Below are 232116 nucleotides of genomic sequence, written 5' to 3' on the forward strand. Positions count from 1 at the left end.
ACGTTTTTACCAGCAATGTCTGAGAGTTCTAGTTTCTCCACATCCTCACCAACAATTGTTATTGCTTTTTTTTTCCCCGCCATCCTAGTAAATGTGCAGTGGTATTTCATGGAAGTTTTTACTTGCATTTCCCTAATGACTAATAATATTGAGCATCTTTTTCACGAGCTTCTTATCCATTTGAATATCTTTTTTTGAGAAACGCCTATTCAAATCTTTTGCCCATTTTTAAATTGGGCCATTTATCTTTTTATTGTTGAGTTGTAATCATTCTTTATATATTCTGGGTATTAAATTTTCATTTGATATATGATTTGCAAATATTTTTTCCCATTCTGTGTGTTGTCTCTTCACTTTCTTTGTTGTGTCTTTTGAAGTACAAAAGTTTCTAATTTTGATGAAGGCCAATCTATCTATTTTGTTGTTGTTGTTGTTGTTACTCGTGTATCTTAGAGTCATATCTAAGAAACCATTGCCTAATCCAAAATTACAAAATTTACTCCTAGGTTTTTTTCTAAGACTTTTTTATGTTTTAGGTGTTATAGTTAGGTCTTTGATTAATTTTCAGGTAATTTTGCCAAATGTTATGAGGTAAGGGTGCAGTTCTATTCTTTAGCATATGAATGTATAGTTGTCCCAGCACCATTCATTGAAAAGACTATTCTTTCTCCATTGAATTGTCTCAGCACCTTTGTCAAAAATCAATGGACCATAAAGGTGAGAATATAAGGGCTTATTCCTGGACTCTCAATTCTATTCTGTTGATGTATGCATCAGTCAGGGAAATAGAACAAGTAGGAGATATATAGAAATAGAGATATATAGGGGCGCCTGGGTGGCTCAGTCGGTTAAGCGTCCGACTTCAGCTCAGGTCACGATCTCGCGGTCCGTGAGTTCGAGCCCCGCGTCGGGCTCTGGGCTGATGGCTCGGAGCTTGGAGCCTGCTTCCGATTCTGTGTCTCCTTCTCTCTCTGCCCCTCCCCCATTCATGATCTGTCTCTCTGTCTCAAAAATAAATAAATAAAGGTTAAAAAAAATTTTTTTAAAGAAATAGAGATATATATAGATATAGATAGAAATACAGATATAGATTTGTATATCTATATATGTATGTACATGTATATACACACACATACATACAGATATATATATATGTGTGTATATATATATATATACCCACATACATACACCCAAAAAGAGATAGAGATCGATCTATTGCAATAAATTGGCCTATGTGATTGTGGCAACTCTGAAATTCACAGGGCGGGCTGTCAGAAAGGGCAGGCACAAGCTGAAGCAGTTGTCCACAGGCAGAATCTCTTCTTCAGGGAAGCCTCAGTTCTGCTCTTACAGCCTGTCAACTGATTGAATAAGTCCTATCCAGATTGTCTAGGATAATCTTCCTTTCCTAAAAGTAAACTGATTATAGACTTTAGTCACATTTACAAAATACCTTCACAGCAACACCTAGGTTAGAGTTTGACTAAATAACGGGGACTAGGGCCGAGCCAAACAGACACACAAAACTGACCATCGCAATCTATGTCTCTCTTTATACCAGCACCGCCACACTTGATTATTGTAGCTTTGTGATATGTTTTGAAATAGGGAGGTTTGAGTCTTTAAACTTTGTTCTTTTTTTGCAAGATTGTATTGACTGTTCCAGGTCTTTGCATTTTTACATGAATTTTAGGTTCAACTTACCAATTTCTGTCTGAACTGACAGCTCGGAGCCTGCTTAGGATTCTCTTTCTCCCTCTCTCTCTTTGCTGTGCTCCCTCTCTCTCTCTCAAAAATAAATAAACCTTAAAAGATAAATTGGTAAGTCGGTAACTTTGAAATCTAATCCTTGCTACTCAAGACGCTCTGCTTTGTCTCTCAGGATCATTGCTATCTTCTGTAAGCAACAGTACATTCTCCCTGCCAGTGAGAGAGACTGAGATGGAAAGGCATCATGGGATAGATGAATAAATAGGACACACAACGAGCCATTTCAGTTCTCAAATACCATAATTTATTTTTTTAAATTTTTTTTTCAACGTTTATTTATTTTTTCTGGGACAGAGAGAGACAGAGCATGAACGGGGGAGGGGCAGAGAGAGAGGGAGACACAGAATGGGAAACAGGCTCCAGGCTCCGAGCCATCAGCCCACAGCCCGACGCGGGGCTCGAACTCCCAGACCGCGAGATCGTGACCTGGCTGAAGTCGGACGCTTAACCGACTGCGCCACCCAGGCGCCCCTCAAATACCATAATTTAAATAGTACTTCCCTCTCCTGACTGCAACAGAAAAAAAGTAGCATGTACCACATTCGTTACTTGATGGGGTTATTGGTGACAAAACAAATGTTTTCACCTTCTTCTGGAGGGGCACGCTCCATGCACTTTCAAAATCAATTTCTTCAGTTGCCCATGAACCTCTTTTTTTTTTTTTTTTAATTTTTTTCAACGTTTTTATTTATTTTTGGGACAGAGAGAGAGCATGAACGGGGGAGGGGCAGAGAGAGAGGGAGACACTGAATCGGAAACAGGCTCCAGGCTCTGAGCCATCAGCCCAGATCCCGACGCGGGGCTCGAACTCACGGACCGCGAGATCGTGACCTGGCTGAAGCCGGACGCTTAACCGACTGCGCCACCCAGGCGCCCCATCTCTTTTGAGACTTTACAAAGCCCCAAGTCCAGTGATGTGACTTGTAGCTGGAGAGAGGGATATGCACAGTTTCTGCCCCTGGGAAGTTTGGGTGATTATTACAGCAAACTAACTAGCCAAAATGAAGAAACAAGGAGTCAACCCGTCTTTTTTTTTTTTTTTTTTTTTTTTTTTTTTTTTTTTACCAGTGGCACCCAAATATCAAATGTGCATTCCTGCTCCCACTCACGGGGCCATTTTCTGGTCATTCCTACATGGTTGACTTCTTCCAAAACCCACCAGGTTGGGGAGCAGTGGTTGTGAGTCTCATGCTCCTTCAAGACACTGAAAGTTCCAGGGGTCATTGCAACCTGCCCCATCCCCCCTCCTCTGAACTGAGCCTTTTGGCTTTCTAGGAAGATTCCTCTGCACTCAGCCAACCTGAAGTGATTTGAGTGACAATGTGTATTGTTAAGAACCAGTTAATGGCCACAAGCCTAGAAAAATACCTAATTAGCAATTCGCCCTTTTGAGCCTTCCTCTGGGGACTCCTCACCTTTGCTTGTCACTGGCTTTGAAAAATTCTTAAGGGATGGAGCTAAAGGCTCTTTAGAAATTGAGGAAATAGGACTGCATTTTATAAAGAGGCTTTCTCTCTTTCTTATTCAATAATCAGAAAGAGAGAGGACACCGAGGTTAGGATTAAGAAGCTAAGTGTCCCCTACTGCTCAAAAGTGCACCCACAGTTTTTTTTAAGTTTGCTTGTTTGTTTGTTTATTTATTTATTTATTTATTTATTTTGAGAGAGTGAGAGAGAAAGAGTGAGAGCAAGGAAGGCACAGAGAGAGAGAGGGAGAGAGAACCTCAAGCAGGCTCCACACTGTTGGTGCAAAGTCCAATGCAAGACTGGAACTCACCAACCGAGAGATCATGACCTGAGCCTGAGTCAGACACTTAACCAACAGAGCCATCCAGGTGCCCCTGAACCCACGGTTGATGTGGGGCCTGGGAGAGAAGACGGTTCTTGAATCGTAATTGAAGGCATTATGTACTATGTGGTGAACATCACAGTCTTTCACGCCACTCTGAATGAGTAGAGTTAAGTTTCTAAAGGCCCATTGAAAACACACCATTTATAGAACACATCAAAATCTGTTTAACAATAGTCATTATGATTATGCATTTAAGTGTAAAAGGACAGTTTGTTTTCCAAAATAAAAGTGGTCTGCGTATACATGTTGATTTTTCTTGAGATTCTCACACCAGTGAGGCAGAACCTGGTGCCCCCGACCACCCCACCCCAGGCCAGTTTAAAATCAGCATGAATGCTGTGTAATCTAACCAACAGGATTGATCCAGGTCAGGCATTAAGGGCTAAAATGGATTAAACAAAAGACATTCCCCTTGTAACAAGAAGGAAAAACTTCAAAGGTGGGATTTGTTCTTGTTATGACAAAGGAAGTGGATTTACAAACTGCCTTGAGGCACACCCCTCTGTGACTTTCAATTTGCTCTCCATGGTGGGGGGAGGCTTTTTCCCCTTCTTCTCCTTTTTCCCCCCAGCTCCTGGAGTCCTCCCCAGGGTAAGAACTTCTGGTTAAAAGGATCAGATTGAGAAGGCTTTTTCCTGTTTGTTTTTAAAGACCAGTCACTGGGCATCTCCCTGATCAAATGACACTCGTGTTCGGGCACCTCCCGGGTCCCCATCACTCAAACACGTAATAGTGACAATGAGCAGGTGAAATAGGGAGTTCTGTTTAGATCCCTTCAACAGAGCAGACAGACTGAACTCTCCAGTTGTGGTGCTTTCATTTGGTGTGAAAATCCCAAAGAGAGAAATGCAAACAAAAAGTAGAGTATCCTAATGGGTTAAAGATAACTCTACTCCATGAGAGGAATTAACATACCTCACGGAATAGACTTACAATCCAGGATCAGGATTAGCCACATCGGGTTTTATTTTCAACACCCTGATGCAATGTTACAGTAACTTTTATTATAATAATACATATGTAAACATAATTTATCTTCTAGGAGTTCAAAGCATTTTGTAGTTTATGGTAAGATATATCCATATATACACTCACATACATATGTATATAAAATCTATGTATTTATCAATTATTGTACTTAAATAACCTTAAGTTGTCTGGGATGAAAGTGGAAAATGGAAATAATTTGCAAATGTTGCATCAAAGTTTCTCAACTTAAGTTCTGCACAGATTTTTTTAAAAGGAAAAAAGAAACTCTCACTGATGCCCAGATGCTGATTTCAATTATGTCTATAATAATATTACTTAAACATGTATGAACATAAAACTAGTTATGAGCTCCTTCTGTTGCAGTTCTTATTCAATTATAAAACTAAAGTATGTGCACTAATTACAAATTGCAAAAACAGTAAAATTCAATTTAACAACACTAAATTAATGTGACATATAATGTCTTCTTGAAATTGAAATACTATTTTTTTTACTTAAAAATTTTTTAGTGTTTATTTATTTTTGAGAGAGAGAGAGACAAAGCACAAATGGGTGAGGGGCAGAGAGAGGGGGAGACACAGAATGTGAAGCATGCTTCAGGCTCTGAGTTGTCAGCACAGAGCCCAACTCGGGGCTCGAACTCACAAACTGCGAGATCATGACCTGAGCTGAAGTCCAACGTTCAACCAACTGAGCCACCCAGGCGCCCCTAAATTACCATTTATAACATGATTTTGGTGCTGCCCATCCCTCCCATGTTCTTTGGAGTTTGGCATGCCAATATGATTATTGGAACTCCTGGAAAGCATTTTTCAAACCAAACACCATGATGCCATTTAATCCTGATTTTTGTATTACTTCTTTGAATACTTGTTAGCATAATAATTTTTTCAAGTGTAATAAATATTCTGTTTCATTTTTCTGATGCAACTATAAAAACCTAATATGTGATTTATGTACTGAATTTGCCCGTATTCATTACTCATTAGCCTGAAACAGGGAAAGTACTCCTGAGCTCAAATGATGCTATGATCACAGACTTTGGTGCTGAAATTCCATGGCAGGATTCTATTAACTGTTATTCAGATGATTCAGAATATTGATTATGTGACATTTTTCAAAGATAGTTTTCTACATAAAGTCAACAACTTTCTATAGAGAATGCAACATCCTCTAAGAATATGTCCTTGGTCCTCGACTTAAGGATTCTAAATAAATTTCATAGGCTAAACAGTGTCTTTGTCCCCAGAATTTATTGTCTTGCTACCAGACTGAGCATCTGATTTATTCCTCATTTGTTATGAAGCAAGAGTGCAGGTCTCAATTAAATAATTAGTCTTCATTATCTAGTGAACAAGTATTTCCCAGCTAATAAATATAAAACCAGGTGCTTCTCCTGAAGGACCTTACAATCTATTTGAGACAAGACACAAATGTAAGAAAACTTTAACATCTGAACGTATTCAAAATTTGCTTATGAAGCACTGACATTTCTCGGTCAATACACAGAGTCCAAATTAGGCATTGAAAACATTATTTGTCATTTACATTTGAATACCTCATAAAACTTCAAATCATATTGTGATCTTCTGTGCAGTGAAAAATGCAGCATCTGGAAGATGCCATCAGCAGTTTGAAATGAAGAAACCTGAAAGCATTTGGGTCTTGATTTTCTGAAAAACACCTGTGTCATTAGAATGACCTTGAGGGGCATCTGGGTGGCTCAGTCAGTTAAGCAGCTGACTTCGGCTCAGGTCGCGATCTCACAGTCTGTGAGTTTGAGCCCCCATCAGGCTCTGTGCTGACAGCTTGGAGCCTGGAGCCTGGAGCCTGGTTCAGATTCTGTGTCTCCCTCTCTCTGCCCCTCCCCCGTTCGTACTCTGTCTCTCTCTCTCTCTCTCTCTCTCTCTCTCTCTCTCAAAAATAAATAAACATAAAAAATTTTTTTTTAAAGAATGAGTTTGAAAGCTGTGACAAACAAAGCCATAAGATAACTCCACAATTGAACTGGGTATTATTTTATATCTGAAAAAGTTGCATGGTCATAAGAGATAAAATGTATATAGAAAGAATGCACACTTCTGGTAAGTTTAAAGATCTTTAGAATTAGGGAGAAAGTAAATTTACATACAATTAAGAGCCCAAAAACATACCAAACATAATCTAGTGATTTTCCCACGGTGAGGGTTCAGCGTTTAGACTCTGCGATTACAGAAGAATTAGGTAATACATAATTCGAACCCAGAGCAATGGCCTATCTGGGATCACCCATTTGGAGTTTAAATGTAGTGACTATAAAGCAGAAGCAGTACATTCGATCAGGACTGTTGATAAGACTCCAATCTTAGTCCTCCCTGGAACCCCTGGTCATTGGCCAATCTCAGTTCTTAACATGGCTTGAGCTAATTCAGTCTTTCAATTCTGAGAAGACAGAATGAAATGTAGAAGTGTTAAGAGGCTCAAACTTGTAGTTTCAATATATTTGAGTGGAAGGGAACCTTCATATTTGGTATCTATTACTACTCGTAATACTTAAGAGATCTATCCTACTAGAGTAACTGATGAGCCTTGTAATTTCAGTATTAAAATGTGTGAGTCGGTAATTGATTTTAAGTTTTTGTGATTTTTAAGTTGAAATCTAACTAAGTTTATCAATAGCATTGGATTAAGAGAGTTGAAGAATCACCATATATGATTGGGGCTCTACTGGTTGAGCATCTGACTCTTAATTTCAGCTCAGGTCATGATCCCCGGGTCATGGGATCAAGCCCTGAGTTGGGCTCTGCACTGAGTGTGGAGCCTGCTTAAGATTCTCATTCTCTCTCTCTCTCTCTCTCTCTCTCTCTCTCTCTCTCTCTCTCTCCCCCTCTTTCTCTGTCTGCCTCTCCCTCATTTGCATGCACACATGCTCACAATCTCTCTCAAGAAAAAAATCACCACATGTTAGTTTCACTTGTTGGGTTTATAAGAATAATTTGAGTATGGGAAGTTTGCTTATCAAACAATTAAAGGACTTTTACAGGAAATCAAGTACATAAATTAACAAATATAATTGAAAGTATTTTAAGATATTTAATTAAATGTATTAATTAAACAAGTTTATTCAAAAGGCCAACTTAAAATGTGATTGTTCAAATTTGCTAGGCTAATGAATAGAATAATAAAATTTGTAAGCCAAACCTAAAAGCTTATGGCAGAGCTGGGTTTTTGAATTGGTCATTTTAGCATATCAAATTTTATTGTTTTAAAACCAAAGTTGTCTTCTGAAGAGTATCTTCTGCACTTAGAAAAAGAAATTCACATTTAATTTGTAAAATCAAAATATATGAACAATTGTTGTCTTAATCATCTCTGTAATTACAGTATTGACCGTATGATGTTTCATTTTTCCGACGCAATTATAAAATAATGATGTGTGGGGTCTTTTTGGAAATGTGAAGACATTTTCTGTTACCTTCCCTACCATCACCACTACCACCACTAGTGTGATCTCCCTGGGATCACAGGGAAAGGCAGCGTTTGTCTTGCCAAATCTTAGATGATGTAACTCACCTCTGGATGGGTGCTAATCATGGAGTGAACAATGTGAAGTCTGCTCCTTCCTACATACTTCAGTATCCTGTCCCAACTCAGCCCTCCCCCTGTTTCCATTACAATCCACATCTCACTGTAAACAGTAGAGACAATGCTTTCACGGAGCTCCCTCACGAAGGATCGATTTGGGTGATAACTATTGCTGTGGAGTGAATTATGCCCCACCCCAATTTCTTATTTGGAAGCCCAGTGTGAGGGTATGGGAACTGGAGCCTCTGGAGAGTGATTAGGATTAGATGAGGTCATGAGGGTGGGGCTCTCATGTTGGGATTTGTGTCCTTATGAGAAAGAGACACTAGAAAGACACTTTCTCTCTCTCCTCTCCCTCTCTCTCCCATTTGAAAGTAGGCAGAGTACAGTGAGTAGGCAGCTATCTATGAGCCAGGAAGAGCCCTCACTGGGATACTCCACCACCTGGCACCAGGTGACTTGGACTTCCCAGCCTCCAGAACTGTGAGAGGTAAATTCCTGTTGTTCAAGCCGCTCAATACATGGCATTTTGCTATCGGAGCCTGAAAAGACCAAGACAGTCAAACCTAGGGAATAATCCTTCTGATTAATAAAGATAGAGAAGATATCAATTGTATCCAAGATTGGTCTTTCTAATTAGCAATTTCAATAACGACTGAAGGACTCGGAGATAATGAAGACACTGCATACTTTTCTCTACAATGTCCTACGCAATGGCGCATTTCTAAGCCTACTCCAGGATTAAAGATCATCTAACAGACAGTTTAGTAATAAAGAGGGAATCTTTTCCAGATTAAACCAAAGAGAAATCTCACAGCTGCTGACGGAACTTTGTGGTAAGTAGCAATGATGGCCCCAATTTATTTGTTCCTATCTGTATCCATGCCCTTTGTCATGTGTCTTAGCCCTCCATCATGAGCATTATGGTAATATCCTATACTGTGACACTGGGCTTAACCATGTGGCTTGCTTTGGTGAATGCAACGTTAGAAGACAGGATGCAAGCAGAGGCTTGATACGGGCTTGAATATCCGGTTGGCTTTCCTTTGCATTTCTGCCAACACCGTGGGGATGTGCCAAGGCTAGCCTGCTGCAGGAAAGAGCTGAGTCAACCCCAGTCACACCAGCTTAAGTTAACCTACAGCCAGGCTAGCTCCAGACATGGGACCAAGCCCAACTAAGATCAGCAGAGCTACCTAACTGACTTCCAGATGGCCACAGATGCATGACCTAGAAACACAAACTAACACAGACTGTAAACATGGAAAACATGCTCTACCCGGTCATTCCCACTAGTAAGAGCCATGGATGGTATTTCTTTGCACACCCTGATTTAAACACTTTCAGAAAGTTGAAGATGGTGTTAAGTGTAAACACCTATGAAAATATTTGGGCTCTGACTTGCAGAAGTGGCTTCAAGGGGTGTTTATCAAGCCAAACAATGATGGCCTTCACATTTTACAGTTTCCTGAGTTATTGAAGGTACCCCTCACAAAAGAATATTTCTGGGTTAGCTCTGCCTAAAATCATTTCGCCATGAGGTAATTATCATTCTGTCAGCAACACAGCCATGTTATCACCTCGTACCTTGGCAAACAAGTCTGTCCTCAGATCATCATTACAGGATCTGCGAGGTAACAGTAATGATGTGTCTTTCGGAGGCTGGCAGAGAGACTCATCCCAACAATGTGTTACATCCAGAGGTGGTTCTTTGCTATCTAAATTGGACCTAACCGAACCCAGAAGCACAATGTCTGATGAACATTCTTCTCCTGCCCCCTGGATAAGACAGAAGAAAGCTTAATAGATCTCTCACATACCTAATTCCTGTGATTTGGATCCCAGTAATGAAATGAGAAAGTTCCCTGAATCATTTTTAATCTGAGCCTTTTCTCCAAGGAAAGGTCCCTGAGGAGTTAATGTCATGTCACTAACTAATTAGATCTCCATTGCTTAGCAAGAATTCTACACCAAAGACAGGGTAATTCTATTAGAAAATGAAACCACAATATTGTACAGTTCTAAGGCTACTAAATTTGTATTTAATTATCCAGGTAATATAATTATGCAATCAGTTCTAATCTGAGATCAAGAGGAAAAGTTCTTGGTGGTTTTTTTTTTTTTTTTTTGCAAGGTTTTGTGAAAGGGCCATGCAATTAATATGACACACTTAATTACTAAAATGTAAAGACATCTTTGCAAGAGTATATTCCCATCCAAGCATGTGCGCTATATTAGCTGCTTAGATCTTTGCCATTACTAAAGTATTTGTGGCTTCTTATCTTATAATGACCTATGGTAATAATTAGCCCCATGAGAGAACAAAGACCTTAGCACTGTATTGCAAAGCTCAGTCCTGCACATTATTCCATAGAACAACAGAGAAACAATAAAGATTCAGAAAATAATTTACATTTCCTGAAATGTTCAATGGAATGTTTAAAACATCGATCCAAATCATGAAAATCTACCCGAAGCATACATTTTCAAATATGTGCCTTACTACAAGGAGAAAAGAAAAAAAAATACATGATGGATTAATTAAATGGATTTATACGTGTCACCAAAGTAAGATTCTTCCCTTAGAGTTTATAATCCCTTATAAGTACAGACTTCAAAAAGTTTCTTAAACAGTAGACTTGATTCTTATGGCTAATATCTGCTCTGCTTTACCAAGATAGTCGTTTAAATTTCAATTTTTTTCAGGCATACCTCTATTACATAAATAAGGTTCTCTATGTGCTATATTTCACTTGGTTGTTTCTTGACTATTTTTGGCGTTTGCTCTCTGGCCCCCTGAGAAAGAGAGCACATAGTAGCTTAAAGAAACAGGTAGCACAGACAAGAACCTATGTAGCAGTATGTTCACCTTTTGGTAAGCCTTCCTTTTCCGGTTTTGAACCGTAAAACTTTCTAAAATCCTCCATCATCACGTTTAAAATGAAGTGAGCCTACTAAAAATTTCTCTTGAAGTCAGAAAAAACTCCTCTTCTGTGCTGCTTCTCCTTACTTGTTTATCCCTTTGGCCAATAGCTGTGCAGATGATTTTGTTTCCCAGCATGGGTAGAAGCTTGATGTGGGGTTGTTATTATTTAACGTTGTTTGAAATCTTGCTCCTGGAGGGTGAACATTCAAGATAAGTGAGCTGGAAATATAGGGGGAGCATGTGTCATTTGCTGATGGGAAAGCCAAGGAATTCAGGGACTGAGCTGGGACCAGAATGCATTTTCTTTATAGTTAGGAGAGGGATATGCTGGCATAGTGATTAGGAATGAATTAGTTTTCCATTGCCATGAAACAATTTACCACAGACTCAGTGGTTTAAAACAACACACATTTATGATCTCATAATTTCTATACGTTGGGGCCCACTGGGCTGAAATCAGCGTCAGCTGAAGCTGTTATTTCTCATCCAGGGCCCGAGGTCCTCTTGTTGACAGAATCCATTTCCTTGTGGTTGTAGGACTGAGGTCCCCATTTTCCTGCTAGCTGTGGGCGAGGGACCACTCTCAGCTCCTAATGGTTGCCTGCAATTCTGTGCCCATAGCTGTTTCCAGTGGGGATGGTTTTCTTGTCTCCCAGTGAGAGCACAACTCTCTGCTTTCCCCTTCTGTGACCAGCCCCAGAAAACTCTCTGACTTTAAAGTACTCCTATGACTGGGGAAGACCCATCTGGATTATTTCCCTATCGTAGGGTTAATTGGTGTGGAACCTTAATTACAACTGTGAAATCCCTTCAGAATAATACCGATGTTCGTGTTAGATTGAATAACTGGGAGAAAGGGCGTACACACCAATGGCTGAAACTTGTATACCGCTTTAGAAGTCTGTCTACTGCAGGGGACCTGTCAGGACCTCAATCTAGTCTTTGAAATTGCTGTGGCATATAAAACTTCCTCATGACAGAGTCATTTCTTTGGGCTTAAGCTTTGTATCTCTAAGAGTGTCTTGTACAATAAACCCAAAGACTACATCTACTTCTCTAATACCACTGTTGAGCGCTTGCCACGGGACAGGCACTACATATTATCTCAACAACCCTATTTAATCTCAACAACCTTATTTAATCTCAACAACCCTATGAGACAAGTGTCATTGTTCCCACGTTAAAAATGGGGAAACGGAGGATCAGTGAGGTAAAGAAACTTTCAGAGTCATACAACTATTTATGAATGGGATTGGCATACAAAGTCAGGGCTGTCTGACACCAAGTGATGGTTTTTCTCACCTACTACTCTGCCTCTCTGTATCAGTCAGAGTTCTGACAGATGGCAAACAGCATACTCCAGGAGGTAACATTGATAAGGGCTTCAGTAAAGAATTCTTTGTAGAGGTGTGGGTAAGGTTAAGGAAATTGACAAGAGGAGGAAGCCCCGGGGGGGGGGACTAGACAAAGCAGGAAGCCATGACCACCTGTAGGCCTAAAGGCACAAAGAGAAGGAACAGAGATAACAGAACCTAGAGAAAGCTCTAGCCCAGGAGGAACTCAGACATTGGCAAAACCTGGCCCTCAATAGATAACTTACCTTTCTTGTCTACCTCCAATCTACTGCTATTAATTTCCATTGGACAAACCCAACTGGAAGCCAGAGGGCAAGGGAGCCCAGGTAATGTAATCCACTGGATGGGCATCCCAGGGGATTGAACAGGGCAATGTGGGATGGAACTAGAGAGGGAAATGGAAAATAACCGGAATAATCCCGAAAAATGTAAATACTCCTACCTGGGCAACACATGGCAAACTTCTTGAGGCTGACGTTTCTGTCTTTTACTTTTTACCTTAATATAATTTACAGGGACAAATACTTGATTAGGACCTAATTTATTGGTAGTTAGCATCTTGACAAGTATATCGGTTTGCTAGGGCTGTCATAACAAAACACCACAGACTGGATGGCCTAAATAGCAGAAATTAATTTTCTCACAGTTCTGGGGGGTCAGAAGTCCAAGACCAAGGTTTGGTCAGCTATGGTTTCCTCTGAGGCCCCTCTCCTTGGCTTGCAGACGGCCACTGTCTCACGGTAGCCTCACAAGTCTTTTTTGGTGTGTGCACCCCTGACCTCGTTTCTGTTTGTGTGCCCTCTTCTCATAAGGACACCAGTCAGATTGGAATAGGGCTCACCATAAGGACTTCCATTTAACTGAATCATCTCTTTAAGGGCTCTATCCCCAAATCTAACTGCATGCTGAATTACAAAGGATTAGGGGCTTCAGCATATGAATTTCTGAGGAAGACAATTCGGCCCATAATGATGTTGATTTATAGGAATAATTTCCAACTAGCTAGAAGGAAATGTTAAAGCAAGTAGGAATTGGAGGGAAGGAAGGGGAAAGAAATGTTCAGGTTTTCACCCAACAGCATACTTCTGGAATATATATTGTTCTGGTAGACTCTCTCTGTCTATAAGCAATCTTCAGGTAATGGGGGGATAGAGAGGAGAGAGATCTCATGGAGAAGGACCCCAATAGGGAAGGGATGCTTATTGTATAATTTTTGCCTGGTGGTGCACTACCTGGATCCCACAGTAATGCACGGCAAGAATTTAAACTAGGTTTCCTAAAACAAGAATGCCTTCAGATATAAGTGAGCTCAGAAATCATTACATTTAAAAGGTTTCAGGGGGACCTGGGTGTCTCAGTTGGTTAAGCATCTGACTTCGGCTCAGATGATGATCTCACAGTTCATAGGATGGAGCCCCGCATCAGGCTCAGCACTGATAGCGCTGAGCCTGCCTGGGATTCTCTCTCTCTGCCTCTCTTTCTACTTCTTTCTCCCTCAAAATAAATACGCATTAAAAAAAATTTTTTTAATGGTTTCAAACCCACTTGTGATAATGCAAAATAGAATCAAGTATCCTAGCAGTGGCTCTCCACCCTGGCTATGCGTCGGACTCTACTAGGGAACTTCAAAAACAAACACAGTGGGGCGCCTGGCTGGCGCAGTCGGTTAAGCGTCCGACTTCAGCTCAGGTCACGATCTCGCGGTCCGGTCCGTGAGTTCGAGCCCCGCGTCGGGCTCTGTGCTGACGGCTCGGAGCCTGGAGCCTGTTTCCGATTCTGTGTCTCCCTCTCTCTCTGCCCCTCCCCCGTTCATGCTCTGTCTCTCTCTGTCTCAAAAATAATTAAACGTTAAAAAAAAAAAAAAACAAAAAACACAAACACAGAGACTTGGGCTCTATCTCTGGAGAGTCTGCAAGAGTAAGTCCAGAGTGGGATCTTGAATAGTTTGAAAGTTCCAGAGATGATTCCAGCGTCTATCCAGAGTCAAGAAACACTGCCAAGTCTTTACACAGTGGACTTGTCTGTATGTGCAACTTAACACAGGTGAATGCAACTCTAAGAACTCAGAGAGAAACAACAATTTTAAGAGTTTTGGTAGGTTCTTTCATTATGCTTCTGAATGTGCATAAGCCCTGGAGCATGTGTGGCTAGGAGACTGAAGCCAGGAATCCACTCACCTACGATTGCCGTCTGCCTCTCAGCGTGGGCACACATTGCCACTCTGAGTGTGAGAAGCAAGTGTTTAAAATATGTACATTTTTGTACTCCAAAGCTCTGAAATCAAACCAACAACTTCATCTGGTGCCCAACTAAGGAAGTTGTAATTCCTTTTCCACTTCCAGGGGAGAGACGGGCTGGGTTGAGCTTATTCAGATATTAGTGTGTGAGAAACCAACACGGCCCTTCTCAAGAGATTTTTTTTAGGATAGGTTTTTGATTGTATGAGATTTTCTCCTTAGATGCTGAGTTTAGTGCCTAATCCCTATGTCAGATATGATTCCACTGTATTAATTTCACATGCCCTGCAAAAAAAGGACATCACTACACTGATTTAAATGGAGTATTCTAAACCATTTTATTGCTTCGACATTATGTTAGTATTTAGTAAGTGCCTACCACATTGAGGGGTTACATGAACAAAACACAAAGTCCCTGCCCCAAGAGAGGTTACAGTCTAGTTGTGGAGAAAGAGATGATAAGCAAATAATGAGTAGAATATGTTATATATGAGGTGGTGATAAGTGCCATGGTTTAGGAAGGGAAACAGACCAAGAAAAGCAGACTGAAGAGTGCTCAAGCAGGTATAAGGAAAATGAGAAGACTGTAACCTTCTGGTAGCCAAGTATAAAAATATTTTAAGGAGGAAAGGAAGACCAACGGTATCGGGTGATCCTGCCACCCAGATAACAGGAGGGCCAGGAATTGCCACTGGATTTGACAATGTGAAGGTCATGATGACCTTGACGAAGGCAGTTCTGAAGGGGCAGCAAAGGATGACTTAAGTGGGTTCGAGGAAAATGAGGGTTGTTGGGGACACTGAGTATAGACAACTCTGTAGGGGAAATTTGTTTTTAAAATATTCTGTTTAAATTCAAAGCTGGAGCCAACACCATTCATGAAATGATATGTGAGGCGAGAGGGTAGGTCATCCCCTCCCCTTCTCAAGGGATTGGCTAATTCAGACCCGGGCAGTCTGACTCTGTGTCCTTACTTTCTTTCTGGTGCCTTCCCTGCTAATACTTTGCCCTTCAGGATCTAGTGGTCTGCACCTTCAAACCCTGCTGGATAGCTATCACTGGCAGAAGTACAAATCAATTCATTGCCTCATATGTGCCCGCAGGGAGGGCAGGCTTCCCCAGGTTAAGGAACCTTCCCCACGACACCTCAACTCCAGTGCTATCCGCAGCTGCCTGCCGGGCCTGTAGATAAATCTTGGCCTGCTAAAGCAAGTTTTAAGTGTTTCTAAAAAAAAAAAAAAAAAAGGAAAACCAAAATGAACTCAAATACGAGGAGAGGAACAACCTCCAAAGTGTCTTGCCTGAGCGGCCAGGAGGAGGACGCAGGCCTCATCTCTCCTCCTCCAAGGGGCCATAATGCTTTCAGGCCTCAAAGAATGCCCCAATTTATACAATTCGCTGCTACAGCATTAAGCCTGAATGGCATTTTGTGGTAGATAAAGTCTCTCTCTGTCACACAGCAGAGAGCTGTGTGGCCAGATCTTGTTTAGAATTACATTTAAAACCTGGAAATCAAATGATATGTCCAGATAACTTCTGTGGTAAACCCCAAACCAGTTATGCTTCAGGTTAAGCCTCTGCATTTCTAAACAACATGCGTTTATTCTCTCCAGGCCAATACTCGGACCTTCCTGCCAGCAATATCAAATGGCAAGAGGCTGAATGTACCCTCTGTGTGAGCTTAAAGGATAAAGAGCCCAAGGAGGCAATGCCTCTCTGCGGAGAAAAATCTCCACCTTTGATACGTCTTCTCAACACACATATCAAATTGGCTCATTCCCCTCTTGGCTTCTTATTTTCTAATGTCTAAAATTTTAAAAACAAACTAACTAAACAAAACCTAAAAACATCCCATCACTCCCTAAAAATAGAATTCTTCACTTTCTAAACATCTTTTCTTTATCCTTCTCATCGGAACAGATCTCTCCTGGTTACTGAATGGTGTCCTCTCACACCATCTTATTTCTCAAGATCTCAGAGTTCGAGCGCCCGAGGAAAATTGACAGACCTTACCGGTGGCTCTTTGAGGCAAGCAAATAATCCAATCCTGCAACAAAAGATAGCAAAAGGGACAAATTTTGTTTATATTATTTAATCTTCATTCTATTACCAAGGCCTACAAAGAATGCACCATTTTAAGCAAGCTGGGAGGATATGCCCAAGGTGTTGGTGGGGGCGGGGGGGGGGGGTCCGTGGTGTGTACACCCCTTATGAATGAACCCCATTATCTCAGGAAATAGTTCTGGCCTTCCCTTCCACCTCCAATAAAGAAATCTATTCTGCTGGGCACATGTGCACATGGTCACATCAGGCATGAGAAGAAGCCTTGAAGCATCTACGTTGGTTTCCTCTGGGATGTGGGGCCAGCTTCTATTTAAGCTCAGAGCTTATAAATGAGCTGCTAAGATTTTCTGCTCCACATGCTCCCCCAAAGCCATATCTGATGCAGAAAGGGAAGCATATAGGTTCGGACACTGGGCACATTTCAGTTTATTGGGGCAGGAACATACCATCGGTAGAAGCCATTAGTCATCATTTTATGACTTTAGAAGAGCAGGATTTTTTTTTTTTCCTTTGGTTAAAAAATGTTGCAGGAGATTCTCTTGCTAAAAGAGTCATTTAAATATTACTGGTCACGTCACATTGTAGTTGTTTGGAAATAATTATATCCATATCACAGACAGTAAATAATAGATGTGCGTTCACTAACGTTTTATTCATGTTCTGTTTTAATATGGCAAACTTAGAAGTAATTTAATCTCCCAGTAAATTGAAGTGGTGGGGGGTTCTTCACACAGAAGACTGCAAGTTATTAATTCCGGGCAGTCTTCATCTTGTACAATTAGTCACTGTTTGCAGCTGGAAATGTTTTATTAATTTTCCATAGCAGTTGATTTTCCACAGTTTTCTCAGTTTAAATTAAGCAGTAAGAGCTGCTGTTTCTTCTTAAATAAATTTTCTTTCTGCAAAAATACATGCCTCTGGCTATGTCAATTTTCCCATTTGATTAAAGTGCCAGCAGGCAATTAATAACTTAATGCATTTTAAAGTACTTTTGGAAAAAGTAATTTGAATAGCCAAACTTGTGTATTTGAATTGATTGTTGCAGAAGATTTAATAGGCATTTGAAAATCCTAGAACCTTGGAAAGGACAAATGTGGCCCAGCCACCATGTCCGGAGGACTGTCTTCATAAAAAGCCCACAGCTGGCACTCACGGGGTGGGGGAGGGTGGTGCAGGTGACTACCACTTTCCAGGAGGCAGATGAAAGAAAGGCAACCTCAAAATGTTCTTCATGGGAACGTACAGAAGACTCCAGACTATGATGGGTGGTCTATGTGGAAAGCAATGAAACAACTTTGGATGGACATGGAGGACACGAGGCTAAGTGAAAGAAGCCAGGCCCCAAAGGACAAACATTGTGTGATTCCGCTTATATGAGGTAAGTTTAATCAAATGGGTAGAGACAGAAAGTAGACTAGTGGTTTCCAGGGGCTGGAGGAGGAGGGCATGGGTGTTTAACGGGTACAAGGGTTTCTGTTAAGGGGCGATGAAAAAGTTCTGAAGATAGATAGTGGTGATGGTTGCACAACACGAAAGTATACTTAAAACCACCGGATTATACACCCAGAAAGGGTTAGAAGGGTCAATTTTATGTTACATATGGTTTACTACAATTAAAAAAAAAAGTAATGTGGCCTTTTCTGTGTTCAAGATGTAGAAGCCATCTACCACTGGAGGATGTGGTAGGTCCTCCAGTGCAAAACTCCCCATTTCTTTCCCATTTTCTGGTAGGAGCCAGACTGTTCTGGCAACACAGGAGCCAAAATTCTGGGAAACGGGGTCAAGGGATGGCCAAACAGACTTCCTGCTGCTGGTGCGGGTGACGTGGGGATGGTCACAGTCAAGAAAGGCAAACCAGAGCTCAGAAGGAAGGTTCAGCCAAGAGTGGTAATTCAACAACAAAAGTCATCCTGGAGAAAGATGGTGTGTTCCTTTGTTATGACTACCACTCAGGGACCCCAGTAAACAATAGCGAACCATAAAGGTAGATGAAAGTTTCTGCCATCAGAGGGCCGGTTACAAAGGTGTGTACAGACTTATGGCCCAGGACTGTGTCCAAGGCTGGCTATACTGCATGATCCTCCAGTGTATGTGTTAAAGAACAAAACAAACTCACCCCATTAAAAATTATTTGCTCCCCCGCTCCATGCCTCCCAAAAAGTGATGAGGACATTCAGAGCGAGTTGGTTGCTCTTTTTATTTTTTTTATTTATTTATTTTTTTATTTTTTTTTCAACGTTTATTTATTTTTGGGACAGAGAGAGACAGAGCATGAACGGGGGAGGGGCAGAGAGAGAGGGAGACACAGAATCAGAAACAGGCTCCAGGCTCTGAGCCATCAGCCCAGAGCCTGACGCGGGGCTCGAACTCATGGACCGCGAGATCGTGACCTGGCTGAAGTCGGACGCTTAACCGACTGCGCCACCCAGGCGCCCCATCTTTTTAAAGAAAATATGCATAAAAAAAGGAAAACATGCCATAGTTATCTATAGTTAGAGTTAGGGGCATCTGTGTGACAGTGAAATCTCTAACTGACCTCTGTGTAACTGACTGAGGGTCAGCAGATACTTCGCTGCTACAGCTGTAGAATATATTTTTTTAATTTTTTTTTAAACGTTTATTTATTTTTGAGACAGAGAGAGACAGAGCATGAATGGGGGAGGGGCAGAGAGAGAGGGAGACACAGAATCTGAAACAGGCTCCAGGCTCTGAGCTGTCAGCACAGAGCCCGACGCGGGGCTCGAACCCACGGACCGTGAGATCATGACCTGAGCCGAAGTCGGACGCTTAACCAACTGAGCCACCCAGGCGCCCTACAGCTGTAGAATATATTGACCATGGCTCTGGAAAAGCCGTGAGCTGAAAGCTCAGGTCCTAAAGCTATACTTGTGCATTCCGCTCCCACTGGCTTGTCGTCTGCCTCCTGAGAATCAGTTAGAATTGTTCCCAAGCCTGTTTACACCAGGCGATTTTAATTATGTGACTTAATTAAACATTATGTAAGCTGATGAAATGTGAGCTCACAAAGAAGGAACGGTTGTTTCTATGAAAACCAAGTGGAACACCTTAGCAAAATTCGATGAAGGTGAGCCCTAAAAAAAATACAGCAGACGTACTAGGTGAGAACAAAGTCAAGTTTATCGAAATGAAAAAGGGTTGTGAACACAGGTTGCTACACAGGTGTCTTTATGTTTCCACTGCACTTGAAAGAAAGTGAAACTGGAAACCACGGATGAGGCACTCGGGGTGTGTTCCGGGTCTACATCCCTAGAAATGAAACCAGCAGACGCAGATGCAAACATAAGGCCTCGACTCCCATCCAACTGCGTCAGATAAAGTAACATTCACTGCTTGCAAGCATCCAGAGCAGGAGCTAACGGCTTGGTAGGAGCTGCTTAGCCGCTGTGTTGACAAGTATTCTGAAATTACCTCTGGACTCAGGAAGCAGGAGTATAAAGAATCAACAATGTTTTCCAAGGGCATGAAAGGGAAACAGAAAGAAAAAGGTGCCACATGTTCACCATGACTGATCTAGAGAAAGATAGATAAACGTAAATTAAAAACCAAACGTTCTAACTGCTAGTTATTTTTTTTTAACTCTTTGTCAGAATCAAGCCCAAGTATACTTTTTTCCTTATAAAATTCGTCCTCCAAAGAACCCTTCTTCTAGCCCTAGAACCACCAACTCATGATCCAGATGAGATACCTTTGCCTTCTAGAGGAGTAAACTGGGTCCCACCCATCCTGCTGACCTGTCCCAGGACTCTCCGCTGGAGAATAATACCCTATTCACTAATCTTCTTTCTAAAGAAATATCAACGACATTGACAATTGTGTTGGATTTCTTTTGAAAAGCCCATTCTTAGGGGCTAGCCAACTTACTACTTTAACATTTATTTATTTTTGAGACAGAGAGAGACAGAGCATGAATGGGGGGAGGGTCAGAGAGAGGGAGACACAGAATCTGAAACAGGCTCCAGGCTCTGAGCTGTCAGCACAGAGCCCGACGCGGGGCTCGAACTCACAGACCGCGAGATCATGACCTGAGCCGAAGTCGGCCGCTTAACCGATTGAGCCACCCAGGCACCCCTCAACTTACTACTTTAATCATCCATCTGCTTGAAGAAAATGTAACCTTCTTTTAAGGAATGTTCTGAAGAATGGCACCTGGTGTCTGGGAGACGGTGTTGGATTGTTTTCCTAACACGAGCTGGCATGTTCCTGACAGACATTGAGTCACCTGCCTGGTCTCAAAAGAGAAAGGAATGGTGGTTCATGTTGTGCATATCAGTTTTTCACACATCTGAAAGTGTGATATGTGCCAGCTGAGGGCTTTGGTTCACTTAGTGCAAGAAGAAATGGCACCTGAGTTGCATTGATTTAAAGAAAAAAAAAAGAATCAAAGTACTAGGATTAATGCCAGCACCTTCTGTTGCTAAGCATCAGAAGATATTAGAATGGGCTCCTCTTTTGGAGAACTGATGATAGGGAGAAGGAGAATTTAAAACTGGCAAATCATTTGCCCCTTCAGAAAAAAAATCTATATTTAGGTGGTCTCTTTTCATTTTTAAATTTCTTCAGCTGTCAAATTCAATTGTATTTGTTGTTGTTGTTTCACAGGTTTTTGTGCAAAGGAGGGCTATTAGATATATGTCAGTGTACCAACAAGTTTCTAAGTTCTAGGCCTCTGAGAAAATCTGTCCTAGCTTTCCCCACCTAAAAAAAGAAAAAGGAAAAGAAAACTTGTATAACTCGATAATGGAAATCTAATGAGCTATTAAAAGCAGATGTATCTCTCAAGAGTAGTTTGTGGCTGCTAAGCACTCTCTAACTTGATGCTCTACTGTCATTTATATGCCATCTCATGTTTCAACATGGCTGCTCATGTTCCAGCCATCATGCCCACCTTCCAAGCAGAAAGAAGAATCAAAGAAGAGTATACCCCCTCCCTCTGAGGCCACTTCCCCCTAATTACACATAACATTTCTTTCTATATGTCATTGGCTATATTTCAATCACTGGCCACATCCAGCTGCAAGGAAATTGAGGAGCATATTCTTTTGACTAGATGGCAATGTGTGTAACTAAAAATGAGAGTTTTCTATTACTAACGAAAAGGATAGAACAACCACTAAAAAAAAAAAAAGAAAAAAGAAGTATAACTGATATTTTAAGAAAGGAGAAAAATGGAATTATATAAAATACTCAAGTAAAACAAGAAAAGGAAAAAGAGTGAAACAAAAATAGTAACAACAAATAAAAACAAAGGAGATAGAAAACAGTAATGACTATAACAGACATTAATCCAACTATATCAATAACAACTTTGAATGTCAAAGTTCTAAATATACCAATTAGGGGTGCCTAGGTGGCTCAGTCGGTTAAGCCTCTGACTCTTGGTTTTAGCTCAAGTCATTATCTCACGGCTCGTGAGTTTGAGCCCCATGTTGGGCTCTGGGCTGACAATGCGGAGCTTGCTTGGGATTCCCTCTCCCTCTCTCTGCCCCTCCCCTGCTCACTCTGTCTCTGTCTCTCTCAAAATAAATAAAGAAACTTTAAAAATAAATAAATAAACAAACAAACCAATTAAAAGACAGAGATTATCAGAGTGGATCAAAAAACATGATCCAACTATATGTCATCTACAAGAAACACACTTTAAATATAAAGATGCATATAGATTAAAAACAATATCATTCACATTAGCATCCCTCAAAATGAAATACTTAGGTGGAAATTGAACAAAATATGTAGAAAGTTTATAGGAAGAAAACTACAAAACTTTGATGAGCAAAATCAAAGAACTAAATAAATGGAGAGCTATTCCATATTCAAATAAGACTCAATATTGTTAAAATATTAGTTATTACCCAACTTGATTTATAGATTCAATGAGATCCCAATCAAAATCCCAGCAAGTTATTTTATGGGTATTGACAAACTAATGCTAAAGTTTATACAAAGAGGTAAAAGACCCAGAATAGTCAACATAATATTGAGAGAAGAACAAAGTTGGAGGACTAATGTTACCTAACTTGAAGATTTCCCATAAAGCTACTGTATGCCTTCTTCTTACGCTGTAATAAAGACAATGAAACAGATCAAGGAAACAAGATACAGTCTAGAAAGAGACCCACATAAATGCAGTCAACAGGTCTTTGACAAAGTAGCAAAAGCAATACAATGGAGCAAGGACAGTCTCTTCAATAAATGGTGCTGGGACAAATGGACATCCACATGTAAAAAAATGAATCTAGACACAGAACTTCTACCCTTCAAAAACTTAACTAAAAATGGATCACTAACCTAAATGTAAAATATAAAACTATAAAACGTCTAGAAGATAATATAGGAGAAAACACGGATGACCTTGGGTATGATCATGCTTTTTTAGCTATAGTGGTAAAGTCACAGTCCGTGAAAGAAATAATTAAAAAGCTGGACACTTCTTGAAGGTAAAACTCTTGCTTTTTGACAGACAGTATCAAGAAGGTGAGAAGACAAACCTCAGACAGAGACAATGTTTGCAAAAGACTCATCTGATGAAAGGACCATTATTCAAAATATACAAAGAGCTTTTAAAACTCAACAATAAGAAAATAAAACCACCCAATTTAAAAACGGACCACAGATCTTAACAGATACCTCACCAAAGAAGATATGTGATGGTAAATAAGCATATAAAAAATGCTCCACATCCTATATCATGAGGGAAATGCAAATTAAAACAATAATAACATACCTCTACGCATGTATTAGAATGGCGAAAATCGAGAACAAGATACCCAATGCTGGCGAGGATGTGGATGAACAGAAACGTGCAGATACTGTTAGTGGGAATGCAAAATGGCACAGCCACTTTGGAAGATTTTGATGTTTTCTTACAAAACTAAACATACCCTTACCACACAGTCCAGCAGCCATGTTCCTTGGTATTTACCTGAAGGAGCTGAAAACTTAGGTCCACACAAAAACTGCACACAGATGTTTATAGCAGCTTTACTCATAATTGCTAGAACTTGGAAGCAACCAAGATGTCTTTTAGTAAGCCCGTGGATAAATAAACCATGGTCCACCCAGACAATGGAATATTACTTAGCATGAAAAAAAATGAGCTCTCAAGCCATGAAAAAGACATGTAGGAACCTTAAGTGCAGGAACCTTAATCTTAGTGTAAGAAGCCAATCTGAAAAGGCTATGTACTGTATAATTCCAACTAGGTAACATCCTGGAAGAGGCAAAACTATGAAGACAATGAAAAGATCAGTGGTTGCCAGGGGTGGACAGAGATGATGGGCAGAGCACAGAGGATGTTTAGGACAGTGAAAATACTCAGTATGATATTATATTATACTTCTCCAAACTCATAGAAGGTACGATACCCACACTAAACCCAAAAGGCAATCTATGGACTTTGGGTGATTATGGTGTGCCAATGTGGGTTCATCCTTGGTTAAAAACATCCTATTCTGGTCAGCGATGTTGGGGGAGATGATGCACGTGTGGGGGCAGGAATGACAAGGATAATGTCTGTACCTTCCTCTCCATTTTGTGGTAAACTTAAAACTTCTCTAAACAAATTGTTTTAAAACCTTTTTAAAAAAACAAGAAGAGGGAGGAAGAGAAAACAAATGTTGGAATTAAATAGCATTCTTGCCCTCAAGGAGCATCATAACCTGTGAAGACAATTTTAGGGAAAGCAACTTTTTTACTTCAAAATTTCCTTGTTGATACTACGAGAATACATATAAAGGGTGGATGGACTCCTGGAGGGATGTAGTCTGAGTTTCTTTGCCAGAATTTTGTTCATAGAGTACTAAATGCTGCCCTCGCCACTATCACATCTCCACCAGATGTGAAACGTTTTGTCTATTTCAAGGAGGTGAGTTTAGAACACTTGGGCAAGTTTTATCTCACGGTGATCCAAACTTCCCCTTCTCCTCCCACCCTATCCCCAGAAAATTTCTAGACCAAGAATCAGTCATCTCTTACCTTTCAAAACTAAAAAAAGAAAAGAAAAGAAGGTAAGACAAATTCTATCTATTTGTTGAAAAGTTTAGAAATAGAGTCATTATAGATAATACGTAGACTTTGGGGGGGTGCCATTTCGTTTTGCCATCTTTGAGGTTTGTATTTGTTTCTTTCTTTTTTGGGTATTCTCCTCACCTTCATTTCTTCCTTCCCCTTCATTTTTTTTTCTTCCTTAAATCCTCACAAAATAGATTCAGCAGAGTTGGTGAACAATTCCCAAGAAATCCAAAATCTAGATCTCTAAATATCTGGGGTTTTTGGTTGCTGATACAGCAGAAAGGCCTGTGCTTTGGGCAGCAAGAGTTATCTGTCTGCTGCAGGTTCTGCCACAGACTTCCCGTCCTGGCCTCTTCCAATGCCTCTGTCCCCATCCCACTGTCAGCCAAGAGTACTTGGAGGAGAGCCTCCTTTCTGCCTTTCCTAAGAATTTTTTCCTGCTGCTTTGTGCCCCTGCCACATTCCCCGGAGCTCACTTGCATTGATTCATGAAAATCACCAACATCTAAGTTTGTTGTTCTTTATTCCACTGCTTGCAAATATTAAGCATGGGGTAACTTCTCCAAAAAGTTAAATGGAAGAGGTGAGTTAACAGGTTATTGGATGTATAGTGCCCTTTACTTTGGGTTGAGGGAAAGAGCATTCTAAGCAATAATTTTAAATCCTTTTCAATGAGTGCCTCGAAGCAATAAAAGGAGTGAAAAAAAGCAAGCTCGGTGGAGAGCATTAGGCAATTATTGAAAATTATTTAAGCTTAAATAACTAAACTAATTTATTCTAGAAAATCTATGAAGCACTGGAAAGGATTCTGCATGGTCAGTTTGCTTTCTCATGTAGCAGCTGAAGAGGTAAGCGAAAATGTTGAATTCTCAAAGTCTCAACTCAGTGAATTAATATAGAGTTGCGGGTGGCATTAAATACCTGAAATGATGATGAGTCATTGCTGCAAACGGACTGGCAAATGGGATTTACGTGATTTTCAGTGACACGAAAACTCAACAAAATGAAAACATTGAGTCCCACACCAGCGATGACCTTCTCCACCACTTCTACCATAAAATGAACACTTTTCTAGTATTTATAGAGAATTACTAGAGCACCGTGGCTAAGAACATGGAATTAGGAGACAGACCACCTGAGTGTGAACTGTAGTTCTGCCACCACAAGCTATATGCCCTTGGGTATGTTCACAAAGCACTGTGTGCCTCGTTTTCCTCATCTGTAAAATAGGGCAACGTGTGAGTTACTAACGTAGGTGCTTGGAGTAGGGCCTGGCACACAGGAAGTACTATGTGTTAGCTATTTCTATCTGTTACACATGCATTCTTCGGTTGTTGGGTAGCTCTGTCTGTGTCCAAGCTATCTTTGGGGCTGTGAGCTGTGGAGGAACTACATCCCTCAGCTTGCACATTGTGGTGGTCCTCACGGGCCACAGTGCTCATATTCCATTGTTCCTCACCATTCTTGGGATGTGGGGGAAATCATGCGTGTCTGTGCTGAGGGAGGAGGAGCATCTTCTCATCTCACTCCTGCTGCTCAGGATGCTCCTAACTGTGTGAAGGGGGCCAGTGGTCCCCTGTTCCTGCCCTCAAGACTCTACCGACAAAGATGTATTGAGTACCTTCCATGTGCCAGCCCCTGGTGAGATGCCGGTGATACTAAGATTGACAGGCACCGTCTATTCTGGAGGCACAGGAAAAGATACTCAACATCACTCATCATTGGGTAAAGACAAATAAATCAAAACCACAATGAGATATCATCTCTCACCTGTCAGAATGGCTATTGTCAAAAAGACCAAAAATAAATAAATAAATAACAAGTGTTGATGAGGATATGGAGAAAAGAGGGAACCCTTATGCACAGTTGGTGAGAATGTAAATTGGTGCAGCCACTATGGGAAACAGTATGGAGTTCTCTCAAAAAATTAAAAATAGAGCTACTAAATGATCTAACAATTCCACTCCTAGGCATTTATCTGAAGAAAACGGAAACACTAATTCAAAAAGATATATGTGGGGTGCCTGGGTGGCTCAGTTGGTTGAGCACCCTTCCAACTCTAGATTTCAGCTCAGGTCATGATCCCAGGGTCGTGGGACTGAGCCCCGTGTCAGGCTTCATGCTGAGTGTGGAGCCTGATTAAGATTTTCTCTCTCCCCATATGCCCCTCTCCTCTGCTCAGACCCTCTCTATAAACACACACACACACACACACACACACACACACACACACACACACACTGGAATACTACTCAGCCCTAAAAAAGAATGAAACTTATTTGTGACCACATAGATGGATCTTGAGGACATTATGCCAAGCGAAATACATCAAAGACAAATGCCATATGATTTCACCTATATATGGAATCTAAAAAACAAAACAAATGAACAAACAAAACTAAATTAAATTCACTGATACAGAGAACAGATTGGTAGTTATCAGATGGAAGGGAGGTTGGGAGATGGGTGACATAGGAGAAGGGAGCTATAAGTACAAAGTTCCAGTTATAAAGTAAGTGATTCTCAGGGATGTAATTAATGTACAGTACGGAGACTACAGTTAATAATATCATATTTCATATTTAAAAGTTGTTAAGAGATTAAATCATAAAAATTCTTACCACAAGAAAAAAATGTGGCTTCGGCTTACGTCATGATCTCACAGATCGTGGGTTCGAGCCCCACATCGGGTTCTGCACTGACAGCTCAGAGCTGGGGGCCTGTTTTGGATTCTGTGTCTCCCTCTCCGCCCCTCCCCTGCTTGTGATCTCTGTCTCAAAACTAAATAAATAAATTTATAAATTTATAAATAAATAAATAAATGAAGTTTCCACCCCCCCCCCTCACACACATACACACAGTTCTACTGAATCAAATGCACAGGGATGAGTGCTGAAAAATCTTCATTTGTAATGAGCAAAAGGGCTGAGGTAGAAATATATTTTTAAAAACATATTCCCAGGGTCCCTGTGTGGTTCAGTCGGTTAAGTGTCCAACTTTGGCTCAGGTCATGATCTTGCAGTTTGTGAGTTTGAGCCTCGCGTCAGGCTCTGTGCTGATGGCTCGGGGCCTGGAACCTGTTTCAGATTCTATGACTCCCTCTCTCTCTGCCCCTCCCCCACTCACAGTCTGTCTCTCAAAAAATAAACATTTAAAAAAATAAAATAAAATAAAAACATATTCCCCAGTTAATTCTGATGCCCATTATAGTAGGGGAACCACTGCTGAAAGGGCCTAGGAGAGAGCCTAGCGTATTGTATATAAGCAATAAAAGTTCTGTAAATAAACACTAAGTGGATATCTAGGAGAGGAACATGGTGCAGACAGGGCAGGGGAGAGGACTAGAAAGGCCCTCAGTAGGACAATGGGCAGCTACTTCCATTAAAAAGAGGGTTGAGGTCATGCAGTGGGGGCAGGGGGACAGGGGTGACCTGGCCATTGTAAGTCTCTCCAGTGAAGACTAAGTGGAATCATTGACTGAGAGACCTCTTCTGTGGCTTGTCTCCATCTCCTTTCCCTGCGCTTGTTCTCCACAACATAGCTTTTTCTTAATTGCTTCTCCCGGGCAGGGTTAGCCAGCTTTCACCTTTGTAGCCGAGGGGAACCACAGAGCCCATTTGGCCAAGGGCCCAAGGTTTATTGTGGTTGGCTACACCCTGCTTCCTCATGCTCCTCCCTGCTCCTCTTTTTTTTTTCTAAATTTTTTTTTTCAACGTTTTTTTATTTTATTTTTGGGACAGAGAGAGACAGAGCATGAACGGGGGAGGGGCGGAGAGAGAGGGAGACACAGAATCGGAAACAGGCTCCAGGCTCTGAGCCATCAGCCCAGAGCCTGACGTGGGGCTCGAACTCCCGGACCGTGAGATCGTGACCTGGCTGAAGTCGGACGCTTAACCGACTGCGCCACCCAGGCGCCCCCCTGCTCCTCTTTTTAAAAAGGGAAAAATTGGGGCACCTCAGTGGCTCAGTCAGTTAAGCATCCGGCTTCAGCTCAGGTCATGATCTCACAGTTTATGAGTCCAAGCCCCACATCAGGCTGTCTGCTGTCAGCACAGAGCCCACTTCAGATCCCCTGTCCCACCTCCACCCCCCACCATCTCTCTCTCTCTGCCCCTCCCCTGCTGGTCCTCTTTCTCTCTCTCTCTCCCCCTCACCTCTCAAAATAAATGAATAAACTTTAAAAGGGGCGAGGGGGGTTTATTTCTTCCGTCCTCTGCAGACCAGCAGATGAATCAGCCAAAATTTTTAACTGGTGACACATGAATATATCACAAATTCCAGGTGAATGTATCCAAATGAATATATTCCAAATTGTAGGTAACAGACCAGTAAACACAGTCCTTCCAAAGCCATGGTTTTCTACCTTGGATGCATATTGGAATCATCTGGGGAGCTTTTAAAAGAAATGGCTGAACCACACATGGCTCTTAAATGCAGAGAACGAACTGAGGGCGGATGGGGGGTGGGGGAGGGGGGAAAATGGGTGATGGGCATTGGGGAGGATGAGCTTGTTGGGATCCCACTTGTTGGGATGAGCACCGGGTATTGTATGTAAGCCAATCTGACAATAAATTATAGTAAGTAGGTAAATACATACATACATACATACATACATACATACATACATACATACATAAAAGAACTGCCTGGTGTCAAACCCAGAGATTCTGAGATATTGGTTTCAGGTACATCCTGGGCTTTGGGGATTTCTAGAAGCTCCTCAAGGGATTCTGATGTGCACCAGAGTTGAGAATGACAGCTCCAGCAACATCATCATCTGAGAAGTTCTAATGGTAGAGTCTTCAAGCATCCTGACAAGTCAGTCTGTGGAAGGGTAGTTGGGGGCAGGAGGGCATCAAACCACACCACCCTGACCTTGAGCTGAATTGAAGGGTGGCTCACCAAAACACGTGCTCAAGTCCCTGCTAAATTGTCTCTAGAAATGGAAGGAGATGGAGAAAACTATACTAGGACACGTTTCAGGGACAGAATTGCAACACGTTGGAAGGAATTCTCCGATAAATAGCTTGAAGTATAACATGATTAAAACCCCAAAAGGCATGCTCTGAGGGGCAATGCATGGTTGCCAAATTGTCTTCTATGAAGAAGGAGTTCAGTTAACCACAGGAGTTTTGTTTTGTTCATTGGGAATTAGAAATTTGGGGCCAGAAAGAAAAAAAAAAAAGAAATTTGGGGCCAGGGCACCTGGGTGGCTCAGTTGGTTAAGTGTCTGATTCTCGATTTCAGCTCAGGTCATGATCTCACTGTTTGTGAGTTCGAGCCCCACTTCGGGCTCTGTGCTGGCAGTGTGGAGCCTGCTTGGGATTCTCTCTCTTGCCCTCTCTTTATCCCTCTCCCCCCAGCCTCAAAATAAATAAATAAACTCTAAAAAAAAGAAATTTGTGGCCAGACCTGCAGTGTTGACACTAGTAGCTGCTGTTCCCCAACCTTCCCACCTTAAGGCTTAAGGCTTTTCTACATATTGAACAAAATTGTAGAGAATATCAGTTTGAATAGGATCCAAGTTAAGCAGTTCTCTTGTCTCAGTCTTGTACCTGCCCATCAGTTCCTCTGCCTCCCTGTAAAAAACCTCTCGTCTAGGTCCTGCCTCTGCAAAGACAGGGACATCCAGCCCAGATTGCCATTTGGTAATGAAGGGGGAAACTCAAAAGCAGTGCTTTCTTCTGAGACAGCATTTTTATTGCTTCTATTGTAAAACCTCTAGCCAATTTAGATTAGATTTTTTTTTTAAATTTTTTTTTCCACATTTTTATTTATTTTTGGGACAGAGAGAGACAGAGCATGAATGGGGGAGGGGCAGAGAGAGAGGGAGACACAGAATCAGAAACAGGCTCCAGGCTCTGAGCCATCAGCCCAGAGCCTGACGCGGGGCTCGAACTCACGGACCGCGAGATCGTGACCTGGCTGAAGTCGGACGCTTAACCGACTGCGCCACCCAGGCGCCCCTAGATTAGATTTTTTAAATTGCGCAGTTATAAAATATTTTTGCCAAGATATGTCAGTGTTTTTTTAAATCCATACTGATGGCTGATATTTAAGCGTTTTAAAAAATTTACTTCTTTTTTAATTCCTAGACTTTCTTAACAGATACATAAATGAAGGCATAGTTTACCTAAAAAGGGATCTTGAGTGGAAAGAAACATCTTTCTGGCAATAAATAGCTACATTCCCCAGTAGAGGGGCGTTGAAGGTCTTGTAACCACCATCGGAACTCGGCCTGGGATCTGTATGCAACCACACAGCTAGCTCATTTTCAAAGTCATGACCCATTTGCTTGGGCCGCTGCCAAAGGGGTGTCTTATACGTTATAGTTATAAGACAGCTACCTTATAACTATAATACCTTATACCTATAATACCTTATAAGGTAATTCAGTTACCTTATAGTTAACTGAATTTAACAATCACCTTAAAACCAAGCCCTGGAATAGGCGTTTGGTAGTTGTGGTCTCTCCCCTCCAAGAATTTATAATCCTAATGGGGAGAGAAGGTACATACTCCCGTACTAAGCAGTTATATAGCAAACTACGTCTCAGCATAGATAGATGACAGAACACGTACCCATATTTTAACTCAGTTATTTCGCCCACAAAATGGAATAATAATGCTTAACCACAAGATGGTTGCTAAGTGAAATAACTATGTCATTTGAATACAATATATATTTTTTTTATGTTCAGGGAACTTTTTAAAAAATGTTTATTTATTTATTTTTGGGAAAGAGAGAGAGAAGACAAGCAGGGGAGGGGCAGGGAGAGAGGGAGACAGAATCCGAAGCAGGCTCCAGGCTCTGAGCTGTAGCACACAGATCCTGACGTGGGGCCAGAACCCACGAACTGTGAGATCATGACCTGAGCCGAAGTCAGACGCTTAGGCGACTGAGCCACCCAGGTGCCCCTGAATAAAATATTTAAACCCCAAGCATACAGTAATAGCTCAAGAAATGTTATTTCTTTTCCATCTAATAATCAAGGGGAGAACTTGAAGATCACCAGGGCTAGTATCTTCATTTTCAAGGTAAAACTCAGAAAGGTGAAATGAATAGCCCAAAGTCACACAGCTAGATAGAGGCAGAGCTAATAACCAAAGAAAGAAACTGTATTTTTCTTTGGATTTCTCAGAAAGTGATTGCCAGGGTTCTTCAAAATTCCATATTGCCCCCTAAAAGGAGAGCCCCAGAGCAATAACCTGAGGTCGTTTAAACGACAAAATAGAAGCCCCCCCACCTAGGTTTAAAGCCAGAGTCATCTGTTTTCAGTTGAGAAAGCTGCTAATGGCTCTTACCAGGCCTTTCCCAGTTGAAGCACAGAACCAAAACATTTGCAGCCTGAGGATTCCCTCCCACTGCTTGTAGATCAAACACAAACAGAAGCAGTGGGAGGCCGGGCCATCTCTAACTGAGAGAATCAATATCAATGAAACAGACAAAATCCCAAAATCTCAAAATAATGAAAACAAAGATATCCAAGTAATAAAATCTGCTAGAATCACAAAGACAACACAACTCCGATCTCAGCTGGCTAAAAGAAAGTGTCCATTAACAAGGGATTAACACAAGGGAAGTACACAACCAGTCAATAGGAAATGAAAACATTTCACACAGCCTAGTCGCATTTGAGCCCACCCTAGGATTATGGATGAGGGTGTGTTGAGATGGTGTGGTTCTGACTACAGAAAGACTGTTTCCGGAAAGCATCAGCCAGATGCCAACGTAAAGAAACACCCCAAACTGCTATTTGTTGCACTGAAAATTTGGAACTGATAAGCCAGAAGATAAGGCAGAACTCTGATTAACAGCCCTTTAGTAGTCTTGTGCATTGCCATTTTCAAATTAAAATTTGAAGGAAAGCCTCGATCAAAAGAAAGGGGGAAGGGAAAACAAACAAAAATAAAAACCTATGGAATAAAATTGTATTAGCTTATTATAAAATAAGTAAAATGGCATCCCCATGCCCAATATGAAGATAATGTGGGCACTTTTCAGTATAAAATATTACAGTTTGGGTGAAATCAAAAGCAAATATCAAAAGTGAATGTAGTTGAGCAGCACGCATAAATTAGTACAATAATTATATTCTTCTAATGGCTGTGATATTCCCAGTTAACAACCAAGCAGCCCATAGAGTTGAATCAAAAGTATGCTATTTATATGATAAAATTCAAACATTTCTGCAAGGGTTAACATCTAAAGTAAAACAATTTTTTTTTCCTGCTCATTTTATTTGAGGAAAAAGCTATAACCTACCTCCATTTGATTACTATATTTGTAACCAAGTGCCCTGATTTCAGATAAAATGGATCTCGTGGGTTTGTTTGTTAATCCTTAGCAACTCTGAGAAGATTGCCAATTTAAAAACCTGCCCGGCCCCATGAGCACATGAAGCTCTGTACTCTGAACTGTGCCTTGGCCTGAAAATGTGAGTTGGGCCCCTGGAAACTTACCACAAAGAAAAGCAACAGAAAGGGACAGAGAAGAAGGAATGGCCAAAGTTTGAATCCCTCATAGATGCTGAACAGACAGCAGTTCAGACCACCAAGTAGGAAATGAGCCCAATAATCACTGTAGCTCACAGCTAAGGGGCCATGGTTCACAATGTCGAATCAGGGCAAACCATCACACATTTGATCTGCAGTGGGATAGATTATTTGTAAGTGAGACTGCCTCCAAGTCTGACTAATCCAGAAGGGTTTCCCTATGATGGATGCGTCACCATTCCAGAAGAAATTCATAATCGCGATGGCTTCTTCCGTTCCTTCTGGAGTTCTGTAGTCCAGGGTCCTATCTCATCAACTGCTGTCTCTGAAAACCCTCTCTTCCACAGGTTTTATGTCTACACGTGTGTGTATATACAAGCTCAGGTAAATCACTCATGTGTTTTCCAATTACTAATTTCCAATTCCTCATTTCATATACTTAGCAACCCATGTCTCCTAAGGAGAAAACATTCTAGCAAAAATATGAAGCTTAGTCCCAAAAGCTTATTACTTAAATGCAATGGAGTTGAGGCAGGTCTTTGGGGCTATTAGTAAAGGCTTAGATAGAAGAGATAAGAGTAGTTTTGGAATTGTTTTCTAAATCTAGCTGTTGGGAACATCTTTTCATGTAGATGCTCTCCCAACCTTTAAAAGAAAAAACATTCCTTAGCAAAAGTGGCAAGTCTTAGTGTACCTCACTGTTCTTTTTTTTTTTTTTTTTAATTTCCCTAAGCAGAGACTATGTTAATATTGTTCACTTGAACTACAGTGAATTGTGTGCATTCACAACCATCCATGGGGAATTTTGAGGGATACCCAAACTTCTCTCCTTGCTGGGATTTCAACAGGGTGCCTTACATCAACAAACCTCGGATGCCTGCTATGTGCCAGTCACAGGGAATATGAAAAATAAGAGGTTCCTCAGGAGGATGCGAAGTATTTAAGACACATGCATGGGTTTTGAAATCGGGTCACCCTATGATCCAATCTCAAAGTGACAGACAATATAGTTACTTGCCTAATTGTTCTCCCCTTATCCTTGCTAAAAGAATCCCACTTTGGGAACTTTGTTCAGATAAAAGTGCTGTTTCTTGGACATTCATGCAGATAGAGGTGGCCATGAGACATGAGATGGTTGGATATGGATGTGAATTCTGGCAAAACTTATTAGGAAAGGCAGCCTCAGCTGGCAGCGTCCTTCGCCTCTCTGCCCTCCTTGTCCCTTCTTCCTGCCAGAGTTCTAGCAGCCATGTGGCAATGATGAATCCGAGGACACAAGCCAACACACTGTGAATGGCAGAGTGGAAAGACAAAGAGCCTGGGTCCCTGGGAATTTTGAGACAGTACAGGGACCCTAGACTGCCTCCCCATGACGTCTTGTTGCGTGAACCCAGTGAACTCCAACTTGCTTAAACCACCAGTTGTCAGATATTCTACTATTTGTAGCCAAGGTACCTCTGACTGATAAACTAATGTCTCTGAGCTTCATTTCCTTATCTGCAAAATAGGCATGGGAAACACCAACTGTGACGATTTGCTGTAAAGCCTAGTTAGTATATGTATAATTCCTATCACAACGCCTGACTCACAGTAAAGCTATATTATTATTATTATTATTATTATTATTATTATTTATTAGTAAGATTGAAGTATTGCTTTTTCTGTGGCAAAACTTTGGCAAAGCAGAGCCAAGCTTTCCCTGAGATGAGGACTGTCTTCTGGGCAAGGTGCTGAGGTCATATTGGGGTAGAACCGGCTGATTGAACTCAGCTTTATGAGGACGCTTACCTTAGCAGGAGGGTTTATAAATAGTCAATATCCAAAAACTGTGTCCCTTTGGCCTTAGTTTAGGAGATTTTTCTGGCTTGTTGCTAATGCATACTAGCTATTTTTAACACTTGGAGAGCAAACTGTTGCTTTCTTTATAGTGAAACCAAATCCCTTGGCTGCATTTTATTCCTGACCAGCAAACTGCAAAATTAGCATCTAATAGCTTGTTTCAATTAAAAACCAGAAAAACATTCTTTGGCGACCACAGGCTTTTTGCCTCCAAAGTTAGCACTTCTTTTTTATTTCCTGAATATGTGAAATCACCCTAATTCTGATTTATGTAGCGTGATATGCGTTGGCTTCCTGGTTTCGATTTTGTGGCCAAAATGATCAGTTGTTGCTCATGTTTTTAAGCCTGTATAAATTAGTTTTCCTTGAAGCCTGTTGATATATTGGTCCAGCACAACCAATATGAGGGGCTTAAAAATAAATCCTGTGTGACGGTTTAGAGCATCCTCTGTGATGTACATCCCAGTATCAAGACACTGGCCTTCTTACCCTCTCCCAGACCCTTCCATTGCTTTGCTACAGTTTGGCTCAGCAACTTCAGATAAGCCCATTTAGAATGCTAGTCAATGATGGTTGAAATTTTATCACGGCTACACCAAACCAAATCAACCCAAACCAAACCAAAAACACCTGCTTGTTAGGGGACCCGTTTGAGGAGTGATAACCAGAATAAATGGCCAAAATAAATCTTACGGTCAGTTAAGTAGGAGTTTTCCATACCACAGAGATTTCAGTCAACTATTCCTAGATATTTCAAGTTTCTCAGTTGTCTACAGGAAGCGCGAGGCTGGTGTTCTTCCACAGGAGCATAATCTGAACCACTAACGGGAAACATACATGTAATTTTAAGCTTTGTAGTAGTCCCATTGAAATGAAAGTCAAAAGACCCAGGTAAAATGAATTTCAGTAATATATTTTACTTAACCCTAAAATACACCCACATTACTGTCATTCCAACATACAATCAATAACACAAAATGAGATAGTTTTACATTCTTTTTTTTTGTATTCAGTCCTTAACATCTGGTGTGTATTTTACACATACAACACATCTCAGCTCAGATTAGTCACATTTCAGATGTTCAATAGCTACATGTGGCCAGTGGCTAGTGTACTAGATAGCTATGTTCTAAGTCCTAACGTTTCATGTGCTGCCTTGACGTCTTTGAGCCTCACGGGGGCCCCCAAGTCCTGAGTAGGAGTTCCCCTGCTCTTGCCACCCAGTGGGAAAGGCTCCCAAAGCTAGTTGCCCCGGCAGCCAGACCAGCTGCGCTCCACCTGGTCCTCAACAAGCCAATCACATCCTCCTCTGGGAACCGGAAGTCACCTCACTTTCTTGCTACTATGAAGCTCCTCCCACAGCCCCTGCGGCTTCCCTTTGCTCCCCGGTGCAATCCCTATGTGGCTCCGTGTGGCATGTGGTATCCCCCTCCCCCAAGCTGTATGTATGTGGGTCTAATAAACTGCTGTCAATATCCTCTGTTCTGTCCAGTGTCACGTATTCCGCTCTCTCCAGAACCCTAGGGCAAGGTTCTCTCTCCCCCCGCAATGAGGTGAAGAGGAGGTGAGCAAAACAATAGCATGGGTCTATACTTTTAAAGAGAGTTTTCGAGTCAATTTTTCAAAAACATCTGGAGGAATTTGGACTCCTCTATTAGCTTTCTCACATTTACATTACCTGAAAAAGTTTACTTGTACCCTTGTCTGTAAATGCATTTTCTTATTCTGTTAATGTTTTTGGTATTCCACGATGCTAATCTTTTAGCTCAGCCTCGCAGCTGATTACGTGTGGGTTCTGTATTATTTTGTTGCATGTTCTGATCTTTAGTGCTCATGCTGAAGGTGACCGACAAAATCATCATTATTGGACAATAAGATGACTTCACTTCAAAGATAAAGGGCTACTCCATGGCAAACCACTCATTTAGTCTGAAAAGGATGATAAATACCCAGCTGCCCTGGCTTTTCCTGCGCCTGTGGCAAGATCACTGAGCCAGCTCTCCACCTCTGAATCCTCTGGACATTGGAGATGAAATCTTATTGTCATCTCCGGTCTAGAGACCCTGAGCTATCCTTGAACCTTCTTCCTGATCTGCCACCTGTATACAGCAACCAGTGGGCTGCTGTCCCCTCCCCCAACATACTACTTGCAAAGCATCTTTTGAACATATACATATATATCCCTTCTCCATGCCCTTTGCCCAAGCTTTCATCCAGGTCTTCAGAGTGCCTAAGGTGAGCCATCAGACTCCTGTTTCAATGGGTCTCCCTGTCTCCAGGCCATCTACCTTCCCTCCGTCCTCTGCTCTGCGACCCAGGTGGTCCAAATCTCAGAGTTCATTAATGACTTTTTCGTCTTAAACATCTCCAACTGCTCTTCACTGCTACCAGGCAACCCCCAAATCCCTGAACCTGACAATCAAGACTGTTAACAATCAGGCCCAATAGACCTTTTCATTTTAATCTTCGGCCTCCTTGTCTCATTAATCCCCATTCCAAATTATTTCCAGACAAATCCAGCACCTTCATTCTATGGTATCTTTATGGAAGCTGGCTCTCCGCTTGCCTTGACTTGTCCCTAATTCCTACCTCAAAAAAAGAAAAAAAAGAAAAGAAAAAGAAATAGAGACTGGATTGAACCTATGAAAGGAAAACCACACGTTGCAATGTCGGACACTGCCTTGTGGCACACAATGAAGCCCCAAGTCCTCCCTCATGGGCCAAGCACAGCTTATTGTCAGCCACGCTAGACACGAAAGATAGCCGTGAGTCACCAGCTGCTCCCAACAGATTTATTTGTGTGATTTGCGTTATCGGTAAAAGTGGCTGTAAAGAAAAAGCGTATCTGTAAACGCATAATAAAATGAAAATTGCATTTCACTTCATTATAGTTTATGGAGGCTCACTTGGCAAAGATGGCTCCTAGAGAAGAGGGTAAGGAACAGTCATTGCTGCGTTCAGTCAGAAGGAGCAGTAAATCCTGGCTCTATCAATTAGTTCAGGTGCGTAGCCTCTCTGGCCTCAGCGTTCTCATCTGTAAAATGCAGATAATAAGTTACCTACCTCCTGGAATTTTAGAAGGATGAAGCGAGAAAATCGATATTATGTACTTACCCAGGACATACAAATAGTGCTACTGGTCTATCACATGTTTATTTTTAACTCTTACATTTATCACAGTAATTAATCCTAGCGAGAAAATTGTCTCTGATTGGAAAAACACGTTAGTAAATGCCTGCTATGGAGTATGGAACCCCAAGGTTTTTTTTGTTTATTTGTTGGGGGGCATTTTTTTTTTTTTTACCGTAAGAGTATGCTATTTCTACTAACCCTAGTGGTGATGAGAACCAGAGGGAAGAGATATCTTGGTGTCTCCCATACCTGGCACTGAATAAAAGCAGCAGGCTCCCCTATCCACAGGCTGGCGACTAAACTTTTGTTAGAGTTCCATCATCCTTATCAGTTATTTACCCACATTTTTCAGCCTGGAGAAATTTCAGGGTTTTTTTCCCAAAACACTGGTGCCTTAAACAAAAGGTGCAAGAGTGTAGGAAGAGGAATCTTGCCAGGGAGGCAGGGAGGCACAGAAGAGAGAATGTGCCAGTGCTGAGAAATTAGCATCTTAAATGAAGAAGGAAGGGACTAAATATTTATTGAATATCTACCTCACACAGGTCCTTTGCTGGGTAAGTTATACAATAATAAAAACAACATTAGCTATCTTTTTTTTTTTTTAATTTTTTTTTTCAACGTTTATTTATTTTTGGGACAGAGAGAGACAGAGCATGAACGGGGGAGGGGCAGAGAGAGAGGGAGACACAGAATCAGAAACAGGCTCCAGGCTCTGAGCCATCAGCCCAGAGCCCGACGCGGGGCTCGAACTCATGGACTGCGAGATCGTGACCTGGCTGAAGTCGGACACTTAACTGACTGCGCCACCCAGGCGCCCCAGCTATCTTTTTAAAATAATAACCATTTGCCATCCATTGTACTAATTGTCTTACATACCTTTTCTTTTCTTTTTTTTTTTCAGTTTATTCTCATGACAATGTTGTAAGCATTTAGGTAGTTATCTCCATTTTATGGAGGAGGAACTGAAGCTCAGAGAGGCTAAGTAATTTGTCCAAGATCACACAGCTAGTTTTTTTTTCTTAATTTTTTTTTAATGTTTATTTACTTTGGAGAGACAGAGAGAGACAAAGTGTGAGCGGGAAGGGGCAGAGAGAGAGAGAGAGAGAAAGACAAAGAATCTGCAGAGGTCCCAGGCTCTGAGCTGTCAGCACAGAGCCCGACGCAGGGCTCGAACTCACAAGGCGTGAGATCATGACCAGAGCCGAAGTCGGACGCTTAACCGACTGGGCCACCCAGGCACCCCCACACAGCTAGTTATTTTAATTCCAGCCAGAACTAGATGCTGGATCTGCCTGACTCCAACATGTCTGTATGCTCTTTTCCATGGACCACAGTAGCTCTCAATAGGCAAAGACCTCCAGGGGAAAGACTACCATTTCCTATGAATGAATGCCTGGCTCTTGTAGAGCTGCTCATTCATAGTAGGTGTGCAGGAAATGTTTACAGAATAAATAAAAGTAGGGAAAAGACCGGAGACAAGTAAGTATGGAGTGTTACATATATTGCAAAGGAGCAAGAGAGGGAACTAAGAGAAGGGACAAATAGGTGTCCTTCATAATTTAGAGTGACACCCTGTAGCATGGTTGCACTATTCTTGGTCAGCTACACTTAGTGATGCCCATAGTCAGGAAGAAAGTCAACTGCAGCGACCATCATTTTGAGAGCCTGGTTGGACTCTTCATACCTGCTGATTTCCATTAAATGCTGTTTAGAAAAATAATTGTGTGACCCTGCCCTGTTGTCATTAAATATAAATCGTTGGTTTGGCTGCTAAAATATAACACTCAAGGAGTGCGGAGAGACAAGCAATTGTTTTTTAAGATGCTTCCAACGGAAGGCAGGAGACACTAGATGGCTTCCCATTGGCTTCTGCCACACGTGCGCTGCTCACTCTGCTGGAGGCGCTGTGCTGTCCGTGTCACAGGGCCATCAGTCACGGATTATGGCTGCAAGGGGTGCCTGTGCTTAATCTCATTTTTGAATGAATTAATATTATTAGTTTTGACAAATTAATGGTATTAAATGTGCAAGGTTAGTATGAATTATGTCCACATCCACCTATTACTAAATGTGCTTCGTTCTTGTGCAAGAAAGTTTATTGAATCGATTCAGTGGAATCCTCTCTCTTTTCTGTATTTGAAAATGCCTTCTTAGAAGCCTTAAAAAGATGGGCTTGTGAACGTATGGACACGTGTTTAATGATATCAATCTGTACTATAGTCCAGGCTGAAAGGAGCTACATAATTGAGTCAGTCAACACAGGAAGATGAGACTTTGTGATGACTTATTATACATCCTTACCAATATAATTTTAAGTATACTCCATCCAAGAAAATCCTATATTTTAGAAAAGCTTTGAGCTTCCCTATCTTCCCTTCCCCCTTCCAATTAAAAAAAAAAAAAAAATCTGTGCTAAGGTATACCCATTTCCTTGGTATTAAAAAATAATAAAAAGAAAAAACAGCCATAGGTTTCTAGGTATCTTTTCCAATTTGAAACCATTTTTCCCTCTAACTTAACTCTAAATGAAATGCATGTTGTTAGAATCCCATGTCAGCAGAATGATGTCTGTGGTTGAAGATTTGGGGAAGATGATGAACAAGTGTGAATGAGCCTGAATGATTTTTCTAGTTGGTATTTTTAATTATTAATTTAAGGAGTACCTAATGTCCAATGCTGTGAATCTGCTCTTTTTTTAACCTGGACATCGTGGCACACAGCAATTGTCACATTTAGTCCCTGCTTTAAGAACCCAGATTCTGTTCAGGTAACAGGCACAGATTCTTTGATTTCAAGAAAGGTAGACTCTTCGCCCCAGATCTCTGGTAATCCCATTATCCTTTGTGGTGATTAGTGATCCAGTTCTGGATGATAAGATATAAGCAGAAGAGTAAAGCTTTTGAACCCCAGTGTCAAACACAGTAGGTGGCACTCAATAACTACTTGTTGCACTAGTGAGGTATATTCCATCTGTAAGATCTTAATGGGCATTTAACAAAAATATTCTGTATACTTATACTTCATTTTTTTAATAGTTGGGTTTTTTTTTAAGTTTATTTATTTTTGAGAGAGAGAGAAAGTGCAAGCAAGGGAGCGTGCGTGAGAGAGAGAGAGAGAGACAGAGACAGAGAATCCAAAGTGGGCTCATGCTATCAGTGCAGAGATCATGACCCAAGTGGAAGCCGGACACTTAACCACCTGAGCCCCCCATGCACCCCTATATACTCATACCTTTAATCAGTTTTACAGACTTTTTCCTAAAATATACATATATGTACTCAGGTGGCCATATCATTCCCTTCCTGGATTCCTTTATCTTCTCATTTAAAATTTCCACCATTTTCCACTTTATTAAAGTCTTTTGCCAACATTCGAGAGAGGTGCTGTCCCATAGAAATATGATGCAAACCACATACATAGTTTTAAATTCACTGGTAGCCACATTTAAAAAGTAAAAAGAGGGGTGCCTGGGTGGCTCAATTGGTTAAGCATCCGACTTCTGCTCGGATCATCATCTTGAGGTTCCTGGGTTCAAGCCCGCATCAGGCTCTATGCTGACAGCTCAGAGCCTGGAGCCTGCTTCGGATTCTGTGTCTCCCTCTCTCTGTTCCTCTGCCACTCACACTCTGTCTCTGTCTCTCTCTCAAAAATAAATAAAGATTAAAAAAAATTTTTTAATAAAAAAATATATAGATGACTTACTAATTTGTGAGTAAAAATCTTCAGAGGGTATATGTCTTATCCTTTGAAGGATATTTTAACACCACACACCTAATATTTTAGATATCAAGACAGATATCAGGACATAATATCAGGACAGAAAAGGACTTCTGAAGGAATTTTTTTAGGAGGCAAGGCTCTCAGGGTAAATTTTCTAAATATACACGGACCTGTTGTGAATGGAGAAATACACAAGGGTTTCATTAATAGGCAGTCCCTTATGTACAGTTTGCATTAGTCATTGTCCAGTGACAGAGCGTAGTCTAGGCGGACTTGAGATAAGAATTCCAGCTCCAGGTCTGGCCACCACCTAGATCTGTGATCTTGGTTGTCTCCTTGCTTCCTAGTTTTCAGTATTTGAAGGGAGCTGTTTAGTTCAACTCATTTCCGTGTGGGTATAATGGCAAAGACATGGGCGGGGCCTCCCTAGAGGGCTCAGTTCCGGGGCCACACCCCCCAGTGCGGACAACCCAAGGCGACTGCACCTGAAAGGACGCCTCACTCTTGGCACCTTTCACAAGCTCCGTGGGATGTATTGTTCAAGGTGGAAATTTCAAAGTTGTATCAACATAATGTTGAGAAAAGGACAGAAGGATGAGTGTCCCTTTCCCTCTCCCCAGCTCTGAGCACAAGATCCAGGAGAAGCTGCCCCCTACCCAGTAGAGTCTAAAGGACCACCCTCCAAAGCTCATGTTTTCCTCAGAGTGTAATGGAAAGGCTACTAAAGTCTCTGTGACTATTTGCCTCAGAAGCAGGGCTTTCAGAAATGATTCTCAAATGTTGCTAGATCCTAGCAGAGCTGCCATTACACATGTATTTTGATTCACGTGGCCCTTGAGGAGGCTACTTTAGATTCCATCTGGTCCTTTCCCCGAAATTCAATTTAATTCAGATCTGTCCAGTTCAATATAATCTGTCTCTGGGTGTGCCTTAATTCAGGTCTGGTCCCAACTCTCCCACTCAGCTCTAGACCTGTGATCTTGGACAAACCCCATTCCCTGTACTCCATCCTAGCACTTCCCAGTAATGCTCCAGCCCAATTCTTAAGCTACTCTTCCCATGTTTTTATAGTTGGAGAAGTGTGTTAACTCCTCTATTAAAAAAAAAAAAAAAAAAAAGATTCCACAGATAAATAGAGAATACTCTTCCTGTCCATGGCCTGTGTGTGTGTGTGTGTTTCCCAAAACTTCTTTCAAACTTGAGGTTTGTAATCCTGAAACACCTTTTTGGTTCTTCTCTGGAGACTCCTGAGTGTTCTTTTTTTTAACCAGTATATTTTGTACCACACCTACCAGCCCCCAAGCAGGCACTAATCCCCCACAGTGATTAGCCCTAACCAATATTTAAGCGCTTAATTTTTTTCTAGTTCTGTTTGTTTTTCCCATGACACTAATTCATGGGTAGGTTATAACAATAGCCACAACAAATATTTAAATTGCTAGAAACCTTATTTGGGGAAGAAAAAAACCCTCTAGAGTGTCATTTGTTTGTATCATTACTTTTGTTTTAAAATTCTGCCAGGATTTTCACCCCACACCTTACTTCATTCTAAGTATTTTAGGAATAACTAACAGTGAACTTGTCTGTGTAAAACTGCCCTGAGCTATTCTTTAAGTTAATTATCACTTCTTTTGGTTCTGTGAATGGCTGTTCAATGACACTGTCAGCAAGTGGAATGAACCAAATTACTTTAATTATGGAGTAATTGCACAGAGTGATGGTAATTAAATCTTGATCAGTTTAAGTGAGTGAATTAATTGCTTTAACTTGGAATGCACACCACAGCAAGAGGAGTTGTTTTGTAGTTTAATTAACACCATCCACTAAAGTCTTATCATATCTAAAATGTAGACAATTAATGAGTTTGATATTATTCTCACCTTCACAAGAACTAGGACAGAATACACACTGAGAAAGGTAGTATACTATGGGAATGAAAGAAAACTTAATATTCTTGTCACTTGTATAGATATATTGGTTGCAATCTCTGCTTTGCCTTCTGGAGAAATGTGCTAATAGAAATATTTCCATATAATTAGCTTCTGGCCCCATTTCATTTCAATATTCCCTGATCTGTGCAATAGTATACATTTCCAAATTTGTTAATGTTTTAGATTTCTGCAGCCTGAATTTCATTGTGAATCTAGCCATCATTTACTTCCTTTTAGTTTGTTTGGAGGAGTCTTGGCCTCGTGAAGGTGTGCTTGGGGTCTTCATACAATTTGATCATTGATCAAGCATCACTTAGCAGTTTTGCATTTCCATGCTTGTTCTATTATCCATCCCCCAGTGCTGGGAGATGTTTTCTGTTTTTAGAGGAACTTTTCTGCCAAGATCTAAATCAGCGATGCTCAGCCTGGACTGTGAGTTAGACCTACAGAACTTTAAAAAATTACCAATGCCCAGGACCCCTCCAGAATCTAGAGGAGGTGGGACCTCAGCACATATATGTTTGAAAAGCTCTTCAGGTGATACTAAAGTGCATCACAGGTTGAGAGCTGCTTCAGAAAGTCTATGCATACCATCCCATTAACCCTGAGAGAAAGATGGTATTATCATAAATTTCCATATAGAGACCCCCTGGCTTGTTCAAGTGGTCCAGGATTGACACGTGGATCCAATCCTCAGACCCTCTGCTGCCATGTCTTAAGAGACCATTCTTCATAAATCTTTTACAACCATACTCTAGAATAAATCAAATTGAGAAGTCCTAGTTTGCAAACTACAGAAGCAAAGAAGGAAAGGAAATGAACATGATTTATTTAGCAGTCTTGGACATTGTCTTATTAAGCTCCATATAAGGAAAAGAGATATTGTTCTATGCCTCAGGACTGTTAATTTGTGCACAGTTGGCTTCAGAGTCATTTCTTAAGTGTCAATGGGTAGTAATGATTAAATAGAGTTTGTCAAGGGAATGACATCTGCCTGTTAGGCCCTGACTCGAGTCATAAGTAAACTTCTCAAGGTTATCCATTGCCAAAACCAGAACTTGAATCTGGTCTTCTCTCGGAGTCCACAAACATGGACATAGGATCTGGCTCAGAGTTAACACAACACAATGGGAACTTGGCCCAGGAAAATGTGTGGGTTTTTGGAAGTGTTCACACATGAGTTGACATGTGATTTGGATTCTAAAAGTAAGGTAGTTCTCTATGTGGCGAAAGAGAAAAGGTCCCAAAAGCCAAAGGAACAGCATGTGCTAAAGGACAGGTGTTGGAAACTACATGTGGTCTTGCTGTGACTACACGACATACCGTGGAGGAGAGCAATATGTTAAAGCCAATGGCCCCAAGCCATCAATAACCTCTCCCAGGCCTAAAAGGTGAATTCATTTAGCTTGTGGTAGCAAGAAAGAATCATCAGCAGGAGGTCTGAGGGGCAACCTGGTAATAGAGAGTCAGGAGGGGCTCATTACAGGATTCAGGCTCTTTCTGGGTGGTTCCAAGGAGGGTATGAGAAAGTGGGGGCCTGTTCTGTATTGAGAGCTATATGAAGAGCAGGGGTGATTCCATAATTGGGTGTTTAATCATTATATCCAGGAGATGGAAGGATCGAAGTGGGGCTAGCATCAACTTTCATGTCAGCTGGGAAAGGGTGATAGTTAATTATTGTGTGGAGAGTCTCCTTGTCTCCATTTGTCTCAGACACGGTCGCGGAGCAAAGCTGTCTCATCATTGTTCTGTGAGCGCAGGTTGTGTTCAGTTGGGAACATCACAGGCTAGTTGCCAGGGATGCTTTCTACTTTCCATTGTAGAATGGATTGCCATTTAAGGAGCTAGGACTTAAATGTTGAAGAGTTTTACAAAGTGGAATGATATAGCACAATTTCTGTATGAGGGAGACCCCTCAGGTAGCTACGTGGAAGATGGCTTTGAACGTGGCAAGACTGGAAACAGATGGCCCAATAACAGCAGAGGCAAGAAAATGCCCCAGAAATGGGAATAGAGACGAAGGAATAGCTAAGAGACGCCACAGGGGCAGAACAGGAAAACTTGTTCTAAATAACAACTCAGTGACAGTGACGATCCCAAGCTACTTGGATAAATCAAGCATATCTCATTGTTTCATTGGGGAAAGCTCCTTTGAAATTTTAAAGGGATTCCTTTTCTTTGAAAACTAAAACCCACTGGTTACTACTTCCTGCTGGGCAAATATAATTTCCTAGGCACCTGAAACTTGTCACAGCTCTGGTAATGTTTCCACAGTAGCCTTTTCTTACTCGGGATGCTAAGTTTGCAATATAGTCATCCTGGTACAAGTCAGAGCAAATATACCAAACAAAGAGACTGCTGGTCCCAGGGTTTCTTGGGAGATGGACTCTGTCTGTGGTCTAAGGCTGTGAGTCCTGAATCAGCAGCCAGGAGCCTGAGCAGCAAATAGGAAGGACAGGTGGTGAAACAGGGTCAGGTCACCTGGCTCAGACAGTCTCCCCATGTCTTCATCCCATTCTACCCCGATGGGCAAAAAAGAGTAAAGGGGCTTTCTGGAAAAGCACAAAATCAGTAGAATGCAGTAGAACCCTGGAAACTAGGACAAAAAGAAAAAAAAAGAGAAAACTCTCTTTGGCATGAGGCAGAAGGTTGTCAATAACTGAACATAAAGGAGAGGAGACCATCTTATTTTTTAGAAACCAAGTGCTAATTATATTGTTGTCCCGCTTTTTTTTTTAATCCATAAAATTGTCATTTACTGATGCAAAAATAGATGCCTAAAGAAGACTCACATGATAGAGGGAAAAATGAACCAAACAACGAAACCCTGTCACAATAAATCATAGAGCATTACAACTATTAATGACCATGAGGAAAGAGGGAGAGAGGATATGGAGAGACCCAAAAGTGTTCCCTTTTAGTCTTTTTCTTTGTTTTTTTGGGGGGAGATTGCCACAAATCACTTAATTTTCATCTTTGAGAGCACATTTATATGAATAGCTTTTAGCAGAGTGCTTCTTAACATTTACTTCTACGCCATTTAACATAAACGTTTTCAAGAGCAGACTTGGTCTGAGAGCAACATTTCACAAAACTCAAATGTCTTATTTACCCAGTACTTGTAGAAGCCTATTCTGTGGATTAATCTTTTCTAAAACCATTTTTTTAAGCCACATGAAACCCTCAGAAAGTGAGGATTCTATTAGTTCATGACCTTATGTTTTATGGAGAAAAAATGGCTTTGCAACACATAAAATGTATTAATGTAGGGATAGAAATCTTTATCCTTCCACTTATATCAGGTCCAGTCAACAGGATGGATTAGGCCCTAAATAATCTGACATTAGTATTAAAACAAACATTTAAAAACATATGTATCCATTACCAGAACATTAGGTATGGGGCTTTATTTCTTGGTATTAAGATATATCTTGACCCCAAAAATATTTGGTAGAAATCATGACTACATGTGATGTTGGGTAGGGAAGGCAGATTATAACTTACATCACTTCTTCGATTAGTAACAGAGGAAAGATTGATGGCCATTTAAGAACTGATTAGTGAGACAGCAGATTAAAAAGAAGGTAACTTGTGACATATTTTGCTTCTCTGCCTTTGGCTGTGTCCAACTGCAGTACTGAAGGACATGTCCGCCACGTGCAAACAGCGCATCAGTGTTCAGATCCCACAACTGAACTGTGCTGTAATTAGCACAAAAAGCATGTCGACGTCTCCAAAAACCATAAGCAGTTCAATTATCAACAAATTGGAAGTGGCATTACATACAGCTACATACATGGTTAATTTAAATTATTTTCTGAAGATATAATTTTACATATTTCAAAATGTTATGTCATTCCTATCCAATTGCCTAGCATTTTCCGACACCCAGTTATCACTCATGTCTTCAACCCATTTCATTTTGAGCTCCCGCCATTGGTTTCCATTCTGACAAAACCCATGGCATACCTACTATGCATGCATAGTACTTCGTTCCTGCTCTCATGGAACTTACAACCTACATGAAGAATATTAAAGGGTAAATGGTGGCATCTTAAAATAACACAAAATCGACAATCTAAGCCACAACATATTGCTTAAAGTGTCAAATAAGTAGAACAGGTCATATAAATGCTCTCTGCTTGTGGCAAGCAGGAAATCATTGTTAGGTTGGAGTAGTCATTTGAAGCTTTATGAAGAAATGGGCATTAAGCTGGCTCGTGAAAGATGGATAGGGGCCATGGTGTGCTGGTAAAACAAAACAAAAACAGAAAACAAAAAAAAACAAACAGTTCTTGGACTGGGAGAGCTTGATCTGTAGTTTTTGCAATTTCCAAAAATATCCCCACTGTGGCTAATTTAAAGCTACCAACCTAACATCATGGATTATGAAATGGGAGAGAGATGCTCACAATTGGCTCTTGTGAGCCAGTACGCGCTGACTCCAACACCACTGAATGGAAGATTTACAAGTGGTAAAGATTCATTCAGTTCAACAAGCGCTTTGAAAAAAAGAAAGGATGGTGTGGTTTTAGTATTTTGCCTGATCTCTCCCCACCTCCCATTCCAAATTCAAGCTCAGCCCTAATTATAAGTCAATTAGCTTTGGAAACTACATTAAGAACGTTTCCTGGGACGCCTGAGTGGCTCAGTCAATTAAGCCTCTGACTCTTGACTTTGGCTCAGGTCAGGATCTCACGGTTGGTGGGATCAAGCTCCCCCATCAGACTCTGCCCTGATAGTGCAGAGCCTGCTTGGGATTCTCTATCTCCCTCTCTCTCTGCCCCTCCCACTCTCTGTCTCTCTCTCTCTCCCTTTCAAAATAAATAAATAAACTTAGAAAGAAAGAAAGAAAGAAAGAAAGAAAGAAAGAAAGAAAGAAAGAAAGAAAGAAAGAAAGAAAGAAAGAAAGAAAAAAAGAAAGAAAGAAAGAAAGAAAGAAAGAAAGAAAGAAAGAAAGAAAGAAAGAAAGAAAGAAAGAAACTTTCCTATTAAAGGTGACAATAGCGATCTAACATCAGCAGTGCCTTTGAGGTACTGTCCCCAGGGGCAATGATAGTCTCCCCCCTGACCTACTTACAACACCTTCTTTCTCAGCGTCTCTTAAGAACAGGACACACATTTCCAAGATGATGCGCTCAGATTAGAAGCGCAGGCTGCGTCCCAGGACAGATCAAAGTTACATACAAGCACAGGATGACTGGATTTAAAACTTGGTAGAACTTGGCTGATTTGCTCTCGCTCAGCTATACGTTTGAAGTGTTCAGTGGGGATCCCAAGTCCTGATCTCATCGCTCAAGAAATGTTAAAATGCCTCTGGTGAATCTGACTTTAATTCACCATGACTGCTAAAACAGAAGCTTTGGAAACTAACGCAGTAAGCACATCTCCTGTGTGAGATCAGAGCTCGTAGGGGGATGTTCTGCAGCAACTTCTTTGGATATGTGTGTGTATCCAAAAAAATTAACATGACTTAAGTATTTCTAGCAATTTTCCAAGGGCAGATGTAAGACTGAGTGGGGAGAAAAGGTAATTTGCCCACTCATTCATTCAACTATAAAAAGATGAAAATAGACCTCACTCTCTTTGCTTCAATCCTTGCCTCCTTTCTCTTTCTTTTTCCCTTTTATTTTCTCTCCCCAATCCCGCCCCCCCCCCCACATTTTTTTTTTTTTTACCTCACCTCCCATGAACCTTGATTAACAGACAACCTCAAAGCTTACAAATATGGTGTTTGGAAGAACTGTTCTGACATTTCCTGGGATGAGATTGATCCAGTGATCTCTAGCAAGAGTCACGAAAACCCAGAGCAACCCCCAACTGTTTGCTGCAAGGCAAATATTGCAGCAGTTAGAGACAAAGAAAATTGCAACCTGGGTCAGACCAGAAGGTTGTGTACCCCTCCCTTCCCAAACTGCATCATCTTCGAGAGTTAATGTGTCTTCAGATCCAGATTTGCATCAGCTGAATAAAGCCTTTAACCTCTATTAGAAATACTTGAACTATTTCTTTTTCTCTGACACAACAAATATTTATTGAGCATTTCCTCTGGCTCAGCACTAATCCTGTTGCTTTGGGAGTGTGAGTGAACAGTACAAAGAAAAGATCCCTGCCTTCATGGGGTCAACATTCCAACTCTCCACCAAACCATGAGCTGACTGATTGTGGATATGGAACAACAGGTTTACATAGGGAAGTTATAAACATAAAGGCTGAAGGCAGAAGTCTAGGACTTTAGACCCACTGCCCATTCCCCAAATAATATTTATGTCCATAATCTCCTCTCTCATGTTCCATTTTCATTCTAAATTGGATAATGAGGGGCTCCTGCGTGGCTCACTCGGTGAAGCATCCAACTCTTGGTTTCAGCTCAGGTCATGATCTCACAGTTGTGAGATTGAGCCCCACATTGGGATCCGCACTGAGCATGGAGCCTGTCTGAGATTCTCTCTCTCTCTCTCTCTCTCTCTCTCTCTCTCTCTCTTTCTTTCTCTTTCTCTCTCCCCCTCCCCGTCCTCTGCCACTCATGTGTGTGCACACACTCTCTCTCTCAAAAATAAATTAGTAAATTTTTTTTTTATTTTGAAAAATAAATTGGATAATGAAACAACTTTTATTAAAACACTGCACTTTCCAGAAAGGACCCCCAAAGTACCAGACTCGTAGGGATGATATGAAGTGGAAGATTTAAAATACAAGTCTTAATTTATTTGACAGAAGAAATGGAAGGTCAAATGCTTAAGACAAAAGACTACTGATTTCTCTGAGAAACATACAGCACCTGGCTCAATGTTGTGCAAGAATTTCTAAGGCAATAAAGGACTACTACCAGAATAGTCGTTTAGTGTCTAGAACTCCTCATGCACCATGATAATAAAAAGCGGAGTCACTTGTAGATTTTATTGTTTTTAGACTCTCTGCAGACAATGCACCTTCATTTTGCCTGTACCATGGGCCGACCATCCTGATCAGCCCCCTCTTGGTACACCACTGTTCTTTCTTCAAACATTTTCTTAGATTCATCTCATCTATAGAGTCATTTTGACTAGCCTATGTCAAGCTGACTCCTAGTATCTGTTTCCTCTATGATCTTCTATAGCCATTATAATCTGTTTCTCTTAATTAGCCCTTATTTAAATGCAACCAGGAGTGTGTGAATTACTCCTTCCTGCAGATCCTGTATCTTCTCAAACTTAATATCATGAGAGCAGGACTGGGTCTGGTGTCCACCACCCACCGAGTGATAGGTGCACAGCAACTGTTCATCATTTAGGAGCCAACAGGATGTGGATGGCTCTGTGCAAACAAGTATCCCCTGAAAGGCCTGCTTCCTCTCATGGTAGGTAAGCACATCAGTGTCCCATCTTGGGCCCAAACTGGATTTCCTGCAGAAACTCAGCTATGTCTAATGACCCAGTGCAGCTGGCCCACTGTGGAAAGAGATACGAAGCCAGAGAGCTGACCTAGGAGCAACATTCCAGGAACAAAGGCCAGAACGCTGCTGAGTACAAGGTAAGAACTTATGTCTGAAGTCAGGAAAAGAAAAGGAGGAACGGCAAATCTTAGTGAGACCTCGAGGCCCAAGCAATACAGCCTGGAACCTGGGGAACAGAATGTGTCTCCCATAAGGGTAGGACTCTGCCCAACTTTGCCGCAAATCCCCGTGCCGTCTCAGACAATGGCAGGACCACCGTGAGGGAGCAATACGATGGGGAAAAAATTGTAGCATCAGAAAAAACCAGTGGTGCCTAGGAAAGGCGACAGTACCTGACAAGGGCCCACCTACTAATTACAAAAATCCTAACATTTATTGAAAACACACCTTGCTCCAAACAGTAGGCTAAGGTAACTTATGCATATTGTTTATTTACTATTCACTATCCTTTGAGGTAGTTGATTTCATGGCTATGATGTGACAGAACCAGGATGGTAGTTGACTGGTTTTGTTCAAGAACAAACATGGGAGGCACCCCCCCCTCCCAGGACCCATAAGACATGCTTGTGGGTGAGGTCTCCAGGGGCTGAATATTGGGGTGAGTTTTTCTGGTGGCTATTTTATTCATGTGACCCCATTTGATGTCACTGTCGGTGAAACCCCAGAGAATGTGAGTGACAATAATAAAATAATCATACTGGCTTAAGGAGAAGGTAGATAACCACAAATTACAAATAAACAAAGTAGTCCAGGCTCAAATGTCCAGAGGGGTGGGATGGGATAGAGGGAGGGCACCGTGCTGCGATACTGTCCCCAGGGCAGATCACTAACTAGGAAGAAACTGATTAGCACAGAGGGCTGGCAGATTGTTGTCCTGGGAGGAGCCTGAAGGGTGTGCACAGGAGAGAGGTGGGAAGTCTGTTTCCCTCCCCCTTCCTTCCCCACCACCCCTGGAGGAGGCTAATTAGCTGGTGCCAGTTACTAGGCCAAAAGAAGTGACCGCTCCTTTCGCTTAGACCAGTGGTTCCCAACCCATGCTGAATGCCGGACCCACCTGGGGGCTTTAGAAATAGCCCCACTCACTGGCTCAGAGATTATCATTCACTGGGTTGGGCTGTGGCCTGGAGGGGCAGATCAGGATTTTTTTTTTTTTTTAACTTCCCCCAGATGATTTTAATGTGCAGCTGTCTTGGTTGAAAATCCCTGGGTTAGGCCAAGCCCAGATGAAGGAGAGTTGATTGCACCCAATATTTATTGAGCAACTACTATTCTCAGGCACTGTGCTGGGTGTTTTATGTGGATCCTTTCTAATCCTTAAAATTAACTTGCAGGTAGACATGCTCCTCTCTTTTTGAGGAGTAAACTAAGCCTCATGGCTAAATCAAGGTCACAGAGGATCCATCCCATCTGCCGGCCCCCAAACCCAATCCTTTCCTGTTATATGTTCTGGAAGGACAGTACCATCATTTCAACCTCTGAAAAGAGAGGTGGAAAGAGACCAGAGATTATCTTCTCAAACAGTCTTCATGAGAGATTATAAAGACATGAAGGGAGACCCCGCCAATGTCACGTAATTGCCTTGGAACCTGCAGTTACCTCTGAAAAATGTTTGCCTCTCTTACTGTTTGTTAGTAGTTTGTGTCTCTTATTCTGATAATGGTGCCATGCTAGGTTCTAAGGGATATACCAGGGAGAGAGAGAACACAATGCCGGTCTTTAGGAAATCTTTTGTTGAGTTGAGTAGTAAATATTAAATGAAACCGCTTTGGGATCGTAGTATGAGGTTGGGGGAGGTTATTTGAAAGGCAGAGAATTGCTCTAACCCCTTTTTATTTAAAAGGTGGTCCTCTGGGAGCCTGGGTGGCTCAGTGGATTAAGCGTCCGACTTCGATTCAGGTCATGATCGGACGGTCATGGGTTGGAGCCCTGCATTAGGCCCTGTGCTGACAACTCAGAACCTGGAACCTGCTTTGGATTAAGGTGTTACTCAGTATAAGGGCTTGTGAGTCAAATGTTAGAACCTGCTGTCTCCCTCTCTCTCTGCCCCTCCCTCGCTCACGCTCTGCCTCTCTCTCTCAAAAATAAACATTAAAAAATATATAAAAAAATAAATAAGTAAATAAAAGGTGGTTCTTGGGGTACCTGGGTGGCTTAGTTGGTTAAGCATCCAACTCTTGATTTTGGCTCAGGGCATGTTCCAGCAGTTTGTAAGTTCGAGCCCTGCATCAGGCTCTGCACTGACAGCACAGAGCCTGCTTGGGATTCTCTCTGCCCTTCCAGAGTGCGCATGCACATGAGCGTGTCCTCACCCTCTCTCAAAATAAATAAACAAACATGAAAAAAATAATTCTTAAGGTGATCCTGAGACCATCTGCACCAACATCCTGTGGGAGCATTCCAGAAATGCAGAATCTCAGTCCCGCCTCCCCCGGACTTAGTGGTTCAGAATCTGGGAAGTGATATATTGATATATTAAAGTTCGGAGGCAGTGGTCATGAGCAATCTTGGCTACTTATGCCCCATAAGTTGTTGCTTTAGGAACATCTGTTTTATTCTCTTTTTCCTCAGAATTTCCCCCATCGGCACACACTTTTTTTTTTTTAAGAGCATAGTTGCAATTCTCCCTGCCCTTCTTAAAGGCCATGAAACCAGGACGAAAAGAGAACCAGGATCTCGTTCACAACTAAGTCTTTTGTCAGGTTTCCCGCCAGGTGCCCTGGCACAGCTGTTGATATTTAGTTACGTTCTGCACCAGCAATTCTAGCATTTGGGAAGTGAAATTCATTTTTCTCTCTCTGGCTTATGAAAGCCTGGGGCAAAGGAGGTGAAGAAAGGGGGAACTCGGAGGAAATCAGTATTGGAAGTATCAGGTGTGGCAGCGAGGTCAGACCGTTTCGGTTTAGGTCCCGGCGTTTTATTTAGGCCTTGGCAATCTATCCCTTTAAACGGAGAAGAGAGAATTTCTTTAATAAGGCCACAGACAAAGGTTTGTAGTTCGAAGGGGCTCAACATTTGACTCACAAGCCCTTATATTGAGTTACACCTTAAACGGGGGTTGTATTATGCCCTATGTTTGGAATAATTACTCTCAGAAATGTTCAGGGGAGTCCTCTCAAGCATGATCTTCAGACACTTGTAATATTATTTGTCCCATTTAATAAGAAAACCATAGCCCCATGTAACCTTACATGAATGTATGATTTTCATTCAAGTGAGTCGCTTTAAGTCCTAGATCTCCTCTTTTACAAACCTGTTCTGCTTTTTGTTTTAGGCATGAAGAATAAAGACCTGCCTTTACTCCTGAACAGATTCAAAAACAAAATCCACTGAAGGAGAGGAATGAATTTGCAGATATTGGGAAACTCTGGAGTTTAAGGATTGTGGGTGACTTTGAAACAAATTGTATCATTCCTGAAAAGTTGCAGATTTACGCTACATAATGTTTGCATTTGGGAAAATTAATTATGATCCTAAGTCATGGGTCAGAAATATAATTAAAATGATTAGTGTCATAGGATAAAAATAAAAAGCAAGGCCTGTGACAGCTTCCCACATCCCCCCCCCCCCCAGCTCCCCAGAAAGGCTCTTAAAGGAACATTTAAAACACAAGTCTTTGTTCCCTCAATCTATGGTGCTCAGGTCAGGTGGACCCTGCGGCGTGGCTGAAATATTTCAAACAGTCACTCACAAATGTGTCATTTGACCTGCTGTTCTTCCAAAGAGGTATGAAAAATGTGTTTCTTGCTGAGATAACTTGAAATCAAATAAACATAATCTCTTTAATTCTTTCTAAATAGTTCCATATTTTAAGTCTAAACACAATAGAACACAAAGCTTCTAGCTTTAAAAAAAAAAAGTTTTTTTATTTTTTTACGTGTGTGTTGTTGGATGTTTTTTTTTCTTCCAGTTTGTGTTAGTTAGATTTTAAGAGTATAATTTACATTTCAAACCAAGTGGATATATTCCCTTCAGTTTGGAGACACATACACAAAAGATAGTAACATTTTTACTTGGTTAAATGTGTACGTGTGCTTTCATAGGAGTGCCATCTTTAAGCAAAGACAAGCATTCTTATTTATGTTAACCATCACTTGATAAACCAGAGGGACGTCTAAACCAAGGCTTGCAAAAAATGGAATGATGTTTCCCTATGTAAAATTGGTTCTGGTCCATTGTTTTTATTTAGATGCAATAATGGCACTCACTCAAGTTTGTAATAACACTGTCATGGCTGAAGGGAGTTTGTTTTAGGTATTATATCTATTATCTGCTTCCTCTCCCTTCTTTAAACAGAATCTCCAAGGAGAAAGTCTGGATGTGGCGTGGGTTTAAGAAGAAATGAAAAATCAAAAGCTTTCCTAAAACCTTATCGGCCGGGTAGGATGTTATTTTAGATTGTTTGAAGATTTTTAATGATTCTTGTTTGTTTGCCCTTGACATTGAACATCGAGTAAAACAGAACTTGACTTATTCTTAGTGGAGAATTATAAGGCTCAGAGTCCTTGTATGATGTTATATTAATTTCCTTTGCTATTTTGAGGCAAGGCTAGCTAACCTTTTGCCCAGACAAGGAATATTTATTTATCTGGTGCTCCCTGGCCACGGAGAAATTGAGCCATTCGGAAGCATCCACTTTCCTTCACCACCACTAGAGTGTGCTCTACTGCTATAAGATTCAGAATGTTTTCTTCAGAAGGTTGGCAAGGTAAATGGATGAAATGCCTAGAAAAATTCTTTCCATCTAAATTGCGTAAGTGTCCCTTTAAGTGTCTTGGTAAGACTGGATTATGTTCATGGATTTGATTAAGGTGGAACTGAAGAATTTACCTTCAACATTAACACATGCCAGTATTTGGCAAGAGTTCTTTTGTTTGTTTGTTTGTACTTCAATTAGCTCTAAGCACTGAGTTCCAGTGGGGTGGTAAGAAATATTATTTCCTCCTCCATCCACAAACTATATTTTCAGGCAATAACTCTTTCACCTTATTTATAAAATAGTGTGGCTGTGGCCCCAGTGCCTGGAGGCACAGTGGGGTGACCTGGGCTGAATGAACTCCTGGGTGTCAAATGCCCTTGGTCTCAAGTCCCTGGCAGAAGCCTCTGGCCTCAGGGCCGGCTCAGTGAGGGTCTGCATTGGAGGCTGCTCGTGCTGGAGGACAGCACGTGCTTCTTGTGCTTCTCAGTGTGGATCTAGCACCTTCTAGCAGCATCTCCTCATCCTTCAGCTCTCTGCTGGAACAGAGCTCTGTCTTTTGCTTTACTTCTCCCTGGGAAAGAGCAGATCATGGAGACTCTCTCTAGACGCTGTGGTCCCACAGTCCCCTTGTGCTTCCAGTGACGCACAGTCCTTTTGCCCTTGGCATCTAAATAACTGCCGACCCGATGTAATTTCCTTCTCCAAGCACCTGTCACTGTTGCTCCAGATAAGTCTGACAGGTTTTTGTCACTGGGACCACTTGTCTCCCTGAGATGTCTGAGACTCTCTGCTCAGGGTTCAGTGACCACAGTCTCTGCGGCTCACATTTTCCTTCTGACCAGAAGGCAGCCCAAGACCACTTTCACAGAAGTATGCCACTGGGTCTGCCTGGACACATGGAGGTTCAGCTCAGGTCCAGCTCTGGGGGCCACTCTGAAGCAGATTGGCCTGAGACGGACCAATCTGAGGTGGCCCAGTGTGCCAGGCTTCCTTTGCCCCGGTTGGGCCCGGAGGGCCCCCCGCCCCGGCACCTGTGTGGGACTCCGTGCTGCCCTCTCCACATGAACCTTAGTTAGCTATGGAATAGAGAGCATCCCAACCCCCTTTTCAACTTGGCAGTGATGGTGAATCTCTTCAGTTGATGGTTTCTCTGGTACAATAGGGACACAAGCAGGTAGTTTGGGAGATTTCAGGGATACCTCCCATCCCTGTGCATAATAATCCCCACCTAGCCCCTTTCAAAGCCACTCCAAATAAAAGCAGAATCTAAATAAAAGTAGTGTTGTGGGCGCTGGGGTGGAGTTGGTTAAGCGTCCACTTCTTGATCTCAACTAAGGTCTTGATCTTATGGTCTGAGTTCAAGCCCTGCGTTGGGCTTCATGCTGGGTGTGGAGCTAAATAAACAAACAAATAAATAAATAAAGTGCACTTGCTATGTGAGCACAACTTTAAGCCTAGTCATATCATGAGAGGCCTCTCCAGCTTCCAACAGAGTCCCATCCACATGGACATCCATAAGCCATCTTTCCTCTGATGTGGGTCTGGGCAATCAGTCCTAGAGACTCCCCTCCCACAAACCCGGGCAGCCAGCCCCTACTGGATCTAGGCCTCCTGGGGGAACTGAGCACCATCCGTCTTGTTGCTGATCCCAAGATTCTACCAGGACCAGGACCGCCCCCCCCCCAAATGCCACTTTTGGACACCCCACAGGCTCCTAAGAACATTCATGGAGATAGTTTGTGTGATAACAAAGCCTCCAAGCTGATCCTGACTCTTCTCTTGAATTTCCTTCAGCCTCTGTGCTTGGCTGACTTACAGACAGTCTTTGGTCAGAAAAAAACGACAGAAACCCAGGAATCTACTTCTCCCTTGAGCAGCAGCATGATCCTGTGTATGGAAATAACACAGGCCCCCAATTCTTCATCTTGTCAGTTGTAATTGTGTGATCAAGGGAGTTTCCCCAACTTTCTAGGTCTCAGTCTCCGTCTTGTTTGTTTGTTTGTTTGTTTGTTTAAATAAAGGAGAGGTGCTATGGGGAGCAGGCTCAGCATGGTATACCACTACTCCAAAAGTGACAACCAGTGTTACTAACTCAGGCAGAGATGTGGGCAAGCTGGATGCCTAACTGATCTGCTCATGGTTTACTCAATCACATTTGTCAAAACTACCTTTAAAAAGGAAGTCGTGGGCACGTGGGTGGCTCCATCAATTAAGCACCCAACTTCGGTTCAGGTCACAATCTCACAGTTTGTGAGTTCAAGTCCTGTATCAGGACTTGCTGATACAGCTCTGCAGACAGCTCAGAGCCTGGAGCCTGCTTCAGATTCTGTGTCTCCCTCTCCCTCTGCCCCTCCCCTGCTTGTGCTCTGTCTCTGTCTCTCAAAAATAAATAAATGTTAAAAAAAAAAAAAAAGGAAGTCGTTGTGTTATTCCTTCTTGGGTTTCTCTTACTTGCTGACCAAGCTGTAATTTCAAAGCAACAGAGGTCTGACAGACTTGAAAAGAGAAAGAGAATATTGAGAGTTGCACAAAAATAAGTATTTTCCTACCACAATATTGACTTGCACCACTGAACATGCCATAATATGTCGGCTTTTAAAAATCATTGCAATTCTTTGACTGACATTTATTAAACATATGACGGGAGAAGTTGGAGATATAAAAATGAAAAACAAAACAGTGGTTCCAATTTCTGAGCCTCTCCCATTCCACCTGGGCATAGAACCACACACCCAGGAATTGTAAAGAGAGATTGTTAAATAGAATTTATTTTGCATAACTATAGTTACAGCTTATGATGACAAAAACTATTTGACAATCTCATGCCAAAACAAATGCACTTATGTTTGGGAGTATTTCCCCTGAAAGCATTTTACTCTTTAAGCATAGTGGCAGGAATGTGAAATGTAGTGGGAGAACACTGGACTAGAGGGCCAGGTTCCAGCTCTGCCATCAGCCAGCTGTGTGGCTCAGGTGAGACACTTAACCTTCCTGGTGTCTGCCTCTCTATCAGTAAACGGAAGAGTTATGACTTTGTAACTTTAGAGCTGTGAGCCCCAGATCACGCTAATCAACAGCATCATCTGCGAAGCTTTGAAAACGTGCAGATATCCAGACTCTACCTAGAACGGCTAACTAGAATCTCCAGGGGTGGGCCCAGGAATCCACAGTTTTTAAAAGTTCTGCCACATGTTGCTGATGATCAACTGGTTTAAGGAATGCCTGGTAGAAAACTGGCCACATCTGGTCTTTCTTTAACCCGCCTCTTTTCTCACCCTACGTAAAAAGATGTCTCTCAAATTTATTCCATTGCCTTCCCACTCCCTGTTCAGGGATTTCATGACCCCACTCCTTTGCATCCGTGGCCTTAAACATACACCCCTGCTCCTCCTGTTTGCTCGGGTTCCTCCTCCACTGGGAACCCACGCCGTTCTTACTGTTTGGGTTCCTGTCCCTGCAGCTTCCCCATGGGTGGAGTCTCCTCTCAGGATGAGCCCGGCCCCTCTCACCCCACCGCCACCCCTCACACATCCACACACCCGAGCTCTGGGGCCAACCCTAGCACAGGACCAAGGCATTTCAAAAACTAACTCAAGGATTCAGTGTCAAATCAAGGAGTCCAAACAAGATAGTTGTCCATCATGGGGGGCCTTGGGATGAAATGTGGGGATATGAACTCTTGGTCTACCATTTGCTGGTTGTGTGGCTTGGGCAAGGTACCTAACCTCTCCATAACTCCTTAAATTCATCTGTAAAATAGGAATAAAAATGGTTTCTAGCTCACAAGTTGCTGGGAGTGTAAAATGAGATCATGTGTTAACAGCTGACATTTTTGAGTGCTTATTATGCCGCAGGCAGAGTTTTTATTCATTCATTTATTTTTTAATTTAAATCCAAGTTACTTAACATATAGTGTACTGATGATTTCAGGAATAGAATTTAGTGATGCATCACTTACATATGACACCCAGTGCTCATCCCAATAAGTGTCCTCCTTAATGCCCATCCCCCATTTAGCCCATCCCCCCCCAACACCCCACCCGCACCCTCAGTTTGTTCTCTGTATTTAAGAGTCTCTTATGGTTTGTCTCCCTCTCTGTTTTTATCTTATGTTTGCTTCCTTTCCCATATGTTCATCTGTTTTGTTTCTTAAAGCCACAATGAGATATCGCTTCACACCTGTCAGAATGGCTAAAATTAAAGCCACAGCTGAGTGAAATCACGTGATATTTGTCTTTCTCTGAGTGATTTTTTTAATGTAGCATCATGCACTCTAGTTCCATCCACGTTGTTGCAAATGGGAAGATTTCATTCTTTTTGATCACTAAGTAATATTCCACTGTATATATATGACACATCTTCCTCATCCATTCATTTGTGGATGGACATTTGGACTCTTCCTGTAATTTGGCTATTGTTGATAGTGCTGCTGTAAACATTGGGGTGCATGGGCCCCTTCGAATCAGCATTTTTGTATCCTTTGGATAAATACCTATTAGTGCAGTTGCTGGGTCGTAGGGTAGTTCTATTTTTAATTTTTTGAGGAAGCTCCATACTGTTTTCCAGAGCGGCTACATCAGTTTGCGTTCCCACCAGCAGTGCAAAAGAGATCCTCTCTCTCCCCGCATCCTCGCCAACATCTGTTGCTGCCTGAGTTGTTAATTTTAGCCATTCTTACAGGTGTGAGATGATATCTCATTGTGGTTTTGATTTGTATTTCCCCGCAACAGGCAGTGTTCTAAGAATTGTACATACATTAATACATTTCTCTGGTGGAGGACAGTCTCAACCCAGGCAGTTAAGCTCAAAATCCACAGTTTCAGCGACTACTCTATAATTTGCCTAACGTACTTGCTGAAGCATCCAGCATACGCTAAGAATTGAATACATATTTCAAGAAAATCCAGAATCTGGGCCCTTGCTTTGTAGGTGGTGACTATTCCTTTATCTTGTGGTCCAATTTCCGCCAACTTCTGCATTATTCTCTATCCGAGACTCCATCTTACTGCCTTGTCTACTTACCCAGTTCCCCTAGAACTCAGCCACCTCCTAAGAGCTTCCTCTTATTAGGCCTTCCTTCCTGACCCCTTTGTCTTTAACCCCACATGATCTCTCTGCTCTTCTGCTGTTACCATGAGAAGGACAAGACTGTGCTAGCCTGATGGAAGATGGGAGACACGAAGAAGAGACATGTCAGACTAGTCCTCCCAGCCGAGGCCATCCTAGACCAGCTAACATCCAATGGATCCTCAGACCTGTGAGGAAACTCAGCCAAGATCAGCAGTTACCACACTGACTTCCCCATGGACAAACATAAACCCTTTTTGTTGTCTATTGCTGAGGTTTTATAGTGTTTTCTTACATAGCACTATTTATTGAAGCAATAGATGACTGCTATATAAAATTTTTTTAACGTTTATATATTTTTAAGAGACAGAGCATGAGTGGGGGAGGAGCAGAGAGAGAGAGGGAGACCCAGAATCTGAAGCAGGCTCCGAGCTGTCAGCACAGAGCCCGATGCGGGGCTTGAACTCATGAACCGTAAGATCATGACCTGAGCCGAAGTCGGACACTTAACCAACTGAGCCACCCAGGAGCCCCTAGATGACTGGCACATAATGTGAAGTGATATCACATGGATGCAATAAGATAAGCCAGAATGTGGGGAATTGTACAAGATACATAATCCAGTTTCTTCTCTTGTCCTGTAGAATTCCCCACATTCCAAAGGGAGAGATGTTACAGATTAAAGGAGACTTAAGAAACGTATGAGCCAAAGGCAATATCTGGATCTTCTATGAACCTCATTCAAACAAAGCCAGTATTAAAACAAAAACAAACAAACAAACAAAAACACATTTATGAGACAACCAGGGAAATTTAACACTAATAGGACAGTTGATATTAAGAAATCATTGTTAAACTTTAGGTTTTACCACGGTAATATAGTTACGCTTAAAAAAAAAAAGAAAGAAACCATATCTCTGAGAAACACATACTGAAACATTTATGGATGACATGATATAATGTCTGGAATTTTCTTTAAAATAACCCAGTGAGGCAAAAAGTAAGGGAGGGTTATTGATGAAACAAGATTAGCCACGTATTGGTACGTGTTGAAGCTGGGTGACGGGTACTAGAGATTCAGTATACTATTCTCCATAGTTCTGTGTATGTTTGAAATTTTCCATAATAAAAAGTAAGAAGAAAAGGAGGAGCCAAGATGGCGGAACAGCATGGAAATTTTTTGTGTGTCTCGTGTCCACGAAATACAGCCAGACCCACACTAAACCATCCTGCACACCTAGAAAACTGATCTGAGGATTAACGCAACAACCTACACAACCTGAACCACAGAACTCAGCAGGTACACGGCAGGGAGAAGTGAACTGGGGGAGAGAGAAGCCACGGAGGGCAGGAAACCGCTTTTGCATGGGGAGAGAGGACAGAGACAGGGGGAGAATACGGGAAAAGCACCCCCCCCCCTTTTGGGTGCTTTGCAGCTGGAGAGAAAATGGAAAAGTGGAAACAGCCGCAGGGACTGAACTAAAAAGGGAGAAAGGAGAGAGTTTAAATTCCATTAACATTATAAACAAGGGGAGCGCAGAGTCTGAAACTCTGCAGCTCAATACCTGGCGGTGCTCTGGTGAGAAAGGTGAATCCCCAGGAGCAGAGTGGGGTCCGGGGTTCTTCAGGCCACACGGGGAGAGGCGGTTTCCCTGCTTCCCAGCAGGGGACACCTGGTGGAGGCTGTGTGGGTGCCCCAAAGGCAAGGCCCCAGTGGACTCTGGAGAACAACCACATTCGCTGGCGCTGGAACAAGGTCGTTGGGGTTGAAGCCTGATGCCAGATGTGTTGTGATTTTCCATAATCCCTGAAACGCTGCTGCTACACTATCTCGTGAACTTTTTCTGGGGCGGGATGGCACCTGGTGTCAAGTCTCTGGTCTTCGGCAGCAGCATGGTCCCGCAAACGTTCCTGGGTGCGGCAGGCACCCGTCCATTGCTCGGTGAGACCCTCATGCAGAGGGGTGGAACGGGTCAAAGCCGCAGTCCCTCAGAAGTAAGGGGTCAGGAAAAACAGCCGCCTCTGAGACAAAACTCTGGAGGGAGGTGCTGCCTGGGGCTTGGTTACGGACTTTGTAAAAGCGGGGAGTGGACGAAAGCCGAAAACAAAAGACAGGTGCGCAACTGCTGATCAAGGTTCAGGACAGAGTTCAATACTAGAGGCTGGGTAACTGGTTGACGCCGTTTCCACCGCTCCCGCGCATGCGCATACGCACCTACAAGCGCCACAAACCCCCCCCCCAATAAGCTAAGTAGCGCCATCTCGTGGAGAACAGAGCCGTTACACTAAACCCTGCCCAACTGCACCAACCTCACTCTTCAGAATGCAAGTCTCTCCACGTGCTTAGTTTATGGACTATAAACTGCTTCATAGGTTGACTTCTAAGAGAAAACGAAGTAATTTCGGTCATACTTCAGTCTGTTCGTGGGTCCATCTATCCAATTTTCTTTTTTTTATTTTTTCTCTTTTTCGTTTCTTTTCCTTGAATACGGAAAGAGAAAAAATTCATTTTTATTTTTAATTTTTATTCAAAATATTTTTCTTTAATTTTTTCTGCTATATTTTTTACTTTTGTGTAAATTTTTTTCAAATTCTATTTACTTCCATCATTTCATTTTAGTCTACTCCAGTGTATTCATTTTTTCAAATTTTTAAACAATTTCCTTTTTATTTCCTTTCCCCTTGTTTTCTCTAATCTATCAAGCCCCTTTCAACACCCAGACCAAAACCCACCTAGGATCTAGCATCATTTATTCGATTTGTGTGTGTGTGTGTGTGTGTGTGTGTGTGTGTGTTTAATTTTTTAATTTTAGTTTTTTAATTTTAATTTTTTTACCTCATTAATTCCTTTTTTCCCTTCAAAATGATGAAACAAAGGAATTCACCCCAAAAGAAAGAGCAGGAAGAAATGGAAGCCAGGGACTTAACCAATACAGATAGAAGCAAGATGTCTGAACCAGAATTTAGAATCACAATAAGGAGAATACTAGCTGGAGTAAAAAATAGATTAGAATCCCTTTCTGCGGAGATAAGAGAACTAAAAGCTAGTCAGGATAAAATAAAAAATGCTATAACTGAGTTGAAATCTTGAATAAATGCCACGGCAGCAAGGATGGATGAGGCAGAACAGAGAAGCAGCGATATAGAGGACAAACTTATGGAGAATAATGAAGCAGAAAAAAAGAGGGAGATTAAGGCAAAAGAGCACGATTTAAGAATTAGAGAAATCAGTGACTCATTAAAAAGCAACAACATCGAAATCATAGGGGTCCCAGAAGAGGAAGAGAGAGAAATACAAGGGTTATGTGAGCAAATCACAGCGGAAAACTTTCCTAACCTGGGGAAAGATACAGATATCAAAATCCAGGAAGCACAGAGGACTCCCATTAGATTCAACAAAAACCAACCATCAACAAGGCATATCATAGTCAAATTCACAAAATACTCAGGCAAGGAGAGAATCATGAAAGCAGCAAGGGAAAAAAAAATCCTTACCCTACAAGGGAAGACAGATCAGGTTTGCAGCCGACCCATCCACAGAAACTTGGCAGGCCAGAAAGGAGTGGCAGGATATATTCAACGCGATGAACCAGAAAAATATGCAGCCAAGAATTCTTTATCCAGCAAGGCTGTCATTCAAAGTAGAAGGAGAGATAAAAAGTTTCCCAGATAAACAAAAATTAAAGGAGTTTGTGACCACTAAACCAGCCCTGCAAGAAATTTTAAGGGGGACTCTCTGAGGGGAGAAAAGATGAAAAAATAAATATATAAAGACCAAAAGCAATAAAGATTAGAAAGGACCAGAGGACACCACCAGAAACTCCAACTCTGCAAGTATCATAATGGCAATAAATTCATATCTTTCAGTACTCACTCTAAATGTCAATGGACTCAATGCTCCAGTCAAAAGACATAGGGTAACAGAATGGATAAGAAAACAAGATCCATCTATGTGCTTTTTACAAGAGACTCAGTTTAGACCTAAAGACACCACCAGGTTGAAAATAAGGGGATGCAGAACCATCTATCATGCTAACGGTCAACAAAAGAAAGCCAGAATAGCCATACTTGTATCAGACAATCTAGAGTTTAAAATAAAGACTGTATCAAGAGATGCAGAAGGGCATTATATCACACTTAAGGGGTCTATCCACCAAGAAGACCTAACAATTGTAAACATTTATGTGCCAAATGTGGTAGCACCCAAATATATAAATCAATTCATCACAAACACAAAGAAACTCATTGATATTAATACCATAATAGTAGGGGACTTAAACACCCCACTCACAGCAATGGACAGATCATATAATCAAAAAATCAACAAGGAAAAAATGGGTTTGAATAACACACTGAACCAGATGGACTTAACAGATATATTCAGAACATTTCATCCTAAAGCAGCAGAATATACATTCTTCAGTGTACATGGAACGTTCTCCAGAATAGGCCACTGGGACACAAATCAGCCCTCAGCAAGTACTAAAAGATCGAGATCACACCGTGCATATTTTCAGACCACAACGCTATGAAACTTGAAATCAACCACAAGAAAAAATTTGGAAAGGTAACAAATACTTGGAGACTAAAGAACATCCTACTAATGAATGAATAGGCCAACCAAGAAGTTAAAGGGGAAATTAAAAAGCTCATGGAAGCCAATGAAAATGATAACACCACAACCCAAAACCGTAGCAAAAGTGGTCATAAGAGGAAAGTATATAGCAATCCAGGCCTTCCTGAAGAAGGAAGAAAGATCTCAGATACACAACCTAACCTTATGCCTTAAAGAGCTGAAAAAAGACAAGCAAATAAAACCCAAAACCAGCAGAAGAGAGGAAATAAAAAAGATTAGAGCAGAAATTAATGCTATCAAAACCAAAAAAAAAAAAAAAAACAGTAGAACAGATCAATGAAACCAGAAGCTCGTTCTTTGAAAGAATTAACAAAATTGATAAATCACTAGCCAGTTTGATCAAAAAGAAAAAGGAAAAGACCCAAATAAATAAAATCAAGAATGAAAGAGGAGAGATCACAACCAACACAGTAGAAATAAAAACAATAATAAGAGAATATTATGAGCAATTATATGCCACTAAAATGGGCAATCTGGAATAAATGGACAAATTCCTAGAAACATATACACTACCAAAACTGAAACAAAAAGAAAAAGAAAATTTGAACAGACCCATAACCAGTAAAGAAATCAAACTAGTAATCAAAAATCTCCCAAAAAACAAGAGTCCAGGGCCAGATGGCTTTCCAAGGGAATTCTACCAATCATTTAAGGAAGAGTTAACACCTATTCTCTTGAAGCTGTTCCAAAAAATAGAAATGCAAAGAAAACTTCCAAACTCTTTCCAGGAAGCCAGCATTACTTTGATTCCAAAACCAGACAGAGACCCCACTAAAAAGGAGAACTATTGACCAATTTCCCTGATGAACATGGATGCAAAAATCCTCAACAAGATATTAGCCAACCGGATCCAACAATACATTAAAAAAATTATTAACCACGACCAAGTGGGATTTATACCTGGGATGCAGGGCTGGTTCAATATCCACAAAACAATCAATGTGATTCATCACATCAATAAAAGAAAAGACAAGAACCATATGATCCTCTCAATAGATGCAGAGAACCCATTTGACAAAATACAGCATCCTTTCTTGATAAAAATCCTCAAGAAAGTAGGGATAGAAGGATCATGCCTCAAGATCCTAAAAGCCATATATGAAAGACCCAACGCTAATATCATCCTCAATGGGGAAAACTGAGAGCTTTCCCCCTAAGGTCAGGACAAGACAGGGATGTCCACTCTCACCACTCTTATTCAACATAGTATTGGAAGTCTTAGCCTCTGCAATCACAACACAAAGAAATAAAAAGCATCCAAACTGGCCAGGAGGAGGTGAAACGTACACTCTTAGCAGATGACATGATACTCTGTATGGAAAATCCAAAAGATTCCACCAAAAAACTGGTAGAATTGATTCATGAATTCAGCAAAGTTGCATGATATAAAATCAATGCACAGAAATCGGTTGCATTCCTATACACCAACAATGAAGCAACGGAAAGAGAAATCAAGGAATCGATCCCATATACAATTGCACCAAAAACCATAAAAGACGTAGGAATAAATCTAACCAAAGAGGTGAAAAATCTATACACTGAAAACTATAGAAAGCTTATGAAAGAAATTGAAGAAGACACACAAAAAATGGAAAAACATTCCATGCTCCTGGATAGGAAGAACAAATATTGCTAAAATGTTGATACCAACCCAAAGCAATCTACATATTCAATGAAATCCCTATCAAAATAACACCAGCATTCTTCACAGAGCTAGAACAATCCTAAAATTTGTATGGAACCAGAAAAGACCCCGAATAGCCAAAGAAATCTTGAAAAAGAAAACCAAAGCAGGAGGTATCACAATCCTGGACTTCAAGCTATGCTACAAAGCTGTAATCCTCAAGACAGTATGATACTGGCAAAAAAACAGACACTCAGATCAATGGAAAAGAATAGAGAACCCAGAAATGGACCCACAAATGTATGGCCAACTAATCTTTGACAAAACAGGAAAGAATGGAATAAAGACAGTCTCTTCAGCAAGTGGTGCTGGGAAAACTGGACAGCAACATGCAGAAGAATGAACCTGGACCACTTTCTTACACCATACACAAAAATAAACTCAAAATGGATGAAAGACCTCAATATAAGACAGGAAGCCATCAAAATCCTCGAGGAGAGGGGCGCCTGGGTGGCTCAGTCGGTTAAGCGTCCGACTTCGGCTCAGGTCACGATCTTGCAGTCCATGAGTTCGAGCCCCGCGTCGGGCTCTGTGCTGACTGCTCAGAGCGTGGAACCTATTTCAGATTCTGTGTCTCCCTCTCTCTCTGACCCTCCCCCGTTCATGCTCTGTCTCTCTCTGTCTCAAAAATAAATAAACGTTAAAAAAAATTCTTTAAAAAAAAATTCCTCAAGGAGAAAGCAGGCAAAAACCTCTTTGATTTTGGCCGCAGCAACTTCTTACTCAACACATCTCCAGAGGCAAGGGAAACAAAAGCAAAAATGAACTATTGGGACCTCATCAAAATAAAAAGCTTCTGCACAGCGAAGGAAACAATCAGCAAAACTAAAAGGCAAACCGACAGAATGGGAGAAGATATTTGCAAATGATGTATCAGATACAGGGTTAGTATCCAAAATCTACAAAGAACTTATCAAACTCAACACCCAAAAAACAAATAATCCAGTGAAGAAATGGGCAGAAGACATGAATAGACACTTCTCCAAAGAAGGCATCCAGATGGCCAACCGACACATGAAAAAATGCTCCACATTACTCCTCATCAGAGAAATACAAATCAAAACCACAATGAGATGCCACCTTACACCTGTCAGAATGGCTAACATTGACAACTCAGGCAACAACAGATGTTGGCGAGGATGTGGAGAAAGAGGATTTCTTTTGCATTGTTGATGGGAATGCAAGCTGGTGCAGCCACTCTGGAAAACAGTATGGAGGTTCCTCAAAAAATTAAAAATAGAACTACCCTACTACCCAGCAATTACACTACTAGGTATTTATCCAAGGGATACAGGTGTGCTATTTTGAAGGGACATATGTACCCCAATGTTTATAGCAGCACTATCAATAATAGCCAAAGTATGGAAAGAGCCCAAATGTCCATAGGTGGATGAATGGATAAAGAAGATGTGGTATATATATACAATGGAGTATTACTCGGCAATCAAAAAGAATGAAATCTTGCCATTTGTAACTACGTGGATGGAACTAGAGGGTATTATGCTAAGTGAAATTAGTCAGAGAAAGACAAATATCATATGACTTCACTCATATGAGTACTTTAAGACACAGAACAGATGAACGTAAGGGGAGGGAAGCAAAAATAATATAAAAACAAGGAGAGGGACAAAACATAAGAGAACAAACAGAGGGTTACTGGAGGGGTTGTGGGAGGGGAGATGGGCTAAACGGGTAAGGGGCATTAAGGAATCTACTCCTGAAATCATTGTTGCACTATATGCTAATAATTTGGATGTAAATTAGAAAAATAAAATAAAAATAAAAACTAAAAAAAATAATAAGAAAAGGAAAGGAGGAAGGGAGAGAGAAAGGAAGAGAATAGAATGAACAAACTGGTATAGACAAATGATGAGTCACAAAATAAGATCAGAACCGAATACTTGACATCAGTGCCACTTATGGTAGAACTCCAAGCTAAGCTATTAAGATAAGACCTAATTTGAAGCTGTGGAGCTTTCCATGTTAAAGGGGAAGTAACTATAAGACAGTCTTAGAATATACATGAGGAAAAACTCACAATAGAAAATATGCATGCAAACTATAATCTTAAGACCAACGAGGGTCTAACTGGCATGAAATAAAGTCAACAAATTGACGAAATGGGAAAATGCACACCTGAGGAAATAAATACAATAGAGCAAGTCTCAGGGCAGTAAGAAAAAACTAGCAAGCATAAAACAAAAACTGGAAATTATGAGAAAAACTTATAATTATGAAAAACATATAGGGGTGCCTGGGTGGCTCAGGAGGTTGAGCGCCTGACTTGGGCTCAGGTCATGATCTCGCAGTTCATGAGTTCGAGCTCCATGTTGGGCTCAGTGCTGACAGCTCAGAACTGGAGACTGCTTTGGATTCTGCATCTTCCTCTCTCACTGCTCCTCCCCCACTCACATTCTGTCTCTGTCTCTCTCTCAAAAATAAATAAAACGTTAAAAAAAGAAAAATTTATAATTATGAAAACTTGTAATTATGAAATTATGAATAGGACAATAAAGGATAAGAATTAATTAGAAATCATGAAGTGAAAAATACAGTTGATTATATATACTGTTAAAAAATTCATTAGATGAGCTTGCTTGTAGCCTATTTATGACTGAAAAGATATTTAGTAAATTGGAAGAAAGAATTAAGTAAATCTCTCAAAATGTATCTCAGAGAGATTAGAAATGGAAAATGTGAAAGAGATGTAGAAACAAAGGGAAATTCAACTGGCATTCCAGGAGGAAAGATAACATGATAAAGAAACAATCTTTGAAAATATAATAGCTAATAATTTTCCAAACCAAAAGCACAAATGAGTACCAAGCAGAATAAAAAAGTTCTGTGTAGAAAGTTCTATGCCCAGATACATCACAGAAAATGCAAAAATAATGAAGGTGAGGGAAAAAAAAATCCCAAGGCAAAGTAGGTAAAAGAATGACAGATTGGTAGTGGATTTCTTAGCAGTAGATGGCAGAGGGGGAAAAATACAGTAATGAAAGAACTGAGGGGAAAATGATGAATCTAAAATTCTATACCCAGCTAAATCATGATTCAGAATCATGGTGAAACAAGTGACAAATATAAATACACAGAGATTCAGAAGCTACTCAAAGATTACATTAAAAAAAAAAAAAAAGAAAAGATGAACCCAAAAGGAAATGGCATGATGAAAGAAGAAATAATGGGGAAAAAAATGAAAAACATGTTGGCAAATCTATTTATTTATTTATTTATTTATTTATTATTTTTTATTTTTAAAAAAAATTTTTTTTAACGTTTATTTATTTTTGAGACAGAGACAGAGCATGAACGGGGGAGGGGCAGAGAGAGAGAGGGAGACACAGAATCGGAAGCAGGCTCCAGGCTCTGAGCCATCAGCCCAGAGCCCGACGCAGGGCTCGAACTCACGGACCGTGAGATCGTGACCTGAGCCGAAGTCGGACGCTCAACCGACTGAGCCACCCAGGTGCCCCATATGTTGGCAAATCTAAATATTGCCTGAGAAAGCACTTTATTTAAATATAAATACTATCACGTATTTACATTTTTCTCATGTCCACTATCGTTACTCCATAGGACTGATGTCGGCTCTCACCTAGATTACCAGTTTGGTTACTGCTAACCAATTTCCCTGCCTCTACTCTTACTTATCTTTCTTCTCCACTACACAACCAGAGTGAAATCCCTACAACATAAATCATACAACCCTTTGACAATTTCCGAATATTTTTTTAGGAAAGAGGTGTTAGAATTACATGTATGAGCAGATAAAATACGACACTAGCTTGAGTTTTGTTTTTGCTGCTCTAGATACTTTTTCTTTCTCCGTTCCAAAAAGGAAGTCAGATCTTTGAGCTCATGTGGCTCTGCATTGGGGAACTAAAAGGAAAGGTTACCAGGAAGAAGACAACTCCAGACCCAGGTTTATCTGTGACAGTTGGGCTCATGGATCTTATCCTATCCCAAAGAGAGAGAGGAAAGGCAGGAAATCTGAGGATTTAAGACACAGAAGTAACCAAACTAGAGAGGTGAGACAGATTTCCAGAGATAAGAGATCAGATTCTCAAAGGTTTTCAAGCAGGTAGAGACCAAGGTTCATTTGCTAGCAACACTTGAGACTAAGCAATGATGGAGAATGCTGGAGTGGGGTAAAGGGAACAAGGATGGGGCTGTATAGACACAGAAATATCTCTTTCATATCTGGGGGGATATTTCTGCAGGCCCAAACCTGGCATTGGCATTGATGACATCTGCCTTCAAGGGAGATTGTGGATTTGGACAATGGGCACATCAGTAGAGGCCAACATACAGATTAAGCCCAGAATGTTGTGGCCATGTAAGCCCCAAGATTCTCATAAGACCGGGAGAGAGAGGAAAGAAGCCCCACTAATGACTTGGGTAAATTTCCTAACAACCAAATGGGATAGAGACTCAAAACAGATTAAGTTTGAACTACTGAAATAAAATCAATGTACACTGATGGTGTGAATTAAAATTCCTCTCTGCTCCACTCTCCATGATGTAGCCTCCCTGGACCTACCTTAGCCTCATCCTTTACAGCCTACCCTGTGCTCTGCATTCTAGGCCCACAGATCTGTTTGCTTGAGTACACCATGACTTCCTCAACTCCAGGTGTTCACACACAAACCCCAACCCACCCACCCACCCAGGCAGCCCTTTTCCAGCAAACTCCAAACTCTTTCTCCACGTCAGGCCTCAGCGTCTTTAAAGCCACCTGTGTGATCCCATAACACCCTGCACGTCCCCATCATAGCCCTCATCACACGGTATTTTGATTGCCAGATTATTTATTGTCCTTCATAATAAGGTCTGTAAACTCTGGGAGGACAGAAATAATGCCTGCCATACTTTTAATTGCTTACCAGTGCACAAGGCTTGGCACACAATAGATAGATACCCAATTGATGTTTCTGAGGTGAATAATAATAAGAACAAACATTTGTTGGAGGCTTTACTTTGTTCCAGGCTGGCTGCTAAGGACTTAACCTAGATTGTTTCATTAAATTCTCATCATATCCCCATTTTATAAATGGGAAAAATAAGGTAAGATAAATTAAGCAACTTGCCCAGTTCATAGGTGATTGTGGTGGGATTGAACTCAGGCAGTCTAACACCAAAGCCCATGGAGTTAACCATTGCCCTCTAGTCCTGAGAGGAGCATACATCCTGGTAGGCCAGGTACCACATATTCCTGGACTCCAGCAAGGCTACCATTCTGCTGAGAGGCCCATCTCATCATTCATGACCACTTCCTACAGTCCAAACATACTGTCTACTCACTCCATGCCCCAACCCCTACTGCTTTTGCTACCTTCCTTCATTTCTACAAACCTGTATGCTTATGTACTACCCTCATATCTAGGATGTTGCCTTCTAAGGTGAAAGCCTACTAAACCCATCTTCTTTCATATACATGGGGAGGAAATCCTCATTTGTCCCTCAGATATGATATTTTAATCTAAATAACACTTGATGGGTGGCACCTCATCTAATGCCACTCATTTACAGTCAGCTTATTGCCAACGTCCTGAACCCAACTCTCATGATTCAACCAAATGATGCACTCAACATGGTGTATTCCCACAAGAAAACAAAGCCCTTTTTTGCGTTTGTGGAAAAATGAAACACTAGGAATGGCATTAACTGCCTTGTCGGCCATATTCCTTCTCTTGATGCCTGAAAGGAAGTCTCATGTGTTCAGCTATTCTTCATCATGGCTTATGTTTGACTTCACTTGGACTTGCTGTTACTATCCTTCCGAGGTGAGGATTCAACTCTCAGCATCCTCACTTTTCCCATCTCAGAGAGACAAGCGGGAGGGATAGATCTAGGGCATCGTCTAACAGGATGCAAAGCCAGGCCCAGAATCTGTGTGGGGCTCAGATTCCAGAAGTGCCCCCTCTTCCTACTCTATGCAAGCTCCCATCCTTATTGGAGCTCCCATCCTTCAAAGAGCCAGTTTCCCACTGGGCTCTACTCACCAAGAGGTAAGGGGCTTCTCCCTCCCTCATTCTATTTTCTCCCTAAGGTCCAAACAGACGAAAGATGATCCATCTTGTCTCACTTAAGTAGAGAAATTTAACGAGACACTCTTCTGATGGGTCATGAACCACTACCCTGTCACTGACTCTCAGAACATTTTGAGCCAAGGTTTGCCTTCTCCTAAACCCCAACTATTCTAAACACCCTATTTTCTAACAAGAAAGAAAAGTATCAGTCTCAGAAAATCATTAAGATACAGTCTGACACTTATTTGACATTTTTTCTCCCTAACTTCCAATATCAGATCACCACAAGCAAACTGACACTTTTAGAGGCAAAAACCCCTGAGTTGTGTGTTTAGTGTGGCTAATGGCTCATCATAGAATTTCAGGTCAGGGAGAAGTAAAGAGTTGGGTCATGGCCTGAGTGGCCTATAGGGTACAGGTTATTGATCCTCAACGAAGAGCACCATCCAGGGACTCTATTAACTACAGTCAGAGAGACCACTGCATAGTTCCTGGTAGGTAGACTTTCCGTATTCATTTTTTTAATTTTTAAAGTTTTTGTTCAAATTCCAGTTAGTTAACATAGAGTGTAATATTAGTTTCGGGTGTACAATTTAGTGATTCAACACTTACATACGATGCCCGGTGCTCATCACAAGTGCACCACCTGCCAATACCCATCACCTATTTAATCCATCCCCCTACCCACCTCCCCTCTGGTAACCCTCTGTTCTCTACAGTTAAGAGTTTGGTTTTTTTTATTTGTCTCCACCCCGCCCTCTTTGTTTATTTGTTGTGGTTCTTAAATCCCACGTATGAGTGAAATCATATGGTATTTGTCTTTCTCAGACTGACTTATTTTGCTTCACATAATACTCTCTAGCTCCATCCCCATCATTGCAAGTTGCAAGATTTCATTCTTTTTGATGGCTGAATAAATACCATTGTATATATGTAGCAGGATTCTAGCACAGAGAGACGTGACACTGAGGCTTTTCTTTCCAGGAAGCAACTTTATTCCTGCTGCCACCGCTCAGTTGGTTTCGTACCCAAAGACCTGAGCCCCGAACTCCACAAAGCGTAGTTTTTTAAAATATATTTTGTACTTCTTTGTCTCCCAGATATGGTAACACACAACCATGTAGTCTGATTAAGTAGTCTCATGTTACAAGGTCGTGAGGGATGTTGCCAAGCACGCCAATAGCCAAGTTGCCTTGGGGTTTTGTTTTGGTTTTTCTTTCCTTAAGGAGGGGACCCTACCACATATATACCACATCTTCTTTATCCATTCATTAGTCAACGGACGTTTGGGCTCTTTTCATGATTTGACTATCGTAGACAATGCTGCTATAAATATTGAGATGCATGTATATTTTGGTAAATACCTTGTGGTGCTATTGCTGGATTGTAGGGTTCTATTTTGAAATTTTTGAGGAACCTCCATACCGTTTCCCAGAGTGGCTGCACCAGTTTGCATTCCCACCAGCAGTGCAAGAGAGTTCTCCTTTCTCTACGCCCTCACCAGCACCTGCTGTTTCTCCTGCTGTTAATTTTAGCCATTCTGACAGGTGTGAGGTGATATGTCATTACAGTTTTAACTGTATGTGGGATCACTACTCATATGCATATATATGAAAATATTTAATTCAATTTATCAACTGTTATAAACTCATCAAGATGTTGCATATCTATACTTCAGTAATTTTTCTATAGATGTTGGAAGCCTCAATGCAGAAAACCTGAGAGAAAAGAAAAGGAACTAGACTGAGAGTCAGGTACTAGATCATTATTCCTGTGATTTGGAGCTTATAAACCCCGTCATAAGGAAGGTCCTTTCTTCTACTAACCAAATGCCTTTGATGACTTTGGGCACCCTGGTTTGGGCAACCTAATATGCTGTACGTAAAAAGGGGGAAGAACTTGAGTTTGCACAGGCACCTTTGGGAGAGAGGAGGAGGAGGAGGAGAGCGCGAGTAGGAAGCTGAGGTGATGGTTGTTGGTGGAACACTTCTTTCCATTCTACTAGAACTCAGCTCATTTGGCACAAGTGGATTTCCATGAAAACTGTAAAAAGGGCTGCGTTTGGGCTGATGCAGCATGACCAAAGAGCTAGAGGCAGAGGGAACATGGCGGCAAGGTTTCCCACCCCCAAATATTGGGAAGGGATTTAGAGTTCCACAGACCATGGAATTAGGTGTTTATCCAAGTTAGACTACGTCTCCAGGGAGGAAGGAGCTTCCCAGATCCCAGCTAGGCTGCAAATGGATGCTTTGTTTCTTTCATACATTCTCCTTTCTAACAAATTAACTTTGAAATGGAAGTAGAAAAGTATGACTTTTATTTACCCTATTTTAAAATCGTATCCTCGGCTCTTTCTTCTAAATGTTAGATAATGGTAATGAAAGCCAATATTTATTGTAACTCACAATGAGCCAGTCTTTGTTCTTTTCATTATTTTACTTACTGTTCAGACCAAACTTACAAAGATTGTGCTATTGTCCTTCTCATTTTTTAAATGAGCAATCTGAGGGCCAGAGAAGCTAAGAAGCTTGTTCAAGATCACAAGGAAAATTAGTAGGGCCAGGAGTTAACACAAGCTGCTCCCTGAACTACTATGAAAATATTTAATGTCACGTATATGCTATAATTACTTTTAAAATTACTGTATAGTTCCATGTCTCTTAAATTTCTTTTGTCATTTGATTTATATCTTAAGTCTGCTTTAGGAAAGATCTTCCTTAGAGTGGGTGGTTTAGATATAATCTCTTTTGAAAATAATTGGTAAAGTTACATATCCCCTCTACAACCTTTCTACTGCCAATCACCAAATATGTTATGAGTGCTTATCTAGGTACTATGATAGGCACTAAGATAAATCCACCGCTATAGTATTCAATATCCATATTCAATCTAATAGGAACATTTTATTTATTTATTTATTTATTTATTTATTTATTTATTTATGGTTTATTTATTTTCTTTATTTTTAAATTTTTTAAAATATTTATTTATTTTTGAGAGAGAGAGAGAGAGAGAGAGAGAGAGACAGAGTGTGAGTGAGCAGGGGGCGGAGGGAGACACAGAATCTGAGGCAGGCTCCAGGCTCTGAGCTGTCACCACAAAGCCCAAAGTGGGGCTTGAACTCACGAACTGTGAGATCATGACCTGAGCCGAAGTTGAACACAGCCAACTGAGCCACCCAGGTGCCCCTAAAATTTATTTATTTATTTTGAGAGAGAGAGAGAGAGAGAGAGAGAGAGAGAGAGAGAGCATGTGTGTGAGCAGGGAAGGGGCAGTGAGTGAGAAAGAGAGAATCCCAAGCATCTCTTAAACTCAAGAATGTGTGATCATGACCTGAGCCGAAAGCAAGTCAGACCCTTAATAGACTGAGCCACCCAGGCACCCCAATAGGTACATTTTAATATCATCTTTACATTTTTTACATCTGAGTGTAAAAAAACTTCATTATTTGACCCTGAATTAGAACAAAAACATTTTGAAAATGGCACAAACCATTAAAAACTCTAGTTGAATTATTCAGGTGTAAACTCACCAGATTTTGAAACAGAAATACATGTTATAAGACTTTTCTGTGTTGGGACGAGACATTTCCTTTCTTAAATGCATATTGTGTTAATGGTTTGAATTTTCCAGCTATATTATTTCAAATGTGTTTTCTTTCCTAGGCAGAAAAAATATGTAACATTTGGCCCACACATTTTCTTTATTGTTGTATCAAGGGCCTTATTGGAGGGAATATGAAAGATGGCTGTAATTCCTTTCCTATTCCCTTTGCTATGTGGAGTGTAACTCCACTTCCCCTGAATCTGGGCTGGCCTTCGTAATTTGTCTGACCCATGGAATACAGCAAAAGTGACATTCTGGCCTTCTAAGGGCACAATATTAAACAAAACAGAACAAAATAAAAACTCTTGCAGCTTCCATCCTGGCCTCTCTTAATTCTTTAGGAAACTTGAGCAGGTAATAAGGTCAACTGCCCTGAGACTGCAGGGCTGGAGAAGCTACATGTGACCCCTTAGATCAAAAGTTTCAGCTGAGCTCAGCATTCCGGCCATCCCCACCCAGGCATCAGACACGTAAGGAAGGTGTCTTGGGCCTTGCAGACCATCTATCGGCTGAACACCCCCAAGCGACCTGACTCCGTGCCACACAAAACAGGAGAAACTTACAGCTGAGCCCTATCCACATTTCTGACTTACAAAACTGATTTATAATAAATGGTTGCTGTGATATGCCACTAAGTTTTAGGGTAGTTTTTAAACACAAAAGCAGGTAACTGGAACACAGATTTTCAAAACACTTTATGAACAATTAATTTCTCGAATCTGGATGAAATTATATTTACAAATCAAAGTAGAATGGCTAAATGCGAGACTTGTAAAAATGTAACTAAAACAGGAAACAACCGATTTAGGGCAAACATTTATATGGCTCCTATGTTTCAGGTTCCTCATATGCATATAATCTGCAATTCCGAACGGCTGTGGTTTCGGCTTTTTTATCATTCTCATTTTTACAAATACTTTCTTTTTCTTTATCAAAGTAATACAATGTACATGGCAAAATGTATAATAGAACAGTGCAACGTATGGGGCGCCTGGGTGGCTCAGTGGGTTAAGCCCCGACTTCAGCTGAGGTTATGATCGCGTGATTCATGAGTTCAAGCCCCACATCAGGCTCTGACAGCTCAGAGCTTGGAGCCTGCTTTAGATTCTGTGTCTCCCTCTCTCTGCCCCTGCCCAGCTTGTGCTCTGTCTTTCTCTCTCTCAAAAATAAACATTAGAAAAAGAAAAGAAAAGAAAAAGAACAGTGCAACTTGTAACGAAAGCAAAATATATAATACACAGGACAACTTCTAATGAAAGAAATATCTCACATCCTACTTCTTCCCCTCCCACAAGACTCTGTTTTCAGAGGCAATCACTTTTAACCTTTTCTGGTTTTGGTCCTTCTCATGACTACTTCCCTAAATAATAGGCCTGAAAAGCTACCTGTTGATTTATCAATTTAAGACATTGTCTCTTGATGAATGAGCATAGACAGACAGAATGAGGGTTTGGTTCATTGCTACAATCCTCGCCTCCTTATCTAACTGCTGCCTTTTTTCCTTTAAATAACATTCTTTTTTTAGTGACATTCTTAGAGTTTTGTTTAAAGAAGTTGGTTCATTGGAAGTTTGAAGAACACTGATAGACATCACGCTATAAAACCAAGTATTTATTTTTGCCCAAGGTCTGGAGCATAATTCACAAAATTTATGTTCAAAAGTAAATTGGTTTCAAGAGAGAGTTTACTATGCCATTACATTAGACTACCAGAAGGGATTTTGAAAGAAAATTTACTTTCATGCTGAAATCTATTTTTCTTGAGTATAAAACACCTCCGTGGAATCCCTTATATTACACACAACTAAAAAGATGCAGGAAAAGTCACAAGTTACCACATGCTGACTCAGAGTAATATTCTGGTTAGCATTCATTACAAAACTGTCTGCTAGGTAACTGCTCCACAATCTCCCTTCCTTCCTGTTTTTTCATTGTGAGATGTATTACCTATCGGAGAGTGTGTAAAACATTTGTAAACAATTTAAAGAATAATTAAAAAGAAGATGCCTAGGGTGCCTGGGTGACTCAGTCATTTAAGCGTTTGACTCTTGATCTCAGCTCAGGTCACCATCTGACAGTTCATGAGTTCGAGCCCTCCATTGGGCTTCCTGCTCACAGCACAGATGCTGCTTGGGACTCTCTTTTTCCCTCTCTCTGCCCCTCCCCTGCTCGTGCTCCCTCTCTCTCAAAATAAATAAATAAACTTTAAAAAAATTAAGTAAAGAAAATACCCAGGAAGCCACTACTCAAGCCTAGAACAGAAGCACTGACAGACAGTAAAGCCCATATGTACCCCCCAGTCACGGCCCCCACCAACCCCCCAGAGGTAACTACCATTATCCCAACATTGGTGACAATGATTTTTTATTTCCTTTATGGTTGAAAGCTTTACAGGTAGATCGCCAAACAATATTGCTTAGTTTCACTATCTTTCAACTTTAAATAGCTAGAAACATTGTATCTGTACCATTTTATAACTGTCTCTTTTGGTACTTTTTTTTTTTAATTTTTTTTCAACTTTTTTTTATTTATTTTTGGGACAGAGAGAGACAGAGCATGAACGGGGGAGGGGCAGAGAGAGAGGGAGACACAGAATCGGAAACAGGCTCCAGGCTCTGAGCCATCAGCCCAGAGCCTGACGCGGGGCTCGAACTCTTGGACCGTGAGATCGTGACCTGGCTGGAGTCGGACGCTTAACCGACTGCGCCACCCAGGCGCCCCTCTTTCAGTACTTTTTATGAGAGGCACCCACACTTTTCATGGTGGTTAACTGTAGTTTGTTCATTCTCTTTAATGTATAGCATCTTATGGTATAAATATACCAGGATTTATTTCTCTATGCCATTGTTGAGGGGTGTTTGGGATTGTTCCTATTTGGGGGCTTTTATGAACAATAACGCTAAGAACGTTTTTCGTATCTGTCTCTGGCTTCTCTAGGTACAAGTGTGGCATGGGATTGCTAGGATACAAGCTCTGCATATCTTTGTCTTCACTAGAAAAACATGTGTTCTCCAAGGTGGTTGTACCAATTCACATTCCTGTTAGCATGTCCATTGTTCTACACAGTTGCTGGCATTAGATGCAGTCAGATTTTTGTTTTTGCTACCCTGGTAGGAGTGTAGTATCCCACTGTGGTTTTATTTTGCATTTCTCTGTTTACTAATGAAGTTGAACACATTTTGGGACATTCACTGGCAATTCTAGGTCAAATTATATGAATTTTGTATAGATTTTTGACACATGTAGCTCAGTTGCCCTCTAAAATGTTGTACCAAATTACTTTATCACTAATGCTCTATAGATACTAAATATCTTCAACAATTGGAAAGATTGAAAATGGCTTTTTTGTTTTTATTTCAAATATGTGTGGCTACTAGTACATTTCAGTGTTTAAAATTATTTTTCTAAGGCCCTTTACAGAGACATTTGTGCCTTCCTATACTGTCCTATTGTATATGATGTATTGGGTGGTTTTCCAGGTACCTAATTTCTAATCTAAGGTTCTGAATCTAAAATTTCATGGGTCTTAAAAGAGTAAGACACATTTGACTTTATTTTAAGTGGGGCTTATTTGGGATAATGACTTTTTTTTTTTTAAGATTTTATTTTTGGGACGCCTGGGTGGCGCAGTCGGTTAAGCGTCCGACTTCAGCCAGGTCACGATCTCGCGGTCCGTGAGTTCGAGCCCTGCGTTGGGCTCTGGGCTGACGGCTCGGAGCCTGGAGCCTGTTTCCGATTCTGTGTCTCCCTCTCTCTCTGCCCCTCCCCCGTTCATGCTCTGTCTCTCTCTGTCCCAAAAATAAATAAACGTTGAAAAAAAAAAAGATTTTATTTTTAAGTAATCTCTACAGCCAACATGGGGCTTGAACTCACAACCCTGACTGAGTTCAAGAGTCACATATTCCACTGACTGAGCCAGCCAGGTGCCCCAGAGATTATGACTTCTAAATGACAATTTTTGAAGGAGGATTTCAGTGCATTAATGTCTATGAGGCTGCTATAAATATTCAGAAAGAATACAACAAAGGGGAGTGACTCCTCCTTCCAGCGAGATGGGAGTAGACACGCTTTTCCCTATTTCTCCTGCTAAGTACAACTAAACATTGTGTGTAAGACAAAGATAAGAAGACTGAAATGGCACACCCGCGTGGCTCAGCCGGTTAGGCGTTCGACTCGATTTGGGTTCAGGTCATGATCCCACAGTTCCTGAGATGGAACCCCATATCAGGCTGTGCACTGACAGCATGGAGCCTACTTGGGATTCTCTCTCTCCCTCTCTCTGCCCCTCCCCTGCTCATGCTCGCTCGCTCTCTCAAAATAAATAAACTTAAAACAAAAAAAAAAAAAGACTGAAAGGTAGAAAGAAGAAGGCAGACCAGATAGGAGCCTCAAAAGTTGAATCCACGGTAGCGGATTCCCTGGGTTTTCTTTTTGCCTTGTGGACCCTGATTGGATGCTAGAAAAGTAGGCAACCAGAGACAGCAATGGACACAGAACAAAAAAGTCCCCCCAGCAAAATCCTGCTCTCTCTGGTCCAAAGACAGGGAAGGGGTCAGGACAGATACATTTAGAAAGTGACATCTCTGCTGTAGCCAAAAGCCAAAGAAAAATCTGTGGCCCCGGCCCCTGACCATTCTAGCGAAGGCTGAGTGGGGACCTAAACTTCTACCCTCTCCAGGTGCCCCAAAACACCCACCAGGGTGATGATGTTGGAGAAGGTCGAGGAAGGAGCCAGAGCCTTCATCCTGGTATCAATATAGATGTTCCTACTCCCCATCCAGCTAGGGAAGTTTTCAATGGAGACATAATGGGGAGCTGGAAAGCCCACGTCTGCTCAACTGTATGGACGAGCCACTCTCTTAGGTGTCAATAGAGGCTAGATGCTGGCCCTAAGTGCCAGGGAGACTTTGCTTTCCCCGGGGACACGAATGATCTTATTTCCCTTTTGTTTTGCTTTCAAGACTCCCAGAGGCAAATGTGGTATACCATAGGCCCACACATCCACGCATTTACTTTCCTTCAGTCTGATGTTCTAACTCACATGTTCCCTGTCCTTGAATTTGCATTACGCATGCTGTGATGTTCTTTGGATGAGTCAGTTTGGCCTGGCTGCATTCTTCAGTGTTTCAATCAAACACTAATCTAGGTGCTCTTGTGAAAATATTTTGTGGCTATGATTAAAGTCTGTGATCAGTTGACTTTAAGACAGGGAGATTATCCTAAATAATCTGGGTAGACACGATTCAATCAGTTGAAAGTCCTTAAGAGCGGAGCTGAGGATTCCCTGATGAAGAAATTCCACCTGTGGACAGCAGCACCCACCACCTCCCTCCCCCCTCAACTCTCATCCCCATGCCCAAGGCTTCCAGCCTGCCCTTTCTGGGAAAGGGATTTCCTTTCCAGCCTGCCCTTTCTGCTCTGGGGATTTCATACTTGCCTAGCCAGCCTCCATAATCATGAGCGATCATTTCTTGCAATATATCTCTAACACTCATATATCGCCTACTACTTTTGTTTCTCTCGCCGAGTCTTAAGTGGTACACATGTGTTTTTCATTTACACTATTTATTACAGTAGCTGTCTCTAACTGTTTGTGGAGTGAACCAGAGCATACATCATAGGTATGGGTTCCTTATATATTTTACTAGTCTCCCCCAAGGATCAAGCTCAATTGTCATGTGTTCTCTTAACTTCCCTCCTAACTCTAATATTTTCTGTCTTCATCCCTTCTCTTCTTTCGTCCTTGGTTCCATCTCCTTCTGCCTCCTGTACATCTTTTCTTCATCACTATCTCTCTCCAAATACTCCCTTGGATTACACAAAACTCATTTGACATTTCAATCCCTATGAATTCGGATATTACTTCTCTCTTTCCCTTCACTGTCAAACTTCTTACAAATGGATTCTATTTTCTCTTCTTCCATTTCCTCATTTCTTACCCCCTACGGCCTGATTTTCATACCTACTACTCTACGGAAACTGACCCCTTGAACTTTCAAAGTTCAAATACTTCCAATTCACCAAATCCAACTATAGCAGGACCTGCTAGTTGCTTTCCAATATCCATTCTCCCTTTTCTTCCTTGGCAGTAGAATCCTGAAAAGCCATCTAGGCGAAAAGGTACATTACTCAACTGCCTTTGGCCCTAGGAGTGGCCTGTTACTCAGCTGTGGCCAATGAGATGTAGGATAATTGTGGAATGGCATTTCCATAACATTCTTTAAAAGGATGGGGTATTGCCATCTCTTGCCATGTTTTCTCTTTCTTCCTGAAATACAGATGAAATGTCTGGAGCATTAGCATCCATCATGGGTCAAGAGATGACTTTGAGGACATATGTTGAGTAGGATGTGGCAAAGAGATATAAGGACCTCAATTTTTCCCTTAATGACCCGAGAGAGTTGCCAAATGAATGCTGGACTGACTTCCTTCAGACCTCTATATAAGAAAATAGATGTTTGCATGTTTAAGACACTGTATCAGAGTCTCTGTTATCAGCAGCTAAATGCAATCCCTAATGGATACACCAGTGGCCCATCATCGTTCATTTCTCCATCCATTACACAAATATTTGTTAAGTACTATTTTGTGCCAGGCACCATTTAAGGCAAATAAGAAAAGCAAAGTCTGCCAGGTTTGAAGTGTTTAGATATATAGAGAAACCACAGTGCAGCTTTTTTTTTTTTTTTTTTTTTTTTTTAGTAAGCAGTAGATTAAAGGAAAGGAGGGTGGTATGTAGTTTTGGGATTTATTAGCCTATAGTTTAGGCTAATAATTTGAAGTCACTACTTAACATTTCAATATAATTATTTTGGGAAAGAAGGCAGAAAGAGAGAAAAGAAGTCTACAGCTAAGCCCTGGCACACTCTAGTATTTGGAGGTCTGACAGCAGCCGAGCCGGGGTGGGGGCGGGGGGTGGGAGGCCAGTGGTAAAAGGAGAGCCAAAGCAGTGTGCTATCAGGGAAGCCTAGAGGAGAAAGTGCCGGAGGGGGCGGGGGAGGCAAGAGTCAGCAGCACTCTTCCTGAAAGCAGGGTCAGGTACAGACAGAGAACTAGCTGTACCTCATCCTCATAAGAGATTAACTGTGAAGCTAACGAAACTTAAGTTTCACGGCGTGTCACTAGCACAGGCTCCTTCCGATGCCTGTACCTAACTTTGTATCTGCAGTTTTGTATTCCTTTGCTTAGACGATTCTCCAAATTGTATGTCCTCAAGCCCCATAAAACCTAGATGTGGTCCTCTTCAGCATCCTTCACCTCTCTGTGATTACCTGACCACATATCCTTCACGGACATCATTTCTTCCTTAGCTTCTCGGGACAGGTTACCCTCTGCCACTGTTCTCTCCTCCTCTCCTGCTAATTATTAGGCTAAATAATTGAAGACGTGGGCTAATGCTTGACCTTAACCTTGTCCTCACTACACTGTGCCTCTGTGAACTGATTCATCCTTCTCATCCCTGCTTGAGAACTCCTTCCAGCACGGATCTTTCCTTCCCAAGCATGGGCAAAGAATTAGGCCCTTTTGCAAGTAATGTGCCGTGATAAAAATGTATCTCTTTATAAAGCTCACGAGCAAAAGATGAAATGGACATGCTGAGTTCGGTCAGTATTAATCGTTGGCATGCTCTTTCAGAAAAGAAGCAGAAAGCAACCTGTGTCAGATAGACGGAGGTCAGACTTTTGTAACCAAACCTGCAAAGGCTCATCCATCACTTCTTGCCTTTTTCTGCTGATAGATCTGGCCCCCACACAAGGGACAGGGTTGCACGAGGGAGTGAATACCAGCAGCCGGGGATCCCTGGGAGCTATTTTAGGAGCTGCCTACCACAGGGCCCCTGCCCCCCAGCAACCCCCAACATGGCTGAGAAAGCATTATGTAAGTACGTGAGAAAGACTAAGGTATTGCTGGTACAATTGCCAATTCATGTAGGTGTATGTTACTCTACAGTCCAGACGCTGTGTTCCTGGCAGGTTACCCGTGACACGTTTTAGATCGTCGCTAATCTTTGGCGTACTTTGAGATGCATTCCACAGAGGATGCCCTCCCCTCCTCCCACTCCAGAATAATTGCTATAATAATGTAAAATGTAAGCTTAAAAATCTCACTAAGAGCCGTGCTATGTGGGTTGTTCAATAGCCCCGTTCTTTTTTTTTTTTTTTTTTTTTTTTTGCAGTGCAGCTAATCGTGAAGCACCGTGTCTCCATTTCATTTGCCATGCTGTGGTCAAACTCCACCAAAATACCCCTCTTCGTTAAAGAAGGAGGCAACTTTAGCAGGACAGGAGTTCTTGGGATTAACGCAGAAACTCAAGTTTCTCAACTCATCGTTGAGTTTTCCTCATGCTGTATAAGAAAAAAAAAAAAAGACCAACTAGCTTATTTTAATCTCTCTGAAACTAACTCAGCGATTCAACAATTCGCACACGGGCTGGGAACTAATCGCCGCCAACACGCGACCGACGTCCGTATTGGCCCGCGTGGCGCCCACCGTACGCACCCCTCCCCTGGTTCCCGCCCAGTTGAAGGCTGAGGCTGGCGATCACGGCCCCGGCGTGTAGTTCCACCGCCACACCAGCGGGGGCAGAGGCGGTCCCGGCGCCGCCCGGTTTGCGACCCTGCTCCGTCTCCGTCAGACCCGACCAAGTCAGCGTCAGCGGGGGGAGGCCGTGGACACGGCAGCCCCACGCCCGGGCTTGCTTTCTCGAGAGGAGGCTCGTGCTTGTGGTGGGCGTCGGTAAAGCACCAGATAACCCCGCGGATTCCCACCGCCTGGCGCGCTACCGCAAAACCCCCGAGCCGCTCGCGCCAGGCCGGCCGCGTTCTCTTCCCCCCCCCCCCCCCCCCCCCGCTGCCGGGCCGAGGAAGGTGCGCTCCGGTCGGTCCGGGGCCCGACCCGGAAGCCGCCGCGCGGGCTGCGCTCGCCTCTCGCCGGGGAAACTCCGGGCCACCCGAGTCCTTGGGCCCGCCGCGGCCTCCTTCCCCGGGCCCCACGGGCCCATGGGTCTCCATGACGACGGCAGGGGCCCGGCCGGGGGGCGGGCAGCCCGGGTGGGGCCGCGGCGCTCCGGGGGCCTCCGCGGCGGCCTGGCCGTGTTCGCCGCCGTGGCCGCCGTGTTCACCCTCACGCTGCCCCCCTCGGTGCCGGGGGGAGACTCGGGTAAAGTATCTCAGGGCCGCCCTCCTGCCCCTCTCCCTCGTCGGTCGGCTCGCGCCCTCCATCGCCACCCTCCCCGTCCCCCCCTGGCCCAGTGCAGCGTTTTGCGTCCCTGAACCGGCTTGTGATTCCATTCCTGTAACCGGGTTCTGTAGTTCTCAGGCTTTGGAGAAGGGGCTTGTTGGTTTCGCCCGGTGGGACTTAGCGACTTCTCCGCTTGCCCGGGGTCCATTTTTCGGGACCCGAGTTTTCGTTGTCCACTCCTTTTCAGCCCCCCCAAATACTACTTACTGAGTCCTTACCGTGTTCCAGACAAAAGGAATAACAGTGGTGGGAACCAAGTATCGTGGAGAATATTCCAGTGCGGGTCGAGACCGTACACCAACTACTACATAAACAGTGATAAGTTGAGTAGTGATGAGTGGAGGGAGTCGGAGGGAGACGGGATGGAGAGTGGGGCTCCACCAGAAAGGCTAGCCAGGAAAGGCCTCTGAGCAGCATATTGTAGTTGAAACCTGGGTGTTTTAAAGGAACCGGCCATGCAGGAAATTTGAGGGCGAACACTTGAAAAAGTGGAAGCTAGGTGTGGCTTAAACCAAGCTGATTTATTAAAAAGAAAAGCAGGGACCATTTAAATGACACGAGCAATTGTTGTGTTTGTTATAGGATTGTCCTATATTTGGGATGAGGAACAAGACCCAGGTTCCGTTTTTGATTTTGTCTTGTTGCCAAATTAAATGACCATCCAGTAATGCCTAATTTTGTCAGAATGGTGTTGTAACTTCAGGTAGTGAATCTATAGGTCGAAAACATGGAGTGTACTACTTATCTTTTGCTGCCTGACAAGATAGCCCCAAATTTAGTGGCTTAAAACAAATGTTTATGATCTCACTTTTTCTGTGGATCAGGAAACCGGGGGCAGTTTAGTTGGGTGCTCTTACTCAGGACGGGGTTGTTGTCATGGTGTGGACGAGAGCTGTCGTCTTCTCGAGGGTCATCTTGGGGAGAGGAACCGCTTGTAACCTCAATCTAGTTCTTTGCCAAGTGGGTCTCTCGGGAAGCCGACCCTTGTGACCAGAGAGATGGCACCTTCGTCGGACACGTCGGTCATTTTGTAAACCTAGTCTTGGAAGTGATTGATGCAGGACTGCCCTATTTTATTCCTGGAAGTTAGTCGATAAATCCAACCCACACTCAAGGGGGAGAGGATTATATAGTGAGAACCCCAGGAGTTGGGGATCACTGGGGGCCGTCTTCAGGGCTGTCTGCCACATTGAAGATTTTTTTTTTTTTTTTTTTTTTTTTACAAATCATTACCTTTAATCTTTCTTTCAAGTCCTGTTGAACAAATAGGAGCAGTATCCAAGGTTTACATTAAATAATAGAAATAACTATAGTTGTGAGAGGTGGTTTTTTTTTAAGGTGTGAGGGTTTTTTTTATTTTTAAAATTTAAATCCCAGTTAATTAACATAATGATGGCAGGAATAGAATTTAGTGATTCATCACTTACATATGACACCCAGTGCTCATCCCAACAAGTGCCCTCCTTAATGCCCATCAGCCATTTAGTCAAACCCCCCACCAGCAACCCTCAGTTTGTTCTCTGTATTTGTCTCCTATGGTTTGTATCCCTCTCTCTCTTTTTTTTTTTTTATCTTATTTTTGCTTCCCTTCCCCTTTGTTCACATATTTTGTTTCTTAAATTCCACATATGAGTGAAATCATATGGCATTTGTCTTTCTCTGACTTATTTCACTTAGCATAATACACTCTAGTTCCATCCACGTTGTTGCAAAGGGCAAGGTTTCATTCTTTTTCATCGCTGAGTAGTATTCCATTGTGTGTGCGCGTGTGTGTATCACATCTTCCTTATCCATTCATCAGTAGATGGACATTGGGCCCTTTCCATGATTTGGCTAGTGTCGATAATGCCGCTATAAACTTTGGGGTGCCTGTGCCCCTTTGAATTAGCATTTTTGTATCCTTTGGATAAATACCTGGTAGTGCCATTGCTGGGTTGTAGGGTAGTTCTATTTGTAGTTTTTTGAGGAACCTCCATACTGTTTTCCTGAGTGGCTCTACCAGTTTGCATTCCCACCAGCAGTGCAAGTGAGGGTTTTGACAATGGAGAGCATTACTCAAAGATTGAGTAGTTCTGTACCTTAAAAAAAAAGAAAAAAACATTGCAGGTTACCACGGTTCTTTGAGCCTGCAGTATTGGGGGGATGAATAAAAACAACTCACACTTACTGAGATCTTACTGTATGCCAGGCACTGTTCCAAGTGCTTTACATGGATTGTCATTTTAATTCAGTTACTATCCCTATGAGGTAGGCACTACCAATATCTTTCTTTGATAGCTGACAAAACTGAGGCCAACCTGTGTCCAGAGTCACACAGCTAGAAAGTAGGGGCAGTCGAGGAAGGAACTCCAGTAGATTGTCTTAGAACATGCTCTCTTAACTTCTGCTCTAAGTTCGTAGTTAAACCCGTCATTACGTATATACTGATATTTAAAATCTGTGATTGGTATCTTTATTCATATTGTCTTTTACTTTTTCCCCAGTAGAATAAAGTTATTTATTCAGATTGAGTTACCAGACTTTTTAGGTGTTCTGATTTAATTTGATGCTAAATAGTGGTTGCTTCTAATATTTTGGGGTTCATTGTTGGAAATGATAAATAAACTTTTCCAGGTATTGCCAGTGAATTTGTATAATCATGTCTTTGACAATTTTGTTTATATGATGGAAGTACTGTCCTCCTTGAATGTTTCTGTTTATGAAATATATTTTTTATCAATAAATGGAACACATCTCAAAACCAATATAAAGTATGTATTTTTCTTCCTGATAAGTCTTAAATTATACTCCATAAATCTATCACATTGTGTGGCCTTGCCAAAATTATTTTTTTGCACTACTTGATACACGTAGTTGATTTATGGGCAGGAAATACTCATCCTTTGGAGGAGAGTGTGGGAATCTAGCCTTCACTTCTCTTGTTATTCTTGGGAAAAATAAATCAGCTTATTTATGTGTTTATATATTTTAAGGATGCTGTCTTTAATAGACGTGATAGATGAAAATATAACTGTAATTAATACAAAAAGTATAATACAGAGGGAGCTAGTTTTTGTAAAGGTTATGCATCTGCTAACAGTTCTGAGCTTGCCACCCATTTGTGTCTCAGACAGAAAAGCTGTAATTCTCAAACTTGAATGCACCTCAGCATTGCCTGGGAAACCTGGGCCCCAATGCCAGAGGGTCTTAATGTAGGTAGGTTTGGTCAAGGAATCTTCATTTTAAAAAAGCATTCTGGTGCAGGTTGTAGTAGGACTTAAATTTGAGGAAGCCCTAGGGTAAAGGTTTGGGAGAAAGCAAGTATTCAGGAGGTTCTTCCTTCACCCGCCCCCTCCCCCCAAGTCACATTCTCTTTTCTCTTAATCATAACTGTAAGAGTAACGTTTCCCTTTAGCTTTTTCCAAGGATACATTTATAGGCTTTAATAATTTAATAATAGCTATGGTTTCTATTTAGATACTAGTTTAACATTTGATAAGAGTTGGTGATGGAAGTTTGTCACATTCCTGATTTTTATACCAAAGAGCTCCAGCAAAGAATAACAGCATTATAGGACTCCTGGGTGATGCAGTTGGTTAAGAGTCCAACTCTTGACTTTGGCTTGGGTCATGATCTCCCAGTTCATGAATTGAAGCTCCACATCTGACTCTGTGCTATCCGTGCAGAACCTGCTTGGGATTCTCTCTCCCTCTCTCTCTCTGCCCCTCCCTCACGTGCATGGGCTCTCAAAATAAATGAACTTCAAGAAAAAAATAACAGCATTATGACTTTTTAATGGTAAAAAGAAGTTAGAGAAAGTAGGCTATTTTTCTTCATGTTAAATGCAATTCTAAAGGTATTTTTCATGGAGAATAGTGACTTTGAAAATTTGAGTGTAACTGTGTTTCATCATAACTATAGAAATATCAAAAGCTGATGAAAACAGTTTGGGACTGAAGACATGCTAATCCATTCTGGAGTAAAATTATCCAACATTCTTGATGGTGGTTATAAAGGGAATGGTTTCTTTAAATTTTTTTAGGCCGTAAACAATTTCTTTAAAAAGTCTTTAAGATACAAAAAATGCCTTTGTTTCCAAGGTGCTCTTAAATATCTCCAGAATTAAAAGATGTCCCTACGTCATTGACTTAGGTGAGCAGTGTCTAGTATCTCTTTGGGTGCCCTTGTGGGGCTTCCATGATGCAACCATTCACTGGCCCTTGGATGCTACTAAGGGCATCTTAGTAGCAAGGATGACAATATGATTCGTCTTATTGTCAACCTCTGTGTGCAGGGCTTGAATTCGTTTCTTTGTGTGACCAGAGGAGGGAGAGGTGATGGTGTCTTGACAGACTCCTGAAGTGGCTAGGATAATATTTTCAACTTCATAGGAACGACAGAAATGAAAACAACTAACCGGAGTATCAGGCAATCTTAAGTGCTGCGTAGAGAGGTTAGAACAGGTTCTATGGAGGAGGAAGAGGTGATTAATCTTGATGGGGGAGGCTGGGGAAGGATATGTATAAAGAAAGGTGTCACCGAGAAGGTGGCAATTGAATTAGGCCTTGAAGGATTTAGGAGAGAATACTGGGTGAGGAAATGAGTGATAAGAGGTGCAAAAGAGAACCATTCCAGAGGAACGGTGAGTAGTAAGATTTGACCGAGGTGAGCATAGGTTTCGTAGGATGTAAGCCTTGTAAAGGGCCCTCGAAGCCAGAGAGGGCTAGCCTGTTGTGCTGAGGAATCTGAACTTCATTTAGTAAACTGAGAGCAGCAACTGAGAAATTTTGGATTAGGGATATAGTCCAACATTTTTTGGAGGGTGGTATGGTGATAAGTGATTTCAGTATGAAGATGAATTGAAGTAGAAAACTGGTCAAAGCTTTTGCTGTAGTCCAGGCCAGAGGGTGAAGATCTACATCGTAGCTGGGACAGTAGAAATTAAGAGTATTCAAATTAACATCCATCGAAGGGTAGAAAATGGCCATTAATAGATTTCTTAATAGATAATAGTAACTCATAAATCATCAACATTGATTTCTTACATTGTACTGTATGTGTTACAATCCCTGTGCTCTGGATACTTAAAATATTAACAAATAGGCATTGAATTACTGCATCGTAATTTTAGAAATAATCACTGATGGCAAAGAATCAAAGGGCTATGTAAGTAATATAATAATTTAGTGGTTTGAAGAAATGTATTATGGTAGTCGGAACTTCCCAAAATAACCTGGAGCAAGAAGTATTTAGCAGTCATTTAAAGATCTCCAACATAATTAATGTAGAGAAGGTATTCAAACGCCAGTTTAGGGCAGAATGGTACATGTAATGGAGTGTCCAAGCCTCAGATGTCTGCACATGTTATGTATCATAAAGTTGCATCTTTGTAGACATTTTAATACTAAAATCTTGAGGGACAATACAGCATATTACACTATCATTTCACAAGAGTTTTTATATATTTGTAAGTGTGTACAACTTTTAGGAAGGACAATAGGCACTTTTTAGAAACGAGAATTCACCTATATTTCCACTGACCAGTTATTAAAAGCTATCAAAGATCATTTGTTCAGTAAGACCTAAGGGAGAAAATATCCTTAGACTATTTCATGCTGTTAAATCTCTACAGATTTACAGTTTTATCCAGTCAAATTAATGCAAAACCCCAGTGCAAGCATTTGGATTTTGAAAACTTTGGAGGAGTGTCATTTTCTAATAGTAATTATTGGTTTTACATTATTTTTTCACAGGGGAACTGATCACAGCCGCACATGAGCTTGGAGTAAGTATTAGTTTTATTGTTTAATCAATGCTCTCATTAACAGTTTTAGGAATTAAGAAAGTTTAATTAAGCATGGAGTAAAGTAGATTAATTTATTTTCAAACCCCAGTTTTTAGTAACTTATAAGTACAGTACGTGACAATTTACTTTAAGTTTTAAATCCAATTAAACTAAATTATAAAGCAAAGCCTTTACTATATATACAGTAGCTGGCTTATTATCACCCCAAATTTTGTATAAGCTATGGAGAATAAAATAAATCGGGTTAACAGTTTTAATAAGTTTATTATTTAATAAACTTTATTATGGTGCATGATCCCTTTAGGCAAGACCTTAGGACTGTCAGCGTGGTGGTAATCCGATAGCAGTGTGGTCTTTCAACTTTCTAACCAATACGGTATTTCAGAACCTGCTTTTTTCTCAATAGCCTTTTAAATGACCCTAATGCACTGTGAACCCGGAGAACAGGCTGCTTAAGAACTGACAATGAAATATGTCACCCTTTCTGTAGGTGACACACCATGTGGTAGACACTGCCAAATCCACGAAAGAAAATATTTATTTGTATTGGCACAAAAGGATTACAATAGAAAACCACCATTCAAACATTGAGTCATTGCCTCTTAATCTCGCTACTTGCCCGAGAAAAAGGCTCCTGTCCAATTAAAGCCAGTGTGACTCTTCAGTGGGTGAAAACCTCCTAACCTGCTGATTTTTCCATAGGTTGCCCATCCTCCTGGCTATCCTTTGTTCACTCTGGTGGCTAAACTGGCAATTATACTATTTCCTTTCGGTTCAGTTGCCTACCGAGTCAATCTTCTGTGTGGCTTATTTGGAGCAGTAGCTGCAGCATTACTTTTTTTCACCGTTTTCAGGTAAAGTAGTTGATCAGTTAAAGTTAATCTTGGCTAATTGGAGATGTAGCTGTCTTATGGTCTAAGTGCTTACGTTAAAAAAAAAAAAAAGCTTTTGTTGCTTGAATGGTTTTCCTAATCACTCATGTGATTTCACTTTCTTAATTTCCGGTAATTTCATATGCATTTGACCCCTCAGATGATTACACAGTTGGTCGTGCTTCGTACAATGGAGTAAAGGTGTCACTAGTTCATTATCGCAGTTCTCTGGTTAGGCAGAACTAATAAGGTTTGTCATTTTATGAAGATGCAGATGGGCCAGTTTAATTCAACAATATGAAGTTCATCTTTTGGTAAATGGTAAATATCATTTAATTACTCACAGTGTTGCTGATGGGCAGCTGCCTGTCAGGGCCCGAGCTAGTACCTAATTATGTTGTATTCTGAATACGCACATGTTGTCTACGTTTTGAAATGAGGCTGTTAACTAAGGAAATAAATTTGGGATAAGGATTTAGTAAGGTTTCACTTTGTTCCATTATAGCGGTAGGGAAGGGAGGCAAATTAGACCCCACTTACTTCATGGATAGGCTTTCTTAGTTTGGAAGGCTACCTTGCTTTTAAAAAATGGGTCATTAATTTAGGGTGTTGGTAAACTTATTTGTCTTTGCTGTTCCTGTCTCCTTCATTCTTAACTCAGTCTAACCTATGCCTAAGGAGATTATAGTAAAAAATACAATGATACTTCCTGCAAAGGGAGAGCCAAATTAAAACACTTCTTTCAAAAACTACTGTAGTTTTTAGTATAACAATAAATTTTTGTCTGTAAATATAGTGTAATTTGAATAGACAGTTTCAAATGCCATTTTTGGAGACTAATGTTTTTATTTGCATTAGTCGTAATATTGCCCTTTGGCTAAATTCTTCCTAAGTTTCCTTTTTCATTATTTACAGAAAGGTAAAAGTTAACATAATTATGACTCTAAAGCTTACTTTTAAATTTATTTGTGGAAAGATTTCAGATTCAAATGTTGTGACTATTGATCATTTACTAAATTTTTATCTATATTATTTAATTCATTTTTATTTCAGTCTTACAGGTTTTCGGTGATAGCCAAATCTTTAAGTATGAAATGTTGAAAGTAACATCTCTGCTTGAATTGATTAGTATTACGAATACTTTCTTTTTCTAAATGATTAGAATAATCTTCTTTAGAATTCTTTCTCCTGAGTCTTTTATAATTAAGAATCTGTCATTATATCTATTCAGACAAAAAAACTGATCTTTTTAATTTTTAAATATCTAGGTTGAAATACAGAACTTACTTGTACTGTAGTGAGTGTACAAATTAATAATTTTCATAAGACATTTAAGACAAAAGCACATAAAGAAAATTAATAGTTGTATTTATTTTGTTAGTTCATCTGTATTTTATTTATTTTATTTTATTTTTCATTCTTTACCTGTATTTTAGAAGGTATTTCTATAACATGTGTATTTAAATGCTATAAATGTGGCTATAAAAAACTCTTATGCAAATAAAGTGATCTGGTTTCTAAAACTTTTTCATGCTGTTCACTATATTAATTGGTGATACCATTCCCCATGAAAACCACTGTAAAAATCGTACATAGAAGTCTTTATCTTTACTGAATCCAAATAGCTTTGGACGATAATTTTCCTTTGAGTTGTCCACATTTTAAAATACCTTTTATTATTATGCTTGATTATAATGGGTTTTAGATTAGCACACTTAACCTGTGACCCTTTTCTTTTAATACAGTCTTAATGATAAATTTGTATATTTGCTGACAGATACTTTAAATCAAAAACTCTTAATATGACTAAACTGGATATTTGAGTGGTTTTAGTAATGTTTTAGTAATACTGTACTTGGGAAAGTTGCTTTCTTTCAGAAAAGGGATCTAACGATATTATCTCTTACATACATTTTAATATGAAAATACTTCATTATTTTGAGTACAAATAATTGACAAGGTACACGTCCTTTGGGAACAACCTAGTTCAAGTGGCAAATCTGTTTTGTCAAACAATAGACACCCTTCAGGAAAGAGCAAGCCATCTCTATGGTAATAGGACTAACAGTAGCCTATTGATTGAGTGGAAGAAGACATTATACAATGTCAGCTGGCTTGTTACAATTTCATTTGTTGTATGACCTGAACTTAACCTTTAAAACCTTTCTTCTGTGAATATAAACCCAACAGCAGGACACAGTTTTTGTACAGCCATTACAGTGACAGCTTTTTTCCCAGTATCAGCGTATAGTAAATGTATTCCTTTACAGGTTGACTCCTTTTATCAGAATTTGTTGAGGGGACATTTTACTACTTTATTCATTTACAGGCCAAATCATCATTCCGTTTCGTTGTTGAATATTGAAGGGTTTTGATCTAGGAAACAGTTTTATTCTTTCTTTCCCCCATCGCTTAAGAGAACATTACTGTACATGTAGGATTAGTGCTGACTGGTGTGCAGTAAATTAATTCTTTTAACAGGTTTAGATTTTTTTCAGGTAATTGTTCACATAGCATTCACTATATTTAGCTCTTGGGGTGGACATAAAGACCTTCTGTACCTTTTAAACAAAGATTGCATTTTAAAAGCAAATTTCTGTTTAAATGTGTTGATGTAAAAAGCTGCGCTTTTTTCCGTAAACATGACTTAGGTTGAAAGAACAATTTATTCGTTGTTTCCAATTACGATGTAATTTTTGCTTTCCTTGTGTCTTTCTCTTGCTTTTAAAAGCCATAAGATGTCATTAACACTGCATTTTTTGTCAATCTTTCCTAATGGTTGACAAGAACTCATGTCTGTGTGCTTTGCCTTAATGTAGAAAGCATATGAGGAAAACAGCACGTGGAAAGCTGTATGTGTCATTGTAGTTTATTGAATTAAAAATAGTAAGATTGTGGCAGTTGTTTCTGTATGTATTTATTTATGTATTGTCCCCTTCAGGGGTATTTTTAAGCATTCATTATGTTAAGAGAGTTTAATGCATTTCATTTATATGAAGTAGTATTCATTTTATTAATATGTACATCTGTGTTTTTAAGACTACGGCACGCAGTCAGTGATTCGTAGAAACTGGGATTTTCTCTTTTAAGGCCATTAAAGCAAATGATTTTTAAGTTTAATGGCACAATATTTAAAGTGTCATATTCGAAATTCACAAATCCTATTAATACAAAATTTAAGAAGTTATAGGTCTTGTAAATCATGAATATGAACATGCCTTAGCATTGCTTACTACTTGAATTCCAAACTTATTTCCTAATAAGTGTCACACTCGGTCCTGTGTACTTAATAAGGAAGGAGCGCTGAAATCACGGTCACTAAACGTCAACATGCTTACGTCTCATATGTTCTGGTATCCCTAAAAGAAGATGGAGTATGTTGATAGCATTGTTAAAAATTCTTTACCTCAGGGAAGATTTAAATTGCCTATGATCTCAGATGAGGGTGGATCTTGTATCGTTTATTTTGGGAGTTACAGGGCAGGAAATATATTCTCAATAGGTTTGAGAGTCAGCATATCCTTCCCAAACTATTATGGACCAAGTGGAACTCTAGAAGAATTCATTCAACAGTGTTTGTTGAGGACGAATGTGGCTCGAAAGTAAAACTATTTTAGTTTTTATAATCAAAATTCAGTGCTTATCTTAAAGGAATTAAGACAAAGTCGCTAACCATTAAACAGGTTTTCAATTTTTTTTTCTAGGAACTACTGTTTTAGGACACTTGCATAAAAAAAACTTTCTAACACTGTTAACACTGTACAGGAAGAAATCAGATCTCTTGATGTCAACCACGTTAGCTAGAATATATGAGTACAAATAATAATTAAAGGTGTATTGAAACTCTGCCTACTTGCTGCAAAGAACTTAACCAGTTTCAGTGATATTTAAATATCTTCCGGCAGGTTGTTTTGTGCCAGTATTTTATTTGTGGGGTATCTTGTTTTGTATAAGCAATATAATTCTAAACATTATGCTGCTGCTAAAAATTAATTTGCTTAAACTTTTAGAAGAGGAATACTTGATTCTGAGCCCTGTGTCTGCGACTCTTGCAGCTTCAGCTAAGACTCCATTCAATAAAGAATAGAAAATTAAAATGCCATACCTTAGAGAATGTAGAATCTCCTGCTTAAGGGACATTTGGATTTTCCAGCTCAGAGAGTATTTTAGATTATTGCCATAGAGAATAATGTGAAGCTCTTCCTAATTTCAGAGGTAACTATGCATAAGTAACAAATAGGCCCCAAGTTTTTGTAGTTGAAGAAGAATGGAAAGTACTGGAGCATTAATTTCCATTCAGGAGAATATCTGTCTTGATCCCTGGTTAATTGATCATATATTTCTCTCATACTTGCATTAAAATTGCATTGACTCAGACTGGTTAAGCATATTAAGAGCTTGGTTCATTTGCATTTTCTTATAAGTAGAGGGACATATTAGGCTCAAATAGCAGCACTTCATTTTGAAGGGGAAAAAAGCAGGGCAAAAACTCTTTTTTAAGACTGTAGAGTCTTTTCTGACAGCTAGTCAGAGTTAGAATTAGTTCAAGGAAATGTTAATAATGCACTGGCTGGCCTAATCCCTTTGATATCACCAGGTATCCTCCTGTTCATGGGTTAATTGCTTTAAAAGCGAAGGCAATATTCTGAGCGGTGGGCCGCTTCACCTTTTCACAGCTGTTACCATTGAGTGACAACTAAATCCCATGTGTAAGATGAGGAAGAGCTCAATCTCCAATTGGGAGAAAATTTATGTAAACCACAATCCCTTCAGAATGTGCGGAAGTCATAGACTTTCTTGATTTACTCTGCTTTTCCCAGAAAGCTCTATTGTTCACTTTCCTAAGTCCCATCAACCCTTTGTAGCAGAATATCACAGCGGCAGCAGATAGCTTGAAATATATAAATGCTATCATAGCTCTGATTAATAGCAGTGCTTATGAGTCAAGTCTGATAACAGTGCAGCTCTCCACTCAATTTCAGATACTGCTAATGGAATCTGTCTTCTCCAATTGTAATATGAGAAGGCCTAATTTGCCATGGAGCTTGGAGCTGTCACCAGTAGGGGATTGTGGGGTCAGATGGGAGCTGCCAGGTTTTTGCCCTGCAGCTTGTATCTCTCACTTTGAATAGAGCAGCCCCCTGCCTGCCAGTTAGCTGATAGGCCGCTGTGGGGTTTATGCCACTATATACAATAGGAAAGGGCTACATAGGCTGACTTTATAATTGTGAAGCTAGCTCATATTTCCACAGCTACTGTGCTGCATAATTTCTAATAAGTGGTTTTAACAAATGTCAGATTATGAAAAGTTTCCTCAATTACAAAAACTTATAAAACATTCAAATTGCTAAATCTGTTTCCTGCCGAGATTTTGCCACTGGAACTAGTCATCAGTCATTAGGGCTGTAATCATAAATGCATATATTTCTTAAAATTACAAATGAAATTATAGATCATAACTCGTATAGATTTGCTACTTCTCAAAGCCATAAAAACAAAGCAGTCTGAAGGAATGGAAGTATTAAGAGATGCTTCATAACTTTGCATAATGAAACTACTTAACATTAAATCTCTATTGTTTATTGAGTTGGTTAGTGTTGCTGGTGAAAACAGTTTAATACGCTCATTCTGCTGAGTTGAGTTATTTGGATCTTTCAAGTTTCCTTCGTACACGTTTCGTATCTTAATTGTTGAAAAAAGAATGCAGCATGTTCTAAGTTTTGGGTTTAAAGGCACTTAGCGTGATGCCGTGTCATGGCCAAGGCCTCTGAGAACAGTTGGCTGGAGTACACTTTTTAACCATCCAGGTTTGCTACTGAACACAAAATACGCCATCAAGCTTGGGTAATAGGCTGTTTGGGGGTCTTCTGTGTTTTTAAACATTTCAGACAAAATGTGATGAAAATTTGTAATTTGGGGGTTATTTTGAAGTTGGTTGCTTTCAAGAAATCGTGCCTCCCACTGTGCAAATTATTTGGCCCACCATGAAAACTTAGTTAAAAAGTGAAGCGTACGATGGTGATTCCTAGAAAGCCCAGTTCAGTGTTTTTTCCTTCAGACATTTAGGTGTAAGTTGATGAGCTATAATAAAAGGAATTGTTCTAAACCTTGAGTAACTTTATTATTTAGTGGTTAATGCATAAATCTGAATTTTAATGGGAATTGTGTGATTATACTTTATGGAAGATATTCATAATCTTACTCCTTCCATTTCAGTTGAGTGTTTTTGAGGACTTTACAGTTTTCCCCCCAATGTTATTTAGTGGCTTAAAATCAGGAGTAATACTTCATACTTTCCCTTTTAGCATACTTTTAGTAGTTGATACTTATGTAACTGAAAATTCAGGCTAGAACCAGTTTTCCTTTTGATTGAATCTCATGAAATGGAACAAACCTTGGTAGGATTTTATCTGGAGCGAAAGTAAATTTTTATCAAATGTGGAAAAAGGGATTGTTTGCGAAGTTATTAAAGGTGGAAGTATTTTACATTTTTTTAGAGGCAGTGGTGGTGGCTTCCAACATGTAACTTTATTTTTTTAATTAATTAATTTATCTTCCATGACGTAACTTTCATATACCCTGCCCTCAATGATTGGTTTATGTTAATTAGGTCCAGACTGGCCACTGACTGTAATTTGCCCACCGAGTATTGGAGCATATGAGATGCTCAGTGTGTATTTGTTATAACTGGGGGTGAGTGAACGACCATGGAAAGAGAGGTTCAGCAGTAGCTGGCTTCCCAGTTTGACCTTTTTCCAGGTGCACTGAAGAGATACATAGATAAGTGTTGATTATGTGATTGAGCCAGAAGTAACATTTATATAGTTTTCGTGAACGAGAAGGATAAGAACTTGGGAGGGTAGGGTGGTAGATTTGCTGTTCGTTGTGTCCTGCTTTACCTTACTTCTTCCCTGTAAGCCATTACGTGTTTTTAGTTGTCAGTAAGAGTCGACGCTAATAGTAAATACTTAACAATAATTCTGAAATGCTGCATTGTGGCCTGCCTGCTCGGCCCTGCTTACTTCAAGCAGGAGTTTGCAGCGTAGAAGGGAGCGTCGGGTACCTTCCATGTTGGGTCCTTTGCATGCAAGTAACACTGAAGACAAATACATTCATGAATTTTATGAGGCACGTCAAATGTGTGTTCTGAAAGAATCTCAGGTTTCTGTTATTTGCCTTTTGATTGTGGGTTAGACAAACATGTGACTACACATGAAAATCAAATACCACGTAGTAGAAAGAAAAATATACCTTATCATCAATAGCAAACCTGTGTCAATGGTGTAAATTGTAACCTCCTGATTTATCCATTGTGTCAACAGATGAAGAGTATTCCATCAGTGAGAAAACTCCTGCACAATCAGTACCTTTCCTAGGAATCTTATCTAGGTCTCATGGATTTTGTGGACCAAAAAGAAGGCACTTGTCTATTAACCATAGAATTCTGAGCTTCACATTTGTTAGGACGATCTTAATCCTTACCCCATATTCTGTACCCCAGTGGAGAATCTTGTTATTTGCATTATCTGGATGAAATTTTAAATACTTGACCACCCTTCCCATACTGTCTATCATACTCTTGGCACATCTTTCTTTATTGACTAACCACTGTACTTTACTAGAATGTGAACTGCGTGACATTAAGTGTTAACCCAAGCACAAAGCAATTTGGAAGATTTATTTACTGCAAATATACTGGAAAATATATTTTACATGTAACATAAAAATATGTTTATATAAAATAAAACATACTTCAGTGACTTTTAGATTATTGGATGTTTTGAATCATCTATATCATTGCTTTACTCTATTAGTATGAGCCCTTAAATTCAACATCCCTCTCTCAAAGTGTAACAACTTGGATTTTGATTGTTAGTACTGACATGTGACTATCTTTTACAATATAGCGGTTGTGTTATTAAAATGATCACAGTAATGGTGTTTTAAGTAAGCGATTATTTCTTCATACGGCTTCATAACATGTTATCTTTCTATAAGTCAGGTTAGATTCTAAAAATACGTATTTCAGTTGAAGAAATGTGTTTTCTGACCTCCTTCTATGAGGCTCTGTGAGAATCTAAATGAGAATGGAAAACATTTTTTCTCATATCATAAGGTGTCCTTAAATTAAAATGGAAAATAGTTTAGACTGTTTTGCAATTTATTCTTGAGTTCTGGTGAAGAGACTTCTTATTTTATTCACCACCTCATTTGAATTTCTCTTTTTCTTTTTTATTGAAGCAGTTTCATCAATGTCAGTAGATAAATGTGCCTCTTTTTAGTGAGCTCATTTTAAGATGCCATTTTAATGCATTAAGTATATATAAATAAATTTACTAACTCCTTAGTTGCTTTGTAAAAAAAATGGTTAAGCATATTTATTCAAAAGAATAAAATGAAAATGGAAAGTAGGACTCTGGGATTGCTGAGTGAAAACACAATGGTGTTTTTAATTATGTCATTTTAATTTGAAAAAAAAAAAATCCTCAGACTACATCTATGGGTAGATGAGTTGTTTTACCTTATTTTGGATTTCCATCTATTTATAGTCCATCTGTACATTTGACTTTATGGATTGATACCAAACAGCTCATTTTGTGGACCCAGAACAACAATTTTAGTTAAATCTCATGCTTAAGTAATAATGTCAGATTGGAAATTTCTTCCATATATTTTTTTTCTATTTTTTTTTTTTATTTTATTTAAAATTTTTTTTTTCAACGTTTATTTATTTTTGGGACAGAGAGAGACAGAGCATGAACGGGCGAGGGGCAGAGAGAGAGGGAGACACAGAATCGGAAACAGGCTCCAGGCTCTGAGCCATCAGCCCAGAGCCCGACGCGGGGCTCGAACTCACGGACCGCGAGATCATGACCTGGCTGAAGTCGGACGCTTAACCGACTGCGCCACCCAGGCGCCCCTTTTTTTTTATTTTAGAGAGAGAGAGAGGGGGGATGAGTGGGGGAGATGACAGAGGGAGAGAGGGAGAGAATCCCAAGCAGGCTCTATCTGTGCTCAGCACTGAGCCATGGCGGGGCTCAATCCCATGATTCTGGATCATGACCTGAGCCAAAATCAGGAGTCCTACACTTCGGCTGACTGAGCCACTCAGGCAGCCCTCCTTCTGTATATTTTTAAAAGAAAGATTACTTAGCCAGAAGTTTAGACTACTAATTCACTTAACAGTATTGTATTCCGTAAGGTGTATGAATAGTGTTTCCTTTTACTTACATAATTTAATTCTGCCCTCCCACCCCAAACTATAAATATATATATGTAGCCTTTTGAGGGAAAAAAAATTGCGGAATATGTGTTCTGGTTAGAATTATTCCTCAAGGGGTGCCTGGGTGGCCCAGTCAGTTGAGCATTGGACTCTTGATTTCAGCCCAGGTCAATCCTGGGGTCGTGGGATCCAGCCCCGCGTTGGGGCTCCATGCTGAGCAGGGAGCTAAGATTCTCTTTTTCTCTCTCCCTCTGCCCCTCTCTCCAACGTGTTCTCTCTCCCCCTGTCTAAAAAAATTGTTTTTAATGAATAAATAAATAGATAAAAAATAGTTATTCCCCAAAAGAGATTACAGCTAACTTGCCTAATCATTTACTCCGGGCACCCTTCGTTCAGAGGGATCATCTTTGTCCAGGCTCATAAAATAACAAAGACCCCAGGAATCAGAATAGATGATGGCTTAGTTGGAGGTTGTAGGTATTCTGTACTCTCATACAAAAATACTTTTTTATTTATTTTATTTTTTTTTAATTTTTTAAATGTTTATTCATTCTTGAGCGACAGACAGAATGTGAGGGGCAGAGAGAGAGAGGAGACACAGAATCCAAAGCAGGCTCCAGGCTCTGAGCTGTCAGCACAGAGCCCAACGCAGAGCTTGAACCACAAACTATGAGATCACGACCTGAGCTGAAGTCGGATGCTTAACCGACTGAGCCACCCAGGTGCCCTCAAAAATACCTTTTTAAAGATTCATACATAAACAGATAATAAAAGGGTTTGCTCAGTCATCTTGTTTGCTTAAACAAGATTCACCTTCAGACGTATTCATCAGTGTGATTTTTGCATCATCACTTAAGTAAATCTTTTGCACATTTAATGTCTTCTATCTTAGACTTGCAGTGGCTTATTGATATGGATGGTTCATTGATATTTGGCTCAATAAGACATAAGGTGAAAACCTATTGTGTTTGAAATTTCTGAAAAACGTGAGAAAATTTAAGGGACTTTATTTATACATTAGTATGTGGAAGGCAATGTGAGTAACTGTAAATCTCTACTTATCTCCTTTGAAATATTCACTTTAGATAAGGAACAAAGTAATATAAAATTCTTTTAGGTAAAATTATGATTTCTGTACTCTTGCAAAGAGAATATTGAAACACTTGAATTAAAGTACGGGGTGGAAAAATGGATTATTCCCTAGTTTCTGTAAGATACATCCATATGGACATTGCTTTATTTTTTTAAAAATAAAATTTTGTGGGGCGCCTGGGTGGCGCAGTCGGTTAAGCGTCCGACTTCAGCCAGGTCACGATCTCGCGGTCCGTGAGTTCGAGCCCCGCGTCAGGCTCTGGGCTGATGGCTCAGAGCCTGGAGCCTGTTTCCGATTCTGTGTCTCCCTCTCTCTCTGCCCCTCCCCCGTTCATGCTCTGTCTCTCTCTGTCCCAAAAATAAAAAAAATTAAAAAAAGTTGAAAAAATAAAATTTTGTTACTAATGTAACAAAAACTAGTCTAACAGAAGTTAATGTAACAGAAGCAAACATGAATCCTTTAATATTTCCCTCAATTTCATTTGTTACTAAGGTACCACTTTTATAATAGTAAAGCACAACAATGAAAGACAACATGATTTGTAAACAAAATTTACCCCAATACCAAAACATCTTTCCTTTCAGTTTTTTTGCAATGAAAAAAAAAAGATCAACTTCTAAATAGTGGCATATGTAACTTTATAAAAGCTTTATTTAGAAATACTTGGACTTATGTTGAGATAATTAGAAACGATTGTTATTCAGAGAGCATCAAAAACTAAAGATAAAGAATGTCTGAAACACATAGGTGAAAAAACCTTTAGTTTCCCAAAAATCAAAAGGCTTTTTTAGGGACAAGCACACATATGTAAAATGAGATATGCTTTTAATTTTTAAAATATACAGATATGCTGAAATGGCCATACAGTGGTTTCAGTAGTCCAAAAATAATTCTGTTGGCTTTGTAATACGTTATTTAGAGGATTTCAAGTTCCCCATATCTGGTTTCCTTAACTGTGTTTTGATTAGGTTGCAGTTAAAAATTTCTATTCCTCAGGATTGTACAGTTTTAGAAATACGGAAAAACGTGTATTCAGTACCCACTTAATACATTTGACTTAATAGAATCTGGAGAAGGAGCAAACTACCCTAGTCTTAGTGAAAGTACTTTAGGAAAAACTTGTTGGAAAAATGTACCTAGCAGCACTGCTCATCGGCAAAGAAACCCAGAGATGGAGTAGAAACAGCCTGTAAGTACTGGAACTTAAAACTCACCTAGTGTTGCTAGAACACAAACTATGAGATGGGTTATGTCAAAAAATGAAGCTGCACGTAGGCTGAGACCAGATCACGAAAGGTCTTGCCTGTCGTAATGAGGACATTGTGAAATGTTTTATAATCAAAGAGGAGTCATTACAGGGTTGGAGGCAGAAATGTGCAAGAGCAAGTATGTTTTGGATCCTTCGTTCTGGTGGCAATGGTGAGCCGAGGGCTGGAGGAACACAACATGCAAAGCCTCCGAGTTGATGTGAGCCTAACGGCTGAGATAGGGCAGTAGCAGTATGGATGAAGAGGCGAATGAGTTTTTAAAACGTTGATGAAGTAAAACTGGCAGGAAATGCTATGTTCGACGTGGAGATAGGGACAGGAGCTTTGACAACGACTTTAGGTTTCTTAGGTAACTAAACTAGGTAGATACTGAAAACCACTAAGACAGAATACAGGAGCAGGAATCATTTAGGGAAGAGGATGAGAAATTAACTTTGCCCATGTTGATATTCAGGTTCTGTGGGACACCCAGAGCTGGACTGGCTTTGTTGTGAAGTGTACAGCAGTCAGTTGGAGACACGTCAGTCTGCAACTAAGGGGGAGGCAGTATAGAGACAGATTTGGTTACTTCAGTTTGCAGTCGGTAGCTGAAGTCAAGACAGTGAGTGGATAAGGCCACCCATGGGGAGTATGTACGCGTGAGAAGAGTTGCCTGAGAATGAGATCTTGGAAACATCAGCTTTGAAGGAGATAACAGATGAAGGGGAGCCATTCAGAGAAAACACAGAAGGAAGATCGAGGGCCACAGAAGGAACACCAGAGGGAGGCGGAGCCCGGGTCAACTCAGTAGAGTGGGTCTGGGTCTGGGATCAGTACAGCAGAGAGGTCCTGGGGGCCTGTGGTATTTAGCAGTTGGATAACTGGGTGCTATTTCAAGAGAATGCTAAGGTGAGAACAGAGAATAGAGGCTACGGATGTGGACAACAGGAAGCTAATGATCTTGAAAATGATCCTGAAATGTCTTCGTGAAATCACCGTTGACTTCAACTTGCTCTCTAGTCAGTTAGCTCTGTCCATTCGGGTGAAACGAAGCAAGCTCAGATAATGAAATATGCCTTGGACAATATACTGAGATTGCCTGGCTGTGCACAGTCAGTGAGCGAACTGAAGACCGCCAGAGTCTTCAGAAAGTCCTCATGCTTCCCATTGCAGACATCATCCTTTGACTTGTCAGCAGAACCCAGACTCAGCTTGCAGTGTGCCGATGTGGGGCATCCTCCTGCCCTTCTGTCCTACCCACATAGTAGAGCTGCTAACCCTGGCTCTATCCAGCCTTTCCAGGTCAGCTCAGGTTGCTTCAGACCTTTCCACAGCCACGCTCATGGATCCTGCCACTCCACACCCACCGTCTCTGCGGCCTCCCTGAGCATTTATTGCAACTTGCAAATCCTTGTATGTGTCCCTCCTCGACTTGTGGAGGTGCCCCCCAACAGATGTTTTGAATTGTCTCCTTTTTAATTTTTCTTTTTGGGGGGTGGGGGGGATTCTCCTTTTTTTTTTAATTTAATTTTTTTAAATTTACATCCAAATTAGTGAGCATATAGTGCAAGAATGATTTCAGGAGTAGATTCCTTAGTGCCCCTTACCCATTTAGCCCATCCCCCCTCCCACAACCCCTCCAGCAACCCTCTGTTTGTTCTCCATATCTAAGAGTCTCTTATCTTTTGTCCCTCTCTTGTTTTAATATTGTTTTTGTTTGCCTTCCTTATGTTCATCTGTTCTGTATCTTAAAGTACTCATATGAGTGAAGTCATATGATATTTGTCTTTCTCTGACTAATTTCACTTAGCATAATGCCCTTTAGTTCCATCCACGTAGTTGCAAATGGCAAGATTTCATTCTTTTTGATTGCCGAGTAATACTCCATTGTATACATATTCCACATCTTTATCCATTCATCCATCAATGGACATTTGGGCTCTTTCCATACTTTGGCTATTGTTGATAGTGCTGCTATAAACATTGGGGTGCATATGTCCCTTTGAAATAGCACACCTGTATCCCTTGGATAAATACCTAGTAGTGCAATTGCTGGGTCATAGGGTAGTTCTATTTTTAATTTTTTGAGGAACCTCCATACTGTTTTCCAGAGTGGCTGCACCAGCTTGCATTCCCACCAACAATGCAAAAGAGATCCGCTTTCTCTTCATCCTCGCCAATATCTGTTGTTGCCTGAATTGTCAATGTTAGCCATTCTGACAGGTGTGAGGTGGTATCTCATTGTGGTTTTGATTTGTATTTCTCTGATGATGAGTGATGTGGAGCATTTTTTCATGTGTCAGTTGGCCATCTGGATGCCTTCTTTGGAGAAGTGTCTATTCATGTCTTCTGCCCATTTCTTCACTGGATTATTTGTTTTTTGGGTGTTGAGTTTGATAAGTTCTTTATAGATTTTGGATACTAACCCTGTATCTGATACATCGTTTGCAAATATCTTCTCCCATTCTGTCGGTTTGCCTTTTAGTTTTGCTGGTTGTTTCCTTCGCTGTGCAGAAGCTTTTTATTTTGATGAGGTCCCAATAGTTCATTTTTGCTTTTGTTTCCCTTGCCTCTGGAGATGTGTTGAGTAAGAAGTTTCTGCAGCCAAGATAAAAGAGGTTTTTGCCTGCTTTCTCCTTGAGGATTTTGATGGCTTCCTGTCATACATTTAGGTCTTTCATCCATTTTAAGTTTATTTTTGTGTATGGTGTAAGAAAGTGGTCCAGGTTCATTCTTCTGCATGTCACTATCCAATTTTCCCAGCACCACTTGCTGAAGAGACTGTCTTTATTCCATTGAATATTCTTTCCTGCTTTGTCAAAGATTAGTTGACCATACGTTTGTGGGTCCATTTCTGGGTTCTCTATTCTGTTCCACTGATCTGAGTGTCTGTTCTTGTGCCATATCTCTGTTTTTTTAACCCACTCATTTATACATGTTACATGGTCGGGAAAATGGTGATTGATTCTGAATCTTAGCATAAAGCAGATTTAAAGGCAGTTTGTTGAAATACATGTGTTTTAATGGATATCCACTGTTTACAAAAGGCTGCTGAAATCAATGAAATTTGTATAAGCTTAGCTTATATACATTGCTAGGAGAACCGCAAATCAAATAGTAAAATGATGAGGCCTCCAAAATGTTTTGTATTCTTCATATCTTATGTATGTATGCATGCATTCTGTTCTTAGACATACTGCTGTCTCTTCTGCTTTTCACAAAGCTATGGCATCTTCAGCATTTATTTTCAGAATTTGCTCACATAGTTACCCTTGAAAACGTAATAGAAATAACAAAGAGGGAAGGCAGCGTGTTTCAGTCAGGGCTCTTGGATGCAAGCAATGGACTCTGGCTGTGTTTCACAGAAAAGAAATGTATCAAAAGGAAGTTGAGAAGAACTGTACAATAATACAAAGGACAACCTAATTTTTAAATGGGCAATGGGTCTGAATAAACATCTCCAAGGAAGACATATAGATAGCCAATAAGCACTTGAAAAGATGCTCAATATCATTAGCCACAAGCCATATGTGTGTATTGTTTTGTTTTTAACCATTTAAGAGTAAGCTGCATAGATGGTACCCTTTTACCCTTAAATGCTTCAAGGGGTGTTTTTTTTTTTTTTTAATTTTTTTTTTCAACGTTTATTTATTTTTGGGACAGAGAGAGACAGAGCATGAACGGGGGAGGGGCAGAGAGAGAGGGAGACACAGAATCGGAAACAGGCTCCAGGCTCCGAGCCATCAGCCCAGAGCCCGACGCGGGGCTCGAACTCACGGACAGTGAGATCGTGACCTGGCTGAAGTCGGACGCTTAACCGACTGCGCCACCCAGGCGCCCCGCAAGGGGTGTTTCTTAAAAACAAGCACATTTTCCTACATATCCACAGTGCATTTCTTAAAGTCAAGAAATTATCACTGATACACACTGTTATCTATAGAGGTGATTCAGATTTTGCCAATTATTCCAATAATATCCTATTTCACAGAAGAAAATTCGAGATCATACCTTTTATTCTATTGTTGTATCCCTTTAGTCTTCATATGGACCTATGTGGTTTTTTTTTTTTTGTTTTTTTTGTTTTGTTTTGTTTTTGCTTTTTGTTTTTGTCTTTCAAGACCTTGACATTTTTGGGGGTATATATTGGCCAGTTATTTTATAGAATGTTCTTCAGTTTGAATTTGTCTGTAGCTTCAGGTAATACATTTTGGCAAGATTACCATAGAAATGATGCTCTATTCTTTTGATGGGACTAGATCAGGAAGTATATGATGTTTGTCCCATTTCTGGGCATTAACTTTGATCATGTGGTTAAGATTGTGTCTGCCTGGTTTGCCACTGTAACATTAGCTTTTTTCCTTTTGTAGTTAATCTATTTCTAGACAGATACATTTCGACTTATGTACATATTTCTGTTACTGCAAAACTTTTACCCACTAATTTTGGTATCCATTATTCTGATGGTGATCACTGCCAAATTCCATCATTTCTTCTACAGTTATTAGTTGTTGACTTTCTATGGACTTTCTCCTCTCCCGTTTATTTGTTTATATCACTATAGGTTATTTATTCATTGGGTTGCAATCTATTACTATAATTATTGACATTTAAATTATCCCTGATTTGGCCCCTTTAAGCTGACTCCTTATCCTTTTGTCATGTCCCCTTTTGAACACTTCCTTACGTTCTGGCACAAGATAGTTCAGATTCATTTTATACTTGAGCTACCACAGACCTGGAATCAGCCAGTTTTCCAAGAAAGCTAATTTGTGTGTGTTTTTTTTTAATGCTTATTCATTTTTTTGACAGAGAGAGACAGAGTGTGAGCGGGGAGGGGCAGAGAGAGGGAGACACAGAATCTGAAGCAGGTTCCAGGCTCTCAGCTGTCAGCACAGAGCCTGACGCAGGGCTTGAACTCACAAACCATGAGATCATGACCTGAGCCAAAATAGGACGCTTAACCAAGTGAGCCACCCAGGCACCCTGAATTTATGTTTTAAGTAGAGGAAGGAATCTTATATCTTATGCTGACTTTCCAAAATAATATTGACAGATGAAACATGGAAATTCCTTTAAAAATGTTACCATTCTTTAAGATTAATTCATTCTCTCATTCACTGAGTTTCCTTTCTGTGCTTGGAGCTAAAGACTTCCAATATAAATGAAGTTTAACTACGGTTCACATTTCAAAAATAATGTCAGAATAATTATTGCAGGCAGTTAACATGCCATAAATATTCCAAGATGAGCTGGAAACCTGGGAATTGAAGAGAAATTTGAGAAAAGAGTAGAGGTTGAATAAATAGAAGCTGAGATGACATTCAGTTCGTGGGTACAGCATGAGCAGAGGTATGGCACTGGGAATAAGCATGTCTTATTAGGGAATTTTGAGGAGCCTAACTGGTCGGTAGAGATAATAATGCTGGTAATTAGCGGCTAGGTACTATTCGCTGGGAGCGTGGATTCCAACCTGGCTCGTTTCCTACAGGCAACGAAGAGTCCTTAAATTGGGGGGCTAGGTAGTCATAAAGAGCATGTTTTAAGAAGTTTAATGTGATGTTATACTGCAGAATTGATTGGAAAACAGAAGACAACTTAGGAAACTATTAAAATAATTGAGTCCAGGGTAGTATGAGGACAAGTTGAAAGGAATTTGGAATGTAATTTAGAAGGAAGAAATGCTTTAATGTGTTGAATCAGGGTCATTGGAAGAATGGGGAACCCTGAAAGAAATAGGAAACTGGTGACCTTTATAAGGGAAAGAAAAGAAATAAATTGCAAAGAGGACCTCAAAAACAGGTTCAGTGATATCAAAATTGTATTTTAACTTTTTTTCTAAAATGCTTGATTAAAAGCCACAACTACTTCACAAAATTACTCCACTTTTTACACAAAACAATATAGTTTAAAAGCAATGACTTAGGGCTATATAATACTGTAACTATTAGACATGGTAATGCTTATTGAATCACAACACGTGTTAGAGATATTTGGTAACAGCTCTTTCATCATTTTAGACTTCTAGTGAAATAGGACATTGCTGTGCTAACATAGTCCATCACGTTGCCAGTCTCAAATCAGATCTCTGGATTGAGATCCAGCTTCCTGATCTATTTGAGACGTCTGCCTCTCGTTGGCACTGGGGCTGAGAAATTTGTTTCCAAGTGTAGCATTTGGTTCTCTTTGTGTTAATGAAGTTCACATTCCCATCCCTGTCTTTAAAAGAAGATACTCCGTTTTCAACTTCAACTTTGTGTTGAGAAGAAATCACTAGAAACTAAGACCTTAACTTTCAAGATCTTCAAATCACCAAATATTGTGACGAAGACGTCTTTGCCATATGTTGAGAGATACACTCTAGTGTGGTCGTGTGGAAGGTGCCTAGGTCCATACATGCCACAAGAAGTGGGAAAGGGTGTTCCTGAATAGATCTTCTGCCATTTCATTAATTTTTATAATTCAGCATAGCTCCGTGTTAACCAGACCATCCTTCTTGGCGGCTATAGCAAGAAAAGTGACTCAGTATCTCTCCAGCTACTACTTGTTATCTCCCCAGCTACTATCACTTCAGGCTTTCTGCACTGGCTCGAATCCTAGAGGTTCCATCTGAGAACTAAACCTCATTCAGTGCATGGGAGACCCAGCCGGCTCGTTCCCTCATTTGTTGATAAGTTAATATATGGACTTGCTAATTAAAACGTGTGGGAAGAAATTATTACATGAAAGTAATGTATTAACCATATAATGTGTTGGGATAGGGCTGGGTGACTGTCATAATTTCTGCCGCTACAGTTTCTAAAAAGGAAAATAAAGTCGGTTCTTTTTGTTGGGAAAGAAGATTTCATGTTATCTGTATTTGCAGGCTTTCTGGCTCCCATGCTGGAGGAATCCTTGCTGCGGGGGTGTTTTCATTCTCTCGTCTAACATGGCACTGGTCCATTGCAGCAGAGGTTTTCAGCTTAAACAATCTGTTTGTGGGGCTGCTTATGGCTCTTACTGTACATTTTGAGGAGGCAGCAACCGCCAAAGAAAGATCAAAGGTAACCTATTTTGATCAAAGTGAAATCACTTTTTGTTTTAATTTTTAGACAGTTGCTATATTTCCTTTTAACTTTGGTTTGGGCGCTGTGTATCTGATCTGATTACTGTCAAGGTAATCTAGGCATGTCGAGAGAGAAAATATTCTGAGTTCTTTTACGGTGACCCGTGATAGCCTTTATACAACATGGGACTTTTTTTCCTCTCACAGTTCAGAAGCTTTCTGGAGAATGAGAGGATTGGAACCCCCTCCGAGTCCTATGGGAGAGATAGGCTTGGTGGTTAGCCCCACCGTCACGTGTGTGTGCATGTGCGCATGTGTGGTCGTAAGAGGCCAAGCTCCAGACTGACCACCTTAGGTTATATGCCAATATGGTACATTGACTGACTCTCTAATTGCCAAAAAGATCCAATTTGTACTGTTGGGGCGGGGTGCACCTGGGTGGCTTAGTCAGTTAAGCATCCGACTCTTGATTTCGGTTCAGGCCATGATCTCACAGTCATGAGATCAAGCCCCGTATCAGGCTCCATGCTGGGCGAGAAGCCTGCTTAAGATTCTCTCTCCCTCAAAAAAACCCCAAAATATTGTACTATTTTTTAACTATAAGAAGAGTATCAAATGTATAAACAAAGTAGTTCAGAAGAGGTTACAATAAATTATAAGGCAAATGCTAATATCAGAATCATTTGAAATGTGAAGGAACCCAGTCTTCTAGGAGCTTACAGTCTACACATTGGAAAGTACCAAACCATCTTAGTATAGGCAACTTTTTGTTGCTAAAGAATATATGAACAGAAGAATACCCAGGTTTATCTGGGGTTTCCATAAACAGTTCTGTGCTGCTTTAGAGTTTACTTTTTGTTCAAAATAACTTTTTCTGATTATGAAAATTGCACATGTTCAAAAAAAGCAAAAACAGCACCCATGACTTGGTTTCTAAATAAAGAAGTATTATACTTTATTTTACTTACTATTAAAATTTTTTTTGACATTTATTTATTTTTGAGAGAGAGGGAGAGGCAGAGAGAGGGAGACAGAGAATCCGAAGCAGGCTCCAAGCTGTGAGTGCAGCTCACAAACTCCAAACTCCCAAACTCCCAAACCATGAGATCATGACCTGAGCTGAAATCAGAGTCAGCCACTTAATCAACTGAGTCACCCAGGCGTCCCTATTATACTTTATTTAATAGGAGAAAAAATGAAACGGAAAGAATGACTGAGCTTTAGTCACAGGTTTTACCTCAATGACACAGTATCCTATTATTGTTAGGACTTATCTAGTCATCACACAGAACTTTCGGAAACTTAATTTGAAGGCAGTCATGTAAGGTCAAACTGCAGTGATTGGATGAGAATGGGCAATATTATAAAAAATAATGGTGATAAATATTAGTGTCTGTTGACGTGTGACTGCTTGTGTCTAAGAGGTTGACTTCAGCCTGACCTATGGTACAAGTGCTTGGTTTTAATATAAAGAATAGTTTTTTACCATTGTACTTACTTACGAGTTTTAGATAAATTTTTAACTTAGATTTTTTTTTTTTCAGATAGCTAAAATTGGTGCTTTCTGCTGTGGCCTTAGCTTATGTAATCAGCACACAATAGTACTCTATATTTTGTGCATAATTCCATGGATTCTCTTCCGACTTTTCAAAGAGAAGGTAGGTTTTTGAGTATTTTTAATGAAAATTCATAATATTTTATTAAGGCCCGATATAACATTTATGGCATCAGAAAATGCGTAGCTTTAAATTTTTTTTAGTTTTCTATAATGCGTAAGTGACCTGAGGCTCTAACAACATTGACTGGAAAAAAAATAGGATTTACAAAAATGCAGTATTGATTGCAGTGGCATCTCGCCTGTTTCATCATTTTCTTAGTGATTCTGAACAGCACCTTGATAAAAATAGGAGTCACAACACTAATAACAGATTTCCTTGATTGTTTTATTGTATGTTCTAAGACAAAGGACAGTGCATTCATAATAGTTTATTCATTCATCCAGCTGTTTGTCAAGCCCCTGCTCGCTGCCAGATGCTACCCTAGGTGTTAGGGACGCAGCGCCCAACAAAACAAGACACTGTCACTGCTATTGTGACCCAAAAAATAAAATCTCTGGTAAATAACAATCCTGTTTTCTCAGAAGAGATTTCTGTAGAATTCAAGATGATTTCTTTCAGCTTTTCCTTTCTCTCAAAGGAAAAATTATTATTAATTTAAATAGCGGTATAAAGCGACATGAGAAAATTACTATACTCTGTAAGGCGTTAGGAGATGTACGTAAGAAGGCAGGGAGCTGAGTTAGGTGTGAGTTTTTGGAAAGACGGAAGCCCTTTATTCTGTCAGTCTTCCTCCCAGAGGTTGAAGCAATCTAAATACAAAGCCAACACTGGAGTCATTTTACTTACTGTTTATTGGTTTGTTAATTATTGTTTATTTGTCAGCTACATTTATTTATCATTTCATTGTTTGTTGCTATAGCCAGAATTATATTAGAAAATACATGTTGAATAAAATTATTATACAGAAATAGGGAAATTGTTCCAAAACTTTAGGTAATTGTATTTGCTGTACTTGAACATATTTTGTCCTTAGCTTCTGGCAACAAAGCAAAAAGGATAACATGGAGGTTATAAAATTCTTATTGTGCGATCAAAAAGAAATAAAAACGGAACAATTGACAGGAAAGATCAACTTTTTCTTGGAACTGGATTCTGTGAAGTCAATCACGTCCATTATGTAAGGAATATTAGCGTAGCAGGCAGTGTCTAATAGTGGTATTATAGAATATTCAGAAAGTTCTTTATCTGGTCTTTTATTATATAAACCCTTGATTTTTTAAAGTTGGAGATATAACATAAAAAATATAATTCAGCGAAGGCTTTTCTATTGAGTACAAACCTGAGGAGGTGCAAATATTTTTCTTGCAGATTGACAGATACACAGATGGGGGTGCCCTCACACCCTGCTGTCCGTGATCTTAGTCGGCGTCTTTTTTATTTTTCCAGTCTTCATTTTTTTCCTTTTTCTTTTTCCAGCTTATTGAGATACAATTGACATATAATACTGTGTAAGTTTAAGGTATATAGGATGATGATTTGATATATGAGGTTACCACAATGCAGTTCTTAACACATCCATCACCTCATGTAGTTAAAATTGTGTGTGCGTATGTGTCGAGAACTCTTAAGATCTATTCTCATAGCATCTTTCAAATGTACAGTACAATACTATAATGACCGTCCCCCAGACTTACTCATTTTATAACTTTCTCATTTTATAATTATTTGCACACTTTGACCACATTCACTCATTTCCCTCAATCCCTAAACCACCTCTAGTGATCACCAATCTACTCTGTGTTTCTGGGAGTTCAGTTTTTTAAGATCCCACGTATAGGTTAGGTCATTCAGTATTTGCCTTTCTCAGTCTGACTTATTTCATTTAGCATAATACTGTCAAGTTTTATCCATGTTGTTGCAAATGGCAGAATTTCCTTCTTTTTTGTGGCTGAATAATACTCCATATTATGTATGTATGTATATATGTTTTCTCTTAGGAATTTTATAGTTTCAGGTCTTTCAATCAAGTCTGTAATCCATTTTGAGTTAATTTTGTCTGTGGTGTAAGATAGTGATCCAGTTTTATTCTTTTGCATGTGTCTGTCTGGTTTTCCTAACACCATTTTTTGAAAAGACTGGTCTTTTCCCCTTGTGTATTTTTGCCTCTCTGTCATAAATTAATTAACCATGTGTGCCTGGGTTTATTTCTGGGCTCTGTGTTCTGTTCCATTGATCTGTGTCTGTTTTTACCCCAGTGCCATACTGTTTTAAATACTGTAGCTTTATAGTATAGTTTGAAAAGCCTGCAGCTTTGTTGTTTTTTTTTCAAGATATCTTTGGCTATTTGGGATCTTTTGTGGTTTCATACAAGTGGATTGTTCTATTTCTGTGAAAAATGACTTTGGAATTTTGTTAGAGATTGCATTGAATCTGTAGACTGCTTTGCATGTTTTAACAGTCCTAACTCTTCCAATCCATGAACATAGAATGTCTTCCCATTTATTTGTGTCTTCTTTAGTGTCTTTAATCAGTGTCTTATTGTTTTCAGTGTATGGGTCTTTCACCTCCTTAGTTAAATTTATTTGTAGGTAGGGGCCTGGGTGACTCATTTGGTTGAGTGTCTGACTCTTGATTTCCGCTCAGGTCATGATCCCAGGGTTGTGGGATCGAGCCCACATCAGGCTCCATGCAGGCTCATGATCTTAATCTGAGCATGGAGCCTGCTTAAGATTCTCTTTCTCTCTTCCTCTTGCCTGCTCACTCTCTAAATAAATAAATAAATAAATAAATAAATAAATAAATAAATAAATAAATAAAATTATTTAAAAAATTATTTGTAGGTATTTTATTCTTTTTTGATGCAATTGTAAACAGAATTGGTTTCTTAATTTCTCTTCCTGACAGTTCATCATTACTGTATAAAAAGAAAGCAACAGATTTTTTTATATTGATTTTGTACCCTGAAACTCTACTGAATTCAGTTAGTAGTTCTGACAGCTTTTTGGTGGAGTCCTTAGGGTTTTCATTATATAAAATCATGTCATTTACAAATAGTGACAGTTTTACTTTTTCCTTTCCAATTGTATGCTTTTTATATTTTTTCCTGCCTAATTGCACTGGCTAGGACTTCCAATACTATGTTGATTAAGAATGTTAAGAGTGGGCATCCTTGTCTTATTCCTGATAATAGTGGGAAAGCTTTTAGCTTCTCACTGTTGAGTATGATGTTAGCTGTGGGCTTGTCACGTATGGCCTTTCAGTGACCGTATACCTACTTTGTTGGGAGTTTTTATGGTAAATGAATTTTATAAGTGGTTTTTCTGCATCTGTTGAGATGATCATATGTTTTTATCTTTCACTCCATTAATGTGGTGTACCATGTTGATTGATGTGCAGATGTTGAATCATCCTTGTATCCCTGGAATAAATCCCACTTGATCATGGTATATGATCCTTTAAATGTATTGTCAAATTGAGTTTACTAATATTTTGTTGAGGATTTTTGCATTGATGTTCATCAGGGATATCTGATATGGCCTATAATTTTCTTTTTTCTTTTCCCTTCCTTCCTCCCCACCTTCCTTCCTTCCTTCCTTCCTTCCTTCCTTCCTTCCTTCCTTCCTTCCTTCCTTCTTTCCTTCCTTAACTTTTGACATTTTAATTATAATGTGTGTTGGTGTGGGTCTCTTTGGGGTCATCTTCCTTGGAACTCTCTGGGCTTCTTGGATCCAGATGTCTCTTTCCTTTCCCAGGTAAGGGAAGTTCTCAGCAATTATTTCTTCAAATAAGCTTTTTGCCCCTTTCTCTCTTCTCCTTCTGGGACCCCTATAATACACACGATTTTCTACTTGATGTTGTCCTGTAAATCTCTTAAGCTATATTCACTTTTACAACTTTTTTCTTGTTGCTGCTTGGTTTGGGTGAGTGCCACTCCCTCTATTTCAGCTCACTGATTCTATCTGCTTCATCCAGCCTGCTCTCGAACTCCTATAGTGTATCTTTCAGTTCAGTTATTGTATTCTTCGGTTTTGTGACTTTGGTACTGCCTTATGTTTATGTCTTTGTTGAACTTCTCACTGTGTACGTCCATTCTTCTCCCAAGTTTGGTGAGCATCTGTATGACTGGTACTTTTAACTCTTTGTCAGGCAAGTTACCTATCTCTGTTTGATTAAGATTTTTTTTCCCCAGGGTTTTATCTTGTTCTTTCATTTGAAATGTATTCCTCTGTCTCCTCATTTTACTTGACTCTCTGAGGTTGATTCTTTATACTAGGCAAAATGGCTGCCTCTCCTAGTCTTGCAGGAGTCGCATCGTGTAGGGGATGTACCTCATTGTTTAACCTTGCTCTAGTTGTCTCTCAAACCTTTATGATTGTCTGAGCAGCCTGGGTTTTCCTTGGTGGGTTCCAGTTATTGTGTCAAGGCCTGTGAGTGTTCCAGACGGAGGGATCTCAGCACCTAGTTTCAGGCTGATTGGAAATTAGAACTTCAATTAGCATCTTTAATGTATGCAAATATATATATGGTCCCGTGGGACTGTAATCATAGGCCTCGCTGGCCTCCAGACCAAGCAATCTGGAGGCCTCCCCTTAGGGACTGATGCAAATTCGGGGCTCTAGACAAGTATATGAGCTTCTTTCTGGGAGATGCCAGCAAGCTGTAGTGAGGCCAGGTGAGAGCTCAAAGATGGTATCCTTCAGCCAGCGTTCCCTGAGAGCACTTCTGTAGCCTTTAGATGTGTGGTAAATCTGAATCTTCCCCACCCCTCAGGCTGAAGTTTTTTCAGAGGAAGACTAAGGGTGTGTTTTAGTCTGTTGTCGGTGCAGCCCCTTGGGGATGGTAGCTTGTTAAGAACCGTCTTTCCAATGGTTTCAGACCCATAGGACTCCTAAACGCAATCCCCCTTGATCACCAGATCCACGCACTAAAGGGGCATCCCCTGTGTGGGCTGTGCACACTGGCTGGCTTTGGTAGAGCCACGATGGAGTGGCACACAGGAGTGGGACGCACTCACTGGCAATAACAGGGTCAAGGAAGAATGCCAGAAATGATACCCTCCAGCGTCTCTGTCCCCAGAGAGAGTTCTACCAGGCTTCTGCGCCTACAGCAGACATTTTAAGATTAACAAATGAGGGGCGCCTGGGTGGCTCAGTCGGTTGAGCGTCCGACTTCGGCTCAGGCCATGATCTTGCGGTCCCTGAGTTCGAGCCCCGCGTTGGGCTCTGTGCTGACTACTCAGAGCCCGGAGCCTGTTTCAGATTCTGTGTCTCCCTCTCTCTCTGCCCTTCCCCCGTTCATGCTCTTTCTCTCTCTGTCTCAAAAATAAATAAACGTTAAAAAAAAATTAAAAAAAGATTAACAAATGAATCTTCTTCACTTATGGTCTAGCACTTTCTAGACTGCTGCTTCTGTACCAGGTTTTGGGGCGAGTGAGTCTACACATTGAGCCCTTAAGAACAGAGTCTCTGTTTCCTACAGCACTGTGAATTTCCTGAATGTTTGCCCCTTTGGCTTTCAAAACCAGACATTTGGTGGGGGGTTGTTACTCTGGTGCAGGTTCCAAAGGTTGGGGTGCCTTATGTGGGGCACAAACCCCATACCCCTCAGGGAGAAGTCCTGTATTTACGAGATCCCTCCTGACTGTGGGTTGCAGCATTGGGGTGAGGTTTTCTGTAAGACCATGTCTCTGCCTCTTCTACCCGTTTTCAGGTGGCCCTTTTGTTCTTTGTTGTGGAGGCGCTTGTTCAGGTGGTTTTCAGGTCTTTGTAAATTTGTGTCCGTGGGAGGAGGTGAGTTCAGAATCTTCCTACCCTGCCATCTTGAACTGCCTCCTGATTACTAAAGCTTTGTAATGTAGTTTGAAATCAGGAAGTGTGATGCCTCCAGCTTCATTCCTCTTTTGCAAGATTGTTTTGGCTATTTGGGGTCTTTTGTGGTTCCATACAAATTTTAGGGTTCATTTTTCTATTTCTGTTAAAAATGCCATTGGAATCTTGACAGGGATTTCATTGAATCTATAGACGGCTTTGTGTATTATGGACACTTAAAAATTTTTAATTCTTCCAATCTGTGAACGAGGGATAGCTTTCCATTTATTTGTGCCCTCTTCAATTTCTTTCATCAATGCTTTCTAGTTTTTAGTGTATCGATTTTTCACCTCCTTGGTTAAATTTATTGCTAGATATTTTATCGGTTTTGATGCTATTGTGAATGAGATAATTTTCTTTTTTTTCAGGCAATTTATTTTTAGTATATATAAACACAACTAATGTTATGCATTATTTTGTATCCTGCAACCTTACTGAATTCATTTATTAGTCTAACAGATTTTTGGTGGCGTCTTCAGGATTTTCTCTATATAAGATCATGTCATCTGCAAACAGAGACAGTTTTCCTTCTTCCTTTCTGATTTGGATGCCTTTTATTTCTTTTTCTTGCCTGAATATCTGTAGTACTTCCAGGACTATGTTTAACAGGAGTTGGTAAGAGTGGGTGCCCTTGTCTTATTCCTGATCTTAGAGGAAAATCTTTCCTTCTTTCACCATTGAGTATGATGTTAGCTATGGACTTGTCATATGCGGACTTTGTTATGTTAAAGTAGACCCTGGATCAATTAAACCAGAATTATTTTAGGGTGGGATCAGCTACTGGCTCAGCCCTGCAGGTGGGTGAACCCTGGCTGGGATCTCTGTTTGGGCACCGCTGCCAGGAGGGACACCATCTGCCAAATCTGAGCACTGGTTGCTGAAAACCCTGCTCCCCGTCTCCTGTCTGTGTGATCCCAGTGGTTGAGCCCAGCCAACCCCTTTCCCCCACCGTGGTCCTCATGAGGTGAGAACTGAATGAGCCTCCTGGGAAGTGTCCTGCATGTTGGGGGAGCTGGATGTCCATCTGGGACTGTCTTTTCCCACTGGAAAAACTAGCCCCAGGGATGCTCTGCCAGTGCAGTGCGGTGCTGGCCTGGGGGTGGGGTGATGCAGTCAGAGTGCTCCTCCTTCTTCCTAACACGGCCCTTCTTAGTCCTTGTGGTGCACAGTGTGCTTCAGCCTCACCCCTAAATCCTGGGATTCTTCACAATGATGTCTTGTCTATGGATAGTTGCTAGCTGGTGTTTTTGTGGGGAAGACTGAAGTCAGGAATGATCTATGTTGCCATCTTGGTGGTCTTACTCGTAGATAGGCTTCTGACATCAGAGAAGGTGCTTTCAGATACCAGAGCAGTGCATTGACAGTCAGGAACTTAAAAAGTAAATGTCTTCAGGCGCCTGGGTGGCTTAGGCGTCTGACTGCAGCTCAGGTCATGATCTCACCGTTTGTGGGTTCGAGCCCCACGTTGGGCTCTGTGCTGACAGCTCGGAGCCTGGAGCCTGCTTCGGATTCTGTGTCTCCCTCTCTCTCTGCCTCTCCCCCACCCACGCTCTGTGTCTCACTTTCAAAAATAAATAAATATAATAACAAAAAAAGGAAATGTCTTGTGTTAGTTAATTGAAAGAAGAGCCATATTCTTTCTATGAAACATGCAAGACTCAGAGTTGATAAGGTGGGAGCCTTGTCTGAGAGCCTGTTTTTCCCATACTTAGGTCAGCTACTGATGCGTGATGACATTTTGGGAAGTATGACTCTTCAAAGGGCATTTCATTTTCACTAGTTAAATAGCAGAGGCTAGAATAAGGTCTACCAGTAAAGTGACAGGGTACTTGGATCTCACTGGTCAGGTGATTTGAGGCAGAGTACGAAGTCCTGAGTCCGTTGGTTGCAACCCTCAGATATACACACATCCATGTGTGTGTGTGTGTGTGTATATATATATATATATATATATATATATATATATATATATATATATATAGTGTGTGTGTGTATTTATGCTGATCCCACCCTAAAATAATTCTGTTTGAATGGGTCTGGGGTGAAGCCCAGGCATTAATATTTTCAAAAAGCTCTGCAGATGATTCTAATGTCTGCGCAGCTAGAACTCTGAGCCACTCTCCAGTGCTCTCTGAAAACGCTCTCATGTAATTGTCTCCCTGTGTATTTCCCCCACAAAAGGAAAATTGTGCATCGTGCCACTTTAAATCAAACTTTATAACATGCAGGAACTGTCAAAATATAAACATTTGCTTTATTTAAAATTACTTTTAAGAATAGCAAAGGCATGTTATCCGATTAGCTATTTCTTATACTCTTTTCATGCATCATTTTTGTGCATCTCATTACCTCTTTAGAAATATCTAATGAAATCAGTACTATAATAAAAACACTCCATTTTCAATTAAGAGTGTTTATTTGAAAATGTTAATATAAGTCAACTGCTTGTTCTACTTCTGGTGAATGTGAACCTTGGTTCTTGTATTCATTGTCACATATGAATTTTCCTTTTTTGTAAAGGAAAAGTTGGCAATTTCCAATTATGATATTTGTAAGAGACTCCCTTTCCCCATTACTAAAGCAACCACTCTTTGAGTCTTTAGCATATCAGAATTCTTTTGGATATAATCTTTATGAGACTTTGTCAGTACTGTCCTTTATTTTAGAAATGTGCAGATGAAAAAATACATTCTCATACGAACGTAACAGCATTGTTAGATACAACAAATTTCCATCAGTACTCCTTCCTATATGTAAACTGAGGAGAAAGCATTTGGATGAGCTGGGAGGTAATTTAAAAGCTAGCTTCATTTGTGCCCAATATTTCCACAAAATATCCAAAACCCTTGTAGAGAGAATCATATCATCAGTGTGTAATCACAGGAGAGAATATAGTTGAAGCCTACTCCCGATGATGGTGGTGAAGTGAATTGGTATTAGAGTAATACATGTCATGACATGGTTTTAAATATAAAACATGCAATCCACATGATACTCAGGAGTCTTCACTAATATTATTTGCTTCACCTGCCATGCAAAGGAATTCAGGCTGATGCAATTCTCTAGTAATCCACAGGACTCAGAAGGTTTAACATAGGATTCTGGGGTAACTTAACTATAAATTGAGAGATCAGCTCTGAGTAAACATTTTGGTGTTTTCCTCGCTGTGTTCTGGAAGTTCGGGGATGAAGGGACTAAAATAAACGTTGTTATACAACCCAATGTGCTCTGATGCAGGAACTCTCCCTGGGCTCTTTGTTGAAGCTGAGTCTGTGCTTCGGTGCTGGCTTGTTGCCCTATGTCTACCTTCCTGTCTCGTCCTACCTCAATCAAGCCCGTTGGACCTGGGGAGACCAGACAACATTGCTAGGATTTTTGACGCATTTTCTCAGGGAAGAATATGGAACATTCAGTCTGGTAAATTTATATTTAAAACCCTTTTGGGGCACTGGGCTGGCTCAGCTGGTAGAGCATGCGACTCTTGATCTCCGGGTTGTAAGTTCAAGTCCCACGCAGGGTGTACAGATTACTTAAAAAATAAGATAAACTCTTAAAAATAAGTAAAACACTTTTAAGGAAGTAAATGGCAAAACTTCAGTGTTCTGCCTGGGCTTTGACTGAAAAAAACAATATTTATCAGTGACAGTACAGAGAATTTTCATTTCAGTTATTTACATAGCAGACTTGCTCCTTGGAATGTGGCCTTTAACAGACATTAGAAAAAAATTGGAATCCCCAAACCTGACATCATAATGTCATATATCCCGAATATATTTCTCAGCATGACAAAGTTAAAAAGATTCTGCCGCCAGCACCTGAAACACTTCATTCTTAGCATCGGGTATCACTTTGGTCCCTCAGTCTGTGATTTAAAAATATTTGGAAAGATTAAAGAAAAAAAAAAACCTCAAAATTTTTAATCTACCTCGACCAAAACACTTCCTTTTTTCACATTTGACAAATAGTGTTCGTGGTACTATTTACTGTCATACCTATGTGTAAATACTTTATAAAATATAATTTCACTAAAATTGCGTTATAAAGGTTCAAAAGGCCCTACTGTCCCTAAAACATAAATCAGGGCAAAACACTGAGTGTGGTTATGGTAAAGGTTATCTGAAGAATAGGAGGACAAACTCATGTGTTTTTTTTTGTTTTTTTGTTTTTTGTTTTTAAGAGAGACAGTTGTCTCGGATTTTTCTTTCACGGTTTGTGTTTTTTGTGCCTTCTACGAAGGCAAATCTCCGAACACTACATGTTATTTGACACCATTGATAGAAAATTCTAAACCATACAAAAACTAAACAGTCTATTACTCAAGGAGACATACAAAAGAAGTAGAACTATATATTATTAGAAAGTAGGGGAATAATTAACACCAAATTCAAGGTAATAGTTACCACTGGGGGGTAAGAAAAGCGAGGCTTATGAGTGCTTTGTGAGATACCCTATGGAATTGGTGCACTTCTGTGTCTTAAGTGAATGGTGGCTCTGTAGACTTAAAAAAAAAAACTGTTTATCCCTTAAATACACATTATATATGTTATTGGTATGGAGGAGATATTTCATAATAAAATAGGTTAATGAAAGGATAATTATTAATTACTTCTTGACTTAGAAAGTTTGATACTTTAAATTTATACTCTGGCTTACTTATATTGGTTATTCCATTACAATATTGCTTGAGGGCCATTCCAGATTTGAAATTTGTATAATTCACATGTAATTGTGAAATTATAGACTAACATGTGATAATGAGCTCTAATCAAAGTGCCTTAAAGAGACTCCGTAACAAAAGTGTAAAGTCTGTTAATTCATTAATGTGTTAATCATTCCTGCTGGAAATATTTTAACTGATTTTTAGCCAATCATTATTTCTGCATTAATTCTTCCTAAAGAAAGTGTTTAGTTTTCATTGACTTCTCTGCAAAAACTCAGTAAGGCTCTGAAGTAAAGATTGAATAAAGAGAGATGTTGCTTTGTCTATTTAAAACACGCATATTTTAAATCAAGGTAGTTAAAATACAATAGCCTAACAAAGCTTCAGTTTAATGCTTGCACAAGTAAATTTTTCTCTTTTATGTTTAGGCCAAATCTGAAATAGGATCCAGTATGTCTGAAATTTTGCTGTGAGTATGAAATATTTGAAACTGTGTTTTGTTTTGTTTTTAAGTTTATTTATTTATTTTTGAGAGAGAGAGGGAGAGCGTGCATATGCAGGGGAGGGGCGGAGAGAGAGAGAGGGAGAGAGAGAATCTCAAGCAGGCTCTGGCTGTCAACACAGAGCCCCATTTGGGGTCGATCTCACAAACCCTGAGATATGACCTGAGCCAAAATTGAGAGTCAGATGCTTAGCTGACTGAGCCACCCAGGCGCCCCTGAAACTGATTTTAAGTAAATTCTCTATTCATTCCTTTAAGTGAATTTTGGGATTTCTGGGTTTCTCTCTTTGTGAAGCAGTATGTCTGAGAAGTAGCTTTAGCCTGTACAGGTAACAGTTGTGTGTGTATACTGTCAAACATTCTAGCATTTCCTTCAATAAGGTAAAGATTGAAGTGAGTAATAAATACAGCAGTTATTAAGAGACTACGTAGAACCTACGCAACTCAAATGTTTCAACTTTCATTTGGATACGAAATTATCCAATGCACTGTTTCTTTATACATAATTTATTCTTTGTTCTGGTTTTATATATGCTTTTTTTTCAGAGATATTTTATAACATTGTATTTAGCAATTTGATTATTTTATTTTTATTTAGAATTGAGCTATGTTCTTTAATTCTTGAGAGCTTTATTTACTTGATGTCTCTTAAGACTTTTTCTTTAGCTGTCCTTAAGCTCTATTTTGGACTTAAATATTTTTAATATCCAGCCTTTTTTAGAGCCAGGTTAAGCAAATAAATTTCATCTGCGTTACCCACTAGGGTTCTTGGAAAAATGGGTTAATATTTGCTTTAAAACCCACACAGATTAAGACAACTTGAAAAATACCCATACCAATCCTTTACTATTTTTGTAATATTTTCAATATAAAATTATGGCAAATAGTCTTCTATCACAGACAGATGATCTCCTAAGTAATTATTAATGTGGGATTCCCAGGACTATTTGAAAACCATTTTTAAAATATGGGGAGAATATTTTAACTCTGTATACAAGGCAGTTCATAGGTTCTCACAGTTTCTGTCTTGTTAACTTGCTAGCTTGTTTGCTTCCTGCCATCCTTCCTTCTTTTCTTTTTAAATGACCTTTTTCCCTACTCCCAAAATATGATGCATAATCGTTATAAGAAGTTTAGAAAATCCAGGTAACCAAAAATAAGAAAATTAAAATTATTATAATTCCAACATACAGAGATAACCACCAGTAACATTTTTGTCTGTGTCCTTCCAATATTTCTTCTGTTTTTGTTTTTAAAAATGGCATCGTAATATGCATACTGTTTTATTAGCCTGCTGGTTTTCATTTTATACTGTAATTTGAAAACACTTTCCTGGTACCAATTATTCTTATGTAACCTTTTGTTGGTTCTCACAACTAATTTTGAATATCTTTTTTTTTTATGTCTGACTGAACCTTTGTGGGTCCTTTTTCTTTTTCGTTTGGAGAAAAGGTCGCCAGAAGCTCAGTTATAAAGACAGCTTTACCAGTGGCCGTGGACTTTCATTTTATTCTGCTTTGCTCCATGCCAGAAAACTCACTGCTGCTCTCTTTTACCCACCTCCCAGGGTTGTTGTCACACTGAAGATTGCTAGTATATTTTACCTTCACAAATCCCACCTGAAGTCCAAAGAGCTCTCAAGAGTAAGGCACCTTTGTGAAGGCACCTGGGTGGCTCAGTTCGTTGAGCATTAGACCTCGGCTCAGGTCATGATCTCACAGTTTGTGATTTGAGCCCTGCGTTGGGCTCTGTGCCGACAGCTCGGAGCCTTTCGGATTCTCTCCCTCTCTCTCTGTGCCCCTCTCCTCCCTCTCTCTTTCCCAAAAATAAAGAAACATTTAAAAAAAAAAAAAAGAGTAATGCTGGACTTTACATCTAACTTTTATTAGGTGCACATAAAAGTCATCTATTGGGGAACACAAAAGCTTCCTTTATAGTGAAGGAATAGCAGTTAGGTAATATGCCCAGAAAAAAGACATGACAAAAGTAATGACCACTCACACCCACGCTATTTGTTCAAACCAAATCATAATGTAGACTGGAGGCTTAATCCTAGCACTCTCTGACTGAGGGAGAGAATTTCTAGCCTTTAATTGTTTCAGGTGGACAGGAGTGTTGAGAGAAGCAACTCATAATTAACCTACTAGAAAATCCTTCAAAATGATGGGACCTAATCATCTATCCTTTTCCAGTCAAGCAAATTAAATTCTTTCCCCATGCATATCTCTAAATTGCAATCCTGTACAAGGAAATTATTGAATCTAACCCTAGGCAGTGACCATGTTTTAGAGCTAACACTTAAGCAACAGATCTCCAAGAATTAATTTTGAGACTGACTTCATTCCTTTTGAAGAATGGCTTGAAATGGGCCTCATGCTGGAATCAATTTTTCAAGTGTATTTGAAAATGGGTAAGAATATCTTCTCATAGTAGATGAGTCTCCATTAGTAAAAGACACATTGTGTGGTTTCCATAATTATGGCATCGCATTTTCTCCAGCAAAATTGCCGTTAGGGAGAAGAAAGTTCTTTGAGATGGTGTATAGAGTCGTTTCTTTTCTAAAAAGTGGAGACTGCTAGAGCTATTTTAGAACTCAGAAAGCAGTTGGAAAATCCTTATTAGTTAATGGAAGAATTTAGTTTAATTATAGGAAAAAGAATACATTTCTCAGAGATGGCTTCAACATTTTTGAACCACATAATATAGAAAACAAGGAAGCCTTTTTTTTTTTTTAATTTTTTTTTCAACATTTTTTTATTTATTTTTGGGACAGAGAGAGACAGAGCATGAACGGGGGAGGGGCAGAGAGAGAGGGAGACACAGAATCGGAAACAGGCTCCAGGCTCCGAGCCATCAGCCCAGAGCCTGACGCGGGGCTCGAACTCCCGGACCGCGAGATCGTGACCTGGCTGAAGTCGGACGCTTAACCGACTGCGCCACCTAGGCGCCCCACAAGGAAGCCTTTTAAGGGAGATCACCTCTCTTCCTTTTTTATGATTGGATCTCCAGAAAATTATTTGAATTAATTTTGTTTTCAATTAGGAAATCACAGGAGGCCATGTGTACAATGCTGACAGAAGTTCAAAAACCCTTTTCTGATGACTTCTTACCAAACCAATCAGAGGATACAAATTGGTTTATGATATCGATACACCATACCAATATTACAAATACAGAAGAATTACTTGCTCTGATCCTAAGCCAAATATAAAATTGGTAACCCAGTGTTACAATTGGAAAACATCTGGGAACTATTTAACCCTTGGGGTGCCTGGGTGGCTCGGTGATTAAGCATCAGACTTCAGCTCAGGTCATGATCTCGCAGTTCATGAGTTTAAGCCCCACGTTGAGCTCTGTGCTGCCGGCTCAGACCTGGAGTCTGCTTTGGATTCTGTGTCTCCCTCTCTCTCTGTCCCTCCCCTGCTCACATTCTGTCTCTCTCTCTCTCTCAAAAATAAACAAACGTTAAAAAAGAAATTTAAAAAAAGAACTGTTTAACTCTTTTCTTGTGGTACCTTTTCTCCCAAATTTAAAATGAGAAGACAAAGTAATTTTAAAATCTGACTCCAGCCCTTAAAACTATTCAGTGCGTTATCAGGTGTGTCTTACAAATAATGTTTTATTTGGAACTAACCAAGTTTGTTTTCTACCAACAATAAGTTAGATTGTCTTTTACAGTTCTCAAGTAACAAGTATGAGGACCCAACTCTCATTCAACATTCAAGCCCTCGCAGTTTGGGCAAATATATCTTTAGCAAGAAAGTGAGTAATATAATTTTTCCCTGTTCTCTTCCCCATATTCACTAATTCCATTCATATTTTAATATGTCATTGTAGAACATTGCAAGTATTATTTTATATTAAATATAAATGACTCTGACACTTCTGTTACAGCAAATTTGTATTGCTTTCTTGCTAGTTTTTTTTTTCTTGATTATAAATTAATGATTTTGGAAGATTGAGCATTCATCACATTACAATCTAAGTCAGCAAGTCATTTGATGTCTTAAACTTCTGGTTTGATCCCGTACTCTGCCCGTAGCTACTTATTGTTGCATTGCAAAAGAAGTAAGCCATAATTTGAATTCCTCTGAAGAAAAAAGTAACCTCTGATGATAAAAGAAAACCTGAAAAATGCAACACTCCCTTAATTTTTTGTTCATTTACTTTCTAGTCTAAGTGTTTTATGGAAATTTATACATGTACATACATTTGTAGTTGTGTTTCCTTGGCACTTAACGTTATATTGTGAACATTTTCCCGTATCATAAAAACACTTAAAATCATTTAAACGTCTGTGTAAAACTCCATTCTGTGACCTAGGAGAACTAACTTTTAACTATTTGAGACTTTGCAGATTGCTTCCACTCTTTCTGCTACAAGTAATATTAAAGCATTTTTATGGATTAACCTTTATCCACGTTTCTGGTTTTTCTTAAAGATTTACACTTACATGTCAAATTGCTAGGTCAATGAGTGTGATTATTTTTAAGGCTCTTCATATATATTATCAAAGTATCTTTTCTTGAAGATTATAATAACACATGCTTTCACAGTATTACGTCCTCACCAGTATTGAGATTTGTCATTGTAAAATCTTCTTATTTTGATGCATGAAATTATTCCTTTGTTTTGCATATGTTTAATCGCATCTCCGATTTAACAAGATTAATAATCTGTATTTCTTCTGCAAATCTTAACTTTCTATCTGTTGCTGTATAGTTCCAAGTGAAGTCATCTGTGATATGTATTACAATGTGTAGTGAATGACTATGTTTTGGTTATATGTTCCCACTCAGATTTCTTTCAACTGAGATCTTTCTTTGTCCCTAGTTAAAAATTGGAAAGTTTTATGGATCTAATTTTTTTCCCCGTAGTTTAAACCTATGTGATATTGTCATTAATATTCATGCACATAAATAATTTTGGACATATTTAAATTTTTTTTATAGGGACAGACAGAACCCATCATCAGTATGGCTTTTTACTGGAATGTTTTGCATTTATTCATTGTTCTTCGCTTGGAGGGCGAATTTAGATATTTCAAAACCACTTTTCATGGGTGTGGTAAGTTTGACTTGGATATGGCCCTTTGACCCAAAAGGTGATTAGGAATGTACAATCTTGTCTTCACGAATCTTGTAGAGGAGCGACTTATCTTAGAATAGTTAAAATTGTGTGTAATTTATTATAGATCAAAAATTATTAGCGTATTCTCTTTGTAGTAGAAATTATAAATGTAGATAGCTCTTCTCTAATGGCGGAAACCAATGCAGTGTATGTGTGTGTTCGAGAGGCCTAATAAATAATACCCTATTTGATCATCTGAGTTCTGAATCAACTGAAAAATGAGATAAACCAGGGTGAATCACCTTTATCACTGATCACTCTGAGATTGGAGAGTGTGGTTTATGTCTGTGGGCAAGGGGGCTTCCTCATAGCACATCCTGGAATGGACAGACTCACCCACTAGTCACAGGCAGCGCTGTCCAGGGCAAGACCCTCCCCACCCCACACCCGCCCCACTGGCGTCACAGGGACAGAGTCTGCCCCTGGACAGGTGCATCCTGTAGGCAGAGCAGATCACTTCCAAGAGAAAGAGGAAAGGGGAGGACTCTGCGGACCCACCCTCAGCTCCCAGGTCCCCCCCCCCCCCCGTCAGCTCAGTGCCTGCACCCCTCGGGAAAGAAGTGAGGGGTGTTACATTGGTGGAGCTTCAAAGCAAAAGCATTTCTCCACCCCCTCCACCTTACAAGTGGCAGGAGTTCAAGGCGCAGGCCACGGGATTGAAAAGAACGTGTGGATCCATAAAGGGAGATTCGTGTGTCAAACGGGAAAGGGGAAATATTTGAAAATTGAAAGCTAGAGGGACGTGGAGTCGGATTGGGGAAAGTCAGTTAACAAGACCTGCGTGGCAGCAATAGGCACACGCGGTGTATTTTTTAAGTCGACAGGTGCCTGATTGGTTGCATAAAGCAGCCAGCCGGACGTGCTGCTCTTGTATCTCTTGCACAGGTAGAAAGATTCTGGATGCAGAGCAACGCTGTGGTGGCCGTGCTCGCTGGCGTCGGCTTGGCCGCGCTAGTTTCTGAGAGCAACCGAGTGCTGAACACCAGTGGGCTTCAGTGTCTGGAGTGGCTTTCAGCAACGCTTTTTATAATGTACCAAATATATTCTAATTTCAGGTAACACATGCTTCATTTTATGAAAAGTCTCACCCAAACAAGAGATGTTTGGATGTTTAGATCCTCGGACTTTGTTGCACCTGTAACCTCCACTGGTTTTCAGAGTGAGACGGCTTGGTCTGGATGCGGTGCTTCTGCCTGAACAGAATCTCAGCCTGACTGATGCGTAGTTTCAGGGCGTTGCCAGCAAGGCTTTGGGTGGCACATATCAACCAGTTGTATATTTTCCTCCCCCCCAAGGAGCCCTAGAGAGACTTTGTAGGATCTGGAGGATGCGTCCGTGATGTGTCCATGATCTAAAATACCACTTGGGGGCGCCTGGGTGGCTCAGTCGGTTAAGCGTCCGACTTCAGCTCAGGTCACGATCTCGCGGTCCGTGGGTTCGAGCCCCGCGTCGGGCTCTGGGCCGATGGCTCAGAGCCTAGAGCCTGCTTCCGATTCTGTGTCTCCCTCTCTCTCTGCCCCTCCCCCGTTCATGCTCTCTCTCTGTCTCAAAAATAAATAAACGTTAAAATTTTTTTTTTTTTTTTAAATACCACTTGGATGGAGAGGAAAGGCATTTGGGCCTTTTTGTATGCCCTGAAATAATTCCCTTTATCCTTCAAAGACTTCATCTTTTGAGTAACACCTGGCCCTTTTCTAGTTCACTCCATAGCAGTGAATATTAATTATTTTGAAATCATTGAAGTTCTAAAAGTTTCTTCATTCTTATGCATTAGTATTATATGTACTTTTAAAAATCTGTTTGATAACGATGCCAATGAAAACCTCAGTCTAACATAAGAGACGTCCACGTTTTAGATGATAGTTCATTTATTTCCATCAGCGTTGAGTAAACGTTACAGAGGTGGAAAGAGTCCACTGGAGTTTCATGATAGTGAGATTTGATTGGTATTGAAAAAAGTTTTTTTATTAATGTTTATTTATTTCTGAGAGAGAGACAGAGACAGCATGAGCTGGGGAGGCCTGAGAGAGAGGGAGACACAGAATCTGAAGCAGGCTCCAGGCTCTGAGCTGTCTGCACAAAGCCTGACATGGGGCTCAAACCCACGAACCACGAGATCATGACCTGAGCTGAAGTCGGACGCTTAACCGACTGAGCCACCCAGGTGCACTGATTGGTATTTTAAAAGGTTAAATTTCTGGGGCACCTGGTGGCTCAGGCTGTGAGATCGAGCCCTGCGTGGGACTCTGTGCTGGGGGGGTGGTGCCTGCATAAGATTCTTTCTCCCTCTCCCTCTGCTACTCATGTGCCTGCTCTCTCATAAATACATACATACATATATACATGCATATATACTTAAAGCCTTTAAAAAACAATGATTAAAAGGTTAGATGTCCCCTTTCAACTTAACTTTAAAAACTGATGTTCTTTATAATACCAGGGTAGAGCCAGTGTTGGGAAGGCTGCTTCACAGGAGGTCTGGTGGGAAGGGGACGTGTGTCCCAGGCACAACTCCATAGCTAGCTTAACAGGGGTCTGCAAAGCCCACATGTTTCCCACGTTTGTTTTATCCCAATCTCCTCCTGACTCGGGTCTTTAGGGCAATCCAGGTTCGACATCAGGGATGCTTGTACAAGGCTGGGTTATTGTATTTTGTTTTGATTCTTGTATTTGTCCCAGGGGAATAGAATAGATAGCAACTTCACTAGGTGGCAAAATGTGAGGCATCACCCTGCGAAGTAGGGAATCCTAGCAGGAAGCAGTTGCAGCAGTTTCAAAGGCAAGGGTTAATATTTTGTTCCTAGCAGTGTTCATTTGCTTTGTGACGCTAGCCCAGTGATTCAACTTTAGGCTGTGTGTCTCCAAACCATTAAATGTAACAGACCTGATAATAACAGGCAGGACATTGCTTGTTCCGTGTTTTGATGCATTTACTCTCTTGTAGTCTATTTCTTTTTTCATGGGAAGCTCTCAGAATTCATGCCAGTTTTCTTTGAAGTTAGAAAGTCCACTCCGTCACTGAAAAGAGTTGTACCGCTGTTGTTGGCAATAGCAAGAAATGCCTGGAGAGAAGTAAACAACTCAACCAGCTGTTCCTTCCCTTCCTTCTTGTTGGTGTCATTCCCTAATGAGTTAGTTCTCAGTCTAGAAAGGAGAGAAAAGACTATGGTGCTGGGGAAGTGGTGAAAAGGATCAACCTTGCATGCAAGAGAGTCAGACCAATGTCATACAAAGTTATGCCAGAAATTGGTAGATTTCCTTTTAGTTTCTGAAAAGTCCTTTGGTCTAAATGAAGTTGACATGACATTACCTTGAATTCCAAGTGAAATCAGAAGACTTACTTCTTTTTAGTGAAATTGGGTGTGTTTTTAGGGGGGAAAAAGGACTTATTTCTAAGCACTAACTGATTCCCTTTTTATAGAAATGATAAATTCCAGAAGTAAAGCAGTCCACTGATTTTTGTTTAATTGCACAATCAGTTTTCTTTCAGATGATAGTGTTCTTTTTTCAAATATATTTATCTTCTTTTTTTTTTTAATTTTTTTTTCAACGTTTTTTATTTATTTTTGGGACAGAGAGAGACAGAGCATGAACGGGGGAGGGGCAGAGAGAGAGGGAGACACAGAATTGGAAACAGGCTCCAGGCTCTGAGCCATCAGCCCAGAGCCCGACGCGGGGCTCGAACTCACAGACCGCGAGATCGTGACCTGGCTGAAGTCGGACACTTAACCGACTGCGCCACCCAGGCGCCCCTATATTTATCTTCTTAAAAGATGTAAATTAGAATACTTTGAAACACTACATGTAGAGTGCGTGATGGGAAAAGAATGGTGCAGAAAATAAATTCAGTCTTGTTCAAACTGTAGCCGTATGTTGCTATTTTAATGTTTCTTTATTCTTTTGTTTAGCATTTGTGACCAAAGGACCAACTATGTTATTGATAAATTTGCAAAGAACCTTCTAGCCTCTATGCCTCATGATGCAATTATCTTACTCAGAGGAGATTTGCCAGGGAATTCTCTCCGTTACATGCATTATTGCGAGGGACTGAGGCCAGATATTTCACTAGTGGATCAGGAAGTAAGTATGTGAAAAATATACTTAGAATAGAGTAACAGTAATCGCTTTAAAGCAAATATTTTTTAAACTATTTTTTAACAGTGGATGGGTACAGTTTTCATGAAAACTCTTAGATAGAATATACATCATGTTCTTTTGTTTATTTTAACTAATGTATAAGCCATATGAATTGGTTCCTTCTCACCTAACAGAATGTTTGGGGGCGCCTGGGTGGCTCAGTCAGTTAAGTGTCCAACTTTGGCTCAGGTCATGATCTCACCACTTGTGAGTTTGAGCCCCACATCGGGCTCTGTGCTGACAGCTCAGAGCCTGGAGCCTGCTTTGGATTCTGTCTCCCTCTCTCTCTGCCCATCTCCTGCTCACACTCTGTCTCTGTCTCTCTCTCTCAAAAGTAAATAAATATTTAAAAAAAACTTTTCTAAACTGAATGTTTTAAGAATTAATGTTTTTCATGGTAGAATCAAATAATACATTTGGCCAACACAGCCATTCAAATTAACACTGCCCACTGGTCCAGAGGTTAAAATATTTTAGGTTGAACATAAAATAAGTCATACTGCAGGTAAGTAAACATTTCATTCTAAGTAGACATTATTAACCCCAATTCTGCTATAGAATTTTGAGTAAACTTTGTTGGTCTTGTGACAAAAATACGTTTGGAGAGGACTTGTGAAAATTTCCAGGTCTATTAAAACAATCTTCCGGAACTGAAGAAATATATTTAAACTATAAGATTTCTAATTTAAACCATAAATACCTAAAAGGGGAACAAGTCTATCTCTGGTGTTTTTAGAGCAGTCATCAGGGAGAGAGAATTCCTAATCTTTATACTAATCTTAATACTATGATTAGTTTGATTGAGCAAATTAGTAGGCACAATACTTAATAAATTTTGTTGAATTAATGAATAATTGGAATTTTTTGGAGAAAACTGGATAAGCAGATTTGCAAATATGGGGAAACTTGCAAATTACACATTTTTTTGTAAGCAGTTTGCTTTTATATCAGGTACACAAATTGATTAATTTGATCTTCAACCAAGCTTCTGACAAAAGCGAGGTTATTAGTTGATAATGTGGTATCCCACCATGATTTTAAAATACTGTTTAGGACGGCAGTCACTATCGTTGAAAAGCATGGATTTCAAAGTTAATTAGACCTAAATTCAAGTCCTCATTCTGTCACTTCCAGGATGTGTGACATGGGGCTAATGATTTTTCCTCTCAGAGCTTCTGTCTCCTGATCTATAAAATGGAAATGATCATCATTTAAGTTAGGATGCTTTTGAATGCAAGAAACAAAATACCCAAGAGTAGCTTAAACTATAGAGTGTTTAATCTCCCGTAAGAAGTAGTCTGAAGATAGGAGGTTTTAGGATGGATAATACAAGCAGTTCAAGTGATGTCAGTGTTCCAGGCCCACTTTTCTACATCCATCTTGAACTGATGAATGTCCAGTTCCAAGCATCACATCCTAAAAGGAAGCAAAGTGCCTCTCCTCCTGTCTCCTCCCCTCCTCTTTCTCTCTCTCTGTCCCCCGTCCCCTGCCCCCCACCAACCTCCTATCTCTCTTCCCCTCTCTGTTGAGAGTAACATGTGCCCCAGAAGCCCCTAGCAGACCACCCCGAGGGCCCCCCTCTAATCAGTATTGGGTCATATGCTAATTCCTAAACTCCTTGCTGGCAAAAGGGAAAGACTAGACCCAAGCATGGAGCTGCCCTGGACTACCAGGTCAAAGTCAGGATTGTGTCAGTGAGGAAGAAGAGGGTATTAGCTGTTGAGTAGGCACCCAGCAGTGTCTAATGTGATTACTATGCAATAAGGTTACTATGAGAATTAAATGAGAAATATTAAGGTTGTAGCATATAGAAGGTGTTGAATTAATGTTAATATCCCTAAGAACTGAAACTATTGGGTCATAAGATCTAATTCAATCAGTATGTTTGAGTATTTACAATGTACACCTAGATTAAAATTAATTTGTCATCTCTAGTTAAATTACTTATATAAAGCAAGTAACACATAAGCATAATTGCTCAAAAGGTGATATCTAAACGATAACAAAGCTTTGAAGGTATAAATGGGAGTCTTTTCTTTAAAAAAAAAAAAAAGTAAATCTGTACATATGAAAGTATAGATAAGGATATACTAAGAATAGAATTAAGAAATAATGATTTTTCCTGATATTGATGATTTTTTTTAATCAAAAGACCATGTGAGAATATACAATTTGGACATACTGATACATTCAGATAATTTTTCTCTTTGAGGTCTAGATTGTCATACGTTGAGCTTCTCAAGGGCAGGGATTTTATCTTCTTCATTGTAGGTGGGCAGTACTTGTTTCTGGAGTAAATGGATGAACAAAAGAGTCGAGTAATGACACATCTCTGTATCTTGCCCAGGTTGTCTAGCCTGGCCACCAAAGACCTTCCAACTTCAGCAAACATAATCTGAGAACCATTCAATGCCAGGCACTGTGCTAGGTGCAGAGGCACAAAGATGAAAACATACAGTCCCTTCCCTCGAGAAGCTCACAGTCTAGTGAGTAGTGTAAGAGCTGTGACAGAGGTAGGTACAAGGTGCTATAGGAGCCTATCATTCTGCGGTGGAACCTGGGGAGGGCATCATGGATGAAGTGATACTTAAGCTTGGTCTGAAAGTTGGGCACACATTCTCTAGGTGTGAGACGGGGGAAGGTCATTCTGGCCAGTGCGTCCGTCAAGTGCCTGCAGGTAAGATCAAACTAAGTGCTTAGGTTACCAATAGTAGGCGCAGCTTAAGAAATGAAATCCAAGGTTAAAGTCATTTAGAGGAGTAGTCAGTGGCGAATACCTCGGTTGTGCTTGTTCATATTTTTCAATCATGTTAATATTTAATGAGTATAATACCCACATTTTAGAACTTTTTCATTGTACTTGGTCAACTTGATTCTTTTTTAAGAAGTATATCAAAAATGTGACATCACTTATTATTTTTCTGATAGATGATGACTTATGAGTGGTATTTACCCAAGATGGCAAAGCACTTACCAGGTGTCAGCTTTCCTGGAAACCGGTGGAATCCTGTGGAAGGAATGTTACCTAGTGGAATGGTCACATTTAATCTTTATCATTTTCTTGAAATAAATAAACAGTAAGCATTCTTTTCATATAATAGCTTTTCTAAAATCTTAAGCTTTTCTAAAATTGTTTATGTAGCAGCTGTGCCTCATCCAAAAGACCAATTTTCTACACCTATTTCCCTGTCACCGGTGAGATTATCTTTGTAATTAAATTGAATATCTGTGCATAAATGAGGCCAGGCAGAAATAAATGTTATTGTTCTGGGTAAAGGAAAAATAAGGACAGATTAACAAGAATAGCAAATAAGATCTTAGTATAATTCAGAGAAATTGGAGATGTGCCTGTCTACTTGAAATCATTGCAGGTGGATCTCAAGCAATTATAGTTCCCCCCGATCAACACCATGGCCCCCTTTTAAGTGTAAAGCAAATTTTTTCCAGGAATAATCACTATATAAAAATAGCTTAAGGATTTTTCTAATAAAGGATAAGGCATTTCTGTAAATAAGAAAAACACCTACAGTTATGCTGGCTGAGATAACATATGAGAACTGTGAATTCTAGACTTAAGAACGTAAAATTATTCATAGTTAAGGTCAAGAATAAATAACTCCTTCAGTGGTAGAGTGTTGAACATTTTTCCTATCCATGAAATGCTTGAGATTGTCCAGAGTGTGAAGAAGAAAACGTATTTCATAATTTCTATTCTCTTACAAAGGGGATTTAAGAAATTCTTTCTAAATTCCCAAGTTAAATTATCCCTTACTAAGAATTTGATAACATGGTACTTTTGGTGTTCAGAACCTGAAGTTTACTGTGGCTAATGAAGTGATAAATAATGAGTATAAATGTTCTGTGAGAGTAATTTTAATTGTTCTATTTTTGAATAAGATATTAAGAGCCATTAACATCCCTAAATGGACATTTTTTTGGTTAATTTTATTTAATTCAACCCCACAAACATTATTGACTCTACTATGCTCCAGCCTATGTTAGGCCTTGGCAATAAAGTGAGACTCAGTTCCAAGTTTAAGTAGACCACAATCTTGTTGTATATACACATAGATATGAGTATAACTGGCTATAATATAATGGGGTAAGTTCTCTACTATGCTAGCCGAGCTTTGTGAAGTGTGAGACCCAGTCAATGTTCAATATGTGTTTACCGAGGATGATTTAACTGGGAGCATGGGTGAAGAAGCAATTAATTCTGCCTGGAGGCATTCATTCAGCATTTATTTAATAAATAATTGACTCTCCAAAATGACCCAACAACTACATAAGCTACAGATGCATGGGCATGACCCCTGCTGTTGCAGTCTTTTGGAGAGGGTTTCAGGTGGTGCTGTAAATATGAAGCAGATAAATTACATTGTCATCTGGTAAGCATGGAAGTGTCAGTATGGACAAAATGTTGGAGATTTAAAGACTAAGTAGGAATTTGCCAAGTGGGTAGGAGAAGGCCGATTCACGGGAAGTGCATGTGCAAAGTCATGGGGAGGGCCTGCTGAGCCCTGGGGAAACTGGGAGTGGTCCAGTAAGCTTGGAGCACGGGCTTAAAGGGCTAGGTGAAGAGATGAGTGGGGAGGCACGGGGAGGCCCAGATTGTGAAAGGCATTACCCCATTGGCCATTGGCATGAATGAGGCATGTCCCTGTTACAGAAATACTCTATGCTCCATGTGGAAATTCTAAAAAACACAGGCAAATAAATATAAAGAAGATCAATACTATCTGTCTTTAAGATATCCACTGATAACATCTTGGTAAGCTTTTCGGAATTTCATTCATTTTTAACATCAATTATTTACTTCTACAAACACATATACACTCTCACAAACTCCTACAATACTAGCTGAGATAATAGTTTTCTGTTCAGTTTTTTCACCTAATACCATATCATAAGCATTTCCCCCATGTACTCAGAAAAATGCTTTTATTACCATCATTTCTTGACTGTTTAATATTCTCATGTAGATGCATGATAACAAATATTCTATTTTTGGACATTTTTGTGAAGTCTAGAAGACTTTGACTATTATAATATAGCATGGTGATAAACTTTCTGGCCCATAAATTTTTGTTAATATTTTTGATTAACCAAGGCCTCAAGGTAAATATTGCTTATTGGTATCAGTTTTTAAAATAAAATTTTGGGGGCGTCTGGGTGGCTCAGTCAGTTGAGCATCCGACTTCGGCTCAGGTCATGATCTCGCAGTCTGTGACTTCGACCCCGCGTTGGGCTCTGTGCTGACAGCTCAGAGCCTGGAGCCTGCTTCGGATTCTGTGTCTCCCTGTCTCTCTCTGCCCCTCCCCTGCTCATGCTCTGTCTCTCTCTCTCTCTCTCTGTCAAAAATAAATAAACATTAAAAAAATTTTTTTAAATAAAATTTTTAGTTTATTGTTAGCCTTGTTCATTATAGAATAGAATAGAATCCGACGTGGGGCTCGAACTCGCAAACTGTGAGGTCATGACCTGAGCCGAAGTCGGACGCCCAACTGACTGAGTCACCCAAGCACCCCAAGAAAAAAATTTTTTAACTAGAAAAAATATGGTTCTATTACACATATACAAATAAATAAAAAATTTTACGAAGTTGAAAGCATAATGTGGAAGAATCCTGTCTTTCCATTGAATATCATGAAGCCATTTTTTAATGTTTTTACAAACTATTCTTAGTAGGTACATGTACTATATTTTAATAATAAGAGGGGAAAGGAACTATGAGTAGATAGTTAATAGAATATCTTAATGTTTAACTATCATAAAATTATATACTACAACAAATGACTTTGTGTATATAGTTTTCTTTGGAGGGGATAGAAGTTTGAATTCTTAGAATAGATTCTCAGAAGTGAAATTACTAAGTCAAAGTACATGAACAATTGTAAGGCACTTGATAGAGATTTTTTCCCCCAAAGCATTGAGCCATCAGCATCACACGAAAGCTTTCTAAATGGGCACTTTTTAAAAGGAACAAAGCTAATATTATTGAACACTTACTATTTTATTTTTAAGATGCAGTCATTTTTTTTATGTATAGTTCTATGAATTTTAACACATGTATACATTGATATAACTCCCACAACAATTAGGATACAGAACAGATCCATGTGGGATACATGGATAACCCCCACAACAATCAGGATAGAGAACAGTTCCTTTTCATTGCTGAGTAGTATTCCATTCTATAGATGTTCCTGTTTGTTTATCAGTTCACCTGTTGAAGGACATTTGGATTGTCAGGTTGGGGACTGAGCTGCTGTAAACATTCATGGACAGGTTTGTGTGTGAACATGAGTGGGATGATTGGGTTGTTTGTTTTCTTAACTATTGAGTTTTAAGAATTCTTTCTGTATGGTAGGTACAAATCTTCAGCAAATATGTGATTCATAAATTTTGTAGCTTGACTTTTATTCTTTTTTGAAGTGGCTTTTGCAGATAAATTTTTTATTTTGATGACATCCAATTATCATTTTTTTTCTTTTATGGATCATACTCTTTGGTGTCGTATCCAAGAACTCTTTGCCCGGTGTCAGGTCACAAAGATTTTCACGTGTTTTCTTCTAGGAGTTTAATAGTTTTATCTTTTACATTTCATATCAGTGATCCACTTTGAGTTACTTTTTGTAAGGGGGCAAGGGATTAAGACAAGGTTCTTGGGGATTCTTTGTTGTTGTTTTGTTTTTGGGTATAAATGTCAAGTTGTCCTAATATTTGTTGAAAACATCCTTTCTTCATTAAATGGCATTTTCATCTTTGTATCTACAAAAGAAAAAACTCTTTTGGGTTTTTAATTGGGTTTTAATTTGAGTAGTGTTTTCATGTTCTATCTTTTTTATTCTTTTGTTCTTAACCACCCATATCATAGTTAAAGTGGGTTTCTTGTAGACAGCATATATCTGGGTCTTGTTTTATTTTCCATTCTGACAATGTCTATCTTTTCATTGGTGTATTTAGACCATTTGCATTTCATGAAAATATTGACGTATTTAGATGTATGTCTACCATTTCATTATTTGCTCTCAGTTTGTTCCCTCTGTTTCTCAGTCCACTGCTTCCCTTTTCCTGTCATATTTTGGAAATTTTGATTTTTTTAGTATTCCATTTTAAATTATTGAGTTGTTTGCTATGTCTCTTGGTAAATTTTTTTTTTTTTTTTTTTTTACCAGTTGATCTTGAGAATCACAGTATACATACTTAACTTTTCACAGTCTACTTAGGATTAATATTTTGCTACTTCGAGTGGCATATAGAAAACTTACCGCCATATAAGTCCCTTTAACCTCCTCACTTTTGTGTTATCATATATATTAATTATACCAGATACTTGATAATTTTTGTTTTCACCTGTCATACATATATTTTTTAATTTAAGAGAAAAAATAATTTAAGGTATTTATCTAGATATTTGTCATATCCGTTGCCCTTCTTTTGATCCCAGGATATCATCCTCATTGTTCTCTGTGTGAAATGTGTTGTTTTTCTGTGGCTGCCTTCAAGATTGTGTCTTTGGTTTTTAGCAGTTTGGTTATGGTGTATCTGAGCATGGATTTCTTTAAGTCTAATCTGTTTGGGGTTCGCTGAGCTGCTTAAATCTGTAAGATTGTGTCTTTCACAAATTTGGGAGCTTTTTTGACATTATTTCTTTAAATACTTTTTCTGCTTCACATTTTTTCTCTTCTCCACCTGGGATTCTGATGACATGAACATTAGACCTTTTGGTACTGTCCCACAGGTGCATGAGACTGTACTTTTTTTTTTTTTTCAGTCTTTTTGCTTGTGGTTTAAATCGTCTCATTTCTCTTGATCTGTCACCATTCAGTTTACTGTCTGCTTCTCTCTCTTCCTCTCTCTCTCTCTCTCCAGACTTACATTAAGCCCATCTAATGAATTTTTAATTTCCATCATATTTTTCAGGTCTGTAATTTCTACTTGGTTCCTTTTTATATCTTCTGTTTCTTTGTTGAGATTTTTCTATTTGTCTATTCATTTCAAGAGTATTTGCCTTTACTTCTTGGGGCATTGTTATAATAGATATTTTAAAGTCTTTGGCAATTCTAACATCTGTACCATTTTGGAATTCACATCTATTGATTATATTTTCCCTTGTGAATTGAGATTTTCCTGCTTCTTTATAAGCCAAACATTTTTGATTATATCCTGGACATTTTGGATATTTGGGCCTTATTTAAATCCTAACAAGAATGTTGATTTGTTTGTTTGTTGGTGTAGCAGGCTGTCAGCCAGGTAAATCTCAGGCTGCAAATTCTGACCTGCCTTCTGTGTCCTGTAGTTCCAATATTGGTTCTGTTTTCAGAGCATTTGCAGTGCGATCTGAATCAATCCTGTGTGCTGCCCATTACTCAGTCTGGGACTTGAATGGCCATCTGTCCAGTGACTCATTTCTCAGAGTCTATTTAGGGTCAGATCCATGCATGCTGAGCTCAGAGATATGCCAGGAGTTCCTACACAACTTCATGGGATTGCTCTCTTGACCTCCCTCCTTTCTGTCTTCACTCTTGCCCTTTTCCTTCTTTGGAGCCTTCTTTCCTGGTTGTCTGGCCAGAAAGCTGGAGCTTTAATTTCCCTCACCTGCCATGCAAGTCCTGTGACTGTGTCTGTGTCTGGAGCCAGGCTGCCAGAGGCCGCACAGAGGTAAAGAACAGTGAGGATTTGCTCCTGGTTCTTGCAGCCACAGCTCCTCTGATTAGAGAGGTGTTCCTTTCCTTTAGAGAGGTGTTCCTTTCCTTCAGAACTGTAGGAACCTGCAGGTTGCCCCAGCCGTCACTGGGCTGTTGCCTCTGTTGCTGGCACAGTACTTCCTGGTGCCTGGGGAAGGAGAGGAGGGGAGATCCTGGGGATTTCCTCTACTCTCCCCAACCTTCCCTTTCCTCCTTCTTGGGCTTGAAAACAGGGGCTTTCCTTGGAGCTCTTTTTGTCCTCACTTGGCATTAGGCTTCCCTTGAGTCCAGGCTAGGCAATATCAGCAGTGGGGAAATGGTAAACTCCCCACAGGTTTGGTAGAACTCAGAATTCCGGTGTCTTTCCCTGTGCTTGTTTCTGCCATTTACTCTTCAGAGTCCTCAGATTCCAGGCGTTCTGTCCAAGAAGTCTAGCATGCAGTGGGGGAGACAGAGTAGAGCGTGCTTCCTCCATCTTCCCCAAAACCAGAACTCTTATTCTGTTTTAAAACCGCACTTTGGGGGCGCCTGGGTGGCGCAGTCGGTTAAGCGTCCGACTTCAGCCAGGTCACGATCTCGCGGTCCGTGAGTTCGAGCCCCGCGTCAGGCTCTGGGCCGATGGCTCGGAGCCTGGAGCCTGTTTCCGATTCTGTGTCTCCCTCTCTCTCTGCCCCTCCCCCGTTCATGCTCTGTCTCTCTCTGTCCCAAAAATAAATAAACGTTGAAAAAAAAAAAAAACGCACTTTGGTATCAGATCCCCACTTAATCTTGAACAGCTCTGAGAGGGTTTGCCCATTTCACAGCTGAGGAGACTAGACACAGGTAGTTAAGTAATTTCCTCCAAATCACAGAGGTCAGAGATGGTGGGAAAAAACCTAAAATCTAAGCCGGAAGTATCTTGTTTCAAAGTTGATGGCGTCTTTTATTACTTTCAAGTAATTTCTTCTAATATACGTCTTTTTTCCTATTTTGTAATAGCTACCCAGTCACACACTACAAATTGGAACAGAACTATTCGATTATAGTGAGTTTGAACCAACCTTTTTAAACCGTTTCTATTCCTAATTTTTGCAGGATTTGAAGCTTTTTATAGTTTATTCAACCGAACTGATTTTAGTCAGCAAATATTGTGGATTAGCTAAGCATCCTGCTATGTGTGGTTTAGAGTTAATTCAGAGATAGAGAGCCTATCCTCAGGATGCTTCTGGGCTACTTGGGGAGATTTGTGAATGCAAACAATAAGTACAATACAGTAACAATAAAAGAGAAGAAGAAAGTGCAATGGGAATTTGAGGAAGGAGAAACTACTTCTAAGCAGGGAAACAAATGAAGACTTATATTTCCACCTGTAAAATGAAAAAAGAAAGGTGTCAAATAATATTTAAGTTTACATGTGAAACAGGACCACAGAAGCTTTCTTTCATTATAATAATGCTTGTCCCCAAATGATTTCTTATGTTTTGAGCAGGTAGGTTTTATTATTTATGTCTGTTAACTTCTCCCCAGCTCTCCCCAAACAGCTTTTTTTGCACTAATATAAATTCTAAACGGTCTATTTGGGAAAGATTTCAATAAACCGAAAGGTTTACCAATTGTTTATTGCTAACCAAGGTTCAAGGAGTCAAAAAATGACCCTTTATGAGTTGTATTTATTAACATTTAGAACTTTGAGTTAAAAATATTTTCTTTTCTGTTTTCAATAGGAAGAAAACATTTGTTTGCATAGGAATTCATGAAGGTGACCCAACCTGGAAAAAGAACTATTCACTTTGGCCTTGGGGTTCTTGTGACAAATTAGTTCCTTCGGAGATTGTATTCAACCCTGAGGAATGGATTAAACTCACAAGAAATATCTATAACTGGACCGAAGAATATGGAAGGTAGGAACAGCAGTTCTGTTTTTCATCAGAGTATGGCAGTTTTGTGTGCTTAAAAAACTAAATTTTGAGATGCCATGAATAGTTTTGATTTTTTTTAATTAGTTATTAGTATTATTTGCTGCCCACATGAATTGTAACAGAGAACATATATTTCTTGTTCTCATGTTTGAAGAACAGTAGGGAGATGGGAGGGGAAGGGGGGGCTGCGGTTGAGTGGGCACCACAACAGGTTGGTGCCCTGCACCTTCCGCTTCCAGCTCTTGTGACGCCATGTTGTCCACCATCCTCTGTCTCGCACCCTAAAGGTGGAAGAGATCCATCAACTGCAGTAGAGCTTTACAAGGTGCTCTGTTTCCCATGAGAGTTTTTATGCGCACGAACTTGCCATATTTTCCTCTCTTCAGGAGTAGCACATAACTTGTCTATAGGGGAGACTGGCCCTTGAGTAACTTTTTCCTACTCATTAGGAAAAAGTCATTATCCTGGTTGTGTTGTTTGGGGGTGTGATCAGTCTTCCTTGAAGCATCTCTATAGAGCTGACTCTCATCCATATGGAAATTGAGTCACCATCTCTAGAAATGTGCTTCTCTTGCCTATTTCTTAAGTTATGAATTACTTAAAGATCAGATAATTATTGTTTATAGGGGCGCCTGGGTGGCTCAGTCGGTTAAGCGTCCGACTTCAGCTCAGGTCATGATCTCACGGTCTGTGAGTTCGAGCCCCGCGTCGGGCTCTGTACTGACAGCTCAGAGCCTGGAGCCTGCTTTAGATTCTGTGTCTCCCTCTCTCTCTGACCCTCCCCCGTTCATGCTCTGTCTCTCTCTGTCTCAAAAATAAATAAACATTAAAAAAAAATTATTGCTTATAATTCAAGGACAGGCGAGATCATATGAAAGATGCTACAAAGGTTTTTTGAATCAATATGTGCAAACTGTCCGCAGTGCACCAACCAGAGATGGATAAGTAGGTTTATATCAAAGCACTCCGTAGGGGCGCCTGGGTGGTCAGTCGGTTAAGTGTCCAACTCTTGATTTCAGCTCAGGTCATGATCTCATCGTTCATGAGTTCGAGCCCCATGGTGGGCTTCACGCTGACAATGGGGAGCCTGCATGGGAGTCTCTCCCTCTCCCCCTCTCTGACCTTACCCCCGCTCTTACTTGCTCACTCTCTCTCAAAATAAATAAATAAACTTACATATGTATATTTTAAAAAAAGCACTCCATGACCATTGTGAGAAGTTAGAAAATAATCTATTCTGGGCACCTGGCTGGCTCAATCAGTAGAGCGTGCCGTTCTTGATCTTGGGGTTGTGCGTTCGGGCCCCACCTGGGGCATAGAGCTTACTTTAAAAAAAAGAAAGAAAATAACCTCTTCTGCCAACAGTGGCCATAGTACAAATACAGGACACCACTCGTTATTTCCATTCCATCAAAATAGACACATAATAAGAAATTTAATTAAGAGAAGTCAAAATCCAGCAGATGGTTTAGCCATTGTTCTTTGAGCAGCGTCCTGGCTCCAGCAGTGATTTTTATCAAAGCCACGAGTCCCCTCTCTCAAGCTTATCCCCTAGCTTCACAGCTGTTTGGCTCTTAGCTGTGTCCATAGAGTGACCGAGGCCTCGCCCCTGCCCTGTTGCCCATCTTGCAGTTCTTGGGAACAGCTGGTTCCTCAGATGCCTCCAGCCTCTTCCCACTAATCCTTCGTTTGCTCCCATGAGGCACCGGGGCTCATTATGCAGATGAAGAATACATTTACCAAAATTTCAAGTTCCTAAGGATCAGACTTTTCTAGGATAAGTTTATTATTTCCGTCCCTATCAGTACTTCAAGATCCAACCTATTTTATTGCCTTGGAAGATTATAAAACAAGGATTCCATACCTGCCTGTAGCAATAAACGTAGCTTGCAGAAAACTCTCACTGCTTTCTTGTAACTGCAGGTTTGACCCATCTTCTTGGGAATCTGTGGCCAACGAAGAGATGTGGCAAGCAAGGTGACTATCCTACACTTACGTGTTTGTGGTCGGTTTTTCATATGGCGGGGAAGCAGCCAGTAGGGTAGGGGGTCAGTGGTATGGTAAAAATAACATTTATGAGCAGTCATTTTGTTTGAGGCGTTGTGCTAATCATTGTACATTAATAATCCCATTTCATCCTCACGACAACCTATGAAGAAGTTACTATTATCCCCATCTTACAAAAGAAACACCCTGGAGGTAGAGAGGTTACTGGCCAATGCCAGATTGCTGCAAGTGATGGGAGTCTGAAACTCACATCTCCCTGACTCAGGCACAGCGCTGTGCTCCGGTGCTCTCCGCCTCGAGTAAACCACAGCGAGTGTAATTGTTGAGGGGCAGTTAATACTGCCCTGAATCCATGTGGAATGTGCTTATTTAATTAAGCACCTGCTGAATACTTCCCAGAGGCCAGACACCATGCCAGGCTTGGAAGCTACACATATGAATACAACACATTTCCTGCCCTCGAGGGGCTCACAGTCTAAGGGAGCAGATTTGAATATCAACGTCCTAGATGCTATACTTTCCTGTTGTGCCTGTATGGAACACGTTGTGGTGATGCCGTTGACTGCCATTATTTTGAGACATTCAAAATCTCTAACGCTAACAGACTTTGGCCTGGATATTAATATGAAAGTCCTAAGTGGTATACAGAGGGTGATACCAAGTACATAGGAAGTACTTCCTTCAGCAAAGGAAGGGTGCCCAATCTGAGCCCGGGACTGTGCTCCACACCGAGGATTGAGTTATGATATAAAGGATTTACATAAGTTTAAAGAGCTTTTAAAAAAAGTGTCCAGAAATACAGCTCCAAAATAGCAATTACAAAAATAGATGTACTGTGGTTTATGCAATAGTGTTTTTTGAAAAGCCAGAAAACAGCATAATTCAAGTTATCAGCCCAGCTATAGGGACAAATACTTGCTTTGAAGAACTGATCAAAGATGCACCGCACACCGTATGTTTGTACACCGCTTTACTGTGACTGAATGTAGGAAAGCTGGGGGAGAAATCACCTAAAAGAAGGAAGCCAGTCATTATTCAGGCCGGTATTGATTTAACTGGCGTGCTGAATACAGTTTGGATGAGTGCATGTGGTCAAAGAGTCCAGCTACCTTTGAAGAACTCGTCACACGTGGCATGAGCCCTGGCGATGGGTCCCTTCAGGGGTGTGCTGACAAACTCAGCAAGTCTCCCCCTTCCTGGCTGCTCCTGCATGACAGTAATGTGCATCTGGAGGAAGAATGAAATGATGTATAATAGCGATGATGAATTTAAGCTTTTTTTCTAAAAGCTTTGGCAAGCAGTGCGGATGCAGCGTGTTGGCAGTGGGGAAAGAAGGAGTTGCTGTTGGTTCAGAATAAACTTCTGTGAATATGGGAGAGGTACAAACAATGCAGTAAAGGGTTTGGCGTGTTCCTTATCAGTGGAAAAATCTGGTCGATGTAGCTGTACGTGTGAAATTTGACATCATGGTTTTAATGAAGACTCCCACCCACCCCCGCACTCCCAGGATGAAAACCCCGTTCTTCATCTTTAACCTGGCAGAAACAGCAAACGTCCCTCCAAATGTGAAGGCTCAACTCTACACTCACGCATATAACGTATGTTCCATTTTTATATATATAAATATATTTGGGAGGAAGGTGGTGGGGATTAGAATGGAGGGAGTGTGTATCCCAGTAGAGTTTTTACTTTTTTGTTTCTAGTTTTATTTGGCTTTTATAAAGCAGTATAAATGGAAAACTACTCGTACATCACAAATAATGTCTAAAGTAAACGGTGTGGTTGGCAAATGATGTCCATGTCTTAATCTCTGAAACCTGTGAATATACGGCCTTACGTGACAAAGGGGACTTTGCTCGTGTGATTAAGTTAAAGATCTTGAGGTGGGGAGATTATCCTGGATTATCCAGGTGGACCCAGCATAATCACATGGCCCTTTTAAGAAGGAGGCAGGAGGGTCAGAGAGAAGGAGACGTGATGATGCAAGCAGAGGTCAGAGGAAAAGATTCGAAGATGCTACGTGGCTGGCCTGGAAGACGGGAGGAAGGGGCCACCAGGTAGGGAGTGCAGGCAGCCTCTGCAAGCCACCAAGGGCAAAGAAACAGATTCTAGAGCCTCCTCGAAGAACACAGCACTGCTGCTTTTACAAAATCCTCGATTTTATGCATTTTGACCTCCAGAAGGGTAAGATAATAAATGTATACTGTCTTAAGCCATTATGTCTGTGCTGATTTGTTACAACAGCAGAGGAAACTAATAGGAAGCCATTGGAACAGGAAACAGTCACCACCAGACAAGTTCTGACAGGTTTGCCCTCTAGACAAAAGTCATGACCCTGGCTGCACTCGAAAGGATAGGTTCCTGGCTGGGTGGGATTTCATGAGAAAGATAAAGGGTCTCGGCAAGAGGCTCTGTCTTCTGACTGTGGCCCTGTCTTCTGACTGAAGCCAACCCAACCTTCAGATGGCCCGGCCACACACAGACTCTTGTGCAGGCAGTCCTCACTGATGGGAAAAGAGAGGGTGGAGCACAGGCTTGCTGTTGCTCTGTTTTAACGAGCCCCTTCTTTTCTGTGACTTCTAGCCCTGGGTTCCTCAGACGCCTTCAGAGATCATCTTGGAGCCTACTATGTAGGAAACAGATGTCCTGGCATGGGCCAGTGAGACCAGAGCCCGGGAGCCATATATGTGAGCACCTGAGGTGTTTCTGCAGCCTCTAGGTGCTGTGGGTCTACTCACCAGGGCAGTGGTTTAGAGCTAAGTCAAAATCACACAGCGTCCAATCCGTAGGACTCATTTTACTCCTAAATTTTGTGATCGTGGGTTCATTGTTCATTTATTCATTTACTCACAGAGTGCTTATTGATCGCCCAGTCTGTGCCAAATATTGTGTTGGAGATGACCAAGTATTGTCCCTGCTACCAAAGAGGTAGCAGGCTAGAGAGGGAGACAGAAGATAGAGTCCTCAGTTACATTCAGTCTTGCAGAGGTGCTGTGGGAACAGCACCCTGTACGTGAGTACACCCCTCTGGCGAGGGGTGGTGAGGAAAGAGGGGGAAGTCTTCGGAGATGTCACTGGAGTGTCATCTTGAAAGCTCAGACGAGCTAGCCAGACAGACTGTGGGCAGGGTAGTGGGAGAGTGGGCGAGGAAGGACAGTCGATAGGGACAAAGGCAGAACCCTCCGAGGTGCCCACTCGAGGACAGCAAGGGATTGATTGCAGGAGGCAGCAAGCTGGAGTTCTGTCTGGCATTTGGAAGATCAGGTTCAAGGCCTACTCCACCACTAATTGTCAACTGTAAGTCAGTTAAACATTCCAGGCCTCGATTTTTTCTAAAAATAGAAGTGGGCTTTAAGCTTTGTTAATTATCTCTCACGCCCTGGTCATGTCATATCCTGTTCATCTCTCATACCCTGTGATTCCATGAAAAACAAATAGTATTTAGTTGAGAGAAATCTCTGAGACTTACTGATACTTCATATTCTCATCAGTGACCTGTTCCATGGCCACCGTTGCTAGGGCGCCACTGAAGCTAATTCACGGATTCATTGTCCCTTTGGACCTGGAAGCTTTACTCTTTCCAGTGGACACAAGTCCGTGGGTGTCTTCTTTGCATATGCCTCCAGATGTGTGACTTTGTTTGCAAGACAAATGAGGTCAAATACTTGATGGGTCAACACAAACCCACCCCCCCAGTACTGTTATTTCAAGAACGTTCTTGTTAGGTGTAAGACATTGTGTATAGTATTCCACTCAGTAGCTGATGCAGAACTTTCAGTTCAGGAGACATTAAGTTCAGGTGTAGTGGGGGAGCAGGGACTATCCCCTTAGCTTTAGGAATGCATTCGATAAGTTGGTGTCCCCACTAAATAGAATACAGTCTGCTAAGACTAATGTCACGGTAACATTCACATAGAGGAGGAAACGTAATCCCATGTGATGAGAAATGACCGGCTTCTTAAGATACAGCACATGTGGCTTAACGGGCCACCTGGTAGAAGTTGACGATGCGTCGGTAACAAAGTGTTCGAGAGACGGGTGGTATGTTCATTCTGTTATCTAATGACTGTAACAGGGAGGTCATGAGCGAGCCTCTCATCCTCTTGAGCCGTTGGGGAAATGCTCACTGAAGGGCTGGCCTCTGTGTTGAACTCCAGAACCCAGGTGGGATTCTGAAAGCCGAACCGTTTTCTGAACAGTTCCTGGGTGCCTGCTTTGTGCCTGTCAGCAAGGCTTGGAAAAAGAAACAGCAGACAGAGGGAAAAAAAAAAAAAAAAAAAAAAACCTGAGGAAAGACAGGGAGACATTGGATAACTGACCAAGAGAATGGAAGAGTGGAAGATAGCGTCACAGTTTCCACGTACATGCAAGTGCGAGGTGACCGTTTCCTTTGTTACGGAGTGAAAGAAGCGCATGGGCCAACTGCTTTAAAAGCCAGCTTGGGGGCTCCTGGGTGGCTCAGTCCGTTAAGCATCCGACTTGATACCAGCTCAGGTCATGACCTCACGGTTGGTGAGTTTGAGCTATGAGCCAGGCTTTGCACTGACGGCACGGAGACTTTAGGCTTCTCTCTCTCCCTCTCTCTGCCCCTCCCTCGCTCTCACTCTCTCTCCCTCTCAAAATAATAAACTTAAAAAAAAAAAAAAAAAAAAGGCCAGCTTGGAGGCTAAAGGTTAGTAAATACCAAGATGACATATGCGTTTATCTGCCCTGGAGTAGAAGTCGGGCCAATAGATGATCTGTTGGGTTCCTTTCAGCTGAATGATGTGATGAATACAGTTCTAACTGCAAAAGCCCTTGTCCCTGTAGAAAAGCATCATTGCTTGTTCTGCGCGTTGAGTCTGCTGCTGACCTCAAGTTCCTGTACATCCGAGTCCAATCTGACAGCCCTCAGGAAGGCTGTGAAATTTCCAAATAAGCAAGTCTAATGTCCCGTTGTGCAGATTTGTGTCTTTCATTTGTTGAATTTTGATGTTTCTCCCTGGAAAACTCAATACCAAAGATTCCAGCTCTGTCCAATTAATGCTATCTCTGATGTTGCAAAAACAAAATTCCTGATTCCTGTGGGCAAAGTGTTAACTATTAAAATTATAATTATAGGGTGCTCCAAAGAGCATCTCGCCGTGAGGACATCTCTTAAATTCTGTTACGCCCAGCCTATTCGATGACGGATTTGTTTGAGCTGTTTTATTGTTGCTATTGTTATTACTGTTGTTTTTAATGTGGAGAGAAATCTATGTGAAAATGAGGGTCAAAATTTAAATTCCTTCAAGTTCTTTTTCCATGCAGTTTTCTAAAGAAAGCTATTTTTTTTCCTCTAACAGCTAAATTTAGAGTTTCAACCTTTCTGCCTGTTGAGTAAATAGCTTTCCATGAATTAGAACTAAATCCCTTTCCCAGAACATCTTTCTGGAGGAAGAGCATTATGTCCTGACACCGTGTGTCTTAGGTTCCCTCTGCACATCCGAAAACCCCAGAAGCAGTTTTAGATGAAGTACATTTGCCTCCTGCCACTGTCATAATTACAGTAACATTCTTGCATTTTCTGCATGGCCTAGCAATGATTAGATTTTGACTATCGGCCGCTTGGATTTTTTTTCCTTGTGTTATTAATTCCTCTGTGTTTTCTGGTTTTTGAAAAAAAAGTCAAGGGATAACAATGGAATACCAACATTTTTGCCGTTTTTCAGCTCTATAAGGAGATTGTCTATTTACGAAAGGAGCACCCGGTGAACTGGCACAAGAACTATGCCATCGCCTGTGAGCGGATGTTACGCCTTCGGGCAGGAGACTCAGACCCTGAAGTCTTGTTATCAGAAACCATCAGACATTTCCGTCTCTACACTCAGAAAGCACGGAATGATCCACAGCTGCCTGATATTTTAGTTGCTCTAAAGCACCTGAGAAAAGAACTGCAGAGTCTGAGGAATAAGAAAAATGTCTGAGGCAGCAGAAGGTGAAAAACCTGCTCATCCTCCCGCTTCCAAAATTCCAAAGTCCAAAAGTTTTTCCGCCAAGAAAAGAAGTTGTACACAAAACTCGAAGACCGAGTCAGCTCCCAGATATCAGCAACGTGGTAGGGCAGTATACTGTTCAGTATACTGTGCTCCTTACTGCCGTGTGCTCCCTATGCAAATTCTGTTTATCCAGTGTTACCAAATTAGCATTTCAGTGAGAATCTTTCAGAAAAACCTTCCTACTTCCTCCGTCTTTCACCTAATGACTTTGCTTGATTGGATGCTAGCAGAGAATGGGTTATTTTCATATACTTTAAATATCGATTGCGGATCTTTTTAAGGGCCCTTTTACTGGGATCCGTTCTGAGGTTAAATTCTTGAAACATTCATACCAGACCAAAGACACATTTTCTGTTTCCCAAAAAGCGATTTTTTTTTTTTTTGAGAGTGAATCTTGCTCTTCTTCAAGTTAAAATACTTTTTTTTTTTTTTTGAGTAGCTCTGGTTATTACATAATCTCACACTTCAAGCTAAACACCAACCCAGTGATATTTTGAAAAAAGTTGGGGTTTTATTGTCTTTGATGATTCTCTGAAATCATCAAAAAATAAAGCTAAGCTGTTGTTTGCTTTCTCTCAGTTGCATAAAGTGGCAAATAAAAAGAATTTTGTAGTTCCTTGCTTAATTTTATATTTATGTTTTACTTCTATTTGGATTCATAAATCCGGGCCCAATAATTAGTAAGCTCCTGCGGCCAAAATGCAAAAAAAAAAAAAAAAAAAAAAAAGGCGGGGGTTGGGGGGCGGTGGGGGGGGATGGGGGAAGTTGTTCAATAAATTCATTTCTGTTACAAGCATCTTTTATACATATTACTAAAGAGAACATAGTAAGAAATGCAAATAATAGTTCTTTATTTTATTATGACAGTTAATTAATAGCAACCTGTTTTAATGAATAAAGTCACTCCGAGTCCTTCAGCACTTCCTAAGTAGAGGCCAGAATCTGTAGGGATTCTTTTCCCCCCAATTGTATAGCTCCTAGACTCCAAGCGCTATATAGGCCCCTGTATAGAAATGCTCACTAATGAAGAGGGAGGGCTAGAAGCTTGTCTGCATTCAAAGATCACTGGTGAGTCATTCAGCAAGAAAAGGCCCCTTACCAGGAATAGTCACAGTTCCGTGGCATTGTACTAGCAAAAGGGTCTGATCAAAGGTCTCCTGTGGAGCTTGCATGGTTCCCTTTCATACTACGACCATAATTAAAACCACTAATTCTCTTTTAAAATGCTGCAGGATGCCATGTAGGCATCTGTCTGGAGTGTCCTTTGTGATGTCATAAGCTGTTAAGGACCAGCGCCGAGGGCTTTTGAGTGAAATGCCAGTCATGAAGGTGCTTCAAGACAAGGGTGCCTCTCAAAGCTTGACAGGGCCTTGACTGCACAATTCGAGCTGAATTTGCCCCTTGTCAGCTGCCAGTAAATAAATCTCAAAGGGGGAAAAGCTGAAGTTTCATTACCTGATCCATGGGGCTTTGTTGGTTTTGGCATCACACAGGGGAAGCTCTTGCCCCTCCATTCTCTGGATTTGAAGATGTCCATTGGAGCCTGCAGTGCCTGGACAGGGTTCAGAGCGGAACCTTTTGAAGAGTGTCAATAGTTGTAACAGTTCAGCTGTTAGGAAGACAAATAAACGGAGGAGCTCATTAATCCGCTTTTGGCTCTCAGTGCCTTTTGCCCTTTTATCACAGCCTTATTAGGCTCCTACTCATCTTGAACCAGAAAAAAATGAATTGGAGTTGTTGAGTGCTAATTGGCAAAGACTTTTAATCATGGGCCAAGAACTTTCACTGACTTGAAAGTAACTTCTCCACGGGGAAGAACCGAAAACCTGGTTTACCTTAAAACAAAAACCTGTTGGAGTTCAGTGTGGTGTAAAAATTTAAGGAGGCATTGATAAATTGTCTAAGTTTATCCATTTGAAAGAAATCATGTGAGATTATGATTTCCACTTTGCTTACGAAAGGTACAATAAAATTCGAATAAACATTTCCTGGACGTGCATTGTTTTTATTGGTTCAGCAAAGAGATCGCGTGCGTGTGTGAGATGATCGTGTTTGTTTCTGAACATCTCTATACAGGTGGATGTGAAAATGCATTTGGGCATCTGTATACACGTGGTGTCAGAAGAACCTCATTCAAAGTAGTATTTCCTGTTCGTGGCCTTAAGAACGGCAAATAAAAGTCTCTTCGAGAAGATGGGCTTATTTGTGTCTGTACTGTGGTGCTACATATATACGTCTGAATATGCTTTGTGTGCTGACTGTTGTCAAATGGTGCATAGATTTATTCTGGACGGTACTTGGGCAACAGTGGCTTTGGACCACTCTCTCTTTGAGAAAGCAATGATATGATGGCCCCAAGTAGATAGGGTGATAATTATTTAAATTGTTAAAAACCAACAGTAAATGAAAAAATAGCAAACTGAACCGAGATTTGGGGAGGTTGGGCTTCATTCCCAGATCGACTATTTTGAAGAATTCTCTCCTTTCTCTTGTGCGAGGTTAAACAAGTTGCTTTCTTTTTCTCTCTCATACTTTTCCCCGGCTGGTGCACAAACACCATAAAACCTGACAGAAGGGGTCTCTTTTAGTCTAACCCCCCGACATGGACGACAATGTGAAGGAGGTGACTTCTCATGCAGGATTTGGCCAGGATTCTCCTAGCAATGTCCCTGGAGTGCCACGGGTTGGCAGGGCGACAGGAACCCCACAAGGCCAACTTCTGCCCGGACTTTGGCCTGAAGAGCAAGTGGGAGCCGGCAAAACTGTCTGCCTCTCCTCGCGCTGCAGTGCCCTCCTGCCTGGCGCGGAGGCTGGCGCACACGGGAGGCAAGCAGGGAAGGGGACTGTGGCTCCGAGCCCTCTGACAAAGCCCCCCAGCCGCATTCCCGCTGATGGGAGCTGTGCTTGGTTCTTACTTTTGACTTTCCTCTTTCCTTTGCTTTCTTCAGAGGTCTCATTTCTTTTTTTTTTAAAGTGCTTTTGTCCTATTACTCAAAATAAAGCCAAACTGGAAGGGCATCAATTACTAGTATGCTTTCTTGAGATCTTCTAGTAGAAATTGTGAAATGTTATCTCTGGCCATCTTCCTAGGGTAGAACCACTATGTTGACTTAGCCTTTATGATACCTAAACAAAGCCCATTTTGAGTGTTAGGGTTATTTTTTGATACTCTGCTGATTTCTTTAAGTCATCAGGCTAGGATATGAAGACCGGCTTTTTAAATGTGTATTTTAAAAGTTAAACAATGTGAGGCCTTCCTTACAGTTCCCGCCAATAGCCATTGGAATTTAGAAATGTTAATACTTTTAGTATTCAGAAGAAATGAAAATTCGCTGTTAGAGCGAATTCTTTTGCTCTGTTTTAATGCTGGTATGTTTTACAGTTGCACCAATGTAGAGTAGTCCTCTTCTTCTAAGTGGCTCCAAGCCCAGTGGTTGGGTAAAGACAAAATTTCCAGCCCAGTGAAAGATTCATCCTCATATTTTGTTGTGGCTGCAAAAATCACTCTAAAGCTTGTGCTCACAAACAAATAAGTCACGTTTCCAGGGATTCTGGGAACATCTAAAGGCCATATCTTGGCACAGCATTACAGAGCAAACACGGAGCTAAAGCTTTAGCAGCGATCATATTTAATGAAGACGTCATTGTCAGTACCCTCTAAAGGTCTGTTTGATTTGGATCAGCATAGGATGGTATAAAAAAAAAAAGCCTCAGGAATAACGCAATGTGCTTACCTGGATATAGGAAAGCAAACTAATAGGAATATATCTTGAGAAAGGGATTCTTCTGAAAAAATTCTGATTGCTCTTCAACAATGTAATGTATATCTGGTGGAAATTATATGTACTGGGAAGGTTAGCTTATGTCATATTGCAAAAAGAAAAACGGCAGGGGGAGAGGTGGGTAGAGGTGCTAAAACTATAAACAGGAAGCCTACAATTACTGACCTATACGTGGAGTTATCTGGATCTTTTGTGCAGATCCAAAGCATGAATGGTTGGGGTTAATTCTCAGTAACATAGGTACTGTGATGATGTTAGAAAAGTTGAGTTGATAAGGTTGAGAAAGTTTCACAAGATGGATGGAACACAGAGAATGGTGTCCATCCCAGTGATCCAGCTTCTGGAGTGGCCCGCTATTCTCCAGTCCTGTACTTACTTGCCATTAGGGGAGGACAGTGTTAAATAACATTGTAACAATCAATAGAAATCGAAATCTGAGATTTAACCCTTTCATAATTTCCGTTGTTTATAATTTGTTGTAAATCTGTGTAAGTAGTATCAGGCGAAAGAAGTCCAAGAGATGGAGTGTAATCTTTATATCGATCAGTTATTTTTGTATTATGTACAGATTATAAGCTAATAAATGGACATTATATCCTGTTTTTAAAAATATGCACACCGTAATCACCTTGTGTTTAGAAGTGTTAGCCTTAAAAGGGGTTGTTTTGCATGTAACCTTCTAAAAAAGAAGACATTTTGAGATTTGTCTCACCTAAATGAAATATTCCCTAGGTGGTTGAACCACTGAAAATACCCTTAATACCTGTGGGGGTTGCTCGTATGGGAAAGTGTGAGCGATTAAAGCCAAAAGGGGAACGCCGCTTGGGAAATGAGACCCAGTTTTCTCATCATTGGCTTATGGTGTGATGGGACCTACAGATGTCACCTGGTACCCTAGATTCATGAGCATCGTGACAGAAATCCCAATGATACCCTGGCATGCCAAGACGTGAACTCAAAAACTCCAGCAGAGGGTGATCTAGGATGTGAAGACAGGGTAAAAGACACAAGGACTGGAATCTTCTTATGGTATCTTCCCTCAAAATAGGTTCCGAAAATAGAAGGGAAGCATTATATTATTGTATTATTATTAACAGTGCTTTTAAAAGTTAATATATAAGAAACGAGGGCTCTTGTAAAATACTCTAGCAAAAGCTATGGAAAACGCTAAAAGGAATTGTTTATAAATGGAAGATGATTCATTGATCAAAGCACTAGGTTTCCTTTGATTTAAGAGTTAACCAGTCTAACAGGTGAGAGGAAGTTTCAAGAAGTGTTGTCTATAAAAGAATGAAGGGGCGTTTGGGTGGCTCAGTCAGTTAAGCTGCTGACTCTTGATTCAGCTCAGGTCATGATCTCACTGTTGTTGAGATTGAGCCCCGTGCTGGGCTCCTTGCTGACAGTGCGGAGCCTGCTTGGGATTCTCTCTCACTCTTCCCTCTGCCCCTCTCCCCTGCTTGAGCTCGCTCTCTCTCTTTTTCTCTCTCTCTCAAATAAAAAAATAAATAATTGGGGAAAAAAAGATTGAAAACCGAAAGTTCAACTACGCATCACTTAAAAACAAGAAAGTTCAGGGCGCTCTGCGTGGCTCAGTCGGTTAAGCGTCACACTCTTGTTTTCGGCTCAGGTCATGATCTCACGGTTCGTGAGTTTGAGCTCCACATCGGGCTCTGCGCTGTTAGTGTGGAGCCTGCTTGGGGTCCTCTCTCAGTCTCTCTCTCTGACTCTCTCTCTCTCTCTCTCTCTCTCTCTCTCAGCCCTCCCCCGCATGTACTTGCTCTCTCTCAAAAGAAATAAATAAGTAAACTTAAAAAAAAATACCTAAGGGGTGCCTGGGGTGGCTCAGTCGGTTTAGCGTCCCAACTTCGGCTCAGGTCATGATCTCACAGTCTGTGAGTTCGAGCCCCGCGTCGGGCTCTGTGCTGACAGCTCAGAGCCTAGAACCTGCTTCGGAATGTGTCTCCCTCTCTCTGCCCCCCCCCCTCAAAAATAAACATAAAAAAATTTTTTTTTTTAATTACTTAAAAAAATGAGAAAGTTCACTGATGGGAGAGTACTTGTATTTAGTGGTTGTTTTTATTTAGTGTGTCACAACTTTTTTTACTAAAATTAGAATACATTCCTTCAATATGTGGACTGGTATCTACACTGTTTTTATATTTTCCTTTCAGTGGTCAGCATTCTCACCACTAGCCTATGCGGTCACCTTGCATTCGCCTTGAGGCTGTTCTCACAGTGCAGGACTGTGCCTAGTCATGGTGATTGTCATCCTGGGTCATGAAGTCAAGTTAGTGGAAATTGACCATCTCTTTCTTCATGAAATAGAATAAAAATATCAAGATGCATCTGAGGGGACAAGGGTATTCTTTGATGAAACTTTCAGTTTCATTTCCTATACATGTGTATATGGTTACACGTATAACACATATATCATACTATATATCCGTGTGCGTGTGTGTGTAAGACCTTTATATATAAATCTATACATGTATGTGAACTGGGTCATAATAGAAAAGGTACTTCTCGTTGTGGATCACAGTAAAGAATAAATTGGAGAGCCACTGGCCGTGGAGAATTTACCCAACTTCATTGACCGTTAATGCCAAAAAGCTAATAAGGGATCATCTAGTATAACTAGCACAAGTAATCTAGTTTAATGAATAAGAAAAGTGACGCCTGCACTAAGAGACTTGCTTTATATCACACAGCTAGGTCATGGCAGTGCTGGGACGAGAACATGAGCTTTTGTGCTCAATCTGGTATACTTTCCCCTTTTTCCATCACAGTCCACTAAAACCGCTGCATTCCGCTGTCAACTGTGTGTCACATTAAAGTCCCCAAATGATGTGGCCCTATTAAAATTACGATAAACTTTTCTAGAGGCAAATGGTATGTAAAACCGAGAACTGTGTTGTAGGACACGGTTTAAAAGCCATCCACTGAGTTCCTTTCTTCCCCTTCTCCAGACCTCTGGGATGTAATTTCTTTTCTTCCCCTTCCCTTTTAAACAGAGTCAGTTGTATCCCTGGTCTCTGACAGAGGATTTCCTTACCCATTCTGGACTTAGGAACATACACCGAAATGAAAAGGTTTTCGTGTGTTAAGAAAAAGTCACTTTAAAATCTTGGAAGTTGTTAGCATAAATTACCTTCCAGCTGAATCAGCTACTGGAAACTCCAATTGAAAAAATGTCGCATTAATCTATATATTCCTTACCCCTCTGAAGCAGGATTCAAAACATAATAGTATTTCTGTGTGTTACAGAAGGAAATATGTCCCAGCTCCCCTGGAATGTTCACTGATTGCGAATCAGACTCTTCTCCCTAGAAACCAAGGCCATCGGGAGCCAGTGTCCATGATTATCCTGTTTGGTTCAGCCACTCTATTAAATATTTTTAAGTGTCCAGAAAGGCAGATTCCTCTTTGAATACCTAAAGGTCTTGTTTTCTAATTGTGAACGTTACCAATTCAGTGTTTAGGTAATGGTGATTTCTTCCAAATTTGGCTCTTGACTATATATGATTTGTAAAACTCTATAACAATAGTAATAGTCATATCAGTAACTATGACTGTTGTTGACAAAACAACTAATTCCAATTAGTATCCACTGAATGGCTTCAGTGATCTGAAATCACCTAAATTTCCTGCACTGAGTTGTGAGAGTTGAAAGTAGTTTGGCCCTTCCTCTTTGGGAGGCGAGGAAGTTTGGTGTAACCCATGAGACAGAGACCACCCGAACCACGCTGCGTGCCCCCTGGGCGTTTGACAAAGGCGACCTATTTCACAGGGTTAGCATTTATGTGACCTTACTTTTCTCCTTTTGCGTGTGCGTTCTGAACAGTGAGTTGATCCACAGAACCTAAATCTGTTGAATACTATGAGCTAATACAAGGTAACTTGGGAAAAAAGCAAAATGTGTGACCTATACAAGAATCAAACAAAACCAGAACTTTGCTTTAAGGCAATTTCATGAAATTTTGCTAAGGATGGAGATTCTATCTTCCTTTTTTATTAGAGTGCAGGAGTGTCACAGGATTAGATAAATACCTTCACAAAAACCCTCGTCTCATCCCTGAAGGTCCCCGTAACCGCACTTAGTCTCCTGCAGGAACGCCCCACGGCTTCCCAGTGAGGGAAGGGCGGCTCAGGTCCTGACTGCCTGCACGAAGAAGCACACGTAAGGATGTGCGCCTGCTGGCTCATTTTGTCCCTGAAAGAGCAGAGGGTAGAAACGGAGTCCTTCCCACGTCTTCCATTCACTTTCCCAGGTTACAGGCTGTTCCAGAAAGCACAGGCCTTTTCTGGGTTGCACTAGAAGCACTGGACAGTACCATGTTCAGAGCTGGACTCCCAGCTCTGCCATTCATTAGCTGGATGGCTTGGAGCAAGTGTCTCTGTGCCTTAATTTCCTTTTCCGTACAGTGGGGATATAACCTGGGTATATACAGTGGGTATATACACCCTGTACAGTGGGTGATATAACAGATTCACCTGATGATATGTCTGCAAGGATGAAGTGTGTTGGTATGTATAAAGTGCTTTGAAGAGTACCTGGCACGTAGCAACTATTCACAATGCCAGTTGCTTTCATTAACATGCCGGTAACACCGGCTCTCATCCATTTTATACACCTGAGTAAAATGAGTAACGAGCCTCCTTCTGCTTTGCTTCTCTCTTGTATGTTTGGAAAAGTCCTCGCTAGGGGCACTGGGTGCCTCAGTCGGTTAAGCATCCAACTTCAGCTCAGGTCATGAGCTTGCAGTTCGTGAGTTTGAGCCCCCGTCAGGCTCTGTGCTGACAGCTCAGAGCCTGGAGCCTGCTTCGGATTCTGTATCTCTCTCTCTCTCTCTCTCTCTCTCTCTCTCTCTCTCTGTCTGCCCCTCCCCCGCTCATGCTCTGCCTCTCTCTCAAGAATAAATAAACATTAAAAAGAAATTTTTAAAAAAGTCCTCCCTAAATATGCATCTGGAAAGCATGAAATAGACAATTCAGTTTAAATTGCAACGATAATTATAAATAATGTGCTATTTAACTTATGTGGAAGACTGGAAATTAAAAGAAAGTAACCAAGAAACACTGAGCAGATGAAGAAATGAAGTCAGTCTCATCGGTAAGGGAAACGTCTCAATGTGAACGTGTGTGTGCACACACACAAGTGTGATCCATCCTGTGTGAGCCCAGTGCCACAATGTCCTTCCCTCTTCCTACTGGCTTCCCCAGAGCGTGGTCCACCAGGAAGGAAGCTTCAACTACTACCATTTGCCTTCTGTCTCCAAACTTAGATGTTGCCATCTAGACATTTGATGTGTTTCTACCTTCCCCCAAACAGTGTGGAGTCTGTCAGTCCCAGAGACCTCTCAAAGAGTAGTCTCCTCCCAACACAGCTTCTCACAGCACTTAGAGGACTGACATGGGGCAGAAAGCTTGGAGTCCTCATCTCAGGACCTGTGCTAGGCTTTCAAAACCATGCTTGGGACAAAGTCATAGATTTCCCAGTGGGGATGACCGGAGTGCCTGAGTACTACATTCACTCGCTTATTTTTTTTTTTAATTCATTTGGGGCGCCTGGGTGACACAGTCAGTTAGGCGTCCGACTCTTGATTTTGCCTCAGGTCATGATCCCAGGGTCATGGGATTGAGCCCCAAGTTGGGCTCCTGGCTGAGTGTGGAGCCTGCTTAAGATTCACTCTCTCTGCCCCTCTCCCTGGCTCACACTGCTCTCTCTCTCCTTCGAATGAATGAATGAATGAATTCATTTAATAAAAAAAAACAAAACATTTTGGGGGGTGCCTGGGTGGCTCAGTTGGTGAAGCATTTGACTCTTGATCTCAGCTCAGGTCATGACCTTGCAGTCCATAAGTTCAAGCCCCACATCAGGCTCTGTGCTATCAGCTCAGAGCCTGTTTGGAATTCTTTCTCCCTCTCTTTCTGCCCCTACCCCATTCATGTGTTCTCTCTCTCAAAGTAAATAAACAAATAAATACTTAACAAAAAGGAAAAACATTTTTTGCGTTCCTACAAGGTGCCAGGCCCGTGTACTGGGTTTTCAGAGGGAGAGGGGGACCAGACAGACAAGGGCCTGTCCCCTGTGGAGCTTCCACTTCCAGAGGGGGAGAAAGCCAAAGTGCGAGTCTTAAAAATCTGCCCAAAGGTCATTTTTTGCCACCACTACCACTCTTTAACCCCCGCTGAGGATATCAAACCTGTTTTTTCACTGTTACAAATGCTGATTGGAAACTATACCACCACTCCCTCCATACAAATGAACAAGTTCCCACCCACGGAGATGTCTGCATCTCATTCTCAGGTTATCTAGAGCCCTGCTGAGTCCACAAAAGGGGGCACTGGACCCACCGCCATGTGGTCCTCTTCCCACACCACCTTTTCCCGCCACCACCCACCATACTCTGCCTTCCCTGGCTGCCCCTTGTCCTTCTGCAGATCTCATCGGCACCGGATTAAATGAACACTAGTGCTGGGGTGTCTGGCTGGCTCACAGTCAGCAGAGCATCCGACTCTTGATCTCAGGGTTGTGAGTTCAAGGCCCACACTGGGCGTAGAGATTACTTAAAAACACTGGGGCTGCCTTCCTATAGCAAGGAAATGTGCTCACGTCTCCCATCACCATTCGTAGTAACAGAGAAAGGAAGAGGCGGGTAAGAGAAGCCTGTCAGGTGCTCTTAGGCTCAGTGCCTAACTCTCCTGAGACCCACCACTCAGGTTCTAGAGGCGCACCGACTCCTTGAGGCCCTCCACACACTGCCTCCTTGAACTTCCCTGCAGGAAGGGAGCGGGTCCCACTTCTACAGAGCAGTGAGAAGGAATCAGCACTTCTGTCGTACTCTCGCCCAGGATGTGTGACCACAGTTTGACTGTGAGAAAACATCACACAAAACCAGACTGAGGGACACTCCACCAATACTCTTCAAAAGTATCAAAGTCATGAGGGGCGCCTGGGTGGCGCAGTCGGTTAAGCGTCCGACTTCAGCCAGGTCACCATCTCGCGGTTCGGGAGTTCGAGCCCCGCGTCGGGCTCTGGGCTGATGGCTCAGAGCCTGGAGCCTGTTTCCCATTCTGTGTCTCCCTCTCTCTCTGCCCCTCCCCTGTTCATGCTGTCTCTCTCTGTCCCAAAAATAGATAAACGTTGAAAAAAAAATTTTTTTTTAAAAAGTATCAAAGTCATGAAAGGCAAGGAAGGACAGAGTGTCTCAGATTAAAGGAGACTGAGGAGATATGACAACTAAAGGCAATGTGGGATCCTGGCTCGGGTCCTAGAACCGAAGAAAGTTATTAGTGGAAACATCGGTGAAATTCGCATTGAAGTCTGTAGTGTAGTTAACAGCATTGTACTAACAGTTTCTAGGTCTTGATCATTGTACTGTGGTCAATAAGATCTTCTATTAGGTGAAGCTGGGTGAAGGGTATTCAAGAGCTTCCTGCACTATTTTTTTTTTAAGTTTATTTGCTTTGAGAGAGAGAGTGCGCGGGCACCAGCAGGGGAGGGACAGAGAGAGAAGGAGAGACAGAGAATCCCGACTTGGGGCTCAAACTCACGAACTGTGAGATCATGACCTGAACCGAAGTCAAGAGTCAGCTGCCTAACCGACTGAGCCACCCAGGCGCCCCAAGCTCCCTGAACTAGTTTTGCAACTTTTCTGTAATCCTAAAATTATTGCAAAATAAAAAGGTTGTTTGTTTTTCTTTTTTTAACTTCTTTAAAGGCAAAGTACTCCTATTTCCACTTGCTCCTTGTCGTTCTTTGTTGACCGCTTTCAGCCTCAAGATGAGCAGTAGTTAGAACAGTGGTCTACACTTCTTGGGCACACCAATGATCAAGAGACAAGTTCCTTAAGGCCAAAGGCCACAGGCCTGCCCCCAGCCCTGCCATCAGGGTAGGTGGTCCTTGTTGGCGCTGGGCCTCAGCTACCTGCTGGTGCCTATCCAGTGGGACCTGGGTGAGGACTGGGTATCTCCAGGGAGCCTTTGGCTCTGTTTCCAGCATCTTAGGGAGGCTCAGCAGAGGTCTGTGGGATTAAATTCCCCGCAAGCCACTGGACTCACACCCAGTTTAAAGACAGCAGGATCTAGTCTCGGATTATTCCTGTGGTCCCGGTTTCTCTCTTCAGGCAGTCACTACAGGAGAAGAGGGAGTGAAGGAGAAGCCCCCTTAATACCCTAATTCTTTCCGAAGATGATTCAGGTTTTTGTAGCTTCATTAGCATTTGCAGATAGAAATACATTTTAAGTGGCATTATGCTAAGTAATTATTCTTACAGGATGTGAAATTAAACACATTTTACTCAGCATGAAATTATTCCTGCCACGTACTGAGTTTGGTGACAGCTTGAGAGTTTGGACAGTGGGTTGCAAGAAGGAGAGAAGCAATCTATGCATTAAAAAAAAAAAAAATCCAACCCCAAATATTCCACCAAAGGTAAGTCCTTGTAGCGAAATAATTTTGGCTGGTTGGAATATTAAACCTGCTACTATAAATTTCACGCCTTGCATTCCTAAAGCAGATGCAGTGTGATCATGCCAAAAATTAATTGGAAATAATGCGACTTGTCTTGTGTACTCTATCCAGTAGAGGGCATAGCAGATAAGCGTTGTGTGCATTGGTGACTTAGCGACTGATAAGGCTTGTTTGTAATTGCTTCTGTAAAGATATGTAGCAACATGCTTGGATGCTTATTTACATTTAGGAATGTGGTTCGGAATAGGAGGTTTAGATTTATAACTTTGTTTTTGTCTGTCAATACATGGGAGACTTTTGGTTGTTACGAGCATTATATTTACCAATGCGCAATGTTAAATTGCTGGATTTAATTGTTACAGTACAGTGAATTATTCTATTATTTCTCACTTTTTTATCCTAAGGAAAATTCAAACTTTCCAGGCTTTAGGGCAGGATAAAATGGCTCTGAGCATGTCAACGTCTCAAGAGCACATTATTTTCTTATTGGATTGTATTAACTTTACAGATGGAAATTTGAAGGAGAATTAGAAGGCTTAGGGATGGGAAATTTGGAGAAGAAAAGAATAATGTCTTAAGATTTCTGGAGGGGTTAACTGGTAAGTCATTCTGAAAGCTGCTGATGCTAATTCTCATAGCAAGAGACAGAGCAGACCCCAAAATTATCAGGAACGAGGCACAGAATGGCTAAGAAGGAACAGAATCTTGTGTCACACTCAGACTCGCCAAAGGATTACTCAGGTTCCCTGTCTCTTCTTCTCTCCGGTTCAAAATACCTGCGATAACTGGCACAAATTTGTCGTGTGTAAATGCCGAATAGGGCGACTTTCCACGATCGAGGCAGAGGGTTGTTTGGCAGGCCCCCTTAGGTTACAAAGCAAACAGTCTTCGGCCTCAGATGCACGTATTTGGACCCCAAAGAACAACAACATGACATACATAAACAGACACCTGCCACAAGCCCTGTAACCTGAAGGGAAAGCTGGGGGGAGGGGGCGGAGCACAGCGTAATGAAACTAACAGGCAACGGCGTTACCTGTTTGGATAAGGTAAAGGAAAGGAAAGGCGTGCGCCCACCTCCTGCCCGCAAATCAGCCGTCTCCTGAGGGGTGACCGGGACTGGGCAGCCACTGGTGTCCTGCCCACGTGATCTGACCCGTGGCCAGGCACTGCGGGGGGGGGGGGGGGTCTGGAATCCTGATTGTCGGGACCCCCGCCCCCCACCGCAGACACCTCGTCCCCCTCTGGAGCGCTTCCCCACCAGTTCGGAGGCTTCCACGCAACCCCCGGAGCGGAGGCACCCCACGGGGAAAATGAGCTGGGGAAGGCACTCGCCAGAGAGGTAGCCTCTGGGTGGGGAGCCAGGAGCGCGGGCTCAAGGGTGTCAGGAGACACGCTGGGTCGTTTTGAGCTGTAAGTTGTGCACCTTGAGCAAGTATTGCCTGATATGAAACTTGTAGTGAAATGGAACCCACACTTACAGAAGAGACTTGCCCTTTCCTAGACCCGTTCTTGTGGACAGCCTCTCCCCCTGCCACGTGAACCACTTTCCCCTTCTTGTGCTTTTGTTTTTAATGTTTAATTTCTTTAGTGTTAAGAGAGGGGTGGGGGGGGGGGGTGGTTGTGGACAGAGAATCCCAAGCAGACTCTGTGCTATTAGCGCAGAGCCCGAAGCAGGGCTCTAACTCAGGAGCGGTGAGATCACGACCTGAGCCAAAATCAAGAGTTGGAAGCCCAACCGATTGAGCCACCCAGACGCCCCCTGTTTGTGCTTTTCACATAGGGGTTAATAGCGCTTTCTCCCAGGCATGTGCTCGACTGCGGATCTTGTTCTCATGTCTCCTTTGAAACTTCTGTGTGTTGTTTGTATCACAAGGTTTCTTTACAAACGGACTCCTCCCCCTGGTGTCTGGGTGTCTCGCCCGCATGTATGTTGTGGGAATAGGTGGTGGTGAAGGACTCCTGCAGGAGGGGAGGCAAGGAAAGAGAGACAACGGGGAGAGAATGGGGAGGGGACATTCGTCATTGAAAAGGCTGTGGCGGAAGAATCTGACCCGCAGGCTTATGGATTTAGGGCTGAGTTTTAGGATAGGTTCAAGTTAGTGTGAGACTTAGGGTCTCCAGGGCTCTGCCTCACACCCGTGCCCCCAGATCCTATAGGTGTTGCTGTCGCAGAAAGTCGCATGCGTGCCCAAAATGGCTAGTGTCCTGATTTGGCTCCTATATAGTTGCAGATGTTAATAAATGCCTAAATTTTCCCTCTCAGCTGCTTCTCTTGCCATCAGATCTTTCTAATCAGAAACTATACTTACTATTGCAAATAAGTACTCCTGTGGTATATCAGTCAGGCTCCTGTTACAAAGGACAGAACCTGTGCCAGCTAGGGAAACTAGAAAGGGACTGTTACAAGGCACTAAATGGCTCTCAGGATCGCAGGAAGGACTGAGGAGACAGGTTCCAAGTTTAACCTTCCAGAATGACCTCAGCACTGCTCTGCAGAACCTGACCACCATCAGAGCTACACCCTTCTATAACAAGGAAGCTCTCTGTTAAAATTGGAAGCTACGGCTCTTGCCTTCCACTCCAGAACCTCAACATCACTGTCATCTTCAGGAAGCCACCGTGGTCAGGAGGTCCTTGCCCCTGCTACAGCCAGAGCCACCCAAGTGCCCCCTGGAAATCATGCCAGCAAGTGGCCATCCCACCACTGCTTTCGACACTCGCAAAGCTAGTGATCAGACACAGGGGAGCTAAATGTGCCTGACTGTGCTTGCGAGCGAAGTGCAGAAACGAGGGCTATCTCTTCCTCCTGCCTTCCAAATCCCATGGAGTGCATCTGAATGGCTGAGCCGTGCTCACATCTGGAACTCCAGCTGCAAGGGCCTCTGGGAAATGACAACTGCATTCTCACTGCATTTCTACAGTACAGAAGGCATTCTAGAAGGTAGTTGGAGTAAGTGTTGAACATTAATACATTGTATTTGCTACAGTCCCGACAATTACAGAGGTGAAAGCGTACTTTTATTTGAAGAAGCTTATTTACAAACTACACACAAGAACAAATAGCTTCTTTTCTTCAATAAAAATAATGTGCATTCAGAAATGGGCAAATCAGTAATGCAGGACTTTTCCAGTAAGAATTTATAGGTACTGAGGTCAACACAAAAAGGGCAGGGGAGGGTGGGAATTATTTTATTTCCTCTGTCCTAGCAATAGAGGAATTAGCAAAGATCAATGTGTTGTGTCTGCTTTCTGCGATGGTAATCAGTACATAACTAGAACACGGAGCGGAAGGGCAAGAGGCAGCTGATTTTACCCACTAATGACATGGAAGCTGGTGGGAAGTTTCCTGCTGTGAAGACTAGAAGTAAGAGAAGGAACAGCTACATCATTAATGGAATGGGTTAAAGATGTAAAGTCACGGCCACCTGCAGGAATTGGGTCTGCGCACAGGAGCAATAGAATCAACATACTTCGAGAAAGATCAGAGGGCCTGCCCGTAGGAAAGAAGCACAAAACAGACCCCAGAGCATCGTCCCCTCGGCATTGTCACTTGAGAAGCCATGTTAGGACAACATGGGTGTGAGTGGAAGTCCATCCTTGGGACGCTCCTGGAGAGCAGAGTAGGAAGCACCCCTCGAGTGTCAGAACTGGGACAATGTACAGGAAAGGAACAGCTTAAAAAAAAAGAATTTCTGGGAACTCAAAATCGAGTGACCAAGAGACTACAAGAGATACACAATCCCAGGGCTTTCAGAAGCTGGAAGGCCACTTATAAAGAAAAGCATAACCTGCAATGGAATGAAAGAGACCAAGGGTTGCAGAAGAGACAGGAAGCAGATAGGACCAGAAAGACCCGGGAAAACCTCGCAAAGTTTCATGCAATTTGAGATGGACGGTCACAAGTCCACCTGAGAATCAGAGCCTGAACAGTCAGCCGAGTCTGAATGGCCGCACAGAGTGTGGTTCCCTGATGTCACCAATATAAAGTGCAGGGGCGCCTGGGTGACCCAGTCTGTTGAGTATCAAACTCTGGATTTTGCCTCAGGTCATGATCCCAGGGTCAGAGGATTGAGCCCTGCATTAGGCTCCACGCTGAAGTATGGAGCCTGCTTGAGATTCTTTCTCTCTCTCTCTCTCTCTCTCTCTCTCTCTTTCCCTCTTTCTCTCTCTCTCCCTACCCCTGCTCATGCACACACTCTCTCTCTAAAATCAAAAAAGGGGTGCCTGGGTGGCTCAGTCAGTTAAGTGACTGATTCTTTTTTTTAATATGAAATTTATTGTCAAATTGGTTTCCATACAACACCCAGTGCTCATCCCAACAGGTGCCCTCCTCAGTGGCCATCACCCACTTTCCCCTCCCTCCACCCCCTCATCAACCTTCAGTTTATTCTCAGTTTTTAAGAGTCTCTTATGGTTTGCCTCCTTCCCTCTCTCATGCCAGTCAGAGAGGCTAAAATGAACAAATCAGGAGACTATAGGTGCTGGCGAGGATGTGGAGAAACGGGAACCCTCTTGCACTGTTGGTGGGAATGCAAACTGGTGCAGCCGCTCTGGAAAACAGTATGGAGGTTCCTCAAAAAATTAAAAATAGATCTACCCTATGACCCAGCAATAGCACTGCTAGGAATTTACCCAAAGGATACAGGAGGGCTGATGCATAGGGGCACTTGTACCCCAATGTTTATAGCAGCACTCTCAACAATAGCCAAATTATGGGAAGAGCCTAAATGTCCATCAACTGATGAATGGATAAAGAAATTGTGGTTTATATACACAATGGAGTACTACATGGCAATGAGAAAGAATGAAATATGGCCTCTTGTAGCAATGTGGATGGAACTGGAGAGTGTTATGCTAAGTGAAATAAGTCATACAGAGAAAGACAGATATCATATGTTTTCACTCCTATGTGGATCCTGAGAAACTTAACAGAAGACCATGGGGGAGGGGAAGGGGGAAAAAAAAGAAAAGTGACTGATTCTTGATTTCAGCTCAGGTCATGATCCCAGGGTCGTAAGATCGAGCCAAGCCCCATGCCAAGCTCCACGCTGGGTGTGGTGCCTGCGTAAGATTCTCTATCTCTCCCTGTCTCTGCCCCTTCCCTGCTTGTGCTTTCTCTCTCAAAATAAATAAAGAAGCATTAAAAAAATAAAAACAAATACAAAATAAGTAAATAAAGTGCAATTGCGTTGTGCCTGGAGGGGAAGCAAGATCAGCTGCTCTGAAGCTTTGAGTTACTTGTGACCTTCAGCGTAGACATAAACTGTTTTAATGATTCCATTAATTTACTTATTTAACCAGGTTTTTAAAATGTTTATTTATTTCTGAGAGAGTGCAAGCTGGCGAGGGGCCAAGAGAGGGAGACAGAGGATCTGAGGCAGGCTTTGCGCTGACAGCAGCCAGCCCGCTGTGGGGCTCGAACTCACCAACCATGAGATCATGACCTGAGCCGAAGTTGGACCCTCAACCGACTGAGCCACCCAGGTGCTTCTAACAGGTTTTTCTGAAGTATCTACTATATGTCAGGTAATACGTTAGGGGGTTTATAACTTCGTGAGGGCCAAAGATAAGTAAAGAAGCAATTGCATTATAATGTGGTAACGTCCATAGTAAGGGTGGCATAGAGGATTATGCAGAACACTTACCCCCCTCACCTGTACGTGGGAGGATGTCAGGGAGGGCTCCCTGGGGAGGAGGCCAGGCTTCGGGGATGGGAGGAGAATTAGCCGGACAGATGAGGGGAGGGGGCCAGCACGTCGAGAGGGAGAGTGCCGCAGGAAGCAGGAAATGGCGAGTACAAAGCCTTGGAGGGGAGAGAGGGAATGGCATATTTAAGGGACGCAGACGGTGGAGGTACAGAATTGGAGGCAGACGTGGCAAGAAATGAAGCGGTGGGCCAAAATGGACCAGCTCGTAAGGGGTCTTAAGAGCCACATTAAAGAGTTTGGATTGTATCTGGAAGGCAAGGGGACCCGGTGGGAAGTGTTTCCAACTGGGGCGTGATGCCCTGTGAGTTTAGAGCGATGAGGGCGGTAGCACTGGAGGGAATCGCCTGGGAGCAGAGGCAGGGCCGGAGGAAGAGGACTGCAGGTGACTGCGGTCACAGCGAGGTGCTGGTGTGGCCTGAGCTGGGTGGCGGTGGGCATGAAGGAAACGGGCATACCCTAGAGAACCGCAAGCCTGCCAACAATCCTCGGAAGCTTGGTCTCTTACAGTCAACACAACCAGCTTTCTCTCCTCTCACCTCCGGCCCCCTTCCCTCACCTCTTAGCTGTCTTCTGTCGCTGAGAAAATAGAAGCCATTAGAAAGGATTTCTCTGCCCCTCACCATCACACCCACCTGCGTCTGTGCCCACCTTCCCCTTCTCCACTCCCGAGGCCTCCTCCCATCACAAGCCAACACCCATGACAGCCTGAAATCCTGGGCTGGCCACCTTCTCAAGGACTCTGCTCCTTTGAGCGTCTTCTCTTCTGCATCACTGGTGTCTCATTCTCCCTCTGTCTCTGTCTCTCTCTCTTTCTCCTCCTTCCCTGATCCGGCTCTGTCTCTCTCTCTCCAAGCTCCCTCCTCTGAGGCCTTTCACATTTCAGCCTCCCTGGTCCCAAATGGTCCAAGCCCTTTCCTACCTGAGGGCCTGTGTGAAAACTGCTCCATCTGCCTGAAAAAGATCTTGCCATTTGTACCGGGTGGAAGAGTGGCTCCCAAATGATCGTGTCCACCCAGAACCTCAGAATGTGACCTTCTTTGGAAATAGGGTCTCTGTAAATGTGACTAAGATGAGGTCATACTGGATTAAGGCGTCCAATGACTAAATCCAATGATAAGAAGAGGAGAGGTCACACAAAGATAGACACAGAGGAAAGAAGGCGATGAGAAGATGGGAGGCGGAAATTGTGCCAACAACCACAGCAGCTAGGAGGAGATGAGGGAAAATTCTTCCCTAGAGACTTCAGAGGGAGCATGGCCCAGCTGATGTCTTGATTTCTGACTTCTGGCCTCCAGAACCGAAAGAATACTGTTCTCTTGTTTTCAGCCACCCAGTTTGTGGTCATTTGCTATGGCAGCACTAGGCATAGGGCTGACTTTTTTCTTTTCTTTTTTTTTTTTTTTTCAACGTTTATTTATTTTTGGGACAGAGAGAGACAGAGCATGAACGGGGGAGGGGCAGAGAGAGAGGGAGACACAGAATCAGAAACAGGCTCCAGGCTCCGAGCCATCAGCCCAGAGCCTGACGCGGGGCTCGAACTCCCGGACCGCGAGATCGTGACCTGGCTGAAGTCGGACGCTTAACCGACTGCGCCACCCAGGCGCCCCTGACTTTTTTCTTTATTGAAACTAGTTCTCTCAATTTTTTTCTTTGTTGAAACTAACTCATTTTCTCTACAGCCCTTGTCATGACAGGCAGTCATATATTTATTGGCTCATTTTTGTTTTTATCGTCTCTTTCCCACATTAAATTCTAAGGGTCAAGAGGGCAGGGATCGTATCTGTTCGTTCACCTCTCTAATACTGGTCTGAAAGCAGCTCTGTGTTCAGTAATATTCGGTGAATGAGGGAAACAGTGAATGAAAGAATGAATGAGGTGTATTTAGACCGTAGAATGGACTGGATTGGTGACTGGCTGGATAAGAGGAGAAGGGCCAGGGAGTCCAGGTTTTGGCTGGAGTCAGGGATTCGGGTACCCTTCACTGGTCTGCAGAACACACAGAAAGAGCAAGTTTGGGGAAAATAATGAGTTCAGTTTTGGAGTTTTGAGTCTGAGGTGCCTCTAAGGGCACTCAAAAATAGAAACCAACTAGTAGCCCCATTTCTGCCTGCCCAACCCCCACCCCACCCCTGTTTATTTGTAATACAGCAGCCAGGGTGAGCCTCTATTTTTAAAAAAAAAAATTTAAAGTTTAGAGAGAGAGCATGTAAGTGGGGAAGAGAGGCAGAGGGAGCGAGAGAGAGAGGGAGAGGATCTTAAGCAGGCTCCACACTCAGTGCAGAGGCCGATGTGGGCTCGATCCCATGACCTGGGATCATGACCTGAGCTGAGATCATGAGTCAGACACTCAACCGACTGAGTCACCCAGGCGCCCCAGGGTGAGTCTTTAAAAACATGGGCAGATGACATACCTCCTCTGTTCATCGCCTTCCAGTGGCTCTAACATACTATTTATCTTGCTTCTTTGTTTATTGTCTGACTTCCCCTACTCTAGTGAAATAGATGCTCCATGAGGGCAGGGCATTTTGTCGGGTTTTTTTTTCACTACTGTGTATCCAGCACCTACAACAGTGTCTGGCAGATAGGAGTCTTCAGTCAGATGTTTGTTGAATAAAGGAATGAGATTCCATTAGGAATCTGGATTCATGAGTCTGGCACTCAGGAGCGGGTTCTGGGCTGAAGATGAGGATTGGAGGCCACGGACAGATAGAGGGCGCACGAAGCCGCCTCCGGAGTGCCTGTGATCTCCCACTTGCAGCGGGGAGAGTAGCAGAAGAAGAGGAGCCCCAGGGAACATAAAAGAAAAGCAGAGAAAGTGGTGCCCTGGAAGGAGACTGGGAGGCAGCAGTCCGTGTGGCGTCAGACGACCAAGGCGGGCGAGCCCGGCAGGGAGGAAGTGGTCCATGGTCAAGTTCGACTGAGAGGAAGCAGTCCAAGGACAGCAGCTTCAGGAGGTAGTAGAGGCACCCACCCAGTTTCAGCGTGGAGGGGTGGGGCAGGGGGGTTGAGCAGCTGGTACGGACAGGTCTCCAGGAAATCAGGCTGAGAAGGAGAAACGGGCCGATTCCTGGAGGAGGGCCAGGCGTCAATGTCATGATTGGACAGAACAGGGCCGGCTTCAGGGCTGAGGAGAAGGAGCTAGCAAAGAGAACTTTGTGGACACAGCTGAGAGACTGCGGTGCCTGACGTGGCGGGGAGAACAGGTAAAGAAAGTGGAGGAGGGGTGGCCTGGAGATGAGTGGCAGCTCACGACAGCAAGGATGCGGTTCTTGCTTACACATCTGTAATTAGATCGGAGGTCGGCCGGTCTAGGTTGGGTCCAGCTGGCCTCGGTTCCGGGCTCTTCAAAGTATCTCATTTCTCTGGGCCCAGCAGAGTGTGTTCCTCTCGTGGCAATGGCAGAAGCCAACAGAGAAAGCCCAACCCACAAGCACGTTTCTGGCCTTTGCTGACATCCCACTTGCTAACATCCCACCGGTGAAAGCAAGTCACTTGGCCAAGCTCAAAGTCAAGAGGGGAGGCGGGGACGCTCTGCCCTCATGAGGCCACGGCAAGGCTGTGAATGGGTATTTCTGCTATGGGGGTGGGGAGCAGGTGAAGAATGGAGGCAATAATGCAGCCTACCAGAGGACGCCAGCGTCACCATTTTGATTATCCTCACCTCATCCAAGCCGTATGTGGTACGATTTGCTGTAGCTCCCAACCAGCCTCCCCACCTCCGAGTGATCCTGCAAGACACCAGACTCAGCCTCCTCACATGACATTGTCATGATGTCCCTCCTCTTTCCAAGCCCTGCCGGTAAGATGAAGCCCAAAGTCCTCAGCCAGGGATCCAGGGGCTCCAAACCCAACGTGTGCAGGGTGTTCCCATCTCTCTCCAGGATGGACTCTCCACTCTGGAGTCTAATTCTACTCCTTCTCCTCAACCCACCCTTTCTCAACCGCTTCATCACTTACCTAACGTACCCCCCCCACCCCACCCCCCGCCCCGTGAAGCTTCCATGTCTTCTTCCCAAACCCGTTTCTGAACTCCTACAATTAAACTTAAATACAGTGACTTGAATTGTGAATATTTTGTTTACATATTTACTGAACAAACGGTGTTTTCTTTCAGCACCCACTTGTCACACAACTAACGTGGGGTTGACCCGTTATGGCTGGGCGCTTAGTGGAAACCTGGCAGTCTTGCCCCCGAGGAGTTTCCAGCTGAGGACTAGAAACAGGTGGGTCAACGGGGCAATTGCGATGCGAGAAATGCTACCCTTGGGGCGAGCCTGGGCTGCCATGGAGTCTGTGTGAGAGCACCGTCACAGATTTAAAGGAAATGGAAGGCTTTCCAGAGGAAGGCGAGATCCGGATGATAAGGGGCTCACCAAGCCTGAGAAAGGTTACGGTGTCTCAGGCACGGAGAACAGCATGGGCAAAGGCATGGAGACTTGAAGGAGTGTGGTGTGTTTGGGGAATAAGTAGGTCTGTGTACCTCACAAATAGGAGTGAGGGCTGAGTAACAGGGAGAAAACGTGGAATGGTAGGTTGAGGCCATCTACTGAAGGCTCTTCTGTTCCACCCTCAGGAATCTGAACTTTAATAGGGGAGGTTAGGGGCTGCATGAGGGCAGAGAAACATATGGGGAGTGGAAGGAAGGGCCTCCCGTTTACGTCTGTCCTCGGGGCCACCCAATAGTATCTGGCCCCCTTGATGACAACCAGATGCTAAATGTATAGTGAGAGCCCTGTGCCCTCCTATAGCCCGCTTCCCCCTTTAGGATGTCTCAGCCCAGACCTGAAGGGGGGGTCTTGGGGATGGCGTAGCACTTCCCCATTCGCAGACAGCCCCTGGATTCTCTGTCCTAACCACCTCCCAGGGTACTGAACAGAGACTCCCCAGCTGCTATAGGGCTGCAAGGCCCTCTTTACCCCTCCCCTGCCAGCCGTGGCGTGCAGTAGCCTCTGAGGCCCTGTTAACTTAGAACTGATGACGGTTTGTGAGTTCTAGCCCCACATTGGGCTTTCTGCTGTCAGCGCAGAGCCCACTCTGGATCCCCTGCCTCCCTCTTTCTCTGCCCCTCCCCCACATGTGCTCGCTCTCTCTCTCTCTCTCTCTTAAAAATAGATTATAAACATTTCAAAAAATCTCAAGCTCTTTCCTTCCTAAAAAAAAAGAAAAAAAGAAAAAAAGAATTGATCTTCACTTTCTCCCTAATTCGGAAGCACTCTTTTCTCTCTAAACTGAAGTTTGCTTCCTTATATGTCGGTCATGAGCACATTGGGTGAATCCATTACTCCTCTTCTGATAGTACTTTCCATGTTTTACCAAACTCATGGCCTCCCCCAGTCTTGTCCGGGTTAGACACAACTAATCTCTTCACACCCCCCGCCCAAAAAAAAGTAGTCTCTGCAGATTCGTACCACCCATCATCGTGGTGACCTCTGGGGCCATTGGGGTTAAAAGGCAGTGTTCCTCTTGAAAGGCTGGCTTCCAGAAGTGGGTTCAAAGCCACAGGTGTAAGCTGAGCAGCGCAAAGCCTGAGCGGGCAGTGAATTGGCCCCTCCCTTTGCCGGCCGCTGCATCAGATCAGCAACCCTCAACTGAACCCACTGAGCCACAGGCATTACCACTACCTCATTCTTATTTAAATAGCAGAGAGCCAGTTTCCGGTCCAAAATAATGCACTTATTTTATGCAACTCTTTCAAAGTTTCCTAATTTAGAAAACTGGGAGGTATCTTGGCACCATATAACGAAAATGGATGAGGTTTGGAGCCCAGTAGAATTTGAATCCAGACTTTGGCACCTATTAATTTTGTGACCTTAGGCAAGTGATGACTTCCAATGAGCCTCAGTTTTCTCATCTCTAAAGTGGAAATATTGATAACTACCTCTACAGGATTGTGTGACTGTTAAATTGCATAATACAATAACAACTGCTTAGTAAATGTTAGCCTCCGTCCCTTGGCCTTTTCTACTCACTGAGCCTTTGCTTCTTCAAGGGTGGCTCTGAGACACAGGGAATGTGCCCTGTCATGGGCATGAGGAGACTGGGATTCTGGTCCCGACTCCTTCATCATAGCATGAGAGCTGTGAATTCTGTTCAACACTATCCTTGGGGCTAATGCGCACATCAGATACAGTGCAGGTAAAAGCGTCTTTAAAAAGGTAAGTACTTAATAAATATTAGAAAATAAAATATTATTGGGGCCCCTGGGTGGCTCAGTTGGTTGAGTGTCCGACTTCGGCTCAGGTCATAATCTCGCTGTTTGGGAGTTCAAGTCCCACAGCAGGCTCAGCGCAGAGACTGCTTCAGACTCTCTGCTCGCTCCCCTGTGCCCCTCCCCCGCTTGCACGTGTGTGTGTGTGTGTGTGTGTGTGTGTGTGTGTGTGTGTGTCCCCGCATGCTCTATCTCTTTCTCTCTTTCTCTCTCTCTCTCTCTCTCTCTCTCTCTCTCTCTCTCTCTCAAAAATAAAGAAACATTAAAAAAAATAAAAGAAAATATTATTTATTTTTATTTGGTCAGCAGGTATTTAAAGTGCACCTGTTGTGGGCCAGACGCTATACTAGGCAGAGACAATGCAGTAGTGCGAAAACTAACAACGCCCTCCCCTGCCACACTAAGGTTTTGAGGAGACTGGGTCCAGCAGTCCAGTGCCTCCGTTTATTCATGGGGTTGGAGAATCTTTCCAATCCTTCTCTTTATGGACAGACCCTAGTAGACTTCAGCTTGGCTTTTCAGGCAGACCAGCCTCCATTCTGAAACGAACTCCCTATCAGGCTACTTTCTGGGCTCTGATGAAGCCACCAGCAGATGTTATGAATTCTGTTCTTCCAAAGACCCAAGTTTGAATAGCAACCCCGCCATTTTCTAGCAACCTTACCCAAATTCCTGAATTTCCCGGAGCATCACTTCCTAACCTGTAGAATGAGTACACGACTCACATGGGACTATTCGCGTGGGCAAGTATCAAGGAGCCCAGGTGCTGAATTATGTAGCAAAACTTTGTTTAGCTTTGTAAGAAATTGCCAAACTGTCTTCCAAAGCGGCTATACCAGTTTGCATTCTCACCAGTAATGAATGAGAGTTTCTGTTGCTCCACATTCTTGCCAGCGTTTCATGTTGTCAGTGGTTAGCTATTCTAATAGGTGTGTAGGGTAGCTCGTTTTTTATGTTTTATTATTTTCTTAATGTTTATTTTTGAGAGAGGTGGGGGGAGAGAGACAGAGTGCGAGCAGAGGAGGGGCAGAGAGAGAGGCAGAAACAGAATCTGAAATAGGCTCCAGGCTCTGAGCTGTCAGCAGAGAGCCCGATGCGGGGCTCAAACCCACAAACCACAAGATCATGACCTGAGCCGAAGTCAGATGCTTAACGGACTGAACCACCCAGGTGCCCCAGTGGTAGCTTGTTTATTCTGTGATGGCATATGATGTTGATCATCTTTTCATATGTGTGTTTGCCATCTGCACATCTTCTTTGGTGAGGTGTCTGTTCAGAACTTTTGCCCATTTTTTAGGCAAACTAGATGTTTTTCTATTGTTGAGTTTTAAGTGTTTTTTTATGTATTTTGGATACAAATCCTTTACCAGATATGTATTTTGCAAATTTATCCCAGTCTATTTAACAATGTGTTTTGTGGAGAAGTTTTTTTTTTTTTTTTAATTTTTTTTTCAACGTTTATTTATTTTTGGGACAGAGAGAGACAGAGCATGAACGGGGGAGGGGCAGAGAGAGAGGGAGACACAGAATCGGAAACAGGCTCCAGGCTCTGAGCCATCAGCCCAGAGCCTGACGCGGGGCTCGAACTCACGGACCGCGAGATCGTGACCTGGCTGAAGTCGGACGCTTAACCGACTGCGCCACCCAGGCACCCCTGTAGAGAAGTTTTAACTTTAATGAAGTTTAACTTATTAATTTTTTCTTTCATAATCACACTTTTGGTGTTGTATCTAAAAAGTCATCACCCAGGGGCGCCTGAGTGGCTCTGTCAGTTGAGCGTCCGACTTCAGCTCAGGTCATGATCTCGCAATTCGTGGGTTCGAGCCCCACATTGGGTTCTGTGCTGATGGTTCAGAGCCTGAAGCCTCTCTCTCTGCCCCTCCCCCACTCACTCTCTGTCTCTCTGTCTCCAAAATAAATAAACATTAATAAAAATTTTTTTTAAAGTCACCACCCAACCCAAGGTCACCTAGATTGTCTCCTATGTTATCTTCTAAAAGTTCCATAGTTTTGCATTTTACACTTAGGACAGTGATCTATTTTCAGTTAATTTTTGTGAATGACATAAAGCTGTGTCTAGATCCATTTTTTTCTTTTTTTGCACGTGGATATCTATTTGTTCCAGCACCATTTATTGAAAAGACTGTCCTGTGTTTTGCTTCTGCTCCTTTGTCAAAGATCAGTTGACTATATTTGTATGAGTCTATTTCTGTGGGTCCATTCTGTTCCGTTGATTTATTTGCCTAGCCTCATGCCAATACCACCCCATCTCAATCTACTATAGCTTTATGGTAAATGTGGAAGTCAGGTAGTATTAGTCCTCCAACTTCATTCTTCAATACTGTGTTGGCTCTTCTGGGTCTTTTGCCTTTCATATAAACTTTATAATAAATCTGTTAGTATTCACAAAATCACTTGCTGGGATTTTGATTGGGACTGCATTAAGTCGATAGATGAATTTGGGAAGAACTGACAACTTAACAATATTGAGTCTTCCTATCCATGAGCATGGGATAGCTCTCTATTGAAAAATCAAATCGTATTTGATTTCTTGTACCAGAGTGGTTTTAGTTTCTTTCTTATAGATCTTGTATATATTTGTTAAATGTCTACCTAAATAGTTCAATTTTGTGTGCTAGTGCAAAGAGTGTTAACATTATATTGTTCGTGATAGAAAGTGAAAGAATTTGCTAAGGAGGAGAGTGATATCATACATTTATGTTTAAGAAGATTGTTCCAAGAGTATGGAAGACAGATTCGATTTGAGTAAAATGAAGATAGGAAAACCAGTTAGGAGGATTTTTTTTTTAATGTGTATGAGTGGAATAAAGACCTAAACTGAGGAAGTGGCAGAAGATATGGGGAACGGTTAGTCCAGCTCAAGAAATAAGGTAAATGGTAAGGATCTTCTTTTCTGAGGGACGCCAAGCAGACAGACCTTCCAACAGCCTTGCTTACTATTCACCTACACTAATCTTGATATGCCAGGGAAGTAACATTGAAAGACCAAAATGGCAATGTTAAGTGCCTGCCTCAGCATCCATTTATCCCCTGCCTCTTTTCCTGCCCCAAACAATCCCCGTTTTGTTCAAGTATCCTGCTTTCCCACCTGACCGAGTACTACAAGGAAAGCCAACCCTAGCCCAAACTCCAGGGGTGGCCTGATTGGTCTAAGGGTGACCTCACCTGCCTCACCAGGACTGGGTCAGAAATGGGCACGTGGGCCAACTCTGGCCAATGAGACAAAAGAGAGAGTCTGCTGAATGGGGTGGGTACAGGGGCTGGAAAAAATGTCCTCCATCCTAAGCAAAAGTCACAAGAAGAAATAGTCTCCTGACTTGTTCTGAAGGTTGTCCTGTCTCTGTGGCTCCCAGAACTTGAATAGCCATATTGCTATCAGCCCAAAGATGGGGCCAACAGGGAAGATGGTATAGCATAGAGAGAGCATCGCTGAGCTCAAAGAAATCAAAGGAACCACCTCTCTTCATTGTTTAAGGCAGTTTGAGGTGGGATTTCTGACAGTTACATCTGAAAGCATCCCAGCTGTTACAACTGCCCTTATTCGGCGACTAAGCTAAAGGAAGCTTGCCTGCTGTCCATCCGCCCCTCTGAGGATACTGAGTTTTTTGTTAGTTATACCTAACTGGAAGGTTAGGTCATACCCTGGGCGTAAGACCTTGCCTGCTTGTTTATTGCTCTGTCCCCCACATTGGAACGTGACATTTAGTAGGTTCTTAAGAAATATCAAGTGAATCAGTAAGTGCATGAAATACTCAGGAGCCAAAATTTGAATGACATTTGTCTAGCTACTCCCCATTTCCACTTTGTTTCCTCCCACCGAGATTTATCATTATGGAGTCGTGATTGAGTCGTAAGGCCTCTGACAAGTGCCAAAGATTATAGCAAGAAATAGCTGTATCAGAATTGCCTCTGCATTTACTGTATGAAAAGATTATCAAACACATGCTATGATGCTTTTAGAGTTCCTGTACAAAGTCCCCTAAAATAGACTTAATGCCAGAAAAAAAGGCAGACCTCCTTCGTTCCAGTAGGTTGTATGGATTATCTAATTGGGTATCCTTTTTTTGCCCTGGCTGCCAGGAAGCTCAGTACCTAATCTGAAGCTAAATCACAGTAACTCTATTACAGTTGACAGTCAATGCTTGCTTCTTTCTCCTTTCTATGGAAAAAAAGCTTTGCTTTTCTAATTTTAGTTGAATGAACTTATTGTGTTTGCCTTTATTGTAAGTTGCTTCAAATCCTTTTCAAAGAGAGGTGTGTATAAAAAAAAAAAAAATTAACAGCTCAATTCTAAAAAGCCATGCAGAGCCCGAGTTGGCACCACTTGCTCTTTGTAATAGCCTGGGAGGGCCCCCAAAGTAGCCTAGTGCTTTATCTTTACAAACACATGTCAGCCAGAGCAGCGGTGCTCACCAGAGATCTCGGGAGACAAGGGCAAAAATCACCCGTCATTTTCTACTGAATGGGTGTCTGGAGGACCATTCAGGCTCCTAGCGGCTGGATTTGGTGGGGCGGATTAACGTGGAGAGCCCTTGGAAAATCAGCATCCACCCTGCCTGCACTAGCTATTGTTCCAGAGGTGAGTTGTTCTGTCTAGTTTGGAAGATAGAATCTCTCTCCTGCCTGGTCCCCAGCCCTGCTGGCTTTGTTCGCTCAGGGTCCTGTGCCCTTTCCCCTACCTCTGGGCCACAGGCCTCTCCAGCCAGCCCTCCGTGCCAACTGGCAGAGGGTGCTCTTGTATAGCAGATCTGACTCCCTCCCCACGAATGAGCTCCTGGTGCCTTCCTGTTCCAGCCAGACTGCCTCCACCAGCTGGGGGCCCTGAAACGCTCACTTGGGGCAAACTGGCCTAGATCGTGCCCCAAAACCACTGCCCAGCCGGCCTCAGTCCCCTTCAAGCTTGTGTGCCTCTCTCTGCACCCCAAGTTCCCCGCAGGTAGAACAGAATGAGGCTGTTTATGGGGGACAGAGTTTGGTTTGCTGATATCATACGTGAGTGTTGGCGGGGGTGGCGGAGGGGTGGAGGGGGGGGTGGAGAGAGAGAGAGAGAGAGAGAGAGAGAGAGAGAGAGAGAGGAAGCGCGCATGCGCAAAGGCACACTGCCCTCTCCGAGCTCTGCAATAATAGATTTCATGATTTAATTGGAAATTTAGTAAATCTGCTAAAACATTTAGTGGTTTAAATTTTTCCTGTTCTGCAAAGAAACAAAGGCTTCTGGTTTACCCTGTGTCTTTCAACAACTTTAATTTCATTTGTAAATTGCGGATGGAAGTAGCATTTCCACTCGATTGCATACTGGGCATTAAGAAGACAAAAACCTTCATTGTTTGCAGCCCTTGGGGTTTTTTTTCAGACATTAAGCTGTAGGTGGCATTCTTTATACTTGACATCAGAGCACTTTTGTCAGGCGTTTAGTTGACAGGATTTACTGCCAGCCCATCCTAGGTGTGGGAAGCAGAGAAAACAAGAAAATACTTCGTTCAGGTGGGCAGAGAGAGGAGTGCACAGGCCCATCAACCCGATCCGGTAACCGCTGCTTTTCAAACTGTGTAATTAAAGATCTTTAGAGTTCTTCGAAGGGAATTAATTAGTAGAGAAAGGCGGTTTTGTTTACAGTCTTCATCATCAACATAATCAAAAGCCAGCCTAGATACTGGTGGCAAATTGGACTGGATTCTTCAAAGCCAAGGGTGCTTCGTGCAGAGCTTGTTTTCAGAGGTCTGTTCCATCCGCGCATGCGTTAACTTGCCCTTGGGCGGAGGGGAAAAGAGAGGGGGAGCAGCGCGCTGGGGAGGGGAAGGGGAGAGGTACTCTGTATAGTCAAAACATCGGTGGCCCGAGTGGAGTTCCCATCACCAATACCCACCTGTGTGCGGTGTGTTGGCAGGTTGGGATTAGTCTTTAGGCTCACCTGTCCAGATGGTTTGTCCACGGGTGACTGTGTTTTCAGGCCCAGACCAGTGCACCTGGGAAGCCCTAAAGAAACCATCTGGTAATGGTAAAGAAACCAGTATACTGGCCTGGTGATATCAGAATACCTGGAATACTTCATAATAAATGCAGATGGCTGGGTTCCACTCAGACCTACTGACCCAGAGCCTCCTGGGGTGGGACTCAGGAGTCTATGTTATTAAGTCACTACCCAGGTGCTTCTGTTCTGCAGCCAGGTCTGATGTGCAGAAGGACTGGTCTAAGCCATTAGGTGGTCTTTTAGTGAAAGGGCATGAGCATGAAGAGGGGAGAAGGGCAGGGGGACCCAGGAAGATTACCCTGGGCCAGAAAAGGCTCATCACAGGGTGTTAGACCCATGGCCTCTGTATATAGACTGAAGCTTTTGGGAAGCAGGGTCACTCTTGGCAAAGTGCAAACAAACCCTCACCTTGAACGATCATCCTGTAAACTCAGCTTGAGCAATGGAGGCCATTTTCCAAGCCAAGAGAGACTGTAGGGCAGCTACAGCCCTATCGTTCCCCTTCCCTCCCAAATCTCAGTTCATGGTGCCATGGAGTGTTTGCAAGGAACAGCAGACTGAAGGGAGGGGCGGAGTTGGTCAAACGATTATCCAACTTGTGAGAAGTGGGTCTCAGTCGGAACTGGGTTTTATAGGCCCAATTTCACCAGATGACCTTGGTGGTAATATTCCAGACTCTATCTTGCCCGAGCATGAGAAGAGTTCAGATGTCTCCCTCAGCTGTCCCAAATTGTGCCTTTACTCTGCAATCCATACGTACCATTTAACCCTCATAGGACATCTAGGCCTCGCCTTTTACTTTAGTTTCATTTTCAATGGGAAGTTTATATTGTAGGGGTGCCTGGCTGGCTCATTTGGAAGAGCATGTGACTCTTGATCTCAGGGTCATTGAGTTCAAGCCTCATTTTCTTAAAAAAAAGTTTATGTTGTAAAAGTATATATATATATATATATATATATATTTTTTTTTTTTTTTAATGACTAGTGGTGTTCAGAGTGAGGAGTGAAAGCTCTCTATGTAATCTTACCCTTCAGAGATAATCCCTTGTTTTCAAGACGTGGACACTACTGTTGGGAGAGGTGAAACCAATGATTCTGTGGCAGAGCAAGGACAAGGGTCCGTGATCCCTCTGTCCAATGCTCTTTCCACCTACTCCTCTTCGAAGGATGCCTCTACCAGCACCCCAGGTCCTCAGAAACTTTTTGATGCCATCGATAAGGAGGTGACTGACTCATTCCTCACGCATCAGTAAAGGTGATCGCACACTTTTCTGGAAGCCTGAAGCCATGCCTCCAAACTCGATTCTTCCGGATTGTAGGAAACACACTCCGTGGCTGATTCGTCCTCCGCTCCTCTGGCTTTGCATCCATCAGTCTTTCTTCACAAGGCTTCACTTTTCAGAACCAGGTTCCCGGAGGTTATAGATTCGCAACAAAGAAAGCAGAACTGAGCATTCTCGGTAAGGTTGGGTCGGCTGGGGTCTTGTAAGCAGATCAGCCGTGGCCATCTTGGAAAATGCCCCAGGGAGAGAGCAAACAGGAGAAGCAGGCAGTGCTAGGGTCCCCTAGCAGAGCCCACAATGCTGTGCTCTAAGAGTTCCCCTAAAGGCCTTTTCACTTTGTCCCGGTATTCCTGGGGATGGAAGCCTGCCTGTGGTTGTCATATCCTTCTCCCACCACCATCTGGCGATGGGGTAGGGAGGGGGTGGGGTGTAGAATTACATATCCTCAGCTCCCCAGTAACAGGGGCGGGAGGGGAGGGGTGGGCATCCAGAAGCAGTGTGGTTATCTTGAGCGGCTTTCAACAACAGTAACAAAGTGAAGTTTATGCCTCAGGATGTGTTTGTTTTCTTCAGTAGGGCCCCACGGACAGTCATGCCCGGCCCAGTTGTCCATATGTGCAGAGCCATCACAGGACAATAACAACTTTCATGACATAACCTGTCAGTTACGAAGCATCAGGCAGGTGCCGGCCACCAGGCTAGGTGCTTTACACAAATCATCTCATCTGATCTACTCTAGCAGAGGGCTCTGTTACCGTCTCTGTTAAGAGATGAAGCAGTCGAGAGTCAGAGAAACCAGCTGCCCAGAGAGTCAGGTTTCCAACCCAAGTTGATTTCGTTGCAAAGGCTGACAGTGTACAAAATGTAAATGCAGGCCCAATGTCAAATCTTAGCCCATGCCTTCCACAGCCTGAGACAAAGCTGAGGGAAGAAGACAAGGTCAACTCAAGTGAGGACTGGCTCCCCCCCACCTTATGCCAACAAGTGGCCGCTGAGCAAGGCTGCCCTCTTGTTGTCGTGGGTGGAACTTTGGGGGACACCGTGTTACCTGAACACAGGATAACTACACATTCCCCTGGAGCCAGGAATCTGTTATCCTACCTGGCTGATTTATTTATTTTATGTTTAATCCCTTTTTCCCCTAGAAAAATGATCTCCTCCTCTTTCGAAACCCTTTGCCAATAGTTCTGTTGACTGCAGTGACGTGTAAGTGACCACAGCAATTGATAAAGAATGAAGGCTTCCGTCAGATGTCAGAGTGCAGAGGGAAGCCGAGGTGGCACTAATCAGGAGGGATGCCCAAGGTGGCCGAGAGCCCAGAGCGTGTTTTCTTTTCCTTTCACCATTTTAAAATTCATGCCAGTGAAGCCAGGTTCATGGTGCACCCCTCTGAGAAACCCCTTGCTTCTTAAGCTTAGTCTGCATTTGCCATGCCATTGTTGGAAGAGACCTTAATTTTCATTCTTTTCTCTTCTCTGGGCCCCTCCTTCTCTCCCTCCTCCCCAAATGTTTTAGCATCTGTTAATCCCAGTTGGAAACCTTAGCAGATAAAAGTCGTGTTCTGTGTAGATTGCTTCCAGAACAAATAGGGGGTGGTAGATAATTTAGCATTCAGTTTCAGGACAGCTTAGGGTGGGGGCTGTAGAGGCCAGCACCTCTTCCTTCTAAGACATCCAGTAAAAGCAAAAGCAAAGTAATTCCCAAGCTCAGATGGAATGTATGTAGATCAGGTTCATTTCCAGAACAGCCGCTGCCTGCATTTAGGTGATATTAGAAGCCACCATGACAGCAAAGTAGTTTTATGCATAGCGGCTTAGCGAACACTCTGAGAACTAGTTTAGTGAAGCTATCAGGTTGAAAAATACCAAGTCACAAAGTTTTAATGAAACTAAGTGTGGATCAACGTATCATAAAGAGCATCCAGGACGACTTAAAAGATCCATGGGTGGAAATTAGAATGGATCTTAGGGATTTGTTTGGCAAAGCCCGTCTATTTTGACCTTTTTTCCGTTTCATATTAAGGCTACTGAAAGTGTGTTTTGTTTGGCTCGGGCTGAAGGAGGACAGCAGCTACTGGGGCTGTTACACCAAGGCTGTCACTGAAGTTTAGCAGCAGTAATTGACTGATAAGGGCTGGGCATCAAATAGCAGAGAGAAAGGCCATCGCAGATCTTCTTGCTTTATTTCTCTCTGCACTTCATTTACATCTTAAGCCATATTGGTGATCCAGATTTGAATAAAGCCACAGCTTAAGCCGCGATTAGATCTCAATAGCTTGGATTTTCTATGAAATTGCTGCATTTTTACTAGATGTATTTAGAAATACTGGTGAAAACTGACACCTTGGGTAACTTTATCATTTAAAATGGTGCTTTGGGTGGATAAAAAAAAAAAAAAAAAAAACAACCACCACTAAAATGGGGGTATTAGTCGCCAGGCCTTTGACTCAAGCAGTGTCAGGGGTTAGCATTATACAAAAGCCAGCTGAGCACGATGTGGGCAAGAAAGAATGCAGATAACTCAACCCACCATCCTTCCCCTAAGCCCACTCTCCCCAAAAATGTTAATCGAAGCAGCGATCCCATAACCTGAAGAAAAATAAGGAAGGCAAAAGGAATGTATAATGCAACAAGGAGCTTTTTTAATGCTGAGATTTTTTTTTTTTAATCATGAAGCAATATTTTTAACTCTAAGGTTAACCTGCTAATCCTTAAGCTGGTGATATGACAGTGTCAAATGTGATGGGATTTTGTGATTCTCATTATTGTTATGTATTGTTCTTTCCGTGGCATTCCATATTAATATTTATAAATGCCCTTTTTATAGAACCAGGAGGACCAAAACCCATTATTAAATTTTTAAAATGGACAAACCTCGCATCCAATATAGTTGATTACAATTTAGAACAAAAAGGATTTCGGTAGTAATCCACTTCTGGTTTCTCGTTGTTGTTGATTCTGTGCGGACAGCAGAGTTCCTGATGTTATTTGAACTAACAACGACAGCCACAGAAACCCTACCGTTTGTCCAAAGTAGCATCCAAATGACAGAGACTAACAGAATATTGATTCTGCTTCACAAGAAGGAGGTGAAAGGCACCAAAAGCAGGTAAGAGGGCACAGTGGAGAAAAGGTGTGCGTTTAAAACGCTTAAGTCACCCACCCCGAGCAAGGGCAAAATGAAAGAATTGATTTAAATTTGAAAATAGAGGGAGGTGGTTCATTCAGCTGTTTTGTTTTGTTTTGTTTTGTTTTTTTCAACGTTTATTTATTTTTGGGACAGAGAGAGACAGAGCATGAACGGGGGAGGGGCAGAGAGAGAGGGAGACACAGAATCGGAAACAGGCCCCAGGCTCCGAGCCATCAGCCCAGATCCTGACGCGGGGCTCGAACTCCCGGACCGCGAGATCGTGACCTGGCTGAAGTCGGACGCTTAACCGACTGCGCCACCCAGGCGCCCCATTCAGCTGTTTTCAAGTGCCTCATTTTACTTGACAAGTGGCCTCTGAAGGGTTCAGTAGGCATCCGTGTGTGTGAAAGAGGAAGTCTCTGTAATAAGGAGAGGCAAATCAGTCATCCCAGAGCCTAACCCTAGAGGAGAGTCAAAATCGACAGCCCATCTACCCAGTGCACTCTCCTTTCAGCATCATGGGATGCAAGTAAACATCCCTTAGTCAAAAAGGAAGAAAAAGTCTCTCAGCTCAGGGACCTTACTATGTCTCAGCTCTGAGTAGCCAAGAATAGTCTTCAGCCCCAGAGAGGAATATTCCTCATGGAAGGAAGATGTTTTATGGCCAACTCGCCCTACCACTCCCTCTGCCTCCAAAAGAGCCTAAATAACTCGGCACAATTAGCAGGAGTGTGTATGCCCAATTGGCTGGCAAAGGGAGTGGCTGGGTGGCCTAGTTTTGTAGAAGAATAACCAGGGAGGAGAAAGGGTGACATCTCTAACCTGGAGCAGTTATGACAAACCATTAGAAACATCTCAACTCTAGGGGCGCCTGGGTGGTGCAGTCGGTTAAGCATCCGACTTCAGCCAGGTCACGATCTCGTGGTCCGGGAGTTCGAGCCCTGCGTCGGGCTCTGGGCTGATGGCTCAGAACCTGGAGCCTGTTTCCGATTCTGTGTCTCCCTCTCTCTCTGCCCCTCCCCCGTTCATGCTCTGTCTCTCTCTGTCCCAAAAATAAATAAACGTTGAAAAAAAAATTTTTTTTAAATAAAAAGAAAAAGAAACGTCTCAACTCTATCCCTTTGGAGAGAATGTGTTTTCATGGTCATATTTTTATTCTTGTTTATAAAAATCAGTTTTTCCCAACTCAGTATCCAAAACCTGGCCTTCAGATTCAGACCCCAGTGTGAGTTCTGGCTCTTCCCCTTCAAGCTGTGTGATCTTGGGCAAGTTACTTTATCGAATTTTCTTGATAGGGAAACTAACCCTACTTCATGCTGTCGTTGGGAGAGCCACATGTGATGAGTGCAAGTCGTATGGGCCTGGCCCAAAGCAAGCATTTGAGAAACAGTAGCTCTAATTAATAAACATATCTACAGTGTAGGAGATTTGAAACTCTGGTTGCTTATTTGTGGATAATTTTCTCTCTTTTAGCGTCTCCTGGTTTGGGGATTACAGCCATGCGTATGGATCGTTGAAACTATAGGTTTCCACGTGCAAAAAACAAACCAGGTGGGGTATGTGGGGGCCCAGGTTGCTGGAGAAATTCCAGGCTGTGTTTAGCCTTCTGAGATAAAACACGAGGGCCTTTATTTTTAAACACATCTAAGGTGTTTTCCAACACCAATAAGGAAAGAGGAATCAAAACTGATGCCTAGTGGTTCTGACAGTTATTCCATTATAGTGCAGTTATGGCCACAGAGGTGATGTGTTGGCTCCCAGCTGAGGAGTATTGTATGTTCGAAGCAGCAATGGAGTAACTCAATTCCAATGAAACCCAAGTTTGGTGAAGCAATGAGAAGGCTATTCATCGTGACCAACCCTTAGAGAAACTGGCCTCGCCTTCTGGGGAAACATGTCTTACGTTTCAAGCATGTGTAATGGCCTGGTTTTGCAACATGGTGTTAGTTCAGAAAGTATGCTAAGGATGCGCCCTTCTCAGCCCTCTCTAAAACTTGTCAGCCTACCTCTTCTTGAAACCCCCAGTGCCCTCCTCTCTTTAGGTGTCTTCATCTGAACTCTTCTTAGAGGGAGTGCTGAGTGATTGGAGAGATGTGCTTGGGGCACCTTCTCCTGCTTTCCACGGGGGACCCCAGGCTTCTGGATATGCTTTTCTCAGGCAGTTGGGACCTAAGCAGCCTCATGGGTCTCCCCTCCCTACCACCACTCACTGCTCCCAAACTGTTCTCCTTCCACTGACTTATCAAGCTTTACCTGTCCCCTGTTCCATTTTTTTTGGCGGACCCTGAACGAGCAACCTGGTACCCTAGTAGAAAGCTCCAGGAAAGCTTCATTAGAATTGAATATATGCGGGGCGCCTGGGTGGCTCAGTGGGTTAAGTGTCTGACTTCGGCTCAGGTCATTATCTCGCGGTTTGTGGGTTCGAGCCCCGCATCAGGCTCTGTGCTGACAGCTCAGAGCTGGAGGCTGCTTCAGATTCTGTGTCTCCCTCTCTCTCTGCCCCTCCCCTGCTCATGCTCTGTCTCTTGGTCTCTAAAAAATAAATAAATGTTAAAAAAAAAATTAAAAAAAAAAAAAAGAATTGAATATATGCATTCAGCCATTGGCACTGGCCTAATGTAAGTAATAGTGACTTCTTCCCCACAGATAACATTTCCTTTACGCCAGACAGATTTGGTGCCCTTTCCCATGTGGACTCAGGCCACCTTTTAGTTCCAGCTGTTATTGTGGCAACACCTGTACCCGGATGTAGCCTGGCAGCCCCTTTCCTCCGGCCTCAGGGCTTCCCCCACCCCACCGCCAGTGGGAGCCAGCCCAGCCATGCCCACACACATGCACGTCCGCGTGGGCACGCACACACATACACGCACAGACCTGGAGGTGTGCTGGAGTCCACACTCCAACTTTGACCACTGGAGACAAGAGCCCATGGGTAAAACTCCCCTCTCCCGTGTCTTTCACTCTCCCTCTCCCCTCTCCCGTGTTCCTCAGAAGCTCCGCCTGAGGGAGTGACCCATGTGACCACAGTGGTAGCCACTTCCCAAATGCACCCCTGGATTGCCTTTCCCTTCCTCCTTGTTTTGTTTCCTGGTCCCCCCACTCTAGATCCTGGGGTTTACCTCTCAAAACAAACTACCTGCACATAGGCCCTCATCTCAGACCTTCCGTTTTGAGAGAACCCAAGGCAAAACATCCTTTCTAACAGAGGACTTCTTAAGACCCTCTTAATCTAAGACAATACATGTCTACAGGTAGAATCTCTGGGCTGTGGGGTATTTGTTGAGAGACAGTGCTCCTCCTGTCCCCTCCCATCATTATCTAGGCATAATCGCTTATGGCTTTTGTCATGTTCGATTGTCATGGCCTGCTTATGTTTGTCTCCCAACACACCGAATTCAGGGACGGCATCTCCTCTGTCTCCATGTGCCCAGCACCAAATCTGGCATGAAGTTGGTGCTTAATAAACATATTCTTCCTTTTTCTTTTCTTTCTTTCTTTCTTTCTTTCTTTCTTTCTTTCTTCTTGTTTAGATTTATTTATTTATTTATTTATTTATTTATTTTGAAAGAGAGAGCAAGCGGGGTAGGGGCAGAGAGAGAGAGATGGGAGAGAAAGAATCCCAAGCAGGCTCCACACCACACAGCCCAATGTGGGGCTCGAACTCACAAACCAGGAGATCATGACCAGACCAAAATCAAGAGTTGGATGCTTAACCAACTGAGCCACTCAGGCTCCCTTAATAAACGTATTCTTGATGGATGGAAGAATAAACGAATGAGTGAATGCAAGAGAACCATGGTTGTTCCCTAACACTTATCATAGTTAATTATTCACTCTACCTAAACCACATCTACATCCCCCCAAATACAAACGCGATATAATATAAAATGATCTAACAGAATTAAGGGACATTTCAGGGGGGAAAATGCTCACGCGCACACACACAAGGAATGCTTTTGTCATTCCTGTGACTCTCCCCTGTCGTCATTCTGGAGACTCTTGTTTTGTAGCCACTGAGAACTGACCCCAACTTGATCCCTTTTTTCTGCCTTCCTGGGTGATCTTTTAAATTTTTTTTTTCAACGTTTATTTATTTTTGGGACAGAGAGAGACAGAGCATGAACGGGGGAGGGGCAGAGAGAGAGGGAGACACAGAATCGGAAACAGGCTCCAGGCTCTGAGCCATCAGCCCAGAGCCTGACGCGGGGCTCGAACTCCCGGACCGCGAGATCGTGACCTGGCTGAAGTCGGACGCTTAACCGACTGCGCCACCCAGGCGCCCCTGGGTGATCTTTTAGATATAATTTGGATCTGCACAGACTTCCCTTCAGAGATTCCTCCAGGGGATAAGGCAGTCATATCAAAAACTTCAGGTCTTCTATGAGTTTTTAGGATCACTCAGAGCTGGGGTGACAAGGCTCATAATCCCCATATTTTACCTGGATCCCTATAGTAAAAGACCAAGCCATCTTGGCACCAAGAAGAGAAACTCATCTTGAAAGGCATCTCAGGGTGCCAGCAAGCTCTGTTCAAATTCCGTTACCCTCTCTCTGCACTTCCTGTGCAACTGTGATGATTTTTCTCTGCGACCTGTATATTCCACTTGTGGTGATGCCGAGCCCGGCAGGAGGGGAGGCAGGACCTCTGTGGGAGAATGTAGTGAGAGTGATCACACACCCCTCTGTAGCCAGGAAGGCTCAGCACCTTTGTTCCTGCAGCTGGAAGGCAGATTCTCTCAGTAGCTTAAGTGGAGTCTTAAAGCCTTACTTACTATAAAACATTTGAAACAATTGCAAGTTTGTACATGATCTTATTTTAAATTTAGTTCCCCATTTAAATGAGAAATTAAGCTCTTAGCAATGTCTGCAACAAAAGTTGTAGTTGTAGCAGACTTAAGTAAGTTTAATATTGTCTTGCGATCAGCCATGACTTATCGGTTAGGATGCTTTTGGTTGCAAGTAACAGAAACTCCAGATCAAACCAACTTGAACAATAAGAAATTTATTTTCTCACATAACAGAAAGAAAAGAGGTACATTTCCCGGGCTGGTTGAGTCAGCAGCTCAAAGATGTCATCAAGGACCCAAGTTTTCTTTGCTCTACCATGTTAAGTGTTGGCTTCGCCTTTGGGAGTGAGAAAGTTGTAGCAGTCAGTCCCAAGCTTCACACCCAGACCCCATAATCCAGAGGAAAAAGACTACCTCATCTAGTGGTTCCCTTTAGGAGAAAAGAAACATTTCCCAATGCTCCCCCACCCCATCTGATTTTATCTTGTATCTCATATCTAGAAGAGGGTCTTAGCTTGAGCTAAATTATGCTCCAGTAAGAAATAATCCCCAGGATATGAGGACGAGCTGGCTGTGACATCTGTCACCCCATTGATGGCCAAGGTTGATTTGGCTGATCTGGCTGCCTAGGTGGGTGTCGCCTTCCTCTCTTATGGCTCCATGTGTGTCCCTCCCAAAGCTGCCCACTCACCTGTGCTAGAGGGCAACCTTCCCCAGTAGAGGAGGATATTTCTTCAGTCAATGGTATTCAGATAACTCCTCTGCTAGAACCTCCAAACAAGCTCTAGAGGTCCAGTTGTAGAAGGTAGGGTCAGTCAAGCTTCTGAGATTCCAGATACCTCCAAATGAGGTGCTGCATGTGGCAGCCTGCCTTTCTCTAAAAGAAAGAGAGGAAGGAAGGAAGAAAGGAAGGAAGGAAGGAAGGAAGGAAGGAAGGAAGGAAGGAAGGGAGGGAATAAGGAAGAAAAGGAGGGAGAGAGGGAAGGAGGACCCCCAAATCTCGCTGGTTTCACACAGCAAACGTTTACTTTTTGCTTCATGCAAAGTCTGCCGTGAGTCCAGAGACTTTCCAGGATGGTGATCTCCTTGGGTTGGCTCAGAAATCTTGTGGTACCTGCCTGTCCAAACATTCTTTCACAGTTGCTGTGTCAGAGGAAGAGAGTGGTGGAAGGCCTTGTGCAACAATCTAACGTTGAACCCTGGAATGATACTTGTCACGTTGGTTCATGGCCCATTAATTATATGGCCCCATCCATTTGCAAGTGGATGGAGAAGCGTGATCTTCCTATGCCTTAGGGATGGACTGTAGAACCAAATAGGGAGGGTGCTGGAAAGTCTCTGTCACTGTGCTCAGTACTGATGAATAGCTTGCAAGGGGGTGGGAGAGTGATGAGCAGTGTTGTAAGATTAGGCTGATCTAAAACAGGATGGATGTTGGGGATTGAACCATAAATCTACCCCAGGTGGTTTGAATATTAAGAAGACAACAAATATAAACCTTTGAGACTCTTGGCAAATAACACAGAAATCAGAGAGCAGGTCGTTCTGGGTTGACCATGTATTGATTACTCAATTTTTTTTATTTGATTATAAGAGAAAAGAATGACAATTCCAGTAACCTGTGTTAGAATCTCACCTGAACACATCACCACCCTCTACCTGAAAAGTCCCATCTGCTTAAACAATTCAAATTGGGAGATACAGATTTTTTTACATCAGGATTGATTTGGACTTCACAACTGAATATTTGAGAGCCCATAAAATATGCTTTTCAACCCTGCAGAGCGATCTCTATTAATTAAAACTCAGTTACATGGCTAGTGATCACACCCAGTCCTGGATATAAGAAACAAGTGGATGGGCAACTTTTGGAAGCTCTTTTTTCCTATAAAACCAAACCTAGGACACTGTAAAGGGTTTTTCGGGTCCCCTCAATTTCTCAAAATGGGACTTGCCTACTCTAAAAGGTAGTGTCGGCCTCATTTTTGAAAACTTCTTTTAACCCTCTTGCCCATCCAGTGACCAGCTGCATTAAAATTCTTTAGAGAGGGGCAGCCCTCAGTCATCCGTTGAGCATCAGGCTTCATCTCAGGTCATGATCTTGCAGTTCGTGAGTTCAAGTCCTACATCAGGCTCTGCACTGACAGTGCAGAGCCTGCTTGGAATTCTCTCTGCCCCTTCCCCACTTGCACTCTCTCTCAAAATAAATAAATAAACTTTAAAGTAAATAAATAAATTCCTTAGAGAATTTTAAAACCTTGCACAAACAGGGGAAAAAAAGGTAAATAAATGGATAAATATAAATATATAAATAAATGTATACATAGAAGCAGCTCAAGTTTGGAGATTCTGCTTGAATAGCTGTGGTATGTGGTGCTGGAATCTGGATTTTTCTAAAGTATCCCAAGTAATCACGACACAGCGCCAGGTTTCGCATCACTGCAATCTGTCAACAGGTAAAGGGCCCCCCATTGACGTTGTTTTTTTCTTCACCTGATCGTTACTTTATGGAACAAATAACAGTTCTCATTAGCTTGTTAGGGAAAACAAAGTGACATTTATTGAGCCTAATAGAATGATAAATCCAGTCTGCAGGCACTTTATTGTGTCTACAATTAGTTATTTTGTTTGTCGGTGCTTTTCTGATAAGCTGGATGAGGATATTTCCAAAGGAAGCACGGACACTTTTTTCTGATTTGACTCCTTATAGGATAACTTTTAACGTAACTGAGCCTGTTTTTAATATAGTTGTCTCTTTTTATATGCAGAAGTGTTTGCTAGTGTTCATTGCTTGCCACTTACCGTGGCAAATATTGGACGATAGAAAACTTGCCTCCACTCTCTGCACCTCAGTTAATTCATCTGTGAAGTGGACGTAACAGTAGCATCTATTGCAAGAGGTTGTTAAAAAGCAAACAAGACAGAACAGAGAACCGAGAAACAGACTCACGCAGATACGCCCAATGGAATTTTGACATGGTTGCGGAAGAAACTGAACAGAGGAAAATGGCTTTTTCAAGTTTCCGGTGCTGAAGCGATTGGACATCCTTTGGGTGTGGGGCCCCGGGCGGTGGGGGAAGACCTCCCTTTGTCTTGCATCATATACAAAAATGCACTCAAAACAGATTGTGGCCTTAAGTGGAAAATGGAAAGCTATAAAACCTTTAGAAACAAACATAAGGAAAAAAAGCTTGAGGATCTAGGGCTAGCAAGTTCTTACAGCTGACACCAAAAGCATGACCCATAGAAGGAAAAATAGATAAATTGGACTTTATCAACATTGAAAAGTTTGCTCTGCAAAAGCAAAACAAAAAAGCCCGTGAACACAATGAAAAACAAAGCTACAGACTGGGAAAAAATATCTCAAGGTGTGTACTAATAAAGACTAGTAATCTACAATATATAAAACTCAAAACTCAAGAGTAAAAAAAAAATCCAATGGAAAATGAGCAAAAGCTGTGAAGAGACATTTCATCCCAAAGTAGGTAGAAACTGTAAGAAGCACATGAAAATATGTTCAACCTCATTAGGGAAATGTAAAATAAAACTACAATGAAACATGGGTACACACCTAGCAGAAAGACTAACATAAAAAATAGTGACAAACCCAATGTGGGTGAGGACGTGGAAAAACTAGATCGCTCGTGCATTCGTCGTGGGAACGTAAAACAGTCTGGCAATTGCTTAAGAAATTAAACGTGCAACAATCATACAACCCAATAATTACTCCTGGGCATTTATCCCAGAGAAATGAAGACTGACATTCACACACAAACCTGTACAGGAATGTTTACAGAAGCTTTATTTCTAACAGCCAAAAGGAAACCACCCAGATATCCTTTACCAGGTGAGTGGGTAAAAAAAATGGCACATCCATACCACGGGATGGTCCTCAGCACTAAAGGAGCATGAACTACTGACACGTGAAACGATCTGGATGAATCTCCATAAAATTATGCTGAGTGGGGGGAAAAAAACCCACAAAAGATTCTGTGCTGCATAATTCCATTCATATTAATGACAAATGTATAGAAATGGAGAACAGACTAGTGGCTGCTAGGGGTTACGGAGAAGAGGGGGTGAGAGGGAAGTAGGTGTGTCTATAGAAGGACAACACGAGGGACCCAGGGGTGATGGAAATACTGTGTATCTTGACCGTATCACTGTCAGTATCCTGGTTCTGACATTGCTCTTGTAAGATATGACTGCTGGGAGAAACTGGATAAAGGATGCCCAGGCTCTCTCTTATTTCAGACATTGACGTGTGAATCTACAATCATCTCAAACTAAAAAGTTTCATTGAAATAATCAAATGAGTTAATATCCATGACAGACGCATAGTAAGTCTTTAGTACCTCTTAGCTGTTACTAATTGCACTTTCCTGCAGTCACTTGGTACAACTTCCGTTTTGTCCATCTGTCCCTTCTGAAATACCATGCAGCAATGGTACAGCGGTGACACAGTGGCAGCTGGAGTCACCCTCAACTTCTCACCCCAACTCTGATAGTCATGAATCAGCCGTGTGACATTAGGCGAGATAAAAATCTTTCTCCTGCCTTCTTTTCTTCAGAAATGAGGATACTAAATCCCCCTCTACCCCTCATCACGGGGCGTTTAGGTTTGTTTGCTTGTTTAAGAATCAAATAGATGATGTACAGGGAGGGAGGAAGCTTTGAAAACTGTTAAGTGCTACCAAAATGCTACGCATTGCACATACGCTTATTAAATACCTCGTACTCCTCTACTACCGCTATTACTAATAAATATGACCATTTACTCGCTTGAAACCCTAGTTGGAATTTGGCATGCAAATTTCCTGAGTGTTGCTCATTTGCATTGGAAAAAAGGAAAGAGGTGGGAGGCCTTTTGAAGCCTTTTGAAAATTGAGCTCAGGGGGGGATGAATTCTTATCACTGGGCCCAAGGTATAATTGATTTTCTACACAATGGCTCACAGGTGCTACATTTAACACCCTGAGTAGTAGGAGGAAGGAAATGTATCCCAAGGTGCAGCTTTAACTTAAAATATCTCCAGAGTCAGCACCTCCACTCGGAAAGGCTGAGGAGCCTGGGGGCTGGGGTACCCCACCTTTCCTCCAGTTGTCTGAATGCGCTGAGGGAGACACCTGCTCCTCACTTACTTCTCACCCCACTCAGAGAATTGGGCCTCAGGTTTCTTATTTTCAGTGGCCAGATGCCAACAGCCCCTCTTTTCAGGCCTGGCTCACGAGGTTAGGGAAGAACACAGGGCAAGCCCACCATGAAATACATATTAATATTATAACAACCCTTTCAGAATTCACTGTTGCTATGTCAACAAAGCAGCTGGGGAAATTGGGTCTTTGGGAAATTGGGAAATGAGGTCGGCTTTGGCAACATGGCAAATGTTTCCTTCTCTCAGAACAATTGGTCTGTGACACCAGCCAGCCTTTTTCTACCTACCCTTTCTCCTGCTTATTTGTGGGAAACTGAGAAGCAAAACAGTGGTCATTAAGATTTGGGGTTAGGGAGCTTCTGCGTCATGGAAAAAGTGACAGAAATAAAAATTATTTCCCTCTCCCCCTCGTCGCCTGTTTATGTCAGTTTCTCGGTCCCAACTTGGACGCCACCGGACTGAACGTGGATGCTGTACCCAGCTCTGTGACTTTAGATGAATTACTGACCTCATCGCAGTCTCAATTACCTCGTCTTATGAAACAAAGGTATATTCGTAAGACCCGCCACACAATTTGTGGGGCTCAATACAAGGTAAAAATGCACGGCCCCCTGTTCAAAAATTAAGGATTTCAAGATGGCGACAGCAGAACATTAAACCAAGCACAGTGCCTTTGTAAGGACAGGCCTCGTGTGAAGGCCCAGGTCTCAGACCCATGAAGCTGGCCCTATGTATCAGTTATGACTCCAGGCTGACAAATGAGAGAAGTCAAGTCACACTCATTCCTCAGAAAGATAACTTAACAGATGGTTACCGTGGTGTCGTGGAAGCCAAAGGAGAGTTGAACAAATGAGGGGCCATCCCCCAGCCTGGTGGAAAAGCAGAGCCCAGGCACCTCCTGAGTTTTCTGTGCCACAGCTTCAGCCACCAGAGAGACTCGCTGACTTGCTCCCGTGGTCTCCTGGATTAAGTGAGGTGCCCACTGTAGACCAATCAACCCTGAATGGGGGCCCCGGTAAATTTCAGAGTAGAAATTTACCAGAGTAGAGGGCCAGCAGGTAATCCCACAGCTGCCCTTGGTGTTATGTAAGAACAAAGATAGCAGATTTCACCTCACTGCTGCCGCAGGTCTATTGGTTAGCAGCTGCCTAGACAGCGGGGTAGACAAGGTGCCTGGGGCCACACTGGAGTGTCTCGAAGGCAGGCCATCATGCTGTCTCCCATGATGCCGTCTCCCATGATGATGATGCTGGGCTGGAGGGTCGGCCCAGGTGCATGCACGTGCCAACTGTGGACAAGATTCCGTGAGCTCAAAGTTTTCTTACAGCCCTCACATTCTCGAGTATTTCCTCTCTGCTCCTGCTCATCCCCAAAATCAACTTTCAGGAAGCCTTCATGTGTAGGGATAATTTATTTCATTCAATAGATGTCGGTGAAATGTGATTAAATCTTTTAAAATTAAATGGATGTATCTGGAATACACGAGAGAAATGCTCTAGCTTAAGCAATTCTGAAGTGAATCCTTTGGTAAAGCAGACTCTTATTTAAATTGAATAGCCACTTAGCTCCTTAGCAAATCTGAATTTTTATGTAGAGTGCTTTGCTTAAGATAGAGAGACTGAGGATCTGGCTTGGAAAGACAACCACTGAGAAGGTGATGGGTCTGCAGCTTGCAGAAAAAGGTATAACAGCCCTCAGTCTATCCCACTCCCACCTAGATGTCAGTGGAGAATTTCCCTTCATCTGGACCTTTTGGGTGGCTTGTCCCCTTTAAGGATGCCTGAGTGTTTATTCTAGCATGAGTCCACCTGTAGGGTAGGGGTTTTTGTTGTTATTTTTTTGGTAGGATTGTTACGGAAACTGGTCTGGATCACCCGGCCGAAGAACCAAGCGGCACTCGGAGATCTTGGAAGGCAGGAGGTTTATTTTACCCTGGCAGGCTCAGAGGAGATCATTCTCCGGAGGTCTGAGCCCAGAGCATCAACAGAGGGGACAATTTATAGTCTGTTACTCCTGCATCCCTCAAGAGTAGTAATTGGGCGCCTGAGGCAAGCAGGGTGGGAAGAACCGGAAGGGAGGTCTTCAGGCAGGGACTGAAATTCCCTTATCAGTCCCGTCTGCCATCATATAACGGATTTTTCCCTAACAGGACAAGGAGGGGACAAATCAGAGTGACAGAGCTTTAGACCAGTGCTGTCCACTGTGGTAGCCACCAGCCACCTGTAGCTGTTGAGCACTCGAGACGAGGCAGGACTGAACCAGACTGAGTCAGGATGGTCTGTATGTGTCTACACACTGGATTTTGAAGACACCATATGAAAAAAGAACGTAAAATATCTCAATTTTATTATTTAGTGATTACATGTTGAAATGATCACTTCTTCATATACCAGGGCAAATAAATCGTATTCTACTTTTTTTAAGTTTTGTTTATTTATTTTGGGGAAGGAGGGACACAGAGAGAAGGAGGGAGAGAGAAGCCCAAGCAGGCTCTGCCCTGACAGCGTGGAGCCCAACTTGGGGCTCGAGCTCACCAGCCGTGAGATCATGACCTGAGCCAAAAACAAGAGTTGGACGCTTAACCAACTGAGTCACCCAGGGACCTCAATAAAACGTATTATTGATTTAACCTGTTTCCTTTTACGATTTATTTATTTATTTATTTATTTTTAAGATTTTGTTTTTATTTTTATTTTTTTTTAAATTTTTTTTTAACGTTTATTTATTTTTGAGACAGAGAGAGACAGAGCATGAACGGGGGAGGGTCAGAGAGAGAGGGAGACACAGAATCTGAAACAGGCTCCAGGCTCTGAGCTGTCAGCACAGAGCCTGACATGGGGCTTGAACTCACGGACCACGAGATCATGACCTGAGCTGAAGTCGGCCTCTCAACCGACTGAGCCACCCAGGCGCCCCTAAGATTTTATTTTTAAGTAATCTCTACACCCAACTTGGGGTAACCCAAGACATCAAGAGTCACGTTCTCCCGACTAAGCCCACCAGGCACCTCCCTTTTTACTTTGTAATGTGGCTAGTAAGAAATGTAAAGTAATTAGGGATGCCTGGGTGGCTCAGTCGGTTGGGCATCCAACTTCCACTCAGGTCATGATCTCTCCGTTCACGAGTTCGAGCCCCGCATCTGGCTCTGTGCTGACAGCTCAGAACCTGGAGCCTGCTTTCGATTTGGTGTCCCCCTCTCTCTTTTTGCCTCTCCCCTGCTCATGCTCCATCTCTCTCTCTCTCTCTCTCTCTCTCTCTCTCAGAAATAAAAATAAACATTAAAAAAAATAAATGTAAAGTAATTCAAGTGGCTTACATTATATTTCTACCGGGCAGAGCTGCTCTGGACCCTGCTGTCCAGCGGTGGTCCTGGGCGTGGCCATGACGCCTCACTGATGAAAGGTTTTCCAAAGCCCAAGATGAGAGTAGGTCAGATTCAGGGAGCCTCGCCAGAGGACAGAGGTTAAATAGGGACAGAAGGGCGGATGTGTTCCGCTTCAGGGCTAGACTGACAACAGTGTCCGAAAGAAATTTACAGAATCGTAAAAGTGGAAGCCACAGATTGACATCTGTGCTGTTATACCCGTACAGTTTAATCGACCCTGTCGTGAAGGATTAGAGTGAGCTGCAAATCCTCAAGACCTCTCCCGCCAGGTTGTCTGCACTCCCGGCCCTCCGGGCACCCCACCCTTTGAGTCGGGGCAGGCTCGGTGACTGCTCGGCCAATGCTGGGTCCAGCCTTTAAGAGGACTACAGTTTCTGCTTCCTTCCTCTAGAGCTTTGAGCCACCATGGAAAAAAAAAAAATCCCACTCCCTTTCTGGAGAGTGGGACTCCATGGAAGAGAGGGATCCAGCTGAGTCCATCCTGCCAGATGTCGACACTGAGGGACCAGGACGTGCCAAGTGATGCTGTCTTGTGTTCTTCAGACCAGGCACTAACCCGCCAAGTATCTATCCCAGCTGATACCACTAGAACAAACAAATCACCCAGCAGAACCCTGCCCAGACTCCTGATCCAAAGACTTACAATAAAAATAAAGTTGGTCGATGTTTTAAGTCACTGAGTTTTTAGTGGTTTATGATGCGGCATTAAACAGGCCGCCCTGCAAATCCTCCACTGTTGGCTGTGTTTGCAAAAAGACACTGGCGCTCTGGTCAAATATGCATTTAGTCGCTCACCATTCCTTTGGGAACATAAGGGTCTGGAAAAGGAAGCAGTAGAGAGGGATATTAAGGCCGACTGGGCCTTAATTAGAGTCTGGAAATTCAGAGTTTTGAATTCAAGGCTCAGGAGTTAGATTTCATTCACAGGCATAGAGCGCCACTAAATGATCTGAACAGGGAGTAATGTGATCAGAGCTGCGCTTTAGAAACATTATTCAACGGCTTCGTGCAAAACGGCTTGGGGAAGGGAGAGATTAAGAGTGAGGAGGCCAATTAGATCATCCCACATCCAGCATCTCAGATGAAAAGCAAAACTGTCAGAATCCCAGGTAGTGACAGAAGAAAAGTTCCCGTGTTTCTCAACTGGGATGACACTGAGCCTGGGGGACACTTGGGAATGTCTAGGGCTGTTTCTGCCACAGTGACAGGCAGGCACTGCTAGCATTTGGTGGGCAGGGTCAGAAATGTTAAATGACCTGCAGTCCATAGGACAGTCCCACAAAATGAAGGATTGTCTCATCCACTATGCCCTGTTGAATAATACTGTAGATAGAATGCGCTACTAGAAGCTGAGTCAACAGAACTCAGCAAGTGACCGGATAGAGGAGGAGCAGAGGGGAAGGTACGAATCATTGGCCTTGCTGAGGTTTCTAGACTTGATGACTGGTATCATAAACAGAGATGGAAATTCAGGAAGAGGAGGAACAGGCTTGCATGGAAGCCACAGAGTTTGAGGGGCTCATGGGGCCTCCCCCTGGAGGTGTCTTACAGGCAGCAGGCTGGGTGTCAGGGCACACTTGGAAGAGAGGTCACGGGACGGAGGTGTTGTAAAACCAGAAGCTCGCTGTCCCACCCGTGGTGTCCACCACTCTATAGGGTCCGCAGACCCCTGCTTGAGGTCTCCCTGGTCCAGCAGACCCTGCTCTGGCCCGGGTCCAGGCATCAGCATTTAGTGATCATTGAGACTGAGAAGGTCAACCGTGAGGCAAGGAGGCTGGGCCAAAGAGCCTTGGACCCATGGCTCCAAGGAAGGGCCTTCGTGAGGGAAAAGGGTTCTCATGGGACCACAGGAGATCCTCTAAAATGACAAGCCAGTGCTCTCCCAAAGGAAGAAAAAAGCATTCCAGGTTCAGACGATGGAACACATAACCTTCCCTCTCTCCTGCTCTTCCCTGAGTCTCTTCAAACCCAAACCCTGTCTTCCTCGGGCTCATCTTGTGCCTACTCGTTTCTTAAGGACCACCCCATTTCACCCCATTTCTGATTTTGCCCACATCAGACCTGAGCCTGCTCACTGCTTCAGTTCCTTCCTCTGCCCTCCCTCCAGACAGGTGCAAAAAGACTGGTTTCCTACGCGAAAAATAAAACAGAACATGTCAGCGGATGATCCATTGTCATTACTGAAGGGCATCACCTGACAGGGAGACCTGGGGACCCAGAGGAGCTAAGTGACACCTTTGCTCCCCGGGGCAGTGTTTGAAAGTGATGTCACCCCAATGCCCAATTACAATTCACACCTTTTAACCTCCACAATCATCTGAGATCCGTATCAAGGTTGATTCCGGTAAGATGCCTCGATATTCTAAATTATTTGTCAGCCTGGCACGGCAAATAAACATTTGTGAAATTCATTTCAAAAGATGTTAACACTGGTGAAACCCACGTGCCCCCAGAGGGATTATACAAATTTCCATGTCAAATATTTGAGGCAAAGCACTTGTAGAGAAACAGTGTTTTTTTGTGTTTTGATGCCTTTCATTTCCATAAACTAGATTACTTTCTGAAATTACTTTCACACAGAGAACAGTTTCTATTGAATTCCAGTCAGTGAACTCCTCCGAGTGTGAGGTGAATAAAATATCTCGGGGCTGTGGGGCTTCCTTGATGCATATGCACCCATGTTGTGTAAGGAAGGCAAACCAAGTTGAGATGTTATCTTTAGAGAGCTCATGTACCCAGATCTGCTGTCTTACGGTAATTGCTAAACAACCAATTCATTTAGAGCCTAACAAGGAAGCTCTAGGGCTTTCTCTCCACCCCCCCACCCCCCATCTCTCCTACCTGGCTAACAATGACTCCAGCTCTGTTGTTAACTGAAGATTTGCTGGCAGGCAGCTGCTTGCTACGGCGAGGTTCTCCAACAGTCAAGTTTTATCTGCTTCTTGCAAACACCGATTCTGCCAAAAAAATTCTCACAAAAAATTTTGATCCGAGGAAACATTGTCCTATTGTCCTAGTTCTGTCAAGCCCATAAAATTAAAATGGACTTAGTTTTCTTAAAGGGGGAAAAAAAAGGGAGGAAAAGGAGTCGCAGGCCCAAGTAGAAGAAAGCTGCTGAGTTAAATGTTCCTTGAAACAAATAGGCATTTCCTGCGGGTGTGGGCCCTGCCCTGCCCTGTGGCGACAGAACAGCCACCGGTGGGGGTCGGGGGTGGGGACAAAGGGGACAATCTCTCCTTAGATAAAGCCACTAGAAGGTCTTATCTTCCAGGGCTAGTGAGGAGAGTTCTAGGATCTGGGGAAGACCTTTCTTAACAAATCTAACCTTGACCAAATTTAAAATGACCAACTGATTAGCATGTGAGGATAACTTTGCAGCTGGGTGTGGCCTTGTAAACATTAGGAGCCCCTGCGCCCTCCCCCCCCACAGGAGCTGGAGGGACAACACAAGAGAAGGGCCTAGAGCAAGCAAGGCTTGTTTCTGTTTTATCCAGAGAAGCCGAGGTGAAGAGAACAGTTTCCGGCTTGACTCCTCCAGTAAAGTAGGAGCCGTGGGAGGGTATAAACCGAGGAGCCAGATGATGTGATTTGCTTTTTTAACAAGATCACTCCGGCTGTTAAGAGTAGATCACAAGCAGAATTGGAACTTATTGGAAGCTTATTGGAACAGCCAAAGCAGGATAGGGTGGATGGTGGCTTAGGCTAGAGTGGTAGCTGAGGGAAGATCTATTTGAAGGAGAACCAACCCTTTTCAGATGTGAGGACAAAGGAAGAGTAAAGGATGGCCCCAATTTGCTGTCCTGAGCAGCTGGGACAATAAAGTTACCATATACTTGCACGGAGAAGACTGTCGATGGAAACTGGGGCTTGGGCATACAGTCTTCATTCTGAGATGTCTATTGGTCACTCCAGTGGAAAACTCAGATAGGCAGAGGGCATGGGTTGTCAATTCAAGAGTCATCTATATAGAGATGTCTTTAAAGCCTTGAAACTGGATGAGATCACCAAGGAGGGGAAGGTGAAGATAAGAAGAGGTCCTGGGGCACGTCGACATTAGGCATATTTGCAGTTTATCAAAATGCAATTGCAAATGCAAAATAAGCTAACTCTGTATAGAAAAAAAAAAACTCTCTCATTCCCTTCATGGGCCCTGGAGGATTGAAATACAGGATGGGTACACTATCAAGGACACAAGTCAAGGTCACTAGGAAATGGTGACATCCAAGGGACTGGGAGGGATGGGCGGGACAGGGGGTGATATCTATAACCTTCAGAGCAGACTCGCCCAGGAGGTACAGGGTATACAGCAAAGCTCACGGGTGCAGATGAGAAAGACTAACTGGGCCAGGTGGTTATTACAGAGTTGAAAGAGGACATACAGAGAGAAATGGACCAAAGCCCAAGGAACAACACCTCTTTACAAATTTTCCTTCAGGGGCGCCTGGGTGGCTCAGTCGGTTAAGCGGCCGACTTCGGCTCAGGTCATGATCTCGCGGTCCGTGAGTTCGAGCCCCACATCAGGCTCTGTACTGACAGCTCAGAGCCTGGAGCCTGCTTCCGATTCTGTGTCTCCCTCTCTCTGACCCTCCCCTATTCATGCTCTGTCTCTCCCTGTCTCAAAAATAAATTAAAAAAAAAAAAATTTTCCTTCAGTTCCTTGTCCCTCCTCCCTTCTCACCACCCTCACGGGCAGCCTTCCACTCACTGCAGGTGCCAACATGTGTGCTCATTCCCTTCTTCTCATCCGGGAACAGATTGGAGACCCTGTGCTCTGCCACAGAGATGCTCGTTCGTGGCAAGGTCACCCCAGCCTCTCATTCCCCATCCCTTCACTTGCTTCCTCTTTCTTCATCTCCCTGTGGCCACGCCAAGCATCTCACCAAGTTTGTTTACTGCCTTTGCAACCACAGGCTTGGGAACCCCATGAGGACGGTGACTTACCCTTAGTGCCTGGAACTGCGCCTAGTAAACAATAGGCGCTCAATAAATATGGACTCATGAAATGGGTGATGTGGCTGAAAGGCAGTAAAGGTTAGCGATGTCAACACCTACCAGTTAATTGACTGTACAAATTTCATCAGCCATCCCAGCCTCAGTGTTTTGAACTATAAAATGGAAATCTTATCTACCTATCGGTTGTGAAAATTAAAATTAAATAAGATTATTTTTGTGAAGCATCTGATCTATAATGCGTACACAAGAAAAGTGTTTTCCCTACCTGTCTTCCACTTCGGTCCCAAGAGAGTCAAGGTAGAGAGTTCCAACTCTGATCTCAGCAATGTGAACTAGGCTCCAGGGTGACGGGTTCTGTCTGGCATCTCAGCTTCCTAAGACGGAAAGTTCTAAGCGTCAGAGAATGAATTTTCATGATAAGAACTGCATTTTGTAAGATGCTCTCATAATATAAAATTACAAGATTACCAAGGAGAACATCAGAAAAGAACCATATAAATTTTCTCAGTGAGAACTTGGCACATAGGACACTCGATAATATCTGATGAATGAATCAATGAATGGACAGTAAGATCAATTAAAATTTAGCCTAAGAGTAAAGGCTCTCCTAAAATTTGCTCTTAATTATCAATAAATTTCTTTCTAATGAAAGTAGCCTACAGGGCATTTTCAAGGGCTCTCGTTTGGCAGTGGAATTTCCTTTGATCGAACACGAAAACGCAAACTTTACATTTCTGCACTGAAGAAAAATTTTTCTATTTGGTTCTCCGTTTCTGTAATTTTTCCCAGCAAAAATGGTAACTTCTTAGCAATTTGGCATGAGATTTAAGGGCTTCGAACATCCCTCATTCTCCCCGGTCCTTTTTTATGCTGTCTACACCATACAGAGGTTGTTTTCTCTCTGCTTGTAAGATTCTCACGAGAGCCCAGGGAGGTTCTGGGCACAGAATAAATAAAAGAAAATGATGCCAAGAGGAAGGTTATGATGTTTGCCATCAAGGAGAGAATACCAGTGTGCTCGGGACAGGCTGTGGGCGGAGCTCCTAAAGGCTCCGTCCCAGAAGGGTAGTCTGAGGTCATCTTAGAGAAGTTGTTCCTGGTGCCTGAACCCCCAGAAGACTGGGCGGGGCGGAGCTCTACTTTGAGATAACTTTCCTGGGTCAAATCGACTGAATGACGATGATTTAAAAATTTTGTCAAAGGGGAAAAATAAAAGCTTCTTCTCGGCTTCAGACAACCATGCCAGATTTCTGCCTGCAGCACATTTTCATGGAAAAGCCAGGCGACAGCGAACATATGGGGTGTGCTATTGAAGATGACAGCCTGTGGGAGGTACTCCCAAGGCAGCTGCAACCGAGAATCGGCTGGGGGGGCCCATCCAGAAACCAGTGCCCAGGCTGACCATCGTCCCGCCAACCCCACCGCCATCCATCCATTCATACCCCTGCCTTCACCCCTTGGGCTTTGAGTCTGCTCCACACCAGGACAGGCTTTCCAGGAAAAATAGTAACCTGTTTGCCGAGAGGGTCCGCAAGCGGCAGGCCTTGCCTCCGACACTCGGGAGAACTTGAAACAACCTGGGAACTGAAGTTTTTATGTGGAACAGGGCTGGAGAGGGTGGAGCGAGAACAATAACAGTGTTTTTGAGGAGCGTCCAATTTTATGGGCATTGGGTTGGATTCTCTCTTCTGCCTCAGTGAGGACAAGGAACCGGGGCACCCCGGAGGCTTCTCAGTGGGCAGAACGAATCCGAATGTCTCAACGAGGGATCCCTTCTGGGAATCAGGGCTGGAGCAATGCGTCTGGCTCAGTCACTGACAAAGTTCTGGTGGCTGTGGTTTGAGGGCTACAGGCTGCTAACAGCTTTTTATTTATTTTTTTTTTTTATTTTTTAAATGTTTATTTATTTTTGAGAGACAGCATAAGCAGGGGAGGGGCAGAGAGAGACACACACACACACACACACAGAATCTGAAGCAGGCTCCAGGCTCTGAGCTGTCAGCACAGGGTCCGACGCGGGGCTCGAACCCAGAACCATGAGATCATGACCTGAGCCAAAGGTGGACACTTAACCGACTGAGCCACCCAGGCACCCCTGCTAAGAGCTTTATTCTACCCATTATCATTTGATCCGCACAACACATCTGTGAGGCAAGAATTGACTTTTACATGGAGGAAGAAACCAAACTCATAGAGACTTTGGGGTACTGTCCACACTCAAGCAGTTAGGAAGTGGCAGAAAATCCTGGAATTGAAACGCAATGCCAAATGCAGGCTCGCAACGCATTTTCTGCAGTATAAAGGAGATTGTTCTCTCCCCATCTAGCAGATGAGGAAACAGAATGGATCCAGCAGGGCCACAAACAGAGAAAGCCTTGGGAGGTCATCCAGTCACCCCTGCGCCATCTCAAGATGGATTAAACCCAAAGGAAAACACCACAGCAACTTTGCATCGTGCTTTTTAAAGAAAGCAAGGTTGATCTTGGCTGATTCAATTCCAATTCCAAGATAACTGGTAGTCCTCACCAAAATTAGCCTGGAGAAAAACACTTGACACGAAGAGCCATTGTGGCTTGAACTTTGCTTGATGTTATATCTAGTTATGATCTATATTTCAGTGGAATCAGATAAAGACCTGAGAGGGACAATCACAGACCTTAATGTCACCTGGCCTTTGCCATTCTTAAGGGAAAACAAGACCTTCTGAGCTTTTCTCCACGACCTTGTGAGTGGCCACTTGGCTAATCTTTAGCGGCCAGGGATGTTGACTTTATCCGGGTTATTAGTTAACAGGATTAGTTTTCTTATTTCTAGTGTAATGTGGATGACTCTAGTTGCTTTGTATGGATCGTGACCACCTATTGAGAGACGGGCTACCTCTATGCAGCAAGTGAACTGTCTTTTCCTGGTTATGCTAACGAGGGCAGCTGGGGAAACCTTAGACCCCTCTGATTTCTGACTTTTGTGGTCGCACAGAAGGCTTTTTGATAGAGCAGCAAAGATCACCTCCATCTCTTGGGGAAACAGACCACCCCACGAGTCCAAATAAAATCAGTTCAGAGCAACTTAAGAGTTTGTACGTTACTGACTCAACGTATCTCGCGAAAACATCTAGGGATTTAGCCGATGGGAAGACAGCACCAAAGGCCCTTCTCAAAGGGAGTTCTCCAGTCCATGGCTAAGCTCCCACATGCTTACAGTTCCTTAAAGACGGAGAAAGATGGCAACCTGGGGCCCAGCTCGGAGACCCGGCAAGGACAGAGCAGTGGATGTGGGGCAGCCCTCAGCTGCCTATTCCTTCCCTCGGCGGGATCAGGCCTTGCGGTACCTGCCCAATACTGCTCACGCTCCCTGCAGCCAGGTCAGCTCTGGAGGGGCCCTTTCACCTCAATCCCTCTGTCTTCACCTCTGTCCTCGCCTGCCGCTTCCTCATCTCTGTCCCTTCCCTACTTCATCACACAGGACCCTTAGTCTCAGGCTTGGAACCGGGGTCTTCCTCCTGCTGCGGGGTGCTCACAGTCTCTTTTCTGGGAAGAGGAAATACTATATTAGAGTTGTCGTCGGAGAAAAATATTTGAGAGTCGGGGTCTTAATCAGGCTCCTGGCAAAAACCTTCAGGCACATGTGAAGAAGATCAAGAGGCCCCCAACCTGAGGGCCTGAGGGCCTCAGTTCTTGCCTGTGTGCCCAGCAGCCGGAGACAGGAACCCAGCTGGTCGTGGGGCTCCCGGCCTGGAAGAACCTTCTGGCTCAGGAAGTTGCTGCTAAGGGGCTGCCTGCCATTTTCTGTAGTCAAGCGAGTCCCTCTTCTCCAGGGTCTCTCAGGCAGGGGTGACCCTGGATAGAAAAATGGGTGGGGCATCTCCCCCACCCCCTGGGAAGCAAGGTCACCCTCCACCCCACCTGTGTGGGGCTAATGCACACCCCCCAAAGAACTTAATGTCTGTCCCTTCTCAGGTGGCGTGTGGCTGTCCTTGCTACACGGTGTCACATTTGGAAGCTCTCTGTCTGTTTTTCAGGTGATTAGTCCATTGTGAAAACAACTACCTGGAGAGAGCAAACTTTTCTCAGGGATACAAATAACCATGGATGTTCTGTGTTTTGTAAAGTCAGCTGAACACCGCTGGTTGCGTGAATGGCTTTATTACATGTGTGAACCATCAGAAATTTAGCCTCACTCCCAGTCAACATGAGCGATTTGTAACCACAAACTTTGTGACAGAAAGACAAATGAGGAAAGCTCAGGACCAAATTAGGCGTAATTAGTATCCACACAGGAAACGCTCCAGTAACCTGGCAGTTTGCAGCCGGGGGAGGACACATGCGGCATTGTCTTAACAACAAGTTCATCAAACGTGTAATTAGCCACCGGCCACCAGCCACCTTTGTAAACTGAATCTGAGCTGCTGCCAGTCATAGACTGGCCTGGACGCCACTGAACAGAAGTCTAGGTAGCTGTACAAATGGAATGCCCACCGCTAGGGGCAAACAGCCATGCCTGTCTGGCTTTTTACTTGACGGGCTCACAGTATTTTCCCTCCTTTTAACGCACTCAGATTTCAGGGGTAAGTTCTACTCAAGTTACTTACTGAAGAAGAAAGCCCAGGGCATCACTTTTGGTCAGACTTCAGTGACCTCTACGGCGAGAGCTGGCCTATAGAAGATGACCGTGGTTGGGACCATTAGATTTTCCATTGTAAAGAGTTGAGCTCCAACAACTTCCAACACAGCTCAATATTCAGAAGCCCAATACTCCTAACCTCACGCATCCAGTATGGTGAGAAAGCCTCAGGACCCCCACCTTCCCATTCCAGCATTACAAAAAGAATTAACGGAAAAATATTGTCTCTGCAAATAAAAAATAATAGTACATCCAATTAAGCATGACCAATAAAGATTAAAGTCTGTGGCTTTTCTTTCTGGACATATCTGTCAATTCACTCTAGGACCAATATAGACTATTTCTCTCAGGAGGTGAGATTACAAAGGAAGAAAAATGTTCTCAGAGCTCAGTTGGTAATTAATCTTTGCATATGACTTCCTCATAGTCCCCATTAATTATCAATATTCAATCATGCATTAAAAATGGATTTTTCTTTGACAGAATTTAGCTGTTTGTAAGACTTACTATATCAAACTAACTTCTAATATAATCACAGAGCTTGGCCTTGCAAACCTTCATTACATTTTTACAAATCCTTTAGCGGAAGGTTCCACACAAACACATTAATAATAGCCAATTCAGCAAAATCAACATGCAAAAAACAATATCAAAAGCAAACATAAGCATATCAACCAACTGCCATGTGTGGCCTTTATTTGGATTCTGATTCAAACAAACTGGATTTTTTTTTTTTTTTTTTTTTTTTTTTTAGTTACGACATTTTGAGATGATTGGAAATTGAACATTGACTGGATATTGTTCAGAAATACTTGTTAATTTCTGGGTGTGATAATTGTATTGTGGTTATGTTTAAATATTTATGGATGAGATAATATGATATCTGAGGTCTGCTTCAAAATAATATGGGAAGGGGTGAGCATAGATAAAACAATATTGACCATTAATTGATAAATGCACATGGAAGCTTTTTAATGTCTTCTCAGCCCAATATTACAGTAAAAAAAAAAACCCAAAATATATGAAGTCAACAAAAGCATTGTCTCTCTAAAGATTATTTGTCCAGTAGCAATCGCTTAATAAAATTTAAAGCCAGTTCTAATGATGACAACTCTAAACCAGAGGGATTAAACCAAAGACCTACTGATTGAATCAGGCTTGCTGTCGTGTTTTATCAAAATCTGAATTGTTTACTAACGTAATAAGTTCTTTACTAACATAAATCAAGATCTCCTGTCAGATTCCTGGCTTCTCTTGAAAAGTCACAAGAAAAAAAAAAAAAAAGAAAAGACAAGATCTGGGGCACCTGGGTGGTTCAGTCGGTTGAGACTCCAACTTTAGCTCAGGTCATGATCTCAAGGTTTGTGAGTTCAAGCCCCACATCGGGCTCACTGCTGTCAGTGCAGAGCCACCTTCGGATCCTCTGTCCCCCTCTCTGTCTGTCCCTCCCCTACTCACTCTCACTCTCTCTCTCTCTTTCTCAAATAAAAAAAAAAAAAAAAAAAGAAAAGTCACAAGATCTGACAAACCCAGGCCTATGTCCCTACTTAACAGCAGCTGTTGGCAGTCAAACAGAGGCTGCCCCATGTGGATGGGGTGGGACTACCCGCTGGCAGTCGCTACCAGTCCCACTTAACTCATTGAGGACATTATGGATGGATCTAGACTTTGGGCCTTGCTCTTACAGCAGTCCTTCAGGGTTATTCAGGGACCCATTGCCTGAGGACAAATGGCTTCAAATCAGCTTTTCAGCAATTACAACCAGCCCCCCACGTTTCCGAACCAAGTCACCTTTATCAGAAAGGGCACAAGTCTCTCAGGCACTGGAGAGGACCTGAAGACCATCTAGCCCAGTGGTTCCCCCACCTTGGCTACAAATTAGAATCCCCAGTGGGGGGTGGGAGATGGATTAAAAAATTTCAAAGCACAAACTTCATCTGAGGTCTTTTTTTTTTTTTTTTAATTTTTTTTTTAAATGTTTTTTTTTTTTTAATTTATTTTTGCGACAGAGAGAGACAGAGCATGAGCAGGGGAGGGGCAGAGAGAGAGGCAGACAGAATTGGAAGCAGGCTCCAGGCTCTGAGCTGTCAGCACAGAGCCCGATGAGGGGCTCGAACCCACAGACCGTGAGATCATGACCTGAGCTGAAGTGGACGTTTAACCGACTGAGCCACCCAGGCGCCCCCATCTGAGGTCTTTAAATCAGACTCTTGTGGGGCGCCTGGGTGGCTCAGTCGGTTAAGTGCCTGACTTCGGCTCGGGTCACGATCTCAAAGTTTGTGAGTTTGAGCCACGCATCGGGCTCTGTGTTGACAGCTCAGAGCCTGGAGCCGGCTTCGGATTCTCTGTCTCCCTCTCTCTCTGCCCCTCCTCTGTTCATGCTCTGTCTCTCTCTGTCTCAAAAATAAATAAAACATTAAAAAGGTTTTAAATAAGTAAATAAGTAAGTAAGTAAATAAATAAATAAATCAGACTCTTGAGGAGGGGTGACGTGTAAATCCATTTGGCCCTTGTGCCAATGGAGCAGTAGGCCCAGCGGAATCTTACCAGCCAGGCGACCTTAGCAGCTAAGGTATCACCTAAGTATACCCCAGACTTCCCATGCCTTTGTAGATCCCTCTGCTCATGCTTCAAAAATGTCCTCTGCCTGTTGAAATCCTTTCAGATCTTCAAATGTCACCTCCTACCGATGCCTTCCCTGATCTTAATAATTAGGATCTCATTAGTTTGATCATCCTAACTCATGCCCACATATTTTTAAAGTTTGTTTTGTGTTTTGTTTTGTTGATTTTTAAGATGTGGAGTTGGAAGTAGGTATTAATTTCATTATTTTAGGTTTATTTATTTTGAGAGAGAGAGAGAGAGAGAGAGAGAGAGAACACAAGCAGGGGAGGGGCAGAGAGAGAAGGAGAAGGGGAATCCCAGGCAGGCTCTGCACCACCATTGCAGAGCCCAGCACAGGGCTCAAGCCCATGAATCATGAGATCATGACCTTAGCCGAAACCAAGAGTAGGATGCTTAGCCAACTGAGCCACCCAGGTGCCCCAAGATGAGTATTTTAATAGTAACAAGAGTATTCTGCTTAAAGCCATTTGGAGTTGATGGCAGAAAAGGAGCTGGAAGCCCAGCTTGCTGATTCTCCCACCTGCCTCTCTCCTTCCCACTGTCCTGCTCTGTGTGTGACAGAGCCATTAAGCTTGATGGGGTTATTCCAGTCAGGGGCCAGGAACACTGGGGTCAAAGAAGAGAGCATCATATTAGAAATCTAAGCTGCCTGGAGATTTTCTTCAATCAGCAGCTGCAGGGCACTGTGGTCTTCTTACCACCCAGGTAGGATTGAAAGTCTCTAAAAGGGATGCTCTGTCCCCCTACCCCGCCTTGCCCCAACCCTTCCAATGGATGACAGCTGGCTCATGGTAGGTCCTCAACAAATGGTGGTTGGTGATGTATTATTGTTCCTCAAGTATCCGGGCAAATCCAAGTGCAGAATGAGGAGCATGTATATCGGTTGCCCCCAAGCCCTCAGTCACTGGGCCTCAAGGAAAACCCAGGGCAACGGTACTTATTTTTTAAACCATGTAGCCTTTCAGAATAAAAAAAAAAAAAAAAGCTATGGGGGTCCTCTTCAAAAAGGTACACAAACATACAAATTTTATATAACATTTCAGGGAAATAGTGATCCGACGGAAGCTCATCATTCCTAACCCCTCGCTAAGAAACTCTGCCCCACAGTGGGTGACCCTGTGCAGTTGGGCCTGGGAGACAGTGCAAAGTGCCAGCACTGGGGGGCATATGGCTGTATACACAGTGTCCGCTTACTGGCCATGTGGCCTTGGACAAATTACATATCCTCTCTCCTCCCGTTGTTCTTAGAGGTAAAATGGAGGTAGGTAACCCCATTTACCCACAGGACTTTGAAGAGATTAAAAATGAGACACTGTTGGTTTTTTTTAATGCCTGGCACATTATAGATGCTCAATAAAGGTTATTTCCATCTCCCCGAGCATAAAGGACTAGAATTCTAGCTAACTGATTATTAGGCCAAGAGATGTGAACAGTCAAGATATTTGACCTGTCAGAAGTCTAATCAAATCAGAGGACGTGTACCACAGCCCGAAGGTCAAGCCCTTCGGACTTTGTCAGCCTGGGGTGGGATGATCTGCTTTCAGAGGCTGACTTTTTTTTTTTTTTTTTTTTAATTGCAGGACAGAGAGATGATGTGGCACATTTGAATTGCAATTGAATGTAAACAGAGCTCTCGTGAATCACTGGAGAATATAGCCGGGTGCCTGGTGGATGCATGAATCCTATTTTTATATTACACTGTGGTCCTGTTCTCCAATACCACACTCCAAACAAGGAAATTAAATTAAGCATTGCTTAAAATGCCTCAGACAATAATATAAATTTGTATTAAATGAATTTAGCGTCATTTTCTTGTTTGGAGTGGAAGGTGGGAAAACACTGGAGTGGTGGCGAGAGTAAATAGCTAACTCGATTAATCCTATTGAAGGGGAGGATGGAGCCACACGAGTGACTTTTGTGTGTGTTTGGTTAATATTTTACTGAAAATTGCTATTAGCTCTAACTGATCCGAATCAAAATCCACTGTGTAATATGGCCAACAACTTAATAGCTGAAGTACAGGACGGTGGGCTCGACATGATACCATGCTATATAGGGAAAAAGAAAGAAAAACAGAAAAATGAAGGGGGAGGGGGGTGAACTGGAGTTTGAGATTTAAAATCCAGTGAAGGGAAAATTCAAACCAAGTAGGGAGATGGGATGCTTGGGGGGGGAAGGAAGGTCGAGACCCAAGGAGGACGGAGGCTAGTCCCAGGGCCTGGTTCTACTGGAAATCTGCTTTTTGTAATTCACAGAGGACAAGGAGAGCGTTTGGAGATGGGGTAGAGAATCTCAAAGGGAAATCCCAACCCTACCCCCTAAGAGTTCCGTGATAACTCTCATCTTCCTTAGGATCCAGCAAAGCTGGAGAGAGGTTAGGGGACAGTCCCCATGCTGGCCCCAGCCATCATCGGGGTAAGGGTCATCGGGAGGTCTTTTATTCCTTAACTTGAGGAGGGAGGGTTATTTTTTATTTCCTTTCATAGGGGTATGGCAGGGGAGAACCAAGAGTAGGGGTTCAGTGGAGGGTGCCTTGTTGAGCTCTTGCCTCAGGGTTCATGTCACCCTGTCCTCTCCCCAGGGTGGGGCCTGGAGCTTGGGGTTCTCCCTTTCTTGAGTTAGTACACCTGGGAAAACATGGGGCTCTCTACACACCATCGTCTTACCCTCTGGTACCCAGGATTCAAATGTGGCAGCTTGCAGTTAGAACCCTGACTTTGCACTTGCTTGCTGTGAACAGAAAGTTAACATTCAGAAAGTTAGGGCTGTTGTGAAGGATTAGAAATGTTCAGCACTTTATTTTCCAGAGTGGAAAGTAGAAGTCTACCTTCACTGTTACTATTGCTTCCAGAGATTTCTCCGATTCCCTTCCAAGAAATGTGAGCCTAAACCGGAAGAACTGACCACAATTCAGATTTTGCGTCTCGCATCTTCCACAAAGGGTTTCAGGTGACTTACAGCGTGCAACATCATATCAAACGGAACAATTAAAGATAGAAACAGAACGGAGACCATCTGGGGAAGCAGGGAAATGGGTCTTCCAGGAACTCTGTTAAGAGGAGTTAATTAGTGTTGCCGAAAATTGATTTGGGCTTTAAGTCTCTAGGCAACGAAAACAAAGAGGAAAGTATGTTGGGTTCCATGAATGTCCTTCCTCACGGAACCCGTGCACGTGCACACAACACACAACACACACACACACACACACACACACACACGCTTGACTAAAGAGAAATTCTTTCCTAGGAACTAATTTCCAGCAGAAATGTATGATGTGATTTCATGAATGTAGTATATTGGGTAACAGGATAATGCTCTCCACTATGGCTTTACATATTCAAAGAGAACTGTTCCACCCACCCTCTTCACTGTAAGGTCATAATCCCAGAGTTTAATTGTGGCTTTGGAGAAGGGGAGTAGGGGCTGCGAGAACGTAGTGCTAAATATTTTACTTTCTCCTGGTTTACTTAATATAGTGAGAGAACTTGGAGGATCTGGGAGAATGAATAATGAACGTGTGCTTTTGCGATCCCACTAAGATTCTCCGGCTGGTATTGAATCACCATCAGTTCACGACAAAAATCCCCGATAAGTGTCAATCGTGACAATATTTGGTTAAACTGAGAACCATTCATTTTATCCATCAGATACGAGGGCAGAAAGGAAGAGACCACCGATCCAGCTTTGCTTTACTTATTTATATTAAATGTATTAAATATATTAAAGATGTTAGCACATCAATACAATGTGAATAAAGGAACAAAAATGGGAGCAAAAGGGAAAACACAAGCCCAATTTTTCATCTTAACAAGCTCAACAAATACTACCTATCATGAGACAGTAGCCATTCCTCATAAAACTAAAAGGCAAAGTGTCAAAATGGACCTCATCAACTAATTTAATATTGGCCACTAAGGTAACATCAGTCAAAGTTGCTCATGGACCTATTCCAACAAATGATCTCCATGATTTTGACATAGAAACATAAGCCTTAGTCTTCTAGACAAATTTCAAAGCTCTCTCCCCTGGAGCGGCTGACATTCTCAAAGGACAGACAGACAATAACAATACATTTGACAAGTAACATATGTAAAACATTAGCAGGTGATAAATGTGGAAGGGTGGAAAATAGGAGGTGGGGACACAGTGTAAGGAGATAGGGCAGGATATAATTTTAAACAGAGTGGGTAGGGTAAACTTTGTTGAGAAGGTAACATCTGAGAAAAGGATCTGGGGATTGAGGAGCAGGTGAAAAAGGTGCGAAGGGCTGTCAGATGAATTCGATGTTTACAATGCGTTTGACCTCAAATTCAACAAGTCCTAATCCAAACCCCCAGTTTCCCTGCCCGCTTCCTGCAGCAGGCTCTCTACTACTGTTTAGATCTCACTGAATGATGTTTCCATTCATACATGGAGCCACTGAGACACGGAGGGCACTCAAGCACAGTGGTCAAGAGGAAGGGCTTGGGCCCCAAGCACCTGGCGTGTGCCTCAATTTTCCCATATACACATTGGAGATAATACATTTACTACACAGGGCTACAGTGTACATTAGATGAATTAGTTCTTAGAAGGGTGCCAGGACATAAAAGTGTTCAATGAAAAATGGTTCTTCCCAGCGCACCTGGATGGCTCAGTCCGGTTAAGCATCCGACTTTGGCTCAGGATATGATCTTGAGGTTTGTTGACTTTGATCCCTGCACAGGGCTCTCTGCTGTCAGCATGAGGCTCGCTTCAGATCCTCTGTCCTCCCCTCTCTCTGCCCCTCTCCCGTGCACACGCTCTCCCTCAAAAATGAATAAGCCTTTTTTTTAAAGAAATGGTTCTTCCTAGGGGCACCTGGGTGGCTCAGTAGGTTAAGTGTCCGACTCTTGGTTTCGGTTCAGGTCATGACATCACAGTTTATGAGTCTGAGCCCCACATTGGGCTCTGTGCTGATGGCGCAAAGCCTGCTTGGGATTCTGTCTCTCCCTCTCTCTGCCCCCCAACTGCTTGTGCTCTCTTTATCTCAAAATAAATAAACTTAAAAAAACAAAAAGTCTTCCTTTAAAAAAAAATGGTTCTTGCCACTCCCCATAAACAATCAATCCCCAAAAGCTTTTGCATCTCACTTCCAAACGTCTGCCAAATACACTCACTTCTCTCCTTTAACCACACTGTCCTAGTCCAAGGTACCATTATCTCCCCCAGCTGAAAATCCTTTAGTAGTTTCTCTTGCCCTTTCCAGAACACAAACTCTGACACAGTTTGCATGGTCCTGCTGACCACTGCAACCTCAACTCACGCCAGGCTCCGGTTACTCTCTGGTCATCCCGTTCCTCACACCCAGTTTCTCCCTCCAACCACGGAGCCTTTGCAGGCAGCACTCCTCACTGCTCCTTCACCTAAGTACTACCGTCCTTCAGGTCTTAGCTAAAACATCTCTTCCTCCAGGAAGTCTTCCCTGACCTCCTAGACCAAGTCGAATCGCATCTCCTGCAGACCATCCTAGAACTGTGTGCCCTTCTTTGGAACGTTTGCAAACGACATATTAAGGGGATAAATCAGGGGTGTACAAACCAGGGGTCAGGACTTGCAAAATTCTACAAATAACGTCAGGCAGGGCTCTATGGGGGAAAGGAGTTTTGAGGCAGGTTTTAAAGGAGGAATGGCCGAAAGGAGAGAGGGGGCACATTCTTTTTTTTTTTTTTTTTTTAATGTTTATTTATTTTTGAGACAGAGAGAGACACAGCATGAGCAGGGAAGGGGCAGAGAGACAAGGAGACACAGAATGTGAAGCAGGCTCCAGGCTCCGAGCTGTCATCACAGAGCCCGACGCGGGGCTCGAACTCACGAACCGTGAGATCATGACCTGAGCCGAAGTCGGATGCTTAACCGACTGCACCACCCAGGCGCCCCGAGAGGGGGCACATTCTTATTCAGTCTTCTCACTCGGCTACTGTGAGGTATGCTACAGGCCGGGTCACCACCTCTGGAGCCACATTGCTGGATTCAAACCTGACTCGACCGCTTACCGGCTGTGTGAACTTGGACCAGTTATTTTTCCTCTCTCTCGATTTCCTCACCTGCAAACTGAAGAGATTAACAGTTCCTATCTCAAAGGGATACTGTGAAGATTAAACCAGTCCATACACGGAAAGTGCTTACTACATGGTCCCCCCATATAGTACTAACACTGTGTCTGCTGCCATTTTTGTGGCTGGTGTCCTACTATGATTATCGGTTGAAGGAAGGGCCAGGACAGTGGCAAAGAAGTGTTCATCATGGGGCGCTTGGGTGGCTCAGTCGGTTAAGCGTCCGACTTCGGCTCAGGTCACGATCTCACGGTTCGTGCGTTCGAGCCCCGCATCGGGCTCTGTGCTGACAGCTCAGAGCCTGGAGCCTGTTTCGGATTCTGTGTCTCCCTCTCTCTCTGCCCCTCCCCTGCTCGCACTCTGTCTCAAAAATAAATAAACATTAAAAAAAAATTTTTTTTTTTTTTGGGGGCGCCTGGGTGGCACAGTCGGCTAAGCGTCCGACTTCAGCCAGGTCACGATCTCACGGTCTGTGAGTTCGAGCCCTGTGTCAGGCTCTGGGCTCAGAGCCTGGCGCCTGTTTCCGATTCTGTGTCTCCCTCTCTCTCTGCCCCTCCCCCATTCATGCTCTGTCTCTCTCTGTCCCAAAAATAAATAAAAACGTTGGGAAAAAAAAAATTTTTTTTTAAAAGAAGGGTTCATCAAATGCTGCAAATTTGTAGCATCTTGCCGCAGATCATAGGTTTTTTTTTTTTTTTACTGGGAAGCCCAGAAGCCCAGTAGAACAACGTGCTCAATCTGTTATTCAGTCACTATTATTTCAAGTAGACAATTAGCCTGGCGTCAGTGGTCCTTAAATAGTTGTAGAATGCATGAGGGTTTTTTTGTTTTGTTTTGTTTTGTTTTGTTTTTTTACCAGTTATTGATAAGACATAATATTCTCAGCATTGAACCAGGTACTTCACAGTCCTGCTCATACTTAACCCTCACAATACTCCTATGAGGTTACCTACCATCATCGTCTTGGCTTTTCAGAGGAGGTTAAGAAGGCTAATTTACCCAAGGGCCCACAAGTGGCAGATCTAAATTTGAATACAAATGGCTGATTCCAGAATGATTGATCAGTGAATAAAGAGTTTGCGCATTATCAACAGAAAGAATCAGAAATAGCCAAAGGTGGGGAAATACAAAGGTATTACCTTGGTAAAAGAAAGGTCTTAGGGGGTAAGATAATGAAGACAAAGAACTTATTTAGACGCAAATATGAGAATACAGGTACCCAGTGATAAGGGCCTGGAAGTCAGATAAAATAAGGTCTCCTGGGCTTTGCGGGGGAAGACCACACCTGGGTTTCTCAAGTGTTCTTTACCTGAGGGCATGGTGCAGGGAACTGCCTCTTGCACTGAAATTTGTTTTAATTTTTGGAGACTGCTGTGAGAATCTGATGGAAACTATGATCCTTCTCTTGAGAAACACACATATACATGTGCAGGCATGCACAAGGGTTAACATTCCTAGGAGTCCCTGAGCCTTCTGAAGCCCACCATGGGCCCAGATTAAGAGTACTCCTGGTCTAAATTCAAACTTTGGCAACCTCCAGATGTCACCAAGCTCACTAGTTAATGTCCGAGTAAAGTATTGCCAAGAGGCACCAACCTACCAATGCAGAGTCACTGACAGCCAGACCTCACTGCATCTCAACAAGCCCCACCCACCCAGTGGGCCAGAGTTCCCATTTTCTCCAGGCTGGTTAGAATGTGTTGTCCTTAAGGGGTGCCTGAGTGGTTCAGTTGGTTAAGGGTCTGACTTCGGCTCAGGTCATGATCTCACGATTTGTGGGTTTGAGCCCAGCATCAGACTCTGTGCTGACAGCCCAGAGTCTGGAGCCTGCTTTGGATTCTGTCTCTCCCGCTCTCTCTGTCTCTCCCCTGCTCATACTCTGTCTGTCTCCCTCAAGAATAAATAAACATTAAAAAAAAAAAAAAAAAAAAAAAAAAAAGAATGTGTTGTCCTTAAGCTCTAGGCTTTCATGAGATTGAGAGAACTCAGTGGAAGGCCCTGAAGATCGGGAACAAAAAGGAAAGTCACCTCATGGAAAGTGTTCTCTGGTGGTAAGATGGTGATTTTTGTGACTTTGCAAGGTTCATGATTGATTTGGCATTTTAAAAAAGAATATCTTTCATTTTTAAAGATTTTATTTCTTTAATCTTTCTTTTTAGTTAAAAAAAATTTTTTTTTATTTTAGAGAGAGAGAGTCAGGGAGAGGGACAGAGGGAGTGAGAGAGAGAGAGAGAGAGAGAGAGAGAGAGATTTAAGCAGGCTCCACATTCAGCACGGAGCCCAACTCAGAGCTTGATCTCATGACACTGGGATCACGACCTGAGCCAAAATCAAGAGTTGGACACTTAACCGACTGAGGGACCCAGGTGCCCCTTAAAGATTTTATTTTTAAGTAATCTCTATCCCCAATGTGGGACTCGAACCCACAACCCCAAGATCAAGAGTCTCATGCTCCACTGACTGAGCCAGCCAGGCATGCCACCCCGCCTCCAAAAAATATCATTTAAGTGATCTGTATGGCCAGCACCAAGAAAAATAGCTGAGTTGATACTTCTCAGCTTATTGGTGATACCTTCAACCTAGTTACAATCATAGGGAAACTTTAAAACAACTCCAGAAAATAGGAATGCATAGAATTACCCAATATTCAATAAACATCTATGCAGAGGAAGATTAGTGAGAAATGCTGGGTGAAAAAAAAATTCGAATCCATCTTCTACAGTCTCAGCTACTGCGAGGAATTGCCCATACTAAATATTTCACTCACTCAAGTTCGCTTTGTTCAACTTATATGAAAGGAGAGATATTCAGTCTAACAAACTGAGCGTAAGCCGTGTTTCCAAACATGTATTCACCTGATATTGAGGATCATATTTCTCCCAGCCAGCTGTTCAGAGACATTTTGGGTTCCTCCTTAAACGATACAATAAGTCATCAATACTTAGGGATAAAACATTCGGTTTTTTTACACACCAATATAATATCCCTTCCTACAGATATGAAAAGAAGTGAAGTCTATTTCAACCGGGAAAGCAGAAAGCCTGTACCTGAGGAAAGAGTTTCTCTTTTACAGCAGAATTAATTTTATTGTCAACAACCGGAAGAGCCTATGAGTTTTACTGCCTTTTTTTTTTTTTAACATTCCAGTATAACTGGTTAGATGGCAGGAAATGGGAAATGTGAGCAATTAAGTGGCTACATGACTCCCCAAACTTGATTGACTGTTTTTCCCCTGAAGTTGCTGGTCAGTTCACCACATCAAAAATGCTGAAATGCTGCAGGTGTAGTATGCATTGGGCAGGTCTGTTTAGGGGAGAAGGATTGCTTGGCTCTCTCCTTCCTCCTGGTCATGCTCTGGTCATCTTTATGTTGCTGAGTTTGGACAACTGAGAATTTGCCTCCCAATGTTCCCCAGGACTCCTGGCATCCCCTATCAGCCAGAGTTCCCAAAGTGGGAGAGAAAAGGATTCCCGGGGAAATTCGAAGGTAGAAGGTGAATTGCAAAGACGGGCCACTCCGCCGGGCACACCACACGTCCCCTAGTGTTCGGGAGAAGCAGAGGGTGTGCAGAGAATAGGCTAGAACTTCATGCTCCTCTGGTGGACAATGGCTGAAATCGATGTTTTGTTCTTTCTAGCTAACAGTGGCTTTTATTGGACACCTACCCCCAGGTGAGCTTTTGGTTTCTGGTCCCTGGATGATAACCTTAAAAAAAAAACCTCAGCCTCAAAAATGTGATTCCCTGGGAGACCAGTGTCCAGGAATCTGGGTAGCAACAGGGACACCATTTCAAAAAGCCCTAAGCGGAGAGGGGACCGTTTATCTCGACCCACTTCGATGAAAATGGCCATGTTTTATATTGCCACGAAATAACAATCAGAAGCGGGGGGAAGGCACACAATTTTCCCTGCCCAGTTGTCCCAAATGGCAGCCCTGCAGAAACCAATTATGCTAATAATATTTTCATACTAAAAAGGAAATGTGCGCTTGCTGGTTATTTTGTTTTGAACGGATGTCATTTTTTTCCATTGGGGAAAATTTAAACGCAATTTTGTTGTTTCCCTTGCCTCAAAAATGCATCTCAAACGGCAATAAACCTCAGTTACAAGAATCTTCTAGTGAATTTTGAAGACTAAAGTGTAGGTAACAGTTTTTGCCCCAAGCTGCTTTCAGCCTCTAGCAGGGTTAGCCTAAGTGCCAGGAATTCAGCCGCCCACCTAGTCCTGCCTGACTCCCTAGTCCTTTCTCAACTGTATCCAAACTCGCAGACCAAATGCTGCTCGTGCGTCGCTCAGCATCGCGTCCCACACGGGATCTTCCTGTGCGACTGTCCACGCTGAAGCTGGTTCCGGCTCAGACACGACAGGGAGGCAGCTTTCTCCCCTGTCCGGGCCACACCATTTTAAAAACAAAGCAAGCCACCCCAAGCCCAACACAAAACAATCTCTGTGCTCTCCCCACTTTCGGCCCATTCCCATCCCTGCAGGAGTGACGTGAGCAAAAGCCCTTCCTTCTTCAGAGTGATTTCCAGTAACCTCCAGAGCCGTTTTTCTAATTAAATAAACCTCATCTTGTCTAGCTTCCTGGTCAGCATTTTGAACCCCCTACAGATGGGTCTGAAGGATTAACGGCAAATCCTCCTCGACCTAGCTCTGGCAGATGGGCGGCATGTGTCTGATAAATACTCGGACCAGGCTTGCTTCCTCCTGTTCCTAACAGATAGACAGAACACCCAGCAAATTAATTTTAAAATGGTGCCCCTCACAACCCTTCGAATGGCAAAGGAGGACAAACACAAATGATATGAATTTCATATGTGGAGCACATTATCACCTCCCAATAACTGAGAAAAATATCAACCTGTTGGGTAAACAGGACCTCAGGGGAAGGCTGGGTCAGCGAGCTCACCCTCACTCAACCCGGAGAGCAGACCCCCCGCTCACACTCTACACACTCACCTCCGGGTCGCACGTTCATTTACGTGTAGCCCTTTCCTGCTGTGAAAATGCCTTTCTGTTCTTGCATTTCCTTTGTGGTAATCCGGGTGCCTTCGGAATTTAGTGTATATGTGCCAGAAGATGGAACCTGCGTGGTGTTCACGTTTTCAGAAAGAAGCAACCAGAAATAGGTGATGGGGATTGAAGGAGGGCACTTGTGATGGGGTAACATACGGAAGGGTTAAATCACTGCATGATTCACCTGGAACTACTATAACGCTGTATGGTAACTATACTAGAATTAAAATAAAATAAAATAAAATAAAATAAAATAAAATAAAATAATAAAATTTCAAAAAGAAACTTAAAAAAAAAAAGAAGCAACGGTGGACATAACCAGGCAAGACAAAAATATCTTCCTCGATTGTCGGAGATGTTTACATTTGAGGATCGATGACTATGTCAGTCTTTTCCAACTTGGAAAGGCAAAGCAACCCTAAGGTCTGGGGGAAGGGTGTAATACAAATGACTTCAGTGAAAGTATTCTTCCAGCGAAACCCTGTTCTGGAAGCTGTGCAAATAGCTGGCAAAGCTCAGCACTGCCAGCTGGAGGTGTGTGCCCTCTCCCGTGCACGTGCTGCGGAACCCAGGGCCTCTGACCTCATCTGTAACGTTGAAGAAATACTGTTTTCACTCTTCCCCACTCCCCAGAGAAGCCCAAGCTTCTCGAGTATCTCGCAGGATCCTTTAGCATTCAGAACTGTGATTGAGGGGCGCCTGGGTGGCTCGCTCAGTTAAGTGCCTTCCGCTCAGGTCATGATCTCACAGTTCCTGGGTTCGAGCCCTGCGTCGGGCTCTGTGCTGACAGCTCAGAGCCTGGAGCCTGCTTCGGATTCTGTGTCTCCCTCTCTCTCTCTGCGCCTCCCCTGATCTTGCTCTCTCTCTCTCAAAAATAAATAAAACGTTAAAAAAAAAATTTTTTTTTTAAGCTGTGATTTATAATCTTAGAAAATGGACAAGGCAGGTAGGGGAGGTGTTTCTATCCCCATTCTACAAATATGGGGAAACACATAACGGTTGAGAGGACATACAGTTGTTTAGTAAATGGTGAGTGAAAGGGTGATGGGTAGAAAGACTGGAATTCAGCCACAGGAATAAATGTGCTGAGGACATGCTGCTACTTTCTGGAAAAGATGGGAGTGGGACCTAGGTTTCTAGACCGTGTATCACTCCTCTATGGAGAGACGTTACTTTGCGGAGAGAACTCCTTGAATCCCCCCAGGTGATACAGGTGGCTGATTGCCGATGACGGTTCCAGGGTGGGAGAAAACTGGTCCCCAGCAACCAGGGTGACTAAGCAGAGGTAATGTGCTTCGAGCTCCAAGGATGATTCAAACCAAGACTCTAGGTTTCTCGGCTCTTGCTTACGTGTCACCGGACTCTGTGACCTTATTAGCTTTATTTTTCCTCGTAGCTAAGGTGAACAGATGTCCACGTTTGCTCAAGACAGTCCTACTTGATGATCGTCCGAAAGTAACTATAAAAACTCCTTTCACACTCAAAAGGAAAAGGATTTGGAAAATAAAAACTACGCGGCAAATCATCACCTGGCATATCTTTTGTGTTTGTTTATCGTTTATCTCACCCACTAGAATGTCAGCTCCATGACAGCAGGAAGCTTGTGTGTTTTGTTCGGTGCTATATTGTTAGTATCTTAACTGGTGCTGACACATAGTTGATACTAATAAACATTTATTGAATTAACTAATTAATATATTTTAAATGAGTGAGATTTGTGACCTCAGAATAGCGTAAAGGAGTAACATGATCAAATGGGTTTCAGGTTAAGTTCAGACTCCTTGTGTCTGTGGGTCCTTTGGGCATGTCCCCTAATCCCTGGGGACTTCAGGGTCCTTCTGGATAGAATGGAACTAATTGAAATACTGGTTCTGCCAACCAGGGGGTAGGAGCAGACGTGCTAATGCGTAGCAACATATATGAAAATGCCTCCCAAACTGCTGTTTGATTTTCCTTCAACAGTTCTAGAACAGTGGCTTTGCTAGAAATGAGATGGCCGTATGGATGAGAAGGGAGGTGGTAAAGCACATATTCAGACTTTTTTTTTTTAAAGGGCTGGGCATTCTGTACCCTTTCAGCACTTGTGAGAAAGCCCAGTAAGCGAGCGAGGGCTTTGCAGAAGAAGGTTTTACAGGGCTGTGCTTAAAAGGCAACCTTCCCCAGATTCCTGTTTCAGGCAGGAGGAAACAGGGCACGCTGCTCTTAAATGTATTGTTCTCAGGCCCAGCTGGCTCCCTCCCTCTGCCTCTCTGGGCGGCAGAGGGCAGCTTGCAAGGAGGCAGGCTGCTTGGAGCAAAGACGTGGGTCCTGCTCTCAACGGGCCGTCACACACACTTAGAGCCAAACCACGGCAGGTCCAGGGCTTTCTACTCTCTCCCAGGGAGTTCCCAGAGCAATTAACGAAACAGAGGCCTAATTAGGAGCATTTGGGATTTACTGCCGACTTTAAAGTGATCCTGAGACCCTTTTAAAGGAAAGTGAGGTCTTTTCCCAGGATCCTCCAAGCAGGAATTTGTCAAAGATTTGTCTAAGGGTGGCACAGCCTGGCAGCTAATTCTCCAGCCTCTCCCAACGGAATCTCGACTCTTTGAAGAGCTTTCCTCCCATCTAGAAAAATCTAAGGAGCAAGGCAAGGAAACATAATTTTGACCACCTGAGGCCTCACCTTTTACAGATTACTTTCTCTGCCGTTGATGTGTGTATTTTCTTCAGCCAACGATGAGTTTTGCTTTTGACTTCTTTTCTCTTTTGTAACGTCTGACAATTGAGACCACGTGAGTGAGTGCCTCTGTGATTCCCTCAGAGTAATCCTTCCAACGGAACGCAATTAGCCATTCCTGACTATGTGCTTCTCGAACCGAGAGGCACCAAGAAGGATGACATCGCTTGTCGCTTCTGGCTCAGTAACACTCATAGGAAGAGAGATACAAGTTATAACTCTACAGAGGTACTTTTCTCACCTATCAGATTAGCAATCATCAACAAGTCCATGGTGTTGCGTCAGTGAGAGAAGGTGGGAAAATGGGCATTGCCATGGATAGACAGGGCCCTGCCAAGGGAGCTGGGGGCATTTAGATTAGTGCAGTTCAGGGCTATCTATCGAGTTCACAAATGCACTTACACTTGACCCAGCAACTCCACTCCTGAGCATTTTTCCTATAGACATCCTCATTGGCCTACAGAATCTGTTTACAAATAGGAAAGCGGTTACATGAACTATTTGTACAGCCATAAAAAATGAGGAAGCTTTTTACATACCAATATATGCCAGATATATTGCTAGATTAGAAAAACAAAGGGAGAACAGTGCGTACAGTAGGCTCTCACTTTTTTTTTTAAAGGGAGTGATTGCACAAACACAGACAAGTAAGTTTGAACATGTATACAATGTCTAGAGTGATAAGCAAACCATGGTTAACACTGTTTGCCTTCAGAGAAAGGAACTGGGGAACAAGTGTAGAAGGGATACTCTTCCGTATACCTTTTTTATGCATTTTGAGTTTTGCACTCTGTGCAATTAGCTTCTTTGGAAAAAAAGAACGAAAGAAGGAAAGAGAAAGTAACAAGGAAGGAAATCTGTACATTCTCAATGCTTCCATTCTAAGTCCCAGGATTTGGCTTGGTCCATGTGCTATAATGCACTCTATTCACAATTTTCATAATTTTAATACAAAAAGATACAGTATTACATTTCTTTTTAAAAAAGATTTTATGTTTAATAAGCTCTATAATTTTTAGTAATCTCTGCACCCAACGTGAGGCTCAAACTCACAACCCTGAGATCAAGAGTTGCATGCTCCACTGACTGAGCCAGCCAGGAGCCCCCTGCATTGTATTTCTGAAGTGGTTTCAGATACGGGATTGACATAGGAGTTTAACCTTGGTTAAATGACCTCTCTCAATACAACATTCTGTTTCATTTCATAATTCTTTAAGAAAAATTAAAATAAGATGGATGTAGAGATGAATTTCAGATGCTTAGAATCAGAAATACATCTCTAAAAGCAGATCTTAATATTTGATCCGATAGATGATAACCTAATACCAAAGATAGTATATTTAAAGCAGAAATAAAGTTTACTTTCACATCTCTCTCTCTTTTATAACCATTTCATGAATCACTCTCTTCATCCTCTATGTGACTCTTACGAATTTAGTTTATACTTTGTTAGGTCGCCCCATAGTACCTGCTGAGAAACACTATTTCCTGTGGCCAAAGACGTGAGCCTTAGAATAAAACAGACGAGGTTCAGATCCCGGTGCCTCGTCCGCCAGTTATGTGACCTTGAGCAAGTTACTGAATCTCTCTGATCCTCCGCCCCTTATCCGTAGAATGGCATAGTCCTAACGCGTTGAAGGGTTTGTCCACGATGTCACTCGAGCCCAATGCCTGGTGCAGGGCCTGGTGTGCAGCGAGCTCTCCAGGAATGGTAATTGCCATCTCTGTCCTCATTCAGGCTCCTTGTTTCATTTCCCCAACTTAGTCATGAAAGTGACAACAGGACCGCCTCTTTTTCAACCAGTTCTTCTCCCACGGCATCCATGCCCCGCCAAAGGTGGGCACTAATGAAAGGCCGATCAGCTCCCAGATCTTAGAGCTGGGGACCTCAAAAGCTCCCTTAGTGTGGGTCCAGCCCCTTGTAGAGATAAGACATTAGCTCCATTTTATAAAAGGTAGACTGGTACCCCGAGAGGGGGTTAAATAACCTGAACTTTCACTTTCTTTAAAATATAGTTCTTTTGTTCTTACAAAAGTACAAAAGTTGAGTGTATTTATCTTTCTCATTAAGTTCAAATCCATCCATTACATTTCTCATTATATCCGGTATTGGAGTCTCTCCCCCTTTCGTGCTCATTTCTAAGACTTGATGGAAAAGTATCCCTATTATTTTTTTTGGCTTTATTTTACCCTCACTATGTTTAGGAAGTGAGATCAGATGATCGCGGAGAGGTTCTCAGAGTTGCTAAGGAGCAGGGGATGCCGTGGGGGACCACAGAGCTCCCCTAAAGCAAGAGGACAGGGTTTCCTGTCTACGGTCTTGGCAGCAAACGACTTCTGAGAGGCCTTCTGGACTGATGCCCAACCTACTGGGTCATAGATGGAACTTAGAATGTTCTAGCCTTTAAGAAGCCCAGGATGAAGAAAGGCTGCCGGGCCAGCTCAGCAAGTGCCCACTGGTTACTATTGCTACGTTGTGAGCATTGTTGTCATTACATTACCCTATTGTACCTTATTGAGGCCCAGTGAGTTATATTTTGCTTAATTTATATCAAGTAACTCTTTCCTGTATTTAGTGCAGAGAAGTTGACAAAAGGAATTAGGGCAAAACAAAATGAAACAAATTCAGCTCCTTCCAAAGGCATCCAATGCCACATCTTTCCACACTCATATTTATTTTCAGGTACTCACAGGGGAAAGGGGCACTGCTTATAAAAGAACCTTCAGGTATGGGCCTCTGCTAATGTCTGCAGCATCATCAAGCCTCACCACGCCAAACCACTTTAATTCCCCTAAACCACCACGAGAATTCAGTACAGCGTTTGTCTTAAACATGGTGGCTCTGGAACAGTCAACCTGAACTTGAATCCACCATCTTCTAATTACTAGCTCAATGACCTTGGGTAAATTCTATAAACTTTTTATGGCTCAGTTCTCCCATTTATAAAGTGAGAAAACTACGCTTTGTAGAGTTATTATGGGGGGATGTATAAGTACACACAACTTTGGAGAATGCCATGCAAATAGTAAGCATTCAACACATGTTAGCTATCCCTGTAAACTCCAGGATTTTCCCCCTTGCTGTTCCCTATACCCAAACACTCACACTTTCCACGTGTGCCCTTTTTGCCATTTAGCTTTTCCCTCACTCTTTAGAATCAGCTTAAAATCAGCTTCCTCCAGGAAGCCTTCTCAGAAAAGCCTCCTCAGCCCCAGCCAAGACCAGGGTCCCTTTCTTTGGGGCTTCCTTAGTCCCTTGTCAACCCCTATGTAGAGAATGCCATACTCATCCATGAGCGTATGTTTACTTGTCTGGCATCCCACCATATTGTAAGTTTCACAAGGATGGTTATTTATCGTATCCACCATATTGTAAGTTTCACAAGGATGGTTATTTATCGTATCTGCAGCACCTAGTCAAGTGCTTGGCATGCAGTAGGTCATCAATATTTGCATAAGACAGAATGCATAAGAACCTTGTCTGTTGAGGTTGTGTTCACAAATGTCTTTGAGGAGAGTTTTGTATCGGAATGCCTCTTGACATTCAAAAATGGTGAGCCAATCAGAGATGGACAGCTAGCACAGATCTTGACATGGATTTAAACCTTGAAAAAAAAATGAATGTAGATTATATAGATAAACCACTATCAAAATACCCCGGGTAGTAAGCGCTTAGTCCTCTGTGTATTTTGGATCCTGCTGGTTGTTGTTTTGACAGATAGTAGCTAATTCCCATCCAAGAGGTGAATAAATACATTCATGGAGGTGAAAGGGGGTGGTGACATTAGAACTTGATCCTCTGGGTTTCTGCGTGGAGAACTCGCAATCATAACCTTCCCTGACTCCTTGACTATCGTCCAGTTCTTGCTCCTATCAGGAGAGCGTGACCTCAGGAAGAGTGGCTTGGCATGAGCGCCCAATGGATCCAGCCGGGAGTTTCCTCGTTGTAAGGACTCGAGCTCCCCTACCTAATATATTTTTTAAAGTTAATTTATTTATTTTGAGAGCGAGACAGAGAGTGCCAAGCAGGCTCTGCGTTGATAGCGTAGAACCCAACATGGGTTTCCATCCCACAAACTGTGAGATCATGACCTGAGCCAAGATCAAGAGTTGGATACTTGACTGACTGAGCCACCCAGGCGCTCCAACCTAATATTTTTTAAAACTGACAAATAGGTCCCTTAATTGTTAACAGAAGGGCAATATGGCTTTGTACCTCCTGACCTAAAAATATGTCTTTGATAGCCGAAGGTGTCTGTGTGTCTGTGTCTGCGTGTGTGTTTTCTGAGGGTGGATTTCTAGGACAGCCCCTGTGTTACTTCCACACAGGGCTTGCTCTCTGGTCTCACTAGCAGGAGCACACCCCCTTTTCAACACGGCCACTAGAAAACGAACGGTCAAAACTAATTTTCAGAACTATGAAATATAAAAGAATTACAGACACGCAGAACTTTAGTCCCCCAATGATGACCAAGTCCTACCCTGTACTCTTCCCATGAGAAGCCAACCCAAGCTGAGAAAGTAAGAGGCCCCAGCAAGGCTTGCAGTTTGCGCCCCAACCTCCCTTCTGACTCCGTCTCACTTCTTCTTACCCTTCTTCACCTCACTTTTCTCACTTGCTTTTAATTCGTCCTTCTCAACTCCTTGTATTTTTGTACACTGCCCTCAATTGTTTCTAGGAAAGATGAAATGCACGTGAATACCCTCGCTAAAAACCGTATCATCGTTAAAGCGGACACTCCTGCTTCTGGGAGCCCTCGTCAATGGGCATTGAGCGACTGGTGCTCACTGCTGGTTTGGGCTGAGCCGCCGCTGGGAAGTCTGTGCCCGCGGTGAGCTGCCCATAGACCGAAGGACGCACTCCATCTGCATAGTAAACGCTCTCCAGCCTTATTTCATGGTGCCCTCCAAGACCCTGATTCCAAGGTAAGTACACAAAGCTTATTGTTTTCTTTGGGGACCTTTTGCCACACTTCTCCTCACTGTGCTTTGAAAACTAACCACCAGAGTCTGGTCATTATGGCTTCATTAACTATTCCTTGTAATTGCACCAGTCATAATTAATTCATTTGTTATTCACATGGGTGACATACGGACCCTTTAATAGATTTTCCTCAGGGAATTACACATATTAAATGATATTGATGGCGCTTTCAGAAGAGATTCAAAGGGAACCACGGTATAAACCATTTTGTCTAAGTAGCAACGAGTTACTTTATTATAAAAATGAAGTTAATTATTTTAATCTCTCAACCTTTTTCAGAGAAAAACCAGAAAATGTATAAACTAGTTTTTCCTCCTTCCACCAGACAGTTCTAATCCGTAATTCAGAGTGCCAAAATAAAATCATTCTTATAAAAATAGATGGTGCATTTATACAAATGCATGCCAGAGTATTTAAGTAAATCATACTTGAATTAATTTCAGGTTAAAACCTTTCCTTTAAGCCTCTCTCTCTCTCTCTCTCTTTTTTCCCAGAAACCATCTGTATTTTAACATCTTACTGCACAGCTGCATTCCTCATGTTTAATTTATGTTGGAGATCTTTTGTGACAAGACCAACTTATTTTTCAGATGAAATCAACTCATTTTAGGTAAAACACTGGTGACCCAAATATTACACACTTTCAAATTATGCATAATCCCTCCCCTGCCCCTGGGTCACACAAACACACACACACATTCCCCCTCCCCTCTTTTTCAGTAGGAATGAATGAAAATTCCATACTGCCAAATATTTAACCAAATACTTTAATCACTGGTTGTCTGGTAGAAACATCAGGCCTTTGCTGACAGACACACAATGACATGGCAGAACTACAGCAATTATCTATGTAATTCAGGTTAAAAACTAAGCTCAACAACCAGTTTTGCCTGAAATACCCCAATCACAGAGAGGGAAGAAGAAAAGTGTCCCTTTGGTTTCTATTCTCCCCGTAATTGCCTTAATTCCCATTTGACTCCGTGTGAGTGGAATCACAGACACAGAATTTCAGTCTCTTGGAGATTATCTAGTTCAACCCCCTTATTTTTCACATGAGAAAACTCAGACCCACAGAGGTCAAGTGCCCTGCCCAGGTCATTAGTAGGTGGTGGCAGGGTCCAATCATGAACCCGGATTTCCCAGTTCCTGGCTCAGCATCCTTACAACTGATACTGTCTTGCCACCTGATTCCAAGG

General features: G+C 42.2%; 1 protein-coding gene and 1 long non-coding RNA gene across 18 annotated transcripts; one reads left to right on the plus strand and one right to left on the minus strand.

Moving 5' to 3' along the window:
- Positions 1 to 36011: 36011 nt before the first annotated feature.
- Positions 36012 to 63322, minus strand: LOC123386099. Its single transcript, XR_006599625.1, has 2 exons — positions 62666 to 63322; positions 36012 to 38153 (listed from the first exon to the last, which is right to left on the minus strand). It is a non-coding gene; the product is annotated as an uncharacterized LOC123386099 (long non-coding RNA).
- A 22605-nt stretch (positions 63323 to 85927) lies between these two features.
- On the plus strand, positions 85928 to 200602 carry TMEM260 (transmembrane protein 260). Of its 17 annotated transcripts, XR_006599630.1 has the most exons (22): positions 85930 to 86216; positions 92030 to 92061; positions 92785 to 92936; positions 111380 to 111557; positions 113104 to 113217; positions 122223 to 122402; positions 124074 to 124114; positions 127826 to 127909; positions 129100 to 129214; positions 130163 to 130332; positions 133186 to 133357; positions 136343 to 136491; positions 143808 to 143984; positions 145926 to 145979; positions 147517 to 147607; positions 174107 to 174215; positions 175982 to 176147; positions 183228 to 183652; positions 186445 to 186583; positions 194159 to 195237; positions 196974 to 197092; positions 198695 to 199179. XR_006599630.1 is itself a non-coding variant. In XM_045059954.1 (16 exons), the coding sequence occupies exons 1-16, from the start codon at positions 86057 to 86059 to the stop codon at positions 148238 to 148240; spliced, it is 2157 nt and encodes a 718-aa protein (XP_044915889.1). In that variant the 5' UTR covers positions 85928 to 86056; the 3' UTR covers positions 148241 to 148575. The 17 variants fall into 17 exon arrangements, 10 of the variants coding, with proteins under 10 accessions (XP_044915889.1, XP_044915890.1, XP_044915892.1 ...); XR_006599629.1 differs by having other exon boundaries at positions 194159 to 197092; XR_006599628.1 differs by having other exon boundaries at positions 196974 to 199179.
- The last annotated feature ends 31514 nt before the right edge of the window (positions 200603 to 232116 follow it).

The sequence above is a fragment of the Felis catus genome, chromosome B3 (assembly GCF_018350175.1).
Source record: "Felis catus isolate Fca126 chromosome B3, F.catus_Fca126_mat1.0, whole genome shotgun sequence".
Taxonomy (NCBI): Eukaryota; Metazoa; Chordata; class Mammalia; order Carnivora; family Felidae; genus Felis; species Felis catus.

Excerpts from the sequence above, each read along its gene's own strand:
- TMEM260 (XM_045059954.1), top strand. The coding sequence starts at position 86,057 with ATGGGTCTCCATGACGACGGCAGGGGCCCGGCCGGGGGGCGGGCAGCC. Across the intron at positions 92,062-92,784 it reads CAGCCGCACATGAGCTTGGA|GTTGCCCATCCTCCTGGCTA; the intron begins GTAAGTATTAGT and ends ATTTTTCCATAG. Across the intron at positions 92,937-111,379 it reads CTTTTTTTCACCGTTTTCAG|GCTTTCTGGCTCCCATGCTG; the intron begins GTAAAGTAGTTG and ends CTGTATTTGCAG.